Genomic DNA, 243,793 nt, shown 5'->3' on the forward strand with positions numbered 1-243,793 from the left:
CACAGGCGAAAAGACACAGGCACCTGAAAGTCCACTGCAGCAAGATATACACTAACCAAGACATGGAAACAACCACAATGTCCATCAACACATGAATGGACAAAGAATAAGTGGTACATGTACACAGTGGAATAGTAGCAAGAAAAAAGAATGAAACATTGCCCTTTGCAGCACCATAGATGAGCCTTGAGATAATCATACTACGTGAAAGAAGTCAGAAAGAGAAAGACAAATATCCTGTGACATCAATTATAGGTGTTATCTAGAAATTGATACCAATGAACAAATTTCCAGTTTTATTCTGTTAAATAAAAATTAAATTAAAAAAAAAAAAAACAGGGCTTCCCTGGTGGCACAGTGGTTGAGAGTCCGCCTGCCGATCAGGGGACGCAGGTTCGTGCCCCGGTCTGGGAAGCTCCCCCATGCCGCGGAGCGTCTGGGCCCGTGAGCCATGGCCACTGAGCCTGCGCGTCCGGAGCCTGTGCTCCGCAGCGGGAGAGGTCACAACAGTGAGAGGCCCGCATACCGCAAAAAAAACAACAACAACAACAACAACAACAAGAAGCAAGAAGTAATGAGACATAAGCTTTTGGGGGTTTGTCCTGGCACTTTCCACTCTAATTTACAACCTAGGAACACAACTTCCAGGAAAGCTTCTGTTTCCCTAATAACTTTAGAGTTGTGAATGTAGTAACCCTGCCGCCTTGTGGCCATTTCCTGCAACAGCAGCTTTAAACCTAGTGCTAATAGTCACTTCATATTCACAAGGACTGGTGGGCTGTAAATTACACCTGACCTCCAAATATGTCCTGAGGGGCTTCCCTGGTGATGCAGTGGTTAAGAATCCGCCTGCCAACGCAGGGGACACGGGTTCGAGCCCTGGTTCAGGAAGATCCCACATGCCGCGAAGCAAATAAGCCTGTGCGCCACAACTACTAAGCCTGCGCTCTAGAGCCCGCGAGCCACAACTACTGAGCCCACGCGCCACAACTACTGAAGCCCGCGTGCCTAGAGCCCATTCTCCGCAACAAGAAAGCCACTGCAATGAGAAGCCCACACACCTCAACAAAGAGTAGCCCCCGCTGGCCGCAACTAGAGAAAGCCCGCGAGCAGCAACGAAGACCCAGTGCAGCCAAAAATAAATAAATAAAAATTTTAAAAAATGTCGTGAGGTCGGTAACTGACACAAAAATTCAAAACTGGGCAAATTTTCAATAAGACAATTTCAAGACATAAATTTTACTCACATTGAAAAAAAAAGGACATGGCAAAATGCTCAATATCACAAATTATTAGAGACAAGCAAATCCTAACTACAAAAAGTAGGGGAGAAGAAAGGAGACACAAGCCCTTGGGTGTTTGTCCAGGCACATTCCACTCTAATTTCCAATCAGGAAAAGGACTTTCCCTAAGGCTCAGTTTGCCCCAATTACCAGAGTGGGGCATGCAACAACAACATGAAAACTGGTGCTTGGGGGCCCTGCATATTCACAAGGCCCTCGAGGCTGTAAATGACACCTGTGTCTCAGTGTTAGTTATGGAAAACAAATTCAAAAGGAGGCAGTATTTCAGTAACCAGATATCAAGATGTAAATTTCCCACACAGTGATTTTATATATTTTTTAAAAAGTACACCAGAAGCTACTCAACATCGGAAATTGTAGGCTAATGCAAAAAAGGTATACCTAATTGTAGGCTAATGCAAAAAAGGATACCTAGAATGAGGTATCACCTCTCACCAGTCAGAATGACCATCACCACAAAGTCTCAAAAGAAGAAATGCTGGAGAGAGGTGAAGAAAAGGGAACCTTGTTACACTGTTGCTGGGAATGAAATTTGCTAACAGACACTCTGGAGAACATTATGAAGGTTCCTTAAAAATAGAAAAATAGAGCTACCTTAGGATCCAGCAAATCCACTCCTGGGTGTAAATCCGGGGAAAACCAGAAATTGACAAGACACATGCACCACAACATTCACTGTAGCACTGTTTACAAGAGCCTAGACTTGAAAGCAAGGTAAGTGTCCATAGACGGATGAATGGATAAAAAACATGTTGTACATATATACAATGGAATATTACTCAACTATGAAATGAATGAAATAAGGTCATTTGCAGCAACTCGGATGGACCTTGATATACTAAGTGACATAAATCAGACAGAGAAAGGTAAATTTCATATGATATCACTTAGAGGTAGAATCTAAAATTTGATACAAATGAACTAACTTACAAAACAGAAACAGTCACAGATTTAGAAAACAAACTTATGGCTACCAATGAGAAAGGTGGGGAGGAAGAAAAATTAGGTTTAAATTAACATACATATTCTTATATAGAGAAAATAGATAATAAGGACCTACTACTATATAGCACAGGGAATATGACTCAACAGATTCTAATAACTGAAAAAGAATATGTTATGAATCCAAAAAAGAATACCTGGATGTCTTTGTATAAGTGATTCCAGTTGCTGTACTCAAAAGAGGAACACAACTTTCTAAGTCAGCTATACTCCACTATACAATGTAAATTAAATTCAAAAGAGAGAGAGAGAGAGAGAAAGAGAGAGGGAGAGAAAATAGTTTCTAAATTGCTTCAGGCGCAGTGCTCCAAACTGGCGTCACATCCCTGGAGCCAGAACTGGTTTGGGTCCCAAGGCTGCACTGTCACTGGGCTGAGAGAGTTGGGGAGACAGTGCCAGCAAATAAGGGGCCCCTGGAATTGTACTGGCTGACCCCACTACATAGATCCAAAATCTCCAAGGCCAGGCAAGCCGCCCTACTGCTAAAACATGGCTCAGACACCCAATGGATGGTGGATCCCCTGGGCTGGAAGAGATTTAAAAAGTCACCTGGTCTCCCCATCTGCTGGTGTTGGGGTTCACACCTCTAGCCTTTTTTTAGAGCCACCCCACCGGCTGAAGACAGTACCCTCAACAGCCAGTTTTGCACGGCTTGGAATTTGTCCAGGGGGATGCAGGGTAAGGTGGGGAAGGAATGAGACATAAGCCCTAGGGTCTTGGACAGGCACATTCCACTCTAATTTCCAATCAGGAAAAGGACTTTCCCTAAGGCTCAGGTTGCCCCAATTACCAGAGTGGGGTATGAAGAAATCCTGCCGCTTTGTGGCCAATTCCTGAAACGACAAATTGAAAACCGGTGCTTGGGGGCACTGCATAGTCACAAGGCCCTCGAGGCTGTAAATGCCACCTGCATCTTGGGGTTAGTTATCGAAAATGACTTCAAAACGGCAGAATTTCGAGAAGCAGATATCGATGTAAATTTCATTCACAGTTTCTTTTTGTTTTTTTTTTTAAAAAGGCCACCAAAACCTGCTCAACATCACAAATTCTAGGGAAATGCAAAAACACTACAAGGAGGTATTACCATTGAGGCAGGACGACCATCAGCACAAAAGTCTAAAGTCAGAAATGCTAGAGAGTACGGGGAGAATATGGAACTGTGGCACACTGCTGCTGAGAATGTAAATTGCTAACTGCCACTCTGAAGAACAGTATGAGATTCCTTAAAAATCGAAAAATAGAGCTACCAGAGGGTCTGGCAATTCCACTCCTGGATGTAAATCAGGGAAAATCAGATTTCGAAAAGACACATGCACCCCAACATTCACTGTAGCACTGTTTCCAAGAGCCTAGACTAGGAAGCAAGGAAAGTGTCCATTGAAGGATGAGTGGATAAAGAAGATGTGGTACTTATGTACAATGGAATATTACACAACCATGGATATGAATGAAATAAGGCCAGTTGCAGCAACTCGGGTGGACCTATATACGATCATACTAAGTGACACAGACAGAGAAAGAGACTTATAATATGACTTAGGTGGAATCTAAAAATGGATGCAAATGAACTAACTTACAAAACAGAAACAGAGTCACAGATTTAGAAAACAAGTTTATGGCTACCAAAAGGGAAAGGTGAGGGGGGGAGGCATAAACCAGGACGTTGAAGTTAGCATACATACACTTCCATAGCGAAGAGATAATCGATAAGAACCTACTGTATAGCACATAGAACTCGACTCAACACACTGTAATCACCAGAAAAGAATACATAGGACTGTTAAGAATCTGAAAAAGAATATATAGATGTCTCTCTGTAAGTGAATCAAGTGGATGTACATCAGAAATAAACACAGCATTGTAAGCCAGTTATACTCCACTATAAAAATAGAGATAAATTACAAAAAGAGAGAAATTCTTACTAAATTCATTCAGGGGCGGTGACCCAACCTGGTGTCACATCATCTAGACCCACAGCTGGCTAGGGTCCTAAGGCTGGACACTCCTGGGGCTGAGCAACCTATGAGGACGTGCCAGTGAATGCAGCCCCATTGAAGTTGTACCGCCTGGTCCCCACTCCATGGGTCCCAAATCTCCAGGTGCAGGGGAGCCAACCTACAACCAAACATGCCTGTGACCCCAAGGATGGTGGACTGTCTGGTTGGGAAGAGTTTGGAAAAGCCGCCTCATCTCTGCATCTCCTGGTGGTGGGGTTCCCCCCCCCAAACTCTTTCCTTAAAGTCTCCTCACCTGGGGAAGATAGCACCCTCAACAGCCGGTTTTGCACGGCTTGGAATTTGCCCGGGGGATGGGGGGAAGGAATGAGACACAAGCCCCAGGTGTTTGGACAGGCACATGCCACTCTAATTTCCAATCAGGAAGAGGGCTTTCCCAAAGGCTCAGGTTGCCCCAGTAACCAGAATGGGGCTTGAAGCAATCCTGCTGCCCTGCGGCAGGTTCCCAAAACAAGTTGAAAACTGGTGCTCAGGGACACTGCAATTCACAAAGCCTACAGGGTTGTAAATGACACCTATCCTCCACAAACGTCTTGGGGTAAGTAATCGAAAAGGACTTGAAAACAAGGCAGAATTGCAGGAACCAGATTGCAAGAGGTAGATTGGACTCGCCTTTAAAGCACATGAAAAGCTGCTCAACATCGCCAATGATTCAGCTGGGCAAAAAGGGTGAACTGGTTTTTCCTTAATATACTAAGGAATTAAATGACAAACTGATGTTTTCTCTAAGTAACAAACTGACACTGACCCTACTAAGGCCTTGATGCTGTCCCAACTGAGGCCTTAACGCTGAGCCTAAATCCCTGAGCTGTCCTTCATCATCCTCAGCCTAACCCTAGGTAACGACCTGATGCTCTTCCCTAGCTTTCGCCCTGACTCTGTCCCTAACTAATGAACTGACACTCTTCCTAAGGCTCAGATGCCATCCCTAACTAACACTCTGGTGCTGACATTAACTAAGGCCCTGACACTGTCCCTAACTAAGGCCCTGACAGTGCCCCTAACTATCACCCTAAACTGGTCCCTAACTAATGGCCTGCTGCTGCCTGAAGGTAATGTCCTGACACTGTCCCAAACTATTACCTTGATGCTCTCCCTAACTAAGGCCCTAACACAGTCCTTATCTAAGGCCCTGATGCTGTCTCTATCTCCCTGAATCTGTCCTTAACTAACGACTTGATGCTGTCTCTAAGTAATGAGCTGATGCTGTCCCTAAATAAAGGGATGTTTATCCCTTTATTTATTTATATAAAAACTGATGTTTTTCCCCAGCTCTAGCCCTGACGCTGTCCTTAATTAATGACCTGATGTTATCTGTAAGTAATGACCTGATGCTGTCCCTAACACCCGACACTGCTGCGAACTATTGCCCTGATGCTGTCTCTAACTAAAGCCTGATGCTAACCCTAAAAGTCCCTGACGCTGTCTCTATTGCCCTGAACCTGTCCCTAAATAACAAGCTGATGCTTCCTCTAAGTAACAAACTTCCTCTAAGTAACAAACTGCTGTTGTCCCTAAATAAGGCCCTAACGCAGTCTGTAACTATCACCCTGGAACTGTCCCTAGGTAAAGACTTGAGGCTCTTCCCTAGCTATTGCCCTGACACTGTCCCTAACTAACACCCTAACTAACTAACGTTCTGATGCTGGTCCTAACTAGCACCTTACTCTGACCCTACCAAAGGCCCTGTTGCTGTCCCTAAGACCCTGACGCTGTCCCTAACTCAGACCCTGATGCTGTCGCTAACTAATGACCTGAAGCTGTCCATAATTAATGCATGACACTGTCCCTAACTGTCACCCTGAACCTGTCCCTAGGTAACACCTGATGCACTTCCCTAGCTATCGCCCTGCCACTGTTCCTAACTAATGCCCTGAACTGTTTCCAACTAAGTCCCTGATGCTGTCCCTAACTAATGTTCTGATGCTGGTCCTAACTAGCACCTTACTCTGACCCTACCAAAGGCCCTGTTGCTGTCCCTAAGACCCTGATGCTGTCCCTAACTAATGACCTGAAGCTGTCCATAATTAATGCATGATGCTGAACCTAAGGTCCTGATGCTGTCCCTAACTATCTCCCTGAACCTTTCTCTAACTAACAACCTGAGGCTGTCTGTAAGTAATGACATAATGCTGTCCCTAACTAACACCGGACGCTGTTGCCAACTATTGCCCTGATTCTATCCCTAACTAAAGCTGACACTGACCCTTACAAAGTCCATGATGCGGTTTATAACTATCGCCCTAAACCTGTTCCTAAACAATGACCTGAAGCTGTCCTTGATGCCAAAAACTTGGCCTCTGTGCACTGGTGCTGAATCAAATCTCAGAGACAGAGATTGGGATGAAGTAGAAATGAATAGCCTTATTGCTTTACCAGGCAAAGGGGAACTTGGCAAGCTTGTGCCCCTCAAAACTGTGTTCCCAACCTGGGCAGATTTGGTGAGTTTAATAACACTGGTTCAAGGGCAGGGTTGCTGATAAGATTAGGGTGTGTGTGGGGGGGGGGGGGCCTGTACTCCTTTAATCTGGCTCAGGAGGTCTCCTAATGAGCTTCTCTGGTTCCTTTAATCTGGTCTTCTGTGCAATGAAAAATGCTAACATCTTCCATTTGTTGGGTGTTTTAGTTCTGCAAAGTGCTCAAACATATTGTTATGTATATCCCTTGAAGAGGAACCAGGACCCTGCCCCAAGGCTACACTATTGTTTTTGGCTATTCCTCCTTTGTCTCTGCATCCCCTCCATTCCCCGATTAGTAACCGTTTGAATCTGCCCTTTGGAATTCAGGCAAGTTCATGGAGGCTGGAGTCTATTCTTTATAAGAATTGGGTGACACCGAAAGTCTTCTGTGCCAAGGAGTCCAACAGGGTCCTGCTTGGTTTCACTCCCCCCTTTTCTTTGATACTCCTCAATCTTGAGAATAGATGTCCTTCAAGTAGAGGAATAATCGTTTCAGACAGAGACGTTAATCATAAACTCAGCAGGGTAACTCGGTTTTAAGGGGACACGTCTTTCATCCCCACTTTGGTTTTATCTTTCCCCAATTCTTACAGGGAATGGGGCGACAACCGCTCTGGCTACTTCCTGCTGAAATGGAGTGTAGGCCTGCCTAAATTTGGGGGAATGGATATCGAATTAGTAATATTTGAGTTCCAAGTCCTGGATCCGATTCTTGTATGATTAAGATCTCAATCCCTTGGTCCGCTATTTTGGTGCAACAGACTCAGTTAGAAGTAGGAGGAGTGACAACTGGAACTTCCAGAATGGTCACTTAGTTTTACCTTGGATGTCTGAATCATGGTTATTCCATTTTGAATTGCAAATGCATTCCCCTTCTCAATGGCCAAAGCATATGTACAATGCATTTCAAAGGCCACAAAACAGGCTACTTTGGTCAGTAAAGTTTAAGTTAAACCATGTATAAGTCAAAGTGACTTCCTCATACCTCAATATGTGCAGGTTGTTTTTTTCATCATTTCCCATTTTGATTGCAAGTCTTTCAATAGAAAACATTGATAAAAATACCTATCCCTCAATGCCGGGATGACTCAGCAGTTTGCCCCAAGAGTAGATCATGTTCATCAGGGCTAGGCCTCCTTTCTATTTGCCTAGTTAATCCACATTGGGGAAAACTGATCAGGTGTCATGAACAAGCTCAGAGGTATGTTAATGAGGAAACGCTTCATAGGACATAACATTTTATCATTTATACCCAATTGTCACACAAGCATCGTACATGTGCTTTGAGACCTAAAACAAGCAGTGATAATACGTCGTAAGTAATTTACACTCTGAAAACTTCTCTAGGTAATTTCCATTTCCTCCTAAACATCAGGACAAAATTGTGGCTAACACAATAACTTTCAAAAATACAGACTTCAATTAACAGAGCCAGAATTTCCTATCTATTGAAGCATAATCTTTTTTTTCCTAAAATTACCCTCATCTCCATCAAACACTGCCAAATCAAGACATCTGTTTCCAAAATAAGTCTGGTCCATTGACCACAGAGGCTCCTTCATATTGTCTCTGGTGTAATTCCTCAGGAGTCTCAGAATAAATTCCTGAAAGGCCTCTCAAGGCCAGGAAAGCCATGCCAAGGGCCAGCCATCAGATTCTGCCTTGGTGCATTTCTCTTTTCTAGAAGTCCCCAAAATATTGAGATTCCTGAACATGCCATGAGATAGTCTTTCCCATCCACCTGAAAAGATTGCTCAGAACCCAAGTGTCTCCAATATCTGGAGAGACCAGGAAGAGAGAAAAGAAAAATATTTCAATTTCACCTATAGAAGTATAATTTACCCAACTGCTCTAAGTCATAAGTAGCTTGAGGGGAATGGCTCCCCTATGTCTGGAAAACACAGATCAAAACCAGTAATAATAATAAAAAAACCATTATGACCATATTCACCAGTTCATTCAGTAACTAGTTCTTTTATTAACTTTTTATGAAGTCATCAAATTCTCCATTAAGATTTTTAATTTCTTACCCAGTTTGGTGGTATGATATGAAATTTACCACAGACCTGTGTTTGTCGAAAGGTCCTTCGCATAAATCTTCTTGAAGATGGAGCACTTTTGCAAAAGTGTTACAGCACAACAGTAACTGTCTATAAATCATGGAAGGACTTAAAAGGTCACAGTTAAACATTTGATAACAGTGTAACTGACAAAGAAACTTAAGTTATCGCTGTGACATGCAACATTTAAAAATAACTAGAATTATGAATGATAACATTTTACCAGGACATACTAGATTTTTAGGAATTCCTTGTAATTTAACATACTAATCAAACATTTCTCTGAGATGCCTCAGGGGCCTTCTAAAGCATCTCAAAGTTAGCTGATCAAAAGAACTGTCAGAATCTGCTGAACACATGTACAACAACTACTGAAGCCTGCGCACCTAGAGCCTGTGCTCTGCAACGAGAAGCCACCGCAATGAGAAGCCCACACACTGCGATGAAGAATAGCCCCCACTTGCCACAACTAGAGAAAGGCCACACGCAGAAACAAAGACCCAACACAGCCAAAAATAAATAAATTTATAAAAATAAAAAAAAACTGCCAAACAATACTTACTCACTTAACCAAAGTGAAGAGGTTTCAAAGGCAAATACAGATCACCTAAAGGCAAAGGAGCTCACAAGCTGTTATCAAAAGGAGCGATCCAAGAAAACTTTGAAGGGAGAAACCAAATCCAGTCTTGCACTAACCCACTTCCAAGAAAATCTATTTACCCAGCTAAATTTAATCCAATGTTAGAAAATTCTGATCACACACAAAGCTTTTTTCAGTGTCCCCATTTCACAGATTTTCCATCATCTTCTGTATCCATCTTATTTTTTCCCCATTCAGAAACAACCAGCTCTAGGACAAAAGACTTTCTTTTCTCTTTGTACCATCAGCCTGTTACCTAGCTGCTCATTTTCTTTATTATGTAGTTTCATAAATGCTTGAACATATGGAACTTCTTTTGTCTTTTTCTTCCTGTGACAAAACAACTCTGGCTGAAGGATAGTATAGTAATTTAGGCTACCATTCAAAGACCACCTTTCCTCATTCTCAAGAATGTACACTGGCCAGACAAAATTAAAATAGTATTTCATTATTTTCTTAGTCATAGGTCTACAACTATAGGTAGACCAGTCTGCCAGGATTTTGCACAGGTGCTATCAGGTGGAATTGAAGAAGCGCTTCCCATGTTTGATCGATAGAACACTCAACGTGCGGACTAAGAACAAAACAAAATCCGCACCAGTAATGGAAGCCTCAAACCAAAGGAACCAAAACCCAAACAGTAACCAAAACCCAAAGAGCACAAGACTCAAATCGGCTTCCAAGTCTCAAAACTTAGCCTGTGACCTCTGTCCAAGTGGTGCACCTTCCAAATGAGATTTCCTGAAATGAAAAATCACCCAAATGGGAGTCAAGGTTCCCCCAAATGTACAGGGCTAAAAGGACCTCAGAGTGCATGCCAGGGGTGTTACTACACACTGGCCAAGGTGTTGCAACACCCCAAATGCTCCTTTTCTGGTTCCCCAAAATAATTCTTTGGAGTAGGACATTCAGGGTGGTCCAAGCAGGAGGAAGAGAGGAACGTCCTCGAGGCAAAGATGGCCTCGGCAGCTTCTAGGGTGGTCCCTCTTCTGCCATCTACTTCTGCCCCAGAGTTCCAACTGCTGGGATGGTGGATAGGGTATAACTGGGGCTCGGTCCTTCCAGGCAAGGGTCCCAGGAGATCTGGCCTCTAAAGGAATTCTCCAACCCTCCACTCTCTTGAAAGAGGCTAGCGTGGAGAAAATCTCGGAGCATCCGATCAACTCAGGGGAGCTTCAGGGGCCGTCCCCAAGTCAGCCCCATATTGGATGCCAAATTTGATGCAGAAAACTCGGCCTCTGTGCACCAGTGCCAAATCAAATCTCAGAGACAGGGTTTTGGATGAAGTAGAAAAAGCATAGTTTTACTGCTTTGCCAGCCAAAGGAGGACACAGAAAACTCATGCCCTTAAAAACTGTTTCCCAATGTGGGAGGGTTCTGTGAGGAGTTTTATAGCAATGGTTTAAGGGCGGAGCTGCTTATAAGGTGATGGGGGTGGGGGGCCTGCACTCCTTTAATCTGGGGGGCGGTCTCAGGTGCTCTCTTGATGATCTTCTCAGGAATGAAGAATGCTAAAATCTTCCTTGGGGGTGGGGTTAGTTTGGTAAAGAGCTCAAAGATATTGTTATGCTTATCCCTTGAGGCAGAACCAGGATCCTGCCCCAAGGCTGAACTATTGTTTCTTGACTGTTTCTCCCTTATCTCTGCATCCCCTCCCTTCCCTGATTAGCAACTGTTTGAATCTGCCCTTGGGAACTCAGGGAAGATCATGGAGCCTGGAGTCTTTTCCCAACAAACAGGAGACATGGGACAGGCTTCCATGCCCAGGTGCCCCACAGGGTCCTGCTCAATTTCACCACTAGGCCCTGACCCTGACACTACCTATGGCCCTGAGCTGTCTGTAATGGCCTGAGCTTTCCCTAACTATGGATTTAACTCTCTAACTAAGGTCCTAATGCTGTACCTAACTCAGGACTGAGGCTGTCCTAATTAAGGCCCAGCCGATGTCCTTAACTAATGGCCTGAACTGTCTCTAAGGCCTTGACACAGACCCTAAGTAAGGTCCTTATGCTGTCCCTAAGGCCCAGAGGCTGTCCCTAACAAAGGCCCTAAGGCTGTCCCTAACAAAGGCCCTCATGTTATCTTTAACTGAGCCCCCCCACTCTGTCCCTAAGGACTTGACTGTTTTTAACTAAGGCCCTGAGTCTGTCTTTAACTAATGGCCTCTTTCCCTAACTATGCCCTGATGCTGGCCCAAAATGTCTCTTACTAAGGTCTTAACCTAAGGTGAGGCCCTAAATCTGTCCATAACTAAGTCCCTGACACTGTCCCTAAGACCCTCAAGTTATCTTTAACTGAGGTCCTGACATCACTAAGGACTTGATGCTCTCTCTAAGAACCTGAGGCTCTCTTTAACTAACGGCCTCACTCTTTCCATAACTATACCCTGATGCTGGCCCTAAAAAAGGCCCTGACACTGGCCCTAACAAATGCCGACGCCATCCCTAATGTAGGCCTTAATGCTGTCAATAACTAAGGCCCTGATGCTGTCCCTTATAGCCTAAGCTATCACAAAATAACACCCTGATTCTGTCTGTAACTAAGGCCCTGAATATGTCCCTAAATAAGCCCCTGATGCTGTCCCTAACTAATGACCTGAACTATCTCTTATTAAGACCCTCAAGTTATCTCTAACAGAGGCCCTGAAGCTGGCCCTAACTAATGTCCTGACGCTGGCCCTAACTGAGGCCCTGAGGCTTTTCCTAACTAAGGACTTGATGATAGATCTACTTGAAACCCTGACACTGTCAGTAACTAAGTATGTGACTCTTACCCTAACTAACACCCTAACTTTGTCCCTAACTAAAACTCTGACACTGTTTATAACTATGGCCCTGACCTGGCCTGAACTAAGGCTCTGAAGATGTCCCTTAGTAACAGCCTAAACTGTGTCTAACTAAGGCCATCAAGTTATCTCTAACTGAAGCCTTGACGCTGTGCTTAACTAAGGCGTGTGGCTGTCTCTAACAAAGTCCCTGATGCTGTCCCTCACTAGCACCCTAATGCTGGCCCTAACTTAGACCCTGACAATGTCCCTAATAACTTTAAATGTCCCTCAGTTGTCCATGATCCTGTGTAGAACTAAGGCCCTGAATATGTCCCTAAGTAAGTCTCTGACCCTCTCCCTAAAGTCCTGATACTGTCCCTACTCAAGTCACCAACGCTGCCTATAATAGTGGCCTGACTTTTTCCCTAACACACTTTTGTTGTCCCTAATGCCCTGACACTAGTCCTAACTATGGCTCTAATCCTGGCCCTAACTAAGACCCTGATGATGTCTCTAATAGCCTTAAATGTCCCTCAGTACCATCCTGATCCTGTCTATAACTAAGGCCTTGAATATGTCCCTAAGTAAGTCTTTTATGCTGTCCCTAAGGCCCTGAAGCTGTCTTTACCTAAGGCCTTGAGACGGTCTATAAAAATGGCCTGAATCTTTCCCTAACCAACACCCTGATGCTGTCTTTAGCTAAGCCCACACACTGGCCATAACTACGGCCCTGACACTGCCCTTTCTAAGGCTCTGATGATGTCCCTAAGGAACAGCCTGAACTATGTCTAACGAAGGCCCTCAAGTTATCTATAACAGAGGCCCTGACACTGTCCCTAACTTAGGCCTTGACACTGTCCCTTAGGGCTTAAGCAGTCAATAACTAATGCCCTGATTCTATCTATATCTAAAGCCCTGAATATGTCCCTAAGCCCCTGACACTGGCCATAACTAATGTCTTTATGCTAGCCCTAACTGAGGCCCTGAAGCTCATCCTAACTAAGGACTTGACACTATATCTACTTTAAAGATTGACACTGTCCTTAATGAAGGACCTGACTGTTTCCCTAACACTCTAATTTCGTCCCTAATTAATGCCCTGATACTGGTTCTAACTATGGCTCTGATCCTGTCTTTAACTAAGGCTCTGAAGATATCCCTAAGTAACAACCTGAACTGCATCTAACTAAGGCCCTGTTGCTATCCCGCACTAGCGCCCTGATGCTGGCCCTAAAGTAAGGCCCTGACACTGTTTTTTACTAATGGCCTGACTCTTAACTAACACCCTAATGCTGTCCCTAACTAATGCCCTGACACTGGTCCTACCTATGGCTCTGATGCTGGCCCCAACTAAGGCCCTGACAATGTCCCTAATAGCCTTAGATATCCCTCAGTATTGCCCTGATCCTGTCCATAACCAAGGCACTGAATATATCCCTAAGTAAATCTCTGACACTCTCCTAACTAAGGCCCTGGTGCTGTCTCTACCTAAGGCCCTGACACTGTCTCAATTATGACCTGAATCTTTCCTTAACACCCTGATGCTGTCCCTACTAACGACCTGACACTGGTCATAACTACAGCCCTGATGCTGCCCTATCTGAGGCCCTGAAAATGTCCCTAAGTAACAGCCTGAACTGTGTCTAAGGCCCTCAAGTTATCTCTAAATGAAGCCTTGACACTGTCCCTTATAACCTAAGCTGTAACTAACACTCTGATCCTATCCATAATTAAGGCCCTGGATATGTCCCTAAAGAAGTCTCTGGAGTGTCCCTAACTAATGGCCTGAAAAGTCTCTTACTAAAGCCCTCAAGATATCTCTGACTGAGGCCCTGACACTGTCCCTAGCTAAGGCCCTGATGCTGGACCTTACTAAATTCTGCTGCTGTCCCTGAGGCCTTGAAGATGTCCCTAAGGAACAGCCTGAACTGTGTCTAACTAAGGCCCTCAAGTTATCTCTAACTGAAGAATTGACCTGTCCCTAACTAAGGACATGATGATGTCCCTAATACCCTTAGATGTCTCTCAGCATCGCCCTGATCCTGTCCATAACTAAGGCCCTGGAATGTCCCTAAGTAATTCTCTAAGGCTATCCCTAACTAAGGTGCTGAAGCTGTCTCTACCTAAGGCTCTGACACTCTGTCTTGACTCTTTCCCTAACATCCTGACACTGGTCCTAACTACAGACCTGACACTAACTCTATTAAGGCCCTGATGTTGTCCCTAAGTAACAGGCTGAACTATGTCTAACTAAGACCCTCAAGATATCTCTAACTGAAGCACTGATACTGTCCTTCACTAAGCCCCTGACGCTGTCCCTAGCTAATGGCCTGAGCTATAACTTACTAAGGCCCTAACCATGTCCCTAAAGACCCTGACACTCTAACTTAGGCCTTGACAGTCACTTATAGCCTAAGCTGTCACTAAATATCACCCTGATCCTGTCCATAACTAAGGTCCTGAATATGTCTCTTAGTAAATCGCTGACAATCTCTCTAATGGCCTGAATTGTCTTACTAAGGCTCTCAAGTTTTCTCTAACAGAGGCCCTGATGCTGTCCCTAACTAAGGCCTGAAGATGGCCCTAGCTAACACCCTAACACTGGCCCTTGCTAACGCCCTAATGCTGGCCCTAATTAACACCATGAAACTGGTCCTAACTATGGCCCTGATCCTGTCCATAACTAAGGCCCTGAATATGTCCCTAAGTAAGTCTCTGCCACTATCCTTAACTAAGGCCCTGACCCTGTCTAAATAGTGGCCAGACTCTTTCCCTAACACACTGATACTCTCCCTCACTAACTCCCCAACAATGGTCATAACTATGGCCCTGATGCTGCCCTATCTAAGGCCCTGATGATGTCCCTAACTAACAGCCTGAACTGTCTCTTACTAAGGTCCTCAAGTTATCTCTGAGGTCCTGACACTGTCCCTAATTAAGGCCCTGACACTGGCCCTTACTAAGGCCTCACCCTGGGGTTGTTCCAGGCTGCTGGGCAGTTTTCTCTTGTCCACATCTCTGGCCAGATGCCTGCCATTGGCCAATCTAAGATTCTGTGATGCAGTGGTCCCATGTGGGATGTACCTTAGTAGGCTCACCTGCGGGAGGAGGGTCATGGCCACTCTGCCCTCCAAGGGACCATGGCTCAGGGTAGGAATCTCTCAGCCAGTGTCTGAACACAGGGTTCTATGTCCTTGTTTGTTCTAAAACCCTTGGAGTTACCTCTAACATTTTTTTTTTTTTGCGGTACATGGGCCTCTCACTGTTGCGGCCTCTCCCGTTGCGGAGCACAGGCTCTGGACGCACAGGCTCAGCGGCCATGGCTCACGGGCCCAGCCGCTCTGCGGCATGTGGGATCTTCCCGGACCGGGACACGAACCCGTGTCCCCTGCATCGGCAGGCGGACTCTCAACCACTGCGCCACCAGGGAAGCCCCTAACATTTTTTAAATGGATCTCTCCCTTGGCATATTTACAATATAAATTATTTACGGCATTAAAATTCAGGAATGACATTATTAGAATGAGCAGGAAGACACAGATGCCTCCCCACCACCAATGATCTATTACTTGGAGGATCTTAAAATTCTGATAAGAAGGAGATTCGAGAGCAGGACGTTCGGCTTGCAAGCGGGAACTTCTTAGTTGTAAACGGAGAAAGAATGATTTAAAAATGGGTTTTGGAGCTTCCCTGGTGGCGTAAATAAATCAGGTAAATCTGAGACTGAAAAGCAAGAGATAGGGGAGGAGATGAGAATTGGTGATGGGGAGAAGCAGGGGAGTCCACATTCAATCTCAGGCTGAGAGTCTGGGTTAATCTCCAACGAAGGTAAGGACCACCAGGAGCTAGCCCCACTGGCTTTGTCACCTGGTGTGGGGATTGGGGACAGCCAAACCACCATGGCCACTCTCAGAGAAGTAAAGAAGGTGAGAGGGCACCCCTGGCAGCCAGATTGAAAGTGGTCACTGCTATGAAATAAGATGCCCTTTTCAGAAAAGTGAAGGATGTTCTCTTCATTCTCAAAGACTTGCAAATACTCTGTGTTTTTCTGGAGGCATGCTGAAGCCTTCAGCGTTTGAGGGCAGTAATGGAAGGAATCTGGGCTCAAAACAATCCAGCACTCACTCCTTGAGGGTGCTGAGGATGACCAGTGTCCACCCCTTGGGTGCTGTGGGGCCTGAAATCCCCATATCACCTAGGATGGGAGGGGCCACACACACACTCCCCTGGACCAGCACGGGGCTGGGCTGGTGGGCTACAGACCTTTATCAGAGACATGATTTGCAAACATCTTGTACAATTTTGGATGGTGGATTATCTTTTTCCTTGCTCCTTTTATTCACAACAGTTTTTCGTTTTGAGGAAGTCCAATTCATCTATTTTGTCTTTTGTTGCTTGTGCTTTTGGTAGCAGATCTAAGAAATCATGGCCAAATCCAAGGTCATGAAGATTTACTCTCATGTTTTATTCTCCGAGTTTTATAATTTTGGTTCTTACATCTAGGCCTTTGATCCATTTTGAGTTGATTTTGTATACAGGGGGAGGTAAGGGTCCAACTTTATTCTTTTGCATGTGGGTATCCTGTTGTCCCAGTACCTGTGCTAACTGTTTGGGAGAAAATATTTGCAAATGATGCAACCGACAAGGGCCTAATTTCCAAAATATACAAACAGCTCATACAACTCAAAAAAAAAAATCCAAAAATGGGCAGAAGCTCTAATTAGACCTTTCTCCAAAGAAAACATACAGATGGACAACAGGCACAAGAAAAGATGCTCCACATCGCTAATTATTAGAGCAATGCAAATCAAAACTACGATGAGGTACCACCTCACACACTGGTCATAATGGCCATCATTAAAACATCTACAAATAACAAATGCTGGAGGGGGTGTGGAGAAAAGAAAACCCTCTTACACTGTTGGTGGGAATGTGAATTGGTGCAGTCACTATGAAAACAATATGGAGGTTCCTCAAAAAACTATAAAAATAGAGTTGCCATATGAACCAGCAATCTTACTCCTGGGCATATATCCAGACAAAACTATAATTCAAAAAGATATACACCACTGTGTTCATAGCAGCACTATTCACAATAGCCAAGACATGAAAACAACCTGAATGTCCATCAACAGAAGAATGGATAAAGAAGATGTGGTATATATATATATACACACACAATGGAATGCTACTCAGCTATAAAAAGAGTGAAATAATGCCATTTACAGCAACATGGATGGACCTAGAGATTATCATACTAAGTGAAATAAGTCAGACAGAGAAAGACAAATACCATATGATATCACTTATATGTGGAATCTAAAATGACACACAAATGAACATATCTACCAAACAGAAACAGATTCATAGATATAGAAAACAGACTTGTGGTTGCCAAGGGGAAGAAGCAGGGAGGGATGGATTGGGAGTTTGGAATTAGCAGATGCAAACTATTATATATAGGATGGATAAACAACAAGCTCTTACTGTATAGCATAGGGAACTATATTCAATATCCTGTAGTAAACCATAATGAAAGAGTATATATATTTATATATCTGAATCACTTTGCTGTACAACAGAAATTAACACAACATTGTAAATCAACTATACTTGAATAAAATAAATTTTTAAAAAATTAAGTTGAGGGCTTCCCTGGTGGCGCAGTGGTTAAGAACCCACCTGCCAATGCAGGGGACACGGGTTCGAGCCCTGGTCCGGGAAGATCCCACATGCCGTGGAGCAGCTAAGCCTGTGCACCACAACTACTGAGCCTGTGCTCGAGTCTGTGAGCCACAACTACTGAGCCGCGTGTCACAACTACTGAAGCCTGCACAGCTAGAGCCCGTGCTCCACAACAAGAGAAGCTATCTCATTGAGAAGCCCATGCACCACAACAAAGACCCAATGGAACCAAAAAAAATAATAAATAAATTAAAAAAAAATAAGTTGAGATCATAAAAGTGCCTTCAAACTAATTGGTATAAAGTAGGCCTTATTCCTCTTGTCCTTTCATACTGGGACAAATGTATAAATAGACAGAAACTAAACCAGGATTACTCCAGTCTGAACTCATATCACACAGAACTTTAATTGTTGAACAAACCATTAACACCAGTTATACCATTGGGATGTCCTGATGCAGTATCAAGGTTGTAAAGGTTGTATCAAAGTTGTATCAAGCCTGCAGAATCCACTATCCACTATATATGGAAATTCAAACCGAAATGAAGCCAAATATCCCATGACTTCTCCAAAACTAGTTATACGACAATCAACTGGAAACCATATACAATCAAATGAATGTAGACAGAAACAACTATACCCTTCCTTTTTTCTCTTTTTAGATGAGGATGGTATTTAAGGTGATGTCTTGGGCCATTTCAGGGAGTTACTCAATTTCCTGGGTATCTCCCATGCACACAGGAGGTACACATGTCATTTAACTTGTTTGTGCAACTATGTGAAGGTAGTTAATACCACAAAACTGTATACTTAAAATGAATTAAATGCTAATGTCATGTTTTGTATTTTTAATAACAATGAAAAAAAAAGCGTAGTGCTGATATTCGTTACAACATAAATGAACATTAAAAACATCCTTAGTGGAAAAAAGCCATACAGAAAAGGCCACCCAGATCCCATATTTATCTTGTCTGCTTTAAATCCATCAAGGTTGTCCAAATGAGGGAAAAACTCAGTAATGGTTCCAGAAAAAGAAAACTAGATCAGGATGGAAAAAGACATTTTCATACAGTTGGGATAGCAGGTGAAAGTTGATGTGGGCCTGTGTATTAAATTATAATGTGGAAATCATGATTTCCTCATTTAGGGGTTATGTGTTAGTTCCTCAGGAGAATGGCAAAACACACTGAGCATTTTGTGTGAAATGGCAGATGTGAGTACTTTTTGCCATTATTGAAAGTTTTCCGTACACTTTAAATTACTGGAAAGTGAATTACTTTTCAAAACAACCATGTCAATACCATACCAGAAAATCCGATAAGACAGCCATCAAACTTTATTATAGAGGCCAAGACTTAACCAGACCAAGTTCAACCAAAGTTGTGATACTTATTTCCCTTGTAGGAGTACACACATGATATTAAGAGGCACCATGGGAAGAGTATATTAGTAGCTACCATGTCTTTGGTCCTGTGGATTACCTGGGATGCAGTAGAAACAGTGAGCTTTTAGCATTACAATTTTTCACATTACTTCAAAAAGCATGTTAAAAAAATAAATTCAGTAAAGTTGCAAAGTATGGAATCAATACGCATAAATCAGTTTTGTTTCTATACACTAATAACAAACAATCAGAAAAATTAAGAAAAGAATCGCATTTACAATTCCATCGGAAAGAACAAACTGTTTAGGAATAAATTTAACCAAGGACATGAAAGACCTATACTCAGAAAACTACAGGACACTGATAAAGAAATTGAAGACACAATAGAAAACAATATTCCATGCTCATGCATCAGAAAAATTACCATCATTAAAATGTTTATTCTGCCCAAAGCCATCAACAAACAGTGCCAGGAAAACTAGACACCAGACTCCAAAGAACGACACTGGTCACCATCTACACTGCACAAAAACTGACTAAAAGCCCAAAAGGTTCCATATTAAACCCTTTCTCTCCTGAGTCCCCTGAAGATGCACCCCACCCACCCAGCAGTCAGCTGCACTGGAAGTTTCTGCCCACCTGCTCATTTCTTCCTCTAGTGGCATCTCCTCACCAGTGGGTCCTGAGAAAACCCAGCTCCTGTCAGTTTGGACACTGCCCAATGGTCCAGAAACCTAAGCCCTGACGGGAGACAAAGCTCCTTGTCCATTTGTCATGGAGCAAAGTCTGTGGGCAGGCTGCACCTGTGCCCGCAGGGTCAGAGAGGTGGGTTCAGCGCCCCCTGTGGGACATCAGAGAAGTGCCGGGAGCACCACAGAGGCCTCATCAGAGAAGTGCCGGGAGCACCCAGAGGCCTCATCCCAAATGCAGTTCTGTTTGCTGTATGTACTAAATTTGAAAATCCAAACTGAAATGGAGCCAAGTATCTCACCGTATCTTCTCAAAAGATAGTTAAGGAACAATTAATTAGAAACCATATGTAATGAAATGAATGTAGACACAAACTTCACAACTTAAACCAAAATTCACTCAAAATTGCCCATAGACAAATTTAAATTAACAAACTATAAAAATTCTAGAATCTGAGAACAGAAGAAAATCTACATGACCTTGGGTCTGGTGATCCATTTTAAAACACACACCAAAAGTCTATCAACAAAAGAAAAATAATTAATAATGTAGACTTTATAAAATTAAAAATTTCTACTCTATGAAAGACCCTATTAGGAAAACCACAAACTGGAAGAAACTATTTCCAAAACACATATCTGATAAAGGATTTGTACGCAATTAAAACTTGGTAAAGATTGAAACACACACCTGGCCAAAGAAGATAAACAGTAAATAAGCATACAACAATATACTCAAGATGCTGGTGGAATGCATGTACAACCTACTTTAGAAGACAGTTTGGCAGTTTTTTCCAAATCTAAACAGTCTCACCTTAGGATCCAAGAATACCTCTTGTATTTAGACAACTGTTTTGAAAAACTGTGTTCAAACAAAAACTAGCATTAAGTAATGCACAGCATCTCTATTCATAATGGCTAAAAACTTAAAAGATATCAGGATGTCCTTCTGTAAATGAATTCGTAAGCAAATTAGAGGACATACATCTCAAGGGGAGCAGAATACACCACCCTAAAATATGCCCATTTGACAAAAGGATTATTTTGGACTGATTAAACAAAAAAATAGTAGACCCAGGAGAATCCTTGAAAACCCAGTAGAAAATGCCCTTTTGTGAAGTAAATTTACATTTACTAAGGATATCTCCATTTGTAAGAGTGTGTCCCTCTCTGGACCAGGAATTGAATGATGACTAAATATCAAGAAAAACTTGTCAATGGAATAGGCCTGGATGTAAATCTGCATAACAACCATACCCTTGTTTACTGTGCTTTGCCTAATAATCTCCCTTAAATGGCTTCCTCCATTCCCTAACATCTTTCTTTTGTTCTCAGCTGAAGGTAGCATTTAAGGTAATGGCTTGGGCCATTTCAGAGAGTGACTCAGTTTTCCTGGGTATCTTTCAAGTATACAGGAGGTATGCATGGTGTATATTAAACTTCCTATTGTTTTTCTCCAGTTCATCTCCCTTTCATTACAAGGGGGGGTTCCCAATGAAGAACATAGAAGAGTAGAGGGAAAATTATTTTCCCTCTCATAAAATGCAATACAATAGCATTCGGAGATATAAAGGAATGAACCATCAACCCGTGCAAAAAAAAAAAAGGATAAATCTAACACATTGCTAAGTGAAAGAATCCAGTCTGAAGTGCTACACACTGTATGACCTCATTTATATGACATTCTAGAAAAGGCAAAACAGACATGGTAAACAGTTTATGGAATATGTGGTTGAAATAGTCCATATGATACTTTAGTGGTGAATACCTGTCATTATGCATTTGTCTACATCCACAGATTTTTACAACCCAACAAGTAAATTATAATCTATTCAAATTTAGTTACTTAGGATATGGGAGTGTCAAAGACTGGAGTACAGAATATAACAAAGAATCTAACTGATTTACAAATGTATGAAAAAACTCACTGTTGGTGGTGGAGTTACAGACAAAGGGAGAAGGTTACAATATCCATGTCATAACAGATCAGGTTGGAGACATCAGTATAAACTATCTTTAGCCGAATAGAGATACACATAGTTCCACATGGAAATCTTTATAATTATGTGTATATGTATAGGCTGGGATACGTGCATATATTTCCATGCATTATCAACTGAGCCTATTTAGCTCCCACATGTAAGTTTTTAATACTGTTCTCTAATAAAAGGAACAAGGGCTTTTTGAAGAAAGGGCTGATACTAGGACTGAGACAGTAAATATGTGAAGCAGGATAATCTTAAAATATCAGAAAGTGAAAAAGTACCAAAAAAAAAAAAACCCACTTAAGAAAAATTATGTAAAATGAGAACAGGAGCAAATGGAAAAAGCTCTCAATAGCCAAAGCAAGAATGAACTAAACAGTCTAATAATGCAGTACTGGATTATAACCAGAAGTTTACAATAATTGTTCACATGTCCAAAAATAAATTACACAGTTTTCTATGAATGGTGTTAAATAGAAATCTCCTATGCAGAAAGATTCTAAACAATTCACATAGACACTCAGCTGTCCATCAAGGATGTGAAGCTAACTCCCCTCTCCTCAATTGTGGGTTCTGCATTATGACTTCCTCTTAAATAAGACACACAGGATGGACGTGGGAAAAAATTAACCTCACTGTGGGAAAACTTGACAAACACTACCTCACCGAGGTGACCAAATTTAAGAATATAAGTGATGAATTCCCTTGAGAGCCTGTCCTCTTGATATATAGTGAAGAGGAAGCACTTTATCTCTGTAATCTGCATTTTCAAAAGCCAAGTCTAATCACAACAAAAACACCAAGAAAACCCCAGTGCAGGGCAGTCTACAAAATACCTGACCAGTCCTCCTCCACACTGTCAAGGTCACAGAAACAAGTAGAGTCTGAGCAACTGTCAAGGCCCAGGAGAGACTAAACAGACATTATGACCACATGTCCTTTGTGATCCTGGAACAAGGAAAGGTATAACAAAGGGAACATGAATAGAGACTTCAGTTAATAATAAAGTATCAATATCTGTTCATTATTTGTGATGATTCTGTAGAAAATTAGACAGGAAAAATTAGAAGTCACATAAGAGAAACCTATTGTAACAAACTGGAAATCTAGAGGAAACAGGTGATTTCTTTGTAAAAACACATTACCAAAATGGACCCTAAATTAAGGAAAATACAAAAAGACTAATTAAACACTGAGGAACCTCTTCCCCCTACTGGTTATCCTCTATCACTGTTCCAGGGTTTCCCTCTCCCAGGACAGGGAGGGAACAGGCACAGAGCTGTTTGGCAGCTCCCCAAATATCTGACCCCACCCAGTATCTTCATCTCCCCCAGCCATGCCCCACCCAGTGAGGACACCTGAGGATGGATCAGGAATTTGATTCAGATGTGTCAACTAGGACTTTTTCTTATTCCCAGTAGTAATGCCAACTGGCCCGAGGCAGGGGAACACAATCAGATTCACAGGTTGCATCAGACCGAAACTCTCTGGACCACCCAGTTCCAGAAACTGACCTGGGGACTTTGCACCCGGCCCAGCCTTCCCGCCTTTCGAGGGGCGGGACTAATGGTCCCCCAGGATACCCGAGAAGACCACCAAATAAGGAATACCTTGCGCCCTCCCAGATTCACCACACCCCTTTCCCTTCTTCCCCTATAAAGTCTTGCCCAACCCTCGCCCGGGTGCGACTTCTCGGGCCCCTTTCTCTCGGACCAGTGAACCTCGCCCGGGAGCGCTCCCTAATAAAGCTCACTTGAAGCTTTCCTCTGTTTCGCGGTGCCGTTTGTTAAGATCCGACCTTACACCAGTGACTGGACACACTTACTGAAGTAAAATAAATTAGTGTTTATTTTAAGGGTAGAAATAAATTAATACTGGCAAGTGGCAAGTTTAAGAATGGGTTTGGACCTGGCAGGTCCAGTGACTCATACTATCTCAGTGTGGTCTTGCTCCTTTCCAAAACTCTGTCCTGCTCAGTGCCTTTGGGTGACCCCATTCACAGGCACAGTCTCTCACTGCCCTTGGACCAACAGCAATTCTAGGCTGACAACCACTCACCATCCTTTTTCCAAGAAAGAGCTTCTCCTTTTCTTGGGTACCAAGAAAAGTCATGGTTTTAAATTCCTTTGGCCTGGCTTGGGTTACATTCTCACCCTTGACCCATCACAGGAACGAGAAGATGGAAAACGGGACTGGCTAGATGTGGGTTGTAAACCCATCTTCGAGCTGGGTGGAACATGGGGTCATCCTTCTGGAACTGTTTGGACTGGAAGTAGGTGAGATGTAATTCCCAAAGAAAACCTGAGGCACTAGACTTGGGCATGAGAACAGATGCTAGCTGAGAGAAAGCAGCAGATTCTATGTCAATGACAGCTCACTGCACAGCACCCTTTATCCAAAAGGAAAAAAGGGGTTCACTTAGGGTCAGGGGCTGCAGCTACTCATCCAGTGTGCTCTTACTGCCCTCTCAAGACTGCAAGAAGTTCTTTCACTTGCTGAAAAGGCAGGATCGTTGGTGGTGGTAAACTCAAGCCTCCTGCCTTGGGCATCAGGTCCTCACATCTCAGGGTTTGGCCCATGATAGCCTATGTGCCCTCAGAAGACACACAGACCTCATTCCTGCCCCTGAGAGGTGGGAACCCTTGAGTCATGCCATCTCCCTGGCCATATTAATCACCCTGAAGAACAATGCTGCTCATTTTCCAGTTTCTTCTCTCTCCTTTACTAAGGGAAGAAACCAAATGCTAGGGTGGTAAGGAAACTCTTGTGCAATGAAGTAATGGGAGGTTCAAGAATTATTCCATGCTGGGCTTCTCTGGTGGCGCAGTGGTTGAGAGTCCGCCTGGCGATGCAGGGGACACAGGTTCGTGCCTCGGTCCGGGAAGATCCCACATGCCGCGGAGCGGCTGGGCCCGTGAGCCATGGCCGCTGAGCCTGTGCGTCCAGAGCCTGTGCTCCGCAATGGGAGAGGCCACAACAGTGAGAGGCCCACGTACCAGGCGAAAAAAAAAAAAAAAAAAAAGAATTATTCCATGCCGTGGAACCCATAATTGGCAGGCTTTCCAGAGGCCACATGGATGCATATGGCTCTCAAGACCATGCAGCCTCAGTATGAACCTCCCATTGGGAGGCCCAGTTACTCCCATATCTTTGATTCTTAATGAATATGAACGTCAAAATTTCTAACAACTGAAGGGACAAAGGATTGCAGGGCCATGGTCTGCTGTATGGTTGTTGTGTCAGGGACACACTCAAATGTTTAGCGTTATTACCTCTCTTGGCAGGCTATGAGACTGTTAAGGCTGTGAAGAGGAGGACCTTTTCTCAACCCTATGGACACTGATAGTTGAAACATCTCAAAGGAATGTCTACACTCCCCAGGTAGCTGTTCCATTGCCCAGCAGCATGGTCAGCTCAGTAATTGTCCATGGGGTCTTGACAGGGCCCAGGCTGGACTGAGCTAGAGGACCACAGATGCCTGCCTGGATGCTCAGAGGTCAAGGACTGTCCTGCCTGAGACTTGATTGTCTATTGATGCCCACTCAGATGGGACAAAGCATGCCTGCAGTCCCAGGAGGGTCCCACCAGCCCTCAAGTAGGCTGGGGGCTGGCAGGTTGCTACACCCAGTCCTGCATAAATCCACACATATCCATTGAGTACCCTCCTGTCTGGGCTCTGCTAGAACCTGGGGCTGCCCAGGCAGAGTGGAGCCAGCACCACCTTTCCCAGATGGGAGGGCAGGAAGAAACCTGAGTGACTTGACACCTTCCACAACCCTTGACTAACATCGAGTTTGATTTGAAACACTCAGAAACAGTACAGACATTTCATCCTTCTCTCAGAGCCCAGGACTGGGGGATAGAAAAACAGTGGTCCAGCTCAACTCCCTGACTCATGTGTGACCCTGGGCAAATCGTGTCCATCCTGGAGACCTCAGAGAGGAGAAGGGAAGAGCAAAGGGGGCCAGTTATGCTTAAACCTAACCCTAACCCTAAAGAAATCTAACCTCTAACCCTAACACCCTAAGCCCAGACCCCTAGACCCTCTACTCTGACTCTCCAACCCTGACCCCTGACCCCTAAACCCTGACACTGACTTAAACCCCAGACCTAAACCCTAGCCTAGTGGATACCGAGGGTATATACCCTGGAATAAACCAAGGGATTCATGACCTTGAATTTAGCAATAGTTTCTTATATCTCAAACTAAAGCTCAAGCAATGAAAGAAAAAAATAGATCAACTGGAGTTCCTCAAAATTACAAACCTTTGTACATCAAAAAAGGCTATCCAGAAAGTAAAAGACAGCCCAAAGAATGGAAGAAAATATTGGCACATTGTATCTGACGAGAGCCTTTACCCAGAATCTATCAAGAACTTTTACCACTCAACAAAAGAGCAACCCAATTTTTTAAATGGACAAAGGACTTGCATGGCCTGCTCTCCAGACAAGGCATACAAATGGTCAGCAAGCATATGAAGAGATGTCAAACATCAGTAGTCGTGATGGAAATGCAAATTAAAACCACAACTTCTCACACACACTAGAATGGTTATATTAAAAATAAATAAAAATAACAAATGTTGGCAACAATGTAGAGAAACTGGAACTCTTAAACTTTACTTGTGGAAATGTAAAATGGTGCAATCTATGTGTGCTAAATTTTGGCATTTTCTCAAAAATATAAAAATGTAATTATCATAGGTTTCAACAACTCCACTCCTAGATATATACCCAAAGAATTGAAAACAGGTGTTCAAATAAAAACTTGTACACCAATATTCATAGTAGCACTATTCACAATAGCCCAAGGTAAAAACAATTAAAATGTCCACCAATGGGTGAATGGATAAGCAAAATAGGGTAGATCCATAACATGCATTATTCTGCCATACAAAGGAATAAAGTAAAATGGTGTAAGCAGCTGTGGAAAACAGTAGGGGGGCTCCTCAAAAACTTAAACATAGAATTAACGGAGAATCCCTCAATTCCACCCCAGGGTATACACCCAAAATATTTAAAAGCAAGGACAGAAACAGGTATTTGTACACCATATTCATAGCAGCATTATTCACAGTAGCCAAGAGGTGGAAGCAACTGGAGTGTCCTTCAGCAGATGAATGGATAAACATAATATAGTATATACACAATGGAATGCAATTCAACCTTTAAAACTAAGGTAATTCTCACACAGGCTACAATGTGGTTAAACCTTGAAGTCATTATGCTAAGTGAAACAAGCCAGACACAAAAGGACAGACATTCTGAGTCCACTAGTATGAGATATCCAGATAAGTCAAATTCAAAGACAAAAAGCAGAATAAGGTTGCCAGGAGTTGAAGGAAATGTGTTTAATGGTTACAATTTCACTTGGGGAAAATGAAAAAGTTCTGGAGATGGATGGTAAGGATATTTTTACAACAATGTGAATGAACATAACGCTATAGAAGTGTACACTTAAAATTATTTAAATGATGTTATATTTTTAAATCACAATGAAAAAAAAAGATACATGTTAACAGCAAAGAAAAACACTGAAAACCTCCTAAGTGAAAGAAGCCATACCTAAAAAGTCACACAGATCATACTCATCTTGTACACTTTAAATTCACAAAGGTTTTCAAAACGAGGGAAAGCCCCAGTGATGGTTCCAGAAAAGGAAAACTGGATTAGAATGGAAAAAGACATTTCCACAAAGGTGGGGCAGCTGCTGAAAGTTGAAGTGGTCCTGTGGATAGGATTGTAATGTGGAAACCATAATTATTCCTCATTTGGGGGCTATGTGCTGGTTCCCTGGGAGAACCCAGGGTGTTTGGTGTGAACGTCCTGGAAAACTTGGTACTGCTACTTAAAGTTTAAACATTTGATATTTACTAGAAAATAAATTACTTTTCAATACAACCATGTCAGTAACATGCCAGAAAATCAGAGATGACATCAAACATTGCTATAGAGGCCAAGACTTACCCAGACCAAATTCAACCAAAGTGGTGATGCTAATTGCCCTTGTAGGAGTCCCCATGGTATTAAGAGGCACCGTGGTAAGATCATATTAGTAGCCACTATGTCTTGGGTGCTGTGGATGACCTGGATATAGTTAGAACAGTAGGATTTCTGAATTCTAGTTTTCTACGTAAAACCACCAAAAGACTGTCAGAACTAAAAAATGAGTTCAATAAAACTGCAGGATCATTTGTGATTCTATACACTAATAATCAACTATCAGAAAGAGAAATTAAGAAAACAATTCCATTTACCATTGCACCCCCCAAAAACCTAGCAGTAAATTTAACCAAGGACTTGAAAGACCTGCACACTGAAAACTGTAAGACATTGATGAAAGAAACTAAACAGACACCAAAAAATGGAAAGATATCCCATGCTCACGGGCGAAAATATTGTTAAAATGTCCATTCTACCCAAAGCAACATACACATTCACGCAGTCACGACCAAAATTTCAATGACATTTTTCACAGAAACAAAAAACAATTTGTGTGGAGCCACAAAGGACGCAGAAGAGCCAAAGCGACCCTGAGAAAGGAAAACAGGCTGGAGGCATCTCCCTCCCTGACTTCAATCTACATTATGAAGCTAAAGGCACCAAAAAAGTGTGGAATTGGCACAGAAACAGGCACACTGGCCAGAGATCCCAGAAAGAAACCTACAGGTACGTGGTCAGTTAATTCACAAAAAAAGGAGCCGACAACATACACCGGGGAAAGGACAGTTCCCTCAGTAAACGGTGCCGGGGAAAATGGACGACACACGCCAAGGAACAACACCGGCTAAAACCTGACTAAAACCCCACAACTTTCCACAACAAGCCATTCCAGTTCTGGGTCCTGTCAAGACAGACACCCCTCAAGAGTCGGCCGCACACAGGAACCTTCCCCCCTCTTCTCACTTCTCACCTTTTCCGTCAGCCGCATCACCGCCCGGCCGGTCCTGAGGAGACGGGGCTCCCGTCAGCGTGAACTGGACTCCACAACGTCCCAGAGCCGAAGCCTCAGCAACTCCTGAGGAGACTTGGCTCCCATTAGCGTGGACTCGACCCTATGTTGTCCCGCAGCCCCCAGGCTGTCAGCATGGACTCAGCCCCATGTGTTCCAGAAGCCAAAGCCCCCGCGGGTCCTGAGAAGACCAGATTCGCGTCAGCTGGCCGCGGAAGCCAGGTCCGCGGGCGGAACACGCGTTCCCAAGGGGGATCAGAGAGGCGGGCTCTGCGTTCCCTGCCAGCCAATGGGAAAGTGCAGACCAAGCCGCCCTCACAGTTTAGTGGAGACCCCACCCACTGAGGGCGGTTCTGCTAGATCGCTTAAACTGGAAATTCAAACTGAAATAGAGCCAATATCCCCTAACTTCTCCAAAATAGTTAAGGAACAATTAACTTGAAACAGTATGGAATGAAGTGAATGTAGACACAAACTTTAAAGCTGACACCAAAGTCACTGAAATTTATTCACAGACAGTTAAAACGCGAAACTACCGAAATTACAGATATAAACATAGAAAATCTACATGACCTTGGGTTTGGTCTGTTGATAGTAAGTTTTGAGTTTTAACACACAGAAAGCCAATCCACAAAAGAAAAAAGTAATATTGTGGACTTTATAAAATTAAAGATTTCTACTCTGAAAGACCTTATTCAGAAAATCAAAAGACAAGCCACAAACTGGTAGAAAAATATTTGCAAAACTTGTATCTGATAAAGGATTTGGACTCAAAATAGACAAAGACCTGTAAAACAACCCCATTTAAAAAAAAAAAAAGGGTAAGGATCTGAACAGACACCCAGCCGAAAAGGATATACAGTAAAAATCATACAAAAACATGTTCAACATTATATACCTTTAAGGAATTACAAATTAAAATCATGAGATAGCACACCTATTAGGACTGCTAAATTCAAAATATGACAATACCCACTGCTAGAGGGTGAGGAACAACAGGAACTCTCCCTCCTTGCTGGTGGGATGCACGTACAGCCACTTTCTAAGACAGTTTGGCAGTTTTTTCCAAATGTAACCAAGTCTCACCTTGGGATCCAACAATCACGCTCCAAGTATTTAGGCAACTGCTTTGAAAATCTACGTCCAAATGCAAACAAAGATGCAATTATGCACAGCAGCTCTACTCAAAACAGCTAAAACCTTGAAGAAATCAGAATGTCCTTCAATAGATGAATGCATAAGCAAATTGGGGTACATCCATGTCAAGGCGAGTAGAATATGCCACCCCAAAATATGCCTATCTGGCATAAGGATTATTTCAGTCTGCTAAAAACAAACAAACAAAAATTAAAAACTCTCAGAAAACTCAGTAGAGAAGGACATTTACAATAGAGAAATCTCCATTTATAAGGTCATGTCCCTCTTTGCACCAGAAATAGAAGGATAATTAAAACTCAAGTAACTCTTATCAATGGAGAAGTCCTGACTTAAATCTGCAAACAATCATACCCTAGTTTACTGTGCTTTGCATGATAACCTGCCATAACTGGCTTCCCCCCTTCCCCAACATCATTCTTCTGTTTTTAGCTGAAGTAGGTATTTAAGGTGATGGCTTTGGTCATTTCAGGGAGTGACTCAATTTTCCTTGGTATCTCCCCTGTATACAGCAGGTATACATGTTATTAAACTTCTGTTTTTCTCCTGGTAATCTATCTTTTATTACAGGGGTGGGGTGTCTCAATCAAGAACCTAGAAGGGTAGAGGGAAAATTGTTTTCCTCCCACGCACATCAATGGAATACTACGCAACAGTAGAAAGGAATGAACCAACAACCTGTGGAAAGACATGGATAAATCTTCAGTATATTTTGCTAAGTGAAAGAACCCAGTCTCAGGAGGCTGCACACAGTATGACCCCATTTATGACATTCTAAGAAAGGCAAAGCTACGCTACATAAATGATAAGCAGATCATGGGGTGGGGGGTTTGAAGTATTCCATGTGATACTTTAGGATGGATACCTGTCACTATGCATTTGTCTAAGCCCATAGATTTGTATAGCCCAAGGGGTAAATCATAGTCTATTCAAATTTAGTTATTTAGAATGTAGGAGTGCCACAGGATGGAATACATAATGCAACAGAATCTAACTGTTGGAAATGTATTGAAAAAACTCACTGTAGGGGATGGGGTAAAAGGTGCTGACCTAAGGTAACTTTGGAAATGAATGGAATCTGTAGACTAAAGGCAAAATGGACCATACATAAACAGAGGACTTTATTTTATGAAGTTCTTTCCAGGCTGTAGTAGCTAACAATTCTGAAACCACTGTACATGTAATTTGAAAAGGAGAAATTGAGGCAGGAGACAGATGGGCTCCAGGCTAGACATTTACAACTGGCCTCCTGTTCACACTTCCTGGGGTGAGAAGAAGATGGGCTCCAGCCCGGACATTAATTACCAGCCCCTGGTTTACATCTCTTGAGACAAGAAACAAACAGGCTCCGGACTACATATTTATGACCGGGCTCCTGTCTATATTTCGAGATCTGCACTTTGATATAAGAAACAACAACAGAGGACTTCCCTGGTGGTGCGGTGGTTAAGAATCTGCCTGCCAATGCAGGGGACATGGGTTCGAGCCCTGGTCCGGGAAGATCCCACATGCTGCGGAGCAACTAAGCCTGTGCGCCACAACTACTGAGCCTATGCTCTAGAGCCTGCAAGCCACAACTATTGAGCCCATGTGCCACAACTACTGAAGCCCGCGCACCTAGAGCCCATGCTTCACAACAAGAGAAGCCACCGCAATGAGAAGCCGGTGCACTGCAACGAAGAGTAGCCCCCACTTGCCGCAACTAGAAAAAAAGAGTAGCCCTCACTTGCCGTGCACAGCAACGAAGACCCAGCGTAGCCAAAAATAATTAATTAATTATTTATTTATTTATTTTAAAAAGAAACAACAACAGGAATAGGGTAGATAACCGAACATTGGACACTTTTATGGCAGGGACAGAGAGGGGCTAAACCCTGTTAAAAGATCGAGGTCCTACATTTCCCATCCTTGGGGAAAGGGAAACATTGCACATGCGCAGAAAGGCTCCTTGGGGGTCAAAAAGGAGGGGGCAACACCCCATAATATGTGATGCTAAGGCCGTCCCATAGGCCTCTGGGCTGTAATCCATCTTGGAAAAAAGTTGGGCATGCATGTTAAGGACAGTCCTAGGGCAGGGCAGGTGTGGAAAAAGAAACCAGATAATTGGCCAAAGGTAAACAAAGACCTGGAAGAACTGCCTTACATAAATGACTTAATTACCTGTTTACTGCGCTCAGCCTCATTAGGGAGGCTGCCCGCACCCTTTCTCTCCAGCTGTGTATCTCTGCCTTGCTTCTATCTTAACTAAACAAACTGTTTCTCTGTGTGCTCTCCCATGTGTTGTTGTGCTATGTCTCATAATAAAATTTGTACCTGTTTTTACAGTTTTTGCCTCCATGAGAAATGCATTTTCACTGGGGGCAAGGGCGAGGGCGTGTGGTGTCTAGGGTTCCTGGTCTTCATCCAGGCTACCCAGGTTCAATTCCTGGGCAGAGAACTAAGATCTCGCTTCACGCCATCACTCACCGCTGCCTCACTATCAAAATGAATTGATAAATGGCAGATGGTGGGAGCCAGACTCCTCACTGTGGGAGTGGGAATTTACAGATAAGCAAAGCAATAAGTGAATGAAGCTGATCCCCTGACAGCCACTCCTTTCTGGCTCTGAGTTGCTTCCAACAGGACCGCAGTCACCTGCTTGTAGTCTGCTGTGACCCATCTGCCATTTCCTCTTCCTCCCTGCCATGATTCCAGTGACATTTCCAACCTGGACCCCTCTCCCAGGCCAGACGTATCTGTCCAGCCACTGCATCCCCATCTCACCCTGGGGGCTAACAGGCCCCTCAGAGGACTGTGATCCCGCTGCTCCCCAAACCCCAGGAGGCAGCCCCACCTTCCCTGGTTGCTGAGCCCAGACACCTGGTGTAACAGAGTAGGACCCTATGGGGCCTTCCCAGGACAGACCTTCCCCCCCATATCCTCTGCTGTAGCTCCTCTCTGAAGTACCTAGATAATAGTATCTGATGCACACTTCCTGAGTTGTTTTACAGATGCTAAAACCACCACCAAATGGAAGAAATTAACTGCTTGATGATCATCAACACGGAGCTACTGGCGCATAGTAATTTGTAATGTTAACTGCCGTGTTACCTCACCATCAACCAGAGAATTGGGCACCAGCTGATCACATACCCTGTGACCAGCCTCCCTCACCTGACCTTTAAAATTGCTTTGCTGAAACCCTTCAGGGAGTTTGGTGTCGTAGAGCACAAGCCACCTGTCCTCCTTGTATTGACACTTTTACAATTAAAGCTTCACTTTTCTTCACCACAACTTGGTGTCAGTAGACTGGTTTTACTGCACTCTGACACATGGACCCAAGTTTGGTTCAGTAACACTGGAGCCTCCCAGGCTCCTACTTCCTTGTGCCCCAGTGACTGTCAGCTCCTCCTCCAGAGTCTATGGCCAGTTCCCACGCTAATTCCCCTCTACACCGACAGCCCTGGCCCAAGCCCGATCTTGTGCCTGGTTCCTCCATCAGGCCCTACCCTCACCGTGCACCTCACATCCCACCCCGAATTGGTCTTTCTGAAGCATAAACAAGACCATGATTCTCTCCCACCTGTAATCCCCCAAATGTTTCCCCACTTTGCTGGGGTGACTTGTGGGAGAGACATGTGCCAAGGCTCTGAGAGTCCCGGCATCCCCACTAGGCTTCTGGCTCCTGGGTCCCCTGCCACTGAGCACCTCAGCAGGCCAGGCGACACGGCACAAAACCCCAGAACTTCTCACCTCAGGATGGGGCTGGCACTCCCGCTGCCTGATCAAAGAGAGCAGAGGAGGGTTCCCCAGCTGGGCACAAGGTCTGCACAAGTGGCCTTTCCCTGAGCCATCAGATGATCCCCGTGTGACTTGAGGGAAGGAGGGACCAAGGCACATATTAGTTCCTAAGCAGGATGGTGTGGACTCAGTCGTGTCCCCCAAAATTCACATGCTGAATCTCTAACTCCCAGGACCCCAGAATGTGGCTGTATTTGGAGATGGAGTTTTTAAAGAGGTGATCAAAGTAAAATGCAGTCACTAGGGTGGATCCTAATTCAACAGGACTGATGTCCTACAAGAAGAGATTAGGACACAGGCACAGGGGGAGACCATGTGAGGACACGGAGAGAAGATGGCTGTCTACACGCCAAGGAGAGAGGCCTCAGGAGAAACCAGCCTGCAGACATCTTGATCTCACACAGCATCCAGGACTGGGAGATGTCTGTTGTTTAAGCTGCCCTGTCTGTGGTATTTGTAATAGCAGCTCCTGAGCAGACTCACACACAGGGTAACTCAGGGCTCAAACTGGACAGAGCCCACTCTCCATTCCCCCATACGTGAGTTACAGGAGTCTCAGGAACTAAGGACAGGGTCCCCGAGGAGATGGACAAGATACAAGACCTTAGGCATAACACGACTGCATTCACGTTAAACGTGCCTGAACTACATTCACGTGAGATAGTTTTGTCCTGTATGTACACCCACATCAGCACCTGTCTGAACTGCAGACCTTTGGCTTCATCACCTCCACTGAGAGTATTAGCTTCACCTGCTGTAAACCACCTCCTATAGGATTTCCAGAACCACAAAACATCAAAGAGCTCATGCTGATGTGTAATCACATTTCACAGGCCCCAGGGGCTGTGTGCTGGTGTCCGAGCGACCCCCACAGCAGAGCCGCCCAGCTGCCCTCCAGAATCCATTTCCCTTTTTCCTGTTCACAGCTACCCTGCATCTTGCAGCTGGGGCACAGTGTCTCGTGTTTCCAAGAGGAAGCAGTGGAGGTGGTGAGGCCCTTGGCCAGCCTGCATCCTTGGACAGAGGGCTTGGTGCCCATGTGGTCACCTCACCCTGCTAGTTGGAGCCCTCACCTGGAAGCAGGGAGGAGAAACAAGGTAGACAGAGCCTGGACCCCTACACCCACCTGCCCTGGACTCTCACATGAAGGGGACAGAGACATCTTGAGCTTCAGCCCATTTTTGGGGGGACACTTTGTTCCAGTAACAAACCTTTGCCCTAAAAGCCAAGGTGCTTTACAAACCCCTCCCCCACTATCACAGAAAGTAAGGCTTAATCTCATCACACTTTTCTCAAACCACAGCTCATGTTGAGACCAGCGCTCAGGTGATGGTGCTTCAGAGCAGCCCCTTTAAAAGATCCCTGTAGTTCAGCTCCCCCAGCCCTGCCTTCAGTTTAAGGGAGAAGTTTCCTTGACAACCTTGACAAACCTGCTCGGTTTCCTTGACAACCAAGCTTCGCAATCTCCCAAACTCTTCTCCTTCAAACATTCCTACTCTAGGCTTGATGAGCCTAAAGAGACAGTGCTGTCATCACGTGCCAGAAAGTGATTCCTCCAAGGCCGTAATTGTTGGTTACATGATGCTATTGATGATGAAGTCCCGGAAGAGCCAGTTTTGCAAGGTAAACACTTCTGTACTTAACACTGTGTCCCTTTCAACAGACAGGATGGAGTGGCTGTTTTCATGGGTCCCATAGTGGAAGAGCTCACCTTCTGATGAAGCCAGGCCCTGATAATTTCCAGGTGATTCCAGGGTCCTAATTCTCCCCAGACCCCCACCCACATGGCTGCTGTCTGTGCCAGTCTATATGGGACCTTGGTAATCTCCTAAAATGAGGGTTATTTTATACACAGATAATGGGTTGAATGGTGAGCCCAAAAGATGTGTCCCCCCAGAACATGTGAACAGGACCATATCTGGGAAAAGGGTCTTTGTAGATGTAGTTAAGGATCTCGAGATGAGGTCATCTTGGGTCAGGGTGACCCTCAATCCAATGGTAGCATCCTTATAAGAGACAAAAGAGGAGAGACACAGACACAGAGGAGAAGCCACATGAAGACAGAGGCAGAGATGGGAGGAATGCAGCCGCAAGCCTGGGGATGCCTGGAGCTCCCAGAAGCTGGAAAAGGCAGGAAGAACCCTATTCTGGAGCCTCTGGAGGGACTCCAGTCCTGCGACACCTTGATCTCAGATGTCTGGTCTCCAGGACTGGGGGAGGATGAATTCCTGTTTTAAACCACCCAGCTTGTGGTCATTTGTTAGAGAAGCCACAGAACAGTCACACAGACCCTGCTCTATAGGATCCTGGAAGTGTGGGTCTCACTAAAGACAGAGGCTGGATTACAGAACCCTTAGAGCCAGCATTGGCCCCCAGAAATCCTAAAGCAGTGGCTGGACACCAGAATGTTGAGGGGTCAGTCGGAAGCCCATCCCTAAGGGTGCCGGCTGCACACAGCCTCCCCAGGTTCTTACACCTGTACTTGTGGGGGGTAAATATTTCCATCTTGATTCAGGACCTTTGATGTCACCATTCACGTTGCTAATTAAGAACCCGCCAGTTCCGCAGATGAAACCCAATCAGGACACTTGCTACACTGATGAACAATTCTAAAGATGGTCAGAGGTGGGGAATCGTCTCACATACAGCCAGCAGCCCCCCTGACCCCCGCAAGGAGCATCCTTATTGGGGAGCTGGTGGACCGTGAGGACGCGTCTCTGAGTAAACGTTACCCCAGGCCAGCTGCTCCAGAACCTTATCCACCCTTCCCAGGTAAAACAACTAAATATGTGCAAAGACTTTAAAGGCTGGAGGAAAGGGCTTGGAGCCACACCCGCGACAGCATGCAGGCCGAGTTGGTGCCTGCAGGCCAGACAGGATGGTCCTGGCCCCGGGCGCCCTTCTGGAAGCTTTCCATTTCCCTTCCTAAGTCACCCCTCCTCTCCTGGCTCCCGCTGCCTTTTTTCTTGCTTCCTCACCTCTGCCCCGGGAGAACTTCCAACGGCAGGTAGAGGCGACATATCCTCTTCCTTAGCAGGTGGCAGCCTGGCGACACCTGCAGAGTCCAGCAGAGCCCCACTCAGTCCGGGCCACCCAGAAAGCCGTGGTCCCTTACTCCCTCCCACCAGCCCAGCCCCGTGGCTGCTGATGGGGCAGAGAGTACGGCCTCAGATACAGCTGTGGGTGCTCTTGCTGCCTGGAGGGTATATTCATACAGACCTCAACCTAGGTCTGGCCGGCCAGGCCAGACTGCCCAGGTCAGCCAATCCTCACCCATCAGGGGCTCATAGTTGCAGAAAATGGGCCTTGCTGCATCGGCCAGGTCCAAGGAACAGGTGTGGCGTCCTGAGGGTCAGGATAGACGTGAGGCTGCAGCTCTGGCTTGTTTTCTAATCATTTTATCTGGCCCACGAGTGGTAGACAATTTCAAGAAGACCCTCTCTTACTGAGAAGAACCCAGGAGTCAGGGAGAGGAGGGGTGGTGGGTGGAGACAGGAGCCCAGTTCCCCAGGTGCAGCGGAAGCCTCTGGAAGACCCGGTGGAGGGAGGCCACACAGAGTGAAGCCCAGGGTCACAGACCTGTCCAGGAGCTGCTGTTCGGTAGTTCAGGTCCTGCTCTGAGGTGCTCAGGGTCAGCTCTGATCAACAGGTGAGCTGGGGGTGCTCCACAATGAGGGCTATGTGAGGGTTTCTGTGCACCGAGCCCTGCCAGGGTGCCTGCCCAGATGGGGCCCGTATCCTGGGAGGGACCTGCCCACATGAGCCCCGTGGGCTGCTGGGTGCCTGCCCAGGTAAGCTCCATATCCTGGGAGGTGCCTGTCCGTAAGAGCCCCATGTGCTGGGATGAGGCGTGTGTATGAGCGTCCTCTCTGTGCAACCGGCACAGAGTTGCTTAACGACTTCCCTGTGAGCAGTGCTGGGATAAAATGAGAACCAGGAGATGCTGCAGGCCCCCTGAATCCCTGCCTGGGCCCATCCAGAGTGATGAGGTCAGTAGGCGGATGCTGGCCACTGTGCTGCATGAGGGAGGCCCCATAGGTACCACTTGTTTCTTCCACCTGACACCACAGAGGCCTCCCCAGGACAGAGAAGACAGCCTGTCCCAGGCAGGTGGGAGCTCCTGGTGACACTGCAGGGGACATGAAAGGGAAGGATCAGGCAGGAGGGAGTGGGAACCCAGGCAGAGCCATGGGACTTGGGGCCCAAGGGGGCCTTTCTGGGTCTGAGCTGGGAGTGGGTGAACAGGTGGTGAGTGTGATTCAGGAAAGGTACTCTGGTGACGTGACACTGAACCTGCTTCAAGCCTTCCGGATGATCCCCAAAACAGGATAGTAAGACGGATCCAGTTAAAAGAGGGTAAGTGAATCCCCGTAAGAGGAGGCTCTGTGAGCTGGTCCCCGGAGGGGGATGAAGGTAATGGATATGGAACCTGCTGGGAGTGGGCAGTCACCATGGGCGGGCGGTGGGTGCAGACCCCACTCTGTGGCCGCACATCTGTGCTTCTGGCTGGGTTACTTGGCTTCTCAGAGCCTCAGCTTCCCAGTCCACTTGTGGGGTGATGGTAGCATGGATTGGCTAGTAATTTTCTCAGAACAAGCTAGAAAGGGATCTAGTGGAAATTCCACAGAACACCGTCAGTATGGGAATCGCAGGCCCTGTTTCCTGCAGGTCTGTCTTCAGAATCAGGAGAGCAAATCCTAGCAGACTTGCAGCAGAGCCCAGGGATGGGCTCAATTTGGTGGGTCCTCCTGTTTCCTTAATCTCAGAAGGAGCAGGCTCCAGTGCGCAGTGGCAGGTTCATCCCACACCTGGAAGCATCTGGACCTCAAGGCCCAGCAACCCCTGAGCCCTGTGTCTGGGCCCCCAGGAGGCAGACGGGACATCCCAGCCTCCTCCTCAGCCCTCTTCCTGACCAGAACATTTGAAATCCAGGGCATCACTAGGGAGAAGCAGGGATGGGGGTATCTCATGTGGGAAGAGGACATGGGGTAGCTTCTTGTGTACGTGGATGTCCACACCAGGAATGTGGGTCAGTGGGACACGGGCACTGGGAGGGGCAGACGGTGGGCCTGAGTAAGCAGGGCGGGGCCGGGGGTCCCAAGGAGGGGGCACGTTGAGCTTTGCCTGAGCCGGACCTCAGACTCCACTGGCCTTCCCTCTCCTGGTCACTGGGGGGGAGGAGCTGAGCAGCGTTGGTGGAATGACCACTCTCATCCCCAGGCCCTACCAGCATTGGTCTTTCAGGCTCTGGGGTGGGGAGCCTGAGGAGTGCAGGTCCAGTTCTGTGCACCAGGGAGGCCTGGAGGGGTCGGGCAGGAAGCTCTGGTGTGGTCATCAACTGTGCGGAAGCTTCCAAGCCCGTGTCCAGTAGGAGCTCTCACCTTGCACGGGGTTTCAAGTCCATAGCACAGATCACCTTCTAGCCACTTGGTTTGTTTTCTAGACACAAAGCAAAGTCCTAATATTTACTATGTTCACTGCCTGTAAGAAGGCACATCTGATCTGGCACCAGGTGCTGCCTCTGGGTCCCTCCTGACTGGATGCCCGGCAGCCAGTGTCACCGCGTCAAACTGTCAGGTGGTATCAGGCGTGGGGGGAAAGGGGAACACGGTCCAGGCCCACGAGGGGCCGTGCTGTCCACGGAGCCGGTGCCGTGGCTGTAGGTGTTCCCTCCACCCACCCCACAGGCAGAGACCACTGTCTCCTTACAGATTGCTACCAAGTTAAGTCGTATGGACCCTGCTCGGGCCCTAGCCTGGCTGAGGCTCTCTGCCTGGATGGGGAAGATTTCCTTTCTCCATTCGGGTTCAAGTAGGTGAATAACGAAACCAAAGCTGCCACCAACACAGCACAGGCTTTATTCAGTGGCCAAAGAATGGAGAAGTGGGAGCTAAGTTCACAGATCAACTTCTCGCCCACCTGGAGAGAGTGGTTTAATTTTAAAGAGTAAAGACAAAGGGAGGAGAAGGGAGGCTAATGATGGGAGGCATATGCGTTTGTCCACCGGGGAAGGGGCAGGGCTTTTTCCAAGGGAGTGGGGTATCACTTCCTCTTTACCCTTTTTTGGTCCTTCATGTCCAGTCATGGCCACAGGTAGATGTGTCACTTAACATGCTGATATGGTAAATTCAACATATAATGAGACTCAGGGTCTGTTGGAGGTCAGATTCATAGCCATCTTGGTCCCAGCTGGTTCCATCTGATTTTTTTGTTTGTAGCTTCTTTTCTTATCTCTGGACCCTTTAACTTAAAGACTTCTGTTAACTCCTGCTGAAGGTGGGGGGTGGAGGACAGCCCTATTAAAGGTGGGTTCATGGGTCTTGAGCAGGGCCTGGAGCAGCTCTGACAACAAGAGGAGGAGGCTGAGATGGGCAGTCGGTCTGACACCTGCACTGGGGCCTGTGGTCTGCATGTGGAGGCAGTCAGCTGGGGGCTTGTGTCAGGGAAGGTTCTCAGTGTTTACAAGGAAGATGTATCCAGATGCAGAGCTGCCTGCAGATGCTGCTACAGAAACCCCTGATTCCTTCCTAAGGATATTGGAGGTGGGGGGGCGGCATTCAGGCAACAGGGCAAACAGCTTGTTCTGGAGGCTCTTATGGGGAAGCGGGGACTTAGCAACAGGGGCTCAGCCTGCAAAACCCCAGAACCCCTCCCAGAACAGCTCAAGAACCGCTCCTGGAATGGCAAGAAGTGCTTCTTCCCACCTACTAGACGGGGAGGGAAGGGGTGGGGTCTGCAGGGCCACCCTCACCTTCGGGGACTTGCTGGGAGGCTCACAGGACTCAGCACATGCTTGTGGCTTGTGTGCTCACAGCTGAGATGGGTCACAGCACGCAGTAAGGATGAATGGGTGGGAGGGTCCCTGCTCCAGTCACCTCATGACCCTTCATGCCCCCTCCTTCCCTCGAGGGTCTCTAGGGTGTCTCTTTCCCCAGCGACGAAGGGCAGAACCATGACAGTTACCCCCGTCCCCGTCCCCCCAGGGAAGCTCACTAGAGACTTGGCACCTGGCTGGCACCTGCCACCCCTCGGCCCTGCCCCAGCCTTGGGATGGTGTTTCTCACCTACAGGTCTGCCCTGGGAAAGCGTTTTAACATTGTGTGAGAGTACAGTGTGGTTGTCCTGTGTGTCCCTGGAGGCTCAGGAAGCCACAGAGTTGGGGCATCTCCAGCACTGGGTGTCCCAGGTCATTTCACAAATCCAGAGACTGGGCTGAGGAGTGGAGGGAACTGGTCCTTTCCTGATCCACAGGGCTAGGATGCCCTATATGCAGGAGGGCCCTGGACTCAGCTTAACTATAACCTGGGGTCTCCTACACCTCCCCTGGTAGAGGCGCCCTGCAGATTCCAGGGCCTGGAGACCAGCCCCACTTTTGACCCCGACTGAGGGGTTGGGGGCCCTGAGACCACCCCAGGTTTTTTTTTTTGTAGTCTCCCAGGACTCACTGAAACTCTATACTCAGTGTCAGAGTTTGTTATGGTAAAAGGATGCAGATACAATCAGCTGAGGGCAGAGGTCAGGAGTAGAGTTGGGAGTCCATGAGGTGTGGCTGCCCATGGAAGTGCACCTGAGCCCTGGGGTACAGGTTTTCACTGGGGTCCATCTCGTCAATGTGGGGGACACGGTATGGCGGACCTTCAACTCCAGCCCCCGGGGGGGGGGACTCAGGAAGCCCCACCACGTATCACGCGTCAGCACAGACCAGCCTGGAGCGAGGCCCACGTAGCACGGACACTCCAAAGTGACCTCCTGGAGCCAGGAGCAGAGGCCCGGCCTCTCTGTGGGCAGGTGAACCCACACTGCACAGGCCCTGGTGCAGTGCCTGTGTGCGGTCAGCACGGGCACACGCCGGTCAGCCAGTGTCCCTGTGCCTCACCCTGTGACCGCTGACCACACTGTCCCGCTCTGCTCACAAGAGCGAGGACAGTGGAGGGACAACAGGGGGGTGGGAAGGAGGCTGGGTCGTGGTCAGGCTGAATGGGAAAGTGTCTGAGAAGGGAGAACACAGCTGCCCTTGCCTGGCGAGCCGGGACCTGACATGGTCAGTGATGCCTTGCCACCTCCGGGGGCGGGGCTGCCCCTTCCCGCGTCCTGCGGCAGGGTCACACATGTGTATACAGCAGGACGCACAGCACTGCGTGCAGCAGGCCTCATGCCTGCTCCTGCCATGCACTTGGGGGCTTGGTTATGGTGGAATATCCCGGTAGGACACGCCCCCGACTCCAGGAAGGATGTTGGGGTGAAGCGTGTGGGAGCATCTGGAAGGACCCCTCACCTGTCTGCTCAGGTAGATTGAGGACCCCGACCAAGGGTGGGCAGGCGGGGAGCCCAGGGAGGGTCCTGGGTCAGCCCTGAGGCTGGACAAGGGCTGCGGAGCTGGGGGTGAAGGCGGTGGAGATGAGGGGCGGACCCCACAGGAGACAGACCAGCCCAAGCAGCAGCATGGGGGTGGAGCTTGTGAAGACTGCAGCGGCGAGGGAGGCGGGGCCCGCAGCAGAAGGGCGGGGCCCACGCGGGGCTGCGGGGAAGGGCGGGGCCTGCGGCTTAGAGTTGAGAGAGGGGCAGGTCGCCCTGACAGGTACGCACGGGATGGGGCATCCAGGGCCCCAGGTTTCTCCCAGAGGAGGCGCGGGGGTTATGCCCGGAGGGGAGGCGGCCAGTGACGGTCTTGGGTTTTAACAAGCACCGCGCCTAAACCCCCAAACCCCGGCCCGGGTGTGCGTTTCCTGCGGCACCCAGCACAAAGCGCCAGACGAGGGGCTGTAATATGACACACCTGCTCTCCGTCCTGGAGCCCGAGATCGAGGTGTCAGGGGCCGCTCCTCCTGCAGGCAGGTTCTGGGGACAGTCGGTCCCAGGCTTCTCCTAGCTCCTGGGGTTCCATTCTGGGCGTCCCGTGGCCCATCACCCCATCTCTGCCTCTGCCGTCCCATCACCTTCTCCCGTGTCTGTGTCCAAACTTCCCCTCGTGAGGACCCCACACACACTGGTCAGCGCCAAATGAGTGGCTTCATCTCAACCCCGGCGGCTCTGCAGTGACCCCCCTGCACACGAGGTCCCATTCTGAGGTCTCAGGGAGTCGATTCATCTTCCCGGGAGCCTCTTGGGGTGACAAACACTTGGTGGTGACAAACAGCTCCTGGGGGTATGGGGGCAGGCGCTGCAAGGCAGGAATCCAGGAACTTCTTGGAGGAAGCTGTGTCCTGATTGGGGGAGGACAGATGGACAGGCAGAGGCAGAGGGAGGCGGAGGGGCTGTTGCCCCAGCTCTCTGAGAGTGAGGGATGTCTAGAGGGCCAGGCAGGGGCCAGCAGGATGGGGATGTCAGAGGTGGGCGGCCTCCTCTGCGATGTGCGTGGTCACTCAGGGGCCGAGGGCATGCCCTCTGTCTGCTCCCAGGAAGGTGCCGGCTGTGGGCTCCCTGCCAGGTTGGGCAAACATGGAAGGGTTTGAAGACACGTCCCTGGCCGCATGCAAGGAGACGTACCTTTGTCATGTCTGGGGACATAGAGCTGCCAGCCTGCTGGGGAGTGTGCGGGGTCAGTGGCACGTGGGGCTGCATCCAGGGCCCTGAGGAGCTGGACCTACCTCCTCCAGGCCTGGCCCCAACATGGACAGAGGGAGGCTGCCACTGTGGGCACTGCCTCTGGGCTGGGAGTGGCCAGCACCTCTGCTGACCTGTCACTGCAGCCAAGCCCAGGCTGCTGAGTGGCCGGGCTCCTGCTCAGTCCCTACGGGTGGGATGTGCGTGGACGTTGCAGGAAAGCTATGGGGCTCCTGCATCAACGGAGGCTGGTCATCCACTGGACTCAAGACAGGAATGAGCTGGATAGCAAGGCCGGCCGGAGGCACGGCCCGAGTGGGGAGGCCACTGCATGTTCGTGTGTTCAGGACCCAGATGTGTTTGTAGAGACACTCGTCCAGATACCAAGGGGCTCTTTCCTCAGATGCCTCGTGTTTCATCATCTGGCAGGTGTGGGGATCCTGGGGCGACCGTGACAACATGCCACACCCCGGGGGTCCCAACAGCAGAGATTTATCTCTCGCAGCTCTGGACGCTGGAAATACAAAATGAAGGTGTGGTTGGTTCCTTCTGGAACCTCAGGGAATCTGCCCCGGCCTCTCCCAGCTTCTCCGGTTTCCAGAAATCCTTGGCGCCCCTGCACTTGGGGCTGCATCTCCCCACCTCTGCCTCCGTGGTCATGTGGCTTCTCCTCTGTGTCTGGGTCCAGATTTCCCTCTTCTTATAGGACACCAGCTGTTGGATTTAGGGCTCTCCCTAATTCAGCATGACCTCATCTTAACCATATATGCAGAGACCCTGTTTCAAAAATAAGGCCTGATTCTGGGTTCAGAATGGATATAAATTTGGGGGAACGCTATTGAACCCACAGCAGTAGGTGAGGTGTTGGAGGATGGAGGGAACGAGAAGTGCCCACTGAAATGACAGGGCATCGTGAGACCAAAACCAAGGCAGGCAGCTCCGTGTAATCAATGGATCCACTTATTATTGGGTAATTTACTCACAGGGTAGGATCAGGATATGGTGGACGACGATCGGAAGCATTTGCGGCTGTGCTCTGCATGGCCAAGGGGTCACCAGGACAATTTATGGTTAACATTGGGGGATGCTTGGAAACAGGACGTGCATTCCTAAGTCAAGTTTCATGAATGGGTAACTGGTCACATGGGCACCGGGAACACATCGCCAAAGGTCTTCATCGTTTGGGGATTACAAAGCATAGAGGCCACCTGGCCCTAATGATTATTAAACAGCCTCTGTTAACTAGAAAGGCCTTGAGGACAGAGAAGTGATTGACCACACAGTACAGTCCTGGGTAGGGTCAGTGGACGGACAGGAGGAGCTCTACGGGCCCAGGATGGCATCAGTTATGCTGACAGACAGCCTTACATGGTGCTGGGGTGGGGTGGGGGAGCGCAGCGGAGGCAGGGCTGGGGAAGGTGTGGGCTTGAGCTCCGCAGAGAAAGGGACTTGGGCCGGGTAGTGGGGCGGGCCTGGCGCCTCAGGCGGGACAGGGGTGTGGCCCTAAAAAGTGACCTCACACTTGCTCGTAGGGACCCCTCTGTGCAGGGTGGACACGTCTGTGTCCAGGGTCATATCCTGCTGCTTTGGGACCTGACTGCTCAGACCTCTGTGTGATCTCTGCAGGCCAGCCTGAGCGGGAGCATATTGTGTCAGGAGCCTCAGGCAGGACACATCCTCAGGGTTCGGGGAGGACCCCAAGTGGGCCTTGGAGGCCAATTCTGCAGGGTGGCGGGGGGCAAGGGCTCAACTCCAACCATCGTGGGTAAGGTGAGCAGGACAGGGGGCGTCCACACATGGCGGAGGTGGTGTTATCAGCTCACATAAGAAAATAACCTTTCACAGCTCCTGTGTGTTATGTAAAAATCATGTTTCTACCATGTGGGTTTTCAAGTAACTAGAGGGGCTCCATTCTTACTCTGCAGCTGTGCTTGTGGTCCAGCAGCGACCATGGACTGACTGCAGTGCTGTCCACTTCACCTGGCAGTTCCCAGCCTCGGAGTGAGAGGAATCAGGCCACAGCCCCCGGCATCCAGGGCGGTGGTCAGTCAGTCACCAGCGCACAGCCACCAGCCCCACGAGGCTGTTCACTGCTTGATGATAAAGCCAGCCAACCCTCCCAGTGGATTCTGTCCTGCGCTGTTGGGGATGCGTCTACACGTGTGCTGAGCACTGGATCTGCCTCTGGACCGTCCCTGTGTGGGGTCATTCATGCCCTCATCTACACTCCACAGCCTCAACGTTGTCACCCAGGAAGCACCTGGGCAAGCAGACGGGGTCTTTCAGCAGAATTGGGAATTCCCTGTGCTGTCAAGTTGTTGATGTGATGAACAATGATTTTTTTTTAATTGTGGTAAGATATATGTAACATAAAACTCACCATTTACCGTTAAAGTGAACAACTCAGTGGCATTTATCAAGTTCACAATGTTGTGCAAGCACCACCTCTATCTGGTTCCCAAACATTCTCAGCCCCCCAAAGGAGACCCCTTCCCCATGCCCATGAGCAGTCATTTCCCAGTTTTCTTCCCCGCCCCCAGCACCTGGCACCACTAACCCACTTCCTGTCTCTGTGGATTTGCCTGTTCTAGATGTTTCCTATAAATGGAATCATACAGTTTGTGGTTATTCTTGGCTGAATGTTTGTGTCCCCCCCAAATTCACATGTTGAAATCCTAACCCCCAAGGTGATGTTATTAGGAGATGGGGCCTTGAGGAGGTGATGAGGTCATGAGAGTGGAGCCACTGTGAATGGAATCAGTGTCCTTATAAAAGAGACCCCAGAGAGTCCCCTTGACCCTTCCTCCATGTGAGGACACAGTGAGAAGACACCATCTGCAACCAAGAACAGAGCTTCACCAGAACCTGACCATCCTGACACCCTGATCTCAGACTTCTGGCCTCCAGAACTATAGGAAATATATTTCTGTTGTTTAAGCCCCCAGCCTGGTATTTTGCTACGGCAGCCCAAGCAGAATAAGACAGTATCCTTCTGTGCCTGGCTTCTCTCACTGAGCATCTTGTTTTCAAGGTTCATCCATGTTGTAGCCTGTGTCAGAGCTTCACTCCTTTTCATGGCTGAGTAATGTTCCATTGTGTGGATGGACCACACAATGGACCACATTGTGTATCTGTTCTCTATTCACCTGTTGATGGTCATTTGGGTGGTTTCCACCTTTTGGCTCTTGTGAATCATGCTGCTATGAACATGCATGTACAAGTGTTTGTGTGGACATGAGTTTTCCTTTCTCTTGTGTTTATATGTAGGAGTGGAATTGCTGAGTCATGTGGAGTGGAATTGCTGAGTCATGTGGTGACTCCATGTCTGACATTTTGAGGAACTGCCAGACTGTTTTCCAAAACAGCAGCATCATGTCACATTCCTGCCAGTGGTGTTTGAATGTTCCAATTTCTCCCCTTGTCATTGTCTGTCTTTTCGATTCTAGCACCTTAGCAGGAATGAAATGCTATGTCATGGGGCTTCTGTGAGCCCGTCAGACCCTCACCCCTTTTGTAGCAAGTATTTTGTGACACTCCCCTCACTTTCTGAAATCAAATGCAGAGATAATGTAATCTCTCTACACATATAATTTAAATATAATTATATTTATGTATGTATCCATGCAGTTATAGCTACAATAGAGAGGAGCATTAAAGAGAAATATATTTTAATGAAATAATACATAATTTAATAGGTGAGTGCTTGGCTTCAACTACACTAAGTGATCAGATGTTTGCTTGAGATTTTCTTCAATTTAGATTTAAGAAAATGTAGATAACATTCAACTCGATTCAACCTTTATATTTAATGTTTTTAAATGAGGGCAAATAGGCATCTTTGTATATAATTTGAATTACTATTATTTGAATTATTATACTAAATAATTTGCATTTACGGGCAGTTCAGAAACTCTGAGCCAGGAGATGTGATTTTCTAAAATGTTGGAGAATTCTCGTTCAAGTTCTGAATAACTATGAGAACAAGCTTTCCTAGAACCACATCATTGTGATATTCCTGCATAATTTATCTTAAAGATATACAGAAATAACTTGTTTGAAGTGGAACAGAGTCAGATTCTCGGCTCAGAAAATCACTGGTAGGTCCTTCCCAGGAAGGGCAAGCAGGCACAGGGCAGCCCTTCCTGCAACATGCCTGGCAGCTCAGGGCACACCCACAATGTGCCTGAGAACTGCAACCTTTGTGTTGACCCCAAATGCACAATTCCACCTGTACCTGGGAGACCCCAGCTGAGACCAGAGGTTCCCAAACAGGGACATGTGCCCCCCTGTCCAGGGCCCAGGAGAGCGCATGGTTTGGAAGGGGTCACTTTGCAGCTGCCCCTGAAGCTGGCCTGCCTGAAGCCCCTGTGCGCAGAGCAGCTCACAATCAGAGGGACCCTGGTGTAACCCCCTCTTTCTAGGACAGTAAATCCTTAAGTTCCCATAAATGCAAGGCATCTTAACTTGGCTTCTATAATAAGTACAACACACAGGGCTGCTTAAAAAACAGACGTTTATTTCTCACAGTCCTGGAGGCTGGAAGTTCCAGAGCAAGGTGTCAGCAGGGCTGGTTCCTCCTGAGGCCTCTCTCCTTGGTGTGTAGACGGCCGTCTTCTCCCTGTGTCCTCATATGGTCATCCCTCTGTGTGTGTCTGTGTCCCAATCTCCTCTTCCTTATAGGGCACCGGTCATGTTGGAGTATAGCCCACCCTAGTGACTTCATTTTACTTTAATCTCTTCTTTAAAGACCTCATCTCCAAACACAGTCCATTCTGAGACCCTGAGGGTCAGGACTCAACATGTGAATTTTGAGGACACGATTCAGCCCAGAGCAGGCACATGCCTGTAACACAAGACTGCCTGCCGTTCCCGGCCCAGGGACGTTTGTGTTGAGGGCGAGACAGAAGATGGGGCCGGTGGCCTCACCGGGCGGCAGGAAATCAGCTGTGGGGTTGTGCCCTGGAGCAAACACTCTGTGACTTCTTCCCAGTGGGTGTGATTTCCTGGAGTGGCCAGAGCTTCTTTTGTTTACTCCGCGTGTGGCTGGTCCTCATCAAACCTTAGAAAATGTTTATAACTTTCTATTAATAGAGTATCTATCTGTACACTTTTATATTAATACAGTGTATTCTACCTGCAGACCTGATCTGCCCGCCCCTTTGCATTTTCTGGAAATGTACTCATATGTACGTTTCCAGAAAATGCAAAGTAATCTGTAGTGACAGAGAGCAGATCCGAGTTTTCCTGGATTGGGGAGAGTGAGAGGAAAGTTCTGGGGATGAGGGTATTGATGAAATAAAAATTCATATTTTAAGGTAGGACAAGAAAAATTTAAAACATAAACTTTTTCTCTGCTCTTTGGCCTCCTCCCTCCCCGCTAGTGTGCATTGTGCATCTGCATTATGTGTTCACCTGACCTCCCCAATGGCAGAAATATCTGCTCAGCCACAAAAATCAATTTTTCTCCAGGAGACAGCCATGTAACTCCTTAGAAGATAACATTTCTTTCCTTATCCTGTAAGCGGTCACGATAACCCACCACTCACCTTGTACGTGCAGATGTCTTTGGTGGACTTTATGGACAAGGCCAATATATCATTTCCCTTAAAGATAATGATTGGTGCAGAACAGACTGGTCAGATGACCTGGGGAGATACTGGGCCACACCTAAAAGAAGTGCTTAGCTTAAATACTTACTTATGACCTTATTAATGTCACTAGCTATATTACTTGTATTCTACCTATTTTACAAGATTTTTGTTTCTTTCATTACCAAGTGTGTGACTGAGCCTCCACTAAAAATAATGATGACTAGGTGACCTAAAACAATTGTCAAATACATAGTTCTATAAGATCAGTGATTGTAATAATGTAACTCTAAATATGGGAGGAAGCCACAAGAGGGAACCATTTCCTGGACCATAACAGACTAGTAGGACAGGCAGCCCAGAGGCCTTGGGCTACTGTTAACAAAGCCTAGTCCAGTAACAGCACATTGAGTGGCCTATCAAGGAAATCCTCACCTGACCTGGGAATGGGCATTCCTAGTGCCATGGGCTAAATTGGTCATGAAATACCTCCCAAACCTTGGTCAAAATTAAGACCAAGGACTTCCCTGGTGGTGCAGTGGTTAAGAATCCGCCTGCCAATGCCGGGCACATGGGTTCGAGCCCTGGTCGAGGAAGATCCCACATGTCCCAGAGCAACTAAGCCCGTGCTCCGCAAAATGGGAAATCCGTGCACCGCAACAAAGAGTAGCCCCCCGCTCGCCACAACTAGAGGAAGCCCACGGGCAGCAACGAAGACCCAATGCAGCCAAAAATAAATAAATAAATATATTAAAAAAAAAAAATTAAGACCAAAAGGGAGGGGATTGTAACATAAAGAATGTTGCTCACCATCCAGTTCTACAAGAATTAAGTTGTCAGCCACCACAGTCGCTGACTTACAGGACACCCTGAACGGATTTCAGGGTGAAGACCAGGATGAGGCACTTTGAGCTCTGGCAGAACCGGCCCTCAGAGAGTTAGATATTTTCAGGAGAAAATTGTTATGAACCTGGATTCTTGCCTCTTCCCACACTTAGAAAAGTACTAAAACCATTAAGGTATCTATCTGTTCCTCCTGAGTAGCTGTAACCTCCTACCCAGCTCTGTGCTTGGTTGCACGTACCCCTTTGTCAAAATCACATATATACTGGCCTCCCCCTTACCTCTTCAGAACAGTCCTCGGAGCTTTCTGAAAAACTGCCTCCCGTGTTATAATCCTCAGGTTGGCGCAAAGAAAATTTTCCATTTCTTTCATAGATTGACCATGATTAATTTTTCATCCACAGTACAATCATTATCTTGATGGGGCACACCTGTTTCAAAACCTATCAAACTGTACACTTTAAAGGTGTGCATTTGTCGTAGGTCGATTACACCTCGATAAAGCTGTTAAAATATCCTGGAGTTTTAGCTAATAATGCATCATTGCACCTTCAGTGGCTTAATGAGAAGTGGCATTTTGATCTCTGTTGTTATTGTGACTTAAATAGGAACCATGTTCACCCCAGCTCCATCTTATTCTGATCTGGGCAGGGCTGCTTTTAGGGATGGGTCCTGCAGTTTGCCTCTCACCTGTTTGGTGAGCCTCCTCTCAACACAGACACACCCATTTTTCTTGCAGTGAACATTGAAATGAGTCTTGAGTGTCAGAGAATCCAACCAGGCTGGCGGGCCAAGCGGGGAGGATGGACGTGCCAATCATCTTCCACAAGCTTGGGTATGTAATTGAGAAGGAATTGAAAGAATAAGTGACATTTTATAACAAAACTCCCACTCTTTTTTTTTTTTTTTGCGGTACGCGGGCCTCTCACTGCTGTGGCCTCTCCCGTTGCGGAGCACAGGCTCCGGACGCGCAGGCTCAGCGGCCATGGCTCATGGGCCTAGCCGCTCCGCGGCATGTGGGATCTTCCTAGACCGGGGCACGAACCCGTGTCCCCTGCATCGGCAGGCGGACTCTCAACCACTGAGCCACCAGGGAAGCCCACCACCTTTTTTACATCAAGTACATTTAGACCTGACCATGTTCTGCATACACTAGGATATGGGACCTAGATAGAGACGCAGCCTTGCTTCAGTGCTGGGAGCTTCAGGGTGGGTGTGGAGACCTGGGTAGAGATCTGGCTTGGCCTCAGTGCTGGGAAGCTCTGTACTTGCATCCAAATGTCAGTACTCAGATGTCTGGGGTCTGGAGCTGAGGTGGGCTTGTCTGGGTAACAGCCTCTGCTCTGAGTGTGGTTACCTGGCCCTGAGGGTCAGTGCTGCGGTAGGGGCCTCAGTCTTCACCCCTGTGAGGTTCACCTTCCCTGGGGCTCATGGAGATTCTTCAGGTGGGCTACCTGGTAATTATTCCAATTCACCAGCACACACAGGGCGAGTAGGGAGGCAGGTTTACCTGGTGAATTGATTGCAGGGCATGTGGTTCTGGGCTTAAGGCTGATGGGCAGCAGGTGAAGTTGCTCTGTGCTGTACTTCCAGTCAACCATCCCTACACAGCAGAGCCTGGGCCTGCCCTCCTCTTTCAGCCCTCCTGTCCCATGAGTTTTCTCAATACCTCAGTGAGAAAGGAAAGACTGAGCCTGCCAGAACCAAGGCTGTGTGTTCAACTTTAGCATGAAAGCATTAAAAACAATTAAAATAACATGGAACCAAAGTGGAAACAGGAGGGGACTGACTTCTCTGGGCCAAGTGTGGGGAGAGGAGACGGACCCCACACTTCTTTCTAGTGTCGCAGGAGGTCTAGGAACCTACCTTGTTCACACGTATGGTCCCATTTAGCACAGCCGTGGTGTCCTGACCAAGGTAGATATGTGACCCCAGGTGTGGAGTCTGGGGAGGTGGGGGTCACTCTGGTGAGTGTGGACAAGTAACCCCAGGTTCAGGGTCTGGGGAGGTGAGGGTCACCCTGAAGAGTGTGGATGCGTGACCCCAGGGGGGGCGCCTGGGGAGGTGGGGGTCACCCTGGAGAGTGTGGACATGTGACCCTAGGTACAGGGTCTGAGTGGTAGGGTCACCCTCGAGAGTGTGGATGTATGACCCCAGGTGCAGGGTCTGGGGATTGTGCGGGTCTCACCTCATCTGTATGGGTCAGGCTCACATGAAGGGGGAGACCCCGTATCTGCTCTTTGCCTGCAGTATGACTTGTCCCCTCTGAGATTTCCAACATCTGAATTGAGGGTGTTGCTCTGATTAACCTGTGGTCCCTTCTCTTGTCTTAATCTTGTCACATTCTTATGAGGACAGGTACCTTTGAGCAAGTTGCTGTTCCATGTTCTGCTGAGTGACAAATAACCCTTGGTGGTATCATAGTAATATCATAGCATATTGTATATCTAATCTGGGGGGGGGTCACCGCTGTCTGGGTTCCCCTGGAAAGACCTCGGGTATCACAGAGTAGCCCCCTAAGAATGGTCCCCCACGTGCCGTGGAAGGTACCATTATGGCCCCCGAGGTGGGGGATGGTGCTTGGGCCTCACACATTTGTGATAAAGGGGAGTCTAATAGGAATCCCAATTAATAAGACATCATTTTAAAATTTTATTTTATTTTATTTTAAGTGAAATAAAACACACATCGCATGCCCTTTACCATCATCACCCTTTTAGGTGCATGTTTGTGAGGCATCAGATATATTCACCTTCTCATGGAGCCATCACACCATCCCTAGAACGTTTCATCTTGTAAAACTGAAATTCCTCAACCATGAAAGCCTCACTCGCATGCCCTCCCACTGACCCTGGCACTGACGTCCACCTTGGTCCATGCGTTGTCTTCAGGGCCCCCATTTGAATGGAATCCTGCAGTGTTTGCTGATGGGTCATTTTGGAAGAGCTGACTTTCAGTCTGAAGTTCTGCCTGTTTGCATCTGAAGAATCTGCATTTAGGGTGAGGGTGTATGAGGAAGGGGGTGTATGAGGGACAAAGGTGTCTGGAGTGCAGATGAGCCAGGACCTGACCAGCTGCCTGTTGGGCCCTCTGGTCCCGTCTCTTGGGCTGGGCCTCATCTTCATCATCAGTGTCCCCGATAGTGATCCTGGGGTGTTGTTGTCCGAGTGAGATTCCTCTGGTGCCCCCACTTCCATTCCGTCTTCTTACCTGTTGGGGAGGGGCTGCTTGCTGGATGGTCTCTACTCCTGTGGCAGGAACGACCCTGCAGGGTGGACCCACAGAGTGTGGGATGTGGTCCCAAGGTTGTGGGGCCCACATTGGACACAGCATCAGGGCTGTGACAAGCCCTCAGGCCATTGCATCACCAACACAGAATGTTCCTGACACTCCACTCAGGAGGGTGTGATGGGTGGTCTGGGACACCAGAAGCCCCGTTCCTCTCATGGAGCTCAGAGAGTGCATCCCCCATGGGTTCCAAATTCATCCCTGCATCTCAGCCATCTCCTTCTGTCCCGTCTTTGAACACAGGATAACGACCTCTACTGATCATTGTCCACAACATAACGCCTGGTCCTGTTGATATTAGGACTCTTTAATTTAGGTGTCCTGGGATAGCAGCTGTTTTTTAGGCCTGAAGAAGGAAAAGCTCATGAGTGTAAAACATTTTGGGATGAAATTAACATTTGATGATTATCTCTATGCTACTCATTTATTGACTTTTTAAAAAATTCCATTGATTTCTTTTTTTTAATATCTATTATTTTTTTTGGCTGCATCGTGTGTTAGTTGTGGCACGCAGGATCTTCACTGAGGCATGCGGGATCTTTTGTTGCAGTGCACGGGCTTTTCATTTTGTTGCATGGGCTTCTCTCTAGTTATGGCGCTCGGGCTCCAGGGCATGTGGACTTTGTAGTTTGTGGCATGCAGGCTCTCTATTGAAGCACTGGAGCTCAGTAGTTGTGGCACGCGGGCTTAGTTGCCCTGCGGTGTGTGGGATCTTATTTCCCTGACCAGGGATCGAACCCGCGTCCCCTGCATTGGAAGACGGATTCTTTACCACTGGACCACCAGGAAGTCCCTTATTGACTTCTATTAGTCATAATTCTCCTGGTTTTAGATCTGATGTGGGGATTATAGAGGAGTCAACATTTAAATCTTCATAATCTGTGTATTCATAGCTTCAGTATCCTTAATGACCCCTAATTTTTATGGTTCGGGAAGAGTTATTGATTTCATATATCCTACAAAGGATTCACAATGATGATAGGGCAATTAAGATTACAATGATGGCTTGTGAATTGTTCAACTTTTCTCTACCTGTGCATCTGTTGTATGTATGAGTCAGTTTAGTTGTCAATATTAGTGAAATAATACAGAGGACTAGAGAACATATTTTAAAAATGATTATTAATGTGTGATTATGAACATGTAAAAGTTCTTCCAGAATAGATGATGTTGCATCTTGAGAGCCTAGATGAAATGGATGTGCCTTAGTGATATACAGAATTTTTGCCTATGATTTAACTTTGAGCAAGTTATGTAATTTTTCAGTATTTTCTCATTTATTGAGAAAGACATAATGATTATGGTGTTGGCTTGACACCAGTTGAAAAGGATTCAATTCCTTCCTTATTTTAACTTTACATAGGTAGGATCTTCAAATGTAGGATATGGTGGAGGGCATCCATGTAACCATTCTAGGTTAGTAGTAGTAGCTTCTACTACTGAGACTTCTCGTTTGGATGCAAAGCCTTCTCAGATTATGAAGATTATTAGCATTACTGCTCTTAATAAGATGAATGAGCCTATATATGAAATATTTCATGTTGTGTGTGCGTCAGGGTAGTTGGAATACCATCAGGACATCCCTGAAAGGGTGAGAACGTGCTTCAGGAAGAAAATCATATTTACTACTACAAATATAATTGTGAAGTAAATTTTTGCTCACGTTGAGTTAAGTGTATAACCTGAGAATAGTGGAAATCGGTGTACGAAGCCTCCTCTAACAGTGAAGACTGCTCCCATTGACATTACATATGGGAATTGTGTGGGTGAATTAGCTAAGACAAGTCCTGTCAAAGCACCTACTGTCAAAAGAAAAATAAAGCCTAAGACTCATAACATAGTGGGAGATCATTTAATATAAACTCTGTGAAGACATCTAACCCTGCTGTAAACATAGGATGGGCCCACACGGTAAATCCTAAAAAGCCAACGTGTAACTTAAAGCGGGGTCCAGCCACTCGCTGCTCTAAAGCCGATAGAGAGGCAAGGTTGGTGGAAAGGAAAGTTTGTTTTATTTTGGATGGCGGCAACTTGGGGGGACGGCGAACTCCTGTCCAAAGGCCGACTCCCTCCTACCCCACTGACCATCAGGGGCAAGAGATTTTATAGACAGAGGGAGGGGGCTACATGCAGAAACAGTACAGTCAGCTCTGACAGTCATCTTGAAATTGGTCATGCAGTGATCTGACCAGCATCGTCTTGCTTGTTTTAAGTACAGTTAATCTTCAGTTCCAGGGTCAGCTTGTTCCCATTTCTTTGAGGTCAATTCTCAGAATTGTGGCAGCTTATGTCATGGCTACAGTCTGGTCATCATGTAGTTAACTTCTTCTACCTGGTGGAGGTTTCAGTATCTACAAAACAGCTCACAGGATACGGTTCAGAATAGTATCTATAGCCCTTGAGGAGGAACTAAAGGTACTTGACTTTGCTTAATGACTGAACTATTATTGTTTTGTCCTGTTTGACTGCTTTTCTTTGTTCTGCATTTTCTCACTTCTCTGATTAAACGTATTGTTTATCTAAAGTTTTTCCACAGACAAAAGGCAGGCGGAGGACATGCCGGGCAAGGACCATAGGGTCCTGCTCCATTTCAAATGGATATCATGAATCATACTGTTCCCGTATATCTGAAAGGCTCATTTTGTCCTAAATAATATGTAACAATATGTGAGATTATTCCAAACCCTGGTAGGCTACGAATACATACTTCAGAGTGACCAAAGAATCAAAATAGGTGTTGGTATAGGATTGGGTCTCCTCCTGCAGGGTCAAAGAAAAGTAGTGTTTAGATCTCTGTCTGTTAACAGTATGGCAATTCTGGCTGCTCAGACTGAGAGTGATAATTATAGTAATATGGCTATAGTTGGGGCAGATTCAACAAATAACGGTGTTTGGTATTGGGATGTGTCTGCTGCTTTTATATTAAAGATTATAGTAATAAAATTCATAACACCCAGAATTGAAGAGACACCCTCTAGATCTAAGGAGAAAATGGTTAAGTCAACAGAGGCTCCTGCGTGGTCCACATTGCCGGCTAGAGCTGAATTTACCGTTCCACTGGTACCAGAACCAGCTTCTACTATTGGTGATACAAGTAGGAGTAAGAATGATGGGGGAAGTAGCCAAAAGTTTATAGGATTTATTTGGGGAAATGCTACTTCAGGTGCCCCAGTTATTAGTGTGACAGGTCAGTTTCTGAACCCTGCAATCATAATGGGCACAACTATAAAGAAAATTAGTACAAGTGCAGGGACTGTTATGACTACGTTACACATTTGGTCATCTCCAAGTAGTGCTCCAGGTTGGTATAGCTCAGTCTGGATTAACAGACTTAAGGTGCTACCTGCTACTCCTGCTCAAGCACCAAATAGTAAATATAAAATGCTGATACTTTTGTGATTTGTTGAAAATAATCAGCAGTTTATGAACAGAGGTAAAATGACAGAGCTGGCATTAGACTGTAAATCTAAAGACAGAGATTGAGCCCTCTTTTTGCTAAACCCTGTGGTGAATTAACAAGTTGAACTGTAACTTCAAAGAAGCAGCTTCAATTCTGCCAGTGCTTTTCCTGCCTTTTTTTTTCCTTGATGGCAGAAATAGATTGAAACCAGTTGACTAGAGTACGTACCTGTTAACTAAAATTTCCTGGGGTGGAAGCACGTCAATCTGGTAAGGATTTAGCTTAATTAAAGTGTTTGATTGGCATTCAATTGATGTAGGATAGGGTCTTGCAATCCTTATTTTCAGGAATGAAGTAAATTAGACTTGCTCAGGGCTTTGAAAGCTCTTGGTCTAAACTAACCTAAATTCCTAGTCCAGCACTGATAGAAATTGGAGTTAAGGGTAGTAATTGTGTGGCTATTGTGATTAGTAATGATAAGAAGGTTATTTCTTTTGTATGTTCGAGTTGTTTTATTTTTGTGATGCTTATTGAAGGGAATGTAGTTAGTGATGTGGAGTATGTTAGCTGCAAGTGGAAATATATGCTGAGTACTGCTATAATGGCTATTAGTGTTGGTAAAATAATGTTATCATTTTTGTTATCTCTTGGATAATTATTCATTTGGGTAAAAACCCAGAAGTGGGGCTTCCCTGGTGGCGCAGTGGTTGAGAGTCCGCCTGCCGATGCAGGGGACACGGGTTCGTGCCCCAGTCCGGGGGGATCCCACATGCCGCGGAGCGGCTGGGCCCGGGAGCCATGGCCGCTGAGCCTGCGCGTCCGGAGCCTGTGCTCCGCAACGGGAGAGGCCGCGGCAGTGAGAGCCCTGCGTACCGCAAAAAAAAAACAAACAACAAACCCGGAAGTGGTGAGTGACCTCCTAATGATACTATAATGGTGAGGATAAGGATTGTGATGAGAGGTGTTTTATCTCATGTGTGTGATAATGATACTGTTGTAGTACATGATCTGGGCATAAATAGTAAGAAGATAGTGTTATTATGATATAAATTAGTATGTTTAGGATTGTTTTAATTAGAATATACGTTTATAATAATTGTTATTCATCCTACATGGGCAACTGATGAGGAGGCTCTAATTTTTTCTAGGTGAGTATGACTAAGTCTGCCTCAGCTTCCAATTATGATTCATAATATCATTATGATTAATAGTATGTTTATGTTGATGGATGGTGACATGTGGTATAAAACTGATAGGGGAGTAATTTTGTCACGTTAATGGCATCAGGCCTGCTGTTCATGGAATGCCTTGTGTTACTTCATGAACTCAGAAGTGAAATGGGGAAAGTCCTGCTTTTGTGACAAGGGCTATTGTTAATGACGGTGGATGCTACTGGATTAAAGATTTTTGTAATTCATTGTGTTCTTTGACCAGAGTACATTGGATTAACAATAATAGCCATTACAAGTAGTATCGATGTGGTGGATTGTTTTAGAAAATATTTGTTGTATGTTTCTATAGCTCATGAGTTAAATTTTTTTATTAGAATGGGGATAACAGTAACCAGTGTGAGCTTGTTACTACAATTATGGTTCCTGAGATGATGGTCAGTAGAACGATAGCAAAAATAGGTTTTATTAGTACAGGAAGGATATACAACAACATTTTTGGGGGTATGGGCCTAATAGCTTATTTAGCAGGCCTTACTGTTGCATGTGGTGTTATGTGGTAGCATGGAGAATGTAAAATTCTTAAGAGTAGGTTCAATTCCTATGATTCTAGGAATAAGAGCATTTAAACCTTTATTATTTACTCTAGCATAGTAACTCTTTCCTCACACATATTACTTATGTTTGTGGTGCGATGCCTGATATGATGACAGGTAGTGAAACCTCTCATATATAATACATAGGGCTAATGTTAGTGGTAAAAAAATTTTATAAGAGATGTAAGTCAGAAAGAGAAAGACAAATACCATATCATATCACTTATATGTGGAATCTGAATATGGCACAAATGCACCTATCTACAAAGCAGAAACAGACACACAGACATAGACAATAGACTTGTGGTTGCCAAGGGGGAGTGGCATGGGGAAGGGAAGGACTGGGAGTTTGGGATCAGCAGATGTGAACTATTATATATAGAATGGATAAAAAACATGGTCCTACTGTACAGCACAGGGAACTATATTCAATATCCTGTGATAAACCATAACGGAAAAGAATATTAAAAAAAAGAATGTCTCTATGTGTATAACTGAGTCACTTTGCTGTACAGCAGAGATTGGCACAGCGTTGTAAATCAACTATACGTCAATATAAAATAAAATTAAAAAAAATAAGAGATGTATAAGTTGATCATATCAAAATTGTGCATACGATGCTCGATTTTATAGAAAGGAGGTTGTTAGGAGGAGTGTTTTAATGATGACATTAGCTGTATATAATTGTGGTATGTAGGAGTTGTGAAATGCTCCTAAAAATAGGATTTTATGAAAATGTTTCTTATAATGATATTGACATATTCTGCTAGGAAGAACAGGGCAAATGGTCCTGCTACATTTTCTACATTGAAGCCAAATACAGGTTTCTCCTTCTGTTAAATCAAATGGGATTTCTGCTAGAATAGAGATAATCAATTTATGGTCAGGAGGAAAATTAGTTATAGGTGTTCTTGTGTGTCACTAAAGTTTGGCACTTTCCACCTACGTCTACAAGGATTAAATCACAAGCTGCTGAGACTGCTGACCTTCAACACCACCTGAAAGGAGTTCAGGGTGGAGATCAGGAATGAGGCACTCTGTGCTCTGGGGAAAACTGGAAGAACAGGCCTTCATATAGTTAGATATTTTCAGAAGATTTTATGAGCCCAATTCTTCCATCTCCTCATATCTAGAAAAGCACTAAAATCTTTCATGGTGATGTCTGTTTCACGAGACTAGCAGCGACCTTCTGCAAAAATGTGTATGTACCCCTCTTCACCAAAATCACGTATATACTGACCTTTCCCCCTACCTCTTTGGAGCAGTTTCTCTGAGTTGGCTGAAATGCTGTCTCCTGGGCTATAGTCCTCATTTTGCCCCAAATAAAACTTAACTCATAACTCTCACATTGTGCATTTTTTTTCAGTCGACATGTGTAATAATTACCGTTGAAAGTGCAAATGATCCATTTATCAGTAGGATGGTTAAGAGAATAACTGCTACTGTTACTTCATATGAGGTTTACTGTGCTGAGGTCCACAGAACTCCAATTACTGTGTATTTTAAATCTGAAGCTCATCCAGGTCAGAGGATGGAATAAATGGCTAGGCTTGATATGGCTAATATAAATAGTATGCCTAGTTTATATTAATTAGTGGATAAGGTATGAGAAGAGGAATTCATATTGTGACAGCCAGGGTTAAGGCTAGCATTGGCACAATAATAAGCATATAAATTGGTGATGTTGATGGTCATAGTGGTCCCTTAATAAATCATTTGTCTGCATCAGCAATGGACTGTAATAATCCATAGGGCTGATGATGTTTGGCCCTTTCTGGATTTGAATATAGCCTAGGATTTTCCATTCAGTTAATGTAAGGAATGCTATGGCGAGTAAAATTGGGTAATTAGTGAAAGAATGCTGATTATAAACATATTCTTAGGAAGAGGACATGAACCTCTGGGAATAGAGGTTTAAATTTTATGCAGTTGCTGGGCTCTGCAAACCCTAACAAACCCTGTCTACAGTAAGGTATGTATAAATTAATTGAATGTAGATTATATCATCATTTAGTTTGAAGGCGCTTTTGTAAAGTACGCCTTATTTCTCTTGTCCTTTCATACTGAGACAAATGTATAATAGATAGAAACCGACTGGGATTACTCTAGTCTGAAGTCAGATCACATAAGACTTTAATCATTGAACAAACAGACCATTGATAGCAGTCACACCATTGGGATGTCCTGAACCAACACTGAGGTCAAAAACCCTATTGTTGATATGAACTTTAGAATAGGATTGAGCTATCATCCCTAGGGTAACTTGTTCCATTGATCAATGTTTTGAATCAATAAGTGGTAAAATTTTGACTAGTAGGTCTAAATTTTAATCCCTCTGAGGTTGTTTTATTCTTTGAGGTCACCCAACCAAAACTGTTAATCCATTGAAAGTTTTGTTATCCCTTAAAATTTGTTTATTGTTTATTTTTTGGATTAATTCATTAAAGCTTCATAGGGTCTCCTCATCTTATTTCCACCTTTTCACAGGAAGGTCCATTTCACTATTAAAAGAGACAGTAAATCCCTTGTATGACCAGTCATACACAACCTTCTTTAAAGAACAAATGATTAGGCTGTGTTTTCACAGTCGGGATACTGTGACTGTTAAAGAGGTATCACTGGGCAGGCAGTGCCTCTAATACCAGAAGTGCTAGAGGTAATGTTTTTGGTAAACAGGCAGGGTTTGTGATTGCCAAGTTCCTTTTACTTTTTAAAATCTTTCCTTCAATGCATACTTGTGTTGGGTTAACAATATTTGACTAGATTAAGTGTTAATTTACGTTTATTTTACTGTTAACTATCAGTGGGCTATCTGTTCTAAGATTCTGCATGGAGAAATATTTCTTGTTACTCATATTAACAATATTGCTTCTATTAATTAATAGATTAGTCCAGTAGTAAATTAGAAGTTGGTTTATTTACTATTGGTATTAAGATGAATGTGTTGTTGATCTTGAATGCTTTCTTAATTGGTGGCTGCTTTTAAGCCAACTATGGTGATATTTATGCATACTCTCTTGGGAAGGTTGTATCTTATATCTAAAAAGCTGTATCTTTTTATAATAACATTTAAAATTATGTTAATAGTTATGTTTTTAAATTAATATTTATAGTTAAACTAAAATTCTTTTCTGGACAACCAGCCATCACCAGGCTTGTTAGGCTTGTCACCTCTACTCAAATCTTTTTCACTATTTTGCCATATAGAGGAGCTTGTTCTTGTAAACTGTTCATAAGCAACTCGTCTGATTTCAGGGCATTTAACCTAAGTCCTCTTTATTAAAGTTTTCTAGTTAAATCATTATTGCAAAAGGTAAAAGGGGTCAGTTTTGGGTACTTTTAATGTTTCCTTCATCATTCCTTTATGGTACTTTATCTATAGCACCAGACAAATTTCTATCTCCTATACTTTAGATGTTGAATGAATGTTGTATTTAATTTACTTAATGATAGTTGAAATTGGTGGAAGGTTTGGCCTAGTTTTAGTACAAAGTGTTCATGCAGTACAAAATCTCCAGGGTGTAAACTAGATGCTTTAAGCTACACTTGGGTTCATCCAAGCACACTTTCCAGTCTGCTCACCTCCTTACAACTCATATCCTCCTGTATGTTTGGTAATTGTTAATAGGTTATGAAAAGTTATCTATATCTGAGGAGGGTGTTGGGCAATATGTGCATGCTTCATGTCCTGATTCAATTAAATACTCTATTCTTAATTTACTACCAAGTCTTCCTTGGGTTTTTTATTTCATAAAAATTTTGTATGAATTATTTTATGTTCTTGAGGTAGCAAACGTAGCCCACTTCTTCCCTTCCCATAGGTTACCTTGACCTAACATTTTTATGTCTGATAATTACGCTTGCTATTGTTCTTTACCAGGGTTTTCTGAGGATGGCAGTATATAGGGCTGGTGAGGTTTGTCCGAGTTTATTGATTATAGAACAGGTTCCTCTAGAACGGTGTGAAGCACCACCAACTTCTTTGACTTTTAGGCTCATGCTAGTAGTATTTTGGGGAATAATTTTATTGTTATAATTATTTGAATTTAGGGATAACATAGTGGGATATCTAATTCCAGTTTGGATTTCATCTGTCATGTAATCAGAAACGTTAAAGTCATTTTCATAGCTTTTTTTTTTTTTTTTTTCTTCCGTACGTGGGCCTCTCACTGTGGTGGCCTCTCCTGCTGCGGAGCACAGGCTCCGGACGCGCAGGCTCAGCAGCCATGGCTCACGGGCCCAGCCGCTCCGCGGTATGTGGGATCTTCCCGGACCGGGGCACGAACCCGTGTCCCCTGGATCGGCACGCGGACTCTCAACCACTGCGCCACCAGGGAAGCCCTTCATAGCTTATTTTTATTTTAGCTATTTTTTTTACAGGTTAGCTAGGACGTAACTTTATTTTGGGATAATCTTTAACACACCTTACACTGGATTTCTATTAATATGGGTTAGTCTTGTGACCAAGGTGGCTGATATAAAGTTTGCCAACCCTAATTAGTTAATATAACTTACTTGAACTTCCTTTTATGGCTTAATTTTTATCACTGCCATTTCCCATGAGGACAAAGTTAAGCAAGGCATTAACTTTAGTGTGCTTGGTTCCTGCTCCTTTTAATCTTTTATGATTTAGAGGGCGTTCTCAAAGGGATGCAGATACTTGCATGTGTAATTTTATCAGAAATTAGTAGGCTGGGACCACACCTATGTGTTTATGGAGTTAGTAAATTCATCTAGGCATTTACAGTGCTTCACTGTAATTATTAAGATACACCAACAGTTTAAGTAGGACTTTGTACATATAAGGTTTCTGTATTTAAGTGATATATTGGTATTTGGTTTAGTAGTTTGGGTTTTGTTAAAATTAGTATTGAAGTATTTAATATTTTTTCTTATGCAGACTGTTAAAAGGTACTTTATTTTTTATTTTGTTTGAGGTAAATGGCAGATCTAGGGGATGTCTTTCTATATAAGACTTCTACAGGTAACTGATTGGTATTATGAGGAGGCTAGTTTGTACTTATACTAACTTTGGGTTGGTCAGGTGAGGGCAATATGTTTGTTAGATGAGTTAGTTGACTTATGTAGTTTTACTCTTTGCCTTATTTGGGGGGTTTGGCAGGGCAATAATGGTGTACAAAGTATAAGATTTAGTGGGAAGTAGGAGGGTTTGATTAAGGAAGCTCTTTACCTGAAACGTGTGTGTGTATGTACACATGTATGTAATTGTTCTATGTACTGTGACCATTGACTCAATAACACATTATAGTTGATTACCTTGGTAAATAATATTCAATTTAAGCTCAGCTACAAGTTGTTTGACTGTGTTAAGGCCTCTGATGGCCATAGCATCCCCCCCAAATTAAAAACACATACACAGGAGTAGATAATTAATACATGATTATATGATCATGTATTATGTATGATAAAGCATATGTATACTATTTATATATGTGGAAGGATATGTAGTGCACAAAGTACATAGTAATGTCAGGTTTTTGGGGGGATTTTTTGTTTTGTTTTGTTTTGTTCTTTTGGCCACACCATGCAGCATGCAGGATTTTAGTTCCCCAACCAGAAATCGACCCCATGCTCCCTGCAGTGGAAGTGCAGAGTCTTAACCACTGGACTGCCAGGGAAGTCCCAAAATGTCAGGTTTTTTTACGTCATTTTTTCATGCTTACATAGTACTTAAAGATAGTACTTAAAGAAAAACAGGCAAATCGTTCAGGGAAACATTTCAGTAGAATTTCAGCTTTGGGAGCTGAAGGTGGAGCTGGAGCTTCTTCCTTGAGTCTTAGAGAGATACGTTGTTCTCCTCTTCCGATTTACAAAACAAGGGTAATAAATATACCGCAGAGACCCTTCTTTTTAGGAGGTTATTTTCAATCATTCTTGTTATTGGTATAAGAACAAGAATTAAAAGTATTAAAAGAAAGTATAGATGTTAGTTCAGGTTCATGCAGCCAGAAAACAAAACCAAAACTGAGATCGATGCCGCACAAGTTTTATTCAACTGCCAAGGAATGGAAAAGTGGGAACTTAGTTCACAGATCAACTTCTCACCCATGTGAAGAGAAGGATTTGATTTTAAAGAGTAAAGACAAAGGGAGAAGAAATGAGGCTAATGATGGGGAGTCCCATGCATTTGGCTACTGACAAAGGGGCAGGGCTTTCTGAGGGAATGATGTGGCCACCATCTTCTTATCCTTTTTTTTTTTTGCTTTTGTTTTTGTTTTGCGGTACGCGGGCCTCTCTCCACTGTGGCCTCTCCCGCCGCGAAGCACAGGCTCCGGACGCGCAGGCCCAGCGGCCATGGCCCACGGGCCCAGCCGCTCCGTGGCATGCGGGATCCTCCCGGACTGGGCCACGAACCCGCGTCCCCCGCATCGGCAGGCGGACTCCCAACCACTGCGCCACCAGGGAAGCCCTTTATCCTTTCTTTGGTCTGCATCTTCCAGTCATGACTGCCAATAGGTGTGTCATCTAGTAGCTAGTATAGTAAAATCAGCATATAATGAGACTGAGGGTCTGTTGGAGGTCAGATTCATAGCCACCTTGGTTCCAGTTGTTTCTATCTGGTTTTTGTTTGTCTTTTTGTATACTTTTCTTTGTCTCTGGACCCTGTGACTTAAAAAGATATGTCTATTCCTGTTCAAGAAGGGGTTGTTGGGTTTAGAACTGTTCCTCACTCTTGAGGGCATGCTGAAGGCCAAAGCTCTGCCTTGTGAAACTGCTTGTGTGTTACATCTATGTAACCACTGAGCTTGCTCATGTATCTCTTTTATGTTGCCCTCAATCTGACCAGAGTTATTGACATACATGCAGCAAGTTTCATTCATAACTGCACATACGCTCCCTTGCTCACTCAAGAGATAGTCAAGGGCTAGGCTATTGTCGAGAAGAACATTTGCTAGTGAGTCCAGAGAAGTACAGAGTCCTTGTAAGGCATCCCCCACATTTTTAGACAAGTACTCAAGGGCCCAGGTGAGATTTTGTAGAGTGATTTCACAGTATGAGACACCTCCCCAAGGGGCCTCCAGTCTGAGAGGGATCCCTACTCCTGCCGGAATGAGTCTCATTGCCCTTTGATCTCAGGGCTGGGTGATATTATGAATGGTTATATCTAGGTCCCGAGAACTTAGCTGGCCTAATGTGCACTGTGCACAGATTAGGCATTATCAAACAAGGGTGGGGTAGAGCCCACCCCAGAGAAGGGAAGGAGGAGTTGGTGTTGTCCTGATAAGACAATGGATTAATCTGTGGGCCAAAAAGTAAGAGCTACCCAGGGGAAGCACATGCCCAGCACATTTCTGAGGAATCAAACCACCTCCCTAAGTGGCTAGCCCAAGAGGGGGTGCCTTTGCAGCACAGAGAGGGAGGCCCACCTGCATAACAGGGGTCACTAGGGGGTTCTTGACTGATGGCTTTTCCCCAGGCCTCAGGAGGGCCACGTCCTAAACACCAGACAGCTGGTGTCTTCTCTCCCCAATAGGTACATCTCCCGTCTGGTCCCTGTGTGTATTCGAGTCCGTGCAGGGGGCACCAGTGGGTGAGATTTCCTTAGGAGTCAATCTGAGGGTGCTAACATAATGGGGCAATGGAAGAAGCAGTGATCAGAGTCCAGAGCAGCCCAGGGTGTTATTGCAAGTGAAACCAAGCAAGGCCCTGTGGGACTTCAAGGCATGGAGGCCATTTTTTGCATACACACACACACACACACACACACACACACACACACTCCCCATTTCTCATAGGCAAGGCTCCAGCCTCCATGACCTTCCCTGAATTCCAAAGGGCAGATTCAAACTGTTGCTAATGAAGGGAGGAGCAGCCAAGGAACCACCTGAGGAAAGAGTAAAGGGACCAGAGAAGCTCATCAAGACTAGGAGATGAGTGACTTCCCTGGTGGCTCAGTAGTTAAGAATCCACTTGCCAATGCAGGGGACACGGGTTCAAGCCCTGGTCCAGGAAGATCCCACATGCCGCAGAACAACTAAGCCCGTGTGCCACAGCTACTGAGCCTGCACTCTAGAGCCCACGAACCACAACTACTGAGCCCGCATGCCACAACTACTGAAGCCCGTGTGCCTAGAGCACGTGCTCTGCAACAAGAGAAGCCACTGCAATGAGAAGCCCGCGCACCGCAAAGAAGAGTATCTCCCGCTTGCGGCAACTAGAGAAAGCCATGTGCAGCAACAAAGACCAAAGGCAGCCAAAAACATAAATAAATTTTTAAAAGATATTTTTCGATTTTTAAAAATAATTCATCACTCACCAAAACCACCTAGTTTTTGTCTTAACCCCATGAATTGTGTCTAAGATGTCTGAAATTCAAATTTATATGCCATCTGCAGAGACTAGGTTATAGCATCAGGATGACTGTACTCTTTTCTGTAGGAGGTAGATTATTGTTGTTATTCTGGGACAAGGCAGCAAAGAAATAAAGATGAGAGAATATGGATCAATTGGACTAAGCCAGTGTCCCTGCTCAAACTGATGTCATACATTTGTTAAAATAGATCTCATCTAGAAAGAAGACCTATTTCTTCATCCATTTTAGGTTATCTTCTTCAAATACATGAGCCAGAGTTTCATTAGCCAAATTCAATAGTGTTTTCCTTTATGAAAACACAAGGGCACATCTGTAGATACTTAGTGGTCTGTTCCAGATGAATTTGAGAAAGCTTCACTGAAAATGTCATTCATTAGGTGTGTAATAAAGTAATGGTGTTTGTTAAAATACAGTCCATTATACCTGAGAATGGATTTGGCCTTTATTCTCTGAAACGTCCCAATAATCTTCAGTCCTAAAAGATGTTGGGATTTTAAGAGGAGCACCCACACTTCTGAAAGTCAAGGACATTTGTAACTTTCCCTTAGACAAGCACTGCAGCTCTCTGACCTCGTGGCATCCAGGCCATCTTTACTTCCATGTATGAGTCAAACTTGCTTAGAGCAAACCTGCAGGGTTGGACATCTAACAGCAGGTTTGTATAAAGACCTCTGTTTGGAAGGTGTTCCCTATCACTTCTTCCTAGATCCATCATAGAATCTCTTCCCTTCATCTTATCTGTACCTTATTAAATCTATTTCAGTGTCTTTCTTGACCTAAGGAAGAGGAGGAATTAGATTTCAGTTCTCTGCCTTTTCAAGAAGCTTTCAAGTGTGTTGAGTTTAGCTTATTCCTTCTTCCTTCCCTAAACCCCCATTTGTCTAGCTTCTTGGAAACCTGGGGATGAATCTTATTAATGTTTCAAAGTCCTTATCCAAGCTCTTTTTCCAAATTTCAATAAATCCAGCTTCTTCCTTAGGACAAAAGCTTCAAGACCTTGGATTTGGCAATGATTTCTTGGTATGACACCAAAGGCACAGGCAACAACAATAAAAAAATAAACAAATTGGACTTCATGAAAATTTTTGAATTTGTTCATCAAAAGACACTGCCCTCAGAGTAAAAAGGCAACCCACAGAATGGGAGAAAAAAACTTTGCAAGTCATGTATATGATGAGAGATTAATGTCCAGAATATACAGAGAACCCCTAAAACTCAATAAAAAAACAAACAACCTGGGACTTCCCAGGTGGCACAGTAGTTAAGAATTCGCCTCCCAATGCAGGGGATGTGACTTCGATCCCTTCGATATATATAAAGCCAGTAAGCACAAGAAAAGATACTCAACGTCGCTAATCATTAGGGAAATGCAAATCAAAACTACAATGAGGGGGACCTTCAAGATGGCGGAGGAGTAAGATGTGGAGACCGCCTTCCTCCTCACAAATACATCAAAAATACATCTACATGTGGAGCAACTCCTACAGAACACCCACTGAATGCTGGCAGAAGACCTCAGACTTCTCAAAAGGCAAGAAAATCCTCACATACCTGGGTAGGGAAAAAGAAAAAACAAAAAACAGAGACAAAAGGATAGGGAGGGGACATGCATCTCTGGAAGGGAGCTGTGAAGGAGGAAAAGTTTCCATACACTAGGAAGCCCCTTCACTGGCAGAGATGGGGGTGTGGGTGGTGGGGGGGAAGCTTTGGAGCCACGGAGGAGAGCACAGCAACAGGGGTGCAGAGGGCAATGCGGAGAGATTCCTACACAGAGGATGGGTGCCGACCAGCACTCACTAGCCCGAAAGGCTTGTCTGCTCACCTGCTGGGGTGGGTGGGGGCTGGGAGCTGAGACATGGGCTTTGGAGGTCAGACCCTAGGGAGAGGACTGGGGTTGGCTGTGTGAACACAGCCTGAAGGGGACTAGTGTGCCACAGCTAGCAGGAATGGAGTCCGGGAAAAAGTCTGGACCTGCCTAAGAGGCAAGAAACCATTGTTTCAGGGTGCACGAGGAGAGGGGATTCCTTCCCCATCTGCCCACAGAAGGCAGAGCACCACCTTAACGAGCTCCAGAGACGGGCGCGAGCCACAGCTATCAGCTCGGACACCAGAGACGGGAATGAAATGCTAACACTGCTGCTGCAGCCACCAAGAATCCTGTGTGCAAACACAACTCACTATCCACACTCCCCCCGGGGGAGACTGTGCAGCCCGCCACTACCAGGGTCTCGTGATCCAGGGACGACTTCCCCAGGAGAACACATGGCGCACCTCAGGTTGTTGCAACATCGCACCAGCCTCTGCCACTGCAGACTGGCCCCACATTCTAATTATAACTACCATATCCTTACCTCCCACCGGCCTGAATGAGCCAGAGCCCCCTAATCAGCCACTGCTTTAACCCCCTCCTGTTTGGGTGGGGAACAAATACCTGAGGTCCACCTACACAGAGAGGTAGGGCCAAAACCAAAGCTGAACCCCAGGAGCTGTGCAAACAAAGAAGAGAAAGGGAAATTTCAACGTGCAGCCTCAGGAGCAGCAGATTAAACTCCCACAATCAACTTGATAAAACCTGCATCTGTGGAATACCTGAATAGACAATGAATCATCCCAAAATTGAGGTGGTGGACTTTGGGAGCAAACTGTAAACTTGGAGTTTGCGGTCTGTAACTGATTTGTTTCTGATTTTTATGTTTACCTTAATTTAGTTTTTAGCACTTGTCATCATTGGTGGATTTGTTGATTGGTTTGGTTGTTCTCTTTATTATTATTATTATTTTTTAATTTTAATCATTTTAAAATTTATTTTCTTTCTTTTTTTCGCCCTTTTCTTCTGAGCCATGTGGCTGACAGCGGCTTGGTGCTCTGGCCTGGTGTCAGGCCTGAGTCTCTGAGGTGGGAGAGCTGAGTTCAGGACATTGGACAACCAGAAACCTCCAGGCCCCATGTAATATCAACTGGCAAGAGTTCTACCAGAGATCTCCTCAACGTTAAGACCCAGCTCCACTCAACGACCAGCAAGCTCCAATGCTGGAGGTCCCATGCCAAACAACTAGCAAGACAGGAACACAACCCCACCCATTAGCAGAGAGGCTGCCTAAAATCATACTAAGTTCACACTAAGTTCACAGACACACCAAAGCACACTGCCAGATGCTGCTCTGATGACCAGAAAGACAAGATCCAACCACGCCCATCAGAACACAGGCACCAGTCCCCTCCACCAGGAAGCCTACACAAGCCACTGAACAAACCTCACCCACTGGGGGCAGGCACCAAAAACAACGGGACTACGAACATGCAGTCTGCAAAAAGGAGGCCCCAACCACAGTAAATTAAACAAAATGAGAAGACAGAGAAACACACAGCAGATGAAGGAGCAAGGTAAAAACCCACCAGACCAAACAAATGAACAGGAAATAGGCAGTCTACCTGAAAAAGAATTCAGAGTCACAATAGTAAAGATGATCCAAAATCTTGGAAATAAAATGGAGAAAATACAGAAATGTTTAACAAGGACCTAGAAGAACTAAAGAGCAAACAAACAGTGATGAACAACACCATAAATGAAATTAAAATTTCTCTAGGAGGAATCAATAGCAGAATAACTGAGGCAGAAGAACGGATAAGTGACCTGGAAGATAAAATAATGGAATTAATTACCACAGAGCAGAATAAAGAAAAAAGAATGAAAAGAATTCAGGACAGTCTCAGAGACCTCTGGGACAACATTAAACATACCAACATTCAAATTATAGGAGTCCCAGAAGAAGAAGAGAAAAAGAAAGGGACTGAGAAAATATTTGAGGAGATCATAGTTGAACACTTTACTAATATGGGAAAGGAAATAGTCAATCAAGTCCAGGAATCACAGAGAGTCCCATACAGGATAAATCCAAGGAGAAACATATTAATCAAACTATCAAAAATTAAATACAAAGAAAAAATATTAAAAGCAGCTAGGGAAAAGCAACAAATAACTTACAAGGGAATCCCCATAAGGTTAACAGTTGATCTTTCAGCAGAAATTCTACAAGAAAGAAGGGAGTGGCAGAACATATTTACAGTGATGAAAGGGAAAAACCTACAAGCAAGATTACTCTACCCAGCAAGGATCTCATTCAGATTCGATAGAGAAATTAAAACCTTTACAGATAAGCAAAAGTTGAGAGAATTCAGCACCACCAAACCAGCTTTACAACAAATGCTAAAGGAACTTCTCTAGGCAGGAAACACAAGAGAAGGAAAAGACCTACAATAACAAACCCAAAACAATTAAGAAAATGGTAATAGGAACATACATATCGATAACTAACTTAAATGTAAATGGATCAAATGCTCCAACCAAAAGACATAGACTGGCTGAATAGATACAAAAACAAGACCTGTATATATGCTGTCTACAAGAGACCCACTTCAGACCTAGAGACACATACAGACTAAAAGTGAGGGGATGGAAAAAGATATTCCATGCAAATGGAAATCAAATGAAAGCTGGAGTAGCAATTCTCATATCAGTCAAAATGGACTTTAAAATAAAGACTATTACAAGAAACAAAGAAGGACACTACATAATGATCAAGGGATCAATCCAAAAAGAAGATATAACAATTGTAAATATTTATGCACCCGACACAGGAGCACCTCAATACATAAGGCAAATACTAACAGACATAAAAGGGGAAGTCGACAGTAATGCAATCATAGTAGGGGACTTTAACACCCCACTTTCACCAGTGGACAGATCATCCAAAATGAAAATAAATAAGGAAACACAAGCTTTAAATGATACATTAAACAAGATAGACTTAATTGATATTTATAGGACATTCCATCCCAAAACAACAGAATACACGTTCTTCTCAAGTACTCATAGAACATTCTCCAGGATAGATTATCTCTTGGATCACAAATCAAGCCTCAGTAAATTTCAGAAAACTGAAATTGTAGCAAGTATCTTTGCTGACCACAATGCTATGAGACTAGATATCAATTACAGGAAAAAATCTGTAAAAAATACAAACACATGGAGGCTAAACAATACACTACTTAATAATCAAGACATCACTGAAGAAGTCAAAAAATACCTAGAAACAAATGGCAATGAAAACACAATGACCCAAAACCTATGGCATGCTGCAAAAGCAGTTCTAAGAGGAAAGATTGTAGCAATACAATCCAACCTCAAGAAACAAGAAACATTTCAAATAAAGAACCTAACCTTACACCTAAAGCAATTAGTGAAAGAACAAAAAACCCCAAAGTTAGCAGAAGGAAAGAAATCATAAAGATCAGATCAGAAATAAATGAAAAAGAAATGAAGGAAACAATAACAGTTGTCAATAAAACTAAAAGATGGTTCTTTGAGAAGACAAACAAAATTGATAAAGCATTAGCCAGACTCATCAAGAAAAAAAGGGACAAGACTCAAATCAACAGAATTAGAAATGAAAAAGCAGTAATAACTGGCACTGCAGAAATACAAAAGATCATGAGAGATTACTACAAGCAACTCTATGCCGAAAAATGGACAACCTGGAAGAAATGGACAAATTCTTAGAAAAATACAACCTTCTGAGACTGAACCAGGAAGAAATAGAAAATATAAACAGACCAATCACGAGCACTGAAATTGATACTGTGATTAAAAATCTTCCAACAAACAAAAGCCCAGGACCAGATGGCTTCACAGGTGAATTCTATCAAAAATTTAGAGAAGAGCTAACACCTATCCTTCTCAAAGTCTTCCAAAATATAGCAGAGGGAGGAACAAACCCAAACTCATTCTTCGAGGCCACGCTCATCCTGATAACAAACCTAGACAAAGATGTCACAAAATAAGGAAACTACAGGCCAATATCACTGATGAACATGGATGCAAAAATCCTCAACAAAATACTAGCAAACAGAATCCAACAGCACATTAAAAGGATCATACACCATGATCAAGTGGGGTTTATCCCAGGAATGCAAGGATTCTTCAATATACACAAATCAATCAGTATGATAAACCATATTAACAAATTGAAGGAGAAAATTCATATGATCATCTCAATAGATGCAGAGAAAGCTTTTGACAAAATTCAACACCTATTTATGATAAAAACTCTCCAGAAAGTAGGCATAGAGGGAACTTACCTCAACACAATAAAGGTCATATATGACAAACCCACAGCCAACATGCCCTCAATGGTGAAAAACTGAAAGCATTTCCGCTAAGATCAGGAAAAAGATAAGGTTGCCCACTCTCACCACTATTTTTCAACATAGTTTTGCAAGTTTTAGCCACAGCAATCAGAGAAGATAAAGAAATAAAAAGAATCCAAATCGGAAAAGAAGAAGTAAAGCTGTCACTGTTTGCAGATGGCATGATACTATACATAGAGAATCCTAAAGATGCCACCAGAAAACTACTAGAGCTAATCAATGAATTTGGTAAAGTAGCAGGATACAAAATTAATACACAGAAATCTCTTGTATTCCTATACAGTAATGATGAAAAACCTGAAAGAGAAATTAAGGAAACACTCCCATTTACCATTGCAACAAAAAGAATAAAATACCTAGGAATAAACCTACTTAAGGAGACAAAAGACCTGTATGCAGAAAACTATAAGATACTGATGAAAGAAATTAAAGGTGATACAAACAGATGGAGAGATATACCATGTTATTGGATTGGAAGAATCAACATTGTGAAAATGACTATTCTACCCAAAGCAATCTATAGATTCAATGCAATCCGCATCAAACTACCAATGGCATTTTTCACAGAACTAGAAAAAAAACTTCACAATTTGTATGGAAACACAAAAGACCCCAAATAGCCAAAGCAATTATTTTATTTTATTTATTTATTTTTTTTGCGGTACGTGGGCCTCTCACTATTGTGGCCTCTCCCGTTGCAGAGCACAGGCTCCGGACGCACAGTCTCAGCGGCCATGGTTCACGGGCCCAGCCGCTCTGCGGCATGTGGGATCTTCCCAGATCGGGGCACGAACCCGTGTCCCCTGCATCGGCAGGCAGACTCTCAACCACTGCACCACCAGGGAAGCCCCCAAAGCAATCTTAAAAAAGAAAAACGGAGCTGGAGGAATCAGGCTCCCTGACTTCAGTCTTTACTACAAAGCTACAGTAATCAAGATAGTATGGTACTGGCACAAAAACAGAAATATAGATCAATGGAACAGGATAGAAAGCCCAGAGATAAACCCACGCACGTGTGGTCACCTTATCTTGATAAAGGAGACAAGAATATACTATGGAGAAAAGACAGGCTCTTCAATAAGTGGTGCTGGGAAAACTGGACAGCTACATGTAAAAGAATGAAGTTAGGGCTTCCCTGGTGGCACGGTGGTTGAGAGTCTGCCTGCCAATGCAGGGGACATGGGTTTGTGCCCTGGTCCGGGAAGATCCCACATGCTGCGGAGTGGCTAGGCCTGTGAGCCATGGCCACTGAGCCTGCGTGTCCGGAGCCTGTGCTCTGCAATGGGAGAGGCCACAACAGTGAGAGGCCTGTGTACCACAAAAAAAAAAAAAAAAAAAAAAAGAATGAAGTTAGAACACTCCCTAACACCATACAAAAAAATAAACTCAGAATGGATTAAAGACCTAAATGTAGGGCCAGACACTATGAAACTCTTAGAGGAAAACATAGGCAGAACATTCTATGACATAAATCACAGCAAGATCCTTTTTGACCCACCTCCTAGAGAAATGGAAATAAAAATAAAAATAAACAAATGGGACCTAATGAAACTTAAAAGCTTTTGCACAGGAAACCATAAACAAGATGAAAAGACAACCCTCAGAATGGGAGAAAATATTTGCAAACGAAGCAACTGACAAAGAATTAATCTCCAAAATATACAAGCAGCTCATGCAGCTCAATATCAAAGAAAGCAAAAACCCAATCCAAAAATGGGCAGAAGACCTCAATAGATATTTCTCCAAAGAAGATATACAGATTGCCAACAAACACAAGAAAGGATGCTCAACATCACTAATCATTAGAGAAATGCAAATCAAAACTGCAATGAGGTATCACTTCACACTGGTCAGAATGGCCATTATCAAAAAATCTACAAACAATAAATGCTGGAGAGGGTGTGGAAAAAAGGGAACCCTCTTGTACTGTTGGTGGGAATGTAAATTGATACAGCCACTACGGAGAACAGTATGGAGGTTCCTTAAAAAACTAAAAATAGAACTACCATACGACCCAGCAATCCCACTGCTGGGCATATATCCCGAGAAAACCATAATTCAAAAAGAGTCATGTACCACAATGTTCATTGCAGCTCTATTTACAATATCAAGGACATGGAAGCAACCTAAGTGTCCATCGACAGATGAATGGGTAAAGAAGATGTGGCACATATATACAATGGAATATTACTTAGCCATAAAAAGAAATGAAATTGAGTTATTTGTATTGAGGTGGATGGACCTAGAGACTGTCATACGGAGTGAAGTAAGTCTGAAAGAGAAAAACAAGTACCGTATGCTAACATATATATATGGAATCTAAAAAAAAAAAAAAGTTCTGAAGAACCTAGGCGCAGGACAGGAACAAAGATGCAGATGTAGAGAATGGACTTGAGGACATGGGGAGGGGGAAGGGTAAGTTGGGACAAAGTGAGAAAGTGACATGGACATATATACACTGCCAAATGTAAAATAGATAGCTAGTGGGAAGCAGCTGCATAGCACAGGGAGATCAGCTCGGTGCTTTGTGACCACCTAGAGGGATGGGATAGGAAGTGTGGGAGGGAGATGCAAGAGGGAGGAGATATGGGCATATATGTATATGTATAGCTGATTCACTTTGTTATACAGCAGAAACTAACACAGAATTGTAAATCAGTTATACTCCGATAAAGACGTTTAAAAAATAAGCTACAATGAAATACCATCTCACACCCATCAGGATGACTACTATCAAAAAAACAAAATAATAAGTGTTGGTCCAGATGTGGAGAAATTGGACCCCTTATGCCCTGTTGGTGGGGATAGAAAATGTTACGGCCACTGTAGAAAACAGTATGACAGTTCCTCAGGAACTTAAAAATAGATATACCATAGGATCCAGCAAATTCCACTTCTGGGGATATAACCAAAAGAATTGAAAGCAGGGTCTCAAAGGGATATTTATATACCCACAATCACAGCAGCATTATTCACAACAGCTAAAATGTGGATGCAACTGAAATATTCATCCACAGATGAAAAGGTAAGAAAAATGTGGTATATACATAATGGAATATTATTTAGCCTTAAAAAGGAAGGAAATTCTGCAATATTGTATAACATGGATAAACCTTGGGAACATTATGCTAAGTGAAATAAGCCAGTCACAAGAAGACTTATACTGTGTCTTCTTATATGAGAAGTGTTTCATGTGTTTGTTGGCATTCCACTTATATGAGGTACTTAGAGTAGAGAAGATATACAGATGGGAAATATGCATATGAAAAGATGTTCCTTAAAACATGTCATCAAGGAAATGCAAATGTCCATAGATGAGTGGACCCAAGTTTGGCTTGGTAACATTTATGGAGTGGCTATTTGGAGAGGGGCAGGGGGTATATGGGAAATCTCTGTACCTTCCTCACAATTTTGCTGTGTGCCTAGCACTGTTATTTTCAAACGTCTCAAAAAAGAGAGACTCAGGAATGTGATAAAGGTGAAAGAAAAATTTAGATAAACACAGGTTAACAATATTAAAGTTCATAAGAAAGCATTTAACATATATCTAGATATGTTACTCTTTTAAATTTGCTCAATTTTTCTATTACATGGTTTAAAGTAATCAATATGGCATCAATAATATTAATTCATTGTAGAAAATGAATTAAGTGACATATGATGCTGATATGGCAGATCCTTAATAAATTACTAAATCCCCAAGTTATTTTGGACAATTGAAAGAATAAGAAAGTAAGAACTAAGAAAAATGAAGGAAGCCAATCTCCCTCCCACAGTCCATGATATTTTGACTCTTTGCTTCAATTTTCCTCATATACAAAGAAAGAAAAACACCAGGAAATAGAGTTGATGGTTTAGTCAATGTTCAGAAATTTTAAATTGTCAGTTTCAACCTTCACTAAACTTGAAAAATGTACTATTTTTGGTCACATTTCCTTTGTTTGTCAAACTGGTTTAGCCAGTTTTTCACTCTTTGTAATCCAGGTAAACTCAAATTAAAAATGCCTCATTGTTGACACATGAGTACCAGAATACACATCCATATGTTTATCATCTAGTGTGAATGATGCCTGAGGAGACAAGACAAGGCTTTAGGTACTACTAAAAGTAAATTTACAGTATTTGAGAAACATGGTCAAGACGGTACACAAAAATAAGGTAAAACATTATATACAATAGTAAATAAAGTCTGAGTATCTTAAGGAAATGCAAGAAAAAAATAAGCTGACTGAAGCAAAAATATACAAAATGTGGCAAGACTGACCATGTGTTTGTAATTGTTAAAGCTGGATAATAGTACATGGCAGTGAATCATTCCATTCCCTTGACTTTGTGTTTGAAATTTTCCATACAAAAAAAAAAAAAAAACAAACCAGGAGAAAAATAAATCTGAAAAAATCCAACTTGTGTTTTTTGAAGACCTTTATTAAACAACTAAATAAAAATATAGAAAAGTAATAATGAAAACATGATGCATTGAATTATAAGCTTTCTAGGGAAAAATAATACAATACAGAATATTGAATTAATAACAGGGGGGAAAAGACCATCAATTAACCAAGAAAAGGTTGTGACTTTTAATGAAATGAATAAGTTCGGTATTCTTCTTTGTTGTTGTTTTAAGCTTTTAACAAGATAAATGAGAATGCTGGTTTAAACACACGCATGTGCACACACACACACGCACACACACACACACTGTCCATTGCCCCAAACAGGAGAGGGGATTCTTAGGAAATTGCAACTTATATAAGCAAGTACAATTGACCCTTGAACAACATGGGTTTGAACTGCACAAGTCCACTTATATGCAGGTTTTTTTCCCAATAAATGCGTACTATGTTACTACATGATCTAAGGTTGGTTGAATCTTTGGATGCAGAACCATGAATACGGAGCGCCGATTTCAGACTGTTTAGGAATGGGCACCTCTAACCCTGGCGTTGTTCAAGGGTCAGTGGTAGTTTTAGATAAATGATTTGTGAAAGTTTTTGTACTAAGCCGTTTATTTTTTTAAATCACTGGGTGCTAGGAAACTAAATGTTTCTAAAATACAAATATGGTACCAATTCAAAGACAAAAGGGACGTTTTTGGTTAAAATGATATTACATTGAGTCCAATACAAATACCTTAGTAAAATTATGTGTAGCCAAAAACTTTTGGAAATAGGATCAAATGAAAAACAAAAGTAAAGTTTTAAAGAAAAAACAGGCCTAATATTTAATAGTTTTTGTTAGTAGAATCACAGTATTAGTGGGGTGGAGGACCTTAGTATGTTACCCATTGTTTGGTCTAAAATAAAATATATACACTGCCTCAGGAAATTTTGTCTGAAAATTGAATCTGCATTATGGACTAGCTTCTCAGTGAAGAACCTCAAGCTGAATGATGAGGGTGACTTGTTAAAGAAAAATAAAATAAAGAGTTTGTATCATTAGGAAAACAATAAAAATTACAAGCCTGCATATTTTGTTCTCAGAAGTTCCCTTTGGAACGAAAAAAGCACAAATGCCCTGGTATACTACCTACCCTGGTCTGAGGGCTTTCTTTGTTTGCTACTTTGTTCCCCTGTTTCTGACCACTTCTTAGCACCCCTGGACCCTGTCTGTAATCTAACATCCAATTCTTATCAGAATTTTCTGTCCCCTGAATCAATCCTGTCAACTCCTTAAAGCTAATTTTGTATAGAACAAGATTTATTTAAACAATCTTTCTGACAAATTTATTTAAAGACTCCTAATTTAGAAGGAAGAAAAGCACAGTTAAGAGGTAACTAAATAATTTAGTGATTCTCACAAGGAGACCTAAGGGAAAACTTAGGAGTGCACATGGGTACTTATTTTTTCTGCTTTATTGAGGTATAAATGACAAATAAAATTGTAAGATAATTAAAGTGTGCAACATGATGAGTTGATATACATCTATGTTGTGAAAGGATTCCCCTCCCCCCAGTCAAGTTAATTAACATATCCATCACCTAACATATTTGCCTTTTTTCTTTTTGTGGTGAGAACATTTAAGTTTTACTCTCTTAGCAAATTTCAGTGATACAAAACAGTGTTATCAACTCATAGTCACCATGTTATACATTAGATCCTCAGTCCTTATTCATCTCATAACTGACTTTTTCCTTTTTACCAACCTCTTATTTCCCCCATCTGCAGTCCCTGGAAACAACTTTTCTACTCTGTTTCTATGTGTTCAACTTTTTTTTCAGATTCCCCATCTAAGTGATACTGTAACTGAAAGTGGGGTCTGGCTGCTGACCACTCAAAAGCCAATAAAGGGACTTCCCTGGTGGCCCAGTGGTAAAGAGTCTGCCTTCCAATACAGGGGTTGCAGGTTCGGTCCCTGGTCGGGGAACTAAGATCCCACATGCCGCAGGGCAACTAAGCCCGCGCACCACAACTAGAGAGAGAGAAGCCTGTGCACCGCAGTGGAGATCCTGCGTGCTGCGACTAAGACCCAACACAGCCAAAAATAAATTAAATAAATAAATATTAAAAGCCAATAAAGAGGCAAGTTTGGTGGAAAGGAAAGTTTGCTTTATTTTGGATGCCAGCAAGTGTGGGGGAGGGCGGATGCCTGTCCATAGGCCAACTCACCCCCACTGAAAATCAGGGGGAAGAGCTTTTATAGACAGAGGGAGGGGGCTACATGCAGAAATAGCACAGTCAGCTCTGACAGTCATCTTGAAATTGGTCATCGGTGGTCTGATCAGCGTCATCTTGATTGTTTTAAGTACAATTAATCTTTATCTCCAGGGTAGGTTTGTTTCCATTCCTTGAGCCCAGTTCTCGGAATTGTGGCAGCTTATGTCATGGCTACAGTCTGGTCATCACGAAGTTAACTTCACCTGGTGTGGGTTTCAGTATCTATAAGACAGCTCACAGGATATGGCTCAGAATATTATCTATAGCCCTTGAGAAGGAACTAAAGGTCCTTGACTATGCTTAATGACTAAACTATTATTATTTGGTCTCCTTTGACTCTTGTCCTTTGTTTCTGCATTTTCTCACTTCTCTGATTAAACTTATTCTTTGGCTAAAGTTTTTCCACAGACAAAAGGCAGGCTGAGGACATGGGGGGCATATACCATAGGGTCCTGCTCCATTTCAATACCATACAGTGTTTGTCTTTGTCTGGCTTATTTCATTTACCATAATGCCTTCCAGGTTATCCACATTGTCAAAAATGACAGGATTTCCTTTTTTTTTTAAGGCTGAGTAATATTCCTCTGTGTGTGTGTGTGTGTGTGTGTGTGTGTGTGTGTGTGTGTGTGTGTCTGTAAGTGTATCTAATAATTTCTTGATTATTCTTCCACTGACAGACACATAGGTTGTTTTCATACCTTGGTTATTGTGAATAATGCTGCAATGAACATGGGAGTACAGCTATCTCTTTGAGATAATGGTTTTGTTTCCTTCGGAGATATACTCAGACGTGGGATTGCTAGATCATATGGTAGTTCTATTTTAATTTTTTGAGGAACCTCAAAAACTGTTTTCCACTGTGGCTGTAGCAGTTTACATTCCCATCATGTGTGCATAAGAGTTCCCTTTTTTAAATATGAAAGCATTTATTGTGTTCAGAAAGATAAATTTATAATATATTACACATGAAAAACTTACAACTTACTTTGTAGGACAGCTTCTTAGAATGTAAAGTTAATTTTAAATTACAATGAATGTACAACACTATATAGTATAAGCTCCTGTCTTTTTGAACAGTGTAATGATCATTCTTGAGAATTAAAATAAGTTTCTGTAGTATTCATCGCTGTCGCTATACAGGAATAGCACAGACACCTTTTTTTCTACTTTGATGTTATAAATTTCATCACAGACTAATTTGAGGTATCTTTATTTTGACAAGCATGACAGCAGCTACTTCACAGTTGTGTTAAATGCCTGTTCATCAGCATCCCACTCTAATGATAAAAACTGTAAGATTGTTTCTTTGGGTAGATCCACAGCCAAAATTTCAATTTCACTGCTTTTCTGATGTAAGTTGGCAAGGCAGGTATGAAGTGTTTTTATCTGAGTTTCATACCATCCCCTAGTGTTGGCTGACAGCTTCCCTGGGACTATCACACTCACAATATGAACAAGAGTTGCTTCATGGATTTCAACAAACTTGAAGCATTTGAAAATGACCCCTTCAGATTTTGTACTGCAAGATTTTCAGAAATTTCTCTGATAGTCCTTTTGTAATTGAGCAGGACCCAAGGGGCCTTCCTGTGATACCTGCCCCCCACGTCCTCCACTTGCCTCTTGTCTGTAGAAAAACTTTAGCCAAAGAATTAATTTAATCAGAGAAGTGAGAAAAATGCAGAAGCAAAGAAAAGCAGTCAAATAAGACAAAATAATAATAGTTTAGTCATTAAACAAAGTCAAGGACCTCTAGTTCCTCCTCAAGGGCTATAGATAATATTCTGAGCCATGTACTTTGAGCTGTTTTGCAGATACAGAAACCCCAACCAGGTGGAAGAAGTTAACTGCATGATGACCAGACTGTAGCCATGACATAAACTGCTCCATCTTACACAATTCCAAGAACTGGCCTCAAGGAAATGGGAACAAACAGACCCTGGAACTGAAGGTTAACTGTACTTAAAACAATCAAGATGACACTGATCAGACCACCACATGACCAAATTCAAGTTGATTGTCAGAGTTGACTGTGCTGTTCTGCATGTAGCCCACTCCCTCCACTTATAACTCCTGAAACTTCCCTTTAAAATCTCATGCCCCTTGATTGGCAGTTGGGAGTTTGTTCTTTGGGACATGAGTCCACCTTCTTCCCAGGATTGCTGGCCTCCTAAATAAAGCAACCTTTCCTTTCTACCAATACTTGTCTCTTGAGTATTGGCTTTCAAGCAGCAAGCAGCCAAATCTAAGTTTAGTAACACTTTCATCACTGACTTTAGTTCTCAGTTTCTGCCCAACATGGACCATGAGATTGGACTCCAGCACTCATTTCTCTGTTAGCCATTCCTTCTCAAAAGATTTAACCTTGACATGGCTTCCTTCTTTATCTGAGACAAGGGTCACATAGGTGAGTTCATCATGTCTGCAGTACTCCTGTAATTCCTCTTGGGATTGTGACAAGTCATACATGATTTCTGCTGTGATTCTCACTGACCAGAGTTTCTGGGCTTGGTTGATGGCCCTGGTCATGGACATCTGGCCAGCACTTACAACAAGGAGGTCACAAGAGCTTATTATAACAGGTTCTTCCAGGTTGAGGACAGCAGATTCCCTTTTCTCCACATCCTTGCCAACACCTATTATCACTTGCCTTTTCATTAATAGTCCTCCTAAGTGGTGTGAGGTAATATTGCAGTTTTGATTTGCATTTCTCTGATGATTAGTGATGTTAAGCCCCGTTTTATGTGCCTGTTAGCCATTCGTATGTCTTCTCTGGAAAAACTCTATTCCAATCTTTTGCCCATATTTTAATTGGGTTGTTTGTAAGTTTTTTGCTATTAAGTTGTATGAGTTCCTTGTATATTTTGGATATTAATCTCGCAAAAGTTATGTGGTTTGAAATATGTTCTCCCATTCCATAGGTTGCGTTTTCATTTTGTTGATGGTTTCCTTTGCTGAGCAGAAACTTTTCCCCCACGTTTGGTTCACTGGTATAATAGTAGCAGAAATACTATTGTCAAGTTTATAACAACTCTAAGTTGAAAGGTATGAAACAAAAAAATGAATATATAGAATAAACAGATTATAGAATTACCCATGGGAGAAAAACCTTCTGTGATAAATGACTTCTGACCTTTTAAAAAATATTTATTTATTTATTTATTTGGCTGTGTGGGGTCTTAGTTGCAACACAGGGGATCTTCATTGCTGTGTGTGGGATCTTCATCATGGTGTGCAGGATCTTTAGTTGCAGCATGTGGAATCTTTAGTTGCAATATGCGAACTCTTAGTTGTGGCATGTGGGATCTAGTTCCCTGACCAGGGATCGAACCTGGGCCCCCTGCTTTGGGAGCACAGAGTCTTAGCCACTGGACCACCAGAGAAGTCCGGACTTCTGACTTTTTAGCAGTATTCAGTTGGGAGTTCCAGGAACTGAAATATTTTGTCTTAAGGTACAGTAGTTTTCTGTATAAGACTTAGTTTTGTTTTCCTAGAAACTTGATGATAATTTTTCAGAGACACATAACCAACAAATGATTCTCTGCCTCATTTAAAAATTGCATTCATTATTTACCAAAAAAGGAGAAAAATATAATAAATTTTAGAAATATTTATTTCAAATGTATTAATAAAATAGGTCTTTGACACTGCAATTTTTAGTTTCCTGGAAAATTCACTTATGTGGAATGGCTTATTCTCTGACAGGGGCACAGTACAAGATTTTTAGTTTTATATAATCCCACTTGTTATTTTTGCTTTTGTTGACTTTGCTCTTGGTGTCAAATCCAGAAAATCATTGCCAAGACCAATGTCAAGGAGCTTACTCTTTATATTTCTTCTAGAAGTTTTACAGTTTCAGGTCTTATGTTTATGTCTTTAATCCATTTTGAGTTGATTTTTTTGTATGGTGTAAGATAAGAGTGCATTTCATTCTTTTGCATATGACAATCCAGTTTTCCTAACACCATTTATTAAAAAGACTGTCCTATTGAGATGATCATGTGATTTTTATCCTTCATTTTGTTAATGTAGTGTATTGTATTATTGATTGATTTGCAGTTGTTGAACCATCCTGTATCCCTGGAATAAATCCCATTTGATCATGTTGAATAATTGTTTTCATGTACTATTGAATAGAATTCACTAATATATTGTTGAGAATTTTTGCATCTATGTTCATTAATGATATGACTTGTAATATTCTTTTCTTGTAGTGTTCTTGTCTGGCTTTGGTATCAGGGTAATGTTACCCTTGTAAAATAAGTTTGGAAGTGGTTTTTTGAATTTTATTTTATTTTTTTATACTGCAGGTTGGAAGTGTTTTCTTGTCTTCTTTTTTGGGAGAGTTTGAGAAGGACTGGTATTAGTTCTTCTTTAAATGTTTAGCAGAATTCAACAGTGAAGCTGTCTGGTCTTGGAATTTTCTTTGTTGGGAGGTTTTTTTAATTACTGATTCAGTCTCCTTTACTAGCAATTGGTCTGTTCATATTATCTATTTTTTCATAATTTAGTCTTGGTTGGTTGTATATTTCTAGTAATTTCTCAATTTCTTCCAGGTTGTCCAATCTGTTGGTGTATAATTATTCATAGTAGTTTCTTAGGATCCTTTGTATTTGTGTAGTATCAGTTGTAATGTCTTCTCTTTAATTTCTAATTTTATTTGAGTCTTCTTTTCTTGGTAAGTCTAGCTAAAGGTTTGTCTATTTTGTCTTTTCAAAAAACTGCTCTTAGTTTCATTGATCTTTTCTCTTTTCTTTCTTTTTAGTCTGTATTTCATTTCTTTCTGCTCTGATCTTTGTTATTTCCCTTCTTAACTTTGTTCTTCTTCTTCTAGTTGCTTAAGGTGTAAAATAAAGTTGCTTGTTGGAGATATTTCTTTTTTCCTTAATATAGATATTTATAGCTATAAACTGCTTTCTTAGAACTGCCTTTTCTTTGTCCCATAATTGTTATATTGTTTATATATTTGTTATAACAATTTTATTAGAAAGTGTTGTATTTTGGGGACTTCCCAGGTGGTCCAGTGGCTAAGACTCCGTGCACCCAGTTCAGGGGGCCCAGGTTTGAACCCTCATCAGGGAACTAATCCCACATGCTGCAACTAAGAGTTTGCATGCCACAACTAAGACTTGGCATGCTGCAACTAAGAGTTCACATGCCGCAACTAAAGATCCCGCATGCCACAGCTAAGACCCAGTGCAACCAAATAAATAAATTAAAAAACAACAACAACAACTAATGAAGGCATAAGGAATCTAGATTACAAGAGAAAAGTATGCTCTTGACAAACTGGGAGAATTTTAATTTAACATTTTCGCAATCTCTTAAATATCTATGACCTCTTCTAACAAAAAACATCAGTAAGCTTTATAAGCCTTCAAAGGTCTCTTCATTACAGATGCAGGCCATTTTTAACTGCTGCCATGCAGGTTCAAATAGGCAAAACAATTTTGGAAAAAAAAAGGGAAAAAACAAAACAAAACATGTTTCAGTTGAAAACTTTAGGACCTAAAGGAGACAAATGTATTTGCACTAAAACACAGCCAGAACGGAGAGAAAAAAACACTTATTGCAAAGGAATTGATATTGAATATTTAAAGATTTTATGAAGAAGAATTTGTACTTGGGCCAGAAGATGGCATTTCTTTTCCAATTGCTGCTAGATAAACTAGGGATGTGTGTTTTCATTACAAAAGAACTCCTTGAATTAAAAAAGTACTCAAAAAATAAATAAATTAATAAATTAAAAAGTACTCAAATCAGTTTACTTAAATAGAAAATTCCCATAAGTGCTTGTGTTTGTGTATGGGTATGGGTATATTCTTATATGTGAATAAAAGTGTTGAGAGAAGGCAAACTTAAATGGAAGTCTGCAGAGTTGTTGATACATGCTCTAGCCTACATCACTTCATCTCTAGAAAGGATTCAACAGCAAAGCAAAAATCACAGAGCCACAGTTGCTGACTGGCTTAAGAAGAAGTGGGAAAACAAAGTAACAAAGTAAAAAAATAGAAATCAACTACTTGAACCTGGAGGGAAGTCAAGAATAACTAAATACGTACAGAAAGAAAGGAATAAAAACTGTATTTTCTGGGTGAAAAACAAAAAGGGAAAGATGAAATTAGACTTCTAATCCTTTCTCCCTTAATAGAGAAAAATAAAAGAAGATGTAATCCTTTCAACTTCCTCTGGAAATTGGTGAGTTCCTTATACATAAATATATTATTAATTATCTCTATTATATTGATATAGTTAGTATGGTATGTATTGGATTGAACATATACTCCCTTTAGCTAAAGAAATTCATTCCATTCACCCAGTGTCTCTGGGAAAATCATCATATGGCAGCAGGGGAAACTTACTGGAGTACTTCTTTACTAGAATTGGTACTATCGGAATTTTAACTATTCCAGCTACTAATTTTCCAAAATAATTTTTGACTACTCCCTCTGTCTAGTTTTGTAGAAGTGTATTGTCTTGAGAGAGATTTAATTCAGACTTAGTTTCTTCTTCCAGGACATGATTAACAGACCTTTAGGTATACAAACCTCCATTTGAAGAGAAGGCCATCCTCCTAACTGCTTTAAGTATAACAGACCAAGTTGAAAATTCATTCCCCGCAACCTAGGTTATCTCCACCCTTGGCTTGAGTGGGGCTGACTCCTCCCCCGAGTTCTCAGGACTTTTGATGCTGGAACTCCAGGGACCCCGCAGAAGCCACACACCTTTCCCCTGCCCATATCCCTCATCGGCCCCCGACTGTTCAGAGAATATACTCATTTCTACTGAAGAGCTCAGGGAAGGCCACTAGCTGGGCAAAGAGACTTCAGGCAAATACCTTTTTTGTGAGTAATATATGAAACACAAAATTCAGAGTCAGCTGGCCTCACTGATTATTAATCTCCTGATGTAGATTATTCATATAAACTAGTTGGTCTGATTTTCCTGGAGATGTTATAGGAATGGAACGACATAAAGGCTTGTGGACATGTCCTTACATTCTTCTCTTCTTTCAAAAGATAGAAAGAGGAAATGAAGTAAGAAAGACAGGCTTGGGGGTTCCCTGGTGGCGCAGTGGTTGAGAATCCACTTGCCAATGCAGGGGACACGGGTCCGAGCCCTGCCGGGAAGATCCCACATGCCACGGAGCAACTAAGCCCGTGCGCCACAACTACTGAGCCAGTGTTCTAGAGCCCACAAGCCACAACTACTGAGCCCACGTGCCTAGTGCCCGTGCTCCATAACAAGAGACGCCACCGCAATGAGAAGCCCATGTACCGCAACGAAGAGTAGCCCCCGCTCGCCACAACTTGAGAAAAGCCCGCGCACAGCAACGAAGACCCAATGCAGCCAAGAATAAATAAATTAATTAAATCTATAAAAAAAAGAAGAAAGACAGGCTTATGCTATGAGTGCTGCTCCTATGTCTGTGCATTTTTAAAAAATCTTTTATCAGCTTTATTGAGACATAATTGATATATAACATTGTGTAAGTTTCAGATGTACAGCGTGTTGATTTGATACACGTATATTGTGAAATGATATATATACCACCATAGTGTGAGCTAACATCTCTATCACCTCACATACTTATCATTTCTTTTTTGTGGTGAGAACATTTAAGATCTACTCTTAGCAACTTTCAAGTATATAATACAGCATTGTTTATTATAATCACCACGCTGTACATTAGATCCCCCAAACTTTTTCATCTTATAACTGAAAGTTTGACCCACATCTCCCCATTTCCTTCACCCCCAGCCCCTGTTAACTGCCATTCTACTCTCTATCAGTTTGGCTTTTTTAGATTCCACAGATAAGTGATATCATACAGTATTTGTGTTTCTCTGTCTGCCTTATCAATATTTCACTTAGCATAATGTCCTCCAGGTTCATCCATGTTGTCACAAATGGCAGAATTTACTTCTTTCTCATGGCTGGATAATATTTGATTGTATATATATCACATCTTTTTTATTGAAGTAGAGCTGATTTATAATATTATATTAGTTTCAGGTGTAGAGCATAGTGGCTCAGTATTTTTGATGTCTGTGCATTTTTGATAAAGAAATCTGAGTCCCATAGGAATATAGGGTGTTTGTAAGGGTGAGCCACCAGTTCTATAAATGTGCCACCTAACAAACTATTTTGGCTGCATGGCTTGCCAGGGGGTATATTCATTCAAAACCAAAACAGGCATAGCTAATCCACTCTCCCAGCAACCACACAGCAGGCTGCAGTGACTACGGGGCCATTATTCCCTCCAGCCAGGCATAAAAATAGAGGCTGAGTATCCAAGGAGGTTTGTTTAATGGTTACAATCAGAGCCCATGTAACCAAGACCCACAGGGAATCAAAAGAGGGAATTCTTTACACTATGCCGAGATAGTGCCTTCTGAGAGAGAAAATTCCTAATGTACTATCAATACTTGGAGAGATTTTGTTTCCTAGTCTTTGGTGAATCCATTGTTGAGTTCACGTCCAGGGTTAAGCAGATCTGCTAAACAATTCTTTAATGGTGATTACTTTCGAATGAAGGACTTGAAATTTAACTTTACCCAATTTTATCAACATGCAAGGTAAACATTTATTTTCTTCTAAAACACATTATTTAACAAGAATATATTTAAGTAGAGAAAAGCTTTCTAATTCTCTTTGGTAAACGTTGCACCTTGTGTGAAATGACTGCCAAGTGCAGAGCTGAAGGGAATCTCTGCCTGCCTGTTCAGATCTGGGGAGGGGGCTCACTGGCCCTACAGAGGATCTAAGCCATACGCTCAATAAAAGGATTGTAACCTATCACAATCGTACAAAAGGAATGAAGGCAAACTTCTGATGAGGATGAATGAAGTAGGTAACTGCCAGTCCTGAGTTAACTCTAAAAGGCAGCTACTTCTTTGATCTCTTCTGAAAAAGAAATAAGAAAAACTTCTTTATCAGAATAGAGGAAGTTCAAATAAGGGAATTTATTTCTATTTCCTGTTGTTACATTGTCTGAATTTTAGAAAATATTCCCTGGAATAAAACAAAATATTTATGTATTTCATAAGCACTGGAATTTCTAGCACTCGTGCTTTCCTTTGTAGGAACGGCACCAGTGAAATATTCCTTGATTGATATAGGGCCGTGTGTGCTGGATGGGAGAAGCGCTTTACGTTTCTGAACTTAGTAAAAAATACTACATAAGTCTTATATTAGTTTTGATACTGCATCAGGCATGCTCTTCTAACTTGTTTCTAAGTATTCTAAGTTCAGTTATTAGAATTATTATTTTATAGAAGAATCTTATTTTCTTTTTAAACATATAGAATTATGTATCTTCATACATCAGATTTAAAAATTTTTGTAATGATGTCTACTAACTCCATTTTTTAAATGAGTGCTAAGACCAATTATTTTTCTTTTTTAAAAAGATATTTATTTATTTGGTTGCACTGGGTTTTAGTTGAGGCAGGCGGGCTCCTTAGTTGCAGACCACCAGTTCCTTAGTTGCGGCATGCATGTGGGATCTAGTTCCCTTCCCAGGGATAGAACCTGGGCCCCCTGCCTTGGGAGCACAGAGTCTTAACCACTGTACCACCAGGGAAATCCTTATTCTTTTTTTCACTGAAAATGATTGAAATTCTGCATTCTTCAGGGAAGGAAACAAGCACTAAAATATTTTACTGACTTTAATGATCATGTAAAATAGGGATTGCACTGTTTTTAAAGTAATTTAAAAATACTTCCCATGAAACTATTATATAGATTTGAAACTTTGATACTTTAAAAAAAATTACCAATAAATAAATTACCTTGGTAAAAATTAACAACACTAATATGTACAAAATAGATAACTAATGAGAACCTGCTATGTAGCACAGAGAACTCTACCTCACTTCACTGTACAGTAGAAACTAACACAACATTGTAAAACAACTATATCCCAATTAAAAAAAAAGATTTACAAAGGAAAAAAAAAGATTGAGACATGAATCTCATATCTGAACATGTGTTTCATTTTGTATGATCTCTTCAGAGCTGGATGAGGACAAGATTGCCGACACCATGAAGAAAGCCCTCCCTACCGTGGGCTGGGATTGGCATGTCTGTTCTTGGTGGACTCTCCCTTCGTCCATGGGAATATTGTGATGAGTGTTACTCACCTGGGAAATGAGGTCTGAAGGAAGGATTGGAGCAGGGCGATCATTCTATAAAACCCAGGCTTAGGTGGGAAAATGCAGAGGGAACAGTAACGAATGTGGAACCAGATAACTGTCTCACTCCTGGACAAATTCTGTGGCGTTTACATCTATAGCACAATTATGAGGCCATTTATAAGGTACAATGTCTTATAAAAGTGGAATTATACATGTGAGTTGTCTTAGCTACAATACAGAAAAGATGAACAAGAAGATAGTTTAAAGAAAAAATATTTTCCTCCTCTCTCATTTTACATGAAGGATAAAACATGAAATTCTATTAATTTTCTTACTTAGGTTTTAATAAGCATTTTGTGTGCTTCCTAAGATTGAGGTGAAGAAAACCTGATGAGTAGGGTGGTCTGAGTAAGCCTTCCTAGAAGCAGTGTCCAGATGGACTCTGGTTGCCATTGTGTACTGGGCACAGCATGGAATCATGTGCACATCTTCTTTGACCCAGTAAATCTCCTTGGACATTCACACACCCTCTCTGCACACCCCTGCACACCCCCGCTTAGACAAGCCCTTCACAGAACCCCCCTCTCCCTGGCATCCCAGATATTGTCCTAAATGAAAATAGCTAGCAAAGAGAATGAGATCAAAACAATGACTTAAATGACTTATTAAATTTCAGGCTTGTTTTGACAAAATTATATATTAATTTTCTAAACATTCTAAACAATTCATCCTTCAGAAATTTTAATACCTTTTGTAAACTTTCAAAATGTAACTATAAATTCTAGGACACCTTTTTGCTTTCTCATTAATCTCTCACCAAGACCATAGCATACTTTGTAGGTTGAGACATGGAGTGGTAGAAATTGTTGAAGTAATAAATATAGTGGTTAAGAATTTAAAAGGAAGAGTATTGTACAGAATCTCTTTCCCATGTATTCCATTAAGCACTTTTATTCATGAAATATATCTGCTTAACATAAAATTATATTAAGTCCTGTTTAGTGTCTACCAAAAATCACTTTTCCAGCTCCCTCTATTAACAAATAAACAATGATTTCATTGTTGTTCCCATGGATGTTCTATAACAGAACTGTGCTGAATTGTGGCCATTGATATCCCAAAGGCCATGATATACACTGTTCAAAAAAAAGTCCAGCAAATAGAAAAAATAGAAATACAAGCGAGTTTTCTCATTTAAGAGTATACTTCAGGGCTTCCCTGGTGGTGCAGTGGTTGAGAGTCCGCCTGCTGATGCAGGGGACACGGGTTCGTGCCCTAGTCCGTGAAGATCCTACATGCCGCGGAGCGGCTGGGCCCATGAGCCATGGCCGCTGATCCTGCGCGTCCGGAGCCTGTGCTCCCCAACGGGAGAGGCCACAACAGTGAGTATACTTCAACCGCTGGTAAAAGACTAAGTTAAAATGAATAAATTGTGCAACTATTAAAAAGAATTAGTTGTATCTAAAACTTTTTTTTTTAAATGAGTAAATTAAAAACACGTTGTATTTTTTTTTTTCCCTATCTGCAGCAATGTCCGGAGACAAGGAAATTCCATGATGTCAGCAGTTGAAAGATGACACATTACTGATTTGAAATGTCACTGCAAAGAAGTAAATGAGTAATTCAGAATGAAAGTAAACCCTAAAAATTGGAGAGGAATTCCCTTATTAACTGTGGTTCCAGCTAAAGAGCCTAGTTATTTCAGTGAGAAATAAAATTTATAAGTATTAATAATGAAATACCATTTTGTCTATTTTTCATATTTTAAATGAACAAATCTTTATTAAGCACTTACTATTTACCTAATAATTCTAAAAGCTGCTGTTTATTGGGTACCTAGTATGTGTCAGTAGGTATGTACTGACAAGTTAAATGTACAAGTTATCCACACAGTTATATCATACAAGGGGTATGTACCTTAGCCCAGTATACACAATAACATGACATTTGGGTATTGAATTACAATTTGAATTACAATTCTCCAGGTTAGTGAGTAAAGTGAAACTCAGATATTGTTTTCTCAAAATCTGTCTAAGCTCAAAATGGCATTCTCATCTTCTCTGTGGTTGATAATATTCATAGTTTTACAGACTAAAACCCAGTTTTTGCCACTAAAGATTTTTTAAAAAAATATTTATTTATTTGGTTGCACCGGGTCTTAGTTGCGGCAGGTGGGCTCCTTAGTTGCAGCATGCGAACTCTTAGTAGCGGCATGTGTGTGAGATCTAGTTCCCTGACTAGGGATCGAACCTAGGCCTCCTGCATTGGGAGCACAGTCTTATCCACTGCACCACCAGGGAAGTCCACCACTAAAGATTTTTAATAAACTTATGAATACAGTTTCTGGTTCTGCATGTAAGGAGCTTGGAAGTTACTACTCCATCCTAACAACAAGTAAATGTTGAACAAACTGCAAAATCAACAACTCTTCTTGGATCTATAAGGGGAGGACACAGGGCATGATACTCAACTCTAGCCCATTCTAGCTATCCTGTTCCAACTAAAAGAGAAGAGAAAAAAACTAAAAAACACTTGTGCAGTTCACAGACCAGAGGCATAGATCCACTAAAAAACTGAGACCTAATCGTAGACGTAACACACACCTCCCCACCAGAACATTAAAAACCTATTTATAGCAATTCCTTTTGCTCAGTACATCATGTTTGGCTATCAAGAAAAAATTACAATCCTCCTAAAAGGCAAAAAAAAAAAAAGCACCCCCAAACAAAAAAAGCCCCACAATTTGGAGAGACAGAACAAGCATCAGTACCTGGCATGGCAGGGATATTGGAATTATCTGACCAGCAGTTTGAAACAATTATCACTAATATGCCAAGTGCTCTAATGAATAAAGTAGACAGCATGAAAGAACAGATGGGGAGTGTAAGCAGAGAGATAAAAGCCCTAAGAAAGAACTAAAAAGAAATGCTAGAGATCAAAAGTACTGTAACAGAAATGAAGAATGCCTTTGATCAGTTTATTGGTAGACTGGACCTGGCTGTGGAAAGAATCTCTAATCTTGAGGATACATCAATAGAAACCTCTAAAACTGAAAAGCAAAGAGACCAAAGATTGAAAAAAAACCCACCCCCAAACAGAACAGGATGTCCAAGGACAGTGAGACAACTACAAAAGGCATAACATATGCATAATGGGGTTACCAGAAGGAAAAGAAAGAGGGAAAGGAACAGAAGAAATATTTGAAACAATGATGACTGAGAATTCCCCCAAATTGATGTCAGACAGAATACTACGGAGTCATGAAGCTCAGAGAACACCAAGCAGGATAAATGCCAAAAAAATTACACCTAGGCATATCGTTTTCAAATATAGAAAATCAACGATAAAAGAAGAAAGAAGAAAGAGGGGAAAAAACACCTTATCTATAGACGAGCAAAGGAAAGATTTACATCATTTAAATTTAAACCATTACATGGTTTAAATTTAAACCATTACATGGTTTCTCCTCAGAAACCATGCAAGCAAGAAGAGAGTGGAGTGAAATATTTAAAGGGCTGAGAGAAAACCCCCACCAACCTAGAATTATGTATCCTTTCAAATTACCATTCAAAAGTGAAGGAGAAATAAAAGCTCTCTCAGACAGACAAAAATTGAGGGATTTTGTTGCCAGTAGACCTGCCTTGCAAGACATGTTTAAAGAAAGTTCTTTAGAGAGAAAGAAAATGATAAAGGTCGTTAGATCTACATCAAGAAAGGCAGAGGTTCTCTTGCCTCCTCACTTCCAAGATGGCCAAGGAAAGAAGGAACAATGGTTGTACCAAAAAGAGCTGTGGCCACGAGCAGCCTATTCCGTGCACCAGCTGTGCCTGATGCGTGCCCAAGGACAAGGCCGTTAAGAAGTTCGACGTCTGGAACATAGTAGAGTGTGAAGCCATCAGGGACATTTCCAAAGCGAGTGTTTTCCATGCCTGTGTGCTTCCCAAGCTGTATGTGAAACGACATTACTGTGTAAGTTGTGCCATTCACAGTAAGATAGGAATAGTTCTCCTTCTTGGGAAGCCTGGAAGGACCAAACACCTTCACCCAGATTTAGACCTGCGGGAGCTGCCCCACAACCTCCACCAAAGCCCCTGTAAGGAGTTAGTTCCTTAGAGACTGAAGAAATACTGTTCTCTGAAAAGACAATAACCTGGAAGTTAGACTTAAAAAAAGAAAAAAAGCTAGAAAAATGGTACTGATGAACCTATTTGCAGGGCAGGAAAAGAGACGCAGACATAGAGAATGGACTTGTGGACACAGTGCGGGAAAGGGAGGGTGGGACCAATTGAGACAGTAGCATTGACATATATACACTATCATGTGTAAAACAGATAGCTAGTGGGAAGCTGCTGTATAGCATAGGGAGATCAGCTCAGTGTTCTGTGATGACCTAGAGGGGTGGGATGGAGTTGGGGTGGGAGGGAAGCTGAAGAGGGAGGGGATATATGTATACATATAGCTGATTCACTTTATTCTACAGCAGAAACTAACACATTATACTCCAATTAAAAAAAAGAAAGCGCATCAGAGAAGGAATAAAAGAAAGTAAAATTAAAAGTTTTATTTTTCTTTTCTCAACTGATCAAACAGATAACAGTTCATTCAAAATATTAACAGTAACGTATATTTGACTACGTATGCTTAGGTGTAGATTTTATATATATACATATAGATATATAGATATGTTTATATATGCTTATATATAAGTGAAATGAATGAAAGCAATGAGGAAGGGATAGGAGAGAGGAATTAGGATTATTTTGTTATTATAAGGTACTCACATTACCTGTAAAGTGGTATAGTGTTATTTGAAAGTAGAGTTGGATTAGTTATGTGTATATTGTAAAATTTATGGCAACCACAATAAAGAGTTAAAAAGCAATTGGCAAACTATGTAGACTCAAATCTGAACCAAAGTTTTTAGCATGAGAATAAGATATGCTACAGAATCACACACAAAGATGAATGTGATTTTATAAAAGTAGCAATAATAAAAATATTTCAATTCAAATTATAATTTAAAACCCTGCCATCCAGGCTAAATTTTTAATGCTTTGATAAAAAGGTTAATATTAAAAGAACCTAGGGACTTCCCTGGCAGTCCAGTGGTTAAGACTCCATGCTTCCACTGCAGGGAACCCTGGGTTCGATCCCTGGTCAGGGAACTAGATCCCACATGCATGCCACAACTAAGAGTCACATGCCACAACTAAGGAGCCTGCCTGCCACAACTAAGACCAAAAAATAAAATTAAAATGTTAGAAAAAGGGGCTTCCCTGGTGGCGCAGTGGTTGAGAGTCCGCCTGACGATGCAGGGGACGCGGGTTCATGCCCCGGTCCGGGAAGGTCCCACATACTGCGGAGCGGCTGGGCCCGTGAGCCATGGCTGCTGAGCCTGCGTGTCCGGAGCCTGTGCTCCGCAACGGGAGAGGCCGCAGCGGTGAGAGGCCCGCATACCACACACACAAAAAATTAATTAATAAAAAGTTAGAAAAAATAAGATAGTAATGTCTAAAGTAAAAAAAGAAAAAAAATCGCTAAAAAAGAAAATAAATAAAAGAACCTAAGAATTGTAACTCTCACACCTGATGAGTTTTTCTCTTTCGCTGGTATTATCAACCTAATCTTGCCAGAGCAGAACCTAAGCATTCTAGACTTCTTAAAGGAAGTGAAAAAGGCAATAACCAAGGTGAGCCCAACTGTGAATTCTATGGTCCTAAGCAGTAGATGATCAAAGGGAAAGTTCTTTTTCACTTTGGGTGACTCATTTGAATACAGTATTTTGGGTTTCTTTTCCTTTGTTTGTTTTAGAGTTTTTCACATATCTGAAATCCTTTGTTTAATGAATGTGCATCTTCTATTTTAAAAATTTAATTTCTTATGTGACTTCCCTGGTGGTCCAGTGGTTAAGACTCTGCGCTTCTACTGCACGGGGCACGGGTTCGATCCCTGTTCAGGGAACTAAGATCCTGCGTGCTGCGCGGCCAAAAAAGAAAAAAAATTAAAAATTTAATTTCTTATTCTGATGGCAGAATAGAAATTTTAATGCAAGGCAGAGAGATTTTGTGTGTGTGTGTGATATTATAGGTAAGCTCTTTTTAAAAATGTGTTTCTAACTGAGGAATACATTTGAAATGATATCAAGAATAGCCCAGACTTCAGATTCTGTCAGTAGGTAATCCTGGATGCAAGTGTGAGTTCAGTCTTGCCAGCTCTGAGCGTAGGAAAGATATTTTATTTTTCTCAATCTCAGTTTCCTCATGAGTAAAATGTGAGTAACGAAGTTATCAGTTGTTAAGGATGAAATGAGCTAGTGTGGTAAAGGGCATTTCACTCCCTACAACATAGAGCTCAGAATATTTTAGTTTTTTGAATAAAGGTCTTTATTGTATAAGGGATTTCACAATCGAAGTTACATTTATAGATGAGATAAACTTTGTAACTGTAACTCCTCACTATCACATGGAAAGTTTCTTACTTTTATAATCTGTGTGAGCTCAACATCATTATAATTTTCAATGTAAAATATTGAACTGACTTTTAAAAACTGAGTTTGAGGGAAAACGTACATGAAATGCCATGAGCACTTTCTTCTAATTGGATTCCAGCTTATTCTATTGGATTACCATTTTCCTAAAGAACACACTTAAGTCTGGCTTAACTCTTATTTTTAAAAATTATTTATTTATTTGGTTGTGGCAGACGGGCTCCTTAGTTGAGGCAGGCAGGGTCCTTAGTTGCAGCTTGCCGGCTCCTTAGTTGCAGCTTGCCGGCTCCTTAGTTGCGACATGCATGTGGGATCTAGTTCCCTGACCAGGGATTGAACCCGGGCCTCCTGCCTTGGGAGCTCAGAGTCTTAACCACTGTGTCACCAGGGAAGTCCCTTAACCCTTATTTTTATTTTTCAAAAATCCCACTCAGGGAATCTGAAGACTAATGTTATTAGGTTGAACAATATAAAAGTGTCAATACTCAATTCCTTTGACCTAGAAAAATATTTTATTTTCACAACTTTTTTTTATAACTGCAAAATGAATACAGGATCAAGAAAATAAAAATATAAAAAGAAAAAGTAAACCACATATAATTTTACTTGCCAGAGATTAATATATTTAGCAATTTATCGTATTTCCTTCTTGTCTTTTTTCAATTAATATATATTTTTATATGGTTGTGATCATTTTCTCCAATGAATATCATAGTTTTTCACTTAATATGGAAAAATAATCTTTATCAACAACTTCTTTAATGATTACATAAATCATATCTATGAATAAATCACAACTTATTTACCCATGCTGCTATTGTGTGTGTGTGTGTGTGCGCACGTGCACGTGCACGCGTGAGACCTTGCTGACATAATACGCCATTTACGTAAAGGATTCCAAAATGTGTTTAACATATAACAACTAAGCACCTCTCCAACAGAAACTCTTGGTTAAATGTTAACTAGAAATAAATACATATGCATTTAAAACAGATGGCAACTGTTTATTTCAGTTATAGGCTTACCTAGAATGGAGGCATACACTAAGACAGTTTTATAATTAGCATTCAGTACATTAGCAACTATGTAAGAAACTCTGTACTTATCCCTTGATATTCTAATCTGTAGATTCACTTAGTTTCTCTCTCAGCAACTTTCCCTTAAAAAAATACGATTACTAATAAAAACCAAAAATGTGCTGAGTTTCACTTTTCCTTTGACTTTCTTTGCCCATATCCTGGAGGAGTTTTCAAAATGGCAATAAGAAAAGAGAAATGAGTACAAATAAGAAATGACAATTCATCATTGAATGGCATGTGTGTGAAAGTTAACCCAGGCCTTCACCATGAAGAGGGAGGCAGAAAAAGCCTCGATTGCAAGAGGTGGCCTTTTGGATGACTTGCGTCAGAAACAGAAAGAAATGCATTGGTTTTTGCGTGCAGCTGTCGAGGAAGCAGAACTTTCTGTGTTTGAAATTCTGTCTGCAGTTAAATAAAAAGAAAAAAAAAAAAAAGGAAGTATGTAGTGCTCTCTGCAGCTTTTCTCCAACTTTACCTAAATACTGCATATGAGCAAAAGAGACCATCAAACTGCAGATGTGGAGACAATGAACAAATGATTCAGGAAATATTTCCGGAATGTAATAATTTTTAAGAAAGTATAATTTGGTGCTACAGTTATTTACTTTCATTTTACTGTTCATCTAGATTTTTAATTCCTACACATTTCCCCTGGGGGATCTAAAATGTCTCATACATTTTTCTTTTGCTTTTTAAGGGATTTATCAAGCTGGGCAATTCAGTGAGATAGTTTCCTTCAAATACTAGAGAGAAGGTAAGAACAGAGAAGGACATTTTATATTTCACTGCTAATAGAAGACAATTTTCTCATGAACTATTTATTTAGAATTATCTCTAGTGTCCCTGTCCCCTAAGGCTTTAAAAAATTTCTCTCAACTCTATTGGTATTACAAACCCAAAACATGCATAAAGATAACATCACTTTTAATTTTATGTCAATTATCCACATCTGAAAGAAAGCTTCCCTAAATATCAAAAAATGGAGGATCCTTCAGAACAAGATACAATTAATTCCAAAGTCTACGATAAAAAATACTCTGACATTTTCTTTTATTATTGATTAATTGATTAATTTAAAAATTGAAGTATAATTAATTTACAATGTTGTGTTAGTTTCTGGTGTACAAAGTGATTCAGTTATACATAAATACATATATATTATTTTTCATATTATTTTTTGTTATAGTTCATTACAAGGTATTGAATACAGTTCCCTGTACTATACAGTAGGGCCTCGTTGTTTATCTATTTTATACACAGAAGCTCGCATCTGCCAATCACAAACTCTTAATTTTTCCCTCCCCCCAGCCCCCTCTTTCCCCTTTGGTAACCATAAGTTTGTTTTCTATGTCTGTGAGTCTGTTTCTGTTTTGTAAATAAGTTCGTTTGAATCATATTTTAGATTCCATAAAGTGATATCATATGATATTTGTCTTTGTCTGACATATCATTTCATATGATAATCTCTAGGTCCATCCATGTTGCTGCAAATGGCATTATTTCATGCTTTTTTATGGTTGAGATGTGATATATATATCACGTTTAGGTTGCTTCCATGTCTTGGCTATTGTAAATATTGCTGCTATGAACATTAGGGTGCATGTATGTTTTTGAATTAGGGTTTCCTATGGATAGATGCCCTAGGAGTGGGATTGCTGGATCATATGATAACTCTATTTTTAGTTTTTTGAGGAACCTCCATACTGTTCTCCATACAGTGGAATGGTGGAACCAATTTACATTCCCACCAACAGTGTGGGAGGGTTCCCTTTTCTACACACCCTCTCCAGCATTTATTATTTGTAGACCTTTTAGTGATGGCCATTCTGACCAGTGTGATGTGATACCTCATTGTAGTTTTGATTTGCATTTCTCTGATAATTAGCAAAGTTGAGCATCTTTTCACATGCTTATTGGCCATCTGTATGTGTTCTTTGGAGAAATGTCTATTTAGGTCTTCTGCCCATTTTTTGCTTGAGTTGTTTGGGTTTTTTGTTATTGAATTGTATGAACTGTTTGTATATTTTGGAAATTAAACCCTTGTCGGTCTCATCTTTTGAGAATACTTCCTCCCAGTCCATAGGTTGTCTTTTTGTTTTGTTTATGGTTTCATTTGCTGTGCAAAAGGTTTTAAGTTTGATTAGGTCCCATTTGTTTATTTTTGCTATTATTTCTTTTGCCTTGGGAGACTGACCTAAGATAACATTGATATGATTTATGTCAGAGAATGTTTTGCCTATATGCTCTTCTAGGAACTTTATGGTGTCATGTCTTTTTTTTTTTTTTTTTTGTGGTACGCGGGCCTCTCACTGTTGTGGCCTCTCCCGTTGCGGAGCACAGGCTCCGGACGCGCAGGCTCAGCGGCCATGGCTCATGGGCCCAGCCGCTCTGCAGCATGTGGGATCTTCCCGGACCGGGGCACAAACCCGTGTCCCCTGCATCGGCAGGCGGACTCTCAACCACTGCGCCACCAGGGAAGCCCTTTTTTTAGTATTTTTAAAAATTATTTATTCTTTTGGCTGTGTTGGGTCTTCGTTACTGCACGCAGGCTTTCTCTAGTTGCGGCAAGAGGGGGCTACTCTTTGTTGCAGTATGTGGGCTTCTTATTGCGGTGGCTTCTTTTGTTGCTGAGCATGGGCTCTAGGCACGTAGGCGTCAATAGTTGTGGCTCGCAGGCTGTAGAGCACAGGCTCAGTAGTTGTGGTGCATGGGCTTAGTTTCTCCGTGGCATATGGGATCTTCCCAGACCACGGATCGAACCTGTGTCCCCTGCGTTGGCAGGCAGATTCTTATCCATTGCGCCACCAGGGAAGCCCTATGGTGTCATGTCTTATATTTAAGTCTTTAAGCCATTTTGAGTTTATTTTTGGGTATGGTGTGAGGGAGTGTTCTAACTTCATTGATTTACATGTGGCTGTCCAACTTTCCCAACATCACTTGCTGAAGCGACTGTCTTTTCTCCATTGTATATTCTTGCCTCCTTTGTTGAAGATTAATTGACCATAGGTGTGTGGATTTATTTCTGGGCTCTACATTCTGTTCCATTCATCCATGTGTCTATTTTTGTGCCAATACCATGCTGTTTTGATTACTGTAGCTTTGTAGTAGTGTCTGATGACTGGGAGGGTTATGCCTCCAGCTTTGCTCTTTTTCCTCAGGATTGCTTTGGCAGTTCTGGGTTTTTTGTGGTTCCATATAGACTTTAGGATTATTTGTTCTAGTTCTGTGAAAACTGTCAGTGGTAATTTGATAGAGATAGCATTAAATCTGTAGATTGCTTTGGGTAGTATAGCCATTTTAACAGTGTTAATTCTTCCAGTCTAAGAGCATGGGATATATCTTTCCATTTCTTTGAATCACCTTCAATTTCCTTTACCAATATTTTATAGTTTTCAGCATATAAGTCTTTCACCTCCTTGGTCAGGTTTACTCCTAAGTTGTTTTTTTCTTTTTTTGATGTTCTTTTAAAAGGGATTTTTAAAAAAAAAATTCCCTTTCTGATATTTCATTGTTAGTGTAAAGAAATTTAACAGATTTCTGTATGTTAACATTGTATCCTGCTACCTTGCTGAATTTGTTTATCAGTTCTAGTAGTTTTTGTGTGGAGTCTTTAGGGTTTTCTATATATAGTGTCATGTCATCTGCATACAATGACAATTTTACCTCTTCCCTTCCAATTTGGATACCTTTTATTTCTTTTACTTGTCTAATTGCTGTGTCGAGGACTTCCAGTACTGTGTTGAATAGATCTGACATTTTATTAAATATGAATCTGTGTGGGAAGGGACATAAATACCCAATAACAACTATCATGAAGCTGAAGGAAGGGAATAAAAAAGAATATATTAAATACTATACACCACAGTACTGGATTTTAAAGAAACTCAGAATAGTTCCCAAAGGTTCTCATTTGTTGGGTGGCAATGAGAGAAAAGAATTTATGTAAAATGTAGCATTGAAAAGGGCCTTCTGTTCACAGTTCCATGTGATCAGATTTGTTCATCTGCCGTCACTGGGAGTGTAGACCTTAGTAATAATGGGTAATGCAGGTGTCTCTTATTTTAATGTAAACTCACTATAAGAAATTCTTAATAAGATGATGGTGTAGAATGTGACTAAATTTTGTCCTCCTTAAAAAAGTGACAATGTTGAAAAGTTATCTCTGACAAGAGGTTGGAGGATGATTATAAAAATGCAGATGTGCATTTCCTGGTATTTTCTATGGTTAGATAAAGAAGTAGGAGAGAGGCCTCTACCTGGAGTTAACAGGTGTGGTGGTGTCTGTTCAGAGGCCAGGAATCATTTAACACTCTGCCAAAAACAATCAGAAGGGGGAAAATGAAAGTAAGGAAACCAGGGGTAAAGAGAATAAGGGCGCATGAAGAGAAAGAACATCTGATAAACAAACTTTCACAAGGTTCCATATAACAGTAGAGACGAAAGGAACTCTGGGAACAGGTGTGAGGGTAGCACTTTGGAGATCGTAGAACTTTGGTGCCAATGGGAACCTGAAAAGGCAGTGAGTAAACCTCCCTCATTTACAAAGGAGAAAACCGATGCCTGGAGAGGTTGCTGTGACCACTACCCACATATATTCACATTCATTTTTATTAGCTTAAATTGCCCAACAGTTATATTTTTTTGGCTTTTTATATAAATTTTTGGATGTGAGCTATGGATAGATTGCAGGCACAAAATCTCCATCTACACTGACTAAAGAAATCAATGGAAAATAAGATTCTAAACAACTTAATTTTATTAGTTTTCTGAAAACATATATTATTTCAAGTAAGGGATACATAGTGTTGTGGGAATAACCAGTCTCTTAGGCTAGTATTATTAGTAATTTTTTCCTAATTATGGAAAAAAGATTTTTAAAAAAGAAGATATCCGTAACCCAGAGAAATGTTCACTGTTAACATTTCCTTTTAATATCTCACAAAATTGAAATCATATGCATCTGTGATTTTATATTCCTTTCCAGTTAACAGTTTCTAATGCTGGATTTTTATCTTATTTCAACTTTATTTTATTGGTATTACAAAAAACTTTGTAATGAATCTCATTCATTAATTCATCAAATAGTTTTGAGTGCCAAATATTTTTGAGTTACAAATATTTGGAAAAAGTGTCTAACCCTAAGTGGTTACAAACCTCACTACCAACTTCCTGCCTCCTCTTCCCCCCCAGTTTCATTCCAGCCCTGACCCTGGGTGGCGAAGTTCAGGTCTCCTATGCCAGATCTGTTTCTAAAAATGTTAAAAAAGGAGAAAAAGTGATTTGGAGAATTGTGTTATCTCTGAACAAAGCCATGCTTGCAATCCATTCATCTTGCTGTAGATTAATATTTCTTATTTGGAGTGTTAGCCACTTGATATTGACTTTCTGTCTATATAAATTCTTGCTGTGCCAATCCTAATGTCCTCCAAGGTATGCAGATGCCTCAGGCTAACTGGGGATCTCGTGCATGAAAATGCAAAGGAGAAAAGCGTGTTAATATGCTTCAAAAATATCACCCCAGGCATATATACCTGCCTGTTTCTCTCTCTCTCTCTCTCTCTCTCTCTCTCTCTCACACACACACACACACACACACACACACACACACACTCTCACTCATGCTTGCATGGCCAGAGAGAACATTACTTTGCTCCTCTCAGGGCTTGGGAGACCTGCATTTACAATATCCTTTATCCCACAGCCCTGAGCTATTAACCTAAGTATAACATGATTTAATTAACATGTAATGTTGATTAACATGCATTAAGAAGGACTACAATACTTGAGTGACAGAGCCACTGACATTATGTTATTTAAAAGCAAAACGCTAGTACCTTGATAGTACCCTCTCAAGTGCAGCGAGACCACCAATTTTTCCGTGCCACTTTTGCATTTACCATATTCATTGGGTGTCTGGGTATGCTATGGAGAGCAAATCAGCTCGTTAGTCTATAAACTCTAAGGTAAATATATCATTTCAATAATCTTGTCTTATGGAGAAAAATAGAGCGTGCCAACTTAGACTGGGGGCTCAGTTTTTGGAAAAAGTGACAATTGAATAGACACCTGAAGAATGAGTAGGATTATCCCCAAGGAGACAGGGGAAGGATGTTCCAGAAGGAGGGGACAAACTTTGTACTGTTCTGATATGGGACAAAGGTTAGTGAGGCAGGAATGAAACGTAGAATGAGGTTAAAATTAGGAAGTAGGTAGGGGCCAGGCAAAGCTGGGCCTTGTGAGCCAAAGAACAGGGTTTGATTTATTCAAGATGCTGCAGAAAATCATTGACGTTTTTTAAGCTGGGAAGAACAATTTGTGCATACATTCTTGCTTGTCTTTCAGAAGATATATTTAGGATAGATTTCTAAATGCGGATGCCTGGGCTTAAAGATATAACTATTTTTAAGGCTCTGGTATTTCAACCAGTATTCATACCAATTCAATTTCCTATCAATAGTGTATGAAAGAGTGTCCATCTCGCTAACCCTCAATAGCATTATCATTGAAGAAGAATTCTGCCATTGAAGAAAAGCAGTGTTGTGTTATTTTGTCATTATATTACTAGGGAATCTGAACATTTGTTAATATTTATTAATAATTTATATTTCTTTTTTCCTAAATTATCCATGGCCTTGTTTCTTTTTTTTGGTGGTGTGTGTGGTATTTATCTTACTGATGTGACATAGCTTTTTATATTTAAAGACTATTAGTTCTTTAATTAACTAGTTCTTATTTCTTGCATATATATATATTCTCCCAGTTTGTTTGCCTTTTAATTTTACTTGTACAGCCTTCCTCACCTTATAAGAGTAATTTGTTATCAAAAAAACATTATTGTAAGTTGAAAATGGAGCTACTATTATTTTAAATTAGAAAAGGTGATTTTATATATATATATATATTCCAGAGTCCCCATAAATGAAAAACACCAAGTCTCATTGAAATAGACCTATTTTACTTCACTAGTTTACAGTACTTGTGATAACACAACATAACAATTTCTATTCACTAATTTCTGTATAATGTGCTGTTCACCTGCATTCCTGAAGGTTTTTATAGTTATTCTGTACATCACACTTAAGACTATGTTCTCAAACAAAGCATACATACAGTATTCAAAGTTTATGTAATTCAACCTTTAATGCAAAATAGAAACATAAAACCAAACTTTAAACAAATAAAAGCAAGACTTTCAGGAGCATGTGCATGAGCTTGTTATTGCTACATACTAGCAAACCAGGAACTCTCTGAGATGGGAGTTTAGCAGGATACCCCAACTCTATGTAACTGTGAAGTCACCCTCTCTAAACTGGTCCTAAAAAAATCTGAATTGGTCCTCATTATGTGAAGAAAGTGGGGAAAAGGGTATTAGAAGAAACTCCTTATAAAGTATAAAAGTTGTAACCCTAATGGGCGTATTTTAAAATAGGTCTATATTTGTTTTTGACATATAGGATACATAAATTTTTATATAGTCAAATTTATCACTCTTTTCTGATAAAAATCATTGCTTTAGAGCTTAGGATATTTTTCTCCACACTAATATTACAAACATTCACCTATATTTTCTTCTACCTTTAGAATAATGATTTTCAGTTTATACATATGTATTATTTAAGTCATTTGGATTATTTTAAAGTGTGGAGTGTAAGGTAAGGATATGATTTGATTTATATTTTAAAGAGACAAAAATTCCACACCAACCTGTTGAATAATCCATGCCTTCTCTATTTACATAATATTTCTTAAAGCAGAATCTGGAAAAAGTGATATGCTGATCAAGTCAGACATTACTTGTCTAGCGTTAGTTGGGGTTGAGGAAGAATTAGGAGTGCTGCGTGGGGTCTTTCTTTGGGTGGTGTTAAATCTCTGAAACATGGCCAAGTTGATGTAAACCATTCCTCACAGCCCACTACTCTTCCTTTTCCCTCTTTTCCTTGACACCTCAGTTCCTTGCCTTCTCTTTGCAGTTTGGCAGATAAATTCATGGTATAACCTAAGTTGTATGGAAATAACTATTTGGGTCTTCTGGGCGTCCCTCCAACTCCCAACCCCAAACCACTGGCCCCCAGACCATCTCCCCTGCCTATTAGTTATTCAGCTGGGGGGAAAATAAGGTAAATAAAACTGTTCTGAAGGGAGTATAGGGCCAAGGGTTAAATTCTAGGCAAAACCAAGGTAGAATGAGAGAGAATATCTGTGTACAAAAATAAAAATGATGGCTAAAAACTTTGATAGTAGAAAAATGTGCAGTTAGGGTTAGTGACTTCTTTCCTAAAATGTAAGTTTCCTTTTATACATATATGATGTTTTCCTTGAGTGGCCTCTGTGAAATATATAGAATCATGCAGTCCTCTATTTTACAGATGACTTAAAAAAAAAGATGATTTACTTAAAGCTATTCATTGTTAGAATTCCTGGTCCCGCATTCAAACCAGGCATGGCTTGATTTTTTTCTGACATCTTTTAATCCCTCTGCTCGATTTTAATGGAATATATTTATCCATACAATTAAAATGAGTTTAAATTATTTTGTGATGTCTCTTGAGATAACCAAAATCTCTCTGGGATGTATTAGAACCAGGGCTATGAAATGCTATGTTTCTTCCACAGGTGTACATCATAGAACTCCTATTCAAGTACCACCCATTTCTAAATTCTAACTTAGAGACCAGCTGTGAAAGATTGTTGAATTGGATTAGAATCCCCAAATTTCTTGGACAAGTGTCTTCCGGTGATTTTCAGGTATATATGTCCAAAGAGAATCAGAGTAGGAAGTTTTGGCTGATAGGTCTTCCTTCTAAACTCCTATGGACAAAGGTCATTAGAGAAAATATGTGAATCTATTAAGTATGCTTATCTCTGAGACTTTCTTAATCCACATATGAGGATCTTCTCCTTAGATCTAGAATTACAAACTAAGAAAGATAACCTTCTCCTTACACAAATTGGTAGTGTTTTTGCCAAAAAGGTAATGGGTGGTCCCGTTCTTTCTGAAGTCCTGTTTGTGCACCTATGGAATGAGGAATTCAGCATATTCTCGCAATTTGTTTCGCTGACAGATTTTAAAAGGTATTAACACCATTTTACCGATCTTGCCAATTAAAAAATTAATGCTCCTCCAAGACTTTGCCGTTCCGACGGTGACTCTAGGCAGGTACGAGGCACACGAAAGCAGGCGTCGGCCGGGCAGTGCCCGCAGCCGCGGGTCCGAGCTGACGATGCTGCGGGTGCCGGATCTTTGTGCGCTCCGCTCCCGGCTCCCGCGTGCCCGCACGTACGTAGCTTTCACGTGTGTGTTGATATGAAGTGCATGTGTGGATATGTAAGAATATGCTCAAATTTGGGGAGAGGCGCGGAGCACAGGACGGCGGGAAGGTGGGTGTGGGCGTGCACGGCGGGCCGGGCCGGGAGGGAGCCCGCGCCGAGCCCGAGCCCGAGCCCGCAGCGCGGCCGGCCGGCGGGCCACACAATAAAGCCCGGGGGCGGCGGGCGGGCGGCGGTGAGGAGGCCGGGCCGGCGAGCGGCCGCCCCGCTCAGCCCGCCATGTGAGCGGCGCCGCGGCCTCGCAGGACGCAAACTTTCCCGGCGGCGGCGGCGCCTCAACTCCGCGCCCGGCCACGTCCCGCCGCTCGGCGAGGAGACACCGTAAGTGCGGCGGCGGGGCCTCAGCGCTTCCCTCGCCGGGTGCTCGCGAGTTTCTGTGGTGGAGGCTTGTAAACATGGCGCCCCTGAGGCGCGGAGCCGGAGCGGGCAGGCCGGGTCCGCGGAGCCGGGGAGCCAGGGAGGAGGCCGGGCCCGTGGAGCCGGAGGTGGGGAGGTCGGGGAGCCGGGGCGGGCGGCAGGGAGGCCGGGTCCGCGTAACCGGAGGCGGGGAGGCCGGGGAGCCGGCGCGGGCGGCAGGGATGCCGGGCCCGCGGTGGCTGGGAGGCCGGGAGACCGCAGCCCCCCCCGCTCTTCGCCGGCCCTGGCCCGGAGAAGGCGGCGGCGGCGGGAAGGAGGCGGCGCGGGCGGCGGGCCGGGCGCGGAGGGGGAGGGCCGGGCGCGGCGGCGGCGGCGAGGACCGTCCGGAGCATAATGGTGGGAGACGCTCGGCCTCGGTGGCGGGGCGGGGGCGGGGGCGCGGGCGGGGTGTCCGAGGCGGGGTGTTTGTGGAGCTCGGGCCCGGCTGCAGCTTCTCGGGCCGCGGGCGTGACCGCTGCTCGCCCCCTGCAAACAGAGCCGAGTGAACGGCGGAGCTTTGTTTGCGTCGGGCAGGGGCCTGCTGGTCTGCGGGGGTTCGGCTGCGCACCCCGCCTTCGGCCGGCCGGGGAAGGGCGGCCCTGCAGGAGAAGGAGGCCCCGCAGGAGCAGGACGGCGCGGGGCCTGCACGGGCCGCGAAGCCGGGGAGTCGCGTGAGCGCCGCCCGCCGGGCCGGTCCTCCCCGCGCGCCCAGGCCTCGGGGCCAGCGGTTCGGCTCGGGGTCCGCCGGGACGCGGCCCTGTGAGTTTGGGGGCGGGCGTCTGCCTTGACGGCTAGTTGTTGGGAGCGAAGGCCGCGGCTGGGCAGGGTGGTCCCCAAGGGCCCAGGCGAGGCCTGGTCCCCGGGGCTGGTAACGGGCGGCAGAGAGGCCTTCGCCTCCTCTGCAGATCCTCCCGGGCCCCCAGGACCGCCTAAGTGTCCGCCACCCATCCCGCCGGGCGTCCGGAGGGGAGCTAAGCTGGGGCGCAGCAGCCGGCCTGGGACCCCCAACTTCCGCGTGGACTGTCCCCTTACGCTTTTCTGGCCCAGCGCTGGAGGCGCTCACGGTGTGTCCGTGGTGCCCGGTGTTATGTACGGTGGGGGTGTGATACCCAGTGTGTCCATGGTGGTCGGTGTTACATACCGTGTGGTCATGGTGCCCGGTGTGTCCGTGGCGCCTGGTGTTATATGCTGTGTGTCGGTGTTGCCCAGTGTGCACCTGGTATGTGGTGGGGCATGATTCCTAGTGTGTCCATGCTGCCTGGTGTGTCCGTGGTCCCGAATGTGTGCCTGGTGTTGTATACTGTGGGAGCATGCATGATACCCGTTGTGTTTCTGGTGCTCGGTGTGCACCTGGTACTTGGTGTTATACGTGGTGGGGATATCATACCTGGTGTGGGCATGGTTCCTGGTGTCACATATGGTGTGTGCATGGTACCTAGTTTGTCTATGGTGCCTGGTGTTATAAACGGGTCCACATGGTTCCCGGTGTGGGCATGTCATACCCGCTGTTACATACTGTGTGTTCATGGTGCTTCGTGTGCGCTTGTGGGGTGTGTACATAGTATCCGGGGTCCTGTGAACTCAAAGCAGGTACCCTGTTGAGGGATGGGTGCCTGAAGGTTGGAGGGGCCCGCTTGGGTCAGATTTTTAGAGGCCCACAGGGCTTACTGAGGTTTAGGTCCTGGGTCCTCTGGTCTGCCTCACCCAGGTGTTCTGCATCCTACAGTAAGCGGTGTCCTGTGGAAACGAGACTGCTTAAAAATAATTTAGTCTGTTTAAGAGCATAAAGTAAAACGTTTTTCTTTTAAACCGAGAAATGTAGTGGTTGTACCTTAGTAATTATGGGATGCATAACCTTTTCAGGCTTTTGGGTCATTGATTCTAATTAATGGTTTGAAGTTAGCAGAGAGATAGTCTTCGTTGTCCTTTAAAAGTTTGAGTGCTTTCTGGTAAGCAGGGTCACCTTTGTGACTTTTCTGAATTCTAACTTGAACAAGCAGGAGATAAAATATGAATTTTGTACAGGCATGTTATTTTCTTTGTCTTTAGCGTTGATTAGTCATTATTTTGGTGGACTCTTCTTTATAAGATGGCCAAGTTAGAGAATCAGAGGTCAGAAAATATGGTCTGTGATTATGACATAATCAATAAAATATTTTTCTTGCTTAACTCCATGCATGATTGACAGAGGATCTCTATTGTGGTACTTTTTCCCTGTAGATGTTGTTCATATGTTTCCCCTTAGATGTTGTTCATATGAAAATGGAATCTCCCTTTTACATTTTGTAATTGGGCAGTTTATTTTTTCAGTTACCTGTTGCAAGGTGGTTAAATAAACATATGTAAGTGCTCCCAGCTTTACAAAGAAAGATCAATTAAAATGTTAAAATTATCTCCTTAGTTCATACGCATTGTTCTTAGGATATCATTACGTTGATACTTTGAGTGTATGGCATCTTGCATGTTTCCGTGAATTGACCTGTGTTTTTTTGAACTCTCACCTTTTTGTAACAGTATCCACTTTTCCTTTAAGGGTTGTTCAGGTAGTGTATAACAGAGACATTCATACCCTTTGGCATACCTAAATTGAGACACCGATTGAAGCTAATTAAGAATTGTAACATTTGAAATAAAGTATCAAATACTGTCCTACTGTTGCTTAAAGCCCTAAACCTCTGGTATCAGATTTTGTGTACCTACCCCTACCATCCTTCAATTGAATTCTCCATAGAAAAAATTTAAGCCAAGAGGCTGTATCTGGAAAAAAGGAGAAAATGTTAAGGAGAAGAGCCTGACTTAAAGAAAAAAAAAAAGTTTCACTGTTTGAAAACCTTAACTTGGACTTAACGTTGAATTTTTTACAGGTTGATTAGATTTTTGTAATTTGATTGGAGGTAGTATAGCAACATGAGTTTGAGGCCAGGTGACTTGGGTCTGAATCTCACCTCTGTCATTACTAGCAGAGTGATCTTGGGCAAATTATTTAAACTTGCCATGCCTGGTCTCAATTTACCCATCTGAAAAACAAGGAGTTTAATTGCTATCAGTATCTCTTACCTGAAGACTTTCAGTTACTTTGTTTCAGTGGCATTGTCAGCATTTCAAAACAATAGTAAATCTGCTTTCGTACAGTGATTCTGTGAAGATCAATAGTGGTCTGAAGGTCCTCCGTATCATCAGTGGTCTGTCTTCCTTTGGTCTTGATTTTTGAAATGTTTTTGTATCCACAAGTTTATAACGTAAATGAGTACCATGATGAAAATAGGCATCATATATTGTATGTTTACCAAGTGTCAGCCATTGTGCAAAGTTCTTTACATACACTATCCCACTTCTAAAAATCATACACATGATCATCTTAAAAGCATAGCAGTCTTCCTTTTAATTGTGTAAGGTCCCACCTCCTTGTAGCACACCCACACCCCTCAACACACATACATACTCTCTATAATAAGAAGTGAATGAACTATCAGTAGTAGTTTTTTGAGAGAATATGATCCATATAACATACAGGCTTGAGAATCTCTGTGATAAGAGGTGAAATGATAGAAATGAACATAATGGAAGGGAGATACAAATTGAAATCTAAATACCCAGCAGTATGATGTAATATCTCACATGTAGTATCTTAAACATATGTGCTGCCTTAAGGAAAGATCTTTGTGTGTGTGTGTGCCTATTACTGATTTTCCGCTTAGAAAATTCTTGGAAAGCTATTTACAGGCATACCTCAGAGATACCATGGGTTCTGCTCCAGACCACCGCAGTAAAGGAGATATCACAATAAAGCAAGTCATGTGAGTTTTTTGGTTTCCCAATGCATATACAAGTTATATATACACTATACTGTAGTCTGTTAAGTGTGCAGTAGCATTATGTCCAAAAACCAGTGTACATACCTTAATTAAAAAATACTTTATTGCTAAAAAATGCTAACCAACATCTGAGCCTTTAGTGAGCTTTAGTAGTCACATCAAAGATCACTGATTACAGATCACCATAACAAATACAGTAATAATGAAAAAACTTAAAATGTTGCAAGAATTACCAAAATGTGACACAGAAACACAAAGTGAGCCAATGCTGTTGGAAAAATGGCACCAGTAGACTTGCTCAATGCAGGGTTGCCACAAACCTTCAGTTTGTGAAAACAGTATTTGTGAAGGCCTGTAAGGTGAAGTGCAATAAAATGAGGTATGCCTGTAGTTTGTATTGTTAAAATGCTGTACAATGTTTGATATCAAATTACTTACAAATGCAAATAAACAGTACGCAAAATTTAAAAAATATTTATTTGGAAATTAAGAAAATATTTGTAGAGACCATTATGTATTTAGTAGGGAAATTTAGCAAATTGTTAGGCTTAGGTATTCAACTCAATTTTACAAATCTAATTTATGTTCAACTAGTAAATATTTAGACATTTTTCATTGTATTTTGGGGGTTTGTTTTCTATTCATCAATACATAATGGCTAATCATTTGCCTAACTTCATGTGAAATTAAAGAAATAGACAAAGAGATTAATAGAAATGACAAAGGTAATGGAATACTGTCATATCAGCATTTTTTTTTTTTTTTTTTTTTTGCGGTATGCGGGCCTCTCACTGTTGTGGCCTCTCCTGTTGCGGAGCACAGGCTCTGGACACGCAGGCTCAGCGGCCATGGCTCACGGGCCCAGCTGCTCTGCGGCATGTGGAATCTTCCTGGACCGGGGCACGAACCCGTGTCCCCTGCATTGGCAGGCGGATTCTCAACCACTGCACCACCAGGGAAGCCTCCACTTGAGGATTTTTAAAAACAACTTTGTTATGATTAGTAATTCTTTTTTTTTGTTCTCCTGATACTATCTAAGCATTTAAATGAAAGATAGTCCCACTTAAAATCTTTAATATTTTTTCCTAATTTGACCTGCTTGTGTGCTAAGTAAACTTAAAATAGAATTTAAAGAAGGAAGACTCTTCCTTTTTATCCAAGCATTTATCGTGTAAACAAAAGAAAGATATATACAAATAGTTGGAAATGGATTTGTTTTGAGAGCTTGTTACTTAATACCAACTTTCACAATTGGGATTTAAAATGCTATATTTTAAAAATGAGGAAGATACTGTGGTGTATTACAAGATAATCTGTCATAAATACATTGTACTTTGATTATGTACACACATTATGTCCCTTTAGAAGTCTTTGTAAGCAGTTTTTAGAAAGCTGTTTTTCATTGTAAAGGTATTGCTTGTGGCAGCACCATTGTTTGTAAAGGAAGGTGTCATTGAGCACCTACTATCCTAGGCATTTTACATACTCCTTTTAGTTCTCACAGTAGCATAATGAGGGAAGTATTTATTATAGTATGGTTATATGATAAATTACAATATTATACAGCACAGTTATAAGTATTACATAACTTATAATAGACCGTAGTGCCTGGGGTCACACAGAACACATGATCAAAGGGGTATTTGAATTCACGTCTATGATTAGCAAACTTATACTCCATTAAAAAAAAATATTTACTTATTTATTTATGTACTTCCTCCTTCCCTTCTTTCCTTCCTTGGGTCTTCGTTGCTGCGCCGGGCTTTCTCTCATTGCGGCGAGCGTGGGCTGCTCTTTGTTGTAGTGTGCGGGCTTCTCATTGCGGTGGCTTCTCTTTGTTGCAGAGCACGGGCTCTACGTGTGAGGACTTCAGTAGTTGTGGCACGCGGGCTCATTAGTTGTGGCTTGCAGGTTCTAGAGCGCAGGCTCAGTAGTTGTGGTGCGTGGGCTTAGTTGCTCCATGGCATGTGGGATCTTCCGGGACCAGGTTTCGAACCTGTGTCCCCTGCATTGGCAGGCGGATTCTTAAGCACTGTGCCACCAGGGAAGTACCCCTATACTGCACTTGGCTGCTCTGTCTCCCTAAAACTCACCAACTTCTTGGATCTTTGTACTCATACACTGTCATCTTATAAGTATACATTTATGTCTGCAAAAGTATGGAATAGTAAAGGAACGTGTAACTATGCTCACTCTTCTTTCAAAAGTAGGAGATGGAAAGAAAATATTAGAAACCTCCTGGTAATCAGAACATCCCATACATAAAATTCTGGTTAATTCCAGTTTCACTGGTAAGGACAGCTTGTAACCTAAGAACAAGCATAAATAATTGGCTCATTTTCCTGCTGTAACTATTAGCAACTCACATTATGAAGATAACTTGCCACAGGGTGTGTGGGGGGAAACTTACAATCATTATTTTAATACTTATGTATAGGAGAGAAATGTTTGAAAATATTTGAAATTAACTTTACCACTAAAGTTTTTGTGCTGCATGAGAAGGGGCAGTCATTGTCTTGAGGAATCTTCTAGTATTCCCTCTGTTGGATAAGTTCACTTTGGATTGAAATAGCTAATTTCTTGAAAGTTACTCTAAGTGCTGAGGCTTCAGGAGTCAGTAGGTGTTTATTGTCTAAAATAAAATAGTGTGAAGCATATGGTGAAGTGAGACATAGATCAACTGAGTTGTAGCATGCCCAGGTTCAGATTGTGTTGATGCTCATCAGCGGGGATATTACATAAGGTTTTCTCATATTTAATAGTTATAGAAAGATTTTTTTAAAAAAGTCTTTTAATAAAGGCTAAAGTATCTCAGCTTGAAAGCTATTATGAACACTTTATTTTTTTTGTAGATTCTTGATTTATCTGCTTGTTGATTGCTTTTCTGTCTCAAAACTGTATCTGAAAAATGCTGTTAGGGAGATCAAGTTCTTAATTTTCAACTGAGTTTTGACATGGAGGCTATCTCAAATTAGTATTGAATATAAATACTTAAGCTGGCCAGTACTTGTGGTAGGAACAAGTGAGATTGATTTATTTGGGCTTGCCATTGATACCATATTTACAAGGTTTTGGAGCATTTTATTTACTATTAGAGATGTTATCTTTTTAAATTGTAGAGGATATAAAGTTTAAAGTGGTTTATTTTTCTACTGCACTTATAATTTAACATTTCTTTTATGTTTAAAAATGCCACACTTAGTGTAATGTCAAAACACCTGATCATTTATTTTGAAATAACATATTTTCTTATTCTGCACATATATTTTCTACACATACAGTTCTGAAGAAGCCTCTCGATTGTGATGAGTGTTCGTGTTAGATTGTTTTAGTTAAGAAACTTACACTTGAGTAATTTGACAGTTAAATTTTATTTTCTTATGATTATTAAAATAAACCTAGCTTTAGTCTCAGTTATTTCCGAGTGAATTAAAAGTTGAACAACCACCAATCCAGTTTAAAGTTAGACTTTCTCTTGATTCATTTGCGTATTTTAAACATGCTAACGAAAAACATACTGTTGTAAGCCTTGAAATAGTACTTGCATCTTATTCTTTTAAATAAATTCTTTGGGATTTTGGATGACACATGGGAAGCTCTTGATGGTACACTGGTTCTCAGTCATGACTGAGCATCTGAATTACCTTTTTTTTTTTTTTTTTTTTTGCGGTACGCAGGCCTCTCACTGTTGTGGCCTCTCCCGTTGCGGGGCACAGGCTACGATGCGCAGGCTCAGCGGCCATGGCTCACGGGCCCAGCCGCTCCGCGGCATGTAGGATCTTCCTGGACCGGGGCACGAACCTGCGTCCCCTGCATTGGCAGGTGGACTCTCAACCACTGTGCCACTAGGGAAGCCCTACTTTTTTTCTTAACAAAAGCATTAAGTCAGAATCTCTGGGGATGGGTCTGGGCTCTATTTTAAAGTACCAGTTGGGATTTTTTTCTTTTTTTTCTTTTTGTGATACGCGGGCCTCTCACTGTTGTGGCCTCTCCCGTTGTGGAGCACAGGCTCCGGATGCGCAGGCTCAGCGGCCATGGCTCACGGGCCCAGCCGCGCCGCGGCATGTGGGATCTTCCCAGACCGGGGCACGAGCCCGTGTCCCCTGCATCGGCAGGCGGACTCTCAACCACTGCGCCACCTGGGAAGCCCAGTTGGGATTTTTTTTAACTTTTAAAGTTACAAATTTTTATTTTTTTAAGTAGGCCAAGTATATGTGACGACTTCTAGAAAGTTCTTTTTGTAATGGTTTATAGAAAATGATGTACTCTACAACCTTCAGCTCTCTGTCTCAGAAATTATTTTTCAGGAATCTTATTCTTGAAGTTTCCTACACAGGATAATCAAAATAGCCTGAAAAATAAATATATCCCAGGAGAAAACCTCAAGTCTTTTCAGGTTCCTCAGAAATGCTCTGGTATTGTTACTCTGCTGATGGTCAGGGAAGGTGGATAGCAAAGGTGGGGTTGGTTGGTGTTTCCTAATGGTCCTGCATTGTGTCTGAGGCAAATGATGTCCGGGGGTAGGCTGCCACCCAGTTCAGTGTCTCTGAGATTTCCTGTAGTTTGAGCAGCGGCCAAGTGTTCCTGCAGGTTGTGGAGTAAGCTTGTGACCCTGACAGGCATCAGAAGCACTTGGATGTCTTTCCCTGGGCGATTATGCCAGCCATGGTGAAGTTGTGCCTGCAGGTGATAGTGGGGCCATCTGAGGAGGTTTTCCTGGCACTGCTGTTTAGCAACCTAGGTATCCTTGGCTTTTGTCTGGATTTTAGGTGATCCTTGATATTCCTACAGATTGTGGGTGTCATTTCCACTTACAGGTTGTTCCCCAGAGATAGGGCCAGAGCAGGAGCAGATTCATTGTCTAAGCTGAGTACCAGAAGATTCTGAGGGAAGAAGCCTGTGAGCTATGAGATTCACTGTCCCTCCAGTCACTGATGGCCAGTATCTGTGTTCTCTCCTGTTCTTGCACTTCTCCCTCAGCATGCTGAGGCTTCCCAGTGGTCTTCCTGAGGACCTGTGGAGAGCCTGAGAATTTGCACGGGTTTCTCTTCCTTCCTCTCTAGTGCAGAATCCATCAGTCTTCGGAAGTCAGGGCTTTAGAGGAGGAGTGGCCTGGAGAAGCCTCATTTGACCTGGTGCTGACTGTTGGTCTTCAAGTTCTGAGCAGGTCGTTCACTCTTCCAGCCGGATGCCATAGCCTCCTCTGCAGGCCGTGTCCCATTGGCATCAGTCCTCTCGCTTTTGTCTATTTTAAAGTGTGTTAAGTCAGATTGTCTTAAATAAACATAAATTTCTCAGTTTTAGATTACCAGATATGTTCAAGAATTATATTGGTTGCTCTTGTCAGAACTGCATTTTAAAATAGAATATTCCTATAAAATTGGACCTTGTAGAATAGAGTGGAAAATGTTAGATGGGTATACTATTACAAATTATTTTATATACTCTTTGTTCCTAAGTAGAGGTACTATTTCATAGAATGATTCTAAATATTATAATAATAGGGAGGGAAGAGTATCTGACATCTGATTCATAGGGAAAGTAATTGACTAAAAAATTTGAATTCTACCAAATGAAATGCTGAGCTGAAAACTGGTCACTGCAGTCTGCTCTGTCTCCTCAACTCAGGGAGACCACAGGCTCTGTTCCTGTTCTCTTTCCCTGCACTGTGGCCTGAAATCTGCTAACAGGTAGTATTCAGAGACAATTGTAAACCTCTCCTCATTCATTTTCCTTCTCCCAGAGCTTATGATCCTGTCATCAGGATATTTTGGAGTCTGTTCTTAGTCTAATTTTCTAGTCTTATCTCCTGTTCCCCTAAGTAAAACTTTTACTTCAGCCAATTATGTTTATTCTTTCAATAAGTGTTTTCTTTAATGCACAAGTAGTACTTTTATATTAATAATACTTTATAACTTTTGCTCAGGTGTCCTCCTTTCCCCTCTGTATTCTGCCCCCAGTGCTGAAGTTAGCTTAAAATTTAATTTAAAATTTGTTGGCATTTGAGATCTCTATCAAGCTTCATCTTCTCCATCTTATTGCTATCCCACAGTGATCTGTCCCCTTCCAGCATTTAAAGTTTGCCTCAACTAGTTCTTATTCTATTGCCTTTTATAATCATCTTATATTTATCTTACCTTCCTATAATTATCTTATTTTACCAGTTCCTTGACCTGAGAACACTAACTTAAAATTTCTTTATAATACCTAGTACAGTGCTGTACATATAGTAGGTCACATAGTGCATGTAGGTAGACAAAAGAATGCCCCTTTATCTTTTCAGTGCCTACAATGTATAGACAAAACCTGAATTCTGGATGAATTTACCCTAAAACCTGCATGCTGGTAGAGGGAAACTACGGAGCTCATGACACTGTATGTAGGTTCTTGGAAACCAACATACATGGTCATCTGGGCTCTCAGACTTTCTCTGGTCAGTTCACCGTCCACTTTTCAGTAATGACTTACTAAACTTTCTTCACTTTCCTCACACCTCTCTACCCCCCATTACTCTTGTAGAGGAGTTTAGCCTCTTTTCAGAGAAGGAAGGCTTCCTGTGGGAAGTAAGTAACTTGCTTTACTCCAGAGCTGCAGACATGCCTGCCCTCACATCTCCTTCTGTCATTCTCTTCACCTGTGTCTCTGTAGATCATCCCTTCTGAAACCTCTTACCTATCTCATTTGCATTCCCTTCTATACTTGCTCTCTTCGATTTTCATTTAGATATACTCTGACATCATCTCACCATTACAAAACAAACAAAACAAAAACAACAAAAATCTTTTCAGAACTCCACATTCCACTGCTCTGGTTTTCTTTTCTCCCCTATATAATCTTTCTCCTTTCTGAACACTCATCCAAAGAATCATCTTTCTTTTTGTTTCTGTACTTCTTCCCAGTCCAGCTTCTACATTATCAGACGACTGAAGCTGTTCCAGGGAGGTGCTGTGACTGCCAAGTTGCTGAGTCCACCTGAGCCTTTCAGCCCTCCATTCTACTTGACTTTCAGCAGCCGAGAGGCACAGTTGACCATTCCCTTCTTGAAACACTTTTTTTTTTTGTAACGCCACACTCTTTTGCTTTTCTTTAGAACCTTTGGCTGCTGCTTGTTTACCAGCTGCTCTTCTACCGCCTAGAATGAAACATGAGGTGCCCCCCACTCTGCCCTAGGACTCCTTTCTTTCTTCACTACCTGCCTCCCTCCAGAGTCTCATCCCGACTCATGGTTTCACTTACCACCAACATGGGAATAATTATATCAGCTAAGGTGCTTTTAGCTGGAACTTACAGAAGAACTTGACTCAAACTGGCTAATGCAAACTTATTCTCTCATCTAACTGGAAGTCCAGAGAGAGGAAAGACTCCAGGTGACACAAGCAACGGCTCAAAGGACCATCTTTCCTTTGTCCAGCCCTCAGCATCAGCTTTATTCTCAGGCTAGTTCCCCTCAGGGCGGCAAGAAGGCTGCATCAGTTTTGGGCATCATATTAAGACCTAATGATATTTAGAGGGAGAAGAGGCCTTTTTTTAGGGCTAGGAATTGGTCCTAAAAGTAGCCCTAGCACACTTCTCCCTCATTGAGTCACATAGCACTTGCTGGACTTGATGTCAGCTGATAAGGAAGATGGAATTACCATGATTGGTGCAGGCTAAATAGCTGCTGGGAGTCTAATCACTGTCTTCTGCTGAGAATTCTTCAGTGGCTTCCATTGCCCTTAGGTTAAAGTTTCAAATCCTTTATGAAAGGGTTGGCTTATGAAACTCCATGTAATCCGGTCCCTGTGTACTGTGCCGCCTGTGGTTATGGCCATGGCCATTTTTAATGCTTATGAGATGGGATTATTTCAGAAAACAATATGCCTTCATAAACCACAACTAATAATTATTTTCTTTTTTAAAGTTTCCTGGAGACTCACTCTCCTCCCGCTCCTTCCCACTGTTTGCTCCTTGGCCTCAAAATTCTTAACACAATGTCTGTCCTAGGCAGTCATTACTATCTATTAGAAATGTGAAATGAGACCAGACTTTTTTTTTTTTTTTTTTGGTACACGGGGCTCTCACTGTCGTGGCCTCTCCCGTTGCGGAGCACAGGCTCCGGACGCGCAGGCTCAGCAGCCATGGCTTACGGGCCCAGCCGCTCCGCGGCATGTGGGACCTTCCCGGACCGGGGCACGAACCCATGTCCCCTGCATCGGCAGACAGACTCTCAACCACTGTGCCACCAGGGAAGACTTTTTTGACAGTACTTGTCAAGATGATGGGAAACATGTTTTACCCTAATTAAAACTCAAAGTACTTTAGAAACAGACATTGTATTAAAATAAGTATTTGGCAACTTAGCTATAGGAAGTGCTGAATTTATTTGCAGACATCAATGTCTGCTATTGCTTGTGTCTGCTGTACACATTTCAGTGTGTAAGATAATTATAAGATTTCAGATTTTCTTGCATAAATAATACTTTATACACTGTCAAAGATATTATAAGCTTTGTGATGTTTATTATAACAGTTCAATAAGACAGTATGAACAACAAGACAGGAATGTGTGTTCCCCAGTCCTGCCCAGAGGCCATTGCAGCCTAAATGCCCGCTGTTCTGGATGTTTGACATTAGTGCAGGAGGAGTGCCACATGTTCTCACCCGTCCTGTGTATTTACTTTAATCTAGAAAGTGGTTATGTAATTTCTAAGTTATTTATTCTTTTGCTCTTTCATTATGGTAAAGTAGATGTAGTTAAGTGGGATATGCTCCTTTGTTGCAGTAAAATATTCTTGTATGGACTGCCAAATAATTGAGGGTTTAAACAGTTATTGATGATTCTCATGCATTCAGAATCCAAATAATGGAAAAGTTCAGTTGCAAACTTCGGTCTCATTTCATTAATTAAAGAGATGGTAATTGTAAAGGTAAATGTATTAGGAAAAAAGAGAGGTCAGTACAGACTGAGAAAGCACCTAGACCTTGTCTGTATAAGTGTGTTGTGATTATTAATGTGCGTGAAATATAAGCCGTTATTTGAGTTGTCTACCTTTTAAATTCATTCAGATGTTTATTGAGCAAGACATGTTTCTTTTAGTATAAACTGTTTGCATTGGATAAAATTGACTCATTTTATGTTGTCTCTCTTTGACCTTGAATATGTTCAGCATGGTGCTAATATGTGCTCTAATTCATATTCCATCAGTTCTAAAGTACAGAATTGCTATTTGTCACTTTCTTCAGATTTCACATTTACCATTATACAGTCTCCAAATTATGAGAGACTCCTCTTGAAAAACATTTTTTGAGAGATGAAGCATTCTGGTTAACTTAGCATGGGCTGGTAATAAATGAATGGCTAATTTAAAATAATTTTTAATACAAACATTATACGCCCTATTTCATAGATATCTAAGTTCCTATAAGACAGTGATTGGGTCAGTTTAAAAGCCTTATTAGGAAATGTTATGAGCTGATTATAGGGGCACAGTAATCCCTGTTCTACCATGCTGGTATTTATCCAGAGTTGGCTATCTCTAACTGGAACCATCATAAAAACCTTCAGTTTTCTTCATCTCCCTACTTAAAATGGTTTTCAGGATGTTTATAATGTTATAAAAATGGTATTCTCAAAACATTTAAAAAGTAAAGATCACATTTTGTTATAATTTCAGTCAATTTTTGTTATTCACTGTAGTTATGTTCTGTAAGGTCACCACAAACACTGAATCAGCCAATACTGACCCTTTACCCCAGGGGAAATGCAGGGTTCAGTACCTGCAAGCCTCTGGCCACAAATTTTTCTAAACCAAAATTTCCAATGAATAGGTTCATTTGCCAACATCCTGGTTAAAAAAAAAAAACAAAAAACAACTCAGTGTCCAAACATGTTCTCCTACAGAGCACTTTTCCTGTAGAGGATTTGCCTGCAAATTTCATTTTTCACATAATATCACCTTTTGAAACCTGCAGGCCAGCTCTAGCTGAGGAGGGTTTAGCATTTTCCTGAACCCTGATGTGATTGTGAATTTCTGTGGCTTTCAGCCTCAGGACAGCGCTGCCCGCTGCACTTTTTATGGATCCAGGAACTTGGCAGCTTTCCTGTCTTCTCTGTAGACAGGTTCCTAGTTCTGGACGTTAGGATGGTTGAGTCTTTAGGAAGCACCTTAACTGGGCCTGAGCTGCGCTCACCAGACACACCAGGTGCATCCCAGCCTTTGAGGCCCAGGAGACAGGACACACCTCAGCACTGTGGGGGCCATTTGAAACAGAAAAAACACCAACTTAAAAAGCACAACAACTCCAGGCACATGGCCTACATAGAGTTGGAAAAGGACACTGCTTGATGGAGCTGGAACATGAGGGCAAAGCATTGCCCTGTCCCACCTCGGCTGGCGTGTGTGCCTGTCTGCCAGTAACTGCCAGAAGGCCACGAGTGTTGACTCGGGGTCACAGATTTAGCAAGTAGGTGAATTCACAATGTGGAATCCACGAATAATGACAACTGACTATAGATGCACTACTAAAGTTCTGTGTCAGGGTTTTTATGATGATTTTCATTTTTGTATGTTTTATTTCAGTTTATAAAACAATAAATATTGTGCTGAAATTTCATGGCTACAAATGAAATATAAGAAAATTCCTCTTAGTTTTGAATTCTATTAATTGGACTTTTTTTCCCTGTAATTTTATCTCTTTTTACAAGCTAGGTAGGGCTTAGTATATACTAGGCCCTTGGTAAATTTGGCTTTGAAAGAAGGATTAGGATTTTTTTTTCCAGAAAACATTTTATATGATTAAACAAATTAAATGTACTTCAGAGAAATTGAGATTTTATGGGGGAAAAATGTACATTGTTTTGGTATGTATTTTTTAAATATTGAGTAAAGTGGTTGATACCAGGGGTGAAAACTGTAAAGGGAAAGATTGGCAAGTTTGATTACATAAAAACTTAAAACTCATTATAAACAAAGAAGGAAACTGGGACAATATTGGCAACATAAATGATAACCCAAAGCATAGTATTCATCAGGTGTTCATAAAGAATTTTGAAGAATCATTAATAAAATGCCAAACCATATAATAGGAGATAGAGAACACAGTACTTTTCTAAAGAAGAGCTACAAATGTTAACAAAACAAAAAACTTGAAAGATGTTTGGCCTCAATGGCAATTTTAAGAAAAACAAAATAGGATACAATTTTTGCACTTTTGGTTTTGGCGAAAATTAAAAGGAGATCAAAAAATCTAAAAAGGCTAACTAATAATCCATAATAATTATCTAAAAACACACACACTTTAGTCAGAGGAGAGCATCTACCGTCTTCCACCATGACCGAGGTCCTCCCTGGGAGACCATCTGTCATGAGGGTGTTTTTCTGATATTTTGGTGGACAACACATTTAAAACAGTTAAAAAAGGAACAAGGAATCCTTTGAGAAATGCATACTAAGAAGAGGTTACTGTGCCACTGAGTGTGAACACTGAGGGAGAAGGTAGAAAATTACAAAAATCAAGCATGTGAATGCAAAAAGCACGCCTGTTTGGTTTGCAGCAGTCAGTTTGCCCCCTAGGGGATATTTGGCAATGTCTGGAGACATTTTTGGAAGTCAAGCCTTGGGGAATACTCTTGGCATTTGATGGGTAGAGGCCAGGGATGCTGCTAACACCTTACGATGTACAGGACAGCTCCACAACGGTCATCTGGCCCACAGTAGCCCTGAGGTGGAGAAGCCTGGTGTAGGGGCAGGCAGGTCCTGTGTACCTCAGGGGCGTGTTGATGTACTGCTGCAGGTGATGCTGACCCTGGGTTGTTAAGAAAATGTGTGTTTGTTATATACAGCACGCCGGTTAAACAGGTGTGGACATTTCTAATACGTGTATGTTAGATTTCCAATCACATTGTTTTAAGAAATTTTTAATGCATAAAAAAATCACTTACTTGGAAGATCTTTATATCTTATTTTTAAGGATAAACTAGGCATTACTGTATTTAGTGTTTTAACTACATGAGTTACATCACTGTTACTTACTGGAAAATCTTTTTATCTTTTCATGTGATTGCTTTCTTTGTAAAAATTAATTAATTAGGCTGCGCTGGCTCTGTGTTGCGGCACGTGGATCTTTGTTGCGGTGTGTGGGATCTTTGTTGCGGCATGTAGGATCTTTAGTTGAGGCATGCGGGATCTAGTTACCTGACCAGGGATCAAACCCAGGCCCCTTGCATTGGGAGCACAGAGTCTTAACCACTGAATCACCAGGCAAGTCCCCTTCACGTGATTACTTTCTCAACATAAATATGCTAATCACAAATATGATACATGCTTTAGCTTAAAGGCCCTTAAAGTTAAAATAGTTCTCTAACCTTTAGATAATGTGAAAACCATGTATTTGGAAGTATACTGGTGGATTGTATTCATTTGGGAGGTAGCATATTTGTGAAATGGCGAATTTCTCATTGTTTGGTCTGAGTTTTCATAATTTTCCAGGATATGGTTCAGAGTACTTATTTAGTGAAAGCACAAAATAATTTGAGTCAAATTAAAAATTCAAAAAATACCTTTATATTACTCACTATTTTAGGTTATGTAGGCACAGATCTTTTCATTGGTACTGGGGAGTCAGTGGTATGTAATCTATCATTTCTTTGATATTTTTTGCTGGTAGGGGGAGGAGGATATAAAGGCTCAAGTTTGTTTTTTTAACTGAATTTTATAACTTACACTTAATCATTGTTTTTGTTATTAAGGATAAATTACTATGGACAGTAATGAACATTTGATACCTTTGTCTTGGGAATTTGAGGAAAATAATTTAGATTTAAAATATATGGCAAGATGTTAATTGTTGAAGCATAAAAGGTTCATATAATTCTACTTTTGTGTGTACTTGAAATTTTCCTTAATAGTTCTTTTAAAAATCTAGTAACAGTGAAAGCAGACAGGAGCTACTCCCTAGTGGGAAGGGAGCTGGTCTCAGGGAGGGAAGGGGAGACACATTTAAAAATAAATGATCATGGTTTGAAATTTCCTTTTAAGTTGAAAACTTTTAATAGAAGCTATAAAATAATCCTCTCATGACTCCTCACATCAACAAAATGACATGTCTGTTGGCTTTGGTGACTGTTTTGAAGTGCACAATTCTGTTGTTTCTAGCACATTCTCAAGGATGTGGAGCCACTACCACTATGTAATTCCAGACAGTTTTCACACCCCAAAAAGAAACTTCGAATCCATTAGTACACTTCCCATTTCCCCTCCCTCGACCCAGGCAACCACTCATCTGCTTACTGACTCCATGGATTGGCCTGTTCTGAGTATTTCATATCAGTGGAGTCATACAACATGTAGTCTTTTGTGTCTAGCTTCCTCACTTAAAATGATGTTTTCAAGGTTCATCCATGTTGTAGCATGTGTCAGTGCTTCATTCCTTTTTATGGCTCAGTAGTACTCCATTGCAGGAATAATATTCCATTGGATATACCACATTTTGTTTATCCATTCATCAATTAATGGATATGTGGGTTGTTTTCACTTTTTGGCATTTATGAATGATGCTGCTATGAATATACATGCACAAAGTTTTGTTGGACGTAGGTTTTTAAAATTGAGGTATAATTGACATATAACATGTAAATTTAAGGTGTATGTGTTGATTTGATACATATATATTGCCCTATGATTACCCCCGTAGAGTTAGTTAACACTTCCATCACATAACGTAAGTATCATTTCTTTTTTGTGGTGAGACCATTTAAGATCTAGTTTCTTACAACTTTCAAGTGTATAACACAGTATTGTTAACTATAATCACAATGCTGTGCATTAGATCCCCAGAATTTATCTTCTAACTGCAATTTTCTGTCCTTTGACGAACATGTCCCTAATTTTCTTGGGCCATATGCCTAGTAGAATTGCTGGGTCATATGGCAACAATTTTTCTCCCTTCTTTTGAGGAGCTGCCAAACAATTTTCTAAAGTACCTGTACCATTTTACATTCCCACTAGTGATGTATGAGGATACCAATTCCTCTATATCTTTGTCAGCACTTGTTTAGTTTCTCAGTATAGCCATCCAATGAGTGTGAACTAGTATCTCATGGTTTTGACTTGCATTTCCCTAATGACTAATGATCTGGGCATCTTTTCATGTGCTTATTGGCCATTTATATATCTTCTTTGGAGAAATGTCTGTTTAAATCCTTTTCCCATGTTTAAACTGGATTGTTTGTCTTTAGTCTGAGAGGTGAGAAATGGTATGTTAAAATGTAGTGTTAAATTACTCTTCTCTAATTATGAGGCAAATTAAGCATCTTTCCATAAGTTTATGGGCCTTTTGTATTACTTTTTCTGTTTTCTGCCTGTCCACATCTTTTGTCCATTTTTTTCTGTTGGGTTTTTGAGCTTTTTCTGAAAGTTGAGGTTATTTACATATTAGTGATATGTAATTTATGACATAAGTGCAAATATTTTTTATACCTTTACCTATTCAGTTTGTCATGTATATTTTTACATTGGTTTTGCAGTATTTTGGCCATGCAGAGGGCCATAATTGTGTTCATTTGCTTACTTGTTTTTAGATTTTTGTTTTTTGTTGTTATTGGTCATGGTAGTTGAATTTATCAACCTTTCCCTTATTTTTTTAATTGAACTGTAGTTGATTTACAATATTGTATTAGTTTCAGGTGTATAGCAAAGTGATTCAGTTATATATATATACACACTTTCAGGTTATTTTCCATTATAGATACTGAATATACTCCCCTGTGCTATACAGTAAATCCTTGTTGCTTATCTATTTTATGTATAGTAGTTGGTATATCCCACACTCCTAATTTATCCCACTCCCCCTTCCTATCCCATTCTCCTGTTGTTTTGCTTCTGGATTTTGAAAAACAGGAATGGTTTTTTTTTTTTTTTTTTCAGGAATGTTTTTTTCTCAACTCTCGGTTTTAAAGAAATTTATCTATGCTTTCTTCTAGTACTTGGCTGGTTTCATTATTTTTATGTGTAGACTTTTGAAACATTAGAAATTCTAGTGTATAGGTGGAAAAATCCAGTTGTCCTAATGTTATTTATTAAAAATCCTTCTTTTCACCACTGATTTGAGCTGTTTCCTTTATCATATATTTCTGTAAACATTTGGGGCTAAATCTGAACTTTCTATTTTGTTCCAGTAGTTTCTGTCTTCTTATGTGCCCAGTACCTATGTTAATTGTGTATAATTGATTATTTATTAATCCCTGGTAGGGCTAGCTCTTCCTCATTGTTTTTCTTTTTTAGAAATTCTTGCTTATTCTTCCGAATGAAGTTTTACAGAACACTTTTCTAGCTCCAAAGGAAATGGAGTTTTAGAGTGTTTTAAGTGAAATTGCATTAACTTACAAATTAACATAGGAAGAATCGGCATCTTTATGATATGAGTCTTTCTGTCCAAGAAATGGTATATCTTTCCATTCATTCAGTTATATATCTGTTTTTCTGGAGGACTTTATAATTTTTACCATACTGGTTTTCATGTATCTTAAGTTTATGAGTAGATATTTCATTTTCTTTTATATTTTATTATTGTAAATAGGATATATTCTTGTATTATTTCTTCTAACTCTTTATTGTACATTAAATAAAGGCATTGATTTCTGCATGTTAATTTTCTATGCTGTTTTACTAAATTTCCTTATTTGTATTTTTGCATTCATTCTTCATATTTTTCTGGATGCATAATCATATTATCTGCAAGTAGAGGTAGTTATTCCTCTTTATTCCAATTTCTGTTACTCTGATTTCTTTCTGTTGTGTAATTGCATTGGTAAATACCTCAAATGCAATATTAAATAAGAATGAAGGGCTCCCCTGGTGGCACAGTGGTTAAGAATCCGCCTGCCAATGCAGGGGACACAGGTTCGAGCCCTGGTCCGGGGAGATCCCGCATGCCACGGAGCAACTAAGCCCGTGCGCCACAACTACTGAGCCTGTGCTTTAGAGCCTGCAAGGCACAACTGCTAAGTCTGTGTGCCACAACTACTGAGCCCGTGTGCCACAACTACTGAAGCCTGCGCGCCTAGAGCCCGTGCTCCACAACAAGAGAAGCCACTGCACTTTAAAGCCCGCGCACAGCAACGAAGAGTAGCCCCCGCTCACCGCAACTGGAGAAAGCCCGCATGCAGCAACAAAGACCCAATGCAGCCAAAAATAAATAAAATAAATAAATTTAAAAAATAATAAAGTAAATAAATAAGAGTGAATATAGTGAAGGACCTTAACTTGTTCTTTACTTCAGCAGAAAATTATCTAATATTTCTCCATTAAGTAAAATGCTGGCTTTGTGGCGAGTAAGTGTTTATTGAAGAAGTATCCCTCAATTCTTAAGTTCTTGAGCTGCCTTTTTTTTTTTTTTTTTTTTAAAAAACATGAATGGGTATTAAATCTTGTAAGATGCTTTTTTGGTACTTAGGTGATCATATTCTTCTTAGCTCTTCTAATATTTTTAATTGTGTTAGTGTATTTCCTAATATTGAACCATCATTGCATTTCTAGAATAATGCATTTATTTTAATGTGCTGTTTGATTGTTTGCCAAAGTTTTATTTAAGATTTCTGCAAGGATATCTATAAACTTACATGTATTATTTGTTGTTTATAGCATAAACTTGTGTGTTTATTGACTGTAAGATAATTGCTCCGTTTCAGTCCTACTCCCTGAGATGACATCTTGATGCCTCTCATGCTCTCCCTAATATGGGACTGGATTCTCTCTGGGTCTGCTGTAGAGCTTTTGGTCCAGGAGTTCCCTTTGCCTCCTTTCTGTGCTCAGTCCTGTTTCCTGGACAATATGGGATCTCCTTTTCTTATGATTAATCTATTGATATTAGTAACTTCCTGAGAAAGAGTGCATAAGACGTAGATTTTCGGTTTACCTGCATGTTTGAAAATCTCTATTCAACCTTCACTAGTTGAACATTTGAATAGGAATTTAGGTTGAAAATAACTTTTCCTTCAAATCTACAAGGCACTTGCCCATTACTGCCCAGCTTCCACATTGCTGTTGAGAAATTTGATACGTCTTGGTTTGTGACCACTCCCCACTGTAGTGGAAGCCTGGAGCTCTTCTTTTTCTTTCTTGTATTTGACATTCTAAGTTGATGTGCTTTGGGCCTCCTGCCATTCATGTGCTGGGCACTTGATGGACTCTTTCCATCTGTAAATGCCTATTTTCAGTGCTAAGTACTCTTCTTGAGTTATTTCTTGGATAATTTTCTCCCCTCCAACTTCTTTTCCTGAAACTCTTGTTATTCAGATATTGTATCACATGACGTTTTTTCCTCTAGTCTCGGATTGTGTGTTTCTCGTCTTTTGGTTCTACTTTATTGGATATCGCCTCAACTTTATTTTCTACTCCTTTAACTGAATTTGTTATGCATCCTATTTAAAAATTTTGTGAATATTCCTGTTTATATTACCCTATTTATGGTTTCATAAATACAGTTCCTTTTCCTGCTCTTCAATTATATTAATTATGTATATTTGGAAAATTTTTACTGTTCCTTAATTTTCTATTTTGAGTTGTTCCCCTCTTCCCCACCAGGCCCCAAGCTTTTCTCTTTGCTTGATATACCTCTTTTCTCTCTTTTATTAAGAAGTGGTTCTCCAGTGTCTGGTGATCCTTGGCTGTAGGTTTATATTTAAGGGTGAGATGCTAGAAAGCTAGTTGAAAATTCTGTGTATGGGCTTTACTGTAGGGATGTCAGGTGGCTAGATAGCTGTTTCTTTAGGTTCCCTCAGATGTTAATGTGAAAAGGCCCTTGCTCTGGGATAATTTTATTTTTCCAGAAAGGTCTCACTTGGCCTGAGTCTGGAGTTTGGCAGTTGAAAGGGCTTGCCAGCCATTCACAATTCATTATGTAGCTTTTTACTTAACTCTTTGTTTTTAGTCTGTGTCTTGCCACTACTATTCTGTCATGCTAGGTTCAGTCTCTCTGGTTTAGCTTATTCATAGCCTGTATTCCTGTTCCCTCAGGGATGAGGATGGGTAGCTGTTTGACAACCTGATGTTTATTCAACATCCCAAATTATCCCTGTACCTGCTGCATTCTATTCCCAAATCTTTCTGGAGTTCTAGGCAAGTGGCTTGCTTTTCATCACTATTTCCCTATGTAAATTTAATCTTCCTCTGGCCAGAAACTTACAATTCCTATGTTCATTGTCTTTCTTCACTTTTTGTGGAGTATATGTTCATCAAAGATGTTTGTTTTTGTTTGTTACTTTCAGAGAAGGGGTAGAATGGTCTTTTACTCTGCCATCTTAAAATCTGTAATCAAAGGATAACCTTCTTGAAACAAATCAGATTATGTTATCCTTTCTACTTCCCTGAAGTTCAAAATCCTCTAAATTGCTGCCCATTGAAATTATGTGGAAATCCACGCTGGTTATTCTGGATTTTGGGTCCCGTGTGGTCTAATCTTAACTTCTGCCTCTTAGCCTCTGCCTCCCTGCCTCTTTTCACACTACAACTCTCCTTATTTACTACATTCTGACCAGTCTTTTCTGCCCCTCAAATATACCAGGTTCTTTCTCACTGTGGCCTTTGCATGTGTTTTTCCCTTTGTGTGGCTTGCTCTTTTTCATCATTCAAGTCTTACCTCAAATAGAGTCTCTTTAACTTCCTATGATAGGATTGGTTAGGTCATGCTGTGATAACAGGCAGCCTCCACATCTCAGTGGCTTCTTGAATGAACAGCATTCCCTTGCTCATCTGACATGTTCCTCACTGATTGACTGGGAGCTCTGCTGTGTGTTGTTCTCATTCTGGGATTTAGGATGACAGAGCAGCCACCATCTGGAGCCATCACCATTGCCCATGGCATAAAGAAAAAGAAAGCATAGCAAATCATAGATTCTAAATCTTCCCAAGTGGAAGTGGTGTAAATCCCATTTACTCAGATTCCATTTGCCAAATCTAGTCACATGGCCAAACCTAATTTCAGGGCAGTGGGGAAGTGCAGTCCTACCAGTGCCTAGGACAAGAATTAGAAATATTTGATGATGAACAATACTAATGACTACCATAGCAACTTTGACCAACCAGTGTAAAGGAACAGTGCTAGGGTTCTCCAGAGAAACAGAACCAGTGGTGGACCCCCTCTCCCTTCAACACACATATGTACGTGGAGATTTATTGTGAAGAGTTTGCTATGTGTTTATGGAGGCTGAGAGGTCCCATGATATGAAGCTTGGAGACATAGGAAAGCTGATGGTGTAGTTTCTGTCAAAGCCTGAAGGGTTGAAAGCCAGAGGAGCTGATGGTATACATCTCACGCAGGAGAATATCAGATGAAGTGACCCAGCACAAGCAGTAAGGCAGGGAAAAAAGGGCAAATTGCTTCTTCCTCCACCTTTCGTTCTATTCAGGCCCTCAGTGGTTTGGATGAGGCCCACGCACAGTGAGGAGGGAAGTCTACTCTTCTGAGTCTACTGATTCAAATGTGAATCTCATCCAGAAACACTATCTAATCAGCTATCTGGGCACCCTGTGGCCAGTGAAATTGACATGTACAGTTAACCATCACAGTAGCTTTCCCGATTGCCTGTTATTTTATTATTTTCCTTTTATTTTCTTCATACGATTTATCGTGATAAATCGTATGAAGAAAATCACTATCTGATTTCATCTTACTTGTTTTTATGTTTATGTTTTGTCCCTCTATGTAAGTGCAGGAACCTTTCTGAGGTGTCCACTGCTATATCCCAGTTACCTAGAGCAGCGCTTAGCAAATAGTAGGTACTCATAAACAGTGGATACATGTTGACTAGATTGATTCTTTTTTTTTAAATAAGTACAATAATGACAGCATTTTCCACTAAAGGGTCTTTATACTTTCATAAAACTACTTCCATCTTCTAGTTTCTTTAATATCCATTGAACAAAATAAAGTATGCTTTTACTATGAATTGCTATAGACAACTGAGAGGAGTTTCTTTTAATTTAATAATTTTTAGGTATTTGAAACATTTTAGAAAAAGTCGTTAAGAAATCACCACCATTAATCAGTATAAAACAAAGTTATGATAAAAAAGGTATTATGCTTGTAATTTTATGAACTTCTCTAATTGTAACATTGATTTATTTAGGTCACTGATAAAAAAAAAAAACTTCCTTGGCCCAACAATATGGAAAAACAAAATTAGGAATGTTGTCTAAAAGCAAATACTTTCAGGGAGTTCCCTGGCGGTCCAGTGGTTAAGACTCCATGCTTCCAATGCAGGGGGCATGGGTTCAATCCCTGGTCGGGAACTAAGATCCCACATGCCATGTGGCGTGGCCAAAAAATTAATTAAAAAAAAATCAAACATTGGGTTGGCCAATATTCAAAATTGGGTTTCCCAAACGAACTCTTTGGCCAACACAAAACTTTCACCTCTTAGCTATGTAATGTTTTTATGACATACTTGTTTGTTTTCTATAAGGAGAGAGACATTTGTGTTAATCATAATTTTCATTACAAGTCTTTAAAAATAAAAACAACCTTTTAACCTACATCTTTTTGTCTCTGTGGGAATGAATAGTTACTAGCTTTACTCCCTGTGTTTTCAGATGACATTCTTGCTTATGAAAGAAAAATTTGTTTTTTCTGTGAATAGAAAAGTTGTCACATTTTGGAAGGTTTAAGCTTTATATAGTAACAAGCTGCTTTTTGTTAGAAGTGTAAAATTTTAATAGAAGAGTTTTTGCAAATTGGTATTGATTAGGTTTGCATGCATTATCCACTTTGGTTAAAATTAAATTACTTAGGGAAAGCAGAAAAACTAACAGATTTCATAATATAGTTCTAAAATTTTGTTTGTTTAGTAAATTGTTTATAAGATCAGTTACACCCACATCTCTTCTATAATTTGATTCATTGCAGATTTCCGTTTTTATGGAGAAATGTGCTGTAGATGGCAAAGCTGTGCATTAGGTCATTTTTTGTATGTGTTCATGTGTTTTTGATGTGTTCAAAATGCAAAAAAAAGTTTTTCATTTGAAACGTAGACGACATGTTAACGTATTAGTTTTAAGTATACAACATGACTTGATATACCCATGTATTGTGAAATGATTACCATAGTAAGTTTAGTTAACTTCCATCACCTCACGTAGTTATGTATATTTTTTCCTTGTTGTGAGAACTTTTAAGATTTACCCTATTAGCCACTTCCAAATATATAATACACTATTGTTAACTGTAGTCACTGTGCTGTACGTTATTATATCCCCAGGACTTATTTATCTGGAAATATTTAACTGGAAACTTGTACCCTTTGACCATCTTTACCCATTTTTCTCCCATCTTCGCCTGCCTCTGGCAACCACCAATGTGTTCTCTATTTATATGAGTTTGGTTTTTTTAGATTTCACATATAAGTGAGATCATGCAGTATTTGTCTTTCTCTGACTTATTTAGCTTAATGCTCTCAGGGTCCGTCTGTGGTGTTGCAAAAGACAGGATTTCTTTCTTTGCTATGTCTGAATAATATTCCATTGTATATATATACCACATCCTCCTTATTCATTCATCCATTCATGAACACATACGTTGTTTCCATCTTTTGACTATTGTGAATAATGTTGCAGTGAACGTGGGGGTACAGATATCTCTTTGAGATAGAGTTTTCATTTCCTTCAGATAAATACCTGGAAGTGTAATTACTGGATCATATGGGAGTTCTATTTTTAATATTTTCTTTTCCATTATGGTTTATTACAGGATATTGACTGTAGTTCCCTGTACTTTACAGTAGGACCTTGTTGTTTATCCATTCTATATATAATAGTTTGCATCAGCTAATCCCAAACTCCCAATCTATCCTCCCCCACCCCACCTCTCCCTGGGCAACCACAAATCTGCTCTCTATGTCTGTTTCATAGATAAGTTCATTTGTGTCATATTTTAGAATCCACGTATAAGTGGTATCATATGGTATTTGTCTTTCTCTTTCTGACTTACTTCGCTTAGTGTGATAATCTCTAGGTCCATCCATGTAGCTGCAAATGACATTATTTCATTCTTTTTTTATGGCTGAATAGTATTCCATTGTATATATACACCACATCTTTGTCCATTCATCTGTTGATGGACATTTAGGTTGCTTCCATGTCTTGGCCACTGTAAATAGTGCTGCTGTGAACATAGGGGTGCATGTATCTTTTTGGATTAGAGTTTTCTCCAGGTAATATGCCCAGGAGTGTGATTGCTGGATCATATGGTAATTCTGTTTTTGGTTTTCTGAGGAACCTCCATACTGTTTTCCATAGCGGCTGCACCAATTTACATTCCCACCAACAGTGTAGGAGGGTTCCCTTCTTTACATACCCTCTCCAGTGTTTATTGTTTGTAGATTTTTTAATGTTGACCATTCTGACTGGTGTGAGGTGATACCTCATTGTAGTTTTGATTTACATTTCTCTGATAATTAGTAAAGTTGGGCATCTTTTCATGTGCTTATGGACCATCTGTGTGTCTTCTTCAGTGTCTATTAAGGTCTTCTGCCCATTTTTTGATTGGGTGGTTTTATTGTTGTTATTGAGTTGTATGAACTGTTTGTATATTTTGGAAATTAAGTCCTTGTCAGTCACGTCATTTGCAAATATTTTCTCCAGTCCGTAGGTTGTTTTTTCATTTTGTTTATGGTTTCCTTTGCTCTGCAAAAGCTTTTAAGTTTGATTAGGTTCCATTTGTTTATTTTTGCTTTTATTTCTTTTGCCTTGGGAGACTGACATAAAAAAATATTGATACGATTTGTGTCAGAGAATGTTTTGCCTATGTTCTCTTCTAGGAACTTTATGGTGTCATGTCTTATATTTAAGTCTTTAAACCATTTTGAGTTTATTTTTGTGTGTGGCATGAGGGAGTGTTCTAACCTCATTGATTTACATGTGGCTGTCCACCTTTCCCAACACCACTTGCTGAAGAGACTGTTTTTTCTGCATTGTATATTCTTGCTTCCTTTGTCAAAGATTAATTGACAGTAGGTGTGTGGTTTATTTCTGGGCTCTCTATTGATCCTTATGTCTGTTTTTGTGCTAGTACCACACTATTTTGATTAATGTAGCTTTGTAGTAGTGTCTGAAGACAGGGAGGGTTATTCCTCTAGCTTTGTTCTTTTTTCTCAGGATTGCTTTGGCAGTTCTCGGTATTTTGTAGTTCCATATAGATTTTGGGATTATTTGTTCTAGTTCTGTGAAAAATGTCATGGGTAATTTGATGGGGATTGCATTAAATCTGTAGATTGCTTTGGGTAGTATAGCCATTTTAACAATGTTAATTCTTCCAGTCCAAGAGCATGGGATATCTTTTCATTTCTTTGAATCATCTTCAATTTCCTTTATCAGTGTTTTATAGTTTTCAGCATGTAAGTCTTTCACCTCCTTGGTCAGGTTTATTCCTAAGTTTTTTTTTTTTTTTTGATGTGCTTTTAAAAGGGATTAAAAAAATTTCTGTTTCTGATATTTCATTGTTAGTGTAAAGAAATTTAACAGATTTCTGTATGTTAACATTGTATCCTGTTACCTTGCTGAATTCCTTTACCAGTTCTGGTAGTTTTTGTGTGGAGTCTTTAGGGTTTTCTGTATAGAGTATTGTGTCGTCTACATATCATGACAATTTTACCTCTTCCTTTCCAATTTGGATATTTTTTTACTTCTTTTTCTTGTCTGATTGCTGTGACGAGGACTTCCAAAACCACGTTGAATAGAAGGGGTGAGAGTGGGCATCCTTGTCTTCTTTCAGAATTTAGCGGGAAGGCTTTCAGCTTTTCACTGTTGACTATTATGTTGTAGGTTTGTCATAAACAGCATTTATAATGTTGAGATATGTTCCCTCTGTGCCCACTTTGATAAGAGTTTTTATTATGAATGGATGTTGAATTTTATCAAATGCTTTTTCTGCCTCTATCGAGATGATCATGTGGTTTCTTGTTGTTGTTGATGTGGTATATCACATTGATTGATTTGCATGTGGTGAACCATCCTTGTGACCCTGGGATGAATCCAACTTAGTCGTGGTGTATGATCTCTTTTATGTGTTGTTAGATTTGGTTTGCCAATATTTATTTATTTATTTTTTCTTGCGGTACGCGGGCCTCTCACCGCTGTGGCCTCCCCCGTTGCGGAGCAACAGGCTCCGGACGCGCAGGCTCAGCGGCCATGGCTCACAGGCCCAGCCGCTCCGCGGCACGTGGGATCCTCCCAGACCGGGGCACAAACCTGCGCCCCCTGCATCGGCAGGCGGACCCTCAACCACTGTGCCACCAGGGAAGCCCTGGTTTGCTAATATTTTGTTGAGAATTTTTGTGTCCATCTTTATCAAAGATATTGGCCTGTAGTTTTCTTTTTTGGTAGTATCTCTGTCTGGTTTTGGTATCAGGGCGATGGTGGCTTCATAGAATGTCTTTGGGAGTGTTCCCTGCTCTTCAGTCTTTTGGAAGAGTTTGAGAAGGATCAGTATAAGTTCTTCTTTGTGTGTTTGGTAGAATTTTCCAGTGAAGCCATCAGGTTCTGGACTTTTGTGTGCAGATCTGTAGGCGCAGATCCACTGAAGTCAGGTACCAGGACCGCAGTAGTCTTATACCTGGACCCACTGTGGGACCTATGGAAGCAGCCCAGACCCCAACGCTGTCCCTGTGCATGCACACCCACAAAGCCTACAGCTGCTAATGCCGGACTTGCTCCAGGCACCAGCGCACCCATAGTCCACTCGACTGTCCCACAGGTGCTAAGTTTACAAAGCTGGCCACGGTAGTGTAAACTGCGGAGTGCATAGCTGTGGGGAGAGGGCTCTGATTTCAGCCCTGCTTCTAAGTCATGTGGCCCCTGGGGATGGGCTCTGAATTCAGTCCTGCCTCCACGTGTGGGCAACCTGCTGGCGCTTGTGAACTCCCAGAGCTTGTAGAGGTGGTGCCCTGCCTGCTGTGAGCATGCAAAGAGGCTGCTATGGCAGGCCCGCCTCCCTTTTGCATGCCCCTTAATAATGGCGCTTCACCTCTATGGTGGGCCCAGGCGTTGTCCGTGTACACACGCTGGTTGCAGCCTGTACCGCACTCCAGCCCCTTCAGGCTGTCTCCATGCAGCCAACCCCAGTCCTCTCCCCGGGTCTGTCCTCTGAAGCCCTAGTTTCAGCACCCAGCCGCCTCGCACACCAGCAGACATGCATCTCCGGCTGGGGAATGCACCAAGGGGCATGGACCATCTATGCTGGTCTCTTTCTGTTCTGCCTGCTAGAAACCCATTGCTGTGCTCTTCTCTGAGTCTCCGAAGCTCCCTTTTTGTCCTGACTGATCTCCCTGCTGGTGAAGGGGCTTCCCAGGGTGAGGGAACCTTTCTTCTTTTACAGTTTCCTCCCAGGGGTGCAGGTCCCATCCCAGTTCTTTTTTTTTTTCCCTTTTGTCCCACCTGGTTACATGGTGACCTTTCTTGCAGTTTTGGTTTTATGAGATTTTCTTTCAGCGTTCAGCAGGAGTTCTGTGAGAATTTTTCCACATGTAGACATATTTTTGATGTATTTGTGGGAGGAGGTGAGCTCCAAGTCCTTCTATTCTGCCACCTTGCTTGCAGCCCTATTTTTAATTTTTTGAGAAACTTCCACACTATTTTCCATAGTGATTGCACCAATTTACATTCCCACCAACAGTGCCTGATTGTTCCCTTTTCTCCACATCCTTGCCAATAGTTGTTACTTCTTGTCTTTTCAATAATAGTTATTCTCATAGGTGTGTGGTGATAATCTCATTGTGATTTTGATTTGCATTCCCCTGATGATTAGTGGTGTCTAGTAACTTTTCATGTACTTTTCGGCCACCTATATGTGGTCTTTAGAAAAATGTCTGTTGAGATCATCTGACTATTTTTATATTGGACTTCTTTTTTGTATTGAGTTTTATGAGTTTTTGTATATATATATATTTTTTCTTTTTTTGGCCATGCCATGTGGCATGTGGGATCCTAGTTCCCCCACCAGGGATCAAACCCGTGCTCCCTGTATTGGAAGCGCAGAGTCTTTAACCACTGGACCATCAGGAAAGTCCAAGTTTTTGCATATTTTTGATATTAACGCCTTATTGTATATGATTTGCAGATATTCTCTCATTCTGCAAGTTACTTTTTCATTTTGTTGATGGTTTTGTTTGCTGTGCAGAGGCTTTTTAGTTTGATGTAGCTTCACTTATTTTTGCTTTTGTTGCCTTTGCTTTTGGTGTCAAAATCATTGCCAAGACAGATGTCTAGGAGCTTACCCCCTATATTTTTCTAGGAGTTTATGGTTTCAGGTCTTATGTTTGAGTCTTTAATCCATTTTGAATTAATTTTTGTGCATGGTATAAGATAGTGATCTAGTTTCATTCTTTTGCATGTGGCTGTTCAGTTTTTGAGACTGTCCTTTCCCCATTGTATATTCTTGGCTCTTTTGTCATATATTAATTGACCATATGTGCATGGGTTTACTTCTGGGCTCTTTGTTCTGTTCCATTGATCTCTTGTGTCTGTTTTTATGCTAGTACCCTACTTTTTTGTTACCATAGCTTTGTAATATAGATTTTGTCTCTAGTTAAGATTTTTTCTTCAAGTTTTATTAAATAGTTGACATACAGCACTGTATGAGCTTAAGGTGTAAGCATAGCATAGTGATTTGACTTACATATATTGTGGAATAATTACAAGGTAAGTTAACATCCATCATTTCATATAGAAAGGAAAAAAATTGTTTTCCTTGTGATGAGAACTCATAGGATCTACTCTCTTAACGACTTTCAAATATTCACCAGTGGTTAGCTGTAGTAATACAATTTGAAATCTGGAAGTGTGATGTCTCCAGCTTTGTTCTTCAAAATGGAGAAATTTTTAATTACCCAATCTGCACCCTAAATTTCTATTCAAATAGACTTATTTACCTCCCCAGTTAGGTTCTGGCATTACTGAATTTGTATTGTTCTCAATAATTTTATGGGATTGCCAAAAAATGAGTGCTTTCCTTAGGATTCTGTATATTTAAAAATGTTAAGAAATCTTTTAAATATGATGAGAACTATTAATTTGCATATGATATGTTACTAGTAAAAGCTGATTACTTCTCTTGCTTGTATTCATCTTCTGGCTTTCCAGAAAGTTTATACATTCCTTCTCTCTCATGTGTAGTCAGCCTTTGCCTCTCAAGTGAATACTCTTACTGGATCTCAAACATTTTCAAGTCTTCTATATTTGAAATAAAAGTTCAAACCTGGCTTTGTCAGAACACGATGAAATGAACATGTATTCTTACCTGAAACCCTATTGAAATGAGTAAAAATACCTAATCCTATAAGGACAAAAGGAAAGAGATAGACTACAGCACAGAAGAGATGTCATCAACATTTTAGAAACTGGAAAGAAGGTGGATGAAGTGTTTCTGATTTAGCAGTCTGGATAGCTAAGTGCCTGCAGAGGGAAGGACCAAGAAACATGCCAATTTCAGTCTCAAAATCCTGGAAATCTCAAGAATTAGAAGTACTTTGTTCCTCTGGTGGCAGGGAAAGTGGTGTGTGTGGTGGGGCAGTAAGAGTAGGGTGATTCATCCTAGTGTGTACAGTTCTATGCCCAGCTCCCTCCTCCAGCACCTTCATCCATGTCACTACCCTGTCCTGTACTGAGAAGTCTTGAATTGTATTTTCTATAAAGGGCACCCAGAGCAATTGTGAAGTAGTCCCACCTGAAAATGGGTGATACCCCATTAAAAACAGGGGTATTAGGAGGAAGCTTAGACTTCCACTTCCAGCCATGATGGAGGAACTGGTACCAGGCTTGCATTCCCATCATAAACAGTTGTGAAGCTGGATGAGATATATGGGATATATGAGTTCCTAGGCACTGGATAGTAGGCAATGTAAGACTGTGATCCCTGAGGTGAAGAAGCTTAGGAGGTGAGTTCCACAATCACCCTGCTCTTTGTGAAAACTGTCCTGATGGAGCCAAGCAGAGGCTGAGGTTCCTGGGAGCTGAGGAGGCAGGTTAAGGTTTGGAGCAGTTGAATGTGTTGGTCAGTGCATAGAGAGGAGGAAACTGCTCGTCTTAGCTGTGGACATGTTTGGGTTCTCCTAATAGTTTAATCACTGATACTGATTTAATCAGAGGTAGGGGTCTAACTTTCTCGAAAAGTTAAAAGGAAGGGTGTGTGTGTGTAGGGGGGGGAGGTGTGTATGTGAAAGAGATTAAATGACATAGAGCAGGAAATCAATAAATAAGGGTAGGATAATTGTGTTATTTGTAAATACTGAGGTAAGTACCAAAAACAACTAAAAGTGATTGCCTCAGGGTAGCAGAGTTGGGGTAGCAAGGGGTGGGACTGTTTAATTTAAAACAAAATCATGTACGTGTATTATTTTAGTTTAAATGAGAATAAAATTTGAATAAACCACAGACCTTCAGGTGACCTCTCATCTCTTTCTAGCTACTTCTCCATGTGCCTCCTTCCCTTTTTTTTTTGGTCAGTCTTCTGGAGAGAGTTCTGTTCTCTATTTCTCTACCTCCTACTTATTCCTTACCCCTCTCCAGTCTGGATTGGGGCTCTACTACTTCACCAGAACAGCTCTTGTTGTAGTCACCAGTGACCAACATTTTGCTAAAGCTAGTGGACATTTTAAATTCTTTTTGCTTTTTGACTCAGCAGCAGCAGTCTGCACTTCTTGAAATTCTGTCTTCACTGATTTAAGAGGGCTCTCCTAGATTTGCTCCTACTTGTTTGGTCACGCATCCTCTCCCCAGGTTAAATGTCCTTTATCTAATATTTAGATGTTGGGTTCCTCGAGACTTGATCCATGTTCTCTCTACGAAATTCTCTTGGGTAGTCTAATCTACAGTGATGGTTTCAGTTAGTGCACTTATGTAGGTAACTCACACAGTTGTATCTTCAACACATGTTCTCAACTTCTCTGTGCCCTCTCTCCATATGCCTATCTGATATCTCCCCTGGTATGTCTAAAAGATAACCAGAACTTTGTAAGCCCCCAAACCAATGCACACACCACTACCTTCTGCAAACTTGTTCTTCATCCTAAATTCCTTATCTCAATTGCAAACACCCCAATACAGCATGCCATGTAAGCCAGAAACCTTGACACTTACCTCTCCCTCATTCCTAGTCCAAAATTAAGTGCTGGTGATCTTTTCTCCTCTCTGATACATTCTGCATACTGTAACCAGGGCAACTTAAAAAGCCCATTATTTTCCACAGCTCCTGTTGGTCTTCCTTTTCTTTTGCTTTTTTTAATCAATTTTGTTCTCTTCCCCGCCTTCCTCTCCCTCCATCCTTCCCTTTCCCTCTTTCCTTCCCCTCCACTTTGAAATGTATACTTTGCACTTATTCCCTGGCATTTGATTGTTAGATCTGTAAATGAACCAGATTCTTTCTTCCTTTTTAACCTTTTGTGAAGTCAGGTTTGCTCTTCCTGGTTGTAAGTGGCCATAGCTCAAATTCACAAATGGAATATTTTATTTCCTTTCCTGGGTAATAGCAACTGGGGAAGATTTTCTATGAAAATGTTAGGGGTGAGGATTTGTGATAGATAAGAACGAGAGGACTGTTTTCAGATTTTGTTCTGAACGTGGCCGTTGATTTCATGAAAACCAAGAGTAAACACAGAGGCATACAATTTGTTACATTAAAAATCTTTTTTCTTGTAAACTACACATAATGTAAAATTTACCATCTTAACCATTTAAAAATGTATATTTCACATTCTTGTGCAGCCATCCATCCCTATAACTCATTTAAACTTGTAAAACTGAAATCCTATACCTATTAAATAATAACTCTCCGCTCTCTCCCCAACCCCTGACAACTACGATTAAACTTTGTTTCTGTGATTTTTACCGTAAATACCTCATGTACGTGGATTCATACAGTATTTGTCTTCCTTTGACTAGCTTATTTCACAGAGTATAGTGTCCTCAAGGATCATACATGTAGCATATTGCAGAGTTTCCTTCATTTTTAAGGATTAGTAATATTCTGTTGTGTGTGTAGACCACATTTTGTTATCTGTGCATCCATTGATGGACACTTGGGTTGCTTCCATGTTTTAGCTGTTACGAATAATGCTGCTATAAACATGGGTGTACAAATATCTCTTTGAGAACCTGCTTTCAGTCCTTTTGGGTATATACCCAGAAGTAGAATTGCTGGATCATATGATAATTCTATTTAAAATTTTTTGAGAAATCACCATACTGTTTCCACAGTGGCTGCACCATTTTACGTTCCCACCAACTGTACAAAGGTTGCAGTTTCTTCACATCCTTGCCAATTCTTGTTGTTTTCTGTTTTTTTGATAGTAAAACATCCTAATGGATGTGAGGTGGTATCTCGTTGTAGTTTTGATTATTCTAATAAATCATTACATTTTAAAAAATTATTTATTTATTTATTTATGGCTGTGTTGGGTCTTCGTTTCTGTGCGAGGGCTTTCTCTAGTTGTGGCAAGCGGGGGCCACTCTTCATCGCGGTGCGTGGGCCTCTCACTATCGCGGGCTCTCTTGTTGCAGAGCACAGGCTCCAGACGCGCAAGCTCAGTAATTATGGCTCACGGGGCTTAGTTGCTCTGAAGCATGTGGGATCCTCCCAGACCAGGGCTCGAACCCGTGTCCCCTGCATTGGCAGGCAGACTCTCAACCACTCTGCCACCAGGGAAGCCCAATCCATTACATTTTTAAAGTGAGAGTCTTTTAAATTATCTGATCTATTTACAGATCTAACAATCAAATGCCAGGGATTAAGTACAAAGTATACATTTCAGAGGCTTCATTTTTCCATTTAGGCATGGAATATCAGGTCTTAGAACATAAGGCCAAAAGATTAAATGAACCCAAAGCACCTTAGTTTGAGGTTTTCCAAGTAAGAGCTGTTTGGTGGGCAGATCATAGTTTCTGGAGGCTCCTGACATCCTCACTTCCCACCGTGGTTTGAGCCCACATCTCCTTTCTTTGTGGTTTATTTCAGTTTTAGTGACTAGAGGAAGGGAAGCATCACTTAAAGAATAGATGTACTATTATGTTAATTTGGAAATTTCTTGAAAACAGAGTCTGCATTCTAGTTGAAGTAGTATAAAATACACAGATAGGTGGAGGACAAACACATTGATTTTCATCACCATTCCATAATTGCCCTCCGAACTGTTGTGGTAAGGTTTGATTGATTTTTTCCCGCCATAGTGATAATCTCATTGACCCAGCAGTGTTTTTTTTTTTTTTTGCGATACGCGGCCCTCTCACTGTTGTGGCCTCTCCCATTGCCGAGCACAGGCTCCGGATGCACAGGCTCAGCGGCCATGGCTCACGGGCCCAGCCGCTCCGCGGCATGCGGGATCTTCCCGGACCGGGGCGTGAACCCATGTCCCCTGCATCGGCAGGCGGACTCTCAACCACTGCACCACCAGGGAATCCCAACCCAGCAGTGTTTGTAGAAATAGTTGTCTTAAATCTGTTGCTCTGCTGTGCCATCTTTGTCACATAAATCAGGTGTCCATATATGTATGAGTCTATTTCCAGATTCTCTGTTCCTTCCCATGAATTTATATGAGTGTTCTTATTCCTATTGGACACTGTCTTATTAATTACTGTAGCTTTACAATAAATCTTGATATATGATATCAGATCTTCCAATTATATCTTATTTGTTACTTATTTGTTATTCATATCTTTTTTTGTTCCTGGTCGTTCTTGGCTGTTTACATTTCCGTATCAACTTCTGAATCAGTTTGTTAATTTACACAGCAAAAATTCCACTAGCCTGTTGATTGGAATTGAACTGAATTTGTGAATTAGTTTGGGGAAGAATTAACTTTTTTTTTTTTTACCATATTAGTTTTCTAATCTATGAATATGTTGTATTTTTCTATTATTTAGGTTATTTTTACTTTTTTCAATAATGTTTTAAGGCCTTCTGAATAGAGATCTTGCATATCTTTAGATTTATTGCTAGATCTGACTTTTTAAGGTAACATTGTAAATAAAATTTTAATTTTTTTCATTTACTCATTGTTCATTACTAGTATACAGAACCAAATAATTCTTTATATATACCTTATATCCACTTATATTATTGAAGTCACTTATTTTAATAATTCATCTGTAGATTTTTGGGGGATTTTTCTATAGATAGAAATATGTCATCTCTGAATTATGGTAGTTTTAATTCTGCTTTTCCAGTCCATATGTATCATTTCTTTTTCTTGTCTTATTGCACTGACTAGGTTCTCCAGTACAATTTTAATTAATTTATTTATATTTTGGCTGCGTTAGGTCTTCGTTGCTGCGTGGGCTTTCTCTAGTTGCGTTGAGCGGGGGCTGCTTTTTGTTGCAGTGCGTAGGCTTCTCATTGCAGTGGCTTCTCTCGTTGCGGAGCACGGGGCTGTAAGTGTGTGGGCTCTGTAGTTTGCAGCAGGTGGGCCCTAGAGTGCAGGCTCTGTAGTTGTGGTGCATGGGCTTAGTTGCTCCGCTCTCCATGGCATGTGGCATCTTCCCGGACCACGGCTCCAACCTGTGTCCCCTGCATTGGCAGGTGGATTCTTAACCAGTGCGCCACCAGAGAAGTCCCTCCAGTACAATTAAAAAATTTTTTTTTACTTTATATTGGAGTATAGTTGATTTACAAAGTTTTGTTAGTTTCAGATGTACAGCACAGTGATTCAGTTATACATGTACATATATCCTTTTCCCACATAGATTATTACAGAATATTGAGTAGAATTCCCTGTGCTATACAGTAGGTCCTTGTTGATTATCTTTTTAATAGTAGTGTGTATATGTTAATCCCAAACTCTTCCTAATTTATCCGTCCCCCAACTTCCCCATTGGTAGCCATAAGCTTATTTTCTAAGTCTGTGAGTCTGTTTCTGTTTTGTAAATAAGTTCATTTGTATCATTTTTTTTTTAAGATTCTCTGTATAAGTGATGTCATATACTTGTCTTTATCTGACTTACTTCACATAGTATGATAATCTGTAGGTCCATTCATGTTGCTGCAAATGGCATTCTTTCTTTCTTTTTTTATGGCTGGGTAATATTCCATTGTATATATGTACCTCATCTTTATCCATTCATCTGTCGATGGACATTTTGGTTGCTTCCATGTTTTGGTTATTGTAAGCAGGTGCTGCAGTGAACATTGGGGTGCATGTATATTTTTAAATTAGAATTTTCTCCAGATATATGCCCAGGAGTGCAGTTGCTGGATCGTGTGGTAGCTTTGTTTTTAGTTTTTTGAGGAACCTCCATACTGTTCTCCATAGTGACTGCACCAGTTTACATTCCCACCAACGGTGTAGGAGGGTTCCCTTTTCTCCACACCTTCTCCAGCATTTGTTGTTTGTAGACTCTGATGATGGTCATTCTGACTGGTGTGAGGTGATACCTCATAGTTTTGATTTGCATTTCTCTAATATTTAGCTACATTGAGCATCTTTTCATGTGCTTTCTGGCCATCTGTATGTCTTCATTGGAGAAATGTCTGTTTAGGTCTTCTGCCCATTTTTTGATTGTGTTTTTTTTTTTAATATTGAGCTGTATGAGCTGCTTGTATGTTTTGGAGATTAATTCCTTGTCGCATTGTTTGCAAATATTTTCTCCCATTCTGTGGGGTTTTTTTTTGTTTATGGTTTCCTTTGCTGTGTAAAAGCTTTTAAAGTTTAATTAGGTCCCATTGGTTTATTTTTGTTTTTATTTTTATTACTCTAGGAGGTGGATCCAAAAAGATCTTGATGCAATTTATGTCAGTGTTTTGCCTATGTTTTCCTCTAAGAGTTTTATAGTATCTGGTCTTACATTTAGGTCTTTAATCCATTTTGAGTTTATTTTTGTGTATGGTGTTACAGAATGTTCTAATTTTATTCTTTTATCTGAAGCTGTCCAGTTTTCCAAGCCCCAGTTATTGAAGAGGCTGTCTTTCCTCCATATTCTTGCTGCCTTTGTTGTAGATTAATTGACCATAGGTGCATTGGTTTTATTTTTGGGCTTTCTATCCTATTCCAGTGATCTCTTTCTGTTTTTATGCCAGAACCATACTGTTTTGATTACTGTAGCTTTGTAGTATAGTCTGAAATCAGGGAGCCTTATTCCTCCAGCTCCATTTTTCTTCCTCAAGATTGCTTTGGCTATTTGGGGTCATTTGTGTTTCCATACAAATTAAAAATTTTTTTGTCCTAGTTCTGTGAAAAATGCCATTGGTAGTTTGAGAGGGGTGGCATTGAATCTGTAGATTGCCTTGGGTAGTATAGTCATTTTGACAATATTGATTCTTCCAGTCCAAGAACGTGATCTTTCCATCTGTTTGTGTCATCTTTGATTTCTTTCATCAGTGTCCTACAGTTTTTGGAGCACAGGGCTTTTGACTCCTTAGGTAGGTTTATTCCTAGGTATTTTATTCTTTTTGGTGTGATGGTAAATGGGATTGTTGTTTTAATTTCTCTTTCTGGAAATTCACCCATTTATGATTAAAAACTCTCCAGAAAGTGGGCATAGAGGGAACATACCTCAACATTATGAAGGCTGTATATGAAAAATCTATAGCCAGTATCATACTCAGTGGTGAAAAGCAGAAAATATTTCCTCTAAGATCAGGAACAGGACAAGGATGTCCATTCTCGCCACTTTTATTCAACATAGTTTTGGAAGTCCTAGCCATGGCAATCAGAGAAGGAAAAGAAATAAAAGGAATCCCAATTGGAAAAAAAGTAGTAAAACTGTTTGCAGATGATATGATACTATACATAGAAAATCCTAAAAATGCTACCAGAAAACTACTAGAGCTCATCAATGAATTTGGTAAAGTTACAAGATACAAAATTAATACACAGAAATCTGTTGCATTTCTGTACACTAACAATGGAAGAGCAGAGAGAGAAATTAAGGAAAGAGCCTAGTACAATGTTGAATAGAAGTGGTGAGTATGATATCATTACACATTCCCATTTGCAGAGAGAAAGTTTTCAACATTTCATTGAGTATGGTTTTTCTGCTGTTGGTTTTATAGGGGTACCCTTTTTCAGATTAAGGCGTTTCCCCTCTATTCCTATTTTGCTTTTAGTTTTGGTTATAATGAAGAGTTTTATTCAGTTTTTTCCTGCATTTATTGAGCTGATTATATGGTTATTTTCTTTAAGTCTATTAATGTATGAATGGCTATGACTGTAACAAACACGGTCACACTGTATTGTTCTTTGTGTATTGCTGAACTTGATTTGCTAGTACTTCATTTAGGATTTTTGCATTCATGTTCATGAATGAGATAGGTCTCTAACTTTACTTTCCCTAGTGTTCTTTGTCATGTTTTGATTTCAAGGTTACATTGATCTCATATCACAAATTTGTACATGTTTCTTTCCTCAGAAAGAGTTTCTATAAGATTGGTGTTTTTTTCTTTTTGAAATGTTTGGTGGAGTCTAAGGTGAAGCAATCTGGTTCTGGAGTGTTTTTTTTTTGTGGGGGAGGGGGTTTAAATTATTATTCAACCTCTTTAATAGTTATGTAGGCTTATTCAGATTTTCTGTTTCTTATGGGTCAATCTATGACAAAGGAGGCAAGAATATACAAGGCAGAAAAGACAGTCTCTTCAATAAGTGGTGCTTGGAAAACTGGACAGCTACATGTAAAAGAATGAAATTAGAACATTCTCTAACACCATATACAAAAATAAACTCAAAATGGATTAAAGACCTACATGTAAGACCAGATACTATAAAACTCTTAGAGGAAAACATAGGCAAAACACTCTTTGACATAAATTGCATCAAGATCTTTTGGGATCCACCTCCTAGAGTTATGAAAATAAAAACAACTCTTTTGGTAGTTGTTTAGTGGTTTCACCAGGAGCTTGTCAATTTTGCCCTTTTGAAGAATCAACTTTTCCGTTTAGTGAATCTCTCTTTTGTATATTTGTTTTCTTTTTTTAAAAAAATATTTATTTATTTATTTATTTGGTGGGATCTTCGTTGTGGCATGCAAACTTTTAGTTGCAGCATGTGGGATCTAGTTCCCTGACGAGGGATCGAACCTGGGCCCCCTGCATCAGGAGCATGGAGTCTTAGCCACTGGACCACCAGGGAAGTCTTGTATGTTTGTTTTCTAGGTCATTGATTTCTGTTTAGTGTGTGTGTGTGTGTAATTTTTTTCTACATTTTTGATTTGAGTTTTTATTTTGTAATTTCTTGAGGTAGCTGCTTTTAGCCCCTCCTTTTCTTATTAACACATTTAAGGCAATAAACTTAAGTACATCTCAGAACTTTTGACAATTAGTGTTTTCATTTTTCTTCTTCATTATATTTCCTGATTTTTATTGTGAAGTTTTTTTTTTTTTTTTATTGTGAAGTTTTAAAGTTAACTATTTAGAGATATGTTTTTTAGCTTTCAGAAACATAGGAATTTCCTTTTTTTTTTTTGGCTATCTTTTGTTACTGACTTTTTCAGTTCTATTGTGGGCAGAGAGCAGACTGTATAATTTCAATCCTTTGAAATTTGTTGAGACTTGCTATACCCGACACATCAATTTTGTAAAAATTCCATGTGCATTTGAAAAGAATGTGTATTCTGCAGGTATTGGCTGCAGAGGTTTGTATATATCAGGTCAAATTTGTTAAATGTTTTTGTAAATCTTTTATATACCTAGTAATTTTTTCTTTGTTTTATGAGTGGTTGTGAGAGGTATGTAAAAATCTCCTGTTGTGATTGTGGATTTGCCTATTTTTTTCTTTCAGTTTTGTCAGTTTTTGCTTTATGTGTTATAAGATTATGTTAAATACATAAAATTTAGAACATTTCCTAATAAGCTGGATCTTTTTATTATTATGAAGTGACCCTCTTTTTTCTTAACAATACTTTACATTATTACACTCTTGCCAACTTTCTTTTTGATATTTTTGCATGGTACTTTTGTTCTTTTTTTACTCTTTTCTTTACAAACTTTTTATGTCCTTGTATTTAAGATGTATCTTTTGCAAGCAGCATGTAGCTAGATTTCTGTTTTATCATAGTTTTTAATTCAGGCTCAAAATTGCCATCTTTTATTGAAGCTTCTCTGTTTAGATTTAATGTAATTGCTGATATATTTGGGTTTAAATATATCATCATAATATATGGCTTTTATATATCTTACTCCTTTTTCTTTCTTCTTTATTGGCGGTAGTGTTGATAAAGCATTTTGTATTATTTTTTTCCCCATCAAAAGCTTGGTAGGTATTCATTATTTTACTGTCCTTTTATTGATTACTCTAGAGGTAGTAACTGTGTTCTCAGTGTATAAAGGTCGTCAGTTCCTTTTTGCAGTTTGACTTTTTATTTGGGATTCTTTTCCTTCTGCGCGAGGAACATCTTTAATTTCTGTATTGTTGAACTGCGGGTGATGAAGTGTTGGTTTATATAAACTATATCTTATTTACCTTTCTTTTTTGCAGGCATAGAGTTTTTGGTTGGCAGTTACAGCCTTTGAGCACTTTGACGATATTATTTCATTATCTTCTGACTCTTGTTGTTTTGGTTGAGAAGTCAACTTGCAGTTGTATTATTGCTCCTTTGAAGGCATTATGACTTTTCCTCTGGTTGCTTAAAATATTTTTTCTTTTTGTCTTTTTGTTTTCAGCAGTTTTACTGTGATGTGCCGAGGTGTAGTTGTCTTTGCATTAATCTGATTTTGCTTTCTGGTAATGACTGTTGAATCTGTTGCTTGACATCTTTTGTCAGTAATGGAAAATTATCAGCCACAGTCTCTTTGAAAGTTAATTTTGCTCCCTTCTTTTCTCTGTTCTTGGGATTGCAGTGAAATATAAGTTAAGCCTTATTATCGTATTCATATGTCTCTTATGCTCTTGTTTTCTCTATGCTTTCTTCTGGATATTTTCTTTTGAAATAGTTCTTAGGTTCACCAATTTTCTGTTCATCTGTATCTAATCTGATGCGAAACCCATCAGTTTAGTGATTTAGGTATTGTAGTTTTTCAGTTCTGTCCTTTCCATTTAGTTTCTTTTTATTGCTTCTTGTTCTCTGCTGGAATTATCTTTTAATTTCTTGAACATATCAAGTATAAAATTATTTTAAAGTCTGTGTCTAATAACTGCATCATCTAGAACTCCTCCTGTAAGTTTGTTTCTCTGCTTGTCACATATGGAATTTGGGCAGCAACTGATTGTTTTGGAGGTTCTTGAGTCTACTTAAGACCTAGTCAACCATTTATCATTATTAAAGGCTAGCTTTATTCCTCTTCCCTGTATTATTATTATTATTTTCCCTCAAGACTTATTGGGGAATGTATTCAATGAGTAAGTGTTTTAGTGTACAGTTTGTGGTAGAATTTGTTAGGGACATAAGGAAATTTTAAAATACGGCCTTCTTTCAAAAAACTGATAATGTTGGGCAGATAATACTCACATATGAAATAATTATGTAGCAATGAAAGACAACATGGAATTGATTCAAATTATAACTTTTATATATGTAACTTATAATAAGCTATAATAAATAATAACTGAATACAACTTGATAATTATAACTTTAACTTAATAATAATAATAAAACAAGTTAAATAAAATTATGGGATACTAACAAAAGACCAAACACATCAAAGAAACTAATGCTAGTATAGATAAGAATTTAATATATAATTTAGGAATGTATCACATTCCATTAGAGAAGGAAGAAATCTTTCAATAAATTGTGCTACTACAATTGATGACCTCTATGAAGACATATATTTTCATCTTAAGTCATATTCAAAAAGTAATTCCACAGTTTCTGGTTGGACATGTAAGATGATTAGAAGTTGTCACTCTATCTTAATAGCAGGTAATGAACTGAAGAACTGTAAAATCAACAAATCTACTGAGATCCATGAGAAAAGTGAGGCCCCAGGACGAATTGCTGCCACGGAAGCTGGAGAGACAGAAAGGCAGATAGAATCACAACTTACAACAACCCACCAACGGAAACCTCTGCAGGAACCAGTGCTGGGGTAATGAGACCTGGATGTAACTGGCAAATTGCTGGAGGCTCAGGGCAGACAAGTCTGAGTGAAAAACCCAGTGGGACCCAGTCTTAGGGGCTCCTCACACTTCTGTGGGGTTTTCCTCTAGGAGTTCTACCAGACTCTCACAGAGACTGTTGGAGAACAATCCTCTCATGATTCCATCGTGGGTAAGCACAAGGAACCAGCTTTAAATATGCCAGAGCATTCTGTTCTTCTTAACAAGGTGTGCCCTCATGAGAAACTGTTTTACCAGAGCCTAACCATCTGGTGTTTGGTTAGAGCCTAACTGACCTGGGGAAGTGAAATACTCAACTCCCTCCCATTACTGAAGGCCTTTAACTGAAGTTCCTTCTACCCAATACATTATGTCTGCCTTTCAGAAAAATACTAGGCATACTCGAAGGCAGAAAACAGTTTGAAGAGACTGAACAAGCATTGGAACGTGGGTCAATATGGCAGGGATGTTGGAATTATCAGAACAGGAATTTTTTAAAAAGTTGATTAATATGCTGAGAGCTTTAATGGAAAAAGTGGACAATATTTAAGATTACATGTATACTGAAAGAGATGGAAATTCCAAGAAAGATCAAAAAGAAATGCTAGAGTGCAAGCATACCATAGCAGAAATGGAGAATGCCTTTGGTGAGATCATTAGTAGATTGGACACAGCTTAGGAAAGAACATCTGAGCTTGAAGATATGACAACAGAAACTTCCAAAACTGAAAAGTAAAAACGAAAAAGACTGAAAAAAAGTAAAACAGAACATGAAGGACAGTGGGACAACTACAAAATGGTATCATATGCATAATAGGAATGCCAGAAGGAAAAGAAAGAGAAAGGAACAGAAACAATATTTGAAGCAGTAATGACTATGAATTTCCCCAAATTAATGTCAGACACCAAACTACATTCAAGGGAGAGAATGTATACATATAGCTGATTCACTTTGTTATATAGCAGAAACTAACATAACATTGTAAAGCAATTATACTCCAATAAAGATATTAAAAAATAAAAGAAGCTCAGAGAATACCAGGCAAGATAGATGCCCTCCAAAGGCAGGATAGATGCCCTCCAAACTACACCTAGGTATATCATTTTCAAACTTAAGAAAATTACGGAAAAAGAAGCAATCCTGAAGAAGCCAGCAGAAGAGAACCCTTTTACCTATAGAGAAGCAAATGTAATAATTACATCTGACTTCTTAGAAACCATGCAAGCCAAAAGAGTGGAATGAAATATTTAAGTTGTTGAGGGAAAAAACCCACCAGCCTAGAATTTTGTGTACTCAGTGAAGTTATCCTTCAATAGTAAAGGGGAAATACTTTCTTAGACAAACATTGATGGAGTTTTTTGCCAGAACAAATGTTAAAGTTTTGCAACTGCCTTACAACAAATGTTAAAGGAAAACGATACAGGTCCGAAACTCAGGTCTACGTAAAGAAAAGAAGAGTATTGAGGAATGAGTAAATGAGGGTAAAATAAACTTATTTTTCTGATTCTTTTTTTTTTTTTTTTTTTTTTTGCGGTACGCGGGCCTCTCACGGTTGTGGCCTCTCCCGTTGTGGAGCACGGGCTCCGGACGCGCAGGCTCAGCGGCCATGGCTCACGGGCCCAGCCGCTCCGCGGCATGTGGGATCTTCCCGGACCGGGGCACGAACCCGTGTCCCCTGCATCGGCAGGCGGACTCTCAACCACTGCGCCACCGGGGAAGCCCTCTGATTCTTAATTGATTTAAAAGATCTGTTCAAAATAATAGCAACAGTGTTTTTGATTATGTGTGCTTATGTGCATGTACAGTGATTCTTGAACAATGTGGGAGTTAGGGTCACCAGCCCCCCAACACAGTGGAAGATCTGCATATAACTTTACAGTTGGTCCTCCACATCTGCGTTTCCACGTCTGTGGATTCAACCAACTGCAGATCATGTAGTACTGCAGTAGTATTTATTGGGGGAAAAAAAATCCATGTATAAGTGGACCTGCACAGTTCAAACCCATGTTGTTCAAAGGTCAACTGTACATGCTTTTGTATGTTTATGCATAAGTGAAAGGAATGACAGGAAACAATATCGGGTTTGGAAGAGAGAGATTGGAACATTTTATATTATGAGGTATTTGTTCTACATGGGATATGAGGTATTTGTACTACCTGTGAGTCAGAAAAATAAACATGGGGTTAGTTGTAAATGTATATTGCAACCACTAAAAAAAGTAAAAAAAAAAAAAGTGTAATATGGTAAGAAAGAGAATTGTTACATATAAAGTTCTCAGTTAAAATGACAAAAGACAGAATGTGTGGAAGACAAATAGGCACAATGAACAAAGGTAACAAATAGAAAACAGTAACAAATCTGAGAGATACTAGTAATCCATCTATATCAATTACCTTAAATGTCAGTAGTCTATACCAATAAAAAGATGAGATTGTCAGAGTGGATCAAAAAACAAGACCTAACTCTGTGTTGTCTACAAGAAACCCATTTTAAATATGAAGACACACATAGATTGAAAGAAATGGGATACAGAAAGATATACCATACTAACACTAACCAAAAGAAAGTAGGAGTAGCTGTACTAATTTCAGACAGAGCAGACTTCAAAGCAAGGAATGTCATCAGGTATAAAAAGGGCCATTACATAATAATAAAGGGGTCAATACTCTTAAGATATAACATTCCTTAATGTCTCTGTGCCTAACAACAGAGTGTCAAGATATATGAGGAAAAACTGATAGAACTGTGGGGAGAAATAGATGAATGCAGTATTATAGTTGGAGACTTTTCACCCGCCCCCCGTCAGAAATGGACAAATCCAGCAGGCAGAAGATCAGTAAGGACATAGTTGAATTCTTCACAACAATATCAGTGAATTGGATATAATTGATACCTATAAACTGTTTCATTCTATGACAGCAGAATACACATTCTTTTCAAGTTCACATGGAACATTCACAAAGACAGACCACATTCTGGTCTATCTGAATTAATTTAAAAGAATGGAAATCATTGCAATGTCTGCTGTTAGCCCACAATGGAATTAAACCAGAAATCAAAAACAGAAAGATAGCTCAAAACCCTAAAATACTTGGAAATTAAACAACACACAGGTCAGAGAAGACATCTCAAGAGAAAGTTTTTAAAGTTTTGAACTAAATTAGAATGAAAATACATCTTATCACAATGTGGGATGCAGTGAAAATAGTGCTTTGAGAGAAGTGTCTATAATAGAAAAGAGGAAAGATCTAAAATCCGCAATCTAAGCTTCTACCTTGGAAAGCAAGAAAAAGAAGAGGAAATTAATTCAAAGTAAGCAGAAGAAAAGAAATAAGAATTAGAACAGAAATCAATGAAATTTTAGGTAGGAAATCAATAGAAAAAATCAAAACAAAAGCTAGGTGTTCTTTTTTTTTTTTTTTTTTTTTTTTTTTTTTTGTGGTACGCGGGCCTCTCACTGTTGTGGCCTCTCCCGTTGCGGAGCACAGGCTCCGGACGCGCAGGCTCAGCGACCATGGCTCCCGGGCCCAGCCGCTCCGCGGCATGTGGGATCCTCCTGGACCGGGGCACGAACCCGTGTCCCCTGCATCGGCAGGCGGACTCTAAACCACTGCACCACCAGGGACGCCCCCAAAAGCTAGTTTTTTGAAGAGATCAGTAAAATCAGAAGTTACTAGATAGGTTAACTAAAAAAAAAAGAGAAGACACAAATTACTAATATCAAAAATAAAAGAGGGGCAATCACTACTGCTTCTGGACCATGAAAAGATAATAAAGGGATATTATGAATAACTGGTGAAAATTTTGATAATTTGATAACCTAGGTAAAATAGACCAATTCTTTGAAAGGCCAGATCTGCCAAAAATCACACAAAAAGAAGTAGACAGGGCTTCCCTGGTGGCGCAGTTGTTGAGAGTCCGCCTGCTGATGCAGGGGACCACGGGTTCATGCCCCGGTCCGGGAGGATCCCACATGCCGCGGAGTGGCTGGGCCCGTGAGCCATGGCCACTGAGCCTGCGCATCCGGAGCCTGTGCTCCGCAACGGGAGAGGCCACAGCAGTGAGAGGCCTGCATACCGCAAAAAAAAAAAAAAAAAGTAGTAGACAATCTGAGTAGGCTTATATCTTTTCAAGAGATTGAATCAGTAATTAATAACCTTCAAACACAGAAAGAACCATGCCCATATGTGTTCACTGATGAATTCTACCAAACATTTATGGATGAAATTATACCTGTTCTCTGCAATCTCTTCTAGAAGGTAGAAGCAGAGACAATACTTTCTACCTCATTCTTTGAGGACAGTATTACCCTAATATCCAAATCAGACAAAGACAGTACAAGAAGAAAAAAAACCCCAACAAAACTACCATTGGCCAATCTCATGAACATAAATGTAAAAACCTTGAACAAACTATTAGCAAATTGAATCCAATATTGTATAAAAAACATTATATACCACGACTAAGTGGGATTTATCCCAGGTGTGAAAGGCTGCTTCAGCATTTGAAAGTCAGCATAATCTATCACATCAACAGGCTAAAGAAGAAAAATCATGTGATTATTTCAATAGATGCAGAAAAGCATTTGACAAAATTCAACACCCATTCATAATTAAAACTTATAGCAAACTAGGAATAGAGAGGAATTTCCTTAACTTGATAAAGACTATCTACAAAATCCCTACATTAACACCATACTTAACAGTAAGAAACTCACAGGTATCCCACTAAAATCAAGAACAATGTCCCCTGTCGCCATTCATTTTTAACATTGTTCGGAATTCCTAGCTAATGCAATGAGAGAAGACAAGGAAATAAAAGTATACAGATTTGGAGTGAAGAAATAAAGCCGTCTCTGTTTGCTGATGACATGATTGTCTATGAATAAAATACAAAAGAAGTGACAAAAAACTCTTGGAAATAATCGATTATAGCAAGATTGTAGGATACAAAGTTAATATACAAAAGTCTCATCACTTTCCTATATACCAGCAATGAACAAGTTGAATTTGAAATTAAAAACACGTTACCATTTACATTAGAATCCCCCAAATGAAATACTTAGGTATAAATCTAACAAAAATATTATCAAAAGAGTTATTTGAGGAAAACAAGATTCTGATGAACAAAATCAAAGAACTAAATAAGTGGAATGGTAACTCTTGTGCATGAATAGGAAGACTAATATTGTCAAGGTGTCAGTTCTTCCCAGCTTGATCTATAGATTCAGTGCTATCCCAGTCAAAATCTCAGGAAATAATTTTGTGGATATCGATGAACTGATTCTGAAGTTTGTATGGAGAGGCAAAAGACCCAGATAGCCAGCTCAGTATTGAAAGAGAGGAACAAAATCAGGGCCTGATACTACCCAACTTCAAGACTTGTTATAAAGCTATAGTAATTAAAAGTGTGGTATTGGTGAAGTAATAGCCAAATAGATCAATGGAACAGAATAGAGAGCCCAGAAATAGACCTACGTTAATATAGTCAGCTGATTTTTGACAAAGGAGCAAAGGCAATGCAACAAAGCAAAGTCTTTTCATCAAATGCTGCAGGAGCAACTGGACAACCACACACATACAAAAATGAACCTAAGCACAAACCTTATGTCCTTCACTAAAATTAGCTCAAACTGGGTCATAGATCTAAATGTAAAATGCAAAACTATAAAACTCCTAGAAGATAACAGGAGAAAACCTAGATGACCTTGGATATGGTGATGACTTTTTAGATAAAACACCAAGACATGACCCATGAAAGAAATAATTGATAAGGTGGACTTCATTAAAATTAAAAACCTTTGCTCTGTGAAAGACAGTGTCAGGAGAATGAGAAGACAAGCCATAGACTGGTAGAAATATATAAAGAAGTCTTAAAACTCAACATTAAGAAAATGAACAAGCTGATTAAAAAATGAGCAAAAGAATTGAAGTGATACCTCACCAAGATGATATACAGATGGAAGATAAGCACATGAAAAGATGTTCAACATCATATGTCATTAGAGAATTGGAAATTAAAACAACATTGATTTACCACTATATCTATTAAAATGGCTAAAATCGAAAACACTGACAACACCGATCGCTGATGAGGATGTAGAGCAGTAGGAACGCTTATTCATGGCTGGTGGGAATGTAAAATGGTGCAGCCACTTTGGAAGACAGTTTGTCAGTTTCTTACAAAACGAAATATATACTCTTAGTGTACAATTCAGCAGTCATACTCCTTGGTATTTACCCAAAAGAGCTGAAAACTTACTTACACATAGAAACCTATACAAGGGTGTTTATAGCAGCTTTATTCATAATTGTCAAAATACAGAAGCCACCAAGATGTCCTTCAAGTTGACTGGATAAATAAACTGAGGGGCATCTAGACAATGGAACATTATTCGGGACTAAAAAGAAATGAGCTATCAAGCTATGAAAAGGCATGGAGGAACCTTAAATCCATTTTACTAGGTTAAAGAAGCCAGTTTGAAAAGGCTATATATCCCGTATGGTTCCAACTATATGACATTCTGGAAAAGGTAAAACAGCAGAGAAGTAAGATTAATGGTTGCTAGGGATTGTGGGGAGAGGGAAGGATGACTAGATGGAGCACAGAGAACTTTTAGGACAGAGGAACTATTCTGTATAGCATTTTAATGTCTTTATGCGTATGTGAAAACCTATAGAATGTACACCACCAGCAGTTAACTATGGACTTTGGGTAATAACGGTGTGTCACTGTAGGTTTGTTGATTTTAAGACATGTGCCCTCTGGTTTGGGATGTTGATAATCAGGGAGGCTGTGGGAGTGTGGGGGTATGGGATTCTTTGTATTTCCTGCTGAATTTTGCTGTAAACCTAAAACTGCTCTAAAAAAATAAAGCTTATTAATATTAATACCTTAGAAAAGTTATTCCCAGATAACAGTACTGATGAACCTAGTGGCAGGGCAGGAATAAAGATGCAGATGTAGAGAACGGACTTGACACAGGGAGGAAAGGGGAAGCTGGGACGAAGTGAGAGAGTGGCATGGACATATATACACTACCAAATGTAAAATAGATAGCCAGTGGGAAGCAGCCGCATAGCACAGGGAGATCAGCTAGGTGCATTGTGACCACCTACAGGGGTGAGAAAGGGAGGTTGGGAGGGGAGGCTCAAGAGGGAGGGGATATAGGGATATATGTGTACATAAAGCTGATTCACTTTGTTGTACAGCAGAAACTAACAACATTGTAAAGCAATTATACTCCAATAAAGATATATAAAAAAAAGTTATTCCCAGATGGATTAAGAAGTCATTATTTTAAAAAATTGTATAAAAGAGGAAAATACAATTGAATATTTTTCAGACTTGAGTGTGGAAGGACTTCTAATCATTAAAGGTGACCATAAGGGGAATACATAGCTAGATTTCAACATTATAATTTCATTTGATGTTTACTAAAAGACAGACAAAGGTATTTTGTGAATAACTTTAATATGTGAAGAAATTAATATGTAAATGGGAAAATAGCATGAATAGACTATCAATAAAAAATAACTTCAAATTGCTAGTAGAGTTTGGAAAAATTTTAACCTGAACTAAGTCACAAAGAAATGCACATTATACGATGAGATTAATTTTTAAATTTTATGCATTATTTGATGTAAATACTTTAAAATATTTATATATTTGTTAGATGACATAAAAATAAAACAAAAACTTGCACCCCTCCACCAGAAGTAAAAATCAGAACATATTTGATGCTGTGTATTCTCCCAGTGTGTTCCTCCTCAATGCAGCCTCTTTTTCCTGCCCCCCTCAACTATTCTCTTGTCCTATCATGTTTATCATTTCCTTGCAATAAAAAGTTTCCCCATATATGTATGTGTCACCAAAAATTCCTTGTTTCATTTTACTTATTTATAAATTTTTCCTGATTTGCTTTCTCTTTTATCTTTTTTCCCCCATTTGTAGCATTTGTATGATAGGAAACAAGGTACTTACATAGATGGAAGGGATTGCATTAAATTGGATTTGTAAGGATAGAGAATACCGGTATTGCCTGGAGGCTTGCCAAAGTTACTTGGACCAGCTTACACCCATCAGAATAACTAGTGTCAAAAAACTACAAAATTATAAGTGTTGATGAGAATGTGGAGAAATTGGAACCCTTGTGCACTATTGGTGGGTATATGAAATGATGCAGCTGCTATGGAAAACAGTATGGTAGTTCCTCAAAAAATTAAAAATAGAATTGCCATATGATACAGCAATTCCACTTCTGGGTATTTGCCCAAGAGAATTGAAAGCAGGGTCTTGAAATATTTTGTATACGCATGTTCATAGCAGCATTATTCACAATAGCTAAAACGTGTCCATCCACAGATGAATGGATAAGGAAAATGTGGTATATACATGCAATGGAATATTATTCATCCTTAAAAAGGAAGAAAATTCTGCAGTACGCTACAGTATGGGTGGATCTAATGGACACTATGCTCAGTGAAATAAGCCAGTCACAGATGGGCAAATCCTTGATTCCTCTTCTTTGAGGTACTTAGAGTCATCACAGTCATAAAAACAGAAAGTAGAATCATGGGTGCCAGGGGCTGGGGTGGGTAATGGGCAGTTAGTGTTTAATGGGTATAGGATTTCAGTTTACAAGGTTAAATGAGTTGTGGGGATGGATGGTGGTGATGGCTGCACAGCAATGTGAATGTATTGATACCACTGAACTGTACACTTAAGAATGGTTAAGATGGTACATTTCATGTGTATTTTACCGCAATAAACGAAATTGGTAAGTTTACTGGGAAGTTTTTGTTTTTGTTTTTTAAACTATAGAACTCTTGAGAATCACTGTGAGTCTGTCATATTCCTCAGATGTGTTGGAGCTAAAAAAAAAAAAGATTGAGGACTATATTGTGTATCTCTACAAGTTTTCTGATCTTTCTTTTTGATGTCTTAATCTTTGATATAACATAAACGAAGGCTTACTCTGGGACTTTATTGTTTATATAATATAACTGGAAAAGTTTAATTTTGTAAGTCCATATCAAAAGTTTATCATGTTCATAACTATGCTGTGCACCTTGGAAGACAGATGAAAAATAAGACACGTCTTTTCCTTACTTGAATTAATAAATTCTTTTTAGGAATTTAAAATTATTTGTACAAGGCAATACATTTGTAAGAGATGAATAAACAAATTACAGTTAGAAGACACAAGAGAATTTAGTATGATTCTTGTGAAAGCATTGGTCAGCAACATTTGCATCGTAGTAAGTCCTAGAAAGAACAGGGAATTTTTAGTAATTAGTAAAGGGGCAGGGAGAACATTCTAGACAGACAGAACTGCTTAAACAAAGGAATAGAGTTATGAAGTTTGGGGACACATTTAGAAATTTTGAGTAGTTCAGTTTAGTAGAAATATAATATACATTCAGGTACAATAGACTAAAGTTTGGTTTGGCCAAAATAAATTAAAGGCCTTATATGATAAGCTGTAGGTGCCTAGAATATAACAAACTAATTTTCTAAGATTTTCTTTTTATTGACAAACACCTAAATTACTCTTCTTATATCTAGCCACATTATTAATCATATTTACTAGCTAATGGAAGGATTTTTGTTTACCTTATTATTATATTCCCAGAGCATAGAATGCCTAACATGTAACAAGCATGCCTGAAATGAATGATTTTAGATTTCATAAGAAAGGAGAATTTCAGTGATTGTACTTTAAAGAGATCTTGTCCTAATAAGTCAGGTTGTTTTGGTACTTTTATAACATGCATCCAAGCTTCACTGTATTCACCTGACTTGGGTTTGCATCTTTGCAGTGTTCTATAACTATGAGCATGTTCTTTATGGTGTACCTTTATTACCAGGCATATCTACCTGTGTGACTCGGTGTAGGTAGATGTCAAAAATCTTTGGCTTTAACTTTACATCTGTTTTCCTGAAGTGTAGCATTGCTTAATTCTTTAATCTTCAGTTTAATCATTTCTAGGAATTAAGTGACATCACTTTTAGAATTTCTGCTACTAGTCTACTATATTCTTCTGGTTGTTATGTAAATAGTTATATTTGCTATTTATTTTAGTATTTGTAAATGTTAGCTTTGCCATTATATATCTTTGTATTTCTGAATAAACTATTCTTAACTTTATATGTATTTTGAAAACATCAGTTGAGTTATATATATGTCAGCTGTACCTGTTTGTATTCTAGTGTTTGTTCCAAGGATTGTAATACGCATCCTCGATTTAACATAGTTCCTCTTGAATTAGTATAATAAATACCATTTCACATAAAACGTAAGAATTTACAATGATATAATTACTTACTACCCCTTCCACTCCTTTGTGCTATTGGGTTGTCATCTATATTTTACTTCTACATATGTTATAAACCTAATGATACCTAACAATTATTTTTGTTTGCTTTAAACAGCCAATTATCTTTTCAAGAAATTAAGAAATTTTGTATTTTCCCACATATTTACCATCTTGTAGTGTTACTTAAGCTAGAAGTAGTAACTGTTTTGTCTGAATTCTCGCAGCATATGTTTTGTACCATTTATGTCATATATGACATTACAGTTAGTAGTTCCATGTATATGTCAAATTGCCTTTGCGAGTTTTATGTTTTTTTCTGTCAAGGACTAGAGTTCATACATCTTAAAAGACTTCATTGTGTTTAGCTATTGCCTTACACAAAATAGGCAACATTTTTTTAAGTGTGCAAGAATGACTGAAATTTTGTTCTTTTATCCGAGTATTTGTATAATCTGACAAGTTGTATTTTTACAGTTCACCATTAGATGTCACTTTCTAACATTTTATATTCTTACCAATAAATTCCATACCATATTGCTTATCAGATTTGGAAAGTTGACACTCCTATACAAGTGCACTTAAACTGAGAAGTTTCTGTACATTTTAAAGTGGTTACTTTATAGAACAGAGACATTCATAAATAATAATAATAATTTAAAAAATCTCTTAATTTTATATTGAAGTCTATACTGAACCAACTAATTTTCCTTAAGTTTTCTTTAAAACTTGAATGCTGCTGTTGTTTTTGATTCTTAATTGTTTTGTAATTCTGAAAAGCACTTTCTTATTTCAGGAGCCTAACTGATCCTAGACTCACCAGAAGAGAGTCTCTAGTTAAGCTTTAATGGCAACTGCTGGTTTTATTTGGGTTTTTTGGAGAAAGAAGGAGAATTGACTTAGCTGTGAAAAGAAATGTAGAGGTGGAGAAAAAGATTCATGAGGTTCTCCTGGCCAGTCATGGAATACAATGAAGTGCTAAGAATGAATTTTCCTTTTTATTCTCTCCTCTTAAAAGATAGGAAAGGTCAGGTCAAGGAGATTTCAGCCATCCCCAAAACTTTGATGTTTACCTATGTCTAAGGGCCTCAACATCATAACCTGTATGATTTAGGGGTCAGGTGTCTCGGTGCCTAACAGGTCCCTCTGTGCCCAGTGGAGAGTCCAGGCGTGTGGCCTCTTCTTACAGTACCATCTCTCATCAGACATTCAGACTGCGACTCCGTTTTTACCCCCAGTCTTGCCAGAACACAGCTGGTGGCCATTTTCCTCAGTCTATTCAGAATATTGAAATTTGAATAAATTAGCAATGTTGTTTCCTAATAACATAATGAATGACCAACACCTCATCCAAGCATCTGAACATTTCTAATAATGTGGGTCCATCCATGTCATCCTCTGGTATACCAACCCCCAGCCTTTCACACCTCAGCCAGAAACAACTATTCTATATTTTCTGTTTATGGTTTTATTTTTTAAAAAAAGGAATGTTGTTTTCATTATCCGTATGTCTATATTGAATTAAAATATTTAAACCATGAGTATAATAAACTAAAGTACTTCTAATTCGGACATTTAATTTCCATTTTGCATTGATCTGTCAAATTACACACAATGTAATATCAAAAATGAAATTTTATATAGTAACACTTTTGCTTTATAATAAATTTTAAATGTATATTTCTTTGACATATTGGTATAAGATGGCCACTCATTCTTCTTGGGAAGACCTTTTTTTTACTGTTGGTCTTGTAGTGTCATTCTTTGTGAAGTAATGAAGTGAAAAGTTTTATGGAGTAATTGGTGATGTGGATGGTAGAAAATAAAATAAAAAGTTGGCCATACTATATATTGAGGTGCTGAGAGTGTTACTTATATTGATGATAATTCATTTTGTAACCCGTGCTTTTCCCTTATGTTTTTGTATATTGCTACAGCTGAAGGAGTAAACAGGTCATGGCACGCTTAACAAAAAGACGGCAGGCGGACACAAAAGCTATCCAGCATCTTTGGGCAGCCATTGAGATTATACGGAATCAGAAGCAAATTGCCAACATTGACCGTATTACAAAGTAAGTAATTTTAAACAAAAAAAGTCTATGTAAAATTTTATATAAGACTTTGGGAGAAAAGGTCCAAAGATTATTTATTTATTATGCTAATTAACATATATTACAAAGTACTAGATACTTTGCCTTACAGGAGTATAAAGTTGTTAGGGAAATAAATACTGAAACATACACAAGCAACTTGTGTTTAGAGGTTGTATAAATGAATATTAGATAAGTAAAGTATCAATGTGTACTATTTCCAATAGTACACTAATAGATTTATAGTTCTCAAAAATTTTTTAGCTCTTGAAAACAAGTCCTTATTTAAGTCTTTTGTTAAAAAGGCTTTTAGTTAATCACTTGCTTTTATGTAAGCTATCTAAAAGTCTACTGTTCATTATTCATTTTAATGTATGAATAATATATGCTACCATATAGCTTGGTGTAGGTATAGTAACATCTTACTAGTTTGTAGCACACTAACCAAGAATTTTTAACAATTTCATTTTATATTTTAGAAGTTAGAGTATATATATCTTCAGTTGACAGAAGAAAGTTCTTTATTTTCCAATGCTGTTTATCTTGGCAGTCCAAGATTCAGAATAGAAAAAAATCAGACTACTGTATGAATACTCTATTTACATGTTATGTACTAATTATAAGGGAGTCTTCAAATAGAACTTGATTTTGTTATGTTTGGTATTTTTAAAGGAATAAAGTTAATCTTTTAAAATGTTTGATATTTTTTCGTAATTTAAACAGAATTTCTTTATACTTATTCTCCAACACATTCTTTAGATGCTACCTATAAAAATGGAAAACAGATGATTTACGAAAGCCCATTTAATTAAGTGCTTATTTTTGTCGTTATTAATAAGTAACAAAGTTAAGTATCAGATTTTTGTCACTTAGCCATATTCTAGTGAAGAAGATTATAAAGGTTACTTGAGAGGGAAGGGACATGAGAAAGAAAGATGATGCTGTATATTGCTTTAACTCTATATTTAACCCTTTGAATATTTTAAAGTTGTCCATGTACAACTCCTAGCTCCTATAGGTGAATAGAAGGGGAAAAAAAAAGGTAACAGCTATGTGGAAAATAAGAATAAAATAAATAGTACATAATAATTAAATTACTTTTAATATTGGTGATATTGGAATAAAAGTTTTTTTTTAACAACCTCAAAGGAAAAAAAGCCTTAAGTATTTTCCTGTGGTTGGGATTTTTAAAAAACCCATAGTTTATGTATATCAAAAATTACTTACAGAAGAATGTAGAAATCTTTGGATTTAATTTTTTAAATTAAAGTCATTTAATCTTGACTGAGCTATTTCAACTTTACAGGCTATTACTTCTTATTAACGCATGGCATCTTTCTCTGAAAGCTCTAGGGACATTCTCTAGGAAGCTGTGGGAATCTCCAGGTGACACGTATAGAGTTTGGCTGACAAGGTTGCTGATATGGGTGTCAGAGTAGTCTTTGGATGACTGTAACGTGTGTACATGTTAAATTGTGAGCGATGCAGAGGCTGTTGACAGCACTGCACACCTCTTCTCGTTGTGCACAATGGTTGTCCATAAACATTCTCTCTCCTCCTTTCCTCATCAGTACAACCTTAAGGGTGCCAAGGCTTATTTACCTTCCTGTCCTAAGGTCCATCCATAGATCTTAAGATAGATATGAATAAATTCATTTACCTGCCAAATAGTCATTGTTTCATCAGTCTTATCTAAAGATGAAAAAAATACTGAGAAAATCAGAGGGTAAGTGTTTGAGTGGTTCCCAGTGTTTCTTCTGCCTCATCTCATCTGAGAGTATGTCATATTCCTTTTTATTACGGGGGTGCATTTAGAGCATCTTGTACTTCTTTCATAACACTAGTCACATGTGTAATTATTTCCCTGCCAGACCGTCAGCCCCGGGAAGGAGCTGTCTAGATAATTGCCTAGCCCAGTGCCTTGGCTTCTCAGCAGTGTTAATTTCCTTGCTCGTAACCCTTGCCAAGGTAAGTTAGGAAGAAGAATTGGACCATGACAGGAAGTCAGATCTTTTGCTTTAAAGTCTAATAATCTTATTCTGTATTCTAAATAGGTAAATACTTTTCAAGCTTTAGATTAATTTTAAATCAAGGTACTCTGCTTAGTTACAACTAAGTCTGAACATAGAGGTATCTTTAATCTTTATCCAAATATCTTAAGTTACTGAAGGCTTTAGTAGAGTTGATGTGAAGAATGTATATGTAGTCATTAAGTTTCATTCTATATTTGACAGGTGAGTGACTCCATAAAAATACAAACTGTACAGCTTCAGTCACGCATTAAGTTTTGGGCTTTGGGGTCATGGCTCTTTATATTTTGAAGCCTGGCACATCCTAAACACCGTAGTTTACCTCTGTATAATGTTTTAGTTCTGCTTGTTTTTATTTAAAATGTCTTTTAAGTCACTTTTAATCTATAGGTTTCTCATTCATCTTTTTTTGTTGTTTTCCTTTGCAATTTATTTATCTAAGGACCTGGTTCATTTGCTCTGTTGTTTCTTATAGCCTGCCTTCACTGGTTTCATCCCTGTGGTGTACTTTAACCTGCTGCTCATTCCTTTGCATCTCATGGAAATTAATGGTTGATCCTAAGGCTTGGGGGTGGGGGTGAGACTTCTTCATAGGTGGTGATGTGTTCTGCCCTCAGGAGGCCATAATGTATTTCATCTGGTGAGGTTAGTACTAAGCCTGGTATGCAGTGGCTAGATCCAATAATTCATTAAGGATTGCAATATAGTGATAATCTAGTTTTATCTTTTCTTTTTTAACTGGAATAATTCTATAAGGACAAAAACTTCCCATCATGTAGTATATGGTTACCATGTGGTATCGTTCATATCAGAAAGCTAGAATAACTGATTCTTTTATTTACCAGTTTTCACAATAACATCCTCTAATGGCAACCAATTAGGTTTTTTTTTTTTTTTTGTCATTTGGAATTCATGCGTTTCAATCCATTTGATATATATCAGTCTGTTTCTGATATAATCCCTATTGATGCTTAACTTTTCCCTTCTTTGACAATTTGGAGCCTCTTCACGTTGGCCCCTGAAGTTCCTCTCTGTTTTCTGACATGACAGAATTTTTTCAGGCTCATCTAGGATACACCCTGCTCCAGTGCTGGAACCACTGATTTCTCCAAGGGTGTCTGGTTTCTCGCAGTTAGAAATTATGTTTCAAGAGCATTTTTTGGCCTTCAGTGTGCTCATTGCTGCCAGGTTGGTCTCTCTTTCTAGGTCTTTTAGTGGACGAGTTAGGAAATACATATAATTGTAAAAGAAAAAAACGACATCATGAATTCATAATGATATTTTCCCCTTGAATTTATGGCTACTGGTTTTTACTGAGCTATCTAAAATCTTTAACTCCTTTCTTACACAGTAAGAGTCATGATTCTTTAGGACATCATGGATAATAACATTTTAGAATATCATGTAGTTACTCAATTGTTTCATCCCAAGCTGTCTGAGAATAATAGCATCAACACTTAACTAATAATACATTTCATGGAAACCATATAAGTTGTCTTGCCCATCTTTAAACAGTTGTGCAAATTCTAAACTGTCACAGTAAATAGCAATTATGTATTATACTTTCTTCCTTACAACTGCCATTTAGTCTTACTTCTCCAAGTAAGTGTGTATTTCATGCTCACCACTGATATCTAAAGTTCATTCTCTAGTACATTCTTTAAAAAAAGTTTTTCACTTCCCCACCCCTGCAGTTTTATTGAGATACAGTTGACATATAACATTGTATTAGTTCAAGGTGTACAACATAATGATTTGATACATGTTTATATTGTGAAATGATTACCACAGTAAATATAGTTAACATCCATCACCTCTCCTAGTTATGAAATTTTTTTTCTTGTGAAGAGAACTTTTTATACTCTCTTAACAATTTTGTATTGTTAACCATGCTGTACATTACACACCCAGAACTTATTTATCTTATAACTGGAAGTTTCTACCTTTTGTCCACCTTCACTCATTTTGCCCACCCCCAGCCCCTGCCTCTGGCAACCAACAATCTGTTCTCTGTATCCATGAGTTTAGTTTTTTAAGAATCCACATATACGTGAGATCATATAGTATTTATCTTTCTCTATCTGACTTATTTCACGTAGCATAATGCCTTTAAGATTGATCCATGTTGTCACAAAATGATGGGATTTCCTTCTTTTTATGGCTGAATAATATTCCACTGTGCATGTATACCATATTTTCTCTATCCATTTGCCTGTGGATGGACACTTTGGTTGTTTCCATGTCTTGGCTGTTGTAAATAGTGCTGCTATGAACATGAGGGTGCAGATATCTTTTTTTTTTTTTTGCGGTACGCGGGCCTCTCACTGTTGTGGCCTCTTCCGTTGTGGAGCACAGGCTCCGGACGCGCAGGCCAGCGGCCATGGCTCACGAGCCCAGCCGCTCCGCGGCATGTGGGATCTTCCCGGACCGGGGCACGAACCCGCGTCCCCTGCATCAGCAGGCGGACTCTCAACCACTGTGCCACCAGGGAAGCCCCGCAGATATCTTTTTAAGATAGTGATTTCATTTTCTTTGGATAAGTACTCAGGAGTGGAATTGCTGGATCATATGGTAGTTCTATTTTTAATTTTCTGAGGAAGCTTCATAGTTTTACATAGTGGCAGCTCCATCTAGTAGATTCATAATCAAGACTTCCTGGGGACAAATATTTGAGTTCTTGCAGGTTATAATAACAGTTGGTCTGCAGCCTTTTTACTTAAAAGGGAATTTGGTTGGATATAAACTCCTTAGCTTTTATTTTCTTTCTCTGAGGTTCTTATGTATGTTATCTATTCTGGCTTAAAGCATTGCCATCAAAAAATCTGTTGACAAGTTGATTTTCTTTCTGTTGTGACTTTGTCCTTTTGCCTAGATTCACAAAGATTTTTTTTTCTTTGAAGTCTAGGAACTTGACTGTGTCTCAGTGTTGGTCATTCTAGGTTGTTTTGTTGGGTATACAGTGTCCCTTTAATATGTTTTTTTGAAAATTTTACCTTAAAAATGGTAACAGTTTGACCCTTGAGCATCATGGGTTGAACCATACAGGTCCACTTATATGCGTATTTCTTTCAATAAATACACACCACAGTACTACGTGATTCATGGTTGGCTGAATCCAGATGTGGAACCGCAGATACAGAGGGCTGACTGTAAAGGGAGACAGAGATTTTTGACTGCGTTGGGGGTGAGGCGGACTCTAACCCCCGTGTTGTTCAAGGGTCAATTGTATATATATCATCCATGGACTTTTATTATCTTGTTTAGTTGTCATTTATTGGGGCCTTCTCTTATACTGTGTTGGTTTCTTTTCCTACCTTCTATATTTGTAATTTTCAGTTTGGGCAGTTATAAATAAAGCTACTATATATTTTTGGTTTTTAATATTTTCTTTCTTTACAACTTCTACTTATGACTTTTTCTGCTATGTACTCACTCTTGTGTGCCTTTTACTTTGGACTTTTTACTTCTGAAGTGAATTTTTTCATTTACTTCGCATGTTTAAGTCATTTCTGAGTTTTTCTAATTCTGATTTATATCTTTCCTATATCTTAGCATCATCTTCTTAACGCCTTTTCACGTGTTTTAAAATAGTAGTTACAGTTTTCATCTGTGTTATAGGCACATCGCTCAGGCGTGCTTTCATTTTAAGGATGTCCTGCTTCTTCAACCACAGTCCTTTCATGTGAAATCAAGCTTCCAGAACTTGTGTCAGGGAAAGGTGGTTGAGAATAATTTTTCTAGATATGGCTCTCAAGCATCTTCTTATGTCACTTTTATGAAGAGCTTAACAATATGGCCTCATATTTACCATGATTTCCTGCTTCTTCTGTACCTTCTTCCAGAATCGTAATTTCTTTTGTACCCATTGTCCTTACATTGGAGATGTTTATGACCAGACTTCAGTAGTGTTTGGTACTTTTATTACTAGCAATTCCTCTACACTGTGGAGCTCTGTACTGAAAGGGAGCTTTGGATTATTAATTTTGAGTGTTCATAGGTCTCACTATGTTCTAGCCCCTTAAGGCTTTACCATGAATTCACAAATTACCATCAATTACCTGCAAATGGAAGTGTGTAAAACCCTACCCAGTTTCAACTGCTGTTCTCAAACTGGCCCACTTTGCTTTTCAGTGAGTGCCTGTTGGTTGTTTTATCCTCCTATACTCATTTCCATTAGGTGGTCTGTTGTGTCCCTTGCTTTCTTCTGCACAGGTGTCAATACCAATTGCGATTGCAGCTCTTGGAGATTTGTCCTCACCTACTAAGACTTTGGGATTCATGGGGATTCTCATCACTTAATTTTGTTGTTTATGTTGTGCAGGGGTTGGGTTGTTTGTTTGCTTTGGCTAACTCTTCTAGTAACTTTATGTAGAGGGTTTGGGAGACATTAAAAACCATGTTACTTCTACCATCTTCCCAGCTCACAGCAGTCTTGCCGTTTTTCTCAAAAAAAAAAAAAAAAGTTGTTAAAGGTACTGTGTATTTTCTGAAGTCCTAAAGCAGAGCTAAAAGTGGTAAAAATTCCTTCTAGCAGAGGCAAATTCAAGGAACATTTTTCATTTTTGTATATAACACTAGACACATCAGAATCTACAGCAGTATCATCTTCAAAGGATCATTAAAATACTAAATTTGTGTTGAAATTTAAAAAGAAATTTCATGAGTAGAAGCTTCAGGTCCTCCAAGTTAATTGAACAATTAGGGACTAATAACAGTTTCTTTAACAAAATAGGATAATTTTTCTGTGTTGCAAATGTTTCTTCCACCTAATATGATGATGTCTAATTTTCAGGGTTCATAGCAGTAGCTTCCTGTTAGTTGTCAGTACACCTCCCTTGGAAAGAGTCCTGAGTCTTTTTTACCACTTTTTTTTACTTTTCTTTTTTTTTTGTTTTTAACCTGCTAGTTTTCTGTTCAAAAAGGAGTAGAAAAGGTGCTGTAAATTAGAGAATCACTGTTGAGATTTATTGAATATTTCAAGTATTTAAAAAACATCACTAAGAGAAACTTCTTTGACAAGTTCTGTTATTTGGGGATGTGTTTTTATAAAAAGAGTCAATCTGAAATCAAAATACATGTATGGGATGAAGTTTGATTATTTAAAATTAATGGGTAACCTATGCCTCTGATTTAAAAGCTCATGTTTATAAATTTGATTTAATGATGATATAAAATTCCATACATGTCTGCACTTGGAAACTAAATAAGCACAAATAAATTTTGGCCTCTCCAAAATTTTATAAAATATAAAAAACATTTTATATTTTTAGAAACTGAAAGATGTTTTGTGATGTTCTAGTCATCATAAGATGGAAACAAATGATTCATTTTATCGTAAAAAAGAATATACGTTAGTCAGGTTAGATGAACATAAGCATAGGCAAGAGTAGCTTCTCTTTTAAAGGTCTATAAATGCTAAATTATAAGTAGCACATATGAATTCATCAATTTTTTGAAATTTGGATAGGTGTAATGAAATTAAAACTTTGAAATAGTTGATTGCTTAGCACTTATATAAAACAAATATTTATAAAATATTTTTATGTTTAAAATCGTGATGTTAGCCCGTGTTTTACAGGTTTTAAATCAAGGAGCAAAGAGGTGAAGATTCATATGACAATGAAATCAGTAACAGAAATGAAATTTAAACTTTGAATCCCTAAGATTCCCAATATGATTCATAACTCATTGTCAGGTTATGTTTTAAAACGTCACCTATATTTTAATATCCAATAAAAATAAGTTACATGTCATTTTTTCCTCTTTAATCCAAACAAATAATTCATATCTAATTTGGATAATTATAATATAGCATTAGAGTTTCATAAGTATTCTAAGTAATAGTTATAATTTAAAGACATATTTTTGAAATAAGTATGGGTTTTATATTAGTCTCTGCCAGTATTATTGGCTAACATTATTGGTGTCATTGGGAGAGGTCAAATTAATTTTTTTGTTTACTGTTGGAAAAAGCAGTTGAAACTTTCTTTCCTGTCTTGAACAACTTTGATTTTGTGTTTCTAGAGGTAACCATGTTTGTGACTAGCATGATTAGACTAACATTGGATTGGTTGACTTAGTCCCATTCAAGTTAATGTTTCAGATTAGGGCATCAATTAATTACATGTATTGCTTACTTTAGGGTCAAACCCCAGTTAGAAAATGTGACCTCTGACCTCTTGTGACATGTTTGGCATTGAAATTTGAGTTCTCCTGGAGTTCTTCCTGTCACTACAGACAGACATAAGCCCAAACTGTAAGTCTTCTTCATGTGTAGGTTGCCTTTGAAGTTGCAACTAGGTACACATTATTTATTTATTTGTTTATTTATTTATTACAGTTCAGTTTTATGAAACCCATGATTTCTAGGAACTATTTGTTAAGTTATAATTTTGTCTTTGTCAATTTCTATTCCCTCATAAAATTTATTGTAGAATAGGAAAATGGCCATTGCCTAAGTTACTTCTTTGAAAATAAAGTTAGTTTTAAAAAATTAGCAGTTAATGTTATGCTGTATATGTACTTCCAAGAGTTCTTCAGTCTCATAACTACATTCTCATTTCAATCTACATTGATTTATTCTTTCTTATATATCTTCTTATGGTAGCAGATTGGCAGGTACAGTTTACCACTGTTACCATTGTTGTTTTATTTTACATAATAACAGCCTTACAGAAGAAGTAACTGATTCTGAAGAACCATAATCCACAATTCTACAGTGAGTTTTTTCTAGTGGCACTCGCCTTGGCTTGGATTGTTGTCTAGCTGTTTTCATGTTTCACATTTCTCTGCAGTTCTGTGATGGAAACATACAGACAAGGCACAGAAAAGTGTCAATAACCATTAAAGAATAAAACAATAGTACCAAATAATAGGAGAGGTATCACAGACAGAAGACAGCTCAGCCCCATGTGAGTGGAATGTTTAATTAATAACATGATAGACCTTATTTGAGGGGGCAGTCACTGAGGGAGAGTCAGGGAGGCCTTATGGAGGGTATGGAATTGGTCAGGCCTTGGAAGTTGGATGGGATTTGGTGAGGCAGAGAGGGGAGTCAAAACAGAGGGACTGTAGAGTTTTGGGGGAAAGGGAATGAAAAGGCAGAGAGGCCCAGACTAGGAGGGCCTCTAATGCCAGCATTGAGATTTTAATCCTCTGGCTAGAGGGGAATGTAAATGTGTTTGGAGTATCCTAGACTGGATAGATTGAATGGTCCTCTTAAATGTCTGCTCTTCCCTACCTGGCCTGGGTTTTAGCCTTGAGTAATTTCCTGCCTTTGCAGTGGCAGCAGGTTCCTAATTGGGGCCTCTGGTCTCCTGGTCTTGCTAGTCTGTTTCCTCTTCCCGTCATTGGTGTCAGAGATGTTTTTCAAAAACACTATCTTATCAAATGTTCCACAACTGAAAGCCTTCTTCTGTTGCCGATGCTTTCCCAATCCCTTGTTCAGGGTGTCAATACCTCGGCCTTCCTCATTTGCATCACCTCTTGCTGTTTCCTGCTCAGAATGGCCTGTACTTCAGACACTGGGCTCTTGAGGGCCTCAGCTCTGCTGTGTTCCACACTTGGCTGGGATGCCAGTCCTCCTGGACTTGTCCACTAGACAGACTCCTTTTTCAAGACATATCTCCTAGGAAGTCATTTATGACACCTTTAAGTTGACCTTTAAAAGCCTTTAAAAGCCTCACATTTTATCAGTTTTCTAGATTTTAGGTCTGATTATGTTCTTGATTTCCCCATTGTGCGTAAAGTGCAAATACTTGAACAAGGTGTTTGTGCTGAGCCTTTCACAGTTGGACCCTAACTTTCCTTCCTTCCATGACCTGCCTCCCCCAACTCAGAGTCCATCTGATGAGACTGTTCTCAGTTGCCTCAGAACCCTATTATTTTGATTCTTTATTTTGTATTTTTCCTTCATTAATGGACAGAGCATCCCCTTTCTTTTAAGATCCAACTCAAACATGATTTCCTTTGAGATATTGATTTATTCCTCACTATAACCAATCCCTTTACTCTTACTCTTTGCTCACATAGTAACATGTATAAAGCTGAATTTTGTTATGTGTTATAGCCTTTTATGATCTTTAAAAAATATTTCTGCTTCCTTTGCTGTTTGTGAGCATCTTGAGGGTAGGGCATGCATCTTTCCTACCTTTGGATCTTAGTATGAAGCATAGTAGCTGGGACAAGATGCTGAGAAAAGGTTTCTTAATTATAATAAATATTCGGTTGCATTAACTGAAGAAGTAGTTTCAAAGAAGATTATAATAATTGAGAACATCGAGTCATTATTTTGTGACAAGCACAATGCCCTATATGATTTCTCATTTAATTTTCACACTGGAACTCCGTGAGGTCTATTGTCATTACCCTCATTTTGTTGATGAAGATGATGAAGCTTAGGCAGGTGAAATAAAATGCCTATAGCCACACAGGTTTCTGGCGGTAGAACTGAAATTTGAATATAGATCTAATGTCATAGTCCAAACTCCTAACCATTAAATGTTTCCTTTTGATATTTAATGAATTTATATTTGTATCCTTGCAAACTTTGAAGTTTTAAAAACATTGTCGTCTACTTGGTGTTTCCATATTATCTCATTTCAGCCTAACAGCAACTCTGACGTTCATTTTAGCCCCACTTTATGGGTAAAGAATATGAGGCTGTATGAGTAAATTATTTGTCACAGGTTAAATGTTAGAATTAGGGAGAACCTAGTTCTTCAGAGTATAATCTAATTTTAAAAATAAATTCATTGATGATGCTGTTTAGGTTTGAAGTTTATTACTTTTTTGTTGAATGTAATCTTAAAATATTTGTTGTATACCTATCCATCTATAAAGCACCTAGTGGCAGATCATTATTATTACTTCTAATTTTTTTTATTGTGGTAAAGTATACAGAACATAAAATATACCATCTTAACTATTTTTAAGTATGCAGTTCAGTGGTATGAAATACACTCACATTGTTGTGCTGCTGTCACCACCACCCATCTCCATAGCTCTTTTCATCTTGCAAAACTGAAACTCATTACCTATTAAACAGTAACTCCTCCTTCCCCCCAGACCCTGGCAGCCACTATTCTACTTTCTGTTCCTATGACTATGACTACTCGAAGTACCTTATATAAGTGGAATCACACAGTATTAGTCTTCTTGTGACTGGCTTATTTCATTTAATATAATGTCCTCATGTTCATCCATGTTGTAGCATATTGCAGAATTTTCTTCTTTTTTAAGGATGAATAATATTCCATTGTATATATAGACCACCTTATGTTTATCCATTCACCCATCATTGAACACTTGGGTTACTTCCATGTTTTAGCTATTGTGAACAGTGCTGCTATGAACATGGTGTACATATACCTCTTTGAGACTCTGCTTTCAATTCTTTTGGGTATGTACTCAGAAGTAGAATTGCTGGATCATATGATTCTATTTTTAATTTTGTGAGGAGCCACCATACTGTTTTACACAGCAGCTGTACCATTTTACATTCCCACCAACAGTGCACAAGAGTTCCAAATTTTCTGTGACCTAGTCAACACTTATAATTTTCTGTTTTGATAGTAGCCATCCTGATGGGTGTGAATGGTATCTCCTGTTTTGTTTTGTTTTTTTTTAATTGGAGTATAGTTGCTTTAACAATGTTGTGTTTCTACTGTGCAGCAAAATGAATCATCTATACGCATACACACACATACATATATGCCTCTTTTTTGGATTTCCTTCCCATTTACCACAGTGCATTAAGTAGTCTTGTTGTGTTTTGACTTACATTGCCCTAATGATGAGTGATGTTGAGCATTTTTTCATGTGTTTATTGGTCCTTTAAACATCTTCTTTGGAGAAATGTCTGTTCAGGTCCTTTGCCCATTTTTGAATCAGGTTTATATGTTGTTGAGTTTTAGGAGTTCTCTGTATGTTCTGGATAATAATTTCTCATCAGATATATGATTTTTGAATATTTTCTCCTTTTTATGGGTTGCCTTTTAACTCTGTGGGTAGTGTCTCTTGATGTACAAAATTTTTAAATTTTCATGAAGTCCAATTTGACTATATTTTCTTTTGTTGCCTGTGCCTTCAATGTCATATCCAAGAGATCATCACCAAATCCAGTGTTGTGAAGCTTTTGTCCTAAGTTTTCTTCCAAGAGTTTTATTGTTTTTGATCTTACATTTAGGTCTTTTATCCATTTTGAGTTTATTTCTGTATATTCTGTTAGGTGAAAGTCTGACATCATTCTTTTGCATTTTGATGTCCAGTTTTTACAGCACCATTTGTTGAAAAGAGTGTTCCCCACTGAGTAGTCTTGGCATCCTTGTCAAAAATCCTTTGGCGGTATATGCAAGGATTTTATTTCTGGGCTATCTTAGTCCATTGTCTGTATGTCTGTCTTTATGCCAGTACCACACTGTTTGGATTACTGTAGCTTTGAAGTAGATTTTGAAATCAGGAAGTATGAGTCCTTCAATTTTTTCTTCTTCTTTCAAGATTGTTTTGGCTATTTGGGGTCCATTGAGATTCCATATGAATTTTCTGATTGGTTTTTGTATATCTGAAAAAAAGTCATTGGGATTTTGATAGGGATTGCATTGAATCTATAGATTGCTTTCGGTAATATTGACATTTTAATAATATTAGTTCTTCCAATCCACAAACTTGGGATGTGTTTCCATTTACAGTTGACCCTTGAACAACAAAGGTTTGAACTGTGTGGGTCCACTTATACACAGACATTTAAAAAGTAAATATGTACTACAGTACTACATGATCTGTAGTTGGTTGAATCCATGGATGTGGAACCATAGATATGGAGGGCTGACTGTAAGGATATACATGGATTTTTGACTGTATGGATGTAGGCGCACCCAACCCCCATGATGTTCAAGGGTCAGCTGTATTTATGTCTTTAATTTCTTTCAGCAGTGTTTTTTAGTTTTCACTGTATAAGTCTTTCACCTCATTGGTTAATTTAATTCCTAAGTATTTTATTCTTTTTGATGCTGTTGTAAATGGAATTATTGTAATAATTTCCTTTTCAGATAATGTCAAATACTGTGCTCATTTTACTTTTTCTTTTCCAATTTAGATTCCTTTTATATCTTTTTCTTGTCAAATTTCTCTGGCTAGAACTTCCAGTACTATGTTGACTAGAAGTGGTGAAAGTGGGCATCCTTGTCTTGTTCCTGATCTTAGAGGAAAAGCTTTCAGTCTTTCACCATTGAGTATGATGGTTGCTGGGGTTTTTTCATATATGGCTTTTATTATGGTGTAGTAGTTTCCTTCTGTACCCCATTTGTTGAGTGTTTTTTTATCATGAAGAGGTGTTGAGTGTTGTCAAATGCCTTATCTGCATCTATTGAGGTCATCATAGAATTTTTTATCTTTCATTCTGTTAACGTGCTTTGTTAACGTTTGTTGATTTACATAGTTTGATCCATCCTTGTGTCTATAAAGCACCTAGTGGCAGAGCATTACTGTTAAATTTTTTTTAAACTTCTAAAAGTAACATAACCATATTGTAGGATACTTGCAGAAAAATAATCACCTGTAATTTCTCTACTCCAATCCCAGTAAGGGACCAATTTTGATGTATTTCTTTCTGGTCATTTTTCACATGCTTATTATTTTCTCAACATTATTTAGCCTTTTTCCTTGTTATATGGTTACCATAAATTATTATTAGTAATGGTTGTACAATATTCCATCTGGTGAGACTGTTCCGTGCTGTTTTGGGAGGGAGGAGGGATGAGTAGTAAGATAAACATTTATTGTAAGGTTACATTACATTATCTTACCTTCAAATCAACTGCATGGGTTGACACTATTAATTTTACTTAAGGATATGCCCACTGGGATGCAGAGAGGTTAAATCACTTGTTCAAGATCATGTAGCTAGTAAGTTGTAAAGCTGGTATTGGAACTGAGACCTGGTGACTTAAGAGGCCATGCTTTTTCCCCTTTACTTTTGTATTGCCTCCATATGTCATTTATTAAATTCTTATAACAACTCGTGTTTTAATATTCAGTAATATAAGTAATGAAGGTGAAAGCTTAGAGGATAACAGTGGTTGGTACAGGAACCATTGGTGTAGAGTGGGTTAGTGCTGGGCACTGGACTGATCGCTTTACATTCATTACCTTGTTCAGCTTTTATTACGACCCTGTGGGTACATATTATCATCATGCTGCCATTGGTTGGATAACTTGGGTGTTTTCAGTTTTTTCACTAGTCTCCTCATGCTTTGAATTATTTCCTTATGATGGATGCTCAGGTTGTCTCCATTTTCCCTCCACCTTGCAAATAACCATGCATTGCTCCAACTCTTCACAGCTACAAGTAACAGTTTAATTTTGACCCGCATTAGTAATTTGTTGATGTGTGTATCCGGGAACATTTTGACTATAGGAAATGCATCCACTTAATTTGACCAAGCTCTCAAGAGAGGATGCCCATCTACATGTTCATTAGTGCACAAGGACACAGTTTCTGCAAGCATCTGCATATACTTGACGTCCAGCATAAATTTTGTCACTCAGATATTTTAATTTACATTTCTGTCTTTATTAATGAGAGCACCAGTTCTTGGTGTTCTTATAAGGTTTTGGCCTTTCTTTTCTGTGGATGTCTGTTTTTATACTTTGCCCATTTTCCCACTGGGGTTGTCTTTTTCTGTTGGTTTGTAGAAGCTCTTTCTGTTAATTCTCCTATACACTTTATGCTTTGTAAATATTTTTTCTTATTCTGTTAATCTGTTTACTAACCTTTCCCAAAGTGTTCTTTGTTGAACAGAAATTTTAGATTTTGATATGATCAAATTCAATATTTTTTGCCTAATGTTTTGTGCTTTTGAAATTTTATTTAAGGAATCCTTCTTCTTAATTAGACCACAAGAATTAGGTCTTTATCTGTAGTTCTCTTTTTATGCGGTGGTAGAAAAGGATCCAATTTTATTTTTCTCTCTATAGTGAGTCTGCCTGCTTCTTTAGAATTCGAACTTTAGAGTCAGTAACTCTTGGAGATGTTTTAGGGGCCCTTAGCACACCATATAGTTTACTCTTAAATATTTAGTCGTGCCATTTTTTGTTTGCCCTCGGCCCCTGCAACCTCCTCCCACCAATAAGTAAGCTTTATAGGTAAGGATCTTTTTCTGTTTTATGTATTGGTATATGCCAAGCACCAAAAGATAATGACTGGCACATGACATTCACTCAGCAGCCTTCACCTTACGTGTGAATGTTGAGTGCATGTCCGCTCTTTTCCTGTAGCCAGTTGTCCTTGCTACAGAAAGCTTGAAATCTCTACTAGAACTAGACTGTTTCTGTTATCAGCTCTCCTATTAACTAGCTGTGTTTTCTCAGGGAAGTCAGTTTCCTTTCTTCATCTGCAAATTAATGCCCCTGTGTAACCACCGTCTTAATCAAGATATAGAAAGTTGGGCTTCCCTGGTGGCGCAGTGGTTGAGAGTCCGCCTGCCGATGCAGGGGACATGGGTTCGTGCCCCGGTCTGGGAAGATCCTACATGCCGCGGAGCGGCTAGGCCCGTGAGCCATGGCTGCTGAGCCTGCACGTCCAGAGCCTGTGCTCCGCAACGGGAGAGGCCACAACAGTGAGAGGTCCGTGTACCGCCAAAAAAAAAAAAAAAAAAAGAGAAAGTTGTCATCACCCCCAGAAGTTCCCTTGTAGTCCTTTATAGTCAGTTCACCTGTTCCTCAGCCCCAGGCAGTAGTGATTGGCTTTTCTGTCACAGTGACTGATTATCTTTGCTTGTTCTAGAATTTTATATAAATGGAATCATATAGTATCTTCTTTTTCATGATTAGCTTCTCCTGGTCAGCATGTTTTGAGATTCATGTGCTATGTATATTGATAGTTTATTCCTTTTTTATTGCTAAGTAGTAGTCCATTATATGGATATACCACAGGTTTTTTTTGTTCGTTTGTTTTACTTTTTGGTCACACCACATGGCATGTGGGACCTTAGTTCCCTGACCAGGGTTTGAACCCACGCCCCCTGCAGTGGAAGCGTGGAGTCTGGACTGCCAGGGAAGTACCTATGCTACAGTTTTTAAAATCCAGTCACCTGCTGAGGGGCATTCGGGATTATGATAAAAGCTACAATGTGTTTTTGTGTACTGGTGTAGATGATGTATGTTTGGATAAATACCTAAGAGTAGAATACCTGTAACTGGGGCCATAAAAAAGGATGGATGGTGGATGGTTTTTAATTTGTGTATATATATTATATTCATATGTGTATCAAATAAATATAAACAACTAGAACTTCATTTGTTCCAAAAATATTTTGGGGACAATTAGAGAAAGAATTAAGTAGCGTAAATAGAGTAAGGTAGTATGTATCAGAAGGGGACGGGAAGGGTGAAGAAAAGAGAAATGAGGATTGATCTGAATAACCTAATCAACCATTACAGTAGTATAACTCTCTCTTCTATATGTATATACATGTATATATTTTAAAATCTTGTCCATTTATAGCTTTAATATTATACCATGAACATTTTCTCACACTTGTGTTTTTTAAAACAATAACTTTATTAGGTGCATTTTGCTCTATTGGGTGAATATGTAACTTATTTTATATCCATAATTTATTTTACTGTTATGGACACTTGGATCCTTTTTTTCCCTATAAAATTTCAGGTGAGGAACATTTTTCTACATAAATCCCATATCTCATACAGATTGTTTCCATAGAAGTAGAATTACTGAGTCCAGTGATAGGGCCATCTATAAGGTGTTGTGAGAAAGTGCTTTCCAGACGGTGTTTTTAGCAAAGCTGTGTTGAGAGTTGGCTGTCTTAATGCATCTTTACCAGCTCTGAGAATAATTTTAAGTATCTTGCTCACTTGACAGGTGAAATAGTTTTCTTACTGTTATAGTTTTGCATTTTAAGAATACAGGCTCTTTGTCTTATTTGTAATAAAATATTCCATTTTATTGTTTGCTTTTCTTTTTTTAAATATTTATTTATTTATGGCTGAGTTGGGTCCTCGTTGCTGCGCGCGGGCTTTTCTCTAGTTGCGGTGAGCGGGGGCCACTCCTCGTTGCAGTGCGCGGGCTTCTCATTGTGGTGGCCTCTCCTGCTGCGGAGCTTAGGCTCTAGGTGCATGGGCTTCAGTAGTTGTAGTTCGTGGGCTCTAGAGTGCGGCTCAGCAGCTGCGGCGCACGGGCTTAGTTGCTCCGTGGCATGTGGGATCTTCCTGGATCACGGCTCGAACCCGTGTCCCCTGCATTGGCAGGCGGACTTCCAACCACTGCGCCACCAGGGAAGCCCCTGTTTGCTTTTCATTTGCAGAATGGAAGTCAGTGGTGGTTGCTCCAGAGGCTAGGAAAAAAAAAAAAGGATTTGTGATGTTTATGTCATGGAGAAATTTCACATTTCTTATCTAGTCAAATATTTTGGATCTTCTCCTCTGTTATGTCCATAGCTTTTATACTCAGAATGTCCGTTAACATCATGAGATTAGATCAATCTTCACTTAAAATTTTATCTCAAATGTCATGTTTTCAGTTGAGTCTTTTTTCAGCCCCTGAGCCAGTTCAGTGAGGCCAGTTGGGAGCCGTTAGGTCCTGAAATTATGGGGCAGTACTGATTTTATCCAGATCATCCAGAGTACACTTAAAATAAATTTGCTATATTGCCATCAAAACGAAGGCCTCTAGCCTTCATGATAGTGTGAAGGTGTAAGTAAGGCAGTGGTCCCCAGACTTTCTGGCACCAGGGACTGGTTTTGTGAAAGACAATTTTTCCACGGACCGGGGGTTGTGGGGAGGTGGTTCAGGCAGTAATGGGAGCGATGGGGAGTGGTGGGGAGGGATGGGGAGCGATGGGGAGCGATGGGGAGCGGCAGATGAAGCTTCTTCGCTCACTTGCCTGCAGCTTACCTCCTGCTGTGCGGCCCGGTCCCTAACAGGCCTTGGCCTGGGGGTTGGGGACCCCTGAGGTAAGGGGCAGGAGGACAATACAAGGCGTTCCTTGTATTTTTTAATTAACAGAAAACATACCAGTGCATTTTTTGGTGGTTCCTTCTTCTGCAGGATATGATCATAGTTACATTGTTTTCATTAGTGTGCCCATCTCTCAATATACTCATTTCAAACTGCATGACATGTTTCTGAGATTGAATCATTAGAAGGGTTAAAGATAGATAATTAATTTTAGGAAATTATGATTCATAAGACTTCTTACTTTTGTAAAAATGTTAAATTAGCAATGGCTGTTACCGTCAACCATATTTTTTTGTCTTGGAACATGCAGAATTATCTCAGGGGAGATGAAATAACCCTGGGTTCTGCAGCCTTTTGCTTGGACACACTTCAGTGCTCAACACCTGTTGGAAAGTAGCATCCTAGGAGAGACGTTGGGAGGGAAGTTATTGGAAAGAAAATGGATAGGATGGGAGAAAATTAAAAAGCTGTTGAAAAAGTTCAGAGAAATTGACTATAATATTTAAATTGTAGACATTTACATACTATTTCATGATTTATACTAAGTGAAATTAAAATAGGAGACTAGATGGCCATTGTAAATGCATCTCAAACCCAAACTGCTATTTTTGTCTCTTTATTTGAAGATCAGTCCTTGTGATGGATATGTAGCATGTAAGAAAATGAGGGACCTGGAGTGACCTTAACCTGAATTATTAGCATAAGTATTTTCACAGGAACTAAACCTTCCTGAGTACTTGATGATCTAAGAAAAGGAAGAATGGGTTGGGACCCTTTGTTATATTTAAGTTATTCTTTGAGTCACTCAATCCTTCAGAATATATTTATAATTACCTTGGATAGTCTTAAGGCTTATCCAGTATGCTTAGCCTGTAATACTGAGTAAGATGACGTTACTTCTCATTTGTGTAACATCTGCAGCACTCTGGTTCTGTTCTACTTTTTGAGAAAAACAGGTGAGAAAAAGTAAGGAATTCCTCAAGTTTAGGCATTGCTCTGAACTAAGGAAGTTGAGCCCAACATGCTGTCACTAAGAGAAAGGAAAGTTCTCTTCTATTGTGCCTTCATCCATGCACTACTGCTGTTTGAGTGCACAGTGGCTAAGAAGACCCATTTGTGTGGTGAAATTCAGTGGATTAAAATGTATCAAGGAATAATAAAGTATAATGCGTTTCTTGTTAAAACAAAACAGCAAACTGGGACTGGAAAGGAATTTTCTTAATAAAAGCTACCAGTATCCTTTAGCAAGCATCATATTTATATTTGTCACTTTATACTGATAAAATATATCTAATAGTAACCTTCAGCAAGTGTGTTTAATGACGAACTGTTATATGAATCCTTTGCAAGATCTGAAACAAGAATATCCATATGAATACTACCTAAGGGTACATTGTACTGGAAGTCCTAATTAGCACAATAAGAAAAGACAAGTTTAGTAGACGTACTTAGACAGATGTAAAACTAATACGGGTTTAGCAGGGTTTCCCAACCTTGGTGTACCAGCAACCACCAACCAGAAAATATTAAATAAAACCCTCTTTTCAAAAGAAACAAAAAACATGCAGTACCTAGGAAAAACCCAAAAGATGTGCAAGAGTTTTATGGGGAAAAATTACAAGACCTTATTAAGGACATAGAAAAAGTTATAAATAAATTAACAATTATGCAAAGTTCGTCAGTGAAAGTTAACATTACTTGATATTGTAATGGTATTTATTCTCCTCTAATCTAAATCACAGCAGTGTTTTTCATGGATCTTGCCGATTGACTTTAAAATTACTATGGATGAATAAAGGACAGAAGAGCTAAGATGAGTTTAGAAAGGAAGGAGGGGACCTGCCTAAGATTGGCAAGCTTGTGTGGGACCAGGGAGCTTTCGTACATTTGGATGGATGGTAGATGGTGGCTACTTTTTCGTAAAAATAGTCTTTAGCCAATAGGTACATGAACAAAAATCAAAAGGTACGCGGGCCTCTCACTGTTGTGGCTTCTCCCGTTGCGGAGCATAGGCTCCGGACGCGCAGGCTCAGCGGCCATGGCTCACGGGCCCAGCCGCTCCGCGGCATGTGGGATCCTCCCGGACCGGGGCACGAACCCGTGTCCCCTGCATCGACAGGCGGACTCTCAACCACTGCGCCACCAGGGAAGCCCCGGAAGTAATGTCTTTTACAGTTCCTGGAATATACCTCTAGAACTCTTATACGGAGATAATTACATAATGTTTTTGAGAAATTGTACCATTTTATACCATGATTTTTTTTCACTGACTTTTTTTTTAAATTGAGGTATAAGTGACAAATAACATTGTATTAGTTTTAGGTATACAAGATAATGATTCAATATTTGTATGTATTGCAAAATGATCACCGTAAGTCTAGTTAACATCCATCACCACACAGTTACAAAAAACTTTTTTCTTGTGATTAGGAATTTTAAGATCTATTCTCTTAGCAACTTTCAAATATGCAGTACAGTAGTATTAATTATAGTCACCATGATGTACACTATATCTCCATGAGTTATTTGTCTAATAACTGGAAGTTTGTACATTTTGACCATGGTCACCTGTTTTGCCCACTCCCCTCCCCACTCCCCACCTCTGGCAACCACCAGTCTGTTCTCTGTATCAAATGAGCTTTTTTTTTTTTGGTTTGTTTCACATATAAGTGAGATCATATGGTATTTGTCTTTACATGTCTGACTTATTTCACTTAGCATGATGCCTTCAAGATCCATCTATGTTGTCACGAAAGGCAAGATTTATTTCCTTTTTTGTGGCTAATATTCCATTATATATCTGTATCTCACATTTTCTTTATTCATTCGTCTGTCCATGGACACTTAGGTTGTTTCCATGTCTTGTCTCTTGTAAATATCTTGGCTATTGTAAATAATGCTTCAGGGAACATGGGGGTGCAGATGTGTTTTCATTTTCTTCAGTTAAATACCCAGAAATAGAATTGCTGGATCATATGGTAGTTCTATTTTAAATTTTTTGAGGAACTTCTATTTCTTTTCCATAGTGGCTAAAGCAATTTACATTCCCACTAACACTGTACAAAGGTTCCGTTTTCTCTGCATCCTCACCAACACTTGTTATCTCTTGTCTTTTTGATGATGGCCATTCTAACAGGTGTGAAGTGATATCTCATTGTGATTTTTGATTTGCATTTCCCTGATGATTAGTGATGTTGAGCATCTTTTCATATACCTGTTGGCCATCTGTATGTCTTCTTTGGAGTGTCTATTCAGGTCCTCTGCCTGGCTTTTAGTTGGGTTGTTTTTTGCTATTGAATTGTATGAATTCTTTTTTTTTTTTTTTTTTTTGCGGTACGCGGGCCTCTCACTGTTGTGGCCTCTCCCGCTGCGGAGCACAGGCTCCGGACGCGCAGGCCCAGCGGCCATAGCTCACGGGCCCAGCCGCTCCGTGGCATGTGGGATCCTTCCAGACCGGGGCACAAACCTGTGTCCCCCGCATCGGCAGGCGGACTCCCAACCACTGTGCCACCAGGGAAGCCCCATGTATGAATTCTTTATATATTTTGGATATTATCCTTTATACCATGATTTTTTAAACACAATATATCTTAGAACTTATGTCATCTTAATGTCTGTAATACTGCTTCATTTCTTTTAATGATTATATAATAATCCTTGGCATGTTATATTATAAATTAGCCAGGCCCCTAAGATGTATGTTTAGGTGTTTCTCATCTCTTCTTGCTGTCAAAAATGCTAAAATGAATTTCCTCCCTTGGGTATTATTTCACACGTGTCTGACTATGTCTATAGGATGAATATCTAGAAGCAGAATTGCTGCGAAATTCTTGTTTAATCCTCTACAGAACTTTAGAATCAACTTGCCTAGTTTGTGGTGGTGTTCAGTTAAATTATCTTAGAGGCAATTTGGATTTTGTTGTCTTTCATCTAAATATCGAGCATGTCTTTCCATTTGCTCTTTTTTTATATGAGTAGCTTTTCAAAAATTTCTTCGTATAGTTCTTGTCCTTCTATTACTAAGTATTTTATTTTTCTCATTGCTGTAGTAAATAATTGGGGTCTTGTCTTTTTTTAAATCTCCTAAATTTTTTTATGTATGTGTATATGAATGCTATTAATTTTAGTATATTAGTTTGTACCCAAACAAATAATTGATTAAATTCTTTGATTTAAAATAGCACACTAGCTGATTTTCTTGGGTTTTATAGGTATGTATTATGCAAATAATGATCATTTTAACTCCTTACCAAATTTTATACCCCATTTCTTTCTCTATTTCAGCTATGTTGGTTATTACCTTTGGCAGAGTGTCAAAGACATTTTTTTTTGTTTGTTTTGTTTTTGTTTTCTTTTTGCGGTACGCGGGCCTCTCACTGTTGTGGCGTCTCCCGTTGCGGAGCACAGGCTCCAGACGCGCAGGCTCAGCAGCCATGGCTCACGGGCCCTGCCGCTACGCGGCACGTGGGATCTTCCTGAACTGGGGCACGAACCCGTGTCCCTGCATCGGCAGGCGGACTCTCAACCACTGTGCCAGCAGGGAAGCCCCAAAGACATTTTTGAATATTCCTGATCAGGTTAAGGAAGTGCTTATTCATTCCCATTTTGTTAGGGGCTAGATGTTGAATTTTACTGATTTTCAACATGTTTAGAAATTCTGTGATTTTTCACTTTCGATCTATTAATGGGATGAATTATATTTCTAGATTTCTTAATAATAAATCTTCCTAGAAATCCTGGAATTAAATACCCAGTTATGGTACATTCTTTTGATATTTGAATGTATTAATATATTAACATTAATTTATGTTAATATTTAATATTAGACTGTATATTCAAATATTTTATTTAGGATTTTTTAATACCAGTATTCCTATGGGACACTAGTTTTCTTTTTCTGTGCAATTTTTATGGGGTTTTGTTACCATTATTATGTTAGATTCCTTGCTTTCCTTCTTTATTATGTTCTGGAAGAGTCTAAATTGCATTGGAGTTACCTGGTCACTAAAAGTCTGATAGAATTACCTTGTGAATATGTCCCTACCTGGTGTTTTTCTGGACAGGTTATTTGCCAACTTCCTCTGTTTATTTCTTTGGAAACATTGGCCTTTTTAAGTATTCTTTTTTTTTCTGTGGTCAACTTTTGATCATTTATATTTTCCTAGAATATCGTAGTGATTATATCTTCGTACAGAAATGAACAAAGTAGTTGCTTATGACTGTTTTAATTTCCCTTTTATATATGGTTTTGTCTCTGTAGACATTTCTTAGTTTGTATGTTTTTGTGCTTTGTGTCTTCATTCTTGATTAGATTAGCTAATGATGTCTTCATTTTATTTTTCACTGAGAAGGAGCTCTTGGATTAATATTGTTCTACAATTTTTGTTTTTTTTTTCACTAGCACTGCTTTAGCTTTTTAATGATTGTTTTTAGATTTTTTGCAGTTTTCAGATAACCTTTTGAATCAGTTTATGAGAGTTTTCTAGTTTCATTATTAATGTCTGGTTTAAGTTCACTGCAACTAGGAAATGTCTATATCACTTTCGGAATCTATTAAGGTCATTTTTTTTGGCTGTGTTGGGTCTTTGCTGCTGCGTGCAGACTTTCTCTAGTTGCAGCGAGCAGGGGCTACTCTTCGTTGCAGTGCGCAGGCTTCTCATTGCGGTGGCTTCTCTTGTTGTGGAGCACGGGCTCTAGGTGTGTGGGCTCAGTAGTTGTGGCTCGTGGGCTCAGTAGTTGTGGCACATAGGTTTAGTTGCTCCACGGCATGTGGGATCTTCCCGGACCAGGGATCGAACCGGTGTCCCCTGCGTTGGCAGGCGGATTCTTAACCACTGTGCCACCAGGGAGGTCCCAAGGTCATTTTTATGGCTGACTTCATGCTCAATTTTAATGAATCTTTCTTGGACCTATTGACAAGTTTGTTTTGGATTTCAGAATGAAATCAATTAGATCTGTCTTACGAATTAGGTCTTCTGTATCCATACTTAATTTTGTTCAGTAGATGTTTTTGTGGACTGAGAAAAGTGAATTAAAGTCTCATAATTCTGTATTCCTGTCCATATTTCCTTTCTTTCTTATAGTTTTTGTTTTATAACTACCTATGCCCTATTTGTCTTTCTTAAAAATGATTTTTGCCCTGATTTCCAAATCCTATCCATTGCAGTATTGATTCCTGTTTCATTTGGATTGCATTTTTATGATATGCCTTTGCCCATTCTTTTTCAGTCTAAGTCACTTTAAGTGTCTCTTGTAGATAGTATATTTTTTGTTTTGTGATCCAATATGTCTTTTTCTTTTAATTGTTGAGTTTAGCCAATTTGTATATATTAGAAAGACAAACTTGTTTGGTTTTGGTCCTCTCATGTTTAATAGCCTTTCTTTTGTTGGTTTTTGTCTTGCTACATCATGTGTTTTTTATGAGTTTCTTCAGATAACTTAGAAAGTTTGTTTTTTTGTTCAAAGAGTACCTTTATAAACTTAAATGCAGTGGTGTGCTTAATTCCTAAGAGAATTTCTGTTGGCTCCCTATTGTGAACAGTGAGGAAATTAGTACATTTTCACTTTTGCCCATTTCCCTTCCCCATTTTCCAAACTTCAGTTGATTATTTCCATTGGTGTTGACCTTTATATATCAAAATATGTTTATACCTCTACTGCATGATTTGTCTCCCTTGACTGACAGTCAGTAAAGTTGACAAATCAGTCTGTGTGGACTGACTCCACCTTGTCTTCTCCTGCCCCTTCTCCTACTACAGTGGGGCTGCGACTCCCCACGTCACTTCCTTCTTACCCTCCAGTTAACTTTAAATAGTGCTGTTTTCTCTGCCAGTGCAGTTATCTCCTAAAGAGAAAACAGTTCTCTTCCATGAACTGAAGACACAGAAGGCTCTGCGGTCCCTCTGCCACAGTTTACTCCTTGTCTTGCTTGAAATTCATCCCCTGAGTTTAGAAGTTTCTTCAGGGATGAGTTCTTGCTTTTTTTTTTTTTTAAATTTTTGGGCCGCGCCGAGCAGCATATGGGATCTTATTTCCCCGACCAGGGATCGAACCTGCAACCCCTGCAGTGGAAGTGTGGAGTCTTAACCACTGGACTGCCAGGGATGTCCCAAGTTCTTGCATTTTGTTTTTTTGGGTTTTTTTAAAATTAATTAATTAATTATATTAGTTTTTGGCTGCATTGGGTCTTTGTTGCTGTGCATGAGCTTTCTCTAGTTGCGGTTGAGCGGGGGCTACTCTTTGTTGTGGTGCGCAGGCTTCTAATTGCGGTGGCTTCTCTTGTTACAGAGCATGGGCTCTAGGGCCTGTGGGCTTCAGCAGTTGTGGCACACGGGCTCAGTAGTTGTGGCTCGCGGGCTCTAGAGTGCAGGCTCAGTAGTTGTGGCGCACGGGCTTAGTTGCTCCGCGGTATGTGGGATCTTCCTAGACCAGGGCTCGAACCCATGTCTCCTGCGTTGGCAGGAGGATTCTTAACCACTGCGCCACCAGGGAAGCCCTTGCATTTTGAAAATGATTTGTTTTGACTGCTTTGATACTTAAATGACAGATTAACTGGATACAGAATCCTCGTGTCGTACTTAATTTTCTTGCAGACCCTTGGGCACTTCTGCTCTGTCTTCCAGCACAGAATGTTTCTCTGGAGAGACTGAGGCCAGCCTGGTTTGTCTCATAGTACGTTTTTGTGTTAGGATATCCTAGTTTACTGGTAGAGGGTGTTGGGGTTTGATTGGAGGGGAATGGAAAATGGCACAAATTCAACTGTAGCTGTAACATTTTATTTCCTTAAAAAACAAAATGATATGAAGCAAATATGCCATGAGTTCAGTATGATTGCTGAGTACAAGAGATTCTGCAATATTATTCTCTGTGGTACAGGGTGTGTTTGAAATAAAATTTTTTAATTAAAAAATATGCCATGTAACTATAAATCAGGGAGAGCTTGTATTCTTTAGTGATCGAGTTCAAAATATATTTAATCGAAAAATCACATATTTGCCTTATTGATCACAGCATTCATTCTTGTTTTCTTTATATGTTGACAACCACTCGTGTAATTCCTGTATTTTCTTTAGTGTCATTCCCTAAGTTTTGAGTAAAAGTACTTTATATTCTAACATCTTGAAAATTATAAAATTCTAGACTTCGGATCTGTAGAGTGGAGATTAGTGGCAATTGCTACAGAGGCTAGAACTAAATGGGATGTTTGACTAAAATCTGTTAAATGATTTATATATGCTAGTTTGGGACTATTTTGAACAAATATTCCTCTAAATATACAAAGTAGACTTAAGGTTTAAAATATCGTGATAATTGAAAGAGTTAAGTATTGAGGACTGGCTTTTCTCTCTTTCTGCAGGGCTCTGATAAGTATGTCACAATAAAAGAGAAATCACCTCTATTTTCTTATTTTTATTCATTTTTATTTTTTAGTACTAAGGGATTTTAAATTCGTTTTTCCTCTGTATTCAGGTACATGTCTCGAGTCCACGGTATGCATCCAAAAGAGACCACTCGTCAGCTGAGCTTGGCTGTGAAAGATGGTCTTATTGTGGAAACGCTAACAGTGGGCTGCAAAGGTTCAAAAGCTGGTATCGAACAGGAAGGATATTGGTTGCCAGGCGATGAGATTGTAAGTTTTTTTTATTTTATAAATCTGGAACGTTATTTAAATATAACCCATAGAAATTTATTTTCAGAAGTTTAGTAATATTCACTTCCACAGTTTTTATTAACATTAAGGACTACATTGGTAGGATGGATACTTTCCTTCCTGATTCTTTAGGAGAAAACTTGGAGCCTGCTTTTTCTGTCTAGATTACCTTGAATCTGAAAAATAAAACAAAGGAAAGCCCTTTTAATGTACGTACAATTTAATGGTACTCCTAAGTGTTTTCTTCAGTAAATATTAGTAAAAAATGTTTCGATGAGGATAATGTTGATGCCATCTAGACAGATTTGAAAGGGATATATACTTTTTTGCTTAGGGGCACATATAGAAGTATATTCTTTTAATGTAAAGCTTGGTTTCGTGTGTACTATTTCTGTCTTCCTACCTTATTTGCTTTTGATTTTTCTAATACCTTCATGAAAAGTCTATTTTTGGAAAGCTTTCAAATATAATAAACATTAATTTTTTAGTTCTGAAAGGAATAGATTTAGTAATTAGATATATTGAGAGTGTTTTATCATGAATTCTCTAAAACCTAAAATTATAAAAATGACACAAAATCTTAAAATTGGTTATTTGTGGAAACATTTCCCCAAAACATTGTCTTTCCCTTTCTGGCTCTAGGCAATTGAGCCAACACACAGACACCCACCTGTCAGGTCTGAGAGCAATAAACTAAGAACACTGTTTTCTGTGGGGAGCTGGTCCACAGAGGCAGCTGTCAGTTATATACTTAGAGAAGCTGTTAGTTTTTTACACTGTTTTTGTTAATTTAATATGTGACTTGAAAGTTTCTGGAAAAAAAATTCACGTTTTCCACAAACAGAAAACATGGAAGAAAAAAATGTTTAATTTCATTGGTATCATTTGATTTGTGCACTAGAAGTGTTCTTGAAAACTTAGGTGAAAATGTTTATATGAGTATAAATCTTCTGTAAGCTAATTCTTCTTTAGCTTACAGAAAAGTAAAGCTTTTTGCCAATAAAGAAACTTTGGGTGCCAGGCCATAATAATAATAATAATGTCAAGTGACATAAATCTGTCTACAGCAGACATTTAAAGGAGGGCCATGATTAGCTGATACCTTATTATACACTCAAAATAATCTAGATAATATAAAATTTCTAGTCCCAAAACACTTAGCCATGTACAGATTTAGTACAGAAGGGTATATTGATACTGGGTTGGCCAAAAAGTTTATTCAGATGTTTGTATAACATGTTACAGAAAAAAGCGAACGAACTTTTTGGCCAACCCAATAATTTCTGAGATGTATATAGTAACTAACCAATAGTAAATGCAACTTAATCCACAGGACTTTGGTTTGTGGATCATGTGTACATTTATTCATAAAAGTGATTTTATTTCTCCTTTTTAGTTTTGTCCTTTTCCATGTGCTTTTTTTCCCCTTCAAGTTGAGGCTTTTTTGTTCAGTTTAATTCAACAAGCAGTTAATGAGTTGTATGTTCATGACTACATTAGGTTCTGTATTCTACTTTTATTTTTGCATGTTCTTACTGCATATATTTTTATAGCATCATCCTTTTTCTTTTTTCTAGATGAAATCTTACATGTAAATCAAACAGTGTATACAGATTTTATTAATTCTGTTTGGTTCTTATTCACAAGCATTTTTATACCAAGTATGTGTATATGATTTAAGTACAAGTATATAAAGATTATACCTAGTTTATGAAATATGCAACTATTAAAAATACATAGGCAATGTAGTGTAGTTGAAAGAGGTAAGGTCATCTATGTTACAATTGATGAGGGTTTCAATCCCATCTCAAGTATTTTTTTAGTTGTGTGACCTTGAGGAAATTTCTTAACCTCTGATCCTCATTCCTCAGCTGTAACAGGGACACATTAATATAGCTTTCATTTGATTGTTTTGTGGATTAAATGAGATTATTTGTAGAAAGCATATAACTATGTACTCAAAGCAAGTTTTTGACTAGTGAATAAGTATGTTTAAAACAAGAAGTGCCTATATATAGAGTAGCAAAAGCACACAAATTTCTTACTAAACAGCAAGCAAAAATTCCCATCACGTTTTTTTTTTTACTTTTAACCTGTAACCTCAAACACAAGATTTGTTAAGAGATTTTCCCATAGGATGATGGGTCTATATTTAAGGCGCAGATATAAAATGATGAAACTAATTATATGTGTATCTCATGGCTATGGCTGGTGGACCACCTGGCGACCCTGGGGCTGTCTGTGTGCTATAGTTTTCATGCCCTAAGAATACTCTAGAAGGACACGTGACTGACATGGGTCACACTTGGCACAGCACAGTCATCTTACAATGGCCAGCTCTGTGTGTTTGTAGGGACTGTGTGCCCTGTGCATGCAGGCTGCTGTGTATCGGGGCCGGTTTTGAACCGCACAGCTTAGGAAGTGCCATCTACTTCTCAGACATCAGGTACTTGCATGTTTATTCAGCAGATCTCTAGCAGATGGCAGTAAAGCGTCCTGTTCTAACAAAATCAGTCTTAGGGAAGGGTCAACTTTCTAATTGGCACAAAGGTACTTTGTGGGCTAGTGACAGCCCTGCATGCTGGCATTTCAGTCTGGGACTCTCCTTTATAGTTTCTCCACTTTGTATATGATATGATTCCTCTAAAAGCTTGAGTTTTTAGATTGAAAGGTGTACGTTATTATTTTTGTTGACTTCCTACTCATTATCAAGAGAAGAAAAAGTCAAGTAGGTATATATGGCCTTGGGAAGGAAAGGGATAGGAGTTTTTGGCTATTCATTTTTAAACCTTTATTCAAAGTTACAAAAATTCTTTACTCAGCAAGTCATTTGAAAAATGGTAGTAAAGCTCTTCTTCTTTTCCTTCTATAGCCTCTAAAAATAGTAGCTATAGCTCAGAGGTGGGGGAAAAGTTGATTCCTCTTGATAAGTCCCACAAGTTATATCCCTCGAGATACCTTGTATTAGCAAAGAGGCTGGAATCCTCTTGTATTCACGGCCATGATTATGTTGAGAAAGAGAAGGTAGGCAAGAGTGTCATTTCTTTAGGCCACTCAACTATCATTGAGCAAAGAGTCTGTTGTGTCATGTTTTTATTCCGCCTCGCTACCTTTTATCGAATGCTTATTTTTAAAAACTTGATGCAATTGAAAAATATGCATATCTTGAACAATATTTTTATTAAACCCAGCTCTCATGAAATAAAAGCCTAACTCTAAGACTATTTCAGGATATAGTTATGTATAACCGTTTAAGAGGAAGCCTGTGTAAGTCAAAGAGTAGCCTCCATTGTACTGAGATTCTTTCTGCTAGGAATGGAATGATTTTTAGACATTTTGAGATGCTGATATTAACCACCATTTGTATCTCTATTGAAGTGATAATTTATTTGGAGAAACTATGATAAAATTCAGCAATAGACAAGCATCTTCACGGTGATATTTTAAATATGTCCATTTGAGATAGTAGAATGAAAAACATAATTATTAAAAATGAGGCCTCCCTCAATTTTAAATGGTTAGCTTAAATATTAGCAAAATTAAACAAGTAAAAGTATATGTACCAACCAATTTTTAAAACGACAAGCTTGCTGAACCTGGGCAACACTTGTAAGTTTTCTATGGTAGTCCTTAATTTCCAGATTTCTGTCATTAAGATTCACTCATGATCTGAATAATTCTTCTAGAGATCGTTTTTAAAGCTTTTGAAATTATATTGGTAAAAGGCCACTAGACCTGGGCACAGTGTGAAACTGTTGTGTTATATCAAGGCTTGTTTCTTTTGATTTTTCATTTTTTAAAGAAAGACTACATGTTTCCATAGATTGCTTCATCATCTGCTTGCTCTAAACTAATGTACATGGATGGTTACATTCAATCCATATTCGATCAAGATATTTCACGTCCTCTATTCTAACAACTTGAGAAATATATTTCTTGGGCAGAATTTTACCATTGCTCAGCTGAGTTGAGTTTGGTATTTAAGCTCCCTTTGTAATAAATACAAGTTAATTTCTTATGAGTTAAACTCTTAACCCATTAAAGATAGGAAGGTCTTATAAAAATATTTAATGTAATACAGGCATACCTCGTTTTATTGTGATTTGGCTTATTGTGCTTTTTTTACAAATTGAAGGTTTGTGGCAACCCTGCGTTGTCAGGTGATGGTTAGCATTTTTAGCAATAAAGTATTTTTAAATTAATGTCTGTACGTTTTTTTAGACATAATGTTATTGCACACTTAATAGACTGCAGTATAGTGTAAACACAACTTTTATGTCACTGAGAAACCAAAAAAATTCATGTGACTCACCTTCTTGCAATAATAGCTTTATTGCGGTGGTCTGGAACTGAACCCGCAGTATCTCCGAGGTGTGCCTGTATAAGTAGAGTAGGGCCGGTGACCTTGATTTATGGATCATTTGCAGATAAAACATATCAAACGTGTGTTTTAATATTGAGGCAGTTGATATTATTTATTTGGTGACTCCCAACTTGATTCATGGTCCCTGGCACAAAGCTATGACTCTCCCCTATAATTTGACAGATACTTTTTATCTGACATTAAATAAGTTGGTCACCAGTGTAGAGGATAACTTAAAAGTGTAAAAAGGTGATGTTTACTATGAGACTACTTCTTTCTTTACTTACCTGCCAGATCTGGACTCAGGGTCTCATTTCTTCTTGCGTGGTTAATGCCAGTCCAAAAATAAAGTATCAGCTTAGGAACCACAGCTTACATTTTCAGTTAAAGTCCTTCCACCAGGTTCGAGAGCAACTGCAGACATGAGCTCAGGTCTTGGCTGGTCAGCCCTGCTTCAGCTTCAGTACTTTTTACATAATCCAGTTTGTTCTGCTGATAAGCAGGACCTCATGCTAGTTTTTATGTAGGTCTTTAGTTAAGGTTTGATACCTTTTAAGAAGCATCATTAATGAGAATACAAATTTTATGGTTTCTTGAAGAGATTAACATGTTATGTTGGGGATAAGTGGATTTAGTTTTAGTTTACAGAGGGACAAGATAGGCACTTCTTTCCATCTTCATCTGCTTCTCCTGATTCAAAAGGACCAGTCTAAAAGAAACTAAGGTTTATATACCTCTTAAAACTTGGCTAAAAGCTCACATCTTTTGTATAAGAGGTAGGATTGGATTTATGTCTTATTCTTCAGAAATCACACCATTAAACAGCCCTGTCCAGAAGTGTTCTCTTGCTTTGTTCTTGGAAAAATATTGAGAAGCCTGCAAACAGCTTGACTTTCCTAGCCCACTTCATAAATATAGCTCAGTGAAGTAAGATTTTTTTTTAAAGTTTATATCTTTGCATTTTTCTTGTTATAATTATAGTTGTCATAAATTAATCAGTCATATGTTTTAAATACCCTAAGTCCAAAACTTCATATCCCTTGGATTCTGTTGATTTTTTTAATGTGAAATATATTTTATTATATTTATGTTAATTATGTGCAGAACTACACATTTCTTCCAAAGGTCGTTACCTGCATCAGATACAAAAATATAAACAATTGTTTATTTACTAAGTAAAGTATTAAGTAGTAAGTGAAGTATTGGTGATTATTAATTAGAAAACAGTTATACTATGGTTCTATGTGCAAAACTGTAATGTACTTAGATGTTATTCTTGCTTTGGTGAAGAATTTCCATTTTATTCAATAGAATATTTTGGGTCACGCTATCCTGTTATACTCTTTTCACCTTGTGTGTGTGTGTATGAGAGTTCTGTCTTTTTTTGCCCTCTTTCTAAATTTTATTTCACTAAGCAATGTTTTAATATTTTAATTAAAAAATAATATTTAAAATTACTGCAAATATTTAACCATAAAATTCTTACCTCTCAATGATGAACTGAATTTATTAACAGAATTAAACTAAACCTAGAATTGTATAGAATTAATTTTACATTGTATCTTTGTTAAAATACCACATGAAACACATATTTGATGATGTAAGATTTATCTGCTCATTATGTAGGAATAGGGAATTAATTTAAAAGCTGAACTCTCTTTTGAATATGAGGGTAGATAGTTTGGGAGACCCTGTCCAGACACAGTTCTCCCACGGAGCCCTCTTGCTTCAGCGTCTTCTCTAACGCCAGGTTAACAGTGTTTTTGCTCCATCTTGCTTACAGAGTCAGCTGTCTTAATGAACTTAAGGTCCCGAAGAAGAAATTCACGTGTATAATTGAAAGTGTCACATCATTTTGTGACTTGTCAATTCCTGTTTTGTGCTCTATAGCAAATAGATCATCTTAATAACACCAGCTAACCGTTTAACGAGCATTGTAACTCGTTTGATTCTTACAAAAACCCTATAAGCTGGGATTTGAGCCGGTCTGGCTCCAGAGTCTTAACTGAATGCTATAAATGGTGACAGAGATGTAGATCAGCAGGCTGCCTCTTGGTGGTGGAATGTTTTCTACTAGGTTCTGAAGACAGCCTGTATAAACTTCACACTGTGGTGAATTATCAAGTTTACCACATTTACATTCATCACTCCTGATTTTTAAAAAAAAGTCCAGCTTGAACCAGTTTCGGATCAATAAGACATACATTCATGATCTTGTGCAAATTTATAATGACACTGAATTTGTTAGTAAAATGTTTTTCTAACATCTTTATAGGTTTCATGGCACATGAATTCCTATAGATTTTCTCTATGTCCATTTTGTAGCTTTTGTGGTAGTGTAAAAGTTTCCTCTTAAACTAGTGATGATTCTTGAGTTTGCATGCTACTGTCTTTTCATTAATGATTAGCACATTGATAGATTATCAATTGATATCATCTGCAAAATAATATGTCGTAAAGCAAATAATAAACAGTTTGACCATGTACAAAATCCCTTTAGCTCTGTGTATTGCCTGATATTGAGCAAAGTTATAGTAGAGAGACCAAGATTATTTTGTTTTTATTTTGAAAGGCCTACAGTATGCAGCCTTTCTCCAGGACAGCAACCCCAAACAAGGTGAACTAATTTTGCACTATGTTATTTTACTTTAATTCTGCTTTTTTAAAAATTAAATTTCTCTTTCTTTAGGCTAGCTTAGTTAACTCTTGCTAGAATTGTTCATTAAAACCATACTATCTTTACATTGCTTCTAGTTTTGGATTTTGTGCTCATAGGTTTGCTTTTTAAAAACTTTCTTGTATTGAAGTGGCATTTCACATATTATGATGTTGATCAGACTGAATGTAGAGTAGTTGCTGATTTCTGGTGAAATCCAGTGAAAATGAAAGCTTAGCTTTTTGGCATATATTATTGAGTATTAGTCAAAAGCACTGTATAAATGAATTCTGTTTACTAAAAGACAAAGCGTAGGCAACTCTACCTATAATAAACATGCTTATATCGTTTATACCTCAGAAAAATGTTTCCTGGATTCAGAATGTAGTAACTTTTGAACTTGACTTTTGCATGTTTTGTATATTCTAAACAGCTATTGCAGTGATTAGAAGAATGAACAGCACATACATTCCCAGCTCATACTTTCTTTTATATCAGATAAGAGTTAGTTGTATGCCATTATATAAACATATATCCAAATGTTTCTCTACTTTTACTTCATTTGAATTACACTTTCATTTCTATAATTTTTATGAAAAACTAGGTCTAGAATTAAACACCCCATTGAAGAAAGATCCGTTTTCATCCTCGTTTCATAGGTGGATGGGAGAAGGTAGGGATAGACGAAGGTAGGAGGTGATATGGGGAGGCTGGAGCTATGGACCAAACTTGTGTTCTCTTGCTTCCTTTTCTTAGTTAACCTAGTAACTATCATTTTGAGAATCACAGGAAGATGAATTAATGTAAAAAAATTCAAATGATGAAGAATGGCAGTTTCTTTTGTTAATAATGAGTATATATAAGCCACGAAAATCCTTTAAGATGTTTCTGAACAGATATGAGGAAAATATTCTGAAATCCTTTGTTTTAAACTTGGGAAGAGTTAATTAAAAAAAAATCTTATCTCCATTGAAACCTAGATCATCAATGATTTTTTGATACAAACATTGAAAGAGCTAAAATGCAGCTTACTTATGAGCTCTGTGAAAGGGGTACACCAATGATTGTTATTTTAGTACAGCCAGGCACCACAACTTACTGTGTCTCTGTGGCATCACTGTGTCAAACTTTTTGGGGGAGATTTTTTCCTACCATGCACAGATTAGGGTTTTCTGTCAAATCAGTATCTTACGATTTTTTAAGCAGTCTGACTGAAATTATTCATAGTAAATCTCCAGAGTTTATACATCTGCAGCAAATAACTAAAAATGGTCATGCTTTTTTCTTTATTACTTTGGTTGATAAAGACCGCCAATTTCTTACTAAAAAGCAAACCAAAAAGTTTACATTTTTGTAGAACTTACTAATGTACTTTAGCCATGACTCTGAATGTAGATTGGAAGGTGTGAATTTCAGAACAGTAGCAACTCCCTTCACTTTTGAAGGAGAGAGACGTAGCCTTCTCATATGGTCAAGCAGTAATACATTTGAACCTTAGGTGCCAGTGAGTCAGTGCTTACTAGACAAGTGCTCTATCGAAGCCAATTTATTGGGGGAGTTATTGATGTAAGAGGGAATGAAAAAGCTGCTCTCTCCCAGAAGCAGAGTAGACAATGATTTATAAAAAGAAAAATGATGGCAGAATCCAAGTTTGAAATTTCAAGATCCCCATTGGGAAGTGGCCTTGATAACACTAAATGTGGGTTTAACCCTTATTCATGTAACTACCACATCTACAAAAGAAGGTTGAGAATTAATCCATCACTCTTAACAGGGGTATTTTTTGATAAAAGCTAAGAGTGATATTTATGAAGAATGAATTCCAAATTAAGGGAGCTTACACTATTCTCCTGTTTGTGTTTAAATGGTACTGGCTGTACAAAAAAAAAGAGTGTAACAAAAAAGAAAACGTTGAAGAAACCTGTATACCTGCAGTTATGGTCTTTTATTTCCAGGAATAGTCCCAATAAGAAAATAAGCCTGCTTCCTTTTTTGTTTTTTTTTTTTTGTGGTAATGTCCTTTGGAGAATGTGATTAAACCTTTAGTTTCACATTTTCAATTTATTTTTCCAAATTCAACAGACCCTGAAAATTTGACAACCTATCAGAACATGGACATTCTGATTAATGGTTATTTTCAATAAAGCATCCAATACCATGGATGAGAAGATAAGAATAGTGAGCATCACCATTTATTACTATTCTCTCTGTTCCCAAAGTATGCTAAGTACTTAGTATATTTTTAAAAAATCAGAACAAAACAGAGGTTTGTTTATTTGAAATACTAAGTTATAGATCTTGCTTTGGGGTATTCCATTTACTGAAGAAATTATCCCATAGACGATATAAAAACGAAAGATAATGTTAGAACTGGGATTGGCTTTGGACTTATTTCATTTTGGACTGGTTTTGTTATCAGATCACCTTAAGATATTTCTGAATATTAATATGTTTAGGAGAGAATTAAAAATTTAAAGAAGCGAATTTCTAGGTATTTTTTCCCTCTTGTTTTAACACAGTAAATGTCTAAAATTGTTTATAATGCCTAACTTCTGATGGACTTTAGTTTCAATTTTGTTCTTAGTCATTGCAGATATTGACAAAATGTCATACGAAACTATTTTGTATTTTTTGTAGGACTGGGAAACAGAAAATCATGACTGGTATTGTTTTGAATGCCATTTGCCTGGAGAGGTGTTGATATGTGACCTGTGTTTTCGTGTGTATCATTCCAAGTGTTTGTCTGATGAGTACAGGCTTAGAGACAGCAGTAGTCACTGGCAGTGCCCAGTTTGCAGGGTGAGTACCTATGAGCTTTAATGTGCTGGTCAGAGGGGTGGAATTCATTAATAATAGCTGCACAAAGATATCCCAGGTGGTCTTGCCAGGTTAATGGATAAAGTACTGGAGGGTGGGGGTTATCTACTGCAATGTTGGTTAATGAACATAGAACACTCATAAATGAATATCACAGGACACATATTCAGGGTATGGATTTTAGAAAGTTTCAATCATGTAAAAATATACTCTTTTCTCTTACTTTACAATTCCCTCTGGATTGTGTGACTCTTTAATGGATAGCCTTTAGGAATCAAGAACCACTCTCCCATCCCAAGGTCTGTTCAGTCAGTCCTCTCTGCTTCTCAGAAAACACAGGTAGCAAAAGGCACATTGTTGGAAACGTTCTGTATCTACTTCCCATTTTATATCCATGTAATGTGGCCTTTATTTTTTGTCATATCATGGGTTAGTTTCTTTCTTTTATTTGGAGGGTGGAGGGATGGAACAGTTGTATATAAAGAATTCTACAAAATGAAATAGTCTGGTAGGTAAAATAGGTACTTCCCACAATTATTTTCATTCATATTATTTCCCCATTGAAAAGTATACATGGCTGTGCTTGTTGGTTGCAGATGTGGTATGTGTGTATATGAGTGATGTGAGATGCCTAAACACTACATTATGTATGGCATTGGTGGTGATCAGTAAAGAATTATTTGATTGGAACTTCTATTGTTTTGTACTTACAATTGTTAAGATACTTACTTGGAACCATGCAAATTGCCCAAATTACTCATGAGTCCTGTTGGTGAATATGTTTTATAATACTCATTTATTCGTCCAAAAAAAGTTTTGTCTTTATCTCCTCTTTCATATCAGCTAAAAATTTCCTGGCTCATTTGCCAGCACGATGAGCAAAGTACAGTGTTCATTCTAGTCTTCCCTTAGTGTCTGTGGGTTTGTATTACCTTGGTATGTTTCTTAACAGCACTGCTGTACATATTCAGTAGGCAGAAAAAAAAAAAAGACCATAGGGATTGCATTTTAAAAAATGTGTAATGATGACTTGTAATCAAATGCCTAAATGCTAGGTAAGTTGTGATAAATCCCTAGGTCTGAATAAATCAGTGTCAGGCCTCAAGGTATAGACCTCCTCTTTGAGGTCTGCAAGAATTATAATGGCTACAAGAAATCAGTGTTATTGGTCGTGTGGGAACTGCATTAATACTCATAATTTACTCTCATGGATTTTTGTTTTACCAGTAAATATATCCTGGTTTTTGGTAACAATTTACACTAGAGGAAGTAAAGAATTAATGAGATCTGAAGAACAAAAGCATTAATGTAGTGAAAATATAAAAGAGGTGTGGTCACTGATCAAATAATAAGGACTTAGGAAATACAATTCTGGACACACCTATGTCTTTATAGCCATAGCTTTTTAATATCTAATATTTAGTTCATATTCTCATAGTAAAGAATTTAAACAAAAACACTGGGATTTTTGAGGTTGGGTTAAACGTGATGGTAGATGTTTTATATTCCTTACATGAAGAATGGAAGTTGAACATTTATACCTTTGAAGAAAATGTGTAATACTTTCTCCATCAGAATTCACTATCAAGTAGTCAGATTCCATTTTCTAAATGTGTTTGCTCTACTCTTTGCTGATAAGATGAAAAATTTTAAGTTTCAGTGAGTTGCTGGCTCACACAGAAAAGTGATAGACAAAGTAGAACTTAGCCAATCCCATTCTGCCTTTCTCTTCTTTCCTTTGGTTTTCTTTTTGTCTTTGTCAGGCTAGATATTTTCACATTGTGATATAATTATGCTTACTGAAATGATGCTGAGTCAATAAAAAATTGTGATTCACATATTCCTTTCATAGACTGTGAGCTACTCTTTCATTAGACTCAAAAAGCCTGTGTCTGGGTTGGGGATGGTGAGTTTTAGCTTGAGCTTTAAAAATTCCAAAGAGATAGTTATTTCTATGTTAGATCTGTTCTATTTTTTAAATTGTTATGTTCAAGAAAAGGATAAGTGCTAACAGTTTCTTTCCTGAGAAAAGGGATAATAATAACCTTGAGATTCTAAGAGAATTTTAAATATCTTTTTTGGTTGGTTTTGGGTTAATTTATTTTTTTAAACGATGTGTCAAGACTTCCAGTAAAGCTGTTTTTAATAATCTAACGTGAGAGTAACTGACCAGATTTAAATATTCTTGGACTAAGAGAACTAAGTCTGTAGACTGAAACTTAAAAATTATGGTTCCAAGTCAGCGTAATGACTTCTCTACTTTTCTTTGAAATTAATGTTTGGAAAGAATATATATTAATTAGATTTACTAATGAAGAATTTTGAAGATAAGATGCGAGGGCCAAATTTCAGTACAGGATAGAAGCCAATCACTGCTATATAAAATTGAAGATGAAAACATTTTTAATACTTTATAGTGGTCAGAAGACTTGTTTTTATATAACCTCTGTCCCTTACAGCATTGAATAGGTTACCTCTCACCCAGCTGTGAGCTGTTACCAGATTCACTTCAGCTCAAGTAACTTTATATCATATATCTAATGAATTCCAAAATATCTTAAGAAGGCAATGATGGGAATTTTTCTTAATTTAGAATAGTTTTTTCAGTTTTCATAATAAATCTCAGAACCCTGAAGATATTTCTTTGGAATGTATGCCTTTCTAAACAATAATTAAACTATTGTTTTACAAGTACAGTAGATTGTTATTGAAATAGAGCCTATGAATATCAGATTAGCATTTTGCTTTGAAAAAAGTTCAAGTAATGTCCTGTTTCACACTCCTGTTACTGAGAACTCTTATTAATTGAAAATAAAAAAGAATTTTAAATTACTTTTTTAAAAGTTTACTGTAAAAAAAAATTCAAATAATTTAGAGGAGGATAAAGCAAAAAAATAAAATTCCCAGAAATGCAACTGCATCATAGGTGAATGTGCTCACAGACCTCTCTGTGCGCACATGCACATCCATTTGTATCCATCTGTGTAACTGGATGGATTGATGGCTTACATACACTGCTGGATCATAGCCAGTTTGCTTCCTCAACAATGTCCCAGACATCTTTTTTCTACAGTGTGAAAGGGCTTCCCTGATGCACATTTATGTTGTTTCCATGTGCTGTCTGACAAGCAACACTGCACTGAAACTCACCTGTCAGGGTGGGCGGGGGATGGGACACCAGTACCACCGTGTTTGGGATTGTGCCCCCCTTACACCTGGAAGAGCAGTCTGCTCATAATAATTTATTTCTGTATGAAACTGAAGTTTATATTTTGTTATATTTAGATATATTTGAATTTTATATTCCTGAAATAGCCATGAATTTTCCAGAAAAAAAATGAGAAAACCATAACTTTTAAGTGAAAATTGCTTTAGAGATTTTATTTGCCTAAAGGATATATCTTCTAAACAAAATGTAGTCAATTATATTTTTAAAAAAGAGAATTAATTTACATATGTCTACCTAATTCTGTTTGATTGCCTTCACAGGATAAATTCATTGAAGTGGAATTCTTAAAGGATAGGCACATTTCAGTTTGTGATTAAAAGAATCACCAAGTTGTCCTTCAGAAGATTATACCCATTTATACCAACATTGAAAGTATTCTCCAACTTTTTGTTACCAATTTGATAGGCTCCAAATGGATATCTCATTTTAATATTCCTTCATTTTCATTTATATGGTTTTCAGGTTACAGTCATTTTTTCCTTGATGCCGTAATTGCAGAAGGCAGGCCTGTGTGTGTGCACAAGACTGTGTGTGTGTGCGCGTGTGCCTGTGAGCATACGTGTATGCAATGTATGTCTGTGTGTGAATGTGTATGTGTGTATGCATGTCAGAGTTGTGTGTATACATGTGTGTATGCATTTGTGTGTCGTGTGTGTGCAGCTATGCATGTACATGTATGTGTGTGTGCGTGCATGCACGCACTGCACACTTGGTGGCCTCCAACCCTGCTGGTAAACATCATGGTACTGTTTGAATGATATCTACTCGGGTTTTTTAATACATGGGCAAGGTGACATCTTACAGGAAACCCTCAGACCACCCCCCAGGTTGGTGCCATGTTGCCTTTTAGATCATAGCTATCTGGTAGATCTTTCTATGGGCATGGAAGTGTTCTCTCTGTGCTGTCCAGTAGGAGCCACTGGGCATGTGTCTGTTGAGTACTTGAATGTGGCTTGGAGACCCAGGAACTGGATTTCAGTTTGGCACATGTGGCTTATGGCTACTTACTGTATTAGACAGTGCAGTGTTATAGCTGCATATCTAAATGCCTGTAGTACTCCAAGAGAAACATTTTGGTATAAAATGTCAGCCTCATGAGTGGCCTGGCATTTGTTCTCCCCATCAAGCCATAGTTACGACTTGGAAGAATTCTAAAGGAAGGTTATAAACCAGCTTGCGCCCTGCCGCCCCTCCTCTGCACAGCAGATCGTACAGCAAGCACTGCATTGTGGCTGTGTAAGTTACAGTGTGGTGTAATGTAATGTATAGTGCACAGATCAATGGCTACAGTATTTGATAGTGCTGTGTTTGCTATTAAGCTGGTACTTCCCAAAAATCAGATCAACTGCAGGGGAAACTGTATAGCAAAACAAAATAGTTGGCACTTTCCAGGCTAACAATTCTGAGACAATAGTATTTTGAAAGGTCCCTATTTCCTCCATCCTCTTTTAATACGTTCATGTTCCTTACATAAATGAATTTTGTTTTTATAACTTTAAGGAGTTGTAGATTCATGTTACTGCTTTCAAATTCAGATAAATGAAAATTTTATGTTAGGACTAAAATCTGTCATTAGGGAGCAGAATGGAGGGCTCTGAACTGTGCTCCCATGGAAAGTACTAGAATGGGAAGTCTGCAGTGACCTCCTTGCCTCCTTTTCCGTATTTGGTCCACTGTGCTGCTCCAGTGAAATCCATCCAAAGATTTTTTTTTTTTTTACTGAGGTATAGTTGACATACATATTATGTGTTTCAGGTGTACAACATAGTGATTCACAATTTTTAGAAGTTATATTCCATTTAGTTATTATAAATATTGGCTATATTTCCTGTGTTGTACTAAATATCCTTGTAGCTTATTTATTTTATGCATTGTAGTTTGTACCTCTTATTCCCTTACCCATATCTTAGGCTTTTATAATTGTCTTATAATATAAAAATGTTGTATTACTATTTATATCCTTAACATCTTTGATTCACTTTACATCCCATTTATGATGCACTTGTCGTGACTTATATATGAAGGGATCAACTTAAGTCACAAAAGAAAAAATACCATTCAAAGTGTTGGATAGGGGATATATTATTCCAGTATGTCTTTAAAACTATAAAATACTCATCTGCCCACAAATGTTTCATATGGTATTTTTCTCTGTTTAAGGGTCACAAACTTTAAAATTTGTGTTAATGTACAAATGTATGGTGAATCAACTTAGCCTACTAATAAAATACAGAAACACAAGAAAATGTAGATAAGAAAATGAAGAAGAATTTATATGGGAGAATTTTACTTATTTAAGAATACTTTGGTTCTACATCTAATCCGCAAAGCTCTCCCAAATTTGCAGTGCCTGATTCTCTGATGCTTGACTAGTAGGCCATCTAAGGAGATCCGAGGAAGGGAGCTACACTAGTAAGAATTATTCCTAAAATCTCCCTACTACTGCACCTTCTCCTTAAAATATTTAGAATGAAGATGTCTATTTTACAGGCAACTTAATAGATATATACAGAAAGAAGTCTATAGAAAGCATTTAAAATTAACTTTTAGATTGGATGTTAATCCCCAGGTACTATATGTTTTTTTCACATGGGGTGTAGTATACTCGTTAGACAGCTACTGAAAACAAGGGAATTTAACTGTTTACTAAAACTAAACCAAGACTGAGTTGCTATTTAGGAGGTCACCATGGGTACATACTGACTTGTCACTGTTAACTTAGTTCTGGGTAAGTTATATTTGAGTCATTTGTACTGTGACTCCTGATGAAAGCTATTTCTTGAAACTGGAGATAGAAATTTACTTCTGAATTCATTTTTCATTCTTTTGGGTATGTAGGCAGTATAGTTTTTTTAAATCTCAAAATTAAGGAGAATTCTCATTTAATGTTCAGAGTGAAACAGGACAAAATGTGAAACGAAAATATTTTGAACGTATATTCTTTATGTATCTACTGTGAAACTGTATTCTTGCTTTCTGATTAGTCTTCCTTTTTTAATGTGGGAAGTTTATTAATATTTTCACCCTGAAAGTAAGTACTTTTACCTTCAAGATACATATTATCAATTCTGGAGTAGAGATTTGATTTTTAAATAAAATAGAAGAAGCGTTTTTTAAAAATGTAGACAATCATAGTATTGAAAGCTACGAATGAACATTAATCAAATTTTTTTTTACAATTTTTAAAGACAATGGGGTCTTATTTTTATACTCACAAAAGTAGAAAATTAATTTTTAAGAAGATCTTTGTCTGAACCAATTACTTTATAAGGCAGTTTTGGTATTCATTCCTGGCTTTACTAGAGGAAAAAGTAATGGGAACATTGATAAAGGATTTTTTTTTTGCGGTACGTGGGCCTCTCACTGTTGTGGTCTCTCCCGTTGCGGAGCACAGGCTCCGGACGCGCAGGCTCAGCGGCCATGGTGCACAGGCCCAGCCGCTCCGCAGCATGTGGGATCTTCCCGGACCGGGGCACGAACCCGTGTCCCCTGCATCGGCAGGCGGACTCTCAACCACTGCGCCACCAGGGAAGCCCTGATAAAGGATTTTTAAAATTGGATCTAGGATATAAAATTGTAAAATCTCATGTATTGTTATATAAGCTCTTTATAAAACTACCTGGAGCCAAGCAAGAAAGAAAAAATCCACACTTTCTACATTGCCTCCCCATGATGAATTTAACAAGTTACAGTCAGAAGGTGTTGGATGTGAGTGTGAAATGTTTGGGGTGTATTCTGTCCTTGAGATGTATCTTTTTAGTGGCTTTTAAAAAATGTTAATTGAGCTTTATCTTTTATTTTTAGCTATAAGGGATTAAAGAGATAATAGTTGGACTGGTTCCTACATCAAGGTGGTTACAACTTAATCTAGATAAGTGTTTCCAGTATTGATGTACTGAAAATATGTACAAAGTGCGCACAATTTCCTTTTATTGTCTCTGCAGGTGATGAGGCCGGAGAGGAAGGGGTGGAGAGGTAGGAGTGGGGAGGTAGGGAAGGAGTGGGGAGGTAGGTAGTGTAATGTTGCCTGGTTGTCAGCCTCATTAAGCAGAGAACATATGATACTCATTCCGCGACCCCAGAACAGAGACATGTAAGTTATTTTCAGAAGAGAGAATGGAAAGGTTTACTCCATTGAAGAATCCGTCCTCCCTCTGCCTTTTGAATCTTGTTCTTTCTTTAAAGACTAGTGTTGGTAGAAGATGGAAGGAACAAGGAGACACAACCTGTGTTCTATGAACTTTTTCGAATGTCCCTTTTCTATTCTTAAATCTCTGTAATCTGCTGCAAAACAACTTAAAATTATGTCCAAAAGTAAATTTAATTTTGAATGATAAAATTCCTGACATAACAAGAATAACATAACACCCTTCTCTCTATAGCTAGTATTATAGCAATTTCTATGTGGATGTAGTGGATATAGAAATATTCCATGTTTTCACAATACCAGTCAGTTGTGTGACTTGTGGAATTAATTTGAGACTATACTTTAATAGTTGGTAAGTCACCCTGGACTGGCAGATACAAAGCTGATTATATCATCTGAACTTAGTCAAAACCTCCCAACCTCAATCAGAGAGCAAAGAGTTGACTCTGTTAAAATTAATAAATATAGATACAGCTGAAGTAGCATTCAGTGCTGTTTTGTGAATCTCCATGAAGAAGTTTGGAAACCCTGTGCGTTAGTGATTCAGTAGGAGCAACTTCTCAAGTAGAGAGTGCTTGGGAGTAGAGTCATGTTTGCCAACACACTCCAAGAATCCACCTCAACATGTTCTTTGTGGTTTGAATTATCCTCCAAGTTCAACTTTTACCTATGAGTAAGAAGGCATATTTGTGACAGCCTAGGGGAGATATTTAAACTTAAGTTACTTTAACTTAAGTTTAAAAAAAAAAAAACTAGTGCCAGAAACTCAAGTGCAAATGATTGTTGCTGGACTGACCATGGGAGATGTAGGACGGAGCTATAGGGAGTCATGCACTCCTAATGCAGAAGTGTTTAACCAAGTTCCTACCCTGGTGCTGGCAGCAGGTGTGGTGTTCTGTTCTTCTGCTCTTGTTGAGGAGACTTAATTTCAGTGTGTCAGTACTGGGGGTGAACAAGACTGAACATTGGTATATTTTTAGAAGACTGTGCTAGAAAGTGATTGTCATTGAGGGACTGCTGGGGTCCCAGTGGTACAGAGGAGAAATAAATAGTAGGGCTTGGGGCCACTCCCACCAGACCAGCTCTACTGTTAAAATCTCAGATATTGGGTTTCTTATAAATTCTTTGATTCCTTTGTATTCCAGCATTACAAGTGGTTATAGAGAATATTGCAGAGCCCCTGATTTCCTTAACATAGGCAATTTAGGTGCAGCTAAAATTCATTGGGATTCATTTCTATTCTGTGATTGCAGATAGTTATGGAGGAGAGCTTGGAGCTTCCTGGTTCCTCTGACAATATAGGTAATTTATATGCAGACTAGTGTTTCTCCAATAAGCCCCAGAGACCATCTGTGGCAGAATTACTGGATGTGCCCGTTTAGAACGCATCCTTGGGGTTGGGGCTCAGGAGTCCTGCACGCTCACTAGCATCCAGTGAGCCTCTGATTGTCAGAGGACATCAGCCATGTTTAGGTGTCATCTGACAGTGAAATGGTACATTAACAAAATGGTTTATGGTGGCTTGAATGTGCTAACACAGCTTGGGTGTGAATAAGTATTTCACATTTTGGAAGGATCTTGTATTGTTGAGTTCAACTACATGGAATGTTTTTTTCTAGTAGGCAATGAAGTTGGTTAGTAATGACTGCCATTAGGTCAATTCAACTAGTATTTATTGAGTATTTACTATTTGACAGATACTGTACGAGGCCCTGGCAAAAGAACACTGAACTAAACCATCATGGGACCCTGCTGTCATAGAACTTATAGTCCAGGGGTTGGCAAACTACGACCCATGGGCCAAATCAAGCCCACCACCTGTTTTTGTACTGCTCATGAGCTGAGGGCGGGTTTTCTACTTTCAAATGGTTGAAGAAAAAGAGAAATAATATTTTGTGACATGTGAAGATTATAAGAAATTAAAATTTCAGTATCTACACGTTTTATTGGAACACAGCCCTGTTCATGGAATGCATGCATTATTTATAGCTGTCTTCTCACCACAATGGCAGGGCTGAGTAGTCGAGACAGCCACTAACTGTCCTCAAAGCCTAAAATAGTTACCATCTGGCCCTTCACAGAAGTTTGCCTGCCTCTGGTCCAGCCTGCTGTGGGAAGAACATTTTGGGTGTTGGGAATCCCCAGGAAAGTGGGAAGCCCTTGTTAATAACAGACTTGGGAGCTTGGATTTGGTGTGGTGGGCAGCACAGATATATTATCTGAGGAAAAGACCCCTGGATTTCTGATTTTACACTTCTTTTTTTCTTTTGGATACTTGGTGTATAGAAGTGGTATTTCCAGAAGTTAATTCTCTGCTAAAATATGTTTCTACAACTGAAGTGCCCTATGTTTCTAGGGCACATTGAAAATTCCAGACTATTCAGTCCTGAATGTTCCTTCAAATAATGGTGCTTGGGCATCATTATCAATAATCAGCTGTGGATAAACCTTGACAGGATCAAAACTTGTTCCTACCTGCTTCCAGCCAAAAAACACTGTAAGGCACTGAGCATGGCTGAATTACTTTATTCATGTTTTGTCTTGTGGTATCTACCTAGACTCATTTGATTTGCTATAATCCAGCAATTATTGTAACTGGCTTAAGAATTCCTTACTCAAGAAGATATTCAAGATTTTCTATTATTTTTCCCTTAAAGGGAAGCAGCCCCTCGGTTATCTGTAATATACCTAAGTGCATCTTAGGTTAGTGGATGTCTTATCCACCTCTGTAACACAGCTTTGGCCATGTGATTTCTGTTGTCTAACAATGGTTGCAGCAACTTTGGGCATGTAATAGGAAGTTTCGCTCTTTATTATTTGTAGATATTGACCAAAGTCACTCCTGTATGCTGCCAGGTGATATGGGCAGTTACCAACACTTACTGGGCTTCACTCTGCTGGATCCTGAGCTGTCACTCTTATAAAAAGGCCTTTACTGAGGAGTTCTGAGGTCTGCAAAGCAGTTCTTCAAAGTCTGAGAAAGAATTGGATCTGAAATAATCTGCAGATTTTATACAGCACTATTTTTCTGTTTTTCTTACCTTGTTGTCAAGAGCTATCTGCTTAGTTATGTTACAAGCAGAATGGTGTTTACCTTAGAAGCTACCTCTTTCATTTCTCTTATAGTGGCTTTTTTCAAGCCACGCCAATGTCCTGGTTTGGCCGACAGGCACTAACTCTGCTGTGACTGTCACATAAGGCAGCTCACAACATGCTAACTAAGATGTCCTTAGAAGTCTTAGGGTGCAGCCCTGGACGGAGCTGTGTGCTCTGTTGATTTCCTTTGTGAAATACCAACTCTCTAAATCATAACCAGAAAGTGTTAAAAAGAAAGCCCACAAGTTTAGCAAATGTGAAAGCGTCTTATAACAAGTGCTTCGTCCCTACAAATTGTTGAAAGAGATTTTGCATCTGTTCAGGGTCTTCTCTTTTGTTTGCTTCCCTTCTCTGAGCAAGTGCCTCAGCCTGCACGTGTGGGAAGTGGGCTCCCCCAGCCTCCTGGATACACCTACCAACTGGAGTGTTCACACGCACTTCAGTTCTTGCCCTACATCTTCAGTAGAATCCCATATCTGTCACCAGAAAAGATGTATTGGGTAGCAAGTAAAAAAATAAGTAACACAGAGGCTTTCAAAAAAATAATCCTCCTTGGATAGGAAACTTCTTTTGGTGACTCCTGTACAGCCAGAATGATTGAAGTTTCTAATACGTTAACTGAAGAGAACCAACAAATAGTTGAAACGTAAGAGAGGTGCCTTTCTGTTAGTGTGAGCAAGTAGACAGAGAGGCTTCTAGATCTGGTGTCACTTTAGAAGCCAGCTTCGCAGCTCTGCCTCTTGACTGTTCTCGGGACAGCAGCAGAGGTGAGTTGGGCCACTGCATGTGTTTGTGTAAGGAAACAGCCTCTCTTATGTTGCTGTGCAGTGGTTCTCAGTCGGGACTGCCTGGGAGAAATACCTGGGGTGTTAGGACTGCCAGTGCCCAGGCTCCTCTGTAAACCAGTGTCAGCACCATCTCTGGGTGGCACCTAGACAGTGGTGGCTTTTTCCTTGGAGGTAAAATTTACATTGCAGTGATTTGCACAAGTCTTTAATATGCCACTTGAGAAATAGACCAATGCACACATAGCTGTGTACCCAAGTCCCACCGACATGACCATTGAATCCCACCCCATACGAGATGGGCGTTACTGTCATTAGTGTCCGTCAGATAAGTTGTTCCTGTTCCAGAACTTTGTATAAATGGACATTGGTGTTTTTTTAAAGGCTTTCCCAGGCGGTTCTAATGCACAACCAGAGGTGATCAGCACTGAAGTGGGCTGCCTAAATCTGGGTGGCACTTTATAAAATGTGTAGGGGACTTTCTAGGTAGTAATATTTTGCCAGAGTTGGAGCCGTGAAGGGTGGGGGTGGGTCACATCCATTTAGCCACAGAAAGTCATCCATCCCCCTTGTTTCCTTTTACATTTTGCTGAAATATAGTCACTTTCCTAAGCGTATATCACCACTTTCAGTTGCACACTGAAGAGGAGAGATACTCTAGCATCTTACTCTAAGCAAATTTAAACATGATACAAAATCAGATTTTTATCCTCTAATTTATCATTTATTATATAGTTTTGTAAAATTAAGGCCCTCGGCCTGAACTCTGTACATTTGGAGTCTTCCCAGAAAGAAGTGTTGCTGCACATGGTTATGCTAAATTAGCAATTAATCTAGAAATGTTTAAACAGGTGAAACCAAAGTAAAAGCATTCTGAGAGCACGTAATACCCATGTATTTTGTAGATTCTCTATGGAAAGGAAATAGGAACTGAAAATAGACCTTCATTTAAACAGGGGAATTACATGAACAATGTAATGCACAGTTACCTAAACTTAAGCAAAGTAAAATAGGGTTTTCCCTACTGTTTCAAAAAGTTTCAATATTTTTTTATTTCAAAGAAAGAACCAGTTGGTTAGGATATTTTAGCTATACAGGCATACCTCGGAGGTATTGCAGATTTGGTTCCAGACCACAACGGTAAAGCAAATATCACAATCAAGTTAGTTGCACAAACTAGTTGGTTTCTGGATGTACATAGAAGTTATGTTTAAACTAGTAAGTATGCAATAGCATTATGTCAAAAAAGGTACATACCTTAATTAAAAAGTACTTCATCGCTAAAAAATGCTAACCATCGTCTGAGCCTTCAGCGAGTCATAATCGTTTCACAATAGTAACATCAAAGATCATTGATCAAAGATCACTGTGACAAATATAATAATATAGTAATATTGAAAAAGTCTGAAATACTATGAGAATTACTACATGTGACCTAGTGACACTAAGTGAGCGAATGCTGTCGGAAAAAGGGCGCCAATAGACTTGCTCAATGCAGGGTTGCCACAAACCTTCAATTTGTAAAAATCACAGTATCTGCGAAGTGCAATAAAACGAGGTATGCCTGTAGAGATATTCTGATTCTAGCACTGCATAAATTTCACCCACAGAGAAACATTGAATTGCTTTATTTTCTAAGGCTCTAAAACCAAAAGGAGTTGGATTCTAACTAACAGTGAAGTACTTCGTAGGTTGATGTTGAGAGTGCAGAAATGAGAAAAAAATATTACTGTGCATGTGTAGAATACACAGCAGCCCTGGAGACAGGGCAGCCATGTTGCAGGGGATGCAGTGAGCACCCATCCCCACCGTCACCTCTCAAGTGACTGCAGATGTCCCAGCACTAGTGGACATCGGCTTCAAGAGCACTCATTGCCTGGTTGAGCTCGAGGTATTCAATGGGAGACCCAGAGAGGAGAGTGTTCCCACCCTGCTTAGTTTGGCACAATTTTTAGTGAGCATTAAAGTAATATTTCAGCACTACATACAGTGCTGGTTGTATATTTCACCTGAATAATATGTTACCTATTGAAAGAACCATGACCCCACAGATAGTATTACAAGACTTCTAATCTGATGTAGGTTGCTGTTATACCTGAGTTTATACACAGTTGTATGATTTAATGACCAGAATGATATTTGGGATCTGCAGTGTTGGTAGTCCTCCCAAAATATTTCCGAGTTGGCATGATAGAGCATGTAGTTGGAAGCATTTGGCTTTTTTGTCTGTTTGTTTTTGGCCATGCCATGCGGCTTGCAGGATCTCAGTTCCCCAACCACGGATTGAACCCGGGCCACGGCAGTGAAAGCCCGGAATCCTAACCATTAGGCCACCAGGAAACTCCCTGGAAGCATTTGTTTTTATTCTCCTCTCTTTTTAAGGGAATATAGGTTTCCCAGGAGGTGAGGAAAAAGCCTTCTTGGCCTTCTTACCCTTTCTTCCCTATATCCAGTAGCTCATCAAGCTGTTTAGTATAGAAAGCAGTGCTTGGAGGGATGGCCGTGCTAGCAAGAATGTTTACACAAAAGCATTAATAGCTGACTGTGTTTCAGATCCACTGTTTTACTCTGGCTTACAGGAGGGAGCAGTTAATAGTTCTCATGTGTTTGTGTGCCTGGGACTCACTGGGGATTTTGTTTAAAATGAGAATTTACAAGCTACATCAAAGTCCCTTTCCCCAGAGATTATAAAACCTGGGGTTCAGGAAATGTCATTGCATTTTAAACTCCACATCTACACCATTGGTACTTGGTCTTGGCCAGATGTCACAACCACCTGAGGAACTAACAGTGAATGAATGAACTTTCCCTTAGAAATTCCAATTCAGATGCTCAGGGGTGGAGCCCAGCTGCATTTTATGGGAGTCCACCAGTGTATCTGAGGTATGGCCGGGGTTGAGAAAAACTGCTCCATAATAAAACTGCACAGGTCATAGAATAAAGCTGAGTAAGGAGAGCACTGACTGCATTGCCAAAGAATCCAGGTGAGGAGGAAGGGAGGGGATCATGTCAAACATGAAGTGTATGAAAGTAAGTCTCCAGCTCAGAAAACAGTTTTCCACTTGTTATGCAGATATTTTAATGTTGTGTATGTATAATCAGTTTGCTTAAGCCATAGCTAAGTTTTCTCATTTACATGAGAAAGTTTTGCTCCTTCTTCCATTGTACTTAGGATATTGAGATGACTTCCTGTGTATAAAATTCTTTTGGGAGTAAGTAATAATACCACTGGGTAGAGACTCATAATGTAGCGGCCTGAAAAAGTTAAAGCGTCTATTAGATAGTGGCCCAAACCTACTCAGTCCTCTGCAGTGCAGTCTACTTGTGGTCCAGTGTCTGTCATGGTATATTAACCTTGACTAGGGAAACGGGAACATTGGTCCTTGTTTCCTAGCTGTCTAGAAATGACATAAAAGTTAAAAAATCCTGTCTTTTTTTCTTCATGTAAAGTTAATTTTCTGAGAGATAAATTAAGGAACCTAATTAGCTTTTAGGCAAGACTAACAGAAATTGGAGTTATTACTGAAGAGATCTGTGACACTTTAGAATAGTTATGTAGATGTGTGTGCTGCAGTGTATGTAATTCCTTTGTGACAGACATTTAATAATCTTTTTAACAGAGAATAATGTTATGTTGAAATTCACCATTCAATATTGCTATTTTAAAATATTCCCTAAAGGATTTCAGCCATTAATGTTTTTTAATAAAATAAGTGATTCTACATTATATCATTATTATATCATTATTGTTATTATTTCTTTTCATCTGAAAATTGGTTGAAGTTTTAAACATCAAGAAAAGAAAAAAATGCATAGTTCTCTAAGTTATTATGTCAAGGACAGTATAATATTTTCCGATTCTTACCTTGTTAAATGCTGTTTTTGGTATGCAAATTTTGAAGATTTCTCGGCATCAGATAATGTTGGAAATAGTACATCTTTTAAGAAAATCTTCGCACACTATAATCTTTTATATAAGAGACATCTTTTACAAGAATATAGACTTATAAATGATCAGATTTTATCTTGGCCTTTTCTATCTTCAACAGAGCATCAAGAAGAAAAATACGAACAAGCAGGAGATGAGTACGTACCTGAGGTTCATCGTCTCCCGCATGAAGGAGAGGGTGAGTCCTGTAAGGGTGGCTCTCAGAATCGCCCAGAATATATTTCACTCTGGCTTACTCCTTAAAAGTTAGTGACTGACAAGGAACAAATATGCATAGAGCAGTATGAGGGGTGGAAACCACTGCTGTCCCGTTTCTTTTGTGCAGTAAATAGTTCTATAAAAGGCTTTTAAATTTGTTTTGTCTTTGTTTTCAACTCAGGCATTTCTTTAGCTGTATTAGATTAGAAACATTTATATTTTAAAATTCCATTTATCAGAGTGAACATTTTCATTGATAATTAGTGTTTAAAATGAAATTGAATTTTCCAAAATAACTGTTCTTTCTATTCAAACCTTAAGGAATGCCACATTAAACTATAGTGCATGTACATTTTTCATTAAGTTCTAAAGTACTTGTTGTTTAGAAATTGATGTTTTACCCCTCTCTCTAGCCACGTTTAAACTGATGTGTCTCATGACCTTTCAGGCTATTGACCTTAATAAAAAGGGGAAGGACAACAAACACCCCATGTACCGGCGGCTGGTGCACTCGGCGGTCGACGTCCCTGCCATTCAGGAGGTAAAGCTCCCTGACAGCACAGCCCTGGTCGTGCACCTGCCGCCCTCCTGCCTGAGCAGCTGCCCTTGTGAATGGCATGCACTCCCTCTAGTGCTCTTTAGGGGTCATCTTTTAAGAGGCTTGGTTTTCAGCAGCCTGTTGATTCTTGACACTTGCTGCTTAAAGAAGATGTATTGTAGCCTGGTCAGTGTAATGTTCCAGATGTAATTAACATGTGGATGTGGTTTCCTAGTTTCAGAAGCAGTACTTAGGAGTTTCTCTCAAGGGAAGATTAGAACATAGAACTGATCTAGGATCTTGGGAAACACAATGACATGCACTTGGACAAAACAAAGTTTTAACTAGAAAACTTTATCCTTCTTTAATGAAGTTCTTATTTTTACCTACTCTAGCTGAGGATCGTTAATGGGTTTGTTAATATTTAATTACAAATTGCAGTAAAATGCAGTGAACACTTTGACCTGTTTCCAGTTAGCTTTGCAGATTTATTAATTATGTACCTATGTATCGTTTTGAAGTTTTGAAATCTTATGGTTGGCCATAATTAGGGAGACCATAGGAATAATTTAATATCATCCTACTCCTTTCTTAATCTGCTTAATAGCTGAGGAAGAATGAAGGTGTATTATTTCAGTGGAAGAAAGGGATAAATGAAGGTTGTTCATAAAAACGAGCAATTTAAATTTTACCTCCTACCCCTAGATTGTGTGGCTTCAGGCATAGCCTCTTTTCCTAACTCTGAGCCTCTGAGAACAATGAAGAACTCAGCTGCCCTTCCTGCCCTCTCCCTGTGTGGCCCCTCCCCACGTTCTGCAATCCGATCCTGTTGGGTCCATGGAGCACACTGGCTGGGCTCATGGTGCCTTGTTAGCAAGTGCTGACCATGAGCGGAAGCACCATAAAGAAAATGAAGAGGAAGACATGATTTTCATGCTTTCAGGAGCTTACAGTCCAGACCAAAATACGAGCTATGATGGTGCTTGGGGACTGTGGGGTGCGGTTGTCCCCACCTGGGTATAGGCAGGTAGCCTGGGAGCGCTGCACAATGCCAAGGCCTGAGCACCTGCGAGCCCAAGGCCATGAGAAGTTCAGGGTGGAGTTCAGATATCAATATTCATAAAAGTGCCCTGTGACCCTTGATGCCAGACAGAACCATCATTTGCCTTGGTGCATAGAGGACCTCCTAGGACTTTAAAATTGTTTATACATCAGCATCTAATCCCAATTCAGAATTATAACCGTATCTTCCTTGTGATAACGGTAAACTGTCACAGAGGCTAACAGCTCTTTCTTCTTTCAATTTTTATTCTCTTGAGTTATAAAAATAGTAGATATGTAGGTAGGGTCTCATCAACCCCACTGACCAAAGCTTTTGTTATTTACAGTGCTTAGCAGCAGCTTTTGTTATTACAGAATGAGGTGTTCACGCTGCAGAGTTCATACTAGTAAATAAATATCAGGGACAACGTGGCTGCAGGATGTTGGCTCTGCACACTTCACCATCCTGTAATAGTCTAACTGCAGACGGAGTTGTGGGTTTCTTTTACGCACATTCTGTCAGTACCATGGGACACAGGAGTAGTCGTAATGCCATTCTGGAAAATATGCCTGTTTCCTACACTAACGCTGTAATGCTGACAGGTGTTTTCACCATTAATCCTTTGCCATTTTGTTGTTTTCCTTCTGCAGAAAGTGAACGAAGGGAAGTACCGAAGTTACGAAGAGTTCAAAGCTGATGCTCAATTGCTTCTCCACAACACAGTGATTTTCTATGGAGGTTGAATATTTTTTGTTTTTTTCTTTTGTGTAGTTTTTTAAAATTCATACCATTTACATTCCATGTTGAAAAATATCTTATATAAAATATTACATTAAAACAATACCTGAATGATCTGTAAGTAATAATGTTAGGGTTTAAACTTAAAAATATTTGGTAATGGAGTTACAGCTTATAGAATTGACTGGCCAAAAGCAGAACTCTAGTTACACTAAGTAATATTCATAGTTTTATATATAAACTTAGTTGAAAGGCTTTTTATAAGCACTTTGATTGCTTTTGATTTTCCGCATTAATATCCCCTCATTCAAAAGTAATGAAAGAGGTAGAAGTCCCTCTGTACCTAGAGTATTATGTTATATTGGATATAAAATTAAAGCTGCTGATAGCGTTTTCTTTTACTGCCTTAATTTTATTTTAAATATACGTTTTTTGTTTTAAATGGTATGTGTCCACTTTTGTTAAAAATGAAAGAAAATTTAAACGGCTGTATTAATTTTGATAGTCTTGTGTTTCTAGATCACTGGTAATAGATACCTGTCTTTAATTACAGCAGACAGTGAGCAAGCTGACATAGCAAGGATGCTCTATAAAGACACATGTCATGAGGTACTATCCATGCCTAATAACTAAACTCTTGCTATATTCCACATTAATCTATTTCAGAATTCCACTCTGATATGTACATTCTAATTTTGCCATTTTCTTTAAATATAATTTTATTTCCATGTATGACATACATGGGAAATAACGCAAACAGAAGGGGAAGAATTCTGGCAGAACTATTTTCAGAGAAATCCTGGGAGTTAGATTTAGTTACTAAGTAACTTCTACTAGTTAGAAGAAAAGGAAACTTTGTTCTCTCCTTTTACCCTAAAGAGTATTAGTTATATAACTACATGTAAATGTGCTGCACTGGGCAGGCACTCAATAAACATTACCCTCTGCGAATGAAAGGTTCAAATTTGAGTTCTTACTACACTACACAGGCAAAAAAGCATCCAAACAACAGCATGCATATTTATACAATAAATGAAATATATATTTAGGGAAGGATTTTTTGGGTGGTCTTTCTTATTTGAAACACTCATCTATAACCATACTATCTTTGCAAAAGCATCTCAATTTATATAAAAAGTTTTGTTTCTTGATTCCATTTCACATATGACTTTTTAAAAATTCGTTAAACATGTTTATTGAGTGTCTACTATGTGCTGTGTTAGGAGGAATAAAATGGGGATCAGGTTGCTGGCTTCCTGCTCATACAGTTGTATTCTGAAGAGGGAGACTCAAGAAAAGGACAGACAAAATAGGTTTCTTTACAAGTTATAAAAAAATGTTATGAAAGAAAATAACACTAAGAGAATGAGGCAAAGTAGGGACTGCTTTTATTGGTAGCGGATATTTTATATGGGTAGATCAAGAGACATTTCTGAGGAAATAGCCTTTAATCTGAGTGCTGAACTGGAAAGGTATCAGTGAGGCTGGGGAAGCAGAGGTCGGATGCAGTGGTCCCCTAAGGAATCTGTCCTCTATTCCAAGTGCAATCTGGGACCTTCGGGAGGTTCCAAGAAGAAAGTGGCAGGCTCTTCTGGTATTATTCATTGGAAAATTAGAATTTTAAGCTTAAGGAACAAAACTGGAGACTGTATACATGAAAGAGAATGTTAATTTGCATGGATCTATTTTATATAGTTTTATGCATGTGTGTATTTTATGTAGGCTAAATAGTTGATTTTCTTCTTCAGCTGGATGAATTACAACTTTGCAAGAACTGCTTCTATTTATCAAATGCTCGTCCTGACAATTGGTTCTGCTATCCTTGTGTATGTAAAATTTTGAGATTTTTTTTTTTAACCTCTTAAGTGTCTGATGTCTTATTTCCAATTTGCTTGAAGATTATAATCCTTCTAAATATTTTTCTTTGTGTCATAGTATGTATGGTTTTAATGAGTATAAAAACTGAAACATGGGGGAAACAACTTGGGATCAGTATCCATTTCTGACTTTAAAATGAGGACCCTCAAGAGTAGGAATAAACATTGAATCCCTTAATACATAAAGTAAAAATTTGCTTTTCCTCTCATTCTCTCACAAGAAGTCTAAGTCTTTATATATACTTATAGCTGTGTGATTTCCCCTAAAATGGCATGATTTCAAGGAGTGTTCCAGGGGCAGTCGCCCACCGCTGGCCATGGTGTAAGAGCCTGCCTGAGAGCCCCTATTCTCCGAGATATTAGTGTGCTCCTCAGTCACTTGAGGGTCTCATTAAAGTTTGCATCTCCGACTTGATAGATCGGGAGGAAGGCCTAAAATTCTCCCATTTCTTATAGGCTCCCAGGGTTGGACTGTATTTCATGAAGCAAAATTAGGGTGTTCTGTTTGCCACTGTTACACTGCTGGCTTCATTCCAGATGCCACAGGCTATCAAGAGATTCTTTTCACTGTCTTTTCTGCGAAATGAAGGTCCACATTGCTTATGCAAATTTTAATTTTTTTGGTGTTTTTCTTGGAGGCAAAATCAGTCAATCCTGGGGTGGGGGTAAGTTCTGTGTGCTTAGGAGTTAGAAAAAAAATATTTTCAAAATTATGGATTATGCTTGACTGAGTAGTTCAGTATTAATGATATTCTTGTATTTAATACTTTAAAAGTAGTATGACAAGGTAAAACATTTTATTTCCAGATACCTAATCATGAACTGGTTTGGGCTAAAATGAAAGGTTTTGGATTCTGGCCGGCCAAAGTCATGCAGAAAGAGGACAATCAGGTTGACGTCCGCTTCTTCGGTCACCACCACCAGAGGTAAATCATGTGCAGCATCACCCCTGGGCCTCCAGGAGTTGTGGGGGGCGCCCAGTCCTGCTTCACCAGTGCTCTGTGGGCTTTGCCATTAGAAACTGTGTGAACTGTATTTCATTTTATTTTTTTATGAATTTATTTATTGTATTTATTTATTTTTGGCTGCGTTGGGTCTTTGTTGCTGTGCGCAGGCTTTCTCTAGTTGCAGCAAGCGGGGGCTACTCTTTGTTTCGGTGCATGGGCTTCTCATTGCGGTGGCTTCTCTTGTTGCAGAGCACAGGCTCTAGGCGTGTGGGCTTCAGTAGTAGTGGCTCACGGGCTCAGTAGTTGTGGCATGTGGGCTCAGTAGTTGTGGTGCACGGGCTCAGTTGCTCCGCGGCATGTGGGACCTTCCCGGACCAGGGCTTGAGCCTGTGTCCCCTGCGTTGGCAGGTGGATTCTTAACCACTGTGCCACCAGGGAAGCCCTGAAGTGTATTTTAAATTAAAAAACAAATCAGCACATAACTTGACTGGGCACCTAACAGTGCTTTCTATACATGGTATTTCTAGGTGTATTTCAGATAATGGTTACTAAACAGGACAGTTTCAATAGTTGACACTGTTGAGTTCAGAAGCATGTTAATGGTGGGATTGAATCCATATTAGGAGTTAAGTGGAAGGTTTCTCAGGATGTGTTCATTTCATAGAATTGTAATATCATTACGGTAGTTTCAACCATACTTTCAAGGTTCTGTCAAAGCCATAGACAAAAATAATCAACTCAGGAGTACAGGAGAGTGTCGATGTTATGATCTAAGAATGTACATGAGGGAAAAATTTGACTTAGTTTTTTGAATTTCATTAAATAAACAGTTAATTTAGAAAAATGAAGAATTCAGTTATTTTTAAAAAACATACTACTAGATGAGAACAATCTGATAATCAGAATTTTCCTATATTTTCTTTTTTCACTAATTTTAAAACAACTTTATAGTATCTTCAACCATGAGTGGTATTTTATTAATAATATGAGTTTGTTTTATATCATTCAGTATATACTGTGCAGAAAATACTTTAAAAGAATAATTGAGCTGATTTACTTGGGTCCTTAGAGTAAGTTTGTCATCTGAAGAGGGAATTAAAACAGAAAATTACATTTCCACAGTCTTCTTCCCCCAGACTTCTAATTTCTTGGAAGATTTTATCTAAAAAAATTATGGACAGATGGGACTCTAAGGACTTTATTTTAGAAAATAAAAGATCTACAATTTTACTATAAATACAGTTTTATTATGAATCTTTTTCATTTGCTTTTCCTGGTTACAATATAGCAGCAAGATATTTCAAGTGAATGATGGGGACATACCTTAAAAATGATACTCTATCATGTTAGAATAATTGATATATTAAAAAAAAACTCTATAAAAATAATAGTTTTAATTACTTAAGCAGCATGTTATATACCAAGAAGAGATGGCCTATAAGGGCCAGCTACAAGTTTTCATTAGTAAATACTTTTTTAAAACTATTGTAAACATTTTTTAGTGTGCCATTCAGTGGCATTAAATACCACATTGTTATGCAGAGATCACTATGAATAAATACAATAAATATTCTTTAGCCATTTTATCATGTCTCTACACTTAGGTGGGAGAAAAAAAATTTAAGCAAATAAATGATTTTGGACTAGTCCCTCTGTATGCTCACACCAGAACATGCTGCTCCCTCCCTAGACCCTGAACGATGAGCAGGTTGTAATGTTCAGGGAGCAGATGCCTGTGGTCCTGGTAAGTACAGGCAGGGTTTTCATAGGGTATGCAGGGTTCTTCCTGTCAGAGGAAAAAAAGTAGCTGATAGGGTCTGACTGTCAGCAGGGCTAAATCTGCTGCTGCCTGTAGTTGGAGGGAGCAATGGCACAGGGAAGAAAGAAAGGGGACATTTTGGGTTCATTTGCCATCATATCACTGAGCCATTTTATTGTGCATATATTCAGAGAATTCCGGATTGACAGATGTGTAGGTATAGCCAGATTCGATTTTTCCTCTTTTTATTAAACTTACTGTAAAATTGTGGGGTGCGGTTTGCCTTTTATTTTTAGTGTAGGTCAGATTGCATGCTCAGTGATACTCTTTAAAACTGAAATCTGATTATCTACAATAATGGAGATGATTAAGAGAGAATAGGAATGTTTTTATGAATTGCATTGAGACGTAAGTCTCATGTTAAGAATAGATTCAGTTGATTAAATCAGTAGATTAAATTCAGTAGATTAAAGGCAGTGGCCATGTATGTAGAAGTGCCAACCTAATAATTAGGCACAGTGAGGATCCTCACTGGGTTCCAGCTGGTAGTAGATAAATGAATAAATTCAATAAATTCAATAGATTAAATAGATTCAATAGACTAAATATATCCAAGGGGATAAGATTCTCTCCTAGGTCACAAGTTGATTCCAGGTAGTCAGCACTGCTTATAACAGAAATCTCTCTCAAAAAACATACTGGTTTTAAAAAGTGTTTTAATACTTTTATTGATTGACTGGTATGTAATAGGTGCTCAATAAATGTTTGTTGACTGAAAGAGTAAATATAATATAAATACAAGATCTAATGGTAAGGAACTCTTCCACAAGCAAAATTTTATTTGCACTCTTTTTCAAAGTGTAGTTTACTTTGGTTTCTAATAAAGCACTGTCAGATGATACTGTTAATGTAATATTTATAAATAAGTTCAAATTTAACAATTTCAGTTACCATTACCATATAACTATGGATTATTATATATTTAAAATGTGCTTTTAAATTCTAAAGCAAACAGCTTTGTTTGTACAAGCAAATTAGAAGTCTACATTTTTGGCTTTAGGCATATGTGCCGGGATTCGGTAAGATCCCTTCAGAACAGTCATAGGTCTAGTATTTCTGAAACTCCTAATAAGACTGAAAAGAGCAAATCTGTATATTCATAGTGCTGGATCCCAGCTTGTACCCTGTGCTCTAGAAAATGTCATACTAACTGTGGCTCACATGTCCTTATATTTTCCTATTTCATTTGTGACATCCCTTCTGCCTAGAAGTCCTCCCCTCATATGGTCCCCTGTTTAAATCTTACTCCTCCTTCAAGATGGAGCCCAAATGAAACCTGTGACCACTCACAGCCAAATGAAACCCTCTTCCTCTCCAGAGTACCCCAGAGTCACCTCAACTCTGTGCTGCACTGTTTTATCATTGTTTCTCAGTTAAAGGCAGTGGCAATGTATATAGAAGTGCCAACCTAATAAATTAGGCGCAGTGAGGACCCTCACTGGGTTCCAGCTGCTAATAATAGCTTTCCTTAACCCCATTTTGGCAGCACCTCTGCCAGCTGTCAAATGAGGTGGGAACAGTCAGTCATAGGTCCCATGCACTGTATGCTTTGTGGTGCCTTCCACTGGCACATGGTAAGCCCTGGTTGAGTTGGATACTAATTTAAGTCCAGTCAAGCAATTAGCACCCAGGAAAATTTTCTTAAATTTCTAGCGTTCTTCCCAATAGAACCAAATGTAGTTTTAGATCAACTTATGTGTTCGCAGTTGAGTACTTGGTTGCTGAATGATACAAACGGTTTTCCATTTGTTGGTCATGGTTCATCTGATGAACAGGGATGTGATGACTTACTAGATAATAGTTGTTAGATGCCCTCATTTTGTATGTAAGTGTCTCATGAAAATTTCTGGGCATTTACAAATGATTCTATAGTTCTAACATGCAAATAGCTAGATTTTGAATAATTTACAGTATTCAAAACAATGAGATATTGAACATTTTAAAAAGAGCTGTGAATCACTCCCATTCTGAGAACTTTGCTTTGATGACTGTGAAAAACAAATGTCACTTCACCTATTTTCTACTTGGTAAGAGTTTTTATTCAAGCCACAAATTGTGCTTTACAATTGGTAGAGTTTCTACCATTTTGGAAATTTCTTCTTTTTTTTTGATGTGGACCATTTTTAAAGTCTTTATCGAATTTGTTAAAACATTGCTTCTGTTTTATGTTTTGGGTTTTTGGCCACGAGGCATGTGGAATCTTAGCTCCCCGTGTGTTGGAAGGCCAAGTCTCAACCACTGGACGGCCAGGGAAGTCCCTCCCATTTTGGAAATTTCTAACCATCCCTTTCAATGTTGTTCACAGGGCCTGGATTCCTTCTGAAAACATACAGGACATCACAGTCAACGTTCACCGGCTGCATGTTAAGCGCAGTATGGGCTGGAAGAAGGCCTGTGATGAGCTGGAGCTGCATCAGCGCTTCCTTCGTGAAGGGAGGTTTTGGAAGTCTAAGAATGAGGACCGCGGGGAGGAGGAGGCAGAATCCAGCATCTCCTCTACCAGTAATGAGCAGGTGAGAGGCGCCAGTGAGAGCCTGTCGGTTCTTGTTCTGAATGTGCAGGTGTCAGCGCACACTCCTCACTGGAATGAGCAGATTCTGACTTTCTTCTTCCTTTTGTGTAACATTTGTAAAGTGCTCTGCGAAAGAAACCAGAAACAGTTCCAATACAGGGAAGCCACCACCAACCCTGATCCTGACTCTACCAGCATATTAGCTCTTTCAGGCCCTCGGCCCAGAGGAATCATTCTGTGAGTGCCAACCACGTGGTCCTGAAAGAGCTAATGCGAAAGGGAACAAGTGCTCACCCCTGACCTGTGGGTCCCTGGCTAGTCTTAGCAGCAGAGAAGTGTTTCATAGTGTCGGGAATAATGTGCTGTTACTTTTATGATGCCCACAGCTAAAGGTCACTCAAGAACCGAGAACAAAGAAAGGACGACGTAATCAAAGTGTGGAACCCAAAAAAGAAGTAAGTTGCCTGCCTTGCAGTGTCCAGGTGGCAATTGAAACAGGAAATATTTTCACAGTTGTGATCAAGGCAGTGCTCCTCACAGGTCCTTGCGAAAAGCATTGCCGTCAGTCAACCTGTAGCAACCAAGATGGACCCAGTCTTCCCACTGTTCCCGTCTTAGAGTAACACACAGGAGCTGCAAGTCTCCTTATCAGTTAAACAGCAGTGACCATGGCTGGCTAAGTGGGAGGGCACTTTTCTGTATTTTCTAGAACTCTGATATTTTCTCATAGTACTAATAAAAAACAAAGTGTTTATCCAACAAATCAATGAGGACAACATTTAAAAACTGGAGGAAACTATGGCTGAGCTCAGCCTTTTAAAATTATATAATCCATGCATATTTTAAAATCAGGTGTAAATATGGGTAAAATCCTAACAGATATTCAGTGAGAAGTGGTTTAGGGTATTTGTTAAAGAATCTAAACCAAAGAAGTGACTATAAATTGATAATGATTTTGTATGATAAATTTTTTTGTTTAGTCTGTTTTGAAAAGAAAAAACAATATTGATATGTAACTGTAAATGACGTTCCTGTTTAGAATTATTGTACCTACTAATTGCATGTGTTTTAAATTTTTAAAAATTAATTTATTTTTAGTTGTAAAATACACAAAACAATTTTCCATTTTCTTACATGGTTTTTGAACTGCAGTTTTTTATATGGCTATTTATGTATATCACTCTGCTTTTCTCCTAATAGAGCTTGCTCTTGAACTAGTGAATTCTATAGCACTTTCCTTATCCTTTAGGAACCAGAGCCTGAAACAGAAGCAGTAAGTTCCAGCCAGGAAATCCCCACGATGCCTCAGCCAATCGAAAAAGTTTCTGTATCAACTCAGACCAAGAAGTTAAGTGCCTCTTCCCCAAGAATGCTGCATCGAAGCACCCAGACCACCAGTGACGGAGTGTGTCAAAGCATGTGCCACGACAAATACACCAAAATTTTCAATGACTTTAAAGACCGAATGAAGTCTGATCACAAGCGAGAAACTGAAAGAGTTGTACGAGAAGCTCTAGAAAAGGTAACGCAGCCTCCACTGCCAGTGTTGCCTTCAGACGTCTGGGCAGGATAAGTGAATAGTCTTCCTATTGTGGTTTAGCTTCTGTCACTGAGGCATCAACCAGGTAGCTGCTTTTTAAAACTAGGACTATAATAAAATATCTTTTTATAATATTTTAATTAACAGTAGCACTTTTCTCATCTAAAATATTTTATAGCCCTTAATGAAATAAAGGGAAGAGGTACATCAGTTAAGTAGAAACTATGTATTAAGGTTTTGCTTAATGGTCTTTGTAAATTCTGAGCTGACATATTGTGGGTTAACTTTTTTTTTCATTTCAGCTGCGTTCTGAAATGGAAGAAGAAAAAAGACAAGCTGTAAATAAAGCTGTAGCAAATATGCAGGGTGAGATAGACAGAAAATGTAAGCAAGTAAAGGAAAAGTGTAAAGAAGAATTTGTAGAAGAAATCAAGAAGCTAGCAACCCAGCACAAACAACTAATTTCTCAGACCAAGAAGAAGCAGTGGGTAAATACCACTATTTTCTTAGAATCTGATTTCTAAAAAATATACCATAGGTATGATGAAAATTAATTCAGAAAGATATATATGGCATATGCAAAAATTACTCCTGAAATAAGTTCTGATGTGAAATTGTCAACTTTAATTAACTAAAAAAATTTTTTTAAAACTCCAGATCCCACATTACTGAGTATTGCTCAGGATTATTTTGTTAAATTGAGATTATGATACTTTGGGACATAACATATTTAGTATAACTGATTTATATAACTTTTCCATCTATGCAAGTATTTTATTTTGATAAGTGGGCTGGCCCTGACTTTTGCTGGTAACTCCTGACAGGTAATATCTAACTTGTAAAATTGTAAATGTAAGTATCGTAATAGCAAACTAAGGATTTTCAGATTTTACTGCACTTAACATTTATACATTAGATGCTAGTAAAGAAATCGATTACTTTTACTTTATGATAGTAACATCTCACGGGTCTCTAACTTAACTGAAAAACTGACAAATGTTCATTTTTTATGTCCTGTTTGTGACTCCTATCTTCCACTCAGATCAGCAGCTTCTGAGCATACAGATGTTTCTCTGCCAAATGACTGAGCTATGTGAACAAAGTTTTGTTCCCAAAAGCTCATAGCTTGCTTTTAATTTTGATGAATTACTGTATGAAGTTTTGTGATTCTTCATTTGATCCAGACTACATTCTGAAGAGTCTTTAAATATATGTAAATGTTTCATGAGGGAAAATAAACATTTTAAAATTTTTGATGAAGATTTGACAAGAAGGAAAAGAGAAACAGATATAACTTAGAAGAATATATGAAGATAACTTAGAAGGAAAAACAGATGAATGATGAAATATAAATATCACTAGATGGAATTATTAAGGTGCGCTCAAGATCTTATCAAGCAGAATGCCCCAACACCATGTCTATAATTCTGTCTTCATGCAAAGATGAGAGAAAGCTAGAAAGTAGACACTAGACTTATAAGGGGAAGTTCCCATAAGTTTACTCATGAATCAAGGAAATGGGAAGAGGTGGCTAAAGTAAAGAATTATAATACTGCTTTTTATAACCTTTTACCATTGATGAAATAGCTGAATTATTATACCTATTTGATTCCACATATAAATGATACCATGCGATATTTGACTTATTTTACTTAGCATAATACCCTTGAGGCCCATCCATGTTGTCCCAAAGGGCAGCATTTCCTTTCTAACTCGTGGCTGAATAACCTTCTAGTGTGTGTGTGTGTGTGTGTGTGTGTGAGTGTGAGTGTGAGTGTAGTAGTATATATACATACATCACACTGCGTTTTCCTTAATCTGTTCATCCATTGATGGACATGTAGGTTGTATATAGATATCTTGCCTATTGTGAACATGCTTCAGTGAACGTTGGAGCACAGATATCTTTTCGATACCCTGTTTTCATTTCCTTTGGGTAAATACCCAGAAATGGAATTGCTGGATAGTATGGTAGTTTTATTTTTAACTTTTTGAGGAACCTCCATACTATTTTCCATCATGGCTGCACCAGTTTACATTCCCACCAACAGTGCACAAGAGTTCCCTTTTCTCCACATCCTCACCAACACTTGTCTTTTTTTATGATGGCCATTTTAACAGGTGTGAGGTGATATATCACTGATACTGATTAGCATTTCCCTGGTGATTGGTGATGTTGAGCTGTTTTTATGTATCTGTTGGCCATCTGTATATCTTCCTTGGAAAAATATCAATTCAGGTCCTCTGCCTTTTTTTTTTTTTTTTTGCGGTACGCGGGCCTCTCACTGTTGCAGCCTCTCCTGTTGCAGAGCACAGGCTCTGGACGTGCAGGCTTAGCGGCCATGGCTCACGGGCCCAGCCGCTCCGTGGCATGTGGGATCTTCCCGGACCGGGGCACGAACCCGTGTCCCCTGCATCGGCAGGCGGACCCTCAACCACTGCGCCACCTCTCTGCCTATTTTTTGACTGGATTATTGGGAGTTTTTTTTTTTTCCACTGAGTTGTATGAGTTCTTTATGTATTTTGGATATTAATCTCTTATGGGATATGTGGTTTGCAAATATTTTTTCCTATTCCAAGGTTGCCGTTTTATTTTGTTGATGGTTCTCTTTGCTGTGCGGAAGCTTTTTAGTTTGATGTAGCCCCACTTTTTGTTTTTACTTTTGTGGCCTTTGCTTTTGGTGTCAAACAAAAAAATCATTGCCGAGACCAATGTCCAGGAGCTTACCACCTATGTTTTCTTCTAGGAGTTTTATGGTTTCAGGTCTTGCGTTAAAGTCTTTAATCCATTTTGAGTTGATTTTTGTGTATGGTGTAAGATAGCGGTCCAGTTTCATTCTTTTGCACGTCATTGCCCAAGTTTTCTCAATACCACTCATTGAAGAGACTATCCTTTCCCCATTGTATAGACTTGGCTTCTTTGTCATAAATTAATAGACCATGTTTGCATAGGTTTATTTCTGGGCTCTCTATTCCATTAATCTGTGTGTCTGTTTTTTTTTGGTTTGTTTTTTACATCTTTATTGGAGTATAATTGCTTTACAATGGTGTGTTAGTTTCTGCTTTATAACAAAGTGAATCAGTTATACATACACATATGTTCCCATATCTCTTCCCTCTTACATCTCCCTCCCTCCCACCCTCCCTATCCCACCCCTCCAGGCGGTCACGAAGCACCAAGCTGATCTCCCTGTGCTATGCGGCTGCTTCCCACTAGCTATCTACTTTACGTTCGGTAGTGTATATATGTCCATGCCTCTCTCTCGCTGTGTCACAGCTTACACTTCCCCCTCCCCATATCCTCCAGTCCATTCTCTAGTAGGTCTGTGTGTTTATTCCTGTCTTACCCCTAGGTTCTTCATGACATTTTTTTTTCTTAAATACCATATATATGTGTTAGCATACGGTATTTGTCTTTCTCTTTCTGACTTACTTCACTGTATATGACAGACTCTAGGTCTATCCACCTCATTATAAATAGCTCAGTTTCGTTTCTTTTTATGGCTGAGTAATATTCCATTGTATATATATACGCCACATCTTCTTTATCCATTCATCCAATGATGGACACTTCGGTTGTTTCCATCTCCGGGCTATTGTAAATAGAGCTGCAGTGAACATTTTGGTACATGACTGTTTTTGAATTATGGTTTTCTCAGGGTATATGCCCAGTAGTGGGATTGCTGGGTCATATGGTAGTTCTATTTGTAGTTTTTTAAGGAACTTCCACATTGTTCTCCACAGTGGCTGTATCAATTTACATTCCCACCAACAGTGCAAGAGGGTTCCCTTTTCTCCACACCCTCTCCAGCATTTATTGTTTCTAGATGTTTTGATGATGGCCATTCTGACTGGTGTAAGATGATATCTCATTGTAGTTTTGATTTGCATTTCTCTAATGATTAATGATGTTGAGCGTTCTTTCATGTGTTTGTTGGCAGTCTGTATATCTTCTTTGGAGAAATGTCTATTTAGGTCTTCTGCCCATTTTTGGATTGGGTTGTTTGTTTTTTCGTTATTGAGCTGCATGAGCTGCTTATAAATTTTGGAGATGAATCCTTTGTCAGTTGCTTCATTTGCAAATATTTTCTCCCATTCTGAGGGTTGTCTTTTGGTCTTGTTTATGGTTTCCTTTGCTGTGCAAAAGCTTTGAAGTTTCATTAGGTCCCATTTGTTTATTTTTGTTTTTATTTCCATTTCTATAGGAGGTGGGTCAGGAAGGATCTTGCTGTGATTTATGTCATAGAGTGTTCTGCCTATGTTTTCCTCTAAGAGTTTGATAGTTTCTGGCCTTACATTTAGGTCTTTAATCCATTTTGAGCTTATTTTTGTGTATGGTGTTAGGGAGTGATCTAATCTCATACTTTTACATGTACCTGTCCAGTTTTCCCAGCACCAATTATTGAAGAGGCTGTCCTTTCTCCACTGTACACTCCTGCCTCCTTTATCAAAGATAAGGTGACCATATGTGTGTGAGTTTACCTCTGGGCTTTCTATCCTGTTCCATTGATCTATATTTCTGTTTTTGTGCCAGTACCATACTGTCTTGATTACTGTAGCTTTGTAGTATAGTCTGAAGTCAGGGAGCCTAATTCCTCCAGCTCCGTTTTTCATTCTCAAGATTGCTGTGGCTATTTGGGGTCTTTTGTGTTTCCATACAAATGGTGAAGTTTTTTGTTCTAGTTCTGTGAAAAATGCCAGTGGTAGTTTGATAGGGATTGCATTGAATCTGTAGATTGCTTTGGGTAGTAGAGTCATTTTCACAATGTTGATTCTTCCAATCCAAGAACATGGTATATCTCTCCATCTATTTGTATCATCTTTAATTTCTTTCATCGGTGTCTTATAATTTTCTGCATAGAGGTCTTTTGTCTCCTTAGGTAGGTTTATTCCTAGATATTTTATTCTTTTTGTTGCAATGGTAAATGGGAGTGTTTTCTTGATTTCACTTTCAGATTTTTCATCATTAGTGTATAGCAGTGCAAGAGATATCTGTGCATTAATTTTGTATCTTGCTACTTTACCAAATTCATTGATTAGCTCTAGTAGTTTTCTGGTAGCATCTTTAGGATTCTCTATGTATAGTATCATGCCATCTGCAAACAGTGACAGCTTTACTTATTCTTTTCTGATTTGGATTCCTTTTATTTCCTTTTCTTCTCTGATTGCTGTGGCTAAAACTTCTAAAACTATGTTGAATAAGAGTGGTGAGAGTGGGCAACCTTGTCTTGTTCCTGATCTTAGTGGAAATGCTTTCAGTTTTTCACCATTGAGGACGATGTTGCCTGTGGATTTGTCATATATGGCCTTTGTTATGTTGAGGAAAGTTCCCTCTATGCCTACTTTCTGCAGGGTTTTTAATCATAAACGGGTGTTGAATTTTGTCGAAAGCTTTCTCTGCATCTATTGAGATGATCATATGGTTTTTCTCCTTCAATTTGTTAATATGGTGTATCATGTTGACTGATTTGCATATATTGAAGAATCCTTGCATTCCTGGAATAAACCCCACTTATCATGGTGTATGATCCTTTTAATGTGTTGTTGGATTCTGTTTGCTAGTATTTTGTTGAGGATTTTTGCATCTGTGTTCATCACTGATATTGGCCTGTAGTTTTCTTTCTTTGTGACATCCTTGTCTGGTTTTGGTATCAAGGTGATGGTGGCCTCGTAGAATGAGTTTGGGAATGTTCCTCCCTCTGATATATTTTGGAAGAGTTTGAGAAGGATAGGTGTTAGCTCTTCTCTAAATGTTTGATAGAATTCGCCTGGGAAGCCATCTGGTCCTGGGCTTTTGTTTGTTGGAAGATTTTTAATTACAGTTTCAATTTCAGTGCTTGTGATTGGTCTCTTCATATTTTCTATTTCTTCCTGATTTAGTCTTGGCAGGTTGTGCATTTCTAAGAATTTGTCCATTTCTTCCAGGTTGTCCATTTTATTGGCATAGAGTTGCTTGTAATAATCTCTCATGATCTTTTGTATTTCTGCAGTGTCAGTTGTTACTTCTCCTTTTTCATTTCTAATTCTATTGATTTGAGTCTTCTCCTTTTTTTTCTTGATGAGTCTGGCTAATGGTTTATCAATTTTGTTTATCTTCTCAAAGAACCAGCTTTTAGTTTTATTGATCTCTGCTATCGTTTCCTTCATTTCTTTTTCATTTATTTCTGATCTGATTTTTATGATTTCTTTCTTTCTGCTAACTTTGGGATTTTTTTCTTCTTCTTTTTCTAATTGCTTTGGGTGCAAGGTGAGGTTGTTTATTTGAGATGTTTCCTGTTTCTTAAGGTAGGATTGTATTGCTATAAACTTCCCTCTCAGAACTGCTTTTGCTGCATCCCATAGGTTTTGGGTCGTCGTGTCTCCATTGTCATTTGTTTCTAGGTATTTTTTGATTTCCTCTTTGATTTCTTCAGTGATCACTTCGTTATTAAGTAGTGTACTGTTTAGCCTCCATGTGTTTGTATTTTTTACAGATCTATTCCTGTAATTGATATGTAGTCTCATAGCGTTGTGGTTGGAAAAGATACTTGAAACAATTTCAATTTTCTTAAATTTACCAAGGCTTGACTTGTGATCCAAGATATGATCTATCCTGGAGAATGTTCCATGAGCACTTGAGAAAAATGTGTATTCTGTTGTTTTTGGATGGAATGTCCTATAAATATCAATTAAGTCCATCTTGTTTAATGTATCTTGTTTAATGTAAACATCTTGTTTAAACATCTTGTTTAAATGTAAAGCTTGTGTTTCCTTATTTATTTTCATTTTGGATGATCTGTCCATTGGTGAAAGTGGGGTGTTAAAGTCCCCTACTATGAATGTGTTACTGTCGATTTCCCCTTTTATGGCTGTTAGTATTTGCCTTATGTATTGAGGTGCTCCTATGTAGGGTGCATAAATATTAACAATTGTTATATCTTCTTCTTGGATCGATCCCTTGATCATTATGTAGTGTCCTTCTTTGTCTCTTCTAATAGTCTTTATTTTAAAGTCTATTTTGTCTGGTATGAGAATTGCTACTCCAGCTTTCTTTTGGTTTCCATTTGCATGGAATATCTTTTTCCATCCCCTTACTTTCAGTCTGTATGTGTCTCTAGGTCTGAAGTGGGTCTCATGTAGACAGCATATATATGGGTCTTGTTTTTGTATCCATTCAGCCAATCTGTGTCTTTTGGTGGGAGGATTTAGTCCATTTACATTTAAGGTAATTATTGATATGTATGTTCCTATTCCCAGTTTCTTAATTGTTTTGGGTTCGTTATTATAGGTCTTTTCCTTGTGTTTCTTGCCTAGAGAAGTTCCTTTAGCAGTTGTTGTAAAGCTGGTTTGGTGGTGCTGAACTCTCTCAGCTTCTGCTTGTCTGTAAAGGTTTTAATTTCTCCATCGAATCTGAATGAGATCCTTGCTGGGTAGAGTAATCTTGGTTGCAGGTTTTTCTCCTTCATCACTTTAAATATGTCCTGCCAGTCCCTTCTGGCTTGCAGAGTTTCTGCTGAAAGATCAGCTGTTAACCTTATGGGGATTCCCTTGTGTGTTATTGTTGTTTTTCCCTTGCTGCTCTTAATATGTTTTCTTTGTATTTAATTTTTGACAGTTTGATTAACATGTGTCTTGGCGTTATTTCTTCTTGGATTTATCCTGTATGGGACTCTGTGTGCTTCCTGGACTTGATTAACTATTTCCTTTCCCATATTAGGGAAGTTTTCAACTATAATCTCTTCAAATATTTTCTCAATCCCTTTCTTTTTCTCTTCTTCTTCTGGAACCCCTATAATTCGAATGTTGGTGCGTTTAATGTTGTCCCAGAGGTCTCTGAGACTGTCCTCAGTTCTTTTCATTCTTTTTTCTTTATTCTGCTCTGCAGTAGTTATTTCCACTATTTTATCTTCCAGGTCACCTATCTGTTCTTCTGCCTCACTTATTCTGCTATTGATCCCATCTAGAGTATTTTTCATTTCATTTATTGTGTTGTTCATCGTTGCTTGTTTCCTCTTTAGTTCTTCTAGGTCCTTGTTAAATGTTTCTTGCATTTCCTCTATTTCCAAGCTTTTGGATCATCTTTACTATCATTATTCTGAATTATTTTTCAGGTAGACTGCCTATTTCCTCTTCATTTGTTAGGTCTGGTGGGTTTTTATGTTGCTCCTTCATCTGCTCTGTGTTTTTCTGTCTTCTCATTTTGCTTATCTTACTGTGTTTGGGGTCTTCTTTTTGCAGGCTGCATGTTTGTAGTTCCCGTTGTTTTTGGTGTCTGTCCCCAGTGGTTAAGGTTGGTTCAGTGGGTTGTGTAGGCTTCCTGGTGGAGGGGACTAGTGCCTGTGTTCTGGTGGATGAGGCTGGATCTTGTCTTTCTGGTGGGCAGGTCCACATCTGGTGGTGTGTTTTGGGGCGTCTGTGGACTTATTATGATTTTAGGCAGCCTCTCTGCTAATGGGTGGGGGTGTGTTCCTGTCTTGCTAGTTGTTTGGCATAGGATGTCCAGCACTGTAGCTTTGGTCGTTGAGTGAAGCTGGGTGCTAGTGTTGAGATGGAGATCTCTGGGAGATTTTCGCAGTTTGATAGTATGTGCAGCTGAGAGGTCTCTTGTGGACCAGTGTCCTGAAGCTGGCTCTCCCACCTCAGAGGCACAGCACTGACTCCTGGCTGCAGCACCAAGAGCCTTTCATCCACATGGCTCAGAATAAAAGGGAGAAAAAGTAGGAAGAAAGAATTAGTAGAAGTAGAAAGAAAGAAAGAAAGGAGGGAGGAAGGAAGGAAGGAGGGAAGGAAGGAAAAAAAGAAGATAAAGTAAAATAAAGTAAGATAAAATATAATAAAGTCATTAAAATAAAAAAATAATTAAAAAAACGGACAGATAGAACCCTAGGCCAAATGGTGGAAGCAAAGCTATACAGACAAAATCTCACGCAGAAGCATACACATACACACTCACAAAAAGAGGAAAAGGGGAAAAAATCATAAATCTTGCTCTCAAAGTCCACCTCCTCAATTTGGGATGATTCGCTGTCTATTCATGTATTCCACAGATGCAGGGTACATCAAGTTGATTGTGAAGCTTTAATTCGCTGCTCCTGAGGCTGCTGGGAGAGATTTCCCTTTCTCTTCTTTGTTCTCACAGCTCTCAGGGGCTCAGCTTTGGAGTTGGCCCCGCCTCTGCGTGTAGGTCGCAGGAGGGCGTCTGTTCTTCGCTCAGACAGGACGGGGTTAACGGAGCCGCTGCTTCGGGGACTCTGGCTCACTCAGGCCGGTGGGGAGGGAGGGGCATGGAGTGCGGGGCGAGCCTGCGCCAGCGGCAGAGGCCGGCGTGATGTTGCACCAGCCTGAGGCGCGCCGTGCGTTCTCCCGGGGGAGTTGTCCCTTGATCCCGGGACCCTGGCAGTGGCGGGCTGCACAGCCTCCCCGGAAGCGGGGTGTGGATAGTGACCTGTGCTCGCACACAGGCTTCTTGGTGGCGGCAGCAACAGCCTTAGTGTCTCATGCCCGTCTCTGGGGTCCGCGCTTTTAGCTGCGGCTCATGCCCGTCTCTGGAGCTCCTTTAAGCAGCGCTCTTAATCCCCGCTCCTCGCGCACCAGGAAACAAAGAGGGAAGAAAAAGTCTCTTGCCTCTTCGGCAGGTCCAGGCTTTTCCCTGGACTCCCTCCCGGCTAGCCGTGGCGCACTAGCCCCCTGCAGGCTGTGTTCACGCCGCCAACCCCAGTCCTCTCCCGGCGCTCCAACCGAAGCTGGAGCCTCAGCTCCCAGCCCCACCCGCCCCGGCGGGTGAGCAGACAAGCCTCTCGAGCTGGTGAATGCCTGTCGGCCCTGATCCTCGTGCGGGAATCTCTCTGCTTTGCCCTCCGCACCCCTGTTGCTGCGCTCTCCTCCGCGGCTTCGAAGCTTTACCCCTGCGCCACCCGCAGTCTCCGCCCGCGAAGGGGCTTCCTAGTGTGTGGATACCTTTCCTCCTCCTCGGCTCCCTCCCACTGGTGCAGGTCCCGTCCCTATCCTTTTGTCTCTGTTTATTCTGTTTTCTTTTGCCCTACCCAGGTACGTGGGGGGTTTCTTGCCTTTTGGGAGGTCTGAGGTCTTCTGCCAGCGTTCAGTAGGTGTTCTGTAGGAGTTGTTCCACGTGTAGATGTATTTCTGGTGTATCTGTCGGGAGGAAGCTGATCTCCGCGTCTTACTCTTCCGCCATCTGCCTGGAACCCCCCTCTTCTGAATAACTAGGCTTTAAAATGCTTAGGCCCTGGATTCTACCTCAGCAAGTTTCTGCCTAAAACTGAATCTGTGTGTCTGTTTTTATGGCAAACCATACTGCTTTTATTTATACCCATTTTTTTTAGATAAGGAATTTGAGGCTTATGAGATTAAACAGAGTGACTAGAAACCTGGTCGGTAGAGCTGGGACTCACCCTCCTAAGCTACTTCTGCTCGTATATCGATTCTAGTAGACTGGTAAAAGGTTTAGAATTATTCTTGTATTATAGTTATTCTAGTATTATAGTTAAATCTTACATTATTGTAAGAAGCAGTACAGTACTGTAGGACAAGAGAGTATGTAGGTAAATCAGATACCCAAAAAGTGGATGTTAAGATGGCATACAATCAAGAGAAACATAGTAAGAATGATACATCCTTTAAATATATTCACAAAGAAAGGCAGAAATACAAAATGAATGCATTAAGTAATAGAAGGGATGGTGCTGCCTGAAGTATTATCTGAGGATGAGGAAACTAAGAAGTTAAATAAACGTGGTCTGAACTCACTTGATTAATTAGCACAGATCTAAGACTCAAACCCAAATCTGACTATTACAGCTACTTCCAAAATTAAAACATGCTGTCCACACTTTTTAAATAGTAACCTCACTGAAGTCACAATTGCTGACATAGTAAAATCACAGGAAATATACCAGAGTACTACTGACATTTGGACCAAAAAATTGGGGACACTCCTGTGCACCGTAGGATGTTTAGCAGCAGCTAAGCCTCTATCCCCACCCCGAGTGATGACAATCAAAACTTCTCCAGACGTTGCCCCATAAGATGAAGGCTGAGAATTAACCACTGGTTTTAGACCGTAAGTGACCTTGATAATAGCGCATTCAGTGGCAAGGCACGGGTGAAAGACTGCAGTGGGCTTAAAAAAGAGGGGAAGAGAATACTCTGAAATAACAAGTGTAGGCAATTCCTCCAAGATGTTTGGGAAGGGGAGCAGAAAAATGGGGGTGGTAGATGGAAAGAAATATGAGGTGAAGAGCCTTTTTAAAAAACAAATTTACTACCTTAATCATTTTTAAGTTTACAGTTCAGTGCTATTAAATACATTCATGTTGTGCATCACTGCCATCTTATTCCCATAACTTCTTTCACCCTGTAAAATGGAAACTCTTTACCTATTAAACAGTCACTCCCTGTTCTCCCCTCCCCCAGCCCCTGGTAACTACCATTCTACATTGTATCTGTGACTGTGACTACTGCTGGCACCTCTTATAAGTGGATCACACAGTCTTTTTAGGACTGGCTGATCTAACTTAGCATAATGGCACCGAGTTTCATCCATGTTGCAGTATATTGCGGAAGTTTCTCCCCTTTTAAGGCTGAATAGTACTCCAGTGCATGTATATACCACGTTTTTGCTTATCCATTTACCCAGTATATTGCAGAAGTTTCTCCCCTTTTAAGGCTGAATAGTACTCCAGTGCATGTATATACCACGTTTTTGCTTATCCATTTACCCACTGATGGTCACTTGGGTTACTTTCATGGTTTAGCTATTGTGAATAATGCTTCTATAAACATGAGTGTACAAATATCTCTTTGAGATCCTGCTTTCAGTTCTTCTGGGCATATACCCAGAGTGGAATTGCATGGTTATATGGTAATTACGTTTTAAATTTTTTGAGGAACCACCATGCTGTTTTCCACAGCAGTTGTACCATTTTACATTCCCACATGACAGTGCACCAGGGTTCCAATTTCTCTACATCCCCACCAACTCTTGTTTTATTTTGATAGTACTCATACAAATAGGTGTGAGGTGGTGTTTCACTGTAGTTTTGATTTGCATTTCCCTAATGACTGGTGATGTTGAGCATCTTTTCATGTGATTATTGGCATTCCTGTATCTTTGATAAATGTCTATTCAAGTCCTTTGCCCAGTTTTTGAGTTGAGTCTTAGGAGTTCTCCATATATTCTGGATATTAATCCCTTTTCAGATACATGATTTGCAAATATTTTCTCCCATTCTGTGGGTTGCTTTTTATTCCATGGATAATTTTCATAAAGTGCCATTTGTCTATTTTTTTCTTTGTTAACTGTGCCTTTGGTGTCATATCCAAAAATTCATTGCCAAATCCAGCGTCATGAAGTTTTTGTCCTTTGTTTTCTTCTAAGAGATTTATTGTCTTAGATCTTACAATAAGATCTTAGAATTATGTCCTTGACCCATTTTGAGTTAATTTTTGTATATGGTGTTAGGTAAGGGTCCAACTTCATTCTTTTGTATGTGGATATCCAGATTTTTCCAGCATCCTTCATTGAAAAGACTATCTGTTCCCCATTAAACGGTCTTGGCACCCTCATCAAAAAACAATTGACCATATATATGTTTATTTCTGTGCTCTCTATTCTGTTCCATTGGTCAGTATGTCTGTCTTTACGCCAGTACTTCACAGGTTGGATTAATGTAGATTTGTAGTAAGTATTGAAATCAGGATGTATAATTTCTCCAGATTTGTTTTATTTTTTCAAGATTGTTTTGGCTATTTGGGGTCCCTTGAGGTTCCATATGAAAATGTGGGTGGGTTTTTCAATTTCTACTAAAAATGTCACTGGGATTTTGATAGGGATTGCATTGAATCTTCAGATCACTTTCAGTAGTATTGACATTTTAACAACATTAAGTCTTCTAATCCATGAACGTGGCATGTGTTTCCATTTATTTATGTTGTCTTTAATTTCTTTTAATTCTCATTGTATAAGTCTTTCATCTCCTTGGTTAAGTTAATTCATAAGTATTTTGGTTTTTTTAGGCTGTTTTAAATAGAATTGTTTTCGTAATTTGCTCTTGAGATTGTTCATTGTTTGTGTATAGAAATGCAGCTGATTTTAGTGTATTGACTTTGTATCCTGCTCCTTTGCCAAATTCCTCTTTTAGTTCTAGCAACTTTGTTCTGGAGTCTTCAGGGTTTCTACATATAAGATCATATCATATGCAAAGATAATTTTACTTCTTCCTTTACAGTTAGCATGCCTTTGATTTCTTGTTTACCTAAGTGCTCTGGCTAGGACTTCTAGTACTATATTGAATAGAAGTGGTGAAAGTGGGCATCTTTGCGTTGTTCCTGATTTTTGAGTATGATGTTTGCTGTGTGTTTTTCATATGTGGCTTTTATTATGTGGAGGTAGGTAGTTTCCTTCTGTTCCTGTCTGTTGAGTGTTTTTATCATGAATGCGTGCTGAATTTTGTCAGATGTTTTTTCTTCACTTACTGAGATGACCATGTGGTTTCTCCTTCATTATGTTGATGTGGCATATTACACTGGTTGATTCTTATATGTCGCATCACATCATTGGTGTATAATTCTTTTAATATGCTACCGAATTCCATTTGCTAGTATTTTGTTGAGGATTTTATCTCAGTGGTCATAAGGCATGTGGATCTGTAGTTTTCTTTTCTTGTAGTGTCTTTGGCTTGGTATCAGGGTTATTCTGGACTCACAGAGTGAGTTAGGAAATATTCCCTCCTCTTCCATCTTTGGGAAAAGTATGAGAAGGTTTGACAGCTCTTTAAACGTTTGGTAGAATTTACTAGAGAAGCCATCAGGTCCAGGGCTTTATTTATTGGGAGATTTTTGATTAATAGTTCAATCTGCTTATTAGTTATGGGTCTATTCAGATTTTTTCAAGATTTAGTGTTGGTAGGTTTGGGGTTTGTAGGAATTTGTCCATCTCATCTAGGTTATCCAGTTTGTTGTGTATAATTGTTAATAGTGCATTGTTACAATCCTTTTTACTTTTGTAGAATCAGTAGTAAGGTCCCCATTTTTATTTTTCATTTAGTAACTTGAGTCCTCTCTTTTCTTCTTGGTCCATCTAGCTAAAGGTTTATCAATTTTGTTTATCTTTTCGAAGAACCAACTTTTGGTTTCGTTGATTTTTCTTTATTATTTTACGCTTCTGTGTTTTGTTGACCTCTGTGCTAATTTTTTTTTTTTTTTCTTCCTCCTGCTAACTTTTGCTTTAGCTTGCTTTTTTTTTTACCAGTTCCTTAAGGTGGACTTTTTGGCTACTGATCTACTTCTTCAGGTAGATATTACAGCTATAAATTTCCCTCTGAGCACTGCCTCACTGCATAACCTAAATTTTTCTTTGATCCATTGGTTGTTTAAAAGTGTTTTTTTAAGTTTCCACAACTTTGAATTTTCCAGTTTTACTTTTGTTTTTGCTTTCTTATTTTATCCCATTGTGGTCAGAAAAGATACTTAGTATGATATCTACCTTTTAAAATATGTTGAGACTTAATTTGTAAAGTGTCCCACATGCACTTGAAGAATGTGTGCTCTTGTTGGGTAGAGTGCTCTGTGTATATCTGTTAGATCTAGTTGGTTTATTGTGTTACGCCCTCCCTTTCCTTACCTATGTCTGGTGGTTCTATCCCTTAGTGTGAGTGGGATGTTGAAGTCTCTATTATTGTAGAACTTCTGTTTTTGCTTCTTATGTTTTAGTGGTCATTACATGTGTAAATATTTATAATTATTATGTCTTCTTGCTGTATTGAACCTTTTATTAATATATAGTGTCCTCCTTTGTCTGTTGTAACCTTTTTTTGATTTAAAGTCTATTTTGTGTGAAATTAGTATAGCTACCTTGCTCTCTTTTGGTTCCAATTTGCATGGAATATCTTTTTCCATCCTTTCACTTTCAGCCCATTTGTGTCTTTAGGTCTTAAGTGAGTCTCTTATAGACAGCATATTATAGACGTGTTTTTATCCATTCTGCCAATCTGTGTCTTTTGATTGGAGAGTTTAATCTGTGTAGATTTAAAGCCCCATAACTTTTTTGACCCTCATTTCCTGCATTCTTGTTTTTGTGTTTAGTTGATTTTTTGTGGGGAAATGTTGAAGTTCCTTTTGTTTATATGCTATAGCAGTTTTCTTTGTGGTTACCACGGGAATTACATTTAACAGCCTAAAGTTATGAGACTCTAATTTGAATTTATAGCAATTTTAGTTTAATAACATATATAAAATCTCTGTTCCTTTACAGCTGCATCTCAACCCTTTGATTGCTGATGTTATAAGATCACATTGTCATACATTGTGTGCCCAAAAACATAAATTAAAAATTCTTTTAAATGTATTAGTCTCCTAAATTATGTAGAAAAAAGATTTGGGGTTACAAACTAATTTACAGTAATACTAGCTTTTATACTGATAACTTTTTTCTTTAAATCTTGGCTTCTTAAATTGTAGAAAAGAAAAAGTACGGTTACAAGCCATTGTAAGCCATAGTGCTGGCTCTTATAATTGCCCATGTGTTTACCACAGTTGAGATCTTCTGTTTCTCCACATGGCTCCAGGTCACTGTCTAGTGTCCTTTCATTTCAACTGCAGGACCCCCTGAGTACTTCTTGCAGGTACAAAGGAGAGTTTTGCTGCATATAGGATTCTCCACTGACAGGGTTTTTTCCTTCTTTTAGCGCTTTGACTATATCAGGTCTTCTGGCCTCCAGAATTTCTGATGGGAAATCTGCTGATAACATATTGATGATTCTTTGTGTGCGACAGCTCCCCTCTTTCTTGCTGCTCTCAGGAGTTTCAAAAGTTTGGTTACAACATGTTTCAGTGTGGCTCTCTGAGTTCATCTGACTTGGAGTTACTGAATATTTATATTCATATCTTTCATCAGATTGAAGGAATACTGACTAAAAACTTCCCCAGTATTCTCTCTGCTCATTTCTCTCTCCCCTCCTTCTGGGACTCCCATGATGCATATCTTGGTCCATTGGCTGATGTACCACAGGTCTTTTTAGGCTCTGTTTGCTTGCTCTCCAGTCTTTTCACCTCTCTTGTTAAATTTCCATTGTCCTGTCTTCTCTCTGCTCTGCTCAAATCTGCCTTTGAATCCCTGAAGTCAGTTTTTCACTTCAGTTAATGACTTCTTAGCTCCACGTTTTCTTTTTGGTTTCTATCTTTTTATTGATGTTTCCAGTTCATACATCATTTTCTTGACTTTCTCCATATTTTCCTTTAGTTCTTTGACCTTCTTTAATAGTTGTGTTAAAGTCTTTGTCTAATATATCTGCCAGTAGGTCTTTTTCATGGCCAGTTTCTGTTGACTTGGCTTTTTTTTCCTTTGAAATAGTCATACTTTCCTGCTTCTTTGTATGCCTTGTGGTTTTTTGTTGAACACTAGACATTTGAATCTAGTAATATGGTAACTGGAACTCAGTTTCTCCTCCTTCTCATAGTTTGCTGTTTTTGTTTCTTTGATGGTTGTAGGCTGTCTATTTCTGTGCCAAAGATCAGATTGAGGTGTAAACTAAATGCCTTCTTAGGTCTTTTCTGAGCCTCTCCTTGGGTATGCACATTCACTTTCTAATTTCTCCTGTATATGCAGTTGATTTTGAATGTCTGGCTTGCAAAAGGGGGAATAAAAGGGCAGTGGCCCTTTAACTTCTGAAAGTCACTTCAGCTGGAGGAGTTGTGACAGCGGGGGCGGGGGGGTGGAACAGCAATGGCTGCCCATTTCTGTGACCAGAAGCGCATCTTTTTTGCCCACCCTGGCTCCCACAAGGTGCTCCATTCACAGCTGCTTGGGTGGAGAATAGGGAAGAGGTAGCTATTATTGTGCTAAGAGCCGAAATTGACCAAAATTAACCCATAACTTACTGTTCAAGCCTTCAGTAGACTTCAGAGTTCCAAAATAGTTACTTCAGACAGATTCTACGGTACAGCTGTTGTCCAGGTGGGAAGGTAGATCCTGGTGCTTCTGCTCTGTCATCTTTCCAGAATCTCAGGCCCTTTTTAAGAAAACAGAAATTACTTACGCTTGTGTGCTGACGGGAATTACCTAGTGGAGATGGAAAAGTTGATGCTGTGCCCGAGTAAGCTTGAGTTTGCTGACAAAGGACTGCGTGCTGAGCCTCGGTCGTTCATCCCATTGTTTCCTGCCATCCTGCTCAGGACAGAAAACATGTTCTTGGTGATACTAGTTTAAGCTTGAGCCAGAAAGAGCTTTAAAAGCACAGTTTCAAAAGTCTGTCAATCACTGTACCCAGCTTCCTATGCATTTCATCCCACGTTTGACTGCTGGTTATGGTTTCTTGCCTGCAGTGCTACAACTGTGAGGAGGAGGCCATGTACCACTGCTGCTGGAACACATCCTACTGCTCAATCAAGTGTCAGCAGGAGCACTGGCATGCGGAACACAAGCGCACCTGTCGCCGGAAAAGATGAAGGCTGGTTCTTTCTGGAGAATCACTGACGATTATTCTTCTCAGACACAGCGGTTTTTGTTTCCAAGAAGCCAAAATTGTTTAGAATTTGCTTCCCATTTTGCACCAGCCTTTAAACACTTTTCGTGAAGAAATTTTGCACAGTAGTTAAATCTTTTGTTAATGCTCCTCTGGAGTTTTTCAGGGGGTAAAAGTAACATCAGTGGAGGGTATTATTTTAAATAAATTTTAATTGAGAGTTTGTTGCATTTTCAGCAAATTTTAAAACATTTTTAGGTTTTACAGAGATTTTAACCTTTAAACAACAGATCTTTAAAAAAACAGCAGGTGAATACAAGTGAGTTTAACAAAGAAACATTTAAAATAGATCTGAATGTAAGAACTACAGAACTGTTTCAGAAATAAAGCATACTACCTTGATGTGAAATTTATTTCTTAACCTTGTTGAGCTGGTTTTGTTCAGCTTAATTTACTGTTTAAAGGCATTATCTATTGGTTATGCCAGTGGGTATATGATTGATTGAATTTAGGGAACAGGGTTGACACAGCAGGTGCTAGTCCTGCATATTTTTTCTTAAATATTTCCCAATTGTGTTTTTCATTATTTCTTTTCAATATATAACTTTTATAACAAATTATTAGCTTTGATCTTGTAGTTTAAAATTGCAGGGAACTGGGGTAATCTTTTACTGAGCTGGATCTTAGAGAAAATGAATATTTAAATTTTAAAGTTTGCACATTTCATCTTTGTCCTAACATGAGTGCTTGTAACAAAATAAACAAAAATAAAATAAAAAGCCAAAAACTACCTTTATCCATACACGAAATTATAGATGAGGCATACAAATTTCTCTAATGCTTCCCTTCCCTCCCCAAATATCATCTGATTGATTGATTGATTGCCTATTATCTGGTGTCACCTCTTACATTGTAAGTTAATACTGAAAGGAAAGAAAGCACTTAAGTTTCACAGAAGCCGTTATGTTTGTAGTAGTGGGTCATTGCCTACTAATGAACTCCACCACCACTGTACACAGAATGAAGAATAATGCATGTTAATTTTCTTGTATTAAAGATGCCGTGATTTGTAAAAAGTCTGTATTTTGCGGAATGTCTGGATTAAGAAGCATTACCAATAGGAATGGATCGATAGTTGAATAATGATTTTTTTTATACATAGACATATAAAATACAGCCAGGAAAACTTAAATTACTTTTTACAAAAAAAAAAAACCTCACAATTTATGTTTTTTCAAAGACTGATCTTAGACCAAGTCAAAATAAATTCCCATTTATCATTTATTTTTAAGGTTAG

At 39.8% G+C, this 243,793-nt stretch overlaps 1 protein-coding gene and 1 pseudogene across 13 annotated transcripts; both read left to right on the plus strand.

Moving 5' to 3' along the window:
- Window positions 1-93,383: 93,383 nt before the first annotated feature.
- Window positions 93,384-93,798, plus strand: LOC309958437 (small ribosomal subunit protein eS26-like; annotated as a pseudogene). The gene has a single exon. The product of its transcript is annotated as a small ribosomal subunit protein eS26-like (transcript).
- Window positions 93,799-106,457: 12,659 nt separating this feature from the next.
- ZMYND11 (zinc finger MYND-type containing 11) lies at window positions 106,458-243,552 on the plus strand. Of its 12 annotated transcripts, none has more exons than XM_082842306.1 (16): window positions 106,458-106,479; window positions 161,976-162,110; window positions 188,604-188,763; window positions 195,720-195,764; window positions 198,441-198,602; window positions 213,927-214,004; window positions 214,473-214,565; window positions 216,255-216,342; window positions 216,896-216,951; window positions 218,091-218,168; window positions 219,027-219,145; window positions 223,291-223,498; window positions 223,884-223,952; window positions 224,747-225,019; window positions 225,340-225,525; window positions 242,357-243,552. In XM_082842306.1, exons 2-16 carry the CDS (start codon window positions 161,995-161,997, stop codon window positions 242,477-242,479), a joined length of 1,854 nt encoding a protein of 617 aa, XP_082698432.1. In that variant the 5' UTR covers window positions 106,458-106,479; window positions 161,976-161,994; the 3' UTR covers window positions 242,480-243,552. The 12 variants fall into 12 exon arrangements, with proteins under 12 accessions (XP_082698432.1, XP_082698431.1, XP_082698426.1 ...); XM_082842305.1 differs by lacking the exon at window positions 106,458-106,479 and adding an exon at window positions 106,513-106,580; XM_082842299.1 differs by lacking the exon at window positions 106,458-106,479 and adding an exon at window positions 106,640-106,850.
- Window positions 243,553-243,793: the final 241 nt, after the last annotated feature.

Source organism: Leucopleurus acutus (assembly GCF_964270905.1).
Source record: "Leucopleurus acutus genome assembly, chromosome: 1".
NCBI lineage: Eukaryota > Metazoa > Chordata > Mammalia > Artiodactyla > Delphinidae > Leucopleurus > Leucopleurus acutus.

What these genes read in the sequence shown, in the direction of transcription:
- ZMYND11 (XM_082842306.1), top strand. Translation starts at nt 161,995, where the DNA reads ATGGCACGCTTAACAAAAAGACGGCAGGCGGACACAAAAGCTATCCAG. An exon ending in CACAGTGATTTTCTATGGAG is followed by an intron (nt 216,343 to 216,895) that starts GTTGAATATTTT and finishes CTTTAATTACAG; the next exon opens with CAGACAGTGAGCAAGCTGAC. An exon ending in ATAAAGACACATGTCATGAG is followed by an intron (nt 216,952 to 218,090) that starts GTACTATCCATG and finishes TTTCTTCTTCAG; the next exon opens with CTGGATGAATTACAACTTTG.